This window comes from Alnus glutinosa, chromosome 11, assembly GCF_958979055.1.
Source record: "Alnus glutinosa chromosome 11, dhAlnGlut1.1, whole genome shotgun sequence".
Classification (NCBI taxonomy): domain Eukaryota; kingdom Viridiplantae; phylum Streptophyta; class Magnoliopsida; order Fagales; family Betulaceae; genus Alnus; species Alnus glutinosa.
In genome coordinates, this window is record NC_084896.1 from 464 (window position 1) to 251,180 (window position 250,717).

The following is a 250,717-nucleotide window of genomic DNA, read 5'->3' on the forward strand; positions in this document are numbered from 1 at the left end:
AAACCCTAAACCCTAAACCCTAACCCTAAACCCTAAAACCCTAAAACCCTAAACCCTAAACCCTAAAACCCCTAAACCCTAAAACCCTAAACCCTAAACCCTAAACCCTTAAACCCGAAACCCTAAACCCTTAAACCCTAAACCCTAAACCCTAAACCCTAACCCTAAACCCTAAACCCTATGTAAACTATGGAGTATTTACTTGGGGAACTGAGAATATTATTCATGATATTCTGAAACTCACTTGGGGGCTTTCTTTAGACCGAATGGCTTTACGTTTCATTCATATTGCCTAAATGGTGTAACAAAAGCTTTCTTATATTTATCTTTTTCATGAATTTGGATTTGCCACAATCCGTTTTTCATGTCAAACTTAGAGAAGATAATAGATCCACTTAATCTGTTAATTATATCTCTTTTGTTTGGGATTGGATATCTAGTCCATTCCAAGATTTTGTTTAGAGGCTTATAATTGATAACCAATCTTGGGACTCCTCTTTCTAGTTTAGCATTCTTTTGAACATAGAGGGCTGAGCATGACCAAAGAGATTTGATTTTAAGAACTATGCCTTTGTGCAATAAAGCTTTTATTTCGTTCTGGCAGAATTCCATTGTGTCTTGGCTTATTTGGATTGGTCTAGCCTTAGTGATGATTTTTCTTTTGTTAAAATCTTTAACATAAGGGAGACTTAATGTGTGCTTCTTACTATGCCAGAAGGCAGTAGAGAGATCAAAACAAACTTCACTTTTAATCCTATCTTTAAATAGTTGGATCTTTTGTGGAGGGTCTTTTGGCTTAGTTGGTTTTCAATTCTTTTGACCTTAATTTCTTTTTGTAAAAACTCTATTTGTTGAGTTTTTGCTTTGATTAAGTTAATAGACTAAAAAATTGAATTGCTTTTGTAAGCATTAAACAGATTAATATCTTGTTCTTTTAGAAATTTAAACTTAATATTTTCACCTAAAGGGTAGGTAATCAGACTATCATTATCTGTTGTAAATTGATACAACAAGGTAATGGAAGGAAGATCTAATATGATTTGGTTAGTCATATTCTTAACTAGAACAAATGATATAAAGACTGATTACTGGATAATTCATGGGTAGAGCCAGAACGTGTGAACTGTATAAGTTAACAATAGCATTGATTAAATGAAAGAAGGGGCTTCGATGTATAGCGGGGACCTCACCGTCCCATTATTTACTAAAACTGCAAAATAGATTTGTCTTGGATTTGTAAATAGTGTAACTCTGCATGTGGAGTTACTCTATTCACGAATGGATATTTTTTTATAAAAAATATTTCTTTTGGGCCTCTCTCCTTCTCTTTCTTCCTTTTTTTTTTTTTTTTCATGGTTGTGATTTTAATTAATTAATAGTTATTTTTTACTTCTTCACAAAAAAAAAAAAAAAAAAAAAAAAAAAAAAAAATCGTATTGTATTAGTATTAATCGAACTCGGTCATTATAATATAAACAGTTAAAAAAATGCAATTCTGCAATGTGCAGAATAATTGTAAAGTTTAATGATCGTAAAAATAATTATGGTTAAAAAAATTATTGCGTTAGAAATTGAGGATAACTGCGTAATAGCCCGAGGCAAAAGGGTCATTTAATATCCAGATGAGGATCGGTATGGCCCACTGTTTTGTGCTTGTATTGGATTGTGTAGCTGTATGGTACGCATATTGGTGGTGGTGAATAAGTCCATCGCATCTTATATAGGGTTTTGGATCTCTAAATCCTGGTAACAAGCCATTTTCTTTAAATTCAATCAATCGTATCATCCAGAAGCAGTCAGGTTTGAATTCTCGAGGGTTTTGTTTCTTCTGTTTTTCGTCATCAATTTTTATCAAGGGGGCTTACATCTTCGTTTTCCCATTCTTGTTTCGATTCAGCTTTTCCCGATGGCTTCAAATTCGCTCAAGGATCTTACAGCTGGTGAGCCGCTGCTGCTTTACAACTGCTTTTATATTTCATCTTTTGTTTTTTTCAGATTTTTTGTCTGCGGATATGTAGATACCCCGTAGATATATGTACTTGCCCCTCCACTTTGAGATTTTCTGTATGAGCGAGTTGTATTTAGATCACCATCTTCTCATTTTAGGATAAAGAGCTTTGCGTACGTACAAGATAGTACCGGGAGACAGTGAAGTAGTATCTGCAGTGCTTGTGATTTTGGATAAGTTTTATTGATCTACCTGAATGGCATATGTTAATAGGTGGGATGGGGGGTTTAATTTGTAAGATAATGATCAGAGAGATTTTTGTTATACGAGTTCCCTCTTCGTCATGCATACACTTGAAAGAATTAAATCATTACTTTCAAGCTCATAGCTTTCACGTTCACGTGTATACATTTGGTGTAATTGCAATAGGATTTGCCTATTATTCAATTTTAACTTATGTTTTCTAGATCATCTAATCCCATCCATAGGATTTGTCTAATATTAATGTTTAACTTATGTTTTCCATGCCATCTAATCCTTTTTTAATAAGTCATTCAATATCATTAAAAGCGCAGCAGGGCATAGCCCTGATATACAAGAAGTATACAAGAGAACTCCCTAATTAGGATAGAAAGATGAACAAAAGTTTTGACAAAAGCTGTAAAACTAGAAATAAGCAAGCTATGATGTGCTGATATCTAAGTATATAAGGTGTTAAACATAATCTTTCGTAGCTCTATTACTGAAGTCTCTATATCTTCAAAGATCCTCTCATTCTTCTCTCTCCAAAGGAACCATATCAAATTCAAATGAGCCAACCTCTATAGTAACATAATATTACCACGCCCTACCTCACCTCCCAAACTCATCAACTAATCTCTCACTCTTTTAAGCATAATCCAATCAACACCAAACAAATTAAAGATGGAGCTTCATAACTCTCTTGCTACTTCACAATGAATCAACAAGTGATCAACGGATTTCTCACTCTTCTTACACATGCAACACTATATAAGTAGTTAAATTGGAAAGTATACTCTTGATCAAAGTTAATCTACCCCCCTTCTTTTTCCATCCAGCCAACCGATGTTCCATATTTTTAAATAATGCCATTCCAAATAGAAACAGCATTATAAGAAGCACCCAAAGGCAAACTCAAATACTTCATCGGCAAAGAAGATACTCTACAACCAAGAATACTAGCAAACCCTTCTACATCTCCCCACTTCACCAACAAGAACAATTTATGATTTTGCTCAATTAATTTTCAATCCTGAAACAGCTTCAAAACATAAGAAAATATACCGCAAATGTCGTAGTTGCTTGGAATTTGCATCAGAGAAAATCAAAGTATCATCAGCAAAACAGTAAATGAGACTCTAATAGCTCTTCATTGTTCTTTGACCCCACTAGAAATGCAGACAAAAGTCCCCTCTCCACTTTAGCCAACATCATCCTACTTAATGCCTCCATAACAAAAATCCGAATGGAGAACCATTAATAAGAATGGAAAACCACATCGTAGTAATACAATGTGCTATCCAATCCCTCCATCTCTCCTCAAATCCACCTCTCTCCAACAAATAAAATAAAAACTCTCAATTTACATGATCATACGTCTGCTCCAAATCCAATTTACACAACACTTTAGGTTCCCCAGATCTAATCCGACTATCCAAACATTCATTAGCAATCAAAATTGAATTCAGAATTTGTCTACCGCTGATGACCAATGAATTAGAAATAGCCTTTCCCAACACCAATTTTAGCCTATTCGCCAAAACCTTGGAAATAATTTGATTTTGGGAAAAGAAGCCACACCATCTAATCCTAAAGAATTCTTAGTTCTAGAAATGGTTGTAGTTCATTATGAGAAAAGTTATAATCGTTATAGTGATGTCATTGTGAGTTATTTGAGGGATTATTTTGTGGCTAGTTAGATAAACTTTGTTACTGTAGGTTCATACCTGTTACCACACTTGCATAACACAAACATAATTTCTATTTTTTTCTTTGGGTATCAGGTAATGGTAGGACTTGAATGTTATTAAAATCACTACCACCCTAGTCAGTTTTTTCTTTCCCCTTTTGCATTTCATGAAATGAGTTGCTAGATCTTCATGATTATAAATATATAAGTTTGCAACTACAAGAGTTTGATGTCGTCTGAAATTTTGCTCTTAAAAGTTGTTTTTAGAAGCTAGGAGCGTATTGCACAAAGCAATCTAGGTTTCAATAAGGCTCTGTTTTTGGTGTCCAGAGGTTGCTAGCAGCTGAAAACTATGCTACATAATTTCCAAAAGCTTCTAATTTTAGAATTTGGGTTATTAGGGTGTAGAGTTGGAATTGAAAGAAGGTCAGGGTTATTAAAAATTTTGATGCATGACAATCTGCGGAGGCGAAATATCATGGTGGTTGAGTGGTGCTGTTTGTGCAAGAAGAATGGGGAATCCATTGACCACATCTTACTTCTCTGCAATGTTGTACGAGATATATGGAGCTACTTTCTTATGTTGTTTGGGGTGGAGTGGGTTATGCCACGACGGGTGCTGGATTTGTTGACTAGTTGGGGCAATTCGATGGGATGTGGTCAAGCTAAGACGATTTGCATCGAAATGTGCTTAACACTTTATTTTTATGGGTATTGGCTCATCATAACCCGAGTTGTGTTACTTTTGTAAAGTTTTTAAATTCATGCTCTTATGTTTCCTCACTTTAGGAGAACTCTTGTATACTTCATGTGTACTAGAGTTGTGCCTTTTGCACTTTTTCAATGATATGACATTATTTATCAAAAAAGAAAAAAGAAGGGATTTAGGTGTACGAGATAAGGAATAGAGATCATAAGTGTTTAATAGAAATTACAGCATTGGAAAGGATCAATTTAAAGAAGAAAAAGATGGATGAAGTTGCACTACAGTGCATAGAAGGAGATGAGATGCCTAATATAGGATTAAAATTGCAGTAGAGTCCCTTACAAGCTTCAATTCCCAGTGAAAGTTATTTGAGGTATCACTCTATCAAACTATATAAAAGAGGAAGATTTTTATCTCCCTACTAATGTATAATTGCATAATAGCCAAGGCAAAAGGGTCATTCTAGACTTGGCTTTTTATCCTTACTGATGTACTAAGATTTCAAAATTATTTGAACTCTTACAACTTTTTTGATGAGTAATAATATATTGAAAAGAAAACAGGCAAAGCCCCTCATATTCGAAATGTATACAAGAGAGTTAACCACACTTAAAGCTTCTGAAATCTAGAAGGTTCGAAGAGGAAAACAAACTCTTATAACTTGTATCTCCCTATTCTCAAAACACATAATTCCTTGTCCTTTCCTCTCCTTCCTCAGTCTTCCTGTCTCTCCTCGTATTAAAACATCCAAACAAAGGAAGAGATAACTATTTCCTCTCTGATTCTCTCTGTCCCCTCTTATCCTCTCATCTCCCTCCAAACTCTCATACATAGCGTATAGGTAAAGGGTTTCTTTGGATTTTTCATGGCGAAATTCCTGATAGGAAAGGTCACCTCATGTGGATATATATGTTTGTATTTAAGTGATCTGCTTTAACCGTGTTCTAGTAAAACACCCTATTTCTTGGATGTCCTTGGTATCCACTCATTGATGTTTTTAATTTGACTTTAGATTCTTTAGATATTAATATTATGATAAATGCTTTAAGATGTTCAGTATACTATTCTCACTTATATCTTATGTTCCTTAGATAAAAAAGCAGGTTCAACAGAGAACAAAAATGCCAAATCCGAAACATCCTCTGGGGAGGTCCAGTCAGGACAAAGAAGAGCGGCCTCTCCACCAGGAGCTGGGATTCCTGCTGATCCTTTTGATTTTTCTGAAACATCCTCTGGGGAGGTCCAGTCAGGACAAAGAAGAGCGACCTCTCCACCAGGGGCTGGGATTCCTCCCAATCCTTTTGATTTTTCTGAAACATCCTCTGGGGGGGTCCAGTCAGGACAAAGAAGAGCGACCTCTCCACCAGGGGCTGGGATTCCTCCCAATCCTTTTGATTTCTCAGCCATGACTGGCCTGCTTAATGTACAATGTCTTGTATCTTGCTCTTGATTGTTTAGTTGTCGCATTGATATTATTTTTTTACTCTCTTTCTTAGTTTGAGTTTCATAATGTGATTATATGATTTGGTTGTTTTTCAGTAGAGACAATTCTGTATTTATTGTTAGTTTGGTTATTGTTTGTTTGGCTGGAGAATTTGACAATAATTTTACGTGGGTGAAAAAAAAAAATTGCTGAATTCTTATTTGTGTAATTGATTTCATTAAAAAGATTTTATCTTATTACTCTTTTATTTGTATTTTAGTGCTAAAGGTAAACATCCACTGTTTTTATGGGAGGATTGATACAAGTGAATGGTGACCGGTTGGTTTGGGGTGAGAACCTTTGAGAATAATTGCTCCCTTGACCCAATTGTGCCTAGACCTGACCTGTTGGTTAACATAGTGCAAATACAAAACTTTGAGGCCCTCCATCAAAACTCAATGAGAGATCAACCATGCTTTATGGTATTCGTTGAATGTTTAGTTTAGCATTGAAGAAACATGCACATAGATGAATTTAGTTCCTTATTAAAGAAATTTGTAAATGCTCTCAATATTTAATGGGTCAACTGACCCGAAAAGAACGAATAGCAGTATACATATTGGCATTTATGAGCGGCTGGAGATAGCTGCAGTTGAAATTAAGATGAGATAAAATGTTGGCTAAGATGATATGCAGATTTGGTCATGTAGAAAGGACCAACGTCTGACTTATAGGAAGGGAGGCGAGAAAGAAAGGTGATTTTGCCGCGGCTAATAGGTTCTTTAGGGATTGTTTGACATTGTGATAAAATGTTGTCTTTCATCTTAACAAATAATGAGCCTAAATATGGACATCAGCTCAAACTACTTTATTGAACTCTACATGTGTTTTTCCCCTCTATTCTTTGTGTGCATATAAAAAAAAAAATATATTAAATGGGTCAATCTGGACTTTAGCCACCTCAATATAGGGTTGGGTATTGGCCTGCTTGTGTGGGTTAGATATGTTGATAGGTGGTGGCACTTGGCATGACAGATTGTGGCCTGAAAGTCCAATCAGTCAAGGAAACCGTGTGTTTTCAGATTGTTGAAAAATGGATTGCATGGTAGGGAAAAAGTATCATCTTGAACATTACTTTTGAAGTTGATTTTGATAAGTAACAAGTCTACAATTTGGGAAATTAGAAGAGTTCTTTAAGTTTAAGGTGGTTGCTTTCATGAAATGGCATAACAGCCATATGAATATAACATTTGATACTTCTCCCCAACCCAACAACCTCCCTCTCCCCTCCCCTTGTTTTTCTTTGACTCTGAACTTGGTCTTGATTTTTAAAGTCTAATTAAAGTCTATTCTTTTAGTACTTCAAAAATATCTAATGTGTGAAATGCACACAGGATCCAAGCATTAAGGATCTAGCTGAACAGATAGCAAGAGATCCCTCATTCAACCAGATGGCAGAGCAGCTCCAGAAGACTTTTCAGGGTGCATCAATTGAAGAAGGCATCCCTCAGTTTGATACTCAACAATATTACAACACCATGCAACAGGTTATGCAGAATCCCCAATTTATGACCATGGCTGAGAGGCTTGGTAATGCATTAATGCAGGTAATTATGTTCTTTTGCCTCGTCTAAGGTATTCCCTTTTTTTTTGGTTCTTGTCTATGTATTATAAAAGAATGCCAGGGCGGATATCAAGTCTTATCTCTTCTCAGGATCCATCAATGTCTCACGTGCTTGAAAGCTTTACAAATCCATCAAACAAAGACCAGCTTGAGGAGCGAATGGCACGCATCAAGGAAGATCCATCTCTCAAGCCTATTTTAGAAGAGATAGAGAACGGTGGTCCAGCTGCCATGATGAGGTTGGAAGTATTAAGATGTCTTTTCTGCCTTACAGTATGGTGTAGCAGTTGCAATCAATTAACTCTAAACTTTCATTCCTTAAAGAGGTTTAAATTCTGGTATTGCAGGTACTGGAATGATAAGGAGGTTCTGCAGAAGTTGGGTGAAGCAATGGGTGTTGCAGTTTCAGGAGATGCAACTACTTCTGCTGAAAATTCTGTGCCAGATGAAGCTGAAGATCTGGGTAATGAGGATGAGTCAATTGTTCATCAAACTGCTAGTGTTGGTGATGTAGAGGTATGATAATGCACATTTTTGCTCTAATCCCTTTATGTGCTATTTGGTTGTTCATTATCGTTTGGAAATGCAATTGGAATTGGTCGTTATCAGTAAAAAAAATGTCTGAAAATCTTTCGTATAAAGTATAAGAAAATTTGACTTAGGGGCTTGGGGATTGTTTGCAAGAGCCGTTCATCTCCTTTACAATGTGTCCAAGTGCACTGGTGTCTTCCTTGCCCCGATCTGTCTAGTGGGTGGCATTTACAAAATTATTGCTAAGATTATAGCAAACAAGTGTAATATGCTGTTGAAGAAGATTATTTCTAAGTCGCAGAATGCGTTCGTCCGAGGTAAGCAGATTGGTGTTCTTGGATAACGCATTGCATCTCTTCAGTGTGCTTCTCCGTTTTGGTGAATGGCACTCTGTTTGGCTTCTTCAATAGCTCTTGCGGGTTGAGACAGGGAGATCCTTTATCTCCTCTTTTGTCTGTTATTGTCATGGATGCTTTAAGTAAAATGCTCACTGTTACTATTAACTGGTGTCTTCTATCAGACTTCTCTGTGGGAACTAGGCTCTGATAAGAGAGAGCATCGTTTGGCTAGTTGGAAAATGATGTATTTGTCTAAGGGTGGTAGGGTTATCCTTATCAAGAACACGCTTTCCAATTTACCTAAGTACTTCATGTCCCCCTGCCCTCTCCCTGCCGGTGTTGCAAACTATATTGAGAAGTTTCGACGTGATTTCTTATGAGGTGGTCTAAGCGAAAAGTTCAAATATCACTTGGTAAGCTGGTTTAAAGTTTGTTCGCCAATCTCTTAAGGAAGGGTTGGGGATTTGGAACTTGTTGATGTTCAATCGTGCTCTCTTAGGAAAATGAGTTTGGCACTATGGGCTTGAGCGAATAGTGGCTTGGTGAAGAGTGGTGGTGGACTCTAAATTTTACAGTTCATGGGGTGGGTGGTGTTCTAATGAGCCTCTTTGGGGTGTATGCGGTGGGGTTATGAAAGAATGTTAGGAGGGGTTGGGGGAAGTTTTCAAGCCATACCAGATTTGAGATGGGAGATGGCTTCAAGGTTATATTCTGGCATGATCTATGATGTAAGGATATGGCCCTTAAGGAAGCCTTTCCAGATGTATATGGTATTGTTTGGCAAATTATGCTTCAGTTGCGACTCTCTTGGAGCTTTCAAACTTTACCGTTGCTAGAGCGCTCATGATTGAGAAGTGGATATTTTTGCCTCATTTTTCAGAGTGTTGTATTTAGTTAGAGCGTAGGCAAGAAGATGAAGACAAGCTGTGGTGGGTCCCTTCCAAAAGAGGGTTGTTTTTTATTAAATCTTTCTACAGTGTCTTGGGTTGTAATGATGGCTTTGTTTCCCTTGGAAGACTGTTTGGCAAACTAAGGTTCCTTTGAGGGTTGCATTTTTACTTGGTTGGCAGCCCTAGAGAAGATACTTATCATAGATAATCTTAGGAAGCAACACATCATTGTGGTCGATAGGTTCTAAATGTGTAAAAGAGGAGCTTGTGGACTATCTTTTTCTCTATCGTAAGGTTCCTTATGCCATTTAGTATGTTTTCTTCAGTCGATTTGGGCTGTCTTGGGTTATACCTAGACGGTCGACTTCTATGCTTGTTGATAGATTGTCAGTAACACTTGGAGTGCTGCTATGTGGAAGATGGTGCCTTCGTGTTTTTTTGTGGTCTCTATGGAAGGAAAGGAGCGATGGAAGTTTTGAGGACTGTGAGAAGATATTGGAAGAAATTAAGTCTTTATTTTTCAATAGTCTGTATCTTTGGACAGTTGCATTTGTTTTTCTTTGGCGATTAGTTATTATGATTTCTTTGTTCTGTTTGCTTCTACTAGCTAAGTGTTTTCTCATATATATACTTCTTATGTATCTGGATGCGCCTTACGCTTTTGATGATATTTCAATTACTTATAAAATTAAATGTGGGTGGGGCTTTCCGCATGCATTTTGCCCACTCTTCGGCTGATTCCTTTTTTTTTTTTTTTTTTTTTGTGTGTTGTGGCGGGGGGGGGGGGGGGGGGTGAAGAAAATTCTCAATATCAAACATTATCAGGTGCTTTTCCTTTCTGTTGAATTGCCTGATTAAGATGCAGGGTGTGTTTTTATTTAGTTCATTTAAGCTGATTGCTAGAATTGATGTCTTCATTATTTCAATTTATTTCAATTAGGGTTTGAAAAATGCACTAGCCTCTGGTGCTGATAAAGATGAAGAAGATTCAGAGGGAAGGACAGCATTGCATTTTGCATGCGGATATGGTGAGGTATGACAATCTCCAGAAGTTCTCTTACTATTTCCTTTCTTTTCCCCCATTAGTAAAAACTCTTATTTTTTTTATTTTTATCTTAAATATCTCTAGATGATAGACTTTTTAAAGCCTCGGCATATAGGATGGTTAGGCTGTTTTGATATGAGGAAGTGCTAAAATTTATTATTATTATGACTCTTACTATTAGTACTATTATTACTGTTATTATTATTACTATTCTTCTTGTTATTATCATTTCCTTCATGAAGGATGGGAATTCTGATGGATTTGATTACTTCCTAGATAAGCCCAAAGGTGTCTTTGACTAAATGTTAATATCATCATCACTTGGAACAGACAGTTTGTGGCAAGACTCAGCAGAATGAGTTTGTGTTCATGGGTTATTTTCCATTGTTTGGTCCATCAATTTAAGTTGAAATGTTGCATTGGAAAGTAAAAACTGGGAGACAGATTGCGCAAAAACATCAGGAATCTTGTAACCTAGATTCTGTGGAATCTCGAAATTTGATATTGGTAAAAACACTACCCTAGAATTCCTGAAAAGAGCTATAGTCGTGGGCCAAAGTCAACTGAGTTGAATCGCATTGTAATGGAAGTTATTGGTTGCTGTAAAACAGAGCTCCGATTATTGTCAGGAATTATGAATTTGCTACAATTTTGTCTGTTTCTGGCATTTCTGCAGTTGTTAGTTTTGTTACTAAAATGCCCTTTGGAAAAGGGAACACATGAATTCCTCGTCTTACTGAACAGTGGACTAAGATTATGAGAAATGGCATTCTCAGACTTGCCAAGCAATGGAATGAAATCTCTAACATCCTATTTCATGGAATGAGATTCTGTGGAATGGGATTTTGTTCTACATTACATACATAGTTTGATTCTTTATTTCGTACATGGTGGTATGGGTTGTTCTATATTACCATTTATTTGGATTTTGTACCTAGGTTGGGCTGTTCCTATGCTTCATAAACGAGATGGGAGGGATAATACTGAGTACACCCCAGATGTTGAAGGAATTATAAATGGTAATCAATATGGTGGATGGCAAGAAAACAAAGTATTCATATTGGGAGGCAGGCCTTCCTCAAAGTACCATCTGATTCTTTTGCAATACTTTCATTTGGAGAACTTGCAATCCGATATATATGTTATTGAACCTCCAGCCTCCCTTCTAACCACAATCAAATGTTATACCTTAATTCTCATGTTTAATAAGTGGATGGCACTATTATTTCAGCACTGTTATTGCTTGCTTCTACACCAATCATAATGAGTTTGCGACACATTCGCAAGTGATTCTCTGGTGTACATATTCCCGTTGTTAAAAGGCCAACTTTGAACCTCAGGCTTACTTGAGCTTTTTTTGATGCCATGGTGAAGCTGATTAAGATGGGCATTCCAGAGGAAATCTAGGACTTTATGTAGCTGGTGGCCTAATCAGAGGGAACATAGTTGGGCAGATTTCCCCTTCACTTTGATGTGTGTGCACTAATGATGTGGCTGAACTATAGGCATGATTCTGATGTTATGGCCATTCAAACGAGACAGCATTAGTAGCTTGGACTAAACAGCACCCTTACATTACCAGCCATAGCTGCCTTTGGTAGTTTATAGTTGGGCACAATTGGTGTCTGGAGTTCAGTTAGCTCACCAGATGGTGCCTATGTCAAAGTCAAACCTTACTCATTCCCCAACCTGACCCAACCCTATGGTTTTAGTAGTACTCTTTGAAGCCTCCTCAGTGCATAATTGCTTGCATAATCAGGGCTGTCAGATACTGCTTTATCTAGTGTGGGCTTAGGCGCTTTTTGTAAAATTCTGCACCATTTAGACGGCCCTAATTCAATTGTTCGAAATTAGTAGAAGTAATTGGGATCGTGAAATGGGTTTTTGAATTTTCTCTAAGAATTTGGCAAAGTTTGAGCAGATGCACTTGATTTCATTTCAGGTGAAGTGTGCTCAGGTCCTTCTTGAGGCTGGTGCAACGGTGGATGCTTTGGACAAGAATAAAAATACTGCCCTTCATTATGCAGCTGGTTATGGAAGGAAGGAGTGCGTTGCACTGCTGCTGGAGAATGGTGCAGCTGTGTAAGTCAGCAGCTTGTTAATTAATCTTTACACCTTTTCTAGGGGCTGATTTTTTAAAAAAAAATTAGCCAGTCACTCGATGTGCACCTTTTAATTTTTCAATTTTTTCATCCCTTTCTACAGGACTCTTCAGAACTTGGATGGAAAGACTCCCATTGATGTCGCCAAGCTAAACAACCAACACGAGGTGCTGAAGCTGCTCGAGAAGGATGCCTTCCTGTAACTTATGTAGGCATGGTGGCATACATATTTCTGGCTCTTGCATGTCATAGGCATTTTATTGTGCGTTAGACCAATTTGCTTTGATCAGCATGAGGATGTAGTCACCACAACTTGATGCATTGTCTATCCTATTTTTACTCTGATTGCCACATTGCTTAACATAAACGTACGATCTTCCATGGAGTAGTCCTATATGTGGGATGAGAAATGCTACACACTCCAACTCCTAAATGCACAAGCTGACGTGACATTAAAAATTACCATTAGATTTTTTATGGATCACTATTAGATTTTGAATTTGATGGTAATTTTTAGTGCCATGTAAGGAAATTTGCATTCAAGAGTGGGAATGGGGATGTGTGTAGCATTTTTTATGTGGGATTTAACATGTATCTCCCAACTTTGTTGCTTTTAACTGAGCTTAACCCCCCTACAAACGAAAGAGAAAAGCAAAATAACAGGAAATTGTACTTCCGGTGGAGCGGGGAAAAAGGGAAGATTTAAGTAGTCATTGCCCACAATGGTGCAAGAGCAAGGGGAAGAAAATTGGTAGACTTAAATTTCTTTTATTTACAACTTCTTGACGTGTCGGCATGTGATTCTAAAGTGTTAAAATTTCCTTTTGGTGGTTGACATGGCTTCAATTATGCATTTGTTATGTACCTTTTTTGGATTGGTGTATATTTTGGTATTTTCGTATGAAAAGGAGATTGGAATGATGATGAGGAAATAACCAGAAGATAATGGGCTATTCGAGATGCTCAAGTCTCCAAGCTGATTTGAGAACAGCAACTCTCCTAAGAGAATCAATTTCTGTAATATTCAGATCATGCATTTCTTTACAAACTTGGTTTCCTTTTATAGACTCTAAAAGCATATTCTAGAAGCAATATCCTAACTAGTTCTCCCTAGTTAATTTACCTATTTACCCCTATATTATATATTCCTAGAATACCCTTATATTATATCCCTTACATTCCCCACTTCTTGAAACACCTTGTGGGCGAGGTGCGAGTTTTTTTTTTTTGAAAAAAAAAAATACAAAAATAATAAACCAAACAATTAAGCTATCTAAAGGAATTAAAAGTTCCATAATTGCTGGCCCACACAGCATCCCAAGTACTAGCCCCTGCAATTGCAAAGCCCAACCCCCTCAGCTACCTTGTACTCAAGTGGCCTACAGCTGGCCCACATAGCACCCAAAACAAAAGCCCAAACAATTGTAAAGCCCACTCCATTGGAATAGGCTTGCATTTAGAAAGGACTGCCTCCCGAAGGGCAAATCGTCCAAGATGTCATCGGCTCCAGCTCCTGCCACGTAGATCTCCAAAACCGCCCAAGATCTAAGCTCCAGACGGTTAAGCGTGAACCTTCCAGAAGCGCCAGCAAGGCTCCCCCATGCAGAAAGCTTCTGCATCCATGGCTAACGTCTCCCTCCCCGCCTCTGTGCTGAACAAGTGACAGTCGGTTCGTTCACCCAAGGATCGTGAGAAATGTCTGGATTGCCAAATGGCGGCTTCATACGTGAAAGGTGCCGGAGTCTAGTGCCTCCAGTTATCGGCACCCACGGTGGCCACCACCAAGAAAACTTCCACCGCCATCGGTGTTTGAAGACGACAAAATTCGCAGCCCGTCCATTCGAGTACTGAAACAGAAATGAGCACCGGATCTGAAACGTAGCCTTCGGTTGAGTCTCCAACGGCAGAGGCCGTTGTCGTTGAGCATCCAGGAGCTCGATCGTCGGGGTTGGTTTGAAAACCGTGGCGTTGACGACGCCGTGCTAATTTAGATTGGCAAAGGCTTCCACCGCTTGCTCGATGACGCTCCCGAATGGTGTAGGTAGGGTCTTGCTCTGCGCCTCTGTGTCACAAAAACTCGGACCCGGTGTTGCAGTTTTTATTTGCTCAGTTATTGCGTCGTCTATCTCAATATCATGCACAATCGCAATAAGATTGTTCCATTTACACTCCAATTGGCGTGTGTGTTCCACTGTGAGCGTCATAGTTTCTCGCATTTGGCCCAACAACTCCAACGCCTTTCGAAGTAGTGGTGCTTGCTGGTGCCACAGAGCTGCCATGGTATATTTTGGTGTTTGTTTTTGGGTGTTGGATCGGAAAAAGAAAAAAAAAAATTGGTGGTAAGAAAGGAGAAGGCGGAAGCTATGGATGAGAAAGAATAGCTTTGATACTGTTGATACAGTTTTCAGCATGGTGACGTGTCGGATGATGATTCGCCTTGTTCTTTATGATCTGCAAAATAATAAACACTGTGTCGGGGGGGTGTCGACGATCCCCCTCCGATGCTTAAGTAAGATGATAGTTTGAATATGAGCAGAGTAATTTTTAATATTAGAAGAGATTCTGGTATTTATAGAGATTGAGGAGTAGTTTAGGATTGTTCCCGGTTTGTGCAGGGATCAGCAGTTGAGGAAGACATGGCCTCGGGCGCACGGACACTTCGGGTTCCACGACTGCGTATCTCGGGCGCACGATCCCTTATGGGTGACATGTTTTTTGGAGAGACTTCGGGCGCACGATCTAGTTATGTATAGTGTGTCGTGTCCCTTAAATCCCGGGTAATCCCGAGATATTCGCGGACTCGGGTGTTATGAGGTACCCGGGTCGGCTACCCGGGTCAGGTGGTCGGAGTCGGGTGGTCGGGTCGGGTGAACCGGTTAGGCCCAAATGATTTGGATGGGCTTTGGTAAACTAATATTTTCCCTAACAGATACCAATTGTTATATACATTTCTTGGATTTGTGTATATTTTGAGATTTTTGTATGGAAATAAGATTGGAATGATGGTTTATGGATTGATGATGAGGAAATAAGAACAAGATAATGGGCTATTCGAGATGCCCAAGTCTCCAAGCTGATTTGAGAATAACAATTCTCTTAAGGGAATCAATTTCTGTAATATTCAGATCATATCTTTCTTTTCATATTTGGTTCCCTTTTATAGACTCTAAATAACTAATTAAAGCATCTTCTAGAAGCACATCCTAACTAATTCTTCCTAGCTAATTTACCTATTTACCCCTATATTATATCTTCCTAAAATACCCCCATATTATATCCCTTACATTCTCCACTCCTTTAAGCACCTCGCCCACGAGGTGCGAGTTTTAAAAAAAAATACAAGAGAAAAAATAAACCAAACAATTAAGCTATCTAAGGAAATTGAAAATTCCATTATTGCTGGCCCACACAGCATCCCTTGCACTAGCCCATGCAATAAGCCCAATCTCCCTCAGCTGCCTTGTACTCAAGTGGCCTACAGCTGGCCCACATAGCACCCAACACAGAAGCCTAACCAATTGGAAAGCCCACTCCCTTGTAACAGATGTGCATCTAGAAAGGACTGCCTCCCAAAGGGCAAAACTGTCCAAGACTTCATTTGCTCCAACTCCTGCCACGTGGAGCTCCAAAACCGCCCAAGTCCCACGCGCCAGACGGTTGATCTGGAACCTTCCAGAGGCTCCCGGAAATGACGCACAACGCGCACCTCCAAAAACGGCATCAGCTCCAAACGGGTATTCTAGAACCTTCCAGAAGCTCGCGGAAATGACGCCAAACGGATCTGCTGCCATGGCCGCAGCCCTTGTCCTCCTGCTTGCCGCTGTACGAAGGAAGTGCCGGCCGGAATGGCAAACCGCATCGGCGACCATGGATGCGAAATGGAGACCACCGTATTCCCTGTGTTCATGGAGACGGAGCAGTAGCTTCCACCAGGAAAAATCATCCTGGTGGTGCGATGGTTTCCATCGACTACGCCAGCCGAGTTGTCAGCCACTGCATCGTCGTTGTCGTTCACAGGCTTCCATCGCCAACGTTGCTTGAAGACGACAGTCGAGTTCCAAAACTCCAAGGAGCGTCGGATTTGAAACGTAGCATCGGGGTGGTCACCAATGGCAAAGGTGACGTGGGCAGTGACCTTCTCGGCGTGAACAGACCTAGACGCCTGGCTGTATGGGAGGCAGCTATCGCATCGTGGAGGACGCCAATCGGCTGTGATGGAGTCGGCGCCGGCACCACCGTCACAGACGGCTCATCCACAGGCGCAAGCTGCGTGGCTGGATCAGAACTCCCGGCGTCGAGGACGCCAGTCGCATGGAGATCGAGCAAGATGATCGTCAGTTGCTCGATGATGGGCCCGAATGGTTGAGGTAGCGACTTCTTTGTATCAAAAATAGTCGAATCCGGTTCTGATTTTTTCATTTGCTCGTTGGTTGCTTCACCTTCTTCCTCGAGTTCGTGCACAATCTCATGAAGATTGTCCAAGTTACACCCAATTTGGCGTGTGTTCTCCACCATTACCTGCATAGATTCTTGCAATTGGCCCAACATCTCCAACGCCTGTTGAAGTAATGGTGCTTGCTGTTGCCACAAAATGGCCATGGTATTGATTGTGTTGTGCAATGAAAAATGAGAGGAAAATTTGAATTTCGGAATCAGAAGCTAGGAAAAAAAAAATTTGTGAGGGAAACAGAGAAAGCACAGTCATGGGAGAGGAAGGACTGGCTCTGATACCAATTGTACTTCCCTTAAGAGAATTGATGTTCTCAAATCAGCTTGGAGACTTGGGCATCTCGAATAGCCACTATCTTGTAAGGGATATAATATAGGGGTATTCTAAGAAGATATAATATAGGGGTAAATAGGTAAATTAGCTTGGAAGAATTAGATAGGATATGCTTCTAGAAGATGCTTTAATTAGTTATTTAGAGTCTATAAAAGGGAACCAAATATGAAAAGAAATATATGATCTGAATATTACAGAAATTGATTCCCTTAGGAGAATTGTTGTTCTAAAATCAGCTTGAAAACTTGGGCATCTTGAATAGCCCATTATCTTGTTCTTATTTCCTCATCATCAATCCATAAATCATCATTCCAATCTCCTTTCCATACGAAAATACCAAAATATACACCAATCCAAGAAAGGTACATAACAGATTTAACATATATCTCCCAACTTTGTTGCTTTTAACTGAGCTTAACCTCCCTACAAACGAAAGAGAAAAGCAAAATAACAGGAAATTGTACTTCCGGTGGAGTGGGGAAAAAGGGAAGATTTAAGTAGAGTCATTGCCCACAATGGTACAAGAGCAAAGGGAAGAAAATTGGTAGACTTAAATTTCTTTTATTTACAACTTCTTGACGTGTCAGCATGTGATTATAAAGTGTTAAAATTTCCTTTTAGTGGTTGACATGGCTTCAATTATGCATTTGGATCGAACTGGAGAGGAGCCTGCTGACATGTGTTAGTAAGTTGTAAAAGAGTGGTAGAATGGTTCTAAGAGCATCATGACTCATTGGGAAAATGGTTTCTGCCATCATTTTTGTGTCTCCAAATCAATAGAAGACATTAGAGTTTGAAGAATAATGCTTCTGATTCACTACAAAAAAAAAAATGTTTTTTGCCACTTGCATTTCGCCACGTGTACGGTCACTGTACACATGGCGAATTGTCGACTACGTGCAAGTAGTCACGTGCGCACACGTGGTAGATCCGGGTATCACTAAATGCAAATTTTGCCGCGTGTATTTTAATACACGTGGCCACTTGGACACGTGTATTAAAGTACACGCGGCTAACAGTTGGCCGCGTGTATTTAAATACACGTGGCAAAATGTATTTTTTTTTTAATAAAAAAAATGAAAAATTATATATTTTTTCTAATACGTGTTAAGAATACACGTTGCCAAAATCAAAATTACTGCTTTAAAAAAAGAAAAAGAAAAGAACAGATCTGCATGTTCTTTTCTTCTTGTTTTTTTGTTTTAGTTTTTTTCCTTCCTAATACGTATACGTACGATATACCTATACGAAACACATGCAGAACCAACTTCGGCAACTCGTCGGAGACTTAGCTACTGGCCGGCCGGAGTTTGGAGAGATAGAGAGAGATACTGAGACAGAGAGAGATACTGAGAGTGAGAGAGACAGAGGTATTAGAGAGAGAGAGAGAGAGAGTGATGTACTGGCCGGCCAGTCGGTGTTTGGAGAGATAGAGAGAGAAAGAGAGATATAAAGAGAGAGAGACAGAGAGAGAGAGAGATTCAGAAACAGAGAGTGAGAGAGACAGAGGTATTAGAGAGAGAGAGAGTGATGTACTGGCCCGCCGGTGATGTACTGGCCGGCCGGTCGGTGTTTGGAGAGATAGAGAGAGAAAGAGAGATATAGAGAGAGAGAGAGAGACAGAGATACAGAGAGAGAGAGATACAGAAACAGAGAGTGAGAGAGACAGAGAGAGAGAGAGAGAGTGAGAGGGTACAATTTTCTTACCCGCCGGTGATGTACTGGCCGGCCGGTCGGAGCTTGGAGAGAAAGAGAGATATATATATATAGAGAGAGAGAGAGAGAGATACAGAAACAGAGAGAGAGAGAGAGAGAGAGAGAGAGAGAGAGTTTAGAGAGAGCGATACAGTGAGAGAGAGCGAGAGCGAGAAAGAACCGTGAGGAAGAAGAAGACGCGTACTGCGTGAGAGAGAAAGAGAAAAAACCGTGAGATATATAACAAATTTTTTTTTCCTTATTTGAAACTTGAAATAATTAAGCCAATGTGTAGGTGGGCGTGGGAATTGTCCCGCGCGCCTACTGCACAAATTTTGGCCACGTGGCTAAATCCCTTATTTATATTTTAAATTTTTTTTTTATATATATATTTGATTAAATATATATGTATTTGATAAAAACAGTTGGCCACGTGTATAAAATACACGTGGACAATTGCAAATATAAATATAAAAAAATTATAAAAAATATAAATATTTTAGCTACTCACATTTAATACATGCGACCAATTGGCCACGTGTAATAAATACACGTGGCCAATTAGCTGCGTGTATTAAATAAACGCGGCCAATTAGCTTAATACACGCGGGCAATTGGCCGCGTGTATTAAATACACGCGGCCAATTAGCTTAATACACGCGGCCAATTGCCCGCGTGTATTAATTACACACGGGCAATTGGCTGCGTGTATTTAATACACGCAGTCAATTGTTTTCACGCCCCAAATAGCCACGTGTATATTGAGACATGTGGCGAATTGTGGTTTTTTTTGTAGTGATTATACGAAGATAGCAATTAAGAGAATAAGAGGGGCTTATCTGAGTCAAATCGGCCGGTGGGTGATGATCTTTACAAGTCGCATCTGTCAATGAACTGCGAAGTCTTGGTGTAGTCTAATTGAGTCAATTGACACAAAAGGCAGGGAAAGAAATAATTTAGGGTTCAAAAGGTTGCTGTAAACGGTGGCATTGATCCTTTAATTCAATGGCTTGAGCCAGTTTATTTGTAAAATTGACTAGGAAGAAAAATAAAATGAATTGTTGACATTGGGAGGAAGAAAACAGAATAAAATCAAAACTTGAAGGCTGAGGAATTCTGATAAGATGTGTACGTAAAATCATATTAGCAACATCCTGATTTCTTACTAGCAGAATCACTTGCGCAGGTTTTGACTAAAAGGAGCGAGGAAAGAAAATGAAAAGGTAGTTTATGGACATAATGTTGAAATTTGTTTGATAGAAGAAATTTGACTTGATAGTCAAATTTATCTCTGAAATTTGAATTGTTGAATAGTTTAAGTCAACAAAGTCCAACCCCCTCGTTCACGTATGGAAAATTTGTGGTTAAACCTTCTATTCTGACGGATGCGATGTAAAACCTCTAATTTTTATAGCCTTCAATAAAAATTTGACACGTCAGGTAAAAACACCAAATAAAATGAAGATGAAAACACTGAATTGTGGTATCTCTCTCCTTCACGTCTCCCTTTTCCTTTGGCACTGTCTCTTCCCCCTCCCTTAGAATTTAGGGCAATGTGGTAGGACCTAATTAAATTTTGAATTTTGTTACACCCATTAGAAAATCTTAACGATATTCGGTTGATTTTGGGTTTTATTTTTTATTTTTTTATTTCATTTTTTTTGTGTGAATGGGTATTTGATTTAACTCTAAACTTTCTGGGTCGCATTATTTTAAAGTTGGGACTTGATGTTTCGACTTGATTTTCTTCTAAACATGAATCGCTTTCCCCAGTCAAATACAACCAAAATCTTCGTCGGCAAAACACAGTAAATCCAACAAAAAAAAAAAAATTCCCCTTCATTCGGTCAAAAATCAATTAACAACACCCTATAAATTTTTTCCTCCTTCAACTAACAAAACATAGCACCCAAAAATTCCAAACAAAATTAACCATCGAGAAAGAGAAAGAGGAAGAAAAAGAAAAAGAATGGGCTAGCTCTTATCTGATCCGATGTTTTCATTTATATTGTATTTGGTATTTTTACTTTACTTGTCAAAATTTTATATAAATGTATTTGGTATTTTTACTTTACTTGTCAAAGTTTTATTAGAGACCGTAAAATCTATCAAGATAGAATGGACTGTTATAAAAATGTCATTTCTCTATAAAATTATTGAGTAATGTTTGCTGCACAATAAATGCACACACACTTTAAACAACAAAGCTGACGTAAAAAATTATTGTGCAGCAAATATTACTTTACAATAAAAGTCATTACTCTACAATAAAATGAGAAAAAAAAAAAAATCATGTCAACTTTGTTGTATAAAGTGTGTACATTTGTTATGCAGCAAATATTATTTAAAATTATTAGTTAAATTTGTTTGAGTGGGGTCAGATGCTTTTGACACATCGGTCTGTTTGAAATTCACCCTCCCCTTGTATTGGGAGGAGAATTTGTTTTTTTGAGTGATTGTAAAATATGATTGTTTGAAATTTACCCTCTCTTGTATTGGGGAGATAATTTTTTTTTTGAGTGATTGTAAAATATGATTGATGTGATATAAAGTTGAAATAATTTATTTAGAAATGTGATTGGGAGGAGTATTCAAACTGTGAATGAGCATGCAACAGTAAGTCGATAGTTTCTCACTTCACGGGGTTGCACTTTGTTCATCATATATGTTTTCTCGGTCGGGTCGGAGCCAATGAAGAAATGTCTTGAAGAGTGAGTTTTCTCAGTGACGTAAGTGGCATGTACAGGTACATCTAGGGTCGATTTTATACTTCACCATTATTTTATTTTAAATTATTGGATTATTATTATTATTATTTCTTTAGTATGATCAAGTGAATGGGAAGTAAGGTGGCATATAATATGGAATGCATGGTCAAAACATTGGAAGAGATATCTATATCTCTCCCTCCAGTAGTCAATGTGGGGCAAGGAAGGAGTGAGAGAAAATAAGAGAAATGGGAAGGGGTTGAGAAGATTGCCCACTAGTCAATTAATTCTAACGTAAAGGTCTAAAAAGAGACTGCGTTATCCTCATCCTCACTTCATGTTTATATTTTTTATGACTGGCTTTGGGACTGTGGACTAACATGCTAACATGCAGCTCATTGCACTTAAAGACAGCAAGAAAGGAATATGAACCTGAAAAGTAGCTAGAACATAGTCATCGTAATACGTTACTCTTGAAAATACGTACGTTATTGGTTGTGTATAAAAACTGACTGGCGTCTGGCTATACTATACTGTTGTCCATCCATTTTGCACATCTTTATAGGCTTAGCAATTCGTGAATTGTAAATGGAAAAGGAGAGAAAATCATCGGCCATAATAGTGTCCGATGTAGCCAAGTAGGAGCGTGGGCTATGAACATAATAAGCTCGGTAGGCATTATCATGGCCAACAAGCATTTTATGTCCTCCTCCGGTTTTGCTTTCGCCTTCGGTCAGTTTTTTTTCTTCTTTAATATTTACTCGCTTTTTCTTTTCTTTTTTCCAATACTTCTCTTCACGTGACTCGCTCGGCTTGTTAAGTATATATATATCCCTTTTATTTCCTTGAAATATTAATTATACGTGTCTCTCCGCTTTGGCTCTTCCGTTGTCTCTCTTCTCTCTTTTGTCAGTTTCATCATAGATTTCTACATAATATCAGACCTTTCTATTACATAACTTTCTATTTATAGAGAGAGAAAGAGTTATGATCAAGTAAATAAACCTAGAATAACAAGAAAAGGAAATAAACCCTATAAAAGAAAGGAAATATACATAAATAATATTTCAATATCAACTAAATATAGATTATATTTTTCATATATATATTCTAAAAGCTTTACCGGATTTTAAACCATTACTGGCCGGTCGATAACTAATTACGTCATTTTTAAGGAAATAAGCAGTGAAAATTATATTGAACATTGTCATCCTCATTACGGGCTGCAACAACTTCAAATGAATTGCAATCTGCAATTTATGCTAATGGGTTTCAAATTCAGTGGCCAATATGACTTTGCATCAAGAGCATGCAAAATTAAAAATTTATCACCCTTCTTTTCCTGTAACGTTGATACTTATTTCTGCTTTCCAGCAACAAATTTAACTGGCTTCTCACTTATCTGTGACTGCATTGGTTGGTTTGGTGTCAAATGCTGCTGGTTATTCTGCATCAAAGCACGTCCCAATGTGGGAGCTTCTTTGGTTCTCAATTGTTGCCAATACTTCAATAACGGGAATGAACCTCAGCCTCATACTCAATTCGATCTGTTGGATTTTACCAGGCACATACCATTTAACAAGCCTCCCCTTATTCTTCTGAAAATTAAATATGTACAATTTCCTTAGTTTTGATCTTTATTATTGTTAATCTGGTGCAGATTTCAAAATTAAGTATGATTCCCGTTGTTTGTGGGATGGAATGGATTCTTCATGGCAAACGCTATTCAAAGGAAGTCAAGATGGCTGTCGCAGTGGTTGTTGTTGGTGTGGGCATCTGTACGGTGACTGACGTGAAAGTTAATGCCAAAGGTTTTCTCTACGCCTGTGTAGCCATCTTGTGCACATCCTTGCAACAAATTGTGATCGAGTGATGATGTCAATCAATGAGTGTATAATGAAATGTGCATGTGTGCCTAGTTTAACCATGGCCTATGGCCATTTTCTCTGCGCCTGTGTAGCCATCTTGTGTGCATCCTTGCAACAAATTGTGAGTGATGATGTTAATCATTGACTGTATAATGATATGTGCATGTGTGCCTTGTTTAACCATGGCATGGCCATTTGCTACTTCTTTTTTTAATTGATCCAAAATCATGTGGAGTTCATAACTGTGACTTGTGAAAAATGAATAATGCAGCTTATTACACTCTGTTGATTGCAAGTGCTTAGATTTCATATTTTCTCGATTTTGATTGTGTAGCTAGTTTGTAGAAGTCTGTGCTATCATGTTATTTTACAGCAATACCTTCAATAAGTGATGAGTGCTTTTGTTGTTTAATTATTTTTGAGGAACAGTCGATTGGTTCCTTACAGAAGAAGTACTGCGTTGGCTCTTTTGAATTGCTAAGTAAGACAGCTCCAATTCAAGCTCTTCTCACTTCTTGTTCTTTGTCCAGTCATTGATTATTTCCTTACCGGGAAACTTTTATCAAATTATAAGTTGTCTTCTGGTGCATTTGAAAGTACTTTCTTAAGTCTCTTTAGATCCCTGTGCAGCCTGTTTGATATTCACGTACTTAGTTTATTAAAAACAAGTTCTTAACCTTTGGAACTGGTGATTGGAATTTGTACAGTTTTTCATACTACTCTCTTGCTCTCTTGCTGTATTCTGCAATGTGAGTCGGTATCTCTGCATTGGACGCTTCTCTGCGGTCTCCTTCCAGGTTTTAGACCACATGAAAACAGTACATGTATGTGTCCTGACATTGGGGTGGCTACTCTTTGATTCAGAGTTGACAATGAAGAACATACTTGGTATGGTTATTGCTGTTATTGGCATGCATGGTAGTATATAGTTGGGCAGTGGAGGTTGAGAAGCGAGCGGATTCAAAGATCATTCCCAGGAAAGACAATCTGTCAGAAGAGAATTCACAACTGTTGAAGGTGGGAAAGGAGGAGAGTCCAGCGAAGGATGTAGAGCTTGGCAAATGTGTAGGATAGGTTAACATTTTCATAAAAGCCAACAGTGTAACTTTTCTTTATTTCCTCTTCCTTCTTTGCCACAGCAAGATATATGATAAAGCACAGGTGTGAGCATGATCTGCACACTTGCATGTCCATAGAGAATGTTAGTCATCTAATTCTGTTTTCACCATGTTTATTGTTCTATATTATTTTTGTACCTGTCAGGTAATGAAGTTTAGGTTGGATTATATTTTGAAGTAGTATAACGTTTGAAATCTTCTTTCAGTCTTGAGAGAATGCACATTTCTAGCTGCCAGGAGCTAGCAATTGATGGTAAAGTGGTAGAATGGCCATATATCTATTATTTATGCCCCTAAAGCACTCACGCTGGAGTAGCTATTTCCTTCTTTTAGTTAAAGTAGCTAAGCAAAACTCTAAAAAGCTACTCCATCGGATTATGTATATGAAATGCAAAATAGCTAGATTCAGGTTCCATTTGTAAACAGTATCACGCCACATGCGGTGTGACACTGTACACGGATTCATTCTTTTTTTTTTTTTACTTTCTCATTCTTTACGTACACTTTCTTCTTCCTCTTTTCATTTTTTTTTTGTTCTCTCTCCAACAAGGCTCTTCGTCGAAGCTCCATCACTGAACACAGCCCTTTATCCTCAGACCTTTCTGTTTCTGACTTCTTCTTCCCCTTCTTCTTCTTCAATTAACTCTTTTGCTCTGTTATCTCTCTCTGTTCTGGCAAAACACCGGTGTTAACATGTCCATGGTTTTTTGTTTGGGTGTTGTCTGTATATGGGTAGAAGGAGATGAAGGGAGCTTTTGATTTTTTTTGAGTTGGGTTTTTTTTTGGGTGTTTTGCTGTGTTGAATTGGCTTTGTGATTTTTGTCTAATTTCTATGGTAGAGAGCTTCTGATTTTCGTTGAATAAAAAATATTATGTTAATAAAATAGAGAACAATTTTAGATAAGCTGATCGAGGGAGGTAGAAAAGTGGTTAGTTATACTAGATAAAAGCGAATTTTGATTAGTTATTTTAGATTGAGAATAGAGAAGCAATTGAGAATGGTCAATATGCTTGTGTAGGTTCCGGGTTTGTATTAATATGCTTCATATATGGCGGATCTATACTGTCACATGTCTACTCTAGATAGATCCTATAGAAGTCCAAGCAGAATCCAGAGGATCCCTTCTTCTTTAATCAGATGCTTTACAAGGATGAAGAAAATGCAAAGAAAGATGCAAATAATATATCTACAATGATTAAGCAATAGTAAACGAAATGAAAGGCATGCCATTTGCCACAGATAAAATAATAATAATAATAAAAAAAAAAGGTGAAGATCTGAATGCTTGACTTCAGAAACTGAGATACTAAAATATTGAATATTTCATTTGTGCCAAAATAGCAAGCATGTGGTAAGGAATATGGAATTAATTCACTTGGAACATGAAATGTGCCCAAGTATGTTATAGCATCTACTAAGGTAAAGGTAACAACGGCCGCTAAGGTGGCAAGTGGCTTCTGTTTAGATGTTGCAAGCGACCAGAAACAGGGGAAAAAGTGGAGAGTAAGGCCTCGTCTGTTTTGTAGTAAAATATTTTCTGTCGGAAAAATGTTTTTAGGTGAAAATATTTTCTGTTGGGAAAGGTTTTTTTTCTGAAAAAAATAATGGTATTTTTTAATGTTTGTTTGCAATCCTAAAAATGGTTTGAAAATTATTTTTTAGCGTTTGGCTCGAATGAAAAATTGTCAAATATTTCTATATTTTGATATAATTAGAAGAGTTGCAAGGAAGAGAGAAATGACGAAGATGAGCTGCGGAGAGAAAGAGTGTTACAATAAAAAGTCTTCAGAGGAGGAAGAGTGTTACAATAGAAAGTCTTCGGAGGTGGGATTGAGATCTAGTGCAATAATTGTCTGCTCATATTGCCTGTAATTTGGGCATAAAATTGTAAGAGGGCTCTTGCCCACTTGTCCAAACACGTAAGCCCCATAACAGATCTCTCACAATTTCCTACTCAGAGGTGTACATGAGAGATCAATGAAAAATAATTTATGTAGATAAGAAGCATAATCGAGACACAATACACATATTTTTTTTTAGATTTTATGTACATCTCTTTTTTAAATCAACAATTTAATTTGTAATACCCACATGTACTGCCTTACGTATTAAAAAGGAGATATAGATATAAAAACATCATTTCTCTTTTTTATTTTGGTTGTGAACGTAATTTAAAGAGTTCTGTAAGTGGTACGTTAAAATTTTTGTTTTTTTTTTTTTTTTGGTTTTTTTTTTTTTTGCTAATGGGCTGGCCTTTGCACCTGAATATTCACAAACCAGTCCGAAAATATTTATATAGACATGGGCTAAAAGGGTTAAAATAAGAGAAACGAGTCAGTGCCGGAAAAAGAAAAGAATTTTAGGATAATGCGGAGTTTGGAATGCGCAATATTGCGCTTCCCCAATTTGCAGCATCACCGTTATTATCAGTTGCTTCCACTTCCACTCGTCTCTGCTTCTTTCCGCAACAAATCTTCACAATCTTTCAACACCTCATTAGTAGTACACAAATGCAACGGGATAGGGCTCAGGCCTCCTTGTGCTCTGCCTGAAAGTGGACACTCCGAATCTCTCGTCCACGGCGACGAGGATAAAGATGTGGACGGTAGTAAACAAGAAGAAAAGCAGCAGGTGAGAACACCAACAACAACTGCTGTCACCGAAGAAGCTAATTCAGGAACAATAATTTCCTCATGCTTGGTCGGTCTTCTTACTGGTATCGCTGTCGTGGTCTTCAACAACGCAGTACGTCTCTTCCTCCCATCTCTAGCCCTTTTTCCTTTCTTCTTCTTCTTTTTTTTCTTTTTATTTTTTATTTTTATTTTTAATCTAACATATACTTTGCTTACCTACTGTATCAATTTAATGTTAATCTTATGGATTGATTGATAAAGGTACACGAGATACGTGACTTTTTCTGGGATGGGATACCGTCTCGAGGTGCGTCATGGTTGAGAGAAGAGCCCACTCAAGTAATCTGGATGCAAGTCATTTTGGTCCCTGCTTGTGGGGGCCTCATCGTAAGCTTCTTGAACCTGCTTCGAACTGCTCCTGCTCTGCAAGTGGACCAAGACTCTTCTCCTCCTCCTGCGCCAGCCATTTCGTTTTCCCTATTTGATAATGTTAAGTCTGCATTGCGACCATTCTTAAAGGCACTTGCTGCCTGTGTCACCCTCGGCACTGGTAATTCATTGGGGCCTGAAGGTCCCAGTGTTGAGATAGGCGCTTCCATTGCCAAGGGAGTTGGCACTTTGTTCGACAAAAATCCCCATAGAAAGCTCTCCCTTGTGGCTGCGGGATCAGCCGCCGGAATCTCCTCCGGTTGGTCACTTCTCCTTTTAATTTGTATAATATTCATCCATCATCATGCAAATATTCTTAAATTTGTTTATCTACTTCCATTTCGGCTTTGGTTTGGAAAGTATCACAATGCTATGGCTTGTGCAAATTGCTATGCATGAAGATCTTTTTTATTAGCAAGTAGATAGCAATTGTTTGGTTATGGTTCTCAAGAAAATACCGCATAGTACCATTCTGTGAGAGACCAACTGTCTCGTGTTTTTTTCTTTTCTATTACAGTTTAACATGCTGCGGATATATTGATTGGCCCATGGTATAACAATCAATGTTCGTCTCATTGCATTATCACTTTTCTTAGTTTTATATTTCCTCTATTGAAGTTCATTTTTTGCTTACACAGGGTTCAATGCCGCTGTAGCTGGTTGTTTTTTCGCTATAGAGTCGGTGTTGTGGCCATCACCAGCGGAGTCGTCATTATCACTTACAAATACCACTTCCATGGTTATACTAAGCGCCGTAATAGCTTCTGTAGTTTCAGAAGTTGGTCTTGGTTCTGAACCAGCATTTAAAGTCCCGGAGTATGACTTCCGCTCACCTAGTGGTAAAATATAAAGTCTTATTCTAGAGGCACACACTAAAGTTACTAAACGTACTGCTCTACCATGTTTTTGTTGTAGTAGCGCGCATCTATTCTTTTTCTTTAATGCCATAAAGTTCTTGCATTCCACTTTGTGCCTCTGCCAGCATGACTTTCTGTGTGTCATTACCAGCTACTTCTTTTAGTCTAAATCATATACATTTATGACCTTTTAATGTTTATGCTGTTACTTATCAAAAAAAAAAATGTTTATGCTGTTTCCAATGGATAAGTAAAACCTTACAACTCTGTTCTTCTAGTCAATGCATGCATATCTCTCATGTTAAACTTTTTCTTGGACTATGATGAATAGAAGAATAGGCAGTTTTTTTAGTTAAAATGTCGGCTATATGATCTCCACTCATCTCTGTAAAATATTTTAGAAATAGAATGCCCATAACTATTACTTTTCCTAAATAAAATGTCTAGGCACCTCAATATGCCTAGTCCTAATATGTCAGATATATCTTTCTGTACATAAACTATGTATTTTGTGCATTTTCAATGTCTCTCTCTCTCTGTCTCTCTCTCTCTCTCTCTCTCTCTCTCTCTCTCTCTCTCTCTCTCTCTCTCTCTCTCTCTCTCTCTCTCTCTCTCTCTCTGGGTTTCACTAGAACTTTTTTTTGAATGACTAATTTAATTGATTCTTATCTTCTTAAGCGAAGATTCTTAGATTTTCACACCTAAATCAGGAATAGGGTTTCTTTTCTGCACGTCTAAGGAATTTTGAAAATTCCAAACATCTTAGATAGAGAGGTTGGAATTCATAAAATGAAACCTCAGGAGGAGATTAGTTGGAGACAAAAGTCAAGGGTTCTTTGGCTTAAAGAGGGTGACAAATGCACAAAATATTTTCATCGGGTAGCCAACTCGAAAGGAGGTTCAATTCCATAGAGTCATTCTCTGTAAACGGCTCAATTTCTTCTGATCAACCAGTTATTAGGGATTATGTTGTTCAGTTTTATGAGACCTTATTTGCAGAACCATATACTTGGCGACCTTGGCTAAATGACCTTGTTTTCGACTCTTTGGATGGGGTGGAGGCCTCTTCGTTAGAACTTCCTTTTGAGGAGAGTGAGGTTTTAGAGGTGGTAAAAGGTATGAACAGAGATAAGGCTCCAGGTCCTTATGGTTTCTCCATAGCTTTCTTCCAAGACTGTTGGGATGTGATCAAGACTAATATCATGGGGGCTTTCCAAGACTTTCATGGTCATAGTAAGTTTGTTAAAAGCCTTAATGCCACTTTCATTGCTCTAATCCCGAAGAAGTTCTTGCGAATAGATTAAGAAGGGTTGTGGAGAAGGTTATCTCGAAACCTCATAATGCTTTTATGAAAGGTAGGCAAATATTTGATTTAGTTCTTGTATCAAATGAGTGTTTGGATAGTCGAATCAAATCTAGTGAACCAGGGGTGCTTTGCAAGCTGGATATTGAGAAGGCATATGATCATGTCAATTGGGACTTCTTATTGTATATGTTGAGAAGATGTGGTTTTGGGGAGAAATGGTGTTCGTGGATAGCGCATTGCATTTCTTCGGTGCGCTTCTCCGTTTTGGTGAATGGCACTCCGTCTGGTTTCTTTAGTGGCTCTCGCGGGCTGAGGCAAGGTGATCCTCTGTCTCCTCTTTTGTTTGTTACTGTTATGGAGGCTTTAAGTAATGCTCACTGCTACTGTTGACAAAAGTTTTCTTTCAGGCTTCTCTGTGGGATCTAGGCACTCTGAGGTGGTAAATATTTCACATTGGTTGTTCGCGGGCGGTACTTTAGTATTTTTTAGGGCTAATCTTGACCATCTTCGCTACTTGTGTGTTTTATTCTTGTGCTTTGAAGTTGTCTCAGGTTTAAAGGTTAATTTGTCTAAGTCTGTTTTGGTTCAATGGATTGTGTGGATAATGTGGATGGACTGGCTGACAACTTGGGTTGTGAGGTTTCCTCTTTGCCCTTAAGTACTTTGGTCTTCCATTGGGGGCCTGTTTTAAGGACAAGTGTATTTGGGATGGTGTTGTTGAAAAGATTGAGCGGCGGTTGGCTAGCTAGAAGCGGATGTATCTGTCTAAGGGTGGTAGGGTTACCCTTATAAAGAGTACTCTTTTCAATCTTCCTACATATTTATTTCTTGTCTCTTTTCCCCATTCCTGCTAGTGTGGCAAATCGTATAGCCATCGAGATTTTTTATGGGGAGGATTAGGTGAAAATTTCTAATATCACCTATTTAGTTGGTCCAAGGTTTGCTCCCCTATTTCTGAAGGAGGGTTGGGAATTCGGAATTTGAAGATCTTCAATAGAGCCCTTTTAGGGAAGTGGTTGTGGCATTATGTGCATGAGAGAGAGGCATGGTTAAAAATTGTGGATGCTAAATTTGGTAGTGCGTGGGGTGAGTGGTGCTCTATTGATCCCCCTGGGTCTCATGGGGTGGGTCTATGGAAGTATATAAAGAAGGGGTGGAGTTTGTTTTGTAGACATACCAGATTTGAGTTGGGAGACGGGTCCAAAATTAAATTTTGGGATGATGTGTGGTGTGGAGAGATGACCCTTAAGGAAGCCTTCATGGCTTTATATGGCATTGCCCGTGATAAGGATGTGCTTGTTGCAGCTCACTTGGACTCTACTAGTGGTTCCCTTCAGTGGGATGTTAGCTTTATTCGAGCTTCTCACGACTGCGAGGTGGAAGTCTTGGCTTCCTTCTTCACTTCGTTGTATACCGTTAGAGTGAGAAGGGAAGGGGAAGACAAGCTTTGGTGGGCTCCTTTCCCCTGAAAGAGTATTTGACAGACCAAGGTTCCTTTGAAATTGGCTTTTTTCACTTGGTCGGCGGCTCTAGGGAAGATTCTTTCCATGGATAATCTTAGAAAGAGGCATGTTATCGTAATTGATAGGTGTTATATGTGCAAAAGGAATGTGGAGTCTGTGAACCATCTTCTCCATTGTGAGGTTTTTTGCGCCTTATGGAATGCTATTTTCAGCAACTTCAGATTGTCTTGGGTTATGCCTCTTCAGGTGGTTGATTTATTCGTTTGCTGGTGGACGGGTAGCCGCTCTCGGAGTGTTGTTGTGTGGAAGATGGTTCCTTCTTGCCTTTTGTGGTGCTTGTGGAGGAAACGAAATGATAGAAATTTCGAGAACCAAGAAAGAATGATAGAGGAGCTCAAAACTTTCTTCTTTTATTCTCTTCTTTCTTGGACAGTTGCGTTTTAGCTCTCTTAGTGATTAGTTTTATTGATTTCCTTGTTTTTTTTTTCTTCTCCTTCTTAAAAACTTCTCTTGTATACCCCACCCCCTATGTACTTGATTGCGCTTTGCGCTTTTAATGATAGTACACTTACCAAAATAAAATGAAATGAAACCTCATTCCTTCCTATATATCATTTAGTCCATTGATGAGAAGGTGCTGGGGAAAGGTTGATGCCAATCTGATTCCGAAAATGATGAAGATATGCCTGAGATCTTGGTTTTTAACCACCATTATCAGTGCGACCGTTACCTATATTTTTTTCTGCATAATCATTGCAGCTGTGCTTATTGCCTGGTCACTACCATGCTATTTACGAAGCTGCTATTATCAGTCTTTCCACCACCAAGGCTGCTGACACCGCCAACCCGACTAATGTTGCTCTTCCACCAGAGCCCCCACTTTGCTGCTGCCACTAATTCCTCCATTGTTCTCATAGCTGTCATGTCCACCATAACCACTTGCACCGTTGCTTTTGTATCAACCATACTGCTAACATTATTGCCTCTGTTACTACATCACCATTGCTGCTATCAACAATATCATCACTATCATTATTGACACAGGAACTACTACTGTAGCCATCACCATATTTGCCACCAGAGTCACTTCCTCTCCACCACACCATCATCAATTTAATTTTAGATTCTTCCTGAAGGGAATTTGGCATTATAATATTTTCAGTTTGTGCTTTACTAATTAGAATCATGATTTTCTCTTATTAAATATGGCTTCTTCATTTGTTAATACATTAATTTATCAGCAATGACGGAGCCATGTTGAGACTACTTGGGTGATTATTTAATTTTCTCTTTTTCCGAAAGTAAATTTTCTTTGCTTATGAATTAGGAAGAAACAAATCCACTATTGAATTTATTATACATATATTTAAAGTAGAGTATTCTTGGAAAAGTTTTAGTGTATTTTAATATCTTCAAAAATATTGTCTCTATCAAGTGATCTTAATTAAAGACTATTCAATGTCAAACCATCCATAAGATATACTTTATAAAATAAAATAAAAAATAACTTTGTATTGTATTGTAAATTTTACATTTGAGAAAATTACTGATTTGATCCCTTGGGTCTGCACTTGTACTAAACAAATCCTTGGGGGACCAAAATTATCCTGCAGATCCTAATTAAGTTAACTGTCCAAAATGGTCTCTGTCGTCGATATGGTAGACGAAAACCTGTTAGACCTCTATGTCAACGCCTCTCTCCGCATGACACGTGGCATAATCAATGAATCAACTAGCATTGTTGCCACATCAGACGATGCACATCAGTGCCACGTCAATTAAGAAGGCTACATTATTAATAAAAGACATATCAACATCAAACAAAAAAAAATGTGGCGGCCGCCACCCCTCACATTTGGGAGAGGGCACCCTTACCATATAAGGGTCGGCTGTGCCGCCACCTTTGAGGGGCACTACCCCTTGCAGATGAGGGGCCGCCACCCCTCATAGGTGAGGGTCGGCCACCCCTCCCATATAAGGGTTGGTCATGCCGCCACCTTTGAGGGGCACTACCCCTTGCAGATGAGGGGCTGCCACCCTTCATAGGTGAGGGTCGGCCGCTCCTCCCACATAAGGGGTGGTGGCCCCTGGCTGATCATGAGGGCAGCCCTCCTTCCAAATGTGCATTTGGATCCTCTTTAGTTCAAATGAACTGGAGGAGATCCAGTTAGTGATATTTGAGGGGCAAAGTTGTCCACAAAAATGTGAAAGGACAATTTTGCCCTTAAAAAAACTAATTGGATCCCCTCCGAAACATTTGAATTGGAGAGGATCCTTGTCGTCCAAATGTGAGGTGTGGCAGCCACGACCTTATTTCATTTTTTCTTTTTTTCTTTCTTGTTTTTATTGTTTATCTTTTGTTTTATTTTTTGTTCTTTTTATTTTGATATGGATGTGCCTTTATTAATGGCGTGGCTTTTTTTATTGACGTGGTACTTACATGTATCATTTGACATGGCAACAAGGTTGGTTGATTGATCAAGTATGGAACATGTCATGCGGAGAGAGGTGTTGACGTGGAGGTCTAACGGTTTTCGTCTATCATTGAATGGTAGGGACCATTTTGGCAGTTAGCTTACTTTAGGGATCTGCAGGATAATTTTGATACTCTAGGGAGCTATTTGGTACAAGTGCAAACCCCAAGGATCATATTAGTAATTCCCTTTAAAAATATTATCTCATTTAATTTTAAATAACCATTTTTCTTCCTCAAATAGCACACTTTATATTTTTTTTTCTTCTTTACTGAATTAATATTTATATTTGCCCAAATCCCCCTCCTCAAAACAAAAGAGAAATGGCTAACTCCACCTCTGATCAGAGGAGGTTAAGCTTGGAATTGCAAATACCTAGTGCTATATATTATTAGGAGAAAGTACTTTATTCATTCTTTTTTTTTATAAGAGAAATTTTATTAAAAGCACAAAGTGCAATCAAGCACACAGGGAGTATACAAGAACGACAACTAAGAAGAACTACTTTATTCATTCTAAACGTAGCCTCAATGTTTGTAGAAGTTTTATCAACTTTTTATTTGAAATTTAAGATATTTACTGCAAAAGCTATTCAACTGTCTTTCAGAGCTTCCACTGTATTTATTGTTGGGCATGCTATGCGGCTTCGTTTCGTTGACCTTATCTAGGTGCACATCATACATGTTTGTAATTGTCGACAATCTTCACAAATCCGTTGGCATACCAAGGGCTTTGTTCCCTGTACTGGGTGGCTTAATTGTTGGGTTGATAGCCTTGGCATATCCTGAAATCCTTTACTGGGGCTTTGAGAACGTTGACATTTTGTTGGAATCTCGGCCGTTTGTTAAAGGTTTGTCTGCTGGTCTATTGCTTCAGCTGGTAGGAGTTAAAATAGTAGCAACTTCTTTGTGCCGAGCCTCTGGATTAGTAGGAGGCTACTATGCCCCCTCCCTCTTTATTGGTGCTGCAACAGGCATGGCATATGGGAAATTCATTAGTTTTGCGGTTTCTCAGTCCAATTCTATGATTAATCTCTCCATATTGGAAGTGGCATCGCCACAAGCATATGGCCTGGTACTCCTCTATACCATTTTTATTTTAGCAGGATATAGTTTTACCTTCAATATTTTGAGGTCTGGCTTATATGAATGCATAAACTTGAAGGGTTCTACTGGAGTCGTTTTGTAACTGAGAACAGAAATTGATATTGGAAGAAAGTGACCTTTGCAGTAGAACTATTCAGTATGTCCATGATCATAAATAACACAAACCTGCTTTGGCCAGAAGCTTTTCATCTTCTTGTTTTTGTTTCTATTATATTAGCCACCCCCCCCCCCCCCCACCAAATAAAAAAAAAGAAAAAAAAAAAAAAGCAAGAGATAAGACTGGTTGAGATTCTCGGATGCAATTCAACTCTAAGATTCACGGCCTGTCCATTCTCAACTGTGATTTATAAAAACTTGCCCCATAACACATACTTCCAAAGCTATAATAGAAAATGCTCTTTATTTTCTGTTACTCAAGATGTATTTGGATCTAATCTGTCTATTTGCAAAGCAACATTGTATTTTGCACATACTAAATTACTGACATATGAATCATATTGGCTAAGACGTCTTGAACAAGGAGCTAAGTTAAAGCATGAATGTGGATAGATCTAAGTGTTGAAATAGGTTGTTGGCCCAAAATTGTTAATTGAGTTTTCATGGATTTCATTAAAATATAATTTGTACGTGATATAACGTGTCAAAATGAAAATAGACGTAGCGTTTGGGGCTAAAAGCTTACTCTTTTTCTAATGTTTCCTGTCACTAGAATATTTATTGATGGCCAAAGACCATGATATGGTTGATCAATGGGGAGCTTCCACTTGCAGGTTGGAATGGCTGCTACTCTTGCAGGGGTATGTCAGGTACCTCTCACTGCAGTTCTATTACTTTTTGAATTGACACAGGACTATCGGATAGTCCTACCACTACTAGGAGCTGTAGGGTTATCCTCATGGATTACTTCTGGACAGACGAGGAGAAGAGATGTCACGGAGATTAAAAAACTCGAGCATAATAGTTCTACAACTCAACAACCTGGAATGTCTTCCTGTTCTACAAGTGGCCTATCTTCTTCTTCTTCTTCTACACTCGCTGAAAAGGCATTTTACATTAGCAACCTTTGTGAAGTTGAAAGTTCTCTTTGTGTAAATGATTTTGATATTGAAGCCAAAGATATGGAAAAGAGAATATCAGTTTCAGAAGCCATGAGAACAAGATTTGTGACTGTCTTAATGAGCACTTCACTAAAAGATGCAGTAAGTCTCATGCTTACAGAAAAGCAGTCCTGTGCAATGATTGTTAATGATAATAACATTTTGATTGGTTTACTGACACTTGGAGGCATTGAAGAGTTCAGCAAAATTGTGAAAGCAAGAAGCGAAAGACCCAAGGTAATGGCACTTCTCCTATCATTTTTAAATCTTCTGTTGCGCTGAGTTTGATTATCTGGATACATTATGCAATTGGTAGAGGGAGAAATAGTGAAAATGATGAGTTGAGTCAATTCGAAGAAACTCAAAGCAAACCAGGAAGAGGGAAGAGAAGGGCGGAAAATGAGAATGATTTATTGTGACTTTCAGATTGAAGTCCAACTATGAGTGAGTAAATTATTTTTGCGCCTTGTCACTGGGTGAGCTTGACTACTTGGTTGCTTCTGTTACAGGAGCTTTTAGTATCTGAAATGTGTACTTTGGATGGGGAAATGTGTCAAGTACCATGGACTGCTACACCGGGCATGGATCTCCGTTTTGCTCAAATGATTATGACTAAGCACGGTCTAAGTCAAGTCCCAGTCGTTTTGGAGCATTTTGAAGATCGCATAGGGCACCCAGTTGGCCTCTTAGATGCAGAATGTATCAACGTAACTTGCAGGTTTAGTTACCAATTTTTTACTCTGCCTTCACACTGTAATCGGTAATCCACTTAGAAAAAAACAAAACAATAGAAAACAAGGTGATAATTAAAACAATTGTTCGTTCGAGAAAAAAGAAGAGGAGTAATTATATTTCCTGTTTTTGTAATTTCATTTCTGTTTCGTGTTTCCTGACCTTTTTGGTGTTGGGTGCAGAGCTCTAGCAACCAGAGAATCCCTCGGCTAATATTCCACAGTAGAAAGGCAGTCACTCATTGAGGATAAAGAGTCTGTATCACGTAACATTTGCCAAGATGAACCAGAATACCTAACAACTAGATATTGCTGATCTCTGAGTTGTTGGTTTTCCTGTCCCAGGCTCTCAACCCAGCCCACACAAGACTCTGCAGGCACACGCCTGGTTGCTGCCTTAAGAGGACCTCATTTCACATTGTGAAAGATTCTTGCAAATTAAGTTTATTTCCAAAATCATTAAGAGTTGGAGTCGCACAATATGGGTATATAACAAGGGTCAAGGGAGGACAAGGATCCTCTCCATTTCATTTGAAATGGAGAGGATCCTTGTCCTTTCCGGTTGGCCATGGCCTCCGTTATTCTTGTCCCAGAAAAATCTACTGACAATTTGTAAAAATAAATAGGGAAAACTTCATTTGCCCAAATTTGAGATTCTAATCTTTCAATCACCCCCTGCCGTTTTTTTTTTTTTGGTAACTTGAATGGCTAGCATGTAAAATGTCCATTCTAACCCATTAAGACTTTTAAAAATACAACTATGCCCTAAGTTAAAAAAAAATAAATAAAGAAAGATTAATTAGACCATTAAGATTTAACAGAATATCATAATCTTACCAGAGTAAGTAATTGAAAGTGGCTGAAAGATTAGAAGGAAATTTTTAAGTTTCAGGAGAACATTAAAAAATACTTGGTTGTATAAGGGGTGAGTGAAATTTCCAAAATAAATACACCTATGAAAGTAAAAGGGACTCAAACAGCTTATCGCACCAACCCAACCTCCAAAAAAAAGCACGATACGTGGTGGCAACAAATAAGAATGTATTTGTTGCGCAACCCAAATGCACGACTCTTACACAACTCAAGACACATTGGTGAGACCATGCATGTGAGTCCCACCATGCATGAACCCTACCAATATGTCATGGGTTGTGTAAGAGTTGTGCAATTGAATTGTGCAAAAATCAATTTCCCAACAAATATAACCAATAATACCCGCTCGGTGGATTCTGGCACAAGAGATAATTAATATTTCAATACTAGTCCACGGTTTGGACTATTCCAGGCTGGACCCCCCATAAAATACAATTGATGATATGCCACTGCACAGATACACGACCATGTTCAGAGATCAACAAGCGGAGCTAGAATGATTTTGTAACACGACTTAGGTTACATTTAATTAGTTGGCTTATACACATTTTCCTGTTCAATTTTCACGCTTGGTTCATCAACTTGTAGAGGACCCATATCTAAAGCCTGCAAGTACCAATATTAACCACAAAGATCTGTTAGCGCTGAGGCATTCTTATATAAATGGCTGTACATTACATATGTAAGCACGTCTATGCAAGCAATAACTATGTTATGCAAGTGCTTATGATTTTCACTTCACCTTTCCACATGTTGCCTCTTCCGCTGCTGTATTGAAGCCTCTGGCATGCTCCGCATTTCCTTTTTGGCCCTCCTGGGGGAAAAGTAAGCCACCATTAGAAATTAGTGGCAAAACAACCTAAAAGTTGGATGTTCACTATTGAACGTCATTATCCCACAAATGCAATTTCCCAATATTTTAACATTTATTAAATACAAAATCAGAAAGTATATTCCACATTAATAAGAGGGGATATCAAATGCATGGGGCAGGAACAGTCAAAAACATATTCGGAAAGTAGCTAATGGCATGTGATCGTGAGGTGTCAACGAAGCATGTACACAAGAAAAGCAGCTACCACCTCTTGAAAGTTGAAACAGGAGCATCCAATTTAAAGAGGCTGCTCTGTTATATCAGTGGAGAGTTCAGGAAGAACGGAACAAATATAAGAAACTACATTCATTCCTCTATGCATATCATTTGGAAGGCTTACAGATTCTTCTTCCCTGCATAAATTAGTACCGAGTCCAGCTTTCAATTAGAGTGGTGATTCAAGCTTTGGCTGCATAATATATTAGATGGACAACAGCATGCATAAGTCGACTTGCTCCTAAGCTGATAAAAACACTTTTTTAAACTAGGTGGATCAATCTTCCGGGCCTGGGCACAACCCATAGTCGTAAAATGATAATTTATAAGGATTAACCAATAAGTCGCAAGATCGAAAATAGCTGATACAGAACCAGTTTGCCTGACCAATAAACTGATGCCTACACAGAACCCAGCTCAACTAAACCGTAAACCCAACTCAATTGGCGTCTGGCATAAGGATTCTTCAATGTTAGTCAGCTCTATTTAGGGCCAGTAGGCATTTAGCTTTCTACAACTATGGCTTCCTAATACTTTCTAGCCACGACACTTTTGGCCTCTATTTTTGCCTTTTTGCTCCTCCATATTAATGTAAGCATTCTGTTGCACATGCCAAACAATCTCAAACTATTCTCCTTAATTTTATCCTCAATTGTTGCTGATCGCACCATCTCATGTATAACTTAATTCCTTATCCTATCTTTCCTAGTGCCACACATCCATCTCTAACATACTCATTTAATTGACAAGTTTCTTCTTGCTTGTTTGCCCAACATTCAGAACCAGATCACACAACTGGTCCAGCATTGACAAAATATTCCAGATTCACAAATTCCGCCTCCCAACCCGCTTCCGACCCAAGCGGGTCAGATTCCGACAAGGGCAGATCAGGAGGCAGAAGGGTTTTTTAATTTCTGACCAGGTCAAATTGGAAGGCAGAAGAGGGAAAAAATTTCCGCTTTGCCGACCCAACTACATAATAAAATAATTCATTCAAACGGCGTTGTTTTGTATCACCAAACGACACCATTTGGAGACATGTATAAAGCCATCGCTTTGAAGAAACCCTACGACCAAAAATGCCTTTTCAGTTTTCTCTCCCTAGTCCCTTCGTATTTGGTGCTCCAACCTCCAAGCCTCCAAAAACACCTAGATCTAGATCTAGAAGCTTCCTCCCATCTCACCGTCACTCTGTAATCCTTTCTCAAACTCAGTCGCTCAGCCTCTTAATCTCTTCTCTCTGTGACTGTATTCGTCTTCGAAGACAAGACGAAAACAATGCCTTCATCTTCGTCTTCGAGCAGCCCAAAAATGCCCAAATGAGCCCAACCCCTCTTCTGGCTTCCACCCGCTTCCGCTACCGACTTGGTGGAGGCAAAAAGTAGCAAAAATGTCCTCCGGCAGAAGAATGTCGGTGGTATTTCCAACATTTCCGCCATTGATGGAGGCAAAGACGGAAAACCCATTCCGGCTCTGTCTCTTCCACTGCCCAGGCCTAACAAATATGACAATGGGTTAAAGGCTACCATCGGTAATGAAAGATACAAGACAGAGCACATACCAGATCTTTGGGCTCAAGTTCAACTTCTCTCTTTACTCTGGTTGATAAAGGCTTTCTGTTCAAACAGAAGATTCAGTAAATAAAAAGTTGAGCATACAATATTGCAAGTGAATTGGGGGACGAGACAAAATACCTCTCATCATCAACCTCCATATCGGAACCCCCATCCCATCTCTCATCTACATCATCTTGATCTTCATCTGCCTAAAAATTATTAAACAATTAAAAGAATTCAGTCAATTGTCTCATACATTTTTTTTTTTCCCGAGAAGTAACTGTCCAATACAATTCTCAATATAAAGCAGATAGTTATTTACAATTATTTTTATTTGAACTAGCCAGCAATGTTCATTAAATGTGAAAAAAAAAATCTAAAAAATTAAAAAATTAAAAAAATAATAATAATAAAGTCAGGAAGATGTAATAATAGTCGCTGTTTTGCTTCTTTATTTTTTTTCTCTATGGGTCTTTTAATCCAAAAAAGGCTAATGAATTGTTCTGTGCAATACTTCCACAACATACATCTAATTGAGGGGAAAAACGTAAAGCCATCAACGGATATTCTCAATGCCGCACAGATTGAAGCAAAATAAAAGGAACAACTGAAATAGCTACACCAACACCAGCCTTTTACAAAATTTTAAATTAAAACTCATCTGCAACAATTGATCTGCGATTAAAAGGAGCTTGAAGATAAACAAGAATTTATGAAGTATTATCCAGAACAAATTTGTATTGTCAAACAAATATCAGATACATAGAAAGAAATCTTATCTAAAATAAACACAGGAAAAAAGCACGTCATCATCAAAAAAGCTTCCAACAGAGAGGAGCATAGTGTTATGACAAGTCAGAAGAAAATTATATTCTTTAATATCGTAAACAATGATTATACTTGGATGATTACTAAGTCCTATGAGATATGAAAGATGGAGCAAGGAATGGACACATCGAACAAAATAAACTACTCGATACCTCTGGAAGCTCAGTATCAGGAGGTCTTTCCTGAAATTGGACACTGGGTGCATGCTGAAGCTTTGAGAGATTATCAAGAAGATTAGCGCGTATATCATCTAATAATTGGCGTGAATTCTTATTTTCCATGTTACTTGGGGCAACATGAAGAGTATAATCTGGACCAAAATACTCATAATACTCATGCTGTGGCATCTTGTCATCAACTTCCACTCCAAGTGCAACCCCTGTCTGCCTTACATATAAGAAATTGACATTAAAGTGCTTAGTTAAGAGAGATCCATATACCATTACTAGGAATGAGAAAAAAATACAAGGAAAGACTGCATCAAGAACAATGCAATGTAGACAACACCACACTCCACCCAAAAAAAAAATGAATAAAGGTAATATATTAACTTCATCCACAATTCTGAGTTAAGCATGAAGAGCAATAAGAAACAATGATCTGTTAAACTAATATGGACTCGAAACCACCCACTTTTGCAATGATGTGATTCTAATTTGACCATCTACGTAATTTGACCATCTATATATATCTTGAAAACCAAGGAAATGTTTGACAGATGCCTAAAAAACTCAATCGAACTTTAAATGAAACTTCTATCAAACACAATGACCTAAAGTCATGTTGTGACACCATGAGTTACCATTGCTTTCTGTTTCTATGGCTCCCTGTGCCCATTCAATTCACGACACAAACACATTTGATACCAATGATCAAACCACACGCAAGTTTTCTCATCCCTTGCTAGTTAAGATTCTCCACATGACTCATCAGTCATTATGCTATCCTATTCGTGGAACAGACATTATTACATTTGACCAGCTTATAATATACTAGTCAAGCAGAATCAAAAGATCAAACAATGACAATACCTCGTAGCACCAGCACCGAGCAACATTTCGAATGGTATAACCACCACCACCCAGCAGCAATAGTGGGACATTGAACGATCTCATAAATCTGACACACTCTGCATGACCTTTGATAGAAAGATTGAAGCATCCTAGTCTGTCCCCAGATAAAGAGTCAGCACCACACTGGAGAACCACGGCACCAGGCCTAAAAACTTCCATCACCTTCCCAATTATTGGCTTGAACAAACAATGGTAGCTCTCGTCATCAATCCCATCATCCAGTGGAACATTAAGGGAGTAGTATTTCCCTTTCCCATATCCAATATCACGTACATCCCCCGTACCAGGAAAATAATCTCCAAATTTATGGAATGAAACGGTCATGACCCTGTCAGTGGTGTAAAACGCCTCCTCCACGCCATCCCCATGGTGGATATCAATATCCACATATAAAACACGCTGCATCAAAGATGAGAAAAATGTCAAAATTATAAAAAGAATTAGGTAAGACAACTATATGACAAGGCAAACATATGCAATAACTAAAGAAAAGTTTTTGAAAATTGCCACACTAGTCATTCTGGTTCATGAGCCAAACCAAATTGCACAACAAGGTTCATAACAAGCATGATGGTCATGCAAGATAAAGTCCTTTTGCCTTGAGTTCAAAAACCAAACCAACAGAAGAAGAGGAAAAAAATTGAGTAAAAAGACACAGCTCTAGCCTAAAAGGCACTTTCATTGTCTAAAATTCTATACATGCTAGAAAAGCCTTTAATTAAATCGCAAAAGAACAATATGCAAATTGTTGTACAGTTTAAAATTGCAAATTATCTTTCTTTTGAAAGTTTAATATGATGACTGAAAAAGCCCTCCTTTTCTTTTTGGGGATAAGTGAAAGAACCCTCCAAATTATAAAAACTATCACTGTCAAAGGAAATTCAAACCAAAGATTCAAACTTTTTATCCATTGTTTTATTTTATTTCAATTGATATTAAGAAAAGAATGCCCCCCCCCCCCCCCTATTGCAAGTGTGAGCTTGTGGAGTTTAAGACGCCCTGAGTACGTTTAGTAACTTACCAATAAAAAAAACACATATCAGGGAGAGAGAAAGAAGAAAGATTATATGGTCCTGCTCAGCATATGTCAGGCCTACTCCCACTCTCCTCCATGAAAAAGATGTATTTGTAGAATTCCGAAGAGAAAAGAAAAAGGGATGGAGCTGAACAAAAAGACAGGTATTTTGCATTTTATTAGCAATCTGGATCATATGGTTAGGAGGAAATGCATATTTTCTAAAAGAATCTCAATTCCAACACCCCTGAAGGAAAGAATCAGTTTCCTGACATCCATTTGGACTTCAGCAACCAAGACACTGAAAGTTCCATTGGCCCAAGTACATATAAATGCACCCTATGTGTGTTATTTCCAATCAAAGCTACACGGTCGGTATATTGTTTAACAAAACAATGTGAGATGCTCACATAATAGCTACGGCAGCATCACAATGGGTTATCTTTCAAGACCATTTGAAACTTCATCTATTACTATTTAAAACTCAATGGCTCAAGGGATGGTCGTACAGAAATTTTGGGGTTGTCACTATAGCTTAGGAGGCTTGTAATCTTGGGATCAACTAGGTGATTGTGAAAGACAATTCTGCTATTACCACTTTGTTTGACACGTATTAGGGAGCAGCAGGGATCATAGTCGTCATTGACATAACCATGATGATGACATTAACATTGTCATTACAACAAATAGAGTGATGCAGACAGTTCTCTTAAGATTTTTTAGACTCGGGGTATTACACGTTCTGTTTTCATATATTTCCTCTACAAACAGCTTAAACCCCATAAAGTTAAAATAAAGCAATGGTGAGCAAAAAGTATATCATTGAACAAGATATTTGACCAGGCACTTGCTTAAATCAAAGAAAAAACAGGATTAGGATACAGTAACACTAGACAAACCTCATGCTGTTTAAGAAGCTCCAGAATTGCAAGGACAATATCATTCACATAGCAAAATCCAGAGGCCTCGCACTTCTTAGCATGATGCAGCCCCCCAGCCCAGTTTACAGCAATATCGCAGAGACCATGATTTAACTTGACTGAACCACCAACTGAACCACCAGCATATGTTTGACAGAAGGAGTAAAGACCATCAAAAACGGGGCAATCTTCACCAACATTGAAGCGCTTGAGTTGCCTGAGCTGATCCTGCTGTGTTTCGGGTGTTATACTCCTCAGGAATGCTACATAGTCATCAGCATGGAAGCGGCAAAGGTCCCGATCTCTGGCAGGAAATGGCTTGAGAACCTGCATGTGCTGAAGCAATCCATAGTGGGCAAGAAGAGCATGCGTCATTCGAATTCGATGTGGCTTCATAGGATGACCCTGCCCATAGTAGTAATTGCCAACCTCTGGGTCGTAGAAATAACTCACTTTTCTCTTCACCCCATCAGCCCCAGAAGGTAGGGAATTTCCTCCAGCATCCATATATATGTTAATTCTTTTTCTTATTGTTAGTGGCAACTAATCTCCTAGAAGTCAAACAACCCGAAAGAGGATTTCCTTGTAAAAGTGGCCTAGAAGCACAAAAACAAAAACGAAAGAAAAAAAAAAAAAAAAATTATTTAAAATGAGAGACAGAGACAGAGAGAGGAAGAAGAAGAAGTGAGGAATAATACCCGATTTATAATTCAAACAAAATCATATACAGAAGGGATTAGAAGAATCTTGTATCAGACAAGATTTTGATGTAGGTTTGGTAGAAAGGAAGAAGAAAAAATATTTAACGATGCATACACTAAATAAGCGAGTGAATAAACAGAGGTTACAGAAAGAAAACCCAACAACTCTTGATTCTGCATAACGAAAAATGAACAATGGATTTGTCCCGCTATTCAAAAAGTAAAGGAAGCTGAAAAACATACATACGAGATTTGGAAGGCATATTGAATCAAATAAACAAGGGGTAGGAGTAGCATACCCGAGAGATGGAAATCAGGGAAGTTAAACAATAAATAAACATACGGAGTAACATTCTAATATGTTAAACCTTGAAAAATAAAAATTAAAAATTAAAAAAAAAATCCCCATAAAAGCGAATACTCTTCTGTCTTAATTACCTCAATAGTTTTAGTTCGTCGTCGTTAATGAATGAACCAATCAACCACTGCCAATGCCCCAGAAGAAGAAGAAGAAGAAGAAAGACAACGACCTTCCTTCCTTCCTAAATGTGGCTATTAAAGAAATCAGATGTCATCGTCATCACCGGTATTTCAATATTTATAGAGGAGTATAATTGTACAGAGATTGTAAAACACTCTTGCTCTTTTAATGAAACCTAAGGACTTTGAGCCGGTCATACGTCGTAACCGGTTTACTGCCAACAGCCGGTTCTACTGCATTTCCACTGTTTTTAACGAATGGCCCCTAATTTTCGTCCTTTCTTAAATCATACCTTTAGATCTGGCCATACAGGGTAATTATCTTTTTTCCATAAACTATCTGTTATTGTCAATATGTCATTAGAAATTGATACATCGACTAAAAAAAAGCATAAAATTACTACTTTCATACTGTTACCTCCCCTCTGTTAGAAAATCTTGTTAAATTAAACGGAATATGCGAGATATATTTTAAAAAATTAAAAATAATAATAATTTAAAAATTTAAAAATAATTTTTTTAAAAAAATAAAAGGAGGGGGAGGAGGGTGGCTCGCACCAGTAACCACCCCTTCTTTTTCTTTTTAGTTGTTTAATTTTAAGATATTATATGTAAATTTGAAACTTAAATTAAGGTATTTGAGTCTTCTCAAGAATTTGACTGACAGAATGGGAGTTTTGATATGTAAATAGTAGTTTCATGTTTTTTTTTTTATCAAAGTATCAGTTCATAGTGGCATATTGATAATGGCCGATAATTAATGAAAAAAAAAAAAAACTTTTATAATTTATAAAAATGGTAATTTATTCTCTTTATTCTTCGTCTCCCTGATCATCTCCATTAGAAAAAATAACTAAATAAATAATCATTTTAACCTTATTCTCTATTGATCTCAAGCCTAGAGAAAACGATCGAAGAGCATTGTCATTTTCTATTTTCTTCTAAAGGAATATGTTTGATTGAATTAGATATTTAAAGGCCCAATCCGGGAATTTTGATTGGAGGCCCAATTGAAATGCACCCGTCCTTAAATCCAGTTCCCAAACTTAGATTTTAATGACGTAATATCATGTATAAAATTATTCCAATATCTTGGTACGTATGAGTGTATGAGTACATAGATTAAGCCTGAGTATATAGATTTGGCTTTAAGTACGGTAAAAAAAAATTACACCACCTATATTGCAGTTTTTTAAGAGCCTACATTGAATTTCACCTTCTCTCTCCTTCTCATGGAAGGCTTAAAATTAATTTTGGAGCCTTAAAGAAACTACAGCTTTGATGCTGTAGTTTTTTTTTTTTAGAACCTAAGCCAACTTCTGAGTATATATATATATGTACTCTAAGATTATAATCTTCTTCTTTTTTCACAAGCAATCTTGGATTAGAGGCTGACTGCATCTACTTTAGGTGATGTGGCCTAATATAGTGAGAAGTTGAATCTACAAGTACAATAACTCACAGCCCTTCAATAAATTTAAAAAAAAAAACTCTAAGAATCATAGTAAAAAACTGAAGAAAACTCTCCATGGAGTGTTCTTTATTGGTAAAATTGAGAAAATACATAAATTGGGCAGTGAGAATATCCTTATTGAATTCAATTAGAAATAAAGTCTTAGCCTTGAAAAAAAAAAGTACAAAACTACTCTTATCGCAAGTTCAATAAATTGAACATTAAGTTGGATCGATCGAACAAAAGATCACATTTTAAATTGATCGAACATCAAAACAAATATCAATCCATATTGCTAAAACATAATTTTGAATTCCTATTGGGGGCTTGTTTTGACTTAACAAACATTAGTGATAAGCATCGAATGTTGCACATTCAAAACCCTTAACTTATATATGTTAATTCTTTAGCATTGTTATTTGTTTGATTTTGTGTTGTTTTATTGTTTTCAGGTTTTAAATAAAAATACAATTAATTCAATTAATTTTGGGCTTAAAACACACTTTGAAAATACCTAAAAGATATATTTAAGCTTAACCAATCATAATAGAAGACCTATATGATGTAGTTAAGTTTAATCAAATCAAGTGAATGATTAAATCGAAATTTCTCTATTAAGAGTCAAAATCGGATTGGATTCAAATTTGGATTCTGCATATGTCTCAGCGTTTGGATCATAACTTTTGCGTCAGATATCGGATTACAATAAAATTGGTGGCGTTGGAAAGCTAATAAAAAAATTCAACAAATATGTTAGAAATATCTTTTCCCTAATTCGGACGTTTACTATGTCAAAATCGCCCCACAATAAAAGACCGCAATTCTGGACGAATTTTGAATCATTTTCCTACTTGGATTGAAGTTTCAATATCCTACTTGAACAAGAAGACTTAAGAGACGATTTGTCTGGAATTTTCAGAGCTTCTAGGCCTCTCATAGTCCCTATAAATAGACCCCTAGGCTTCAAGAGAATGGTGCTTGGGCTTGGGCTTGGGCTTGGGCTTGGGCTTATGCTTAATTAGATTTAGACAGAAAATTCTTCTTAGAGGCCTGACAAGTTGAAGAGGAGAAGAATATGGCAGGAGGCCATCCCAGCACCGCGATGAGCAGCTAAAAACCTTTGTAGGGTATTGATGTAGCCCTATCCAAGCACAATGGTTTGATTGTATTTTAATTTAGAGAATTTTAGTTTATGCATGTTGGTTGTATAATTATGAGAATTACTACAATTTGATATTGTTCTTCAATTCATAATCAATATTGGTAGAATTCTTCTCTTGTCTTAAAAAACTTTTTACCTTTATTGAACTCAAATCATTCTTATTTTCTATGATTATGAGAATGATGATTATACAGGGTTTAATTGACATATGATCAAGAGGATTAGATAGGCCATGCCTAGGGAAGACGAATCGTACTACACCCTAGTTTAGTGTAATTTAGGTAAACGATTCGTACCAACCAAAGATGGGTTATACTTTTCCATTGATTGTGTGTATCCTATTAAAGACGTAGCTAATCCATGCCTAGGGAAGACAAGTCGTACCGCATCTTAGTGGTTAGGTGGACGGTCCGTGCCAACCGAAGATGGATCGTACTTATTCTTTAATATGGTAACTTCTTGTTTATTTATAGCATGCATAGAATGAATTTCGCTAATTAAATATGATTAACCATTGATGTGCAGATAGCGGTAAAGTCAATACTCTACTCTTTCTCTCTCTCTTATATTTCAATTCTCTTTTACGTTTATTTTATGCACTTTAGTTGATTACAAATTCAAAAATCTTTTCTTTCGTTATTTTTAATCTTCACAAACTTGATAACAACACCTACGCAGTCCTTGAGGTTCGACACCCTCTCTATAACCCTATTCTACAAGGATTCGTACTATTGCGAGTGGTAATTTTATTATTGATATTTTTTGTACACAAAAAGACCACATCAACTTGGATGCTTGACAAGTTGAAGAGGAAAAGAACATGGCAGGAAGTCATCCCAGCACCATGATGAGTGGCTAAATTCCTAATAGGGTGTTGATGTAGCCATTTCTAAGTAACAATGGTTTAATTGTATTTTAATTTGAAATTTTTTATATGCATGATGTTTATATAACTGTGAGAATTGATCTTAATGTTTATATTCAATCATTATGAATTTCTTATCTTGTCTTTGAAAATCTTTTATATTGATTGAACTCAATACTTCATATTTTCTGTGATTATGTGAATGATTATTATACAACGATTTTAATTGACATATGATCAAGAGGGTTAGATAGACCATGCCTAGGAAAGACGGATTGTACTACACCCTAGTTTAGTGTAATTTAGGTAGACAGTTCGTACCAACCAAAGACGGGTTATACTATTCCATTGATTGTGTGTATCCTATTAAAGACGTAGCTAATCCATACCTAGGGAAGACGGGTCGTACCGCATCTTAGTGGTTAGGCCAGGTGGACGGTCCGTGCCAACCAAAGATGGATTATACTTATTCTGTAGAAGTAATTTATTGACTACTCGAGTGAGACGAGCCCTATATCATGCATAGTATGAATTTTCCTTATTAATTTATGATTGATCATTGTTATGCGGTGAGTGGTGAAATCAATCACCTATTCTTTATCTCATTCGTACTCTCTTTAAATTTATGTCTTTTACTTTTATGCATTTATTTTTAGAAAACAAAAATCAAACATATTTTAAATTAAGTTATATTTAATTTTGAAAAACTTGATAGTAATTCATATGCAGTCCTTAAGGTTCGACACCCTCAATATAACCCTATCCTACAAGGATTCGTTCTATTGCGAGTGGTTATTTATTATTGATATATTTTTGTACACAAAACGACCACATCAATTAAGATTGTATATTTTCATGAAATATAAATTAATAGTCCTTTCAACGTCACCAATTTTGTCTTCATATGATGTTAGAATTACAAAATTTACCATTTTATTATAACTTAGCTGCTCGTAATTAAATTGACTTGCATCACTAGGTCTAGATGATGAACCCGTGCAACGCATTGGACAAACTACAGTACTTCCATTATGAAACAATTTGCATTTATTTTTTAGTACATGTGTAATATTCATTTTGAAGTATATAATGCCATTAACATGTCATTTCATAAAAGAAAAATGAAAAACAAAAAGATCGAGTAAATTGTTAAATATTTTACAATGTAGGTATTTATTGTCTCCCTGCATCTCAATGCATGGCTATTTCTTGATTTGGAGAGTTTTTCTATCATAGTTTGTTTCTTCTCTTCGACGGCTTCAGACCGACGTCCTTTGTAGTGCTCCTCCTCCTTCAACAGTTACTTTTAGGTTGTTGATGCATAAGATATCAAGTATGCTAACTTCTTTGCCTGTTTCAAAAATCGCATCATGTAGCCTATTTTTTGGCTTTTAATTAGCCCGATCGAGATACAAATGACCGGCCATTTTTTAGCCCATTTTAATTTCTTGTTTTAATTTGTTTTTATTTGAAGTACTGTATTTTTGTATTTTTGTTTGGGCATGTTGTTGGAGAATTTACCTCCTCTTAATTTTGGTTTCCTTGTAACATGTAATTCCCATATTACTTAGAATATATATATATAATGTGGATTTAAGGTTCAAACTCAATACCCTGCTCAAATATTTTGTTAAATCACTAATAATCTCAAAAGATTAAGGTAATGAAAAATAATGAATTAACATTTAAGTAATACGTTAACATTTACGTATTCAAATCCAATATAACACATGTGGGTACATAATAAATGTAGTGAATCAATTCTAGTACGAAAGTCAGGGTAGCTAGGTATCTTTGTACTTTTTAGCTGATAATTAAATAGGAAAATACTTATTGCACAACAACCATACACAACAATTACACAACTCTACCCACCACCCCATGTGAGTAGAGTTGTGTATGGTTATTGTGCAAGAATCACCTCTCAATTAAATAAGGTCCTTAATTAGCAGTGACCATGTTTTATTTATTTATTTTATCCTCTCATCGTTTCCCAACGTGACTTTCCTCGCTTCCTGCAAACCTGAGTTATAGAAAGCTCCGATTGTTAGAACTTAGAACCAATTACCATGGCAAGACATGGTAGACTAATGATACATGATGTTCTATTAGAGAAGAGAAAATTATTTCTTGATATCATAAAAATTGTTGAAGATAATAATGTTCATTGTTTGTTTAATGAAAGATTAAAAAGTGAAATATCTCAGTGTGGTCTTGAAAAAAATTAATTTTGTTGATTTTTTTGGGATTAAAAGTTTTATGTCAATTTTTCCTAAACAAAATCACGTCGTTGGTTTTGGCATGTTAGAGAAAATTTTGATTTTTCGTGGTCAAGAAATAATTGATCATTTTTGGAAATTTTTACGAAGAGTTAATTTATAACAATCAATCAAGAGCTTGTGAAATTATTTGTCTCAAGTTTGTGGGAGAAAATTTAGATCTACTATTCAAAATTAAGTTGTGATGGGTTGCAAGTACGTTGTTTGTCTTCTGGCATCAAGTTATTTTAGTGTTGAGCAGTACGAGATGGAATAAATTGATTGCACATCCGAAAGATCGAGGTAAAGGACTTGAACTCAATGGCGAGTTCTTTCCCACCCTAGAAACTAATGCAAGAGAAGACCGACATTAGTGTCGGTTTATTTTATTTATGCATATATATTTTAGTTTTCATTTTTTAATAAGGATTTGGTTTTTCCTTTTCCATTAGAATTAAGTTTTCCTTTTCCATCAGTATTATGTTTCCATTTTCCAATTATGCATGCATGTTTTAGTTGTTAAATTAGGAGTGTATCTTAGTCTATATAAGGGATACACACTCAATATATGAAACAATGCAGTTTTTTAGTATGTATTAATAATTAATATTTCAATCTTTAGAGTTATTCGGAGTTTGTTTCTTTGGGGCGACAATAGTCTTTCTCTCCTTTAATTATAGTCTTTCTTTGGGGCGACTATAGTCTTCAATTATTAATTTTTGTTATTACCATACATAGTCAGAACAATCTTAATTCTGCCTGGGTTAATCAGGTCTTTCATAATTTTTTTTTTTCAAGTCGTTCTACACCCTCCCTCTTTGGCTCTAACAAAAGTGCAATTTCGAGTTTGTAAATTGTGCAAATGTGCTTCCTCGTTCTGCAACATTTTTAGGAGATTTTTACTTTTTACCATCTTCTTATGGCAATGATGGGAAAAATGTCACTTTCTACGTATGTAGCATTGCCATTGTTGAAGTTGGTGATGAAATATGAAATATGGAAATTATAGCGGAAGCAAAAGAGATAAAAAGAGAGAAAAAATATTATGGGTGGTTCGTGTTAGTCACTTACGTTCATCATTCTGTATAGCACTTAATTAGGGCTATATTGTGCTCTCCTCTCTCATTAACTTGATTGTTTACAATACAAAGATCTTTATTTATAAGGTAGTGAGTAAATGCAAGTATGGTAATAGGATTTTATTACAATCTCCATAAGTATTTGATTACAATCAACCTTTAAATAAAGAATATTTCGATATTGACTTAATATGAAATAGGAGAAATTACACTTTACCCCCCTAATGTATCCACCCATTGGCAATTTGACACTCAATGTTCAATTTTTGGTAGATGGCCTCTCTGATGTTGTACACGTGTGCCACTGTGGACCTTCCGTTCACTTCGTCTGTCTAAAGTGACGGAAATGAGGTCACGTGCAAAGCACATGACCTTTTAAAGCCCAACTTTCCAAAATTGCCCTAGATCAAAACGGTGAGTTTTACACTCAACTCCAATCCATTTTCTCTTTTCCATTTTTGCACGTGGTGACCTGTGACCACCACAATGTTCGCGAGCTAGTAGATGGGCTGTTGCCGATAAGAGTCGTTCCTTCCGGAAAGGAAAGCCGTCCACCAATGGTTTAATTCAAGCTGTTTTCTTTCCAGAACCAGTCTGTCGCTTCTTCTAACAACCGGAAATCACTGTTTGGGTTTCAGGCATTTAGTAAAAATTAGGTCAAACAACGTTGAAGAAGAAAGGTAGAAGATAATGAAAAAACGCACCATTTAATTAATGTCTTTTGTTGTTCAAAAGAATGAAAGAAACGCACCGTTTTAACTTACAGTTTTGAAAGACTCTTAAAAAAAACTTGAAGTTATGGCTTTGCCACGTAGTGGTTGGTCGAAAAGGGATCCACCCATAACTGTTCTGCAAAAGGTGCAACTGGGTCTGCAGGTGGCTCCGTCTAGACGTGAACCAGGCGGGCGTCAGTGGTTTTGCATGCTTCTCTTGTTTTCCTGTTCACGTGCTTGTATATATACTGTGGTTTTGAAGCATCTTGCGTACGAGTAGTGAGTACGCTAGAAGCCTTGAAGGGCTTGATCCACCAAGAAAACTCATCATATGTCGAGCACCCGAGAAGGTAGAAAGAGCACCCATTCCACCCGTAACGCTCATGATATGCGGAGCACCTAATCCTAAAACTTGAGGGATGACAGTGGTTCCATGTGAATCCGTTATGTAGGGGAGGAAACTAGGAGGGTATACAGTTGATGACAGGCTGTTGGGGTCAATGCAGAATCCATTGTTATAAAGGAAAGCATGAGGTGGTGCTTGGGGTGGTGTTGTATAAGTCAACTTGTGATGCAGTGGATGTACCATATGCATTTGTTCATTTGAGGGAAGCACGTTGGATGTAACTACCTGAAGGGATTTGGGATGACCATGGGTAAAGCCATGCAAAGAACTAAAACCTGCTAAATACCCAGTGCCAACAATTCTAGAGTCTGGTTGCTTTGCAATGCCCAAAAATGAAACTACTGGATCAACATCTAATCCACGTCCTCTGTTTGACATTCAAAAAACAGAGCATGATGATTCCCGAAGCAGAGTTCAAAACCCAACTGGAATTTGCTCGGAAACGGTCAACCTTTTTATTCAAATTGTTAATGCAAATGTGAAAACAATGATCAACAACCTTTGTGCCAAACTACCAGCTTCCAGATTCACTTATGTTGACATTGCCCATATGTTTTCAGACATCGCAACCAACGCTAGATCTTACAGTACACTCTTTTAATTTGTTCTAACCCAGCCACGATCATATATCTATATAAATATATGAAACTTATTTTATGATTTTTTTTTTTTTTTTTGTCGTAGGATTTACTGTTGTGAATTGAGGGTGTTGTGGGATCGGGCAATACATAGGGCAGATCACCTGTCTTCCGTTCCAGATGCCTTGTCCAAACCGAGACTAGTACATGTTCAGTTTGACGTTCAAAAAACAGAGAAAGGAGAGCTACGAGTTCCGCTCAAACTTTCACACATAGCAACTGAGTTCCAAGTTGAGTCGTACCTGCCATGGACGAGTCTCCAACGGAGCTCGTTGTGGACACGGAGAAGCTCTCGATGGAGTCACCGCCATCGAACAATTCTCAGCCAACACCGGAAGAGTTGGCAGCCAAGGCAATCGCTCCCGTGAAGAAAGAGTTCCTTCATCCTCCACCTCCCAGACCTTCCTCCACCTCTACTGGTCTTCAAAACTACACAGTTTCCCAAACTAAAGTCGTTTCTGGCAAGGAGAAGAAATCCAAACGGCAGCTCAGGTCGATGAGGGAGAGGCCATAGATGTGTTTTGAAACGGTGTGTTTTGAATAGAAGGGGTGGTTTTGGAAAGCTGAGATTTAAAATGTCACATGCTTTGCAGTGACCTCATTTCTGTCACTTTAGACGGACAAAGTGGACAGAATGTCTACAATGGCACACGTGCACAACATTAAGGGGGTTATCTACAAAAAATTAAACATTAAGCGTCAAATTGCCAATGGGTGGATACATCAGGGGGATAAAGTGTAATTTCCCCTATGAAATATTTGGAAACTAATTGTGTTTAAAAAGAGAGATTTTTTTTTTCTTTTTTTCCAAACATTAACCTATATATACAAACCCTAAATTTTTTGTCAAGTTGAAATACTGTTTAGGTTGAGGGAATAGATTTATGGTCAGGATTTAAAGTTAATATATCTAATGATGTACATGATTTCACATTATTTTAAATTTTAAAAGACGTGCCAATATTGATTTCATATATACCGTTAGATACACCAACTTCAAATCCTGACATTTCATTTAAAATAGATAGTATCCATTTCATCAAATGAAATAGAGAGGATCATATTCCGTGAGGTAAGGTGGTGTTGAAGGTGTGATAAATTCAGCACTTATTGTTGGTTATCCTACTTTCAACTAAACCCATGCATGTTGGTCCCTACTCTTTATCTTCGTGTTAATATCCTATTTTGTGCTCATATATGCATATCCTATAGACTAAAAAAGGAAGTACGCAAAATACCGGGCTATACACTCCTTTGCCAGTGCCCGAGACCATTTTGGAAGATCTAAGCATGGATTTTGTGCTCAGACTTCCGAGGACCCAACGAGGTATGGATTCTATTTTTGTAGTCGTTGATTGGTTCTCCAAAATGGCACACTTCATCCCCTACAGGAAAACATTAGACGCTAGCCACGTAGCCCATCTCTTCTTCCGATAAGTGGTTCGGTTGCATGAGGTGCCAAAATCCATCACGTCGGATCGAGATGTCAAATTCCTTAGCCACTTCTGGAGGACTTTGTGGCGGCGGTTCGATACCTCCCTTAACTATAGTAGCATTTGCCACCCACAAACGGATGGACAGACCGAGGTGACCAACCGAACTCTTGGCAATATGCTTAGGAGTGTTTCCCGAGACAAGCCAAATTAGTGGGACATCAACCTTCCTCAAGTAGAGTTCGCTTTCAACAGCATGAGTAATCGGTCCATCGGCAAGTCACCCTTTGAGATTGTCTACACCAAACCTCCGAAGCATGCTCTTGACTTGGTGCCACTTTCGAGGCTTCCGAGGTTGAATGTTGCAGCCGAGCATATGGCTGATCGAGTGCAGCAGATCCATGAAGAGGTACGTCTGAATCTATAGCAGGCAAATGACAAGTACAAAGATGCTGCTGATTCAAAGTGGAGAGCCAAGATTTTCCATGAAGGTGACTTGGTGATGGCGCATTTGCGCAAGAACCGCTTTTCGGCCGAAACCTATGGCAAAATGAAGAGTCGAAAGTATGGGCCGTTTCGGATTAAGAGGAAGATAAACGATAATGCTTATGTGGTGGAACTTCCCGAGGACATGGCCATTTCCAACACTTTCAATGTGGCTGACCTCTTTGCCTACCATCCTGACGAGCCAATTTACGATGATTCCAACTCGAGGACGAGTTTTCTTGAAGAAGGGGAGACTAATGTAGGAACAATCCGAGGAGGCGTCTCGGAAGGATGACAATATCATCTCGGACAATATCTAAGACGGGGTTTCTGGATCGGCACATAGCCGAGATATGTTGGGAGTTGTCTTGGTAAAAAGCCGCGATCCAATCTCGACAAATAACCGAGACCCAGTTCGGTAAATCGAAGCAAAAGACTCTTGCGGAGGATCAGCCGAGCGGATTTCTTGGAAAAGCAGCCGAGCGGATTTCCTAGAGATTTTGTGTGGAAATCATGGAAGAGTTGTTGACTTCCATATTTTAATAATCATCTTATCGTACTTTTTCCTTAAATCATAGGATTATCATGTCCATCCAATCTCCTCTAATTAATGAGGATTTGATGGTATCTTTACTATTATTTTATTCCTTTACAAGCCACTAGGGCTTCACTACAAATATGGAGGCAATATAAGAAGGATCATTATTGATGATCATTGAATTGAAGTTTTTTTTTCCCTTCAACTTGTGAGTTGAATGTTTGTGCTTGAGAACACAGATTCTCTTCACTCTTATCCGCTTGCGCTCCGTCATATTTTTAGGAGAATATCATTCAAAAAATTTCTCATATTACATTACTAAAAAAGGAATAGTGTGAAATGATGCCTAAATATTTTCTTTTCCATTAAAAGAATCGAAATTTAAGCTTTAGCATTTTGTTTGATAAAAAAGAAAAAGAGAAAGAGAAAGAGCAAATAGACCTTTCAAATTCCTTGTACGTTGCAACAGTTCACATGGAAAGTGTGCGTTTGGATATTGAATTTTGAGAATTAGAATTGAATTCTAATTCTATTTACAAATATCGAGGTAACAAATTGTGTTTGAGTGTTGAATTTTGAGATTGAAAAATATTATATTTTGGACGGGCGGGTGGGTGGGTTTTAAAAAAAACTCGAATTGAATAATTATTCATTTCTGTACCCAAACAGTAAAACGTTTCTCACGACAAATAAATAAATAAATGAGGGGATGGGTTCCACCTGTGGACAAGTGAAGCTTCCATGGATGATGTCGTGTACGCTAGATGGACATGATTGATGACGCATGGGTCCCATTTGGGGGTAATACTGAGGAGAAGGAAAAATTCCGGATGAAACCTTCTCCGTAGCACTGCTCCCCATTTGGCGGGCTTTTTCTTATCTTATCCCAAAGATGGTGACAGGAGCCATCCTGGCCGTCAAATTTTACTTACACCAATAAATAATGAAATAGTGGAGTTTAGTAATTGAAAAATGTTATTTGCACTTCACTTCAGGTGGACAATAGGGGTAAAACATTCCTCACATGGGGTGGCCCCAATTACAAAAGAAGTCAAAGAAAAGCTAGTGGGTGTGCGTCTACCTATGCACTAGTTGTTAGGTGCAGATGATTTACATTCCCCTTTTCTTTAATGAGCCATATGAACCCATGCATGTATTTTTTTTTTTTGGACATGCAGAACCCATGCATGTTGGTTATCCTACTTTCAACCTAATTAACCCATGCATGTTGGTTCCTACTCTTTATCTGTGTGTTAATATCCTATTCTGTGCTCATATATGCATATCCTATAGCGCAATAGGTCACAAGTATAGGATGCGCCGGGTGCGTTCATCCTGCAATATATATATATATATATATATATGTATCTCTACCCCTTTGGTTTTAGCCCTACGAAAACACAAGCACCAAGCCTTCAAGGAAGGATTTAAACTCAAAAGCAGCGTCAATTTTGTTAATTAGGCTAGAAAATGGATGAACAGGTAGAATTTAAAGGCAAAGTTTGCGTCACAGGAGCTTCTGGTTTCCTGGCGTCTTGGCTAGTTAAGCGGCTTCTCTTGTCTGGATATTTTGTCATTGGAACCGTTAGAGATCCAGGTTTTTCTGCCTCTCTCTCTCGATCCCCTCAGTCCAAATATATATATATATATAGTAATGGAACTAGCTATCATTCTTGGTTTATTAATTCATGGCAGGAAATGGGAAGAAGTTGGCACATCTGTGGAGGCTGGAAGGAGCAAGAGAGAGACTTCGATTGGTGAAAGCCGATCTAATGGAAGAGGGCAGCTTTGACGAGGCAATCATGGGATGCCATGGTGTCTTCCACACTGCTTCTCCTGTGCAGAAACCTTCATCTGATCCAAAGGCATGTTCTTCTCTGACATTCTAAACGCACGTTTTTTTATGGCCTTAATTAATTATGTTAATATATTGTCTCCCGGACCAGTTCGCCTTAATTTGTCACTGATCGAATAGCTAATGAAGCTGGAAATATTCATAACCTTTTTCTGTTTTTCGCACTCGTTCTCTGCGGCTGCAACAGGCAGAGATCTTGGAACCGGCTATTGAGGGTACATTGAACGTGCTACGTTCATGCAAGAAGAATCCATCCTTAAGGCGAGTAGTTCTCACCTCATCTTCTTCAACTGTGAGGGCAAGAGATGATTTTGACCCTAATGTACCTTTGGACGAAACATCTTGGAGCTCTGTCGAACTCTGTGAGAGACTCCAGGTAACATTATTAATTACTAGAATTCTTTAATTTGGTTGAATTTTCATATGCACCTGCAGATTCGCATGCCTTCTTGGCCTGCTTAATTATATAATGTTATAAAGTAGCGTAATGCAATGCAAATTTGTGTCTCATCACCCGTCAACTCAACCTCTTAACCTGTATCTCATGATCATCTTCTGGCGACTGGCATATATGGCCATTGGTGCATTGTCAAAGATATGGTATGCTTTATCAAAAACGCTCGCTGAGAGGGCAGCATGGGAATTCTGCAACAAAAATGGGATTGATCTAGTGACCATTCTACCCTCATTCCTCGTTGGACCTAGTTTGCCACCAGAATTGTGTTCTACCGCATCTGATGTTCTTGGCTTGCTTAAAGGTGTTTTCTATTCTCCTTTGATCGAATTCATACGTGGCTGTACGTAGTACGTTCGTACTAGTCCCTGAAATCAAATTGAAGTATCGATCGATGCAAAGTAATTACTTATTACTTTGATCAATTGGTACGGTGCTTTGGTTAATGTACTTCATTATCATTAGATCTTTTTTTTTTTTTTTTAATGACTAAACAGGGGAAACAGAGAAATTCCAGTGGCATGGAAGGATGGGGTATATCCACATAGATGATGTTGCACTTTCCCACATCCTTGTTTACGAGCATGAAACTGCTAACGGGCGATACCTCTGTAGCTCAACTGTGGTGGATAATGATGAGTTAGCATCGTTGTTACAAGCACGATATCCTTCCCTACCTATCCCAAAAAGGTAGGCTGATATTTTCACCATATATATATACACACGGACACGGATACATGCATCTGGTGGGTTGTGGTTATTAATTTTGATAGGTTTTTCAGGTTTGAGCAACTAAACAGACCATATTATGAGTTCAACACCTCGAAGTTGAAGAGTTTAGGATTCAAGTTCAAGTCTATCCAAGAGATGTTTGATGATTGCATTGCATCCCTGGTGATGCAAGGTCATCTTCCGTCTGTCTAGCTAGCGATGCTCTGCGGTGACTTCCAACGGCTACTTGATGTCCGTCAACTATAATGTAGTGTGGATTTTACCTGAAATGAAAAGCATATATATATATATATATATATATATATATATATATATATATATATATATATATTGTTTTTTGAACGAAATGAAAAGCATATGTAAGAGTGAATGAACTTCCTTATCCGAAAAAAGAGTACAGCCTCGATCGTATAGTATATTTTGAGATCAGTCACAAGGCCTTAATTTGTCTTGCCCTAACTTAATTTTTATGGGAGATGCCAATTCGTATAAGTTATAACCCACTTAGGCCGTGATACCAATTGATACACTAACTTTATGATTTTTTCTACAAATTCTAAAAAATTATAAGAATTACAGAAAATGGGAGAAACTCTCTCAAGAGTGATTTTTTTTTTTTTTTTTTTTGGAAAAATCATATTTAGCCCTTAAGTTTTTATCTAATTTGAATTTAGTCATTGAATTTCTAATTTCAAGAATATAGTCTTTAGGTTTTGCCAAGATTTTAAATATGTCATTCTATTACTTTCCCATCAAAATGAATGGTTTGTCGTACGTCACCTATGTCTCAATTGACACGCTAGCATTCATGTCAACACTTAATATTAATGTCTATCGTTAAGCGCCAAATCATCCATTAAAAAAAAAAAAAACTTCTTTGTAAGCTTAATCTCCTAGATTTGTAGCATTAGAGAAAAAACCATTAATTTTAATACTGAAATAGACCTTAGCTGGGATGTCAAATGAGACACACATGACAAATTGAGAATTGTTAATTTTGACAGTAAAGTGATAAATAGATCAATTTAAAACTTGAGTAAAACTTAAGGATCTTATTCTTAAAATTAAAATTCAATGACTAAATTTAAATAAGATAAAAACTGGGTTAAATATAATTTTTCCGTTTTTTATTAATAAAACTGAAGAATAACACAATTAGGTGACCAAACTGTCCTTATTTTGCTTAAATAAAAGTTAAAACACTAATCTTGAAAGAAAAATCACAATCTCGTTCGAGTGAACACAGGCAGACTCAATAGACTTTGAGGCCTAAGGCAACAAATTTAGGTGGGGCCTTTTTTATATTTAAATATTTAATTTTTTTTGAACAACTTGCAAAATTCATTTTTGTTAGCTAGGAGACATTTAATTTCAATAGATGACGTATTTTGTGTTTAGCTACATATGATTTTTTTTATATAAAATTTAATTTCCTTCATTCTAAAAATTATTTTAATGGACAACTTAGTCTTAATTTTAAGTTCCTGTAAAATTATGAGTTTAGTAATTATTTTATGGGTACAATTAATGTAACATTCCATTTTTCTTTCTTTTCTTCCTTTAATATTTTGGAATTCAATTCTTTGTATATATTTTTAGTATTAGTTTAGTAATTATTTATATTTTTATCGTAATTGATGCCTTAATTAAATAGTATTGGCTAAATTTTTTTGTCATAATATTATTTTTTATCATAATTGATGTCTTAATTAAAGAACATCGACTAACTTTTTTGTCATAATTGAGGCTTTAATTTTTTTTCTTTTAAAAAAAATTATACTATCATTATTTGGAGCCTTATTTAATTAGAGACCTTTAAGAATTGCCTAATTTGCCTAGATATTCAGCGGCTTTAACTGAACGTCACACAAATATTTGGGGGAAAATTCTGTCCCATGATCAGTCAACTCGAGCCAACGTCGAACGAAGGTCGTGTAAAAATCCATTCTGTCTTTTACCCCCGCAGTTGTCCCCATTAGTGATTTGAATCCCCTCGACTGTTTTGTTCCTTGTTGTGTCCTGTTGTCTTTGTTATTTCTTCTGTTTTGGTTTTGCTTGCTTGAATTATTTGCCCGGATAATGATATCACAACCTTAAGTATAAGGGAGACCGTCCCCTCCTTTCTCGAATTCTTCCCTGAATGTCATGTGGGTATGCGTCACGGGCCCCCCCACCACCAGTAATACATTATGCGGGGTACACGTATCTTGGCAAACCGAAACCCAACAGATGAACACGCGTCCTCGTAAATCGTAATGGTTGAGTGTTCATGTGGTTGCCATTACTTTAACGCGTTGGTTTGCGACATGGACCTTTCCTGCCTTTGATGGATGCTTCGATGGAAACATGACCCTATCAGCAAATTTTTACCGTTGTACTTCTCACCGTTAGAAACAGATTTGACCGATGGGCGAGGAGCAGCACTTCATTCACTCTTTTTTGCTCTGTTTGTTTGGTAGTGTGTTTTGGCTGTGTTTTTAATTTTTGTTTTTTAAAAAAAATGTTCTAAAATGACGTAAATGTAAAAATTATTTTTGTGTTTTTAAAAGTATTTTGTATTTGAATTGTTTATTAAGTCCCTTCAATTCAATTGAATTGATCCGTTCCATCATTTCAATTGTACTAAAAAGCCATGATGGCCGCATACCACCCTCTCTCAATTGGAGGATGGCCAGTCACCTCTTGTCTTTATTGGATTTCAATATGTAAAAAGGTTAAGAATATTAGTATGCAATCATTTATAATTTTCCTAGCAGGATATTAGCACGAGATTATGGTTTCAAAAAGTTTTGGTACAAATGATGAGGCGTGATCTTTAGCTGATTGAACTAGTTCTTAAGGACTGATATATATATATATATATAAAAGAAAGTAAGATGACATAAATGATAAGTAATAAGATGTTTATGCTATACAGTATGATGTTTTATTTAAAAGATTATAATGTTTAATTAAATTTTTAAGTTAAACAGTTAATGTAAAATTTTATGGCATTTTTCGCTACTGCAACTCTAATGCCCAGGCATAGCAGTTGCGCCTCATGTTTTTATACATGCGTGAAAATTTTGTGCTGTTACAAATTTGATTTTTTTTTTTGGGAGGAAAGTTCGTCCCTGAAACTAGTTGGTATATATATATATATATGCGCACGATTCAAAGCATGTAAATGGAGGCTTCACCAGTTCACCTTATGCTTTCTACTTTATTGTAGAAATGATACTACTGTAAGACGTGGAAGTCTACATGACCTTAGCAGTGAAGGAAAACATAAAGAAATGATTCTACTGAAGATTTGGTGAAGATCCAAAGTCGTTTGCCCGAGATTCCCATTGGTGGTGAGGATTTGCCGGTATTGAAGTCGTCTACTGGAAAATTCTCTAGTGCTCAGACATGGAAATTGCTTCGGGTTAAATATCCTGAAGTCAATTGGCACTAGATTGTTTGGTTCTCATGGGCGATTCTTAAGCATGCTTTCTTTTTATGGTTAGTATTCAGAAATGCTCTAGTAACCAAAGAAAGAATGTGCTACTGAGGTTATTCGGGTTCCACCTTGTACATGTTTTGCTTTGCCTGCCAGGAGAGTTGTGAACATATTTTCTTCAACTGTAGTTTTAGCAGACGTGTTTGGCGCCAGGTTATGGGGGGATGCTTGGTTTGGGATCCTCCTATTGATTGGGACCTGCTTCTTCGTTGGTGTACTAATCATCTGAAGGGTAGGAGTTTATTTTCCATTGTTTGTAAGCTCTGTCTTGGAGCTTCGGTGTATCACTTGTGGAAACAGCATAATGCGCTGCTTCATGGGAATCCACTGCATACTGAAGAGTCTTTAGTGCTTCAAGTGAATAGAGATGTGAGATCGAGACTCTTAGCTCGATGTTCCCCAGAGTTGATTCGCAAGAATCCTCAACTTGCTGAGATTTGGAGTCTGCAGCATATAATACAGGGTTGATGATTTTGGATGTTGCTGCTTAAAGGCTGTTGGTGGTTTTTTTTCAACTTTTCTGGGGGTTCTTTGCCTTTTGTAGTTGCATTGATGTCTTGTTTTTTTTTGTTGCTTTTGCTGGCTGTTGTTGATTGGCTGAGGCTGATCCTGTTTGCTGCTAGATTATTTTAGCAGCTTGTTTCCAGGTTTCTGGAGTGTTTGTAGACTTGAGTTTGGGCTTTATAAAGTTTTTATTCACCAAAAAAAAAAAAAAAAAAACATAAAGATATGAAAATTAAAGAATAGCATATATAATAATAAAATAGACACGAAGATTTTATGTAGTTCAATTTATGACCTAACGTTTACAAATTAAAGCCCTAATAATTATATTTTTGCTCATATTCCTCGATGAATTTACAATACAAGGGGTTCATATTTAATTTATAGGAAGATAGCCAAATGGTATGAGAGATCAAATCAAATTATAATTAAATGTGTCAAATATGATTTGATTTGATTACAATCAATTACACACTCAATGCTGAAATCAAATCCCATAAAATCGAATCTTGTAGTATATTCTAATATCTCTTCAAACTCAAAATGAAAGATTTTGGAAGCTTGAGTTTGGTTTTTCTTCTTTTTGATATAGATGGTAGTGGTCGGCAACGGTGACTGGAGGCGGTTAGCGATAGTGATTGGAAATGTGCCTTAAATAACAATAAGCCAAAAGATGGCTGTCGTAGCGGAAGACGAAGGTAACTAATCAAATAACAGCGTCTTTGATTCTGCAAGGAGAAGCGTTATAACACCTCAGAAATAATAATAATGATAATAATTAAAATGTTATAACTATTTTTTTTTTTTTTCTTTTTAGAAGGTGTTATTAATTTATATATATATATATATATATATATATATATATATATATATATATATATATATATATATCTAGCAGATTTAAGGGACGCATGGCAGGTTGGTTACTTCATTTTTTTTTTTTATGGTTGTGCTTAATCTGCTTAACCCGCACGTAATAGACTTCTTCTTCTTCAAGTAACCTTCAACCGGTCTTCTAACTTAAAAGGCTATGCTTATTTTTTTTCTTCACGCCTGCCATTAGCTGAACTGAGAAGCTCATAATCAGAGAAAAATCAATAGGTATTTTCTTGAGTTTCTAGTGCACGTTATTTTTGTTCTCTAGCTCTTTAACATTTTTGGCATATGTATATTATTATTTTTTTTTCTTTTGTTTGTTTTCTTTCTCTTCTCTCAATACCCGTGCGTGTCCCAGACATCACTTTTGTTTTTTTTTTCTTTTTTTCTTTCCTTTCTTCTTCTTCTTTTCCTTCCTCTTTTCTTCTTCCTTCTCTGCTTGTTTCTTCTTCATTTCCTCCTTACACGAATAGAGAGGGAGATGAGAGTGAGTTGAGTGTTGGCCGAGAGAGGGAGGGGAGGAAGAATTGGGGACCCAGCCGGTGGGTTGACCACCGGACTGGGCGGACGACGCCGTCGGACCGGCAGGCCACGGCTCCGCGGCGACGACGTCCCTGGTGGGCTTTTTCCGGCGATTTTGATGGTACCCATACCATAGGAAGCCAAATTTCTCCATGGGTAAGTGAATTCCTAGCTCTTTTGTCTTTTGGGATGATTTTTGGAATGATTTTAGGAGTAAATTTTTGGGGCTAAACAGTTTGAGTTGTGGATTTTTTTTTTTTTAGTTTCAAGAGAAATTTTGGTTTCTTGATGATGTTCAGAGTAGTTGCTGGATGGGTTTGAGCTTGGTTGTATACCGTAGTTGTGGTGTTGATGTTTTGGCAGTGTTCACAGAGGTGAGGACTGAGTGATAATGTTTTGCTATGAGTGGAGTGTGAGTTTATGTGGATGAAGGGCTGATTGTGAGTGTTTAGGATCCTTTGTTTTGTTTTGGTGGTTTTGGCCATGTGGGTGTATTATTTTGAGAGTTAATTTTGGGTTTTACTAGTTTATTAATCTCAAGACTTGGTATTTCAAGAGGATGGTATAAACTCGTGGGTAGTGTAATTATAAACTCTAAATTAGGTAGAAATTTTATGCAAGTCTAAAATTTATTAAATTTTAGGATTTTTAGCTCTTCGTTATAAACAGTTTCCTAAAACTCAGAATATTCTCTAAAAAATTTACCCTTGTGTTTTATTTAGGTAAAAGCAACCCTGACGTTAAGGGCAAATCAAGGTAAGGGGATTTAACACCGAAAAACCCCAACAAGATTTTATTACAAATCTTTTGAGAAAGTGTTAGGGAATTTTACAAAGTATTTACTTATGTGATTTTTTAATGCCAAGCTTTTATTACTCATATGTTATTATTCAATAATTTTGTGCATAAATTTCAGTTATGATTAAGAGCATTCTAAAGTTATGATTTATACATAATTAAAGATATGATTAAGAGCATTTTGAAAGATATGATTTATGCATGATTAAAGATATGATTAAGAGCATTTCAAAGATTTAATTATAGAGTATTCTAAAGCTTATGATATATTCAAGAATACAGTTTGAATGAAAACAGGCTATAAAGTTTAAATTCTGCACATGACTATAGTTATGAAAGCAGCTCTTACAGTTTTAAAGTAAAGTTTACAGTTATTGCAGAGCCTACAAAATTACAGAAAATGTTCATGTGCAGTAATAATTGTTTAACCCTGAGGCACTATTACAGTTAGAATCGGTACCCATAGGGTAGCAAGGCAAGCATACCGAAAGACGGTGTGTGCTACCAGCCGGGGTTGGCCTTCACCTAGGGAAGATCCCCAACTCGGCGACTCTCCTCTGTGACGACAGACTGAGTCCATAGGTCCTTAGGACAAAAGCCAACGTGCTCCACTCACGGGAAATAGTGGTGTAGAGTCTGTAAAAGGGTTAAACCACAGCTACAATTTTATCAAAAAAATAGATGAAACAAATTTACTTGATTATTTATAAAATTTCTCATGCTATTATTGATGTTTCTTGTTCATTTATTTTAAGTTCTGTTAATTATACTTATAAAGTCAGTTTTAGTTGTTCATTTTATTATTTTTGTATAAATCATTATTATACATGACTAAAGATTTTTATAGCATGTTTTTATTTCCCTGGTGTTGATATTTCCTTACTGAGTTGTCGAACTCACCCCTTTTTCTTATAACATTTTTTAGATGAAGGTTTATATAATAGTCATGAGAGGAGGAGTACCAGTGGGACTCCTGGTTGTCAGTGATCCACAGATCTGGCCCTATCAGTGGGCAACCTGGACCTATTGTTCTGTGGACTAGCTGATGATGTAGATAGCTGTAAATAGTAGCAGTTTTAGTACCTGGGGACTCCTTCGTGGACAAGGACTGTAGAGATGATTGATCACAATAGTACAGTTTTATTTTGTGATGGAAACTGTACACATATCAGTCCTTTAACTTAGGTGGTTTTCTAGCAATGTTGATTGCTAGTTTTTGTATTACCACTTTACTTTTGAGTTGTATATAACCTTGAACCCCAGTGTAAAAATGTTGATACTGCTATCATAGTTAGTATAAATAGTAACATTACTCATGTCTTGAAACTCTCCGTCTTTATTTATTTATTTATCTTTTAGTTCGCGTTTTCCCTTATATCCCAAAACGGGGGCGTGACAACATGGTATCAGAGCAAGGTCAACTGTTGTTGACTTGCTATTAGAACCTAGGAAACATGGAGACCCAGGCTTAGGTTAAGATGTGTTACTACTAACGTAATTGAGTAATTATATAGGAATTCTAACTTTGAACCGTTTCAGAATTATGTTGGAAGGAGGCAAAGAATCTTCTCAAGGCTCCGGAAATGAGAATTTCCAAAACATGGCACAAATGTTTCAAGCTATGGCCAGAGAATTCGTTACGGCCATAACTGATCTTAGGAGAGATGCATCTCGTGAAGAAGAACGTGGATGTCCGTTCAAACGCTTCGAGCGCCTTCAAATTCCTTCATTCGATGGAAAACGGGATCCCATGGAATGCGAGAACTGGTTGATCGATGTGGAAGAAATTTTACGACTTGCTGGCTGCACAGAAGAACAAAAGGTGCAGTACACCACATATCGATTGTCGGGTGAAGCCAGAAATTGGTGGGTTGCCAAGAAAGTACTGCTAATCCAAGAGCTGGGCAGCGAATAAGCAATTTCCTGGCAACGATTCCAGAAAGAATTCCTTCAACAATATTTTCCCAAGATTCTCAGGGATGCGAAAACCCGGGAATTCATGGATCTCACTCAAGGAAATTTGACTGTCACTCAATATGCGGCTCGTTTTAATGAATTGGCGCATTTTGCTCCCTACTTGGTAGCTGACGAAGAGATTCAAGTGAGGAAATTTGAACAAGGTCTCAACCCTCGAATCCACGATCGTGTGGTTTGTCTAGAGATTCGTGACTTCGTGGAATTAGTGAACAAGGCTTCTTTGATCGAGGAAAGTGTGAAGAGAAATGCTATGGCAATGGCGGAGTCTCGAAAAAGGACTGCACCCCTACTGAATCAAAATCAAGTCGGATGGAGACGAAGACCGAATGGTAATAATCAAGAAGTCAGACCGAGAGGGAACGGATCGAGTTCCTCAAACCGCTTTCCTTGCCCTAAATGTCAACACCTTCACTATGGACCATGTCGTATAGGGACTCATAAGTGCTTTCGATGTGGACAGCCCGGTCACTTCGCACGAGACTGCCCAAAAGAAGGTCCTGTACCGTTGCAGATAATGGATAACCGCAAACCAGCTACTCAAGCCAAAGTTTATGCACTCACGCAAGGCGAAGCAGAGACTAAGAATGAAGTAGTTACAGGTATTTTACCCCTTTTTACTGGCAAGGCTGTTGTTTTGTTTGATTCTGGTGCTACTCATTCATTTATATCAGTTAAGTACGCTAGGAGGTTTCATGTTAGCATAGAACCAATGGAAGTAGAAGTGTTAGTAGCCACCCCAGTAGGAAAAGTTGTGATATGCAGGAAAATAGTTTTGAATTGTCCGATTTGTATTGAAGGGAGGAATCTCACTACTAATTTAATATTATTTGATATGGAGGGGTTTGACATCATTCTCGGGATGGACTGGTTATCAATCAATCATGCAATCATTGATTATCACAACAAAGAGATAATTTTTCGACTACCAGCCGACACCGAATTCAAATTCGTAGGAACTAAAGTGAACCATACCCCGCAATTGATTTCAGCAACTCAAGCCAAACAATTGATATTAGAAGGATGTCAAGTTTATCTAGCATGCATAAAAGAATCATCACATGAAGAAAAGAAGATAGAAGACATACCAGTGGTGCAAGAATTCCTTGACGTCTTTCCAGAAGATCTTCCAGGACTTCCTCCAGATAGAAGAATTCTGTATTGAACTAACCACAGGGACAGCCCCGATATCCAAAGTACCCTACCGGATGGCACCAGCAGAATTAGCAGAATTGAAGACCCAGTTACAAGAATTATTAGACAAAGGATTTATTCGCCCTAGCGTATCACCGTGGGGAGCACCGGTTCTTTTTGTGAAGAAGAAGGACGGGACGATGCGAATGTGTATTGATTATCGGGAGCTCAACAAGATTACCATCAAGAACAAATATCCGCTACCACGCATTGACGATTTGTTTGACCAGTTACAAGGTGCTGTAATATTTTCAAAAATCGACCTTCGCTCGGGGTATCATCAATTGAAGATAAAAGGAGAAGATGTACTAAAGACAGCTTTCCGCACACGCTACGGTCACTACGAGTTCTTGGTAATGCCATTCGGGTTAGGAAATGCACCAGCAGCCTTCATGGACATGATGAATTGAGTCTTCAAAGAATTTTTGGATCAGTTTGTGGTGGTATTTATTGACGATATTTTAATCTATTCCAAGAGCCTAGAAGAACATGAAGACCACTTGAGGATTGTTCTACAAAAGCTTAGAGAGGAGCGACTCTATGCAAAATTTTCCAAGTGCGAATTTTGGCTCGAAAGAATTTCTTTTCTCGGACACATAATCTCTAGAGAAGGCATTACGGTAGATCCTAAGAAAGTCGAAGCTGTGGTAAACTGGGAGAGACCTACCAACGTCCACAAAATCAGAAGTTTCCTTGGTTTGGCAGGTTATTATCGGCGTTTTGTAGAAGGATTTTCAAAACTATCAAGCCCGCTAACTGCTCTAACAAAGAAGAATGCTCGTTTTGAGTGGACTGAAGATTGCGAACGTAGTTTTCAAGAGCTAAAGCGAAGATTGGCGACTGCTCCAATTCTTACACTTCCTTTAGGATCGGGTGGATTTATTATTTATAGTGACGCTTCTAGAAGGGGACTTGGCTGTGTTCTTATGCAAAACGGTAAGGTAGTAGCTTACGCTTCTCGGCAACTCAAAAACCACGAGTTGAATTACCCCACTCATGACCTGGAACTTGCCGCTGTAGTTTTCGCATTGAAGATTTGGAGGCACTATCTTTATGGAGAAAAATGTGAAATTTACACCTATCACAAGAGTCTCAAGTATTTATTCACGCAAAAAGAGTTAAATTTGACGCAAAGGCGATGGTTAGAATTAATAAAAGATTATGATTGCGTAATCAATTATCACCCTCGGAAAGCCATCGTTGTTGCAGATGCATTGAGCAGGAAGTCCAGAGGAGGAGTCGCATGTCTAAACACCTTACCGCGTGAATTACAAGCTGATCTTCAAAAATTCAATTTAGAAATTATTCAAGGTGAAGTGCTAGCATTATTGGCAAAGTTAGAGATTCGACCTACCCTTCTGGAAAGAATTCGCACAGCGCAAGAACAAGATGACGAGACTACTCGCTTGAAAGAGAAGGTCAACAAGGGGTTGGGATTTTATATTACGTCAGATGGGCTGCTTAGATATCAAAATAGAATTTGCGTTCCGAACGACGCGGAGATAAAGAAACTGATTTTAGAAGAGGCACATTTCTCACCATATTCAGTGCATCCTGGAGGAACGAAGATGTATCGTGACCTTAAAAATTATTTCTAGTGGAATGGAATGAAACGAGACGTTGCTGAATTTGTAGAACGATGCTCGACGTGTCAACAGGTTAAAGCAGAACATTAGAGGCCTGCAGGACTGTTGCAACCTTTAGAGATACCGGTGTGGAAATGGGAGGCAATAGCTATGGACTTTTTGGTGGGATTACCCCGAACTCAGGCTGGGCACGATGCTATATGGGTGATCGTGGATAGATTAACTAAAGCCGCTCATTTTATACCAACAAGAGTAAAATATTCTCTAGAAAAACTGACGGAACTTTATATACAAGAGATAGTCCGATTGCACTGAGTACCCGAATCAATAGTATCAGACAGAGATCCTCGCTTCTACCCAAAAAGATAAAACACAAGCCCGCAAGCTAAAAGAAAGATAAAACTCCATAGAGTATTTGAGAGAAATTCTCTGATTTTATAAGAATTCAATTGAGTCCATTTTACATAATAATCAAGCCTATTTATAGAAGAGAAATACTTGTAGAGAAAGTAATCATAATCCTAATAGTAATAGTAAATTTTATTCTAGTAATAATAGTAAACCTTATTCTAGTAGTAAAAGTAAATCCAATCCTAATAAGGAAAATAAATAAATAAAGCAAATATAATCTTAGTAAGTAAAAAAAAAAAGACTTAATTATAAATAAGGAAATAAAATAAAATAAAATCTTGGCTTGACGATCAAGTCTTTCATTTTGTACTTCAATTGTTTACAAACAGGTAAACTCTTAATCAAATGGTGCTGCTTCAATATTATTTTGGACATCTTTTCTATTTTTTCGTTTTCACCAAAAATATTAATAAATCAGACACCCCACTTGAAAAAAACTCGTCCTTGAGTTTTCTTTGTGATATGTCACATGAGGCTCTTCCGGAGAAAGATGCTTAGAGAAATCTATGTAGATAGTATGCGGCTCGTCCGGAGAAAGATACTTGGAGAAATCTACATAGATAGTGCTAAGATATGACTTTTTCTTTTCGTCTCCTTCCATAATAATTTCTCCAAATATTTTTCATTTGATGTCATCTTCAACTTGATTGTCTTCGTCAAAGGAATCACTATTGTCATTTATTTCTGTGCTGACCGTGATGAGCTGTGCTTGTGGTGGATATTCTTCCACTGGTATAGTAGCTGAAACCAATGGCTGTGGTTGCACATATTGTTTCTTTGACGGCAACTCCACTTTTTCACCGTAACTAACATTATCTTCATAGACCGGTGGTCGGTTTATGGGTGCAAGTCGTTGGTGACGAGTATGCCTCACTCGGATCCCATAGCCAACATGGGTATCATTGCACCTATGATTACGAGCAGGACCCATGTACATGCGCTCCATCATCTCTCATGTCTGTCACATCTCTTTTAGCACCGTTTGCTGGATTTGCAGGTACTCTTGAAATTTGGCTCTCCAAGGAGTTTCCCTGTCACGAACAACATCGTTATAGAAGTTGTTACTGTAATATAAGTTGGCCATCGAATCCAGATAACGCCGGCTCGGATACCCCATGGATTTGGCTCTCAAAAGAGCTTCTCCCCCACAAGCGGCGTTGTTGGAGAAGTTCGTCACCGTTGCGCTGATTGGCCATGATCAGGATAAAGCCTGCTCTGATACCAACTGACGTAGCAGAAGACTAAGGTAACTAATCAAATAGCAGCGTCTTTGATTCTACAAGGAGAAGCGTCTTCATCTTCCACCCAAAAAGATAAAACACAAGCCTGCAAGCTAAAAGAAAGATAAAACTTCACAAAGTATTTGAGAGAAATTCTCTGATTTTATAAGAATTCAATTGAGTTCGTTTTACATAATAAGCAAGCCTATATATGGAAAAGAAATACTTGTAGATAAAGTAATCATAATCCTAATAGTAATAGTAAACCTTATTCTAGTAGTAAAAGTAAATATAATCCTAATAAGGAAAAGAAATAAATAAAGCAAATCTAATCTTAGTAAGTAAAGAAAATAAAGTCTAAATTCTAAATAAGGAAATAAAATAAAATAAAATCCTAGCTTGACGATCAAGTCTTTCCTTTTGTACTTCCATTGTCTGTAAACAGGTAAACTTCTAATCAAATGGTGCTGCTTAAATATTATTTTGGACATCTTTTCTATTTTCGTTTTCACCAAAAATATTAATAAATTCCGTCCTACATGAATGGCCAACTATGAGCTAAAATGAAAGTTGACAAAGGGTTGAAAATGAGGCCAACTATGAACCTTAAATGGATATGAGTCTTCAAATTATACCACAAAGGTCATAAAATTGTACCCACAAAAACTGAAATGAGGCCAACTATAGGCCTTAAATGGAGTATGAGTAAAATCACCGTTTATCTCAAAAGTTTAAGTTAACAAGAATATTTAATCAATAATTTAACACTTGCCCTCACCAATAGGCTAAAACTCTATTTTAATAGTTGATGTTCAATACGTAAAATATTTAATTGAAATGAGAGTTAATGATGAATCAAGGTTCAAACTTCGAAATTAGGATATTTAGCTTTAATACCATATAAAATCATTATTTATCTCAAAAGCTTAATATCATAAAAATAAATAATTTAATCAATATTTTTCTACCGATGCTTTACAACCAAGTATCCCAATGTTCCGGACTTGCGGTCCTTCTTTCCGTATCGATGCTTTTCACACACAAACATATGCTTTACCTCAAAAAGGACAGCCAAATTCAGCGTGATAGCGAAATTTATCTTCAATCTCTGCCACATTCCCATTTTGTAGCCTCATAAATCTTATATAGCGTGTCCTTTGTTTCTCCCATATAGGCATATATGGACTCGTTCTAATTGTGGTTTTTTTTTTTTTTTTTTTTTCAAATGTAGATAAAGTTGGATAAATAAATTGACGGCCTAAAGGCATCTGTACAAAGCAACATCTAAAAAACAAGGGCTGTGATCGTTGAAAAGCATTTCCCTTGTGGTATATAATACAGTTGGGAGGGTATATTTAATGTGATACCCGAACGTTATCTTCCTCCACACGTTTTCCTGTCTCTACAGCACACCCAAATGAAAACTAGGTGAAGAAAGTCAGTGGGATAAATGATAATTCCTTCATATCAGCACCAGCATATCGAGCAATTGGTTGTTCTCCTATGTCATGCTGAGGAAGAGCAGTTGCATCATTGCCATAGAATCAAGTGTATGCTTTCAAGTTAAAATACAGAATCATCTGAAACAGTGAGACCTTGCTCATTTTATGAATTTTCTTCGCCAGTCTTTATGCTAGCTTCAGGGTCTTGCACCGGCCTGCTTGCTTGAAATCATTCATGGGACATTAATTTTTTGACTTTTTCTTTTTCTTTTTTGCAGAGCATAATTTTCGAATTATAGTTATTGTTATATCTATTGCAGAGCAATTGAAGTATGAGTAGGAGAAAATCAAATGTTAAAAGTATAATTGTGCAGACCTCTCATGTCTCTGTTCCCAGATTCATTCTTTATGTTTAAGATAGTACGTGTTTTAGCTGCTGTATTTATTCTTTGATATTTGAGCTGAGGGAAATCTAGTGTCGAAATTAAATAGTTCCAATAGTTAAATCTTCTTTCAGGCCTCTTTGAGCAGATCTACTTGTGAGCAGTACCCTAGCAATATAGACTACATACATATCTACCCCATGATCTATCCAGCTAGAACTACTCCTTGTAGCTGTAACATAACATATGTGGCCATGGGGAGCACTCAGGTCTCGTAGAGACCGTCTTTTGACTCCATAAAAGTGAAGCAGGTTCATTTTATTCTGGTAGGTTGTTCTTTATATAATTCACTGAAGAGACGATTGGAAAATGGAGAAACCGAGAGCAACACCATCTGCAAGGCATCAATTTTCCGGTGTAGATGAGCGGAGATCGGTTGAGGTTTTCGGATTGCCAGTGAGTGATGATGTTAGCACTAGCAGGAAGAGCGAGGGAGGTGAAATACAAGATCAGGGTGGATTAGAAAGCACTACTTTTGATTCTACTGTGAGCAGTACAGAGCCGGGCGTGAGCAAGTGGATGGCATTTGAGAGAGAGGCCGTCAGCAAGCCCGACAATTCCAATTATTCTTCAGCTTCTTCTTTGAGTGATCGAATTATAAAAACTGAAGCTGGCATAGCCGAAAGGAAAGCAGAATGGGGTGTGGTGGTGAAGTCAGACGTGGGAGAGGGTAGTTTGAAAGCAGTAGGGGGTATGAACCTGATGGGGAGGTCATCACGCGATGGAGAGAGAGTCATTGGAGCGGCATCGACCAGGACATCGGATGAATCCAATTGTGGATCTGAAAAAACATCAGGGGCCTTCCCGAGGGTATCACAAGAGTTGAAGGAGGCTTTGGCAACATTGCAGCAAACATTTGTTGTCTCCGATGCCACAAAACCAGACTGCCCCATTATCTACGCCAGCAGCGGCTTCTTTAGTATGACCGGTTATTCTACAAAGGAGGTTATTGGAAGGAACTGGTAAATTACCATTTATACTTTCTTTTTGGGATTTTGGATACTACCGAGATTCGTATATTTATCGGTATAGTAATTATTTACTACCACCTAAATATATAATTTTTCACCATCTTGTTTATGTTGTAAGGTAGTCCCCCACTTTAATTTATTTTTAAAAAATAAAAAAACTCAAAAAGTAGTGGGGAATCATCTTGTCATATAAGCAAGATAGTGAAAAGTTGTATATTTAAGTGGCATTGAATCATTATTTTTATCGGAAATGTTAGAGCTCCTTATTTCAGGGTCTTTCTATGCCGATGGCACCTTATTTTTAATTAAAAAAAAAAACTACAACTTGATTTCTCTCACTTATTTTTATTAAAATAAAAAATTTTCATGTCAGCATAAAAAGACTCAAGAAAAACTCTAGAAAGAGTTCGAGCCGTTCTCATTTTTATCTTTTAACTATCTCACAATATTATTTTAAATGAAAAATACATATAACCTCCTTAAACTATCATCTAATTGTTAATATCCCTAAAACTATCAATTGTGTGAATGATATCTCAAAACTACTAAAAAAATGTTAATGTCTCATCTAATGATAAAAAATACACTTTATAAAATTATTAAAAAAAAATATAAAATAACAAAAGTTATAAAAATAAAATAAAAAATAAAAAATTGATTGATTTTTTTTTTTAATTTTCAGTTATTAAATGGATATTCACATAACAATTTCAACTAATTTTTTATTTTTGTTAACAAAAACTAATTCAATGGTTACGTTGCATTGTGATTTAATTTTGAGTTAAAAATGTCAATTACTAATGTTGGATTAGCACTATGGGACACGCGTGAGATGAGCCTCCCTCTCTAAACCGTTTAGCTACCCTTTTTCTCAATGTTATTTGTTTTTGGGTGCTACACTAATAATATTTTTTAATTAAAATAAAAAGTGGAACCTTTAAAAATTTAATCAAGAATAGATACATACTTTATAAAAAGTCATATTAAATGAAATCTACTTATTTATTAATTATGTGAGACTACGGCAAAAGCTTCAGAAACACTCAGGTCACGACCCAAAGATGAATATACTTAAAAAAAAAAAAAAAAAAAAGAAGAAGAAGAAGAAGAAGAAGAATATAGTCTGACAGTTCTGAAACGCATAACTTGCCTCGACAAAGGGCTGGGGAAGTGAGGAGGAATTTTCATCGTCTTTGTCAAAGAAATCAAACCTCTCGATACACACCAGCATTGTTTATTGCTTTTTGATCTTTACGCTTCAATCCATTCTTTGTCTGAGTTTAGCAGTGGGCGCCAAAATGGAAAGAAAAGAAAATCCTCCGAGAAAAATGATGAAAATTGAGCAGTGACAGTGAAGGGTTTTTTGGGTGCAGCCGATTTCTTCAGGGACCGGAAACAGACCGGAATGAAGTGGCCAAAATACGAGATGCAGTTAAAAATGGGAACAGCTACTGTGGCAGGCTCTTTAACTACAAGAAGGATGGTACCCCTTTCTGGAATCTTCTCACTGTCACCCCTATCAAAGATGACCGTGGCAATACCATCAAATTTATTGGGTAAACGTCTTTTTTCTTTCTTTCCTTCCTTTTATGTTTTTGAATTCGCGAAAATCATTTTTTCCTTTTATCAATTTGATGCTGTATGTTGGTTCTTGAACATATACAGATGCTATGCATGCAATGCAACATGAATGTCCATGTGTAGGCATACATGATTTCAATATTAGAATTACTAAAAGATGAGATGGCTTAGAAGCCGCCTATTAAATTGTCCTCTTTGCCAACTACAACTGTAGTGCCTTTTATTACCGTCAGCTCAGGCCTTGGCGTATTTCTTCCTCTTCTCTGTCTCTTTCTCTTTGCACGAGTAACCCGTTTAAGCAAACTTTGGTATTCTTTATGATTGATACTAGTCTTGTCCATCGAATCAAAACCACCTAAGGTGGACGTTGGAAATGCCTTGCCTACAAAAAGAGAAGGCAACAAGGAGAAATTAATGTATGACCAAGAAATATCAAGCGTACAGATCTCAGCAAACTGAGTTTTAATGGAGATAGAAACTCTGGGCTCAATAACGCCCACAAGGCCACAAGTTGACTTACAGTCTAAAATCTTAAACTTCTCTGTATTAGTTGTTATTGTTGGAAGAATGGTTAAAATATATTGAGGTATGCCAGGGGCGTGAAGTTTCTGTTCTCTTACTTTGTCTTGGTGTGTCTTGGATTAAAACGACTATATCGAACCTCATTCATTTAAAAGTTTGCATTAACTTGAGATGTTTTACATGTGCATAAATCACCTCAAAATGTAATCTTGTGGTGTTTAATTAGCATTCATGTCACATTTTTTTTTTTATTAATATTTTAGGCATGTTACTTCAATTAATATGCTTTCATAAGAATCTCATGATTATTTCAAACAAGGATTACTGCTGGGTACTGAATTCCTATTGCCCAATTTGGGCATAAAGAACCTCATATGTATTTAGAAAGCGGAAACTCCACCACACTACTCAATGAATTTAATGGGTTTAACAAATTTCTTAATTTCACGTATACCATCTTTTGAGTGCTGAGTTTAAAGATGCTCCTAAACTACATTTATCATTATTGACGCTTGATGATTATTATAGCTTTTCTAAACTTGGTAATTTTTTTATCATTGAGTCAGATAACAATATATCTGAATTAACAAAATACATGGTCGTAAAAAGAATTTCTAATTTTTGTTGTCCATTTTAATCATGACAGGAGTTGTTTACCGCAATATTTTCCTTTTCTTTGAATTATGATCTTAATTTTGTCTTATTCTGAAATTTTATGGATGTTGTTCCTGCAGAATGCAAGTGGAGGTCAGCAAATACACTGAAGGTGTTAATGAGAAGGCACTACGGCCAAATGGGTTGCCCAAGTCGTTAATTCGTTATGATGGTAGTAAGCATGTGTACCCACTTTGTTATCAGATGTGATTGTGTCTTCACTTAATCATTATGTTTTCATGCATGTCAGCTCGTCAGAAGGAGAAGGCTTTAGGTTCCATCACAGAGGTTGTCCAGACTATAAAACATCCGCACTCTCACGGTTTGAGTCATGACAATGCCAGCAAGCTTGAAGGACAGGAAAGTTTCAACCTTGATTATATTCTGCCGAAATCTGCTGATATTCAGAATATGAGTACACCTGGCAGACAAACTCGTCAATTGGATTCCAGGGGTGATGTGTCTCATCCAAGTTCTTGTCTGGAAGCAGACAAGAAATCTAGAAAATCAGGACGCATTTCCTTAATGGGGTGAGTTTTATGATTTACCTTTGCTTCATTTTGGTAAGGCTGATGCTAACTGTAAAATGTAAAGGATTTTGACAGTATGTCCATTGGTCTTCATTACTCAAATGTCTTGTTCAAGGATGGCTACGGATGTCCTAGCAGGACATATGACTCCTTTTAGAAGTGTCAAATTTCTTATTTGATGTGTAAATTTCTCCTGCAGGTTCAAAGGGAGGTCTCCCAGCTCTGTAGGGAGGCATGAAGAGAAACCAATTGTTGAACCAGAGGTTTTGATGACTAAAGACATAGAACACACTGACCGTTGGGACCACGCTGATAGAGAAAGGGATATACGCCAAGGAATTGACCTAGCAACCACATTAGAACGCATTGAAAAGAACTTTGTGATCACTGATCCTAGACTTCCTGATAACCCAATTGTAAGATGAAAGCCAATTACTTGTTTTTATTCAGACTACGGAAAAACTTTAGATAAATGCTCCAAAAATCAGAACTTGGGTAGTTTATCATTTGATGCACTGCGGCGCATTCATTGCTTTCTCTCTCTTTTCTTCATGTTTATCTTTTTATCGTGCTTGAATTATTCAGCGCATCTTGCATGTCAAAAGTCCATTTTAAGTATGTAAACAGGGTATTTCATAGATGTAAAAAAGATGCTTCTCTGAAGTTTCTTGCTGCAAGGTGCTGCCCAATTTGTAAAATTGCTGTCATCACACCTTACTGTATGTTTACTTTCGTACTCTGCATGATCATGTAGCACTGCTTAATATTAGAAATTACTAATAATTATTCTTTCATAATTAAGAAATCATTAGTATCAGTAATAACATTCTTATCAACTAGAGTTACATCTGCATTTTTTTATATCTTAGATAATATCATATACAAAATACGATACACACTCCGCATAGTACATAAAGTGTCATGGTTCTAATTTGCAATTGTATGTCACTTAGACATGGTACACATTTTATCTCGAAATTGATCTTAATTGTTCATGTGCAGATATTTGCATCTGATAGCTTTCTTGAATTGACAGAGTATACACGCGAAGAAATTTTGGGAAGGAACTGTAGGTATGAAAGTACTATATTTTATATCTTTATTTAGTTAGTATTTTAAATGTGTTTCCATCTCACTCCCATTTTAGGGGCCTGCAAGTTGGACTCAATTTTCTTGCACATATCATAATATCTTTCCATTTTTTTTTGGGTGACCGTTCCTTCTCATGTGTGTCTCTCTGATTATACAGTGTAACATTGTACTTTAAAAGCTTTTCTTACTCTTTTGTTGCAAATAGTTACAGGCAAATGCTTCATTTACTTCATCCGTTAGATTAATTTAGAGTAAAACTGTCTGCTAATCCATTAATGCTTTATAATTCTTCAAGTGGATTCTTATGTTTATTGGAACATTAAAATTCCAAAACTTTTATTGAACATCTTGGACAGGGGTAATGTGAAATGTTTTACGAGGTATGGGGGAAGATAAGTATGTTAGTATGTCAATGATTTCAAATGTTGTTGAGAGATTAGAAGTAGACTCCTTCGCTGGTAGCTACTTTACTCATTCATCAAAGATTGTTAAGATTGTTTTTAGAATTTAGAAGGCAGATATTTTTTTTGATATTCGCGCCTCTACCATATTCATGCCCCATTTGACGCACTGAAAAGCTTGGGGACTGTAGTTTGAAGGTCTAGTCTATATTCTTTTCAGGTGGGCCATATTACTTGCTGAAACTTGAGTTATATTAAAACTTATGATGATTGTCATTGCTATAATATTTTTTTTAATGATTTTTCTGATGTATGAAATTAGCATGGCATTTTTGTTTCATAAATCATTATTCTTATCGCTCCTATCTTGTTATTTTCCACTTGTTTGGAAAGCCCTCGATCAATAACGCCAGTTTTACTCTAATTTGTCTCATCCATTTTACAGGTTTCTTCAAGGACCCGAAACAGATCAAGCAACTGTCTCAAAGATAAGAGATGCCATTAGAAAACAAAGGGAAATCACTGTTCAGTTGATCAATTATACTAAGAGTGGTAAGTAAATGCTTTTGATATTTAGTTAAATTATTTTTTAGGGAAAATACACTTTATCCCCCAAAGTATCACCACTTTTGCATTTTAGCCTCTAAAGTTTTAAAAGTGACACTTGAACCCTACAAACTTCCAAACTGTGACAATTTAGCCTATCCATTAAGTTTTTTTGTCTGTATAGACGGAAATTAAGTCTCTTGTGTCGCACTTGTCTTTTTAGCCCCTAAACTCCCAAAAATTTAGCCCCTAAATTAAGTCACGTGTGTCGCACATGACTTTTTAGTCCTAAAACCCCAAAAAGAGAAAAATACAAAAACAAAAGCAAAAGAAGGGGGGGTGGGAAGAGGGAAAAATTTGGGGGTCGCCCCCAATTTTATTTTATTTTTTTATTTTTAACACTTTAACCCCCATGGCATTTTGGGGAGTTTAGGGGCTAAAAAGTCACGTGACTTACATTTTGTCCAAATAAACGAATGAGCTAAATTGTCACAGTTTGGTACTTTGTGGGGTTCAAATGTCACTTTTTAAACTTTGGAGGTTAAAATGCAAAAGTGGTGATAGTTTTTTTTTTTTTTTTGGGGGGGGGGGGGGGGGGGGGGCTAAAGTGTATTTTCCCTTTATTTACCATTTCACGTCGCTTGAAAACTAGGAATTGTAGTGCATTTGGTTTGAATTATCGTATAATATATAAAGTCTCTTTAGGGTTTAGGTTTTTTTTTTTTTTTTTCAAGATATCATCTTTTATTTTGTTTTATTTTTTAATAATTTCTATGGGTTGCGCCCCTTTGCGCCTTTTGAATATACTTATCAAAAATAATTTCTATCATGATAAAATTCTTATGATTTCATGACTTTCAGGAAAAAAATTCTGGAATTTGTTTCACTTGCAACCTATGCGTGACCAAAAGGTGACTGAGATTATACTAAATCAAATCTTGGATTCAATATCCATTGAATTAGGATGTTAATTCCCTTTTGAGTTTTTCACTTGAGGCCCATGTAACTTTGGTAGGGTGAGCTTCAATACTTCATTGGTGTCCAACTAGATGGAAGTGATCATGTGGAACCTCTGCGCAACCGGCTCTCAGAGAGAACAGAGCTAAAAAGTGCGAAGTTGGTATGTTTTTTTTTTTTTTTTTGTAAAAAAACATTATTTTATCTTTTGTTGTCTTTTAGGATTGCTGTAAAAGTACCTATGTTTTCATAGAGATGAGTGGACATACCAAGAAAGATAGAATAAGGAATGGAGATATCCATTAAATATTGGTGATGGTACCTATTGAGGAAAAGATGAGGGACAATTATTCAAGGTGGTTTAGCCTATGCAACAAAGACCAATGATTGCACCAGTTCAAGTTAAATGAGTGAAGAGCGTAGAGCAAGCCCAAAATAATGTTAGTAGTAAAGTGGCACACTAACGGAATCTGTCAAGTGTTTTGACGGAATTTGACTGCAAGTACTAAATTATTATTTTGGCCTATCCTGAAGACCTCTGAATTATTTTTTATATCACAGAAAACGATTTATAATTTAAGCCAATCATAAGGACTGATTTTGCATTTATCCTTATCTTTTAGACAACTTATAAGTGAGAGTCCAAGGAATTACCCAGGTTCTAAACAGTAGAAGACATTACTCTTGTTGCAAATTGTTATTGCTTATCATATAAAACAACTATAAACATTTATATGGAGGGTTTGTCTGAGAATTCAAGTGTAGTTGCATTTATAATTACATATTCCATAGTTTTTAATCAACCGTACTATATTTTGTGCCGCTAAAAACTGTGTATCTAGGTTCGGTAGAAAGAAAGACCTCATTAATGACGAAATTAAACATATGAAAGTAAGAATTTGGTGATTGTCACTACTAGCATGGGTATTTAAAATAGCACTGGTGAAACTCAAATGATTATTTCACCAGTGCCAAGTGCATCTTTTATCTCCATTAGTTTAGGTTATATTTTGATATGAATGGTTTCATTTTTCTTTTCCCCTTCTTTTTCAACATTTTTCAATGCTTGTTTCTCTTTTATCAGGTCAAAGCCACTGCAGAAAATGTTGATGAAGCTGTCAGAGAACTTCCTGATGCCAACTTGGTAAGGTACTTTTTTTGCTTCATGTTCAGACTGATAATCAATGACGCATTTGTCATTGCTTTAAAAGATTTGCAACGCGGTTTTACTTATCAGAATAATAGACTATATTTAAGTTATCTGGTCACCAATCCTTACAATTTGATACCTCTAAAGTTCAAACAGGAATTATGTGAATCATTTGACTTCATAAAATTTCCTCAGACTAGGGATATTAAATGTTCTAACTGAAATATTGTAAACAAGCTTGATTTACAATTTTTTTTTTATTAAAAAAAAACCTTATATCTCAGTTTCAACATCTCAATGTTTATGATTTTGAAATCCCCAACAGACACACAAATAAGCAGTGATGTGATTCAGAAACTCTGAATACATGTTATGGCATGAAGAATTTGTCTGCTCTAAATTCTTTCATAAAACTATAGTTTAGAATTTGCACAAGTATTTGTAATTATGGATAAGAATTCATTTTGTATGATCTTTATCTTTTAAACATTTTAGATTTTTGATATTTCTATCTTTTAATTTTTGGTACATCTTATATTTCATTGTTGATGAGATCTGGTTCTATTTCAGCAATTATGTTGGTTAATAGCTGATACAAATTTTATATTCTACAATTTTTCAGAGACCGGAAGATTTGTGGGCAATTCATTCTCGGCCTGTCTTTCCAAAGCCTCACAAGAAAGAGAGTTCTTCTTGGCTAGCAATACAAAAGGTACCACTTAGTAAAAGTTAAAATTGCACTGTATCACATTCTAATACCATTCAAATGTTATTTCTCATCAAACTTATCTTGTATATTGAACTTCAATTTGTTGGGGATAAGGATTTAATGAGTTGAGAAAAGAGCTAATCTAGTTGATTTCATTATTATTGTTACCATTACCAATATGTGCTGTCATATATATAGCTTTTTTACATTTGATGCCGTCAACCGTAAGTGTGCAGGTTCTATCATTGAGAAATTTCATCTGAAACTGCTGAGGCTTTGGACCATATCCAAATCTACCCTCAGAGGACCCTGCTTGGCAGCACCAACACTGGATAAAGGCCTATAGAACTATTAATAAGGGTCTATACAAAATTTTGGAGCTTCATTAACTACTCATTTATACCCAGTAAAGCATAATTTGAACACATATCATTCAGGCCATTACAACACAATATATTCGTTTGAAGCATCTACTTCAACAATGCATTTGACATATAATGTACTTTCCTAGTCCTAGTTGTAATGAGTTTGAGCTCCTTTTTGTAGTAATTCCTTTGCCTTTCATACTTTGATGATATAAGGAGTGTCATTTCTCCTTTGTGGTTAACCTTTTCATGTAATAGACTCAGGTCCTGATAACTTCTACAATATTTTTAAGAGAAATTTTGCCCTTGAAGCACAAAAGAGTAGCACATATTTTTAAGTCATGCTTCAAGTCTACATTAGATTTGAGCTCTTGGTGCTATCGATGTCCTCTATATGGAGTTATGTTTCTTAGGAAGTCCTAAATTGATTGTCTATGGAGTTGAATATGGATCTATATATTAGTTGGGCATTCCACTTAATAGCTTAATATTTTAGGCTAAGTGGTCAAATATTTTTTTTGATAGGTAATCAGAGAAATTTTATAAAAAGTGTAAAGGCTCCCCTAAGCATACAAAAAGAAAGTGGTCAAATATTTTGGTATCATACTTGAAGATCATCTGTCAAATCTTGTCTCACCTCTATTCCTACCATTTAATTTCAAACGTCTATGTGTTGGTCCCACTTATAATGAGAGACATTTCTATTTTAATTACGCATACAATTTTGAGCCTACTCATGAGAGAGGTTGTTAAAAAGCCCTCATTGATTAGGGGTGTGGTTTGGTATGAATTTATATACTAGTCCAATTAATAGTTTAAACTTTTGGGAACAAGTGATAATTTATCATCATTATATTACATAAATGCAATTCGATATAGACTTCTATGCTAGTTTGACCTCTCCATCTAATAGCTTAAACTTTTGGGATAAGTACTTATTTAATGACATTTTAATAAATGTAAATGATGGTTTTTGACAAGTATCACATGTATCATGGATTGTACTTTTTAGTGGTAGGCTCTGCAGGTCTTGAAGATTTATAATTACAAATTGCTACTCCTTGAAATCCATATACGTTGTTTGTTAAATAGTTATGTATGTTTAGGTATCTTACAGCTGTCTTCTTTACTAATATTTCATTATTTCTTCCCTTCTATCCCTTTGTGTTTCTTAGATCACTGCATGCGGTGAAAAACTTGGGCTACATCATTTTAAGCCCATAAGACCATTGGGTTGTGGAGATACTGGCAGGTACAGTGCCTTTTGCAGATGAGATTGAAATAGATCGTCTCAATTCAGAAAACTTGTTGCAAAATAATTATTTTTGATAAGTATAGCAATATAATTATATACAAGTTCCAAATTATTGCCTGTCTAATTGTGTGTCTGTGTCCATTTTGATATTTTATTTATAACTATTTATGACATATGCTATTCTGCTTTTTAGTGCGCATACCATGTTTTGCTAGGAACAATGGAAGGGGGGACATGCTCCCTTAACCCCTTCCATAAGGGTAATTTAGGTCTCTGAAAACAGATCTTATAATTGTCTTACCTTAGAGAATGTTGTATTCATTTTATGGCCAGTGCCGTCTTCCTTTCTTCCCTCCTTATGGTTACTTCAGATCTCCTTAATAATCCTATACTTTGATTCACAAATCCAGATCAGCTAATTGTTCTTGGATAGCACATTCTTCGTTCATGTTCCCTGTATACGTTTGTCTAATCTACTTTTGAAGACACTTTATATGCCAAAGAATTCCTGCAAGGTTTTTCTGTTGCCATCTACCACTCTTGGTCTCATGATCTCATCCACCAAGACAGATTAATGAGCACAGCATTTAGTAGGAATCCTTTACCCGTTAAACATGCAAAACTAAAAAACCATAGAATATAGAGCTTTTAGATGTAAATATCATATTCTGCTTGCATTAAGGTAAGCAGTAGGACTGGAATGGTACAGGAATAAGTGCAAGACAGGGTCTAATTCGTTTTCATCGGTGTTCAGATTGTAAACAAAATATAGAACTAGGGTGAAAGGCCTTAAGCACTTGATGCTTAGGGTTTAGTATTGATATGATATTTATAAGGATTTACAAGGGTATAGTATGCCGTGTATGATAAACTGTCATAGATTACATAAGGTAAGGATCAATCTATTCTAGGAAAGTAAATATGGCAATATAGCCGTTGAGTTACAAGAGGAAAGTGCGAGAGAATTATGAGAGACTAATGCTAGCTGTAGGTTTGATATGGAGAGGATATCTGATTGTGTGTTTGTTGGGGAAGATTGCCTTGATTCACGGCTGATTGGTCTAGGGTTTGTGTGTTGTTTATGAGTGAGGTTGAGTTGGTAGAGGCGGCTGCTGAGTGGGATCCGGGTATGTGATGTGAGTTGATTATCATATCCTTAACACCCCCCCGCAAATTGATGGGAGGGACGACCGGAAGTTTGTCATGCAAGAAGCAGAAGCGGTCGACGGTGAGACCTTTGGTGAAGATGTCGACAAGTTGGTCAATGGTGGAGAGGTAGCGGAGCTGAATATCTTTGTTGAGAACTTTTTCCCGGATGAATTGGACGCCAACTTTAATGTGCTTGGTTCGGGCATGAGAGACCGAATTGGAGGAAATGGCAAGAGCGCCTGATTTATCACACCAAATTGTTGGAGGAGATGGCAAGGGAAGCTGTAATTCTTTGAAAAGCATGCGGAGCCACATGGCGCGATACTTGGCTTCGATGCTTGATCTGGAGACGGCAGTTTGTTTCTTAGCGGACCAGGAGATGAGGTTGGAACCAAAAAAGATACCATACCCAATGGTGGAGTGGCGATTGTCAGGGTTGCCGGCCCAATCGGATTCACAGAAGCCGTGGAGGGTGAATGAGCCTTTGGTATAATGAAGACCCGAGTCGATGGTGCCTTTGAGGTAACGAAGGACCCGTTTAGCTGCTGTCTAGTGGATTGAGGTGGGAGCTTGCATGTGCTGGCAGAGCTGATTCACGGAATAGGCAATGTCCGAGCGTGTGAGAGTGGCATATTGGAGGGCCCCAACTATTTGACGATAGTCGGAAGGGTTGGGGAGTAGGTCACCATCATACTTCGACATCTTGGAACCAAAGATGCAGGGGGTGCGGTAGGGCTTGGAGTCGGTCATGCCAGCACGGTGGAGAAGATCCTGAATGTATTTAGATTGCCTGAGATGAATGCCCCAGGTGGTTTGGATGCCAAGGAAGTAGGAGAGGGAGCCAAGGTCCTTCATGGCAAAATCAATTTGGAGTTTGCCAATAACCGATTGCATGGAGGCTTCATTGTTGCCTGTGACAATAATGTCATTGACATAGACTAAGAGAAAGATGTGAGATCCGTTAGTGTGAAAAGTAAAAAGAGAAGAATCAACTTGAGAACTAGAAAATCCAATTTCTAATAAAGAGGTAGAAAGCCGGGTGAACCAAGCCCGGGGAGCTTGTTTGAGACCATAAAGAGCTTTGTGCAATTTGCACACATAGGTGGGGAACTGAGAGTCTAAAAATCCTTGAGGCTGTTCCATATAAACATCTTCATCAAGGTAACCGCGAAGGAACACATTGGAGACATCCAGCGGTTTGATGTTCCAATCAAACTGGACGGCTAAAGCAATGAGTAACCGAATGGACAGGGGGTTTAATGACAGGGCTAAAAGTATCATGGTAATCAATTCCAGAAAGTTGATCAAAGCCTTTGGCGACGAGACGAGCTTTGTAACGGTCAATACTACCATTCGGCTTTTGTTTAAGCTTCTAGACCCATTTGTTGCAGACAACATTGTGTTGGGAAGGTCGGGGACAAAGGGACCAAGTGTGTTGGAGAGCAAGGCTTGGAATTCAGCAGTCATGGCAGCAACCCATTCGGGTTGAGATGCAGCCTAACTGTATGTGGAAGGAGAACAGAGGTATAGGAGACTAGAGGATGTTTGATAGCATGAAAGGTGGTGAAGTTAGGATAAGTTTTGGGTTTGGAGGACCCAGTTTGGGATCGGGTGATAGGACGGTTGCTAGGGGCCACGAGGTGGGTAGGGAGGGAAGGAGCAAAAGTAGGGGAGGGGATGAGAGCAGGAGGTGGGGATGGAGGCAGTGAGATAGAGGTAGAGGAAGGGGTAGGGCAGGAGGTGGAGATGCAGGGGGAGGCAGTGGGGTGGAAGTGGATGTGGTAGGGATGGTAGATGGAGATGCAGGAGAAGGCAGTGGGGTGGAAGTGAGTGGAGAAGATGAGGGAGTTGAAGAGGAGGAGGCAGGGAACGATTGGTGGGGAGAAGGTAGGGGGAAAGAGCTGCAGGTTGAAAGAAGACGAGAGTACTTGGGGTTGTAGTGATTTTAAAGGAGCCTTGGGAGAGAGATGGTGTTTTGGCTGGAAATTTGGTTTCATCGAAAACAACATTGCGGGAAAGGTATATTTTATGAGATTGGGGATCAAGGCACTGGTAGCCACGTTGATTGGCACCATAGCCAAGAAATATGCAAGGTTTGCTTCGAAAGGATAGCTTCTGCGCAGCATAGGGACGAAGAAGGGGGTAACAGAGGCAACCAAAGGCGCGTAGGAGTGTGTAGTCGGGTTCTTTCTAGAAGAGTTTGAAGAAAGGTGAGGTGTTTTGTGTGACTGGTGAGGGCAAACAGTTGATAAGAAAAATAGAGGTAACGAAGGAGTCGACCCAATATTTAAGGGGTAATTCGGATTGAGCCAGCAGGGTTAAGCCGGTTTCAACTATGTGTCTTTGTTTCCTCTCAGCAATACCATTTTGCTGAGAGGTGTGCAGGCATGTAAGACGGTGAAAAATGCCATTTTGGCTCAAAAATTGTTTGAAGGTGGTGGAGGTGTATTCTCTACCATTATCAGTTTGAAAATATTTAATAGATGGGTGTCCCAATCGCTGATGCCAAACCATGTCAGTGGTTTTGACACCAAGGAGAGCAGTGAACCTGGGTGTTTTGTTCAAGGAATGGGGGTGCAACCGGATGGGGTACAACCCATTCCACTAGGTCCGTGGAGCAGAACCTTCTCTGTCAAATTGTCCTTCACAGTGAAATCAATATCAGTTAGAGCAAACCAGCATTTGTTGTCTTTACAAAATTTATTAATAGAAAGCAAGTTGGTGGAAGCAGCAGAGCAATGTAAAATATTTGAGAGTAGTAGTTTAAAAGATGCAGAATTAGGGGATTGGACAATGGAAGAACCGGTGTTGTGAATAAGCAAGCATGTGCCATTATCGACACCAACAGTTTCTGAACCATCAAATGGTTGAGGGTCGGTGAGGAGGGATGAGTCGGCTGTGACATGTGTGTTAGCACCGGAGTCAGCAGGCCAGTCTTGATTTGCAAATTCTTCTTTAGTCTGAGCAGTCATGGCAACAAGTTGCATTGGTGGGTGACGGCTTTGGTAGGCGTAGTCCATACGATGATAACAGTCTAGGGCACGGTGACTAGTTTTGCCACAGATTTGGCAAGGAGAGTATTGGCGTGGAGGCTGGGCAGCATTGTTGGTGTGGTAAGGTCCAGAGGAAGCATTCAATGAGGGTGGGGTTGGATGTCTTGGGGAGTAAGAAGTTCAAGGAGATGGATGGCAGAATTGACCAGGGGGACGTGGGAAGGGTTTGGGTTTCCAGAAGTTATTGGGGTTGGGACGGAAGTTGGTAGGACTATGGAAATTGTTGGGCCGATGAGGTGGTCTAAAACGGTTGGCATGAAGGGCAAAGGATCCTGCTTCAGGATTAAGGGTCTGCTGCTGGTTTTGAAGGAGAATTTCATGGCTTAATAATTCGGATTGGAAGTCATGAGAGGTGGTTTCACAGTCACGCAAAGTAAAAGTAGTAACAAAGGAGTTGTAGGTAGGATTGATGCCATTAATAACAAATGAGATGAGGTCATCATCTTCAACCGGTTTTCCCACGGCTGAGAGTTCATCAGCCCAAGATTTGGCTTGGCTAAGGTATACAATGCAGGTTTTGTTCCCTTGTTGCAAGCTTTGTAACTGACGCTTGAGACGGGAAATTTTGGACTTGGATTGTGTTGCAAACTGTGTTGCCAAGTTGCTCAGGCGAGCTGCGATGTTTTTAAACTATACATCGAAGGCACCAATGAAGGAGCTAGTGAGTAGATAATAAGATTTAGCAATTGCTGATCTCTTCGCAGCCATAAAACATAGGCTGGATTCGGAACTTCACCATTGCCAGCTGCATTGGCAATGAGTTTAGGGGGACATGGGTTTGATCCTTCTAGTAAGCCTTGGAGTTCATAACCACATAAGATAGGTTGAAATTGAGCAACCCATCCGAGATAGTGAGGTCCCTCCAATTTGATGCTTCCAAGTTGGGTGATATTGGGCATGAGATCGGAAGTAGTAGAAATGGCGGCGGTAGGAGTGACAGTGGCCATGGATGAGTATTGGTTGTTGTAGGCTCTGATACCATGTAAACAAAATATAGAACTAGGGTGAAAGGCCTTAAGCACTTGATGCTTAGGGTTTAGTATTGATATGATATTTATAAGGATTTACAAGGGTATAGTATGCCGTGTATGATACATTGTCATTGATTACATAAGGTAAGGATCAATCTAATCTAGGAAAGTAAAGATGGCAATATAGCCGTTGAGTTACAAGAGGAAAGTGCGAGAGAATAATGAGAGACTAATGCTAGCTGTAGGTTTGATATGGAGAGGATATCTGATTGTGTGTTTGTTGGGGAAGATTGCCTTGATTCACGGCTGATTGCCTTGATTCACGGCTGATTGGTCTAGGGTTTGTGTGCTGTCTGTGGAGGCGGCTGCTAGGGTTTGTGTGCTGTTTATGAGTGAGGTTGAGTTGGTAGAGGTGGCTGCTGAGTGGTATCCGGGTATGTGATGTGAGTTGACTATCATATCCTTAACACAGATAAGTAATTCCTTAAGATAGTTTAGACATGCACAAAGAAGTCAAATGGCATGAAGTAGCGCAATCTTTGAGACCTAAAAATAGTATAAGTTGGTGTGTCCAAGATGATTTAATTAAATAGAAAAAGGAAAATGAAAAGGCATTTGGATCCCATAAATTTTGGAAGGTTCTCAAAATCTATGTTTTAACAGAAGAATTGCTCTTTTTGATATGAAGAAGAGGATTAATTTTATGGACTCCAGATAGGGGAAGATATGGTCTTGGTAATATATTTTCACTAACAAAAATAGGTTTAACTCTAAACTAAAATTATGTAATATGTAATGCCTCATCCCTAGGCATCATGCTCAAAACTTGAAGGAGAATGTCATGCAACAGTAACCCTTGGTAGGTCTCTCCTTCAGTATTCATCAATCCAGTGGCTTCTCATATCCCTTCTCTCTTTCTTTCTTTTTTTCTTTTTTTTTTTTTTTTTGTGCTGGTCTGTTTTATCTTGAAGGAAAATTGATTTATTACTCCCTTGTTTCGCACTTGGTGGTTCACCCATGTTTTTGAAACTGGTGTGTAATATTGCTATATATCTCCAGGTGACACAAAGGTCTTGTTTGACATCCAAAGCATTAATGTAAAAATTGGATTCTTTGGTCCGCTTTTTGATTAAATTACTTTGGTATTTGTTGCAGTGTTCATTTGGTGGAACTGAAAGGTACTAGTGAACTGTACGCTATGAAGGCAATGGAAAAGTCAGCAATGCTGAACCGTAACAAGGTCTGAATGTATAAGAGGACCATATCATATTTAGTTTCCTTCTAAAGCAATGTAATCCGGTTGCCGTTTAACTGTCTGATTGATATATGCTACCTGAAATTAACACAAGCTTTTGTGCTTTTGCTATATTAAATCACCAATTATACCAAAAGTATAAGATAATGGGAAAGGTTGGATTGAATCATTTAATTTAATTGTCTTACACATCCTCTAACGTGTGGGCCTAAACTCCCCCCCTTAATAAATAGAACCCAACACATGAAATACTTAATAGAAATGGATAAACTATGGAGCAAGGGGTTGAACTTGGAATCACTATACTAATACCATGTTAAATCATCAATTACCCAAAAAGTGTAAGCTGATGAAAAATAATGAATTAATAATTTAATTAATATTCAACATGCTATAACTGTTATTTCTTAAATGTGTTGAATGCAAGCATTTGCACTATATAAAGAATATTTATTTGGCAATTCTTTTGCGTTTTTGTGTCACCTAAACCCTCAATGACTTTTATGGAGTCTGCAAGAAAGTATTTGGTTTCAGTTTCTTTTACAAAATCGATACATTTCATGATTTAGTGCCTTGGAATCCATGGCCTTATCTTATTTTTGAAAGTTTTGTGAATGTCATAAGCTCTTGATAAATCAAAGACACATGTGCACTCCTAAAATCATATCAATTATATATGTCTATGAAAAGTACACATTTGTTTGGAAATCAGTTAATGCTTAGTGAAATTATTTTACCTCAAACTAGTCACTTTGCTAACTCTGACAATTCAATTGCGATGAAGCTTGTTTGAAAATTTCTCTATTTTGTCAAATGTGATTTAAGTCATAAATCAGTAGGATTACCATTCCATTATTTTGCTCTGGGGTGAAGGACTTCAGCCTTTATGGTCCATAGCCTTGAATGAAGCCTTGATGGTGAACTTATTGTCTGCTAGGAATCCAGCCTATTCCCTGTTGCAGTGTTCTTAAAATTGGTCAGTTAATGGTGAAAGTCTGTGTCATTTATAATAGATTCTTTTCATAGATTGAATATTTATTGCAGTTCCGGATTGTATGGAAATTCACATTAAAATCTGCATCCCATGTTCAAAATTGGATACCGTAATCCACCAAGTTATTTTCATTACATGTGTTAATTTCAAACTTATGTGTATTATTCATCTAGTAGCAGACCTTGCCCCAGCAAACTTATTTATCATTAACATAATAATTCCCTATTCTAATCAGATTTCATGTTTTCTTCTGAAGATTAGTCTATCAATTTCTAGTCCATTCTATAAATCAAAATTAGGAAGTATATTATCAGAAAAAATCCTTTTGCATACCATCATTGATGTTAACGTAGGAATTTTGCTACATGGTTCACTCACACGTGCTTAGATATGCACTCTCTTTTTAGTTTTTGGAGAAGAGTTAGTTCATATCACTTATTTGCCCTAAGGGTCTTACATTATTGTGGGTGTTGTCCAGGTTCACCGAGCATGCATTGAGAGGGAAATCATTGCACTACTTGATCATCCTTTTCTTCCAACACTTTACACTTCATTTCAGGTCTACTCATTTTTGTTTGTAATTATAATTTTCTCTTACTGAACTATGAATATCTGTATGCTCAATTACATTTATGTCTATACACATGCATGTAAGTATAGTCCATGAATGAATACTTTTATCTCATGATTTTGAAGAGAATTGAAATTATAATTGCAGCCTGAGCTGAAATTGAATACCAGAAAGATTCTAGACTATATAGTTTTTCAAGCTCACAAGCACTCCAACACTGACGCAACTGATCTAATCATGCAAGCATCCTAATTTACACATTAGTCAAGTTGTATCTTTTAAACCTTTGCTATGTACTCACACTAGTATTCGTTTTCTGTACTGAAAGAGGTTGTATTTGTAATATGCTGGACTGCCTGATATATATCCAAGAAGTATTGCTTTTCTTGCCAGATTTTTTTAAAAAATATATATTTTCAGAATTTGGATTTTTTGATGGAGTATTGAATACTTATTGGGAGTATCCAAGAGTATCAGTGCCTTTATAGAAGTATCTGAGTTACATTGCAGACAAACAATATAAAAAAATAAACATTGATGTGGCAATATGATCTAACATACTTCATCGATGCCAGTATGGAAATTTTCCTTGTTGGTTGGTAGTACTGATTAATAATGCATTTGAGTTTACTGATGTCTCTTTGTCTCCTCAGACCTATACACACGTTTGTTTGATAACAGACTTTTTCGCTGGTGGAGAATTGTTTGGCGTGCTTGACAAGCAGCCTATGAAAATTTTTAAAGAGGAATCTGCAAGGTACTCTAATGTTTGTACACATTTAAGTGCCAAAGCAACTCGTAGCCTTACTGTTCTTTTAGAAATTTACAGTATAGAATAACAGATTTTAGCTAGTTGAAATTCTTGATCGTACTGAATTTTCGCTACTATCGAAGTTGAGATAAATTATAGCATTAGGTTGGTGCAACTAGAAATGTAATGATTTCAGATATTCCTTGCAAACTGTCTCCACACTGGGTTGTTTGTTGTTCCACTGGTCATGTGAAGCACATATACATATTGACTCTTTGTTCTTAGGAGTTGTGGATTTCTCTTCATTTTTCAATTGAAACACTCAAAACATCTGATTCTGATCCAGATATCTGTACACTTCTTATATACTGGACCTTTAATTATTTCAGTGCTAATTTATATTGATATCTAGGTTCTATGCGGCAGAGGTCATCATTGCCTTGGAGTACCTCCACTGTTTAGGTATTTTGATCACATGAGAATCTCTAGTGCCCTAGCTCTGATTTTACTATATCAATTTAGTTTTTCTTTCCTTTTCTTTCGTTTACTTGTATAATGAATTGAAGGAAACCGGTGGGAACTTATATATGCGAATGCTTCCTGAGTCCTAAACTACCATTAATGGGAGGGACAAACATCACCAAAACTACCATTATTTTCTTCTCTATAATCGGGATTCCTCTCTTTGGGTCAGATACACACACACACACACACCACATGTGTGTTTGTATCTATGCATATATGTATTATGTATTTGCATATGTTCGTATGTAGAATTGAATGTGATTTCTAAGGTGGGAAATACAAGTCTCGGTAGGTAGTTGTAGCAGAGAAGTACCTATTTTAACTATTTTTTATTCATGTTTAGCTTGGTGGGTAGTTTTAGCAGAGATAGGATGTTAAGATGGATAAGCTAAAAGCAGAATTTGTGTTCCCAAATCCTTGATAGTTAGGATGAGGCACAACGTGATTGACAAATTTTTTGTTGTGTACATGCATATTTGCCGTGTGCTGCCTGTGTTTGTGTAAATATTATTGAGTTTATCATACTACAATTTGTCTGTGGTTTCTTCCCCAAAGCAGTGATTTAGACAAATTGAAACAGCCTCAAGGGTTTTGCTAGACTTGTTGCTACAATGCGCATCAATTTCCCTTACTTCACAAATCAATTGATCTCAAATTTGATCAATGCAATATACTCCCTTCCTACTTGTTGGTCCTTTATTCCCCAAAATTTTGAATGTCCAAAAACATTATTCACTTTAAAAAGTCAATGTACAAACTTTTAATAACTTTCCTAAGTCACTCTTTAAATTTATATGAGAAGTCAATATCCTCTTTTCATATGCTTTATTTGAGTTTAAATTAAGGAGGGTAGTTTTGGAAAACATATATCCTTTTATTTGAAAGATAACACATTAAATGATGTCCATTAAAATGTTGGATTTTCTAAGCAGGACCAACAATATGGGATGAAGGGAGTATAGCGTTTTAAAAGATATCAACTTGTGAATTCCTCGTACAAGAGGTTTCGTTATCAAATTTTTCAATGACATATAGGCCTGTAACTAAAGTACGAGTTACTTGACAGTTACATTGTTTTCTTATAATATTTAATTCAAAGGATAATACAAATGTTAAACTATAACTTGTTTTGGGGTACATATTTAAGAATCTCTGCTGTTAAGCATTGGTCCATCAAAACCTTGTTAGATACTTTGAGTTTCTGCTCATGTTACAGCTGTACTAGAGTAGCCTAATTATCTAGCATGTCAGTTAATACTTGTAAGCATAACAAGCTTGACTGAATGGATATCAATCCACATCAATTAGGAAGAAGAGATTTCGTATTCCACTTATTATTTTCTTCCCGTACCTTTGTACAGGAATAATTTATCGTGACCTGAAGCCTGAAAATATCTTGGTCCAGAAGGATGGGCATATCGTGCTAACTGACTTTGATCTGTCATTTATGACATCGTGTAAACCCCATGTATGTTACATTTTCTGTCAGAAGATTTACTGCTTCACTTTTTCTTTTCTTTTTTTTGGATAAGTGATTTACTGCTTCACTTTTTATAGACTCGTACATGAGGTTTTTGTGTTTCCTAGTATAGGGTTACTGGTCTTCATCGAGTCAATGAAGCCACCATAAATTGACAACAAAAAATAACAATACATTTAAATTTAAAAAAGAAAAGCTAGTCAAAGAGTTGATTGTTCGCAGGAGAGCAATCAACTGCTCTTTCATGTTGAAGGATCATGCATGGAAAATCTAAATTGTTTCTTCGGCATGTTGTGTGATTGAAGCCAGAAATTTTCATGTCACTCATATTCTTCTCAATTGTATATATCTCTTTTCATGAAATGGTCGAAGTCTGTGGTTCATTTCCACCTTTGTGGATTAAGTGTTTTTGCTTCTCTTTCTTGGTTCCATCAACTCATCCTTTTTGTTCTGTCACTATATTAATATTAATCCACCATTCTTTTTTTACTAAAATACGGTGAAAATTTTCTTTGGATCTCTTCTTATCGATTCTGAATATTTTTTGTTCCATCAAATGTTGGGAATCTGAACGACATTATCTTCTTAGTGTTGCATTTATGCTTGATAATTACTGGATACTTCAGAATTACTGACTGCTCTTACATGCTACTATGTACTGCAGATTATAAAGCATCCATTACCTAGTAATAGGAGGAGATCTAGGAGTCAACCACCACCAACATTTGTTGCAGAACCAGTTGCACAGTCGAACTCATTTGTTGGAACCGAAGAATATATTGCTCCTGTACGGTGAATCTTCAATTGTGCTAAATGTCCATGTACTTCATGCAACTTCTAGTACTTCATTTCATATCAGATAAAAACATGGTTTTAGATTCTGTCAGATTCTAGAATTCTTGGGAAATTCTTCAAACAAACTTTTATGGAATGTTTTAAATGTATTAAATGGGTAATATTGAGGCACCAATGAAATGATTATTGATAAATAAACTTTTATGTCCTGCACGTCCTTGATCTGCTTCATGTCCTTTTGCATGCAACAAATTTCTAAGGAATATGCTTCCCTGTACATCGCTGGTCTGCATCTGCAAATTAAACATGCTAAAGGTCTATAGAAAGTTAAGGAGAAAGGAAATTATCAGATCCGTTTTTTCTGGAGGGTTCTAAAATAATTGAAAAGAAGTAAACTAAGTGTCAGTAGGCTATATTTACAGAAATATTTATGAAGTATAAAACTTTCTTTGTCCCTCATTCATTGAATATTTTGAAGCATACCTTTTTTTGTTAAATAGTGAAAGCTTGCTCCAAAAGTTCACTTCCTACTGCCATTGCTGGATTCAATCCAAAATGGAACTCAGCTTTGATGTCCGATATAGATTTATTTTTAGCTTGGGCTTTTCATAATTGGCAGGAAATATGCTTTTGTTTCAGAACATGCTAGCTGCATACAATTGCATATCCATACCATTTTGTAGGTGTTTACTGCTGACATAATCCTGTTCATATTTAGCAGCAAATAATTGCATAACTACAAATAAGATCTGCTAATAGTAATTAGTATTTTATACACTAATTTCTTTTCAAAGTTCTCATAAATACTTGATTTCAGGAAATTATTACAGGTGCAGGACATAGTAGCGCGATTGATTGGTGGGCTCTTGGTAAGCACATGCTCAATCACGATATATGACCATTAGGTGTTTTGGCAGTTATTATTATCATTTACATAATTTTTTATTTTCTTACTTTATTAAATGATATTCAAATATCTTTTTCACTTGGTTTAAAGATTCATCTATAATGCCTCTGAAGCTGTAAGTTTGTAGATAATTCATGACATAAAAATAACATGCTTTTGTCAACTATCTTTCCTATGTTCATCCCATTAGATTCTTTTTCCTCTTGGTTGTAATACTTATGGTGAAAATTGTCTTTTGAATTTGTTCGCATTATTGCAAAAGACGTGCAAATGATAAATGTTATAGCACTGCAATGAGCACATGCATTGGAGGCATAAGGCTCTAGTACTTCGATCTTTTTTAAAAAAATATATAAATAAAATTTAGTAAAAAATTAGAAAGAAAATACCAATTAACAAAATGGTTTCATGGACAATCTTGAGCGTATTTAATTTTTTTAAAAAGAAAAAAAAAAGAAAAAGAAAAAAAATTATCAGCTTTTCGTCATTATCTAATTATATCAACATCATCATGAATAACAAAGTATTTAACAATCCAGGGAAAGCGCTAGCCACATTTGCTATCACTCTAAAATGATTAATCAATTTGAAGCTTCCTTATAATCACTTATAAAGCCATGTTTCACATAGTAAGTAAGCAATGTGAGACTTAATACCCAATACCCATGAGTGTCTTTATAAACCAACTACTCTATATGGGCTACTCTTCTTTCCAATATGGGAACAAGGTGTTACAATTTCCCCCCTTAAACCTCTGACATCCTCGTCAAGGCTTCCAATAGGACATTAGGGCCACGTCATGCAGTGTTCCAGTACCACGTGGCATTACTAGGTGACTCTGATAACATTTTAACAATTCAGGGAAAGCGCTAGCCATATCTGCGCTATCACTTCAAAATGATTACTCAATTTGGAGTTTTCTTAAAATTACTTATAAAACCCAATTTCACCTAGTAAGCAATGTAAGACTTAGCACTCGTAAGTGTCTTTATAAACCACTTTCTTTATGTAGACTATTCATCTTCCCAATATGGGACACTAACCATATCTGTGCTATCACCTCAAAATGATTACTCAATTTGGAGCTTCCTTAAAATCTTTTATAAAGTTCAATTTCACCTAGTAAGTAAGCAATATGAGACTTAGCACCCATAAGTGTCTTTATAAACCATTTATTCTATGTAAGCTACTCATCTTCCCAATATGGGACCAAGGTGTGACAATGAGACTTATGCCTCATGATTTGTGGCCTAAAAGGCACATTTTTTTAAAAAAAAAAATTGCATTGGCTAATGAGGTGTATGCATTATGGGATTCCTATTAATTTTTAAAGCATCAAGGCATTTTAGGACGGCCACACTCTGGAGCTAGCCTTGTTTATTCTGACAACAAATGTGTTTTCTGTTTAATTTGCTCCACCAAGAATAATAATTTTGTATACCTTCTTTGTCATTAATGCCTAATGATTCATGTTTAAATTCAGGTGTCTTGTTGTATGAAATGCTCTACGGTCGTACACCTTTCAGGGGAAAGAATAGGCAGAAGACTTTCGCCAATATCTTGCACAAAGATCTGACCTTTCCAAGCAGCATTTCTGTAAGTTATTAAATCTATAATGAGCTTGCATTATGTGTAGGAAAATCCTTGTTTTACCATCCAGCTGGAGTTTTTTTTTTTTTTTTTTTTCTATATTAATTTTGATGATGTTGACCAATTGAGTGGGGTAATTCTGGTCAACTTGACATTAAGATGAATTGTGGTCAACTTGACCTTGATTTCATCTTAACATGAAGAATGTAGTAAGAGGTTGTTAGGGTTTGATGTACATGTGTATTCTGGTCATTTTAATATTTCTCAAACCTATATAATAAAACATGTGTGAGGTAGGCTACGTGAGAACTAACGTGCCTCTTCTTTCTCTCCAAAGTTTTCATGCAAACTCTACACGACACCTTTGAACAGCAAAATTTGCAGATAACCTGGTTTCAGTCTTAAATCCTATTGTGAAAGAAGCGGGAACACTTTTTGAAAGTTGAGAATTTTAATATAAAAACTAACTCAAGGTTGTAAGCTAACATTTGAGTCTAAAAAGTTCGTTTTGGTAAGTAAGCAATTCATTCCGCAAGCAAAAACTGACAAGAACAGGCAGTACCCCAGAAATCACAACAAAAAGTGAGTCTTACACACTATACAAACTCAAAGGGCAAAACAAAAACAAAATCTGTGCTTAAATGACTGAAATTATTATCAGGGAAGTGCCAACAGCAGTACTGCTAATTGCTCTTCACTTTGCTGATGCCACTAGTCTTGCACCTCAAACTCCAGCTGGTCTCCTTAACTTTGGCTGCTAAAGAAACATTGGTTAGAAGTTCGAGCAAGTTGCACACTGTAAATACAGTTAATTGAAAACCCGCAATTTGTTTGAATCAATCTTCATCAGAAAAGCATAATTTAAGGCTCTGTTTACTTTAAATGCATCCCAGAATCAACTGGCAATTAGCTTCTTGAATGATTGGATTTTTCATATTAGGGATGCATTATTCAATCTTTTTTCTTGGAGCTTCCCTGCTGATTATGTAGCAGCTGACCTTTCTTCCTTAATGCTCCAGGTAAGTCTTGCAGCCAGACAATTGATTAATGCATTGTTGCAAAGAGACCCTGCTAGCCGTTTAGGATCAAATACTGGTGCCAATGAAATCAAAGAACACCCTTTTTTCCATGGAATTAATTGGCCTCTGATCCGCTGCATGGTAATAGTGCTGCAATTTTTTAATTAATAACTGGTTCTTGGAAATTTGATACTGATTTTGAAAGCCTGCTGAGGAATTAAAATAATAATAATAATAATAATAATAATAATAATAATAATAATCTTTCAGAGGACTCTTACATGCTATTGTTTATGTTACAATTACTTGTCTTGATCACCAGTTTGCTTGTATGCAGAGCCCACCACCGCTAGATGCGCCTCTTCAATTCACTGGAAAAGATCCAAAGTCCAAGGAATTGCAGTGGGACGATGATGGAGTGCTTGTTCATTCTATGGACATGGAGATTTTCTGAAGGTTCACATTGATTATTATATAAAATTAGATCGGCATTATGCCTTTCTTTTTGCTGTTACTGAAAACATAAACCAGAATATTGAAGTGTCTTTATCCGCTTGAGATAATTATTATCTTTTTCAGTCTTGTGCGTGTCCCATTGTGGACAAAACGTACAGCTGCTTAAAATTAGTTTCATGCACTTGATTGTTTACAGCATCTTTTAGGCTTCACACTCATATTTTCTGCATCAACTGTGCAGGCTTCTTTATAATGTTAGCTAAACCAAAATCATGAGATGTCGGTCCTGCCTTTCTCTCTGACGAGGAGGGAGTTACCTCAACTCAGAAACTAGAAATTTCAGATTATAAAGGGAAGAGAAACAGCCATTGGGATGGATTTCAGAGTGTTTTTTTTCGGTTGGCCAAGGAAGAAGGAGGTGTATGAGATATCCACGACGAAATTAGCACTTGGGACAGCCTCTATACCATTGTATTGGTAAATATTTCGTGGAGATCCAATTTTATCAGTTAATAAATGTTCAAAATAAAAGCACAATTCATCAGTATCCAAGCACGTCGAAAATTACCCATTCCGTTCAAAGTCTACATTCACTAATTTGTAGATGATTACTTGAAATAGTTAGAAGGAAAAAGACAAACTTTCTTCTTCTTCTCTCTATTTTTTTTTTTTTTTTAAAAAAATTAATACATAAGATGTTTGGGATACTATACTTTTTAGTTTGGGAAAAATATAAAAAAAGCTCCCTAACTAACAGCTGATTTTAAAATAGCCTCTTAAATTTTCAAGTGTGTTAAACTGACTTATCAAACTGTCAAAGTGTGCTAAAAAGGCTACTTTGGTAATTATATTCCTATAATTCACTTGTCACATTTCGCAACTTCTATTAGTGTGACGTCAACTTTGTCACCACATCATTTTAAAATATTATTTTATTATTATCATTATTATTATACTAAAATTCACCCTCAAGGCCAATTTGGGGGTGGTTCGACCACCCCCCCTTTGGCCTGGGGGTGGTTTAGCCGCCCCCATGGCCAAAATGGGGGTGGCCGGCCACCCCTTTTGTTTTGTTTTTTGAACTTTTTATTATTTTTCTTTATTTTTTAACTTTTTTTAATTTTTTAATAAAAAATATGACAAGCGGTAAGGTATGATAAGCATATTAAAAAAAAAATGGTATTTTTTTAGCATACTTTAATAGTTTGATTAGTCATGTTGATATACTTGAAAATTCAAGAAGCTATTCTAAAATGAGTTGTCAATTTCAAAGGCTTTTTTATATTTTTTCCTTTTAGTTTTTACCATAACTTTCTATAACTGTTCACATTTAAAAAAAAAAATGAAGGTTATGTGATAGTCCACATTTTAGTTATTGACTTGATAAATGTCACATGAACTGTCACATCATTTTGTAAAAAAATTTGTAGTGAGCTTAACAGTACTTTTTGGTCAATTTATAACAAAAACAAATGCCCCCTCCCAAAACAAATGATGTGACATCCCATAAACCGTTAGATACAACAATTTCACTATCATTATCCCTCACAACTCCAATTGACTGGAATTGGATGCACTCATCCATTTGATGAAATTACAAAATGGGAGGATCAAAATCAAAGTACACCATTCATTGATAACTCCTCCAGCCGTGTTCATCTACTAGAATTTGGTATACAATCCCACCGTCTAGATTCTCGCCAATCAATCTAGTATCAACAATGGGGATTGAGCTGGTTATGTCAGAGTAATTCTACATGTCATATAAATGTACATCAAGTGTCCATCAAATAATAATTAAGTGATTTTTAAAATCATCATTTGATCAAATTCACCATTTAATCAATCACATACTCAATGATGATTTTAAAAGCCACCTCATTATTTGATGGATACTTGATAAACATTTATATAACACGTAGATTTCCTTGTTATGTCACATATGGAAGATAACATAAAGATCAGACGAATATGGAAATGCATCGGTGAGGCTCATTGCCTTGCACATAGCTGCTAATGATACCCTTGGAAAAGTGGAATAGTATTACTTGCAAAACGCCTAGCAGAAAATGGCCTCCGGTATCTGGCAGATAAATCAACCATATACATGTAATTTGCGGAAAATCAGAAGAGCAATAATTGTACAATCCTCAAAAACACATGCATAGCAAACGGTGCATTCCAGTCGTTAAAATGACAAGACAGAAAATAACAATAATACAGATAGCATTTTAATGTCAACCAATATATCACACAATTATATATGCCTGTCCTCTACTTAGTAGCCTGAGCGATTATATTACTTATTGAGCTGCGCTGCTCTTTTGCGGCCTCCACCAATGAATCCTAATAGACAACAATTTAATGCACTCGGTAAAGTGGGAAAGTAGCCAAACAAAGGCATTGTTGAGACTAAGAAAAGTTATACCTGTGCAGATATCAACCGTGCAACTGTCTTCTTGCTAGACTCCTGAAGTTCGCCAGCAATCAATAGTTCATCCAATATATAGTAGGCCTTCATGATAAAGAGTAGCAAACAGCTAAGCAAATGAGCTTACTTTCACACCCATATAGAGTAAAAATCCAATAAAATGATATGATATTATTACAGAGGCACGTTTGTAACGGCCCATTAAAGCTTGAGTTATTTATAAAATGGCGGATAGGTGGACATAGAAACTATCCTCAAATGCCAAGGGAATAGAAAAGTTGGCCATAAAGCATGCATAGTGGACACACCTTGTGGAAGTTGAAGATCAAGTCCAGCTCACAGACCTGCAAAGCATGAGTAAATTACTAGGATGTCCGTCCTTTATCACAACCAAATGAAAAAGAAGAAAAGTACTGATATGAATGAGTCACTAACACTGCCAAAATATCGGTCCAGAATCTCCACAAAGTGATGAATTATTTCAAGGACTTCCAATGCATTGTCTTCTTCATCAATGCACATGCAGAAATATAGACTAGCATACCTGAACAAACACAATATTGGAACCAGCTCAGAGCTCATGTTAAAGACGGCCAAAAATATTCCTCAGGAAAGAGATTCTCACTATGACAGTGAACAGTGTCATATTCTTGTATTACCTTTTATAAACAACTTTGTATCCTCTCCATTCAACAAAATTACAGAGTTTGGGCCCTCGCGTAAGGATCACTCCACTTAGCTCACGTATAACCTTCTCAAAATGCATGATCATGAATTGATGGATATCAATATTGGAAAAAGTGCACTTAAGTTTCAGAAATAACACCATTAACAATACTTAAGTCACAAGTGAGCTAGAAGAAAGAGAGATTAAGAATATAGCACCCAAATATCAGCAATTACATAAAGGTACGGTAATTGGAAAAAAGTAAAATTAACAATCAACCAAAGAGTTCAGATCAAAAAAATTAAAAAAGAAAAAAAAATGCAGGATGTACCTTAGTTCTTTCCTTCTGTGTATAAGGTGAATACCATTTTGTCAATCTCACTTTTCCTTGTCGACTAATGAGAAGCACAAAGTGAATCTACAACAAGTATGGGGACATAAACCATTAAAGAAGTAGCAAACCTAAAAACCTTAGGGTTAGGTTCATTGAACAGTTAAGCCACATGACTTGATGAAACGGAAACTGTAAATGCCATCCAAGAAGGCAATACAAATTTCAATGCAATTAGTTAATGTTGGAGAACATTGAAAATTTACATGATATAAGATGGTTGAGGCATGCTCAGGTAGCCTACATCCAAATGAGGGGCAAGCGAGAAATGCACACAGACAGATGGAGGAATAAAACAGCAACATTTCCTTTGATTGGCAAAGCAAGTTATTAGTAAAGCACAGCACAATTGTAGTAAGAGTTTCCAAGAGGCGTAAATCATTGACTCCCTCGATTACCTAGGCAACCTAAATCACCATTTCTAATGGATTCCTCTTAGATGTAAACTAAGAAACCTCAACAAAGGCATGATCTTACTGACATTGGGTGGACTAGAAGTCAACCTAAAAACCTTCCAGCTTTCAAATATTAGCAAACACTGTAAGCCAAAAACCTTAGAAAATGACATCACTGCCCTAAATCTTGTTCAACAGAGAAGAAAGGCCATGGTATCACTAAAAAGCAGCAGAGTGAATGAATGAATCCCAGAAAACTACTGCATGGTGGTAATGAGTAGTTTTTATTTGTTTATTTTATTTTATGAATTTTTTTTTTGATAAGTAATAAACCAATCTTATTAAAAGCATAAGGCGCCCCTAAGTACTCTGATAGTATACAAGAGGAGAAACCTAACTAGAAAGAGAGAAGCAAAAAAGAAAATCATCAATTTTATGAATGAAAAATTTAGACCATTTCTCGATTTATGCGTGTCATCCTTGCACAGGCGCTATGCTAATCTTCAATGTATCATTTCAGTTTTATCGGATGTCCCATAAAACAATGAGTAGGTAAATTTTGGTCATGATAGATCAATTGGAGTGAATTGACATGATTCTGGAGCATAACATAGCCGCTAAAATAATGAACACACAATACTCATAAATTAGGCCATTATCACCTAGTGGACTTGTCGTTCAGATCCATTAGCAAATGGAAAACATTTGGGGTGATTTCAAAATTTTAACCCTATTGACAAACAGAGATCTACAACAGCAAGGCAACAAAAGAAGAATTTTCACGAATTGAAAAGAATAGCAGCAGAATGAATGTAATGAGTAGTTTTTGTTTTTATTTGTTTATTTTATGAATTAAAAATTTAGACCATTTCTCGATTTATGCGTGTCATCCTTGCGCAGGCGCTATGCTAATCTTCAATGTATCCTTCCAATTTTACCGGATGTCCGCAGGTAAATTTTGGTCATGTAGATCAATTGGAGGAGTGAATTGACATGATTCTGGAGCTTAACATAGCCACTAAAACAAAGAAAACTCCAATACTCCTAAATTAGGTCAATTATCACCTGGTGGACTTGTCGTTCAGATCCATTAGCAAATGGAAAAGATTTGGGATGATATCAAAATTTTAACCCCATTGACAAACACAGATCTACAACAGCGAGGCAACAAAAGAAGAACTGAAAAGAATAGCAGCAGTGAATGAAAAAGCAAACAAGATGGATAGAAATATAAAAGAGCCATGGCCACCGAGCACAGGCGCACGAGATTTCACAGATATATCAGGCATTCGTTACTCATATATATCAAACGGCAAAAAGAAGCTTCGGATCTAATATCCATATCATTCGAATTAAGCAAATTCTCGATCAATTAATTTTATTTTTTAAAAAAATATATATAATAATAATAATAATATTACCATTTCGCTGTGTGTTCGGCGATGATATCCAATGCTCCGCTGCCCGAAAACTCAAAAGCGCTGTACTACCCACCAATAAATACCAATACAGAGAGCTTTCTTCTTCTTCTTCTTCAACCAATTCTGGAACAGCCTCGCGACGACAATGCCGTTCGAGCCAACTGCCAGACCTTAATCACGGGCTCAGCTTACAAGCACCAGTATTGGGCCTAAAATCACTTATGGCCCAATATATTTTCCATTTTAATATATTGATTGCGTTGTGAAATTCTGTCCCTCTTTTTATTAGGATCGGATTTAGAGTAATTCTGAATATTCTTTTGTTTCTTTAAAGATGACGTGGCTTTTAAATTATTATTAAATTAATATTTAATTGTGGTCTATCACAAATTTAATAGAAAAATGATAAAAATACATCACTTTTACAACAAGTGTACAACAGCCCTCTCACATGGGGTGAGCCCCACACACTGTAGGGCCCACCCCATGTGAGAGGGTTGTTGTACACTTGTTGTAAACGTGTTGTATGGGAATCAATTCTCAATTTAATAATAATTTTAAAAGTTACATCATTTTTGAAATGACATGTAGCATTACCCTTCCATATATTGTGATAGGTGAGCTCTGCAGCCTCCTCTATGTATGACTGCCCGAATTTCATGTAATTCGAACAGTTAATTATAGAGCATCCCGATCCACATTAGAAAAACCCTTGGAAAGGAAAAAATAATAATCATATATATATATAACTAAGAGGTGACCAAGAATTGTAACATGTAATGTAAACCCATCATTTTTAAACACTGAACCGGTCTTTTAAGTAAAAAAATTGGTGAATTTTAAAAGTTGAACCAGTTTTGTCATGATGTTAGTAAATTAATTGTGCTTAAATTAAAACATCATGGGTGTGAATCTTCAAGAGACCAAAATAAAAACTTTTTCGCATTATAGAATTAAGTGTCATTATAGCATTAAGTGGTGAGAATTTTTTTTTAAAATCTAAAATTAAAAACTTTTCATTATCATATATATAAGCCGAGTTCTAACATAGAGGTGGCCTAGAATTGTGATACATGACGTGAACCCATCATTTTTAAATACTGAATCGGTCTTTTAAGTAAAAAACCGATGAATTTTAAAGGTTGAACTGATTTTGTCATGATTTTAATAAATTTATTGTGCTTAAATGAAAATATCATGGGTGTGAATCTTCATTAGACCAAAATAAAGATTTTTTCGCATTATAGCATTAAGGGGTGAGAATTTTTTTTTAAAATCTAAAATTAAAAACTTTTCTTTATCATATATATATAAGCCGAATTCCAACTTAGAGTTAGCCTAAAATTGTGACACGTGGCGTAAACACATCATTTCCCGCTGAATATGATAGAATGACTTGCCTTGGAATAGGCGTTGACTTAGTTGAATAGAGAATGATTGGATCCCTTCCGATCGGTCTAGCACAGATTGATTGGTAGCATATTTTCAAAATAGGATCCCCCTCCCATAGACTAATCGGAAGACAACCGGTCCAGCTATGAGGGAAACTAATGGACCGGGGATTTCGAGGACCTTTATTACTAAAACTCTTATTAAGCTGACTCGAGCTAATTTACCAGCTTAGTACCATCCTCAATACATAAGAGCGTATATATAATACCATCTTGCTCCGTGTAAGTTGTGAGTGGACCAGTGTGAAGCAATTTTCGACCCCGATCTCTCGAGCTCAGCTGATCTCTTCTTGATTCAGTTTTTATTTTAGATTGCAGTTGTTAACTTCAACTGTAACACTCACGCTCAATCGATTAAAATATAATAGGTATCACATCGACGATATAAAAAATTCTTGCTAATTTTTTATTTTATGCTTTGGTAATCAAAATCATAGTTTTTTTCTTGCTATTTTTTTTTTTTAACATGTCCACATAAGAGGAGGGAGGAAGATTTGATTTAGTGATCTCCGTTTCATGAGACATGGTGTGACGTCCCACATCGCCTGGAAATGAGGATGTGCTTATATGTATAAATACACCCTTTATGACACAACGCGTTTTAAAGCCGTGATGGTCATGAACCTATCAAAACTTCACAGTTAAGCATGCTTTTGCGAGAGCAATCCCAGGATGGGTGACCTCCTGGGAAGTCTGGTTCGGGGGAGCCAAAAGTGGACAATATTGTGTCATTGGGGGTAGATCGTTACAAATGGTATCATCTGCGCTATCACCCTAAAATGACTAGTCAATTTGAAGCTTCCCTAGAATCCATTATAAAGCCCAGTTTCACCTAGTAACTAGGCAATGTGGGACTTAGCACTCATCTATCTTTTATAAACACTCACTCTATGTGAGTTATTTATCTATTTCCAATATGGGACTGGGGTGTTACACGTGGTCCCCAGCCGATTGAGCTACTCCTTGGAGATTTCTTCTTGGTATTTTTCTTTATACTAATTTTCATTCTAAACTACACATATGGGAACAAAATTTTTAACATGTTTTAATTTAGAGAAATATTTATTGCACACACGTTGTATACAAAATCCTACGTGGTACACACTAAAAAAAATAAAAAATAAAATAAAAAAATAAAAAACGTAATACGTATCACACTAACAATATCAGATATTCTTACTATTAATGTTACTATTAATGCTTTGATAATCAGAATCTAAGTTTTTCTCTTACTACTTTTTTCTCTTTACACTTCTTTCCATTTTAAACTACACATTTGGAATATTTTAAATGTTTTAATTTATATAAATTAAAACTAAAATTATGGTTCTTTTAATTTTAAATGTCTTGCTTGCTGTGGAGCTCCTTCTTCCTATATTGGTTGGATTAGTGAGTGTATCACTACTCCTAGTTTTTCTATAGCTCTTAATGGCTCTTTGGTGGGCTACTTCCAAGGGAAAAAAGGGTTGCAGCAAGGAGATCCAAATTCTCCTTATTTGTTTGTTTTGGCTATGGAGGGTTTTTCTCTTTTACTTGAGGATATGGCTCGAAGTAATCCTCTGTTCTGCTTCTATCCTAAGTGCAGCCCCATTCAGCTCACACATTTATGCTTTGCCGATGATCTTTTGATTTTCTCAGCTGCTTCTCTTGAGTCTATGAGTGCTATTAAAGGGGTTCTTGATGAATTTGAGAACTTATCCAGGTTACGGCTAATCCTTTTAAGAGTTTGTTTGTTTGTTTGTTTGTTTTTTTTTTTTTTTTTTGTGCTGGGATTTCTACTCATGCCAAGAGGGAGTTGTTGGATTTTCTAGGCAATCAGGAAGGTGTTCTCCCGGTTCTATACTTGGGTGTTACCCTTATTTCTAAAAGGTTAACAGCAGGTGATTGTGATGCTTTGGTGTCCAAAATTACTGCTAGGATTGATTCCTGGTTAGCCAGAAACTTATCCTTTGCTGGGAGGTTACAATTGTTGTCTTCTGTTCTTCTTAGTCTGCAGGTGTATTGGACTAAGGTGTTTATCCTTCCTAAGAAAATTATTCATATGCTGGAGCAAAAATTCAATAGGTTCTTGTGGATGGGTAAGGATTCCAAAGCTCATGCCAAAGTTGCTTGGCATCATATTTGTGTCCCTAAGAGGGAGGGCGGTCTGGGGCTCAAAATGCTAGAAGTGTGGAATCACTATCTGGTCCTTATTTGCAAAGGCTGGATCTTTATGGGTTGCTTGGGTGGAGTCTACTTGGTTAAAAGGGAGAAGTTTTTGGCAGATCCCTATACCACAAGCTTGCTCTTGGAGTTGGAAGAGATTGTTAAAACTCCGTGATATTGCAAAATCGTTTATTCGGTTTAAGGTTGGCAATGATAGTAGGATTTTCTTGTGGTTTGATCAATGGCATCCCTTTGGTTATTTGCTTGATAACTTTGGCCACCGTGTGGTATATGATGCTGGTTTTCCTGTTGGGGCTAAGCTGTCCACCATTATTAGAAATGGTTCTTGGTTTTGGCCTTATGCTTGTTCAGACACTATAGTTGCAATTCAAAGTAAACTTGCTGATGTGCCTAGGGATGTAAAAAAACCAGTCCGTTCGACAACTCGCTCGATACCCGCCCGGTTAAACTCGACCCGAACTCGAGCTCGGCACTGTACAAACCCGCTCGTTACTGTAGAAACCCGCTCGATTAATAAGTGATACATACCCGACTCGCTCGACAAAACTCGATAGGGGCTCGCGAGCCTAACTCGTTTAAAGCTCGACCCAACCCTCTCGCCCGACTCGTTTAAGGGCTCGTGAGCCTAGCTAGCTCGTTTAAAGCTCGACTCAACCCGCTCGCCCGACTCGTTAGCTTTTATATATATATATATATATTGGTTTATATAGATATAAGAATGTATATTAATAATTAAGTAGTATATATTATATTGATATTGGTTATTCAATATTTCATATTTGTATTTATATTACTCAATTTAATCTTTATATCATTATCATATGAATATAACCATATAATTTAAGTATTATTATTATATATTTATGAAATCATTAAATCACATGATCTGATATTTAAAATCATATAAATTATGTGATCATGTGATAGTACTTAGCTCATATGATATAATTTAAGTATTATCATTAAATACTTATGAGTTGTGATGAAGCTCGACTCAACTTGTTAACTCATTCATACATCTTTGTATATATATACAAATATATTATAATATAGTTAGAATATTTTAATTAAAATGAGTGATATACATTTAAATATGTATATTAGTAATTGAGTAATATATGCTATATAAATAACTTTAGGATAACATATTAACTAGTTAGTTAATAAACTAATATATTATTTAGTTAATTAATATATACTAAGTAAATAAGTGAATTAGTAATATAGTTAGAATACTCAATATTTTGTGTTAATATATCTATATATATGTGTGTGTATTATATATTAGCATCGAGTACTGACATACTAACTAGTAATGAGTTAGTTAATATGTTCGTAGTTAACTATAGGTTATTTTAATAAAAAAAAGAAAAAAAAAAGAGGTTACTTAATATTTGTATATGTGTTATATATATGAATGTGTCTAAACAAAAATTCGTGAACAACGAACAATCAGAGCTATTACTCACTATATATGTATTTGTGTGTATATATGTTAGTATTAATGTCCTAACTAGCTAATTAGTTAATAAACAAACATATTAAATAGTTAGTTAATATATACTAACTTAATATTACTAAGTTACTAATTAAGTTAATTAATATAAGTTATATGTTATAACTATATAAGTAGTTAGAAAGTTAGTTAATAGGTAATATGTTACTATGTTTGTGCATATTAAATTATCAATAGTTATAAATGTATTAAATTATTAATTAACCGTATATGATTCATAAAGTATAGGTAAGAAATTAGAGTATTATTAAGTAACTAACTAGCTATTAAGAAACTAATTACCTAGATAATTTCATATCATATCATATGATTCATAAAGTATAGTCAAGGAATTAGAGTTTTATTAAGTAACTAACTAACTATCAAGTAACTAAGTAACTAACTAACTAAGCATAGTTAAGGAATTAGAATTTAGGGTTTAGGGTACATAATATTTTGTATATATATCATATATTATTAAGTTATTAACCCATAGTAACTAGTTACTTAATAAAGTAACATTTTAACTAGTTAGTCAATACATAATTATATACTAACTTATATTTACATTATGTATTAATTACTATATTTTTATATTTACACAAATAACAAATTATAGTTACATTATGTCTGTGTGTGTCTATAAATAAATTACATTAGTATAGTTACATTAGTATATTAAATTACATAATCATATTGTGTATAGAATATAGATAATAGATATACATATATGAGGAATGCTAAAATATCTCCTGGTGTTCTTCTGAAATGACATAGATGTAATTTTGTTGATTAAAAAATTGCATTTATGCCATCTAAAAGGACTATATATAATTTTTTAATTACATTTATGCCATTCCAAGAGAATACTATGAGATGCATTACATATATGTATTACATATATATACGTAATACATTGACATTGGACATTGCATATAGATGTATTTTAATTTGATATCTTTGGACTTTCATTAATATTATATTTTTTAAATTTAAACTTTTTATGATAGAATATGGCAATTTGGTTGTTAAAAAAAAAAAAATTATGGCAATTTAGCAAATCCTAAGTCCTAACTGTTGAATTAGTATGGACAAATCCTAACCATCAGAATTCATATTAGAGGGTACCACGTGTCCCTCGTGCAGGTTATAGAAACAAGAGACTTAACCTTAGCCACACGATCTCGTTATTTACATCATAATCGTCCAACCCTTATCAATTATCATCTGCATTAATATATTGAAAAAATAAAATTACCCCCCTACCCTTTTACAACCTCATGCTACAGCGGCCTATACGGGACCTTTCGGTCATTTCCGCATTTTGCCCTAAAACTTTTCTCTACATTTCTAGATTTCTTTGAGACTTATCTTCTGCGCCGTCTGCCTTCCCTTCAGCCTTCTTCTTGTATTTTCACTCACGCCCTGCCCCTGCCTTCTTCTTCTTCAATCTTCACGCCCAGGACGTCGTGCCTTCTTCTTCTTCTTTAATCTTCACGCCGTCGTCGCCTGCCTTCTTCTTCTTCACACCATCTGACGCGTCATCACCGTCCAATCCACTGCACACCCACGACTCCACCAGCACACATGTCTTCTTCTTCGGCCTTACACGTTTTTAGGTATACACCCCTTTCAGTTCTTCTCCTTCAGACGAACCGGCCTTGGTCTTTGATCTTTCTCACACTTACTGACTTCGTCTTTGTTTCTCTACAGATCTGGTGATTTCTGAAGCAAACGGAGCAAAAGAAGGAGGCGGTTAGGTTAGATCTGGTTAATTTTTTTTAGATCTGGTTAATTTTTTTGGATTTGATTTTTTTTTTCGTGGATCTGTTAGTTGATTTTTAGATCTGTTCTTTACCTCTTTAAATCTTTTGTTTTGGGGGAACTAAGCATGTTGTGAACTCTCTGTTTTTTGATCTATTTATTTTGATGTCCATTGGTTGTGGTTTTACTCTGATGTTTAGTTTCGGTGCATACCGAGTACATGGAGGTGTTGAAATGGAAAACCTTGAATGTCACACGCACATTGATCGGCGACCCACGAAGAGGGCGCATATGGGCTGGGACGTTCTTCCTCAGATCCCAAAGGTATAATCTTTACACTCCCACCCTATAGATCTCTCAGATCCATTTTGTTTCCTTGATGGACGTATCATTTTTTTTTTGTAGATCTGGTTTTATTTCTCTGTATTGGCTGTGTTTTGTTACAAATTTTCCTTTTCTTTGGCCAGATCTGTTATTCGATATATTAGATTCTTTGGTTTTTCTTATTCTAGATTTTAAGATCATAGTTTATCTATAAATTTGGTTTATTCAAATGAAAATTGATTACCTCCACCTGAAGCTCATAGTTTGTCTATAATTCACTTTACCATCATTGAAAACTTTTGTTCATTGTCTGTTTGATTTAAGCCATTAAATGGGCTGAATTTTGTTTTGATTATGTTTTGTGCTACTAATTTTTTTTAAGAGTATAGTATGCACAGTTTAGAGAGTAAACGAACTCTGTTTTTCAAATCCTAATTCTCTAGATTTAACCTACTATGTAGATTCTGCAGCAGTTCCATGTGGTTTTGGGCTTGCAATTGTTTGTGTGCTCTTTGTGTTCTTGATGGGGATTCGCATGGGCCATGGGGAACAAGTATAGGTTGAGGTAATCAACTAGTTATGCGTAGTTTTATCAGATCCAAATCCATAGGTTGAGGTTATCTAAATATTCATAGTTTGTTTTAGATATTTCTGTGGTCCTGCATTGCTATATGACCTATGCTTTTTTAGACACAGCAAGTCTCCTTTTGGAATTTTGCTTGTTTTATGTATTTGTTCATGCCTATTTGCTCAAATGCCAAGTTTATGTTAACAATTCCTCTAATAGCGTGCTTATTAAGTGTTTCAATTTTTGTTGCAAGAGAAAACTGTTGATTTGGTCCCTGCTACTTCAATTTTTGTGGTCTCTTGGTTTATGCTTCTGTAAATCATTTTGATCTTATGTTTTTCAGGTAATATTCTATTGTCATGAACTTGATTTCGTAGCACTTTGTGGTCTGGTATTCCTTTACGTAAAAGGATCAGAGGTTATATTTTTCTTACCGACGGTTCCTTCAATCCAATTTTCTTTGGTTCTTCATCAGTGCAACATGAATATTCCTCAAGCTATCCTGGGTATGGATGTCATTTGACAAGAGAAGTCTAGAATGGGTAAAACTGCTGTTTTTGTTCTTTTAACATTGCAACAAATTAAACCTGTTGCTGGACAAGTTTCTGCAATTGTGCTGTGTCATACAAGGGAGTTAGCTTACCAGGTATAATTCAATATCTTCCATTATCACAAGGCCACTAATTTTAAATGCATTTACTTTACATTGTTAAGCTTATTGGATTGTGTAGTCCCTCATATAATTTTTTTTATCATTCTCTTCTGCAGATTTGCCATGAGTTCGAGAGGCTCATAGTTTTATGCATAGTTTTATCAGATCCAAATCTGATGATATCAATTTTATCAGATCCAAATCAGTAATTGTAAAAAATCTGGAACAAGTTGAGGTAATCAATTAGTTATGCATTGTTTTATCATATCCAAATCTATAGGTTGAGCTAATCTATAGTTTTATCAGATCCCTCATGGTTTATAATTTTTTTTTTGTTGATGCAGATTTTATTTGGCCTTTTGTACATTATAAATCTGGGAATCATCTTATTCATCTACACGAAGACTGATGTGGTATGATAGATGCTTTAGTTTTTTGAAGATAAAGTGCTAATTTGTCTTTAACAGACTTGTATATCACTTTCAACCCAAAAAATAGACATTTTGTCACTAATGTATTTATGGTAGTGATTTTGATATAAAACTATCATACATATTAGTTGATATATGGAGTGTAATTGAAGGATTCAGTAGTTAGATTGTATTCATTGTCAAACTGCTGCATGCATTTTCAGGGTGGTGAGTTACCCCCATCATGTTAACCCATTTGTAAGTAAATTATAAGTGGAGGTTTCAATAAACATGTCTTGGTGTTAGGCTGTTAGCTATTTGTTTTGTTGGTCCTGTTTATGTTGCTGGGAAATAGATCTTAGAGAAGAATTTGAATTTCTAATTTATTGCTTTGGGACAATTCTTGTCTTTCTCTATTTGCTAAATATTGGTGCTCTTGTGAAGCAGAGGAATGGTGGGGAGGAAGTCATTCAGGAGGAATGGGGAGGAAGTCATTCAGCTGGGCCGGTCTAGGAAAAGGAAGAAATCTAATAGAAAGAATAATTGGGCTAAACGTAGATCATAGTCCAACTGAGCAGCAGCCAAGTTAAGGTCTTTCTCTCCCTCAATCTATAGTTCTAAAAGATTCGTAAATTCTACATGCTAAATAATAAACGGTGGAAAAATTATCTAACAAACTTTTTTTTAGTGAATGCAGGGTGGCAAGGGGGAAGTGCAACCCTTTAGGCTTTAGAGTTGAGATTACATTGTTTTAAATTGTAATTTGTGTTGTATTTTAGTTATTTATGTAAATTTTATTTTTTAGTTTAGTTACAATTATGCTTATTTCATTTTTTTGTATTTTTTTTTTCTTGTAATTCAAGATTTATTTTTTGAAAGTTTCTTGTAATATTGTGAATTTTGTGTGCCTGAAATAAGTTATTTAGTATTTTTAGAATAAAGTTTGTATTTAATAATTTCTTTATTCACAACAAACTAAACGAGCCATAAACGAGCTGAGTTGCTCAAATAAGGCTCGAATAGATTTTAATCGAGCTCGGGCTCGGGCTCGTATCAAGCTCACTTAAAATTTTATTTACATCTCGAGCTCGAGCCGGTCCGAGCCTATCGAGTCCCGGCTCGGCTCGATATGGTTTACTTAGCGAGCTCGAGCTCGAGTCATGGTATTTATCAAACGAGCCGAGCTCGGACAAGGTTTCTAAAGCTCGGCTCGAGCTCGAGCTCGGCTCGATTATAGGTCTTCTTAAACGAGCCAGTCCCGAAAATGTCAAACTCGACTCGGCTCGGCTCGATTACATCCCTAGATGTGCCTATTAGGAATACAGATCTGCCGATTTGGAAGTCCAGTAATGGTATTTATTCCTGTTTTGCTACTTGGGAGTTATTGAGAGAGAAATACCCTACTGTGGTATGGTGGAAGATTGTTTGGTTCTCCATGTCTATACGTAGACACTCCTTCATTCTTTGGTTGGTTTTCCAGGATGCTCTTGTAACTAAACAACGGATGTGTAGTTGGGGCTTTACAGGGCCTTCAAATTGTCTCTTTTGCCATGGATGTATTGAGAGCAGAGACCATCTTTTCTTTCTTTGTGGGTTTAGTCGAAGAATTTGGTTTGCTCTTATGAATGCTTGTGGCTATTATGATCCTCCTTCAGACTGGGATTCAGTTGTGGTTTGGAGTGCTGCTAGGCTGAAGGCCAAAAGTTTAAAATCTTGTCTTGCAAAACTTTGCCTTGGAGCTTGCATCTATCATTTATGGAAACAACGAATGCCCTGCTTTATAGCATTACTCCCAAGACTGAAGAAGCCATTTTTTTGGCCAAATTAGATGGGAAGTACGTTCCAAAATCTTGGCAAAATTTTCGGTAAAACCAGTGGATAGAGATTTACCTCTTGCTTTGCAGTGGAATCTCTTCCCCAATGAATATTCTCTTTATATTGTTTTGTTGATTTAATTCGAATATTCAATATTATTAGCTATTAGTAATCATAATCTGAATAAGAATTTTTATGGCATTACTTATAGTATTACCACGGCGTGCTATTAAAAAAAAGATGTTATTGTTATATAGAATGATGCCCATTCAAGTTGATTTCATCCAATTCAACGATTGACCAAAAGAGAATTTTAATAAATAATAAATTACATTAACTTAGATCAATCAAATACTGATATTTCGATGCAATGATTCTATCTAACGAATTTGTACATGTAGATTGATTGTACCCATGTGGTCGAATAATAAAAGAAAAAATAAAGATTTACAAAAAACAAAAGTTAAATTTCTAAAAAAAAAATGGATTGGTTACGGGAGGAGGAGCCGAACTAGATGTATGTAATCTAATTGCTATAAGACAACTCTTGTGAATGTCTCGAAGAATCATTCTAGAATCCGATTGAATGTAAGATATGAATAGTTGATTTACCGGGATACCTTTTTATTTGCTCAAGTAATAAGAGGTTCTTTATTAGTAATGCAATCAATTTTTAGAAAATATATTCTATTACCTTCATTAATAATAGCTAAAAATATTGTTCGTATATTATTATTTCAATTTCCCGAATTGTCCGAGGATTTAAAGGATTTGAATAAAGAAATCCATGTTAAATGCACCTATAATGGCGTTCAATTATCAGAAAAAGAATTTCCAAAAAACTGGTTAACAGACGGTATTCAGATAAAGATACTATTTCCTTTTCGTCTGATGACAACAGTAAGACGAAGTCTTTTCCTTGTAAGGGCATAGACCTCGCTGAGAGCGATAGTTCGTGATGAACCGGCCAAACCCTAATATTGTATAGTATGTTTTGTTCCTTTTGGAGTTCATGACCTTGTAAAGAATTAGTAATAGAAAGGTTTAATAAAATAGGAGTTTTAAATTTATATGTTGTAAATGCACGCTTCCATTTATATGATTTTAGTACTCAAACTCACGTTTCCCTTATATCCCAAAACGGGGGCGTGACAGTTGCTGTCCGGTCGCTTGGCCTTGTAATGGTTGTTGTTTAGCTGGTTTTGTATTCTATAGTTAGTGTGTTTCCTGGTTTAGGAAACGTGAGTCCAGGTAGCTGGAGTGACTTTCTGTATTGTTGAGTTTGTTCTATAAAGGTCTTAATTCATAAAAAAAAAAAAAAAAAAAAATTAGTAAACTTTTATGTGATTTATATATTCATGCAATGTTTTTTATGTGCAATAGAGATTTTTTTTAAGTTTCAAAATTAAATTATAATTAATAATCCCGCGCATTGCGCAGGTTATGAGCTATTAATAATAATAACTTAATACTCCACCAATTTTATAGGCAGATTAACATTAATTTTTTTTTTTTTTAAAAAAAAAAAAAACAAATTTTGTGACTTTCAAACATGCAAAGAGATTGTGTGATAATCGTCAATTATATTACACTCTCCTTCAATTTAAGTCGTATTGAAACAAAGAGACTTGCTATTATTCAAAAGAATAAAACGCGTTGTGAGAACGGAGACAATGGAAAGATGGATTTTATAAGTAATTAATAAATAAATAAGGAACTTTTTTTTTTTTTTTTTTACCAAATTCATGCTTAAGTTTTCACATTCTCACTTGTTTTCATGCAACAAGTCTCGTATATGTTACACCACATCTTAGCTGGCCAAAGAGAAATATATGAGAAATGCTGTATACTAAATTTTATTTAATATTTATTTAATAATGTTGACGTGAGACTCTTGATTCGGAGTGAATAGAATGCCTCACCGCTGTTGACTTCTGACGGCCAGTAGGCCATATACGAAATAAAACTAATGTTTGGATGTCAGTTCAATAAGGTAGGCAGTAGAGATTTTTTTTAGGCGGCTAACCAAACCAATTCAACCGAACTTTTTTTAAATATTAATATTTGAAATGGATCGACGTCGTTTTAAACCTTAGCATACTTGTTTAGCCCAAAAACTAACCATTTAGGCCCAAAAAGCTACTGATTAATCGATTAACCGACGGACATATAACTAACTTAACCTAAATAGTCAGAAATTGTGATCGTCATATAAAGTCGATTGATTAACTAGTTGTGGCAGTTCAGTGGGAGAAAATATCACTACAGTTATCGATTTAATTGATACCCAGCCCTACTCGCAACTAATTATTAGATAATTTTTTATTTAACAATGATTAATCTAAGGGTTAATTGAGAACATTATTAGATGAATGTTTGATAGAATTATAGTATCTAGCATTATTAGAGGATATCCATAGCAGCAAGTCACCATAGCAAGTCACTGCAACAACCACTCCACTGCAGCAACCATTCCTCTCCATGCTGCCCAGATCAGATCAGAAGACCACGCCATACTCAACCCATAACTCCATGTTTTCAACCTTTAGTTTATCTCTTTGTACTCTGGTCTTTATCCTTTTGTTCAGTCTATATATTAGACTATTTTGTAATCAGAACATTAAGTGTAATCAGTAACAATGTAGTCCTTTGTTTACCTTCGTGTTCTCTCCCTCTTCCATTACAAACATCCATCTCCATCTTTTTATTTTTCTAAACAAAGGACTACATTGTTACTGATTACACTTAATGTTCTGATTACAAAATAGTCTAATATATAGATTGAACAAAAGGATAAAGACCAGAGTACAAAGAGATAAACTAAAGGTTGAAAACATGGAGTTATGGGTTGAGTATGGTGTGGTCTTCTGATCTGATCTGGGCAGCAGTGGTGAGGAGTGGTTGCTGCAGTGACTTGCTGCTGTGGATATCCTCTAATAAGCATTACTCAAAATATATCCATTGCATTTCGATTCGTTAAGCATAGAGAAAATAGAACAGTTACACCCATTAAAAATATTTCCTTCCACCAATTTCCATTCCTTGCTATGCTGCCTTCAGTCGAACAAGAAATTTAAAACTTGTAATTTGACCTTATAACAAATAATTTTTTGTAGTTTCAAATGAGCTTATAAAACCTTGTGGTATGATCGCTGTAACAAAATGATCTATACAAATTCAAACTATTTTTCCAACAAAGCCTTTATAAAATTACAATTTTACGCTCAAATTAAAAAATTATAAAGAAATAAAGAGAAAGAAATTTGTTCCAGAGTGGCTTAACCACTCAATAGGCCCTTGGAGTAGTCATGCCCTTAGGATGGTTCACCCCTCCCCAATAGTCAACTCTAAGGATAGTTTGAGCACCCTACGTAGTTAGTTTACGGGGATGGTCGACTACCCCTAATCAATTTTCTTCACTTTTTTTCTTTTCTTTTTTTTTTTTTTTATTTATATATATAGGATTCAATTCAGGATTTTGCTTAGGAGATATCGGGAAGGAATTTGAATGTAATAATATCTATTTATACATATACAAAAGAAAAGGTTTTCTATTGATTCAAATGTTGTACCTGCGGGATAAGGATAGAGAAAGAGAAAAAAACCCGAAGATTTCACATAGTACTTGTGATTTAAAAATCAATCTGATTTATTTCATACATTTTGCTCAACGAGAAAATGGGCCAGATTCTATAGGATCAGACCTATGGGACTTAAGGAATGATGGAAGGGAATAAGAAAAGAAATAAAAAAAAGAAAAGAGAGGGAACTCCTGGAAATTCTTGCTCCCATTGGACCATTTGTATATATATATATTATTGAGGGTAAAATGGTTAAACTTTTGTTACGAAGACATAAGAAATGAATTTATAAACTCATTTTTAAACCACAGATTTATTTATTACAAAATCAAACCACATTGACCAATTTAACAATTTTCTCTTTCTTTTCTTTTCTATTTTTTTTTCCCTTTTTTCTTTTTTCTTTTTGTCTTTTTTATTTTTTATTTTTTATTTTTTATGCTCCGTTTGTTTCGACTTAAAATGATTTCCGTCGTAAAATATTTTCGAATTTGGCTCGCACGAAAAAATTACGAAATGTAAAAATCAGAGTTTGGCAAATGCCGCAGGAATCAGGCAACGTCTGATCGCCGTTGCCAGATTTCAGCCGGCAAGTTTGGTCGGATTCCAACCGGACTCTTCCGAATCCAGCCAGATTCCGGTCGTTTTGGCCACATCTAGCCAGATCAATGGTCGGATCCTGCAAGATCCTGACCATTTTGGCCAGATTCGGCCGGCTTTTGACCATGGTCGAAATCCGGCAATATTCCGACCAGTTTTTGCCAGAATTTGGTTTGCCGACATCCGGTGACGGTGGCTGGATCTCACCAGATTGCGGCACCGACAGGTTTACGGCGATTGGATGTTGCCGGACTCCGCCCCGCCTAAATTCCGACGACCAACAATTGTTGAATTCTGACAATTAGATATCAAACATACGTGTAAAGACAAAGAGTTTACTTTTGGAAAACAATTTACGATTTTAAAAAACGTAAATCATTTTTCAAAAATTAAAGAAATTTTTACGATTAAACTAAAAATAGTTGACCATTATTTTCGCCCATACCAAACACCGTAAAATGTCGAAATTATTTTCCAAAAATTATTTTACGCCGAAACAAACGGAGCATTAACTTGTACTCTTTTTCTTGCCCCCCTTCCCTTTCCCTACTTTTCATTTTTAAGGAAAACTAATAGATCACCATCCTGAATTTGATGCTTTTGTAGGTGCACGTATCATAATCACAATTGTAAGGAAATTATATTTTGATGATTTTGTAGATACAAGTATTAACCAAATCTTTGAGTAACCACTAATGTTTTAAACAATTAAACCTATAAAAATGGCAAATGAACAAAGAATATCACTGACTTGTTTCTCAGAGTATGCAACAATACAAAATTCCTGTCAAATAGGAATGGCTCGAGTTAGCAGAAGGTATACACAAGATGATTTCTATACACACACCAATTCTATGCTTTTTTACAGTTGAAATGCGAGTCGAGGCTACTTCCCACATTCCCAGGAAGAAAAAAACTTCCGGAATATTTGAACATGCGTGGCTTCAGTTTGCTGATAATATGAATACTATATGCAAAGCCATTGAATCTGTAACAGGAAACTTAATATGTGATCTTGCGAACCTTGGAGAGGATCTCAGTATTCTCGGCTTATGATCACAGGGAAGATAACCAGACGCTCTCACAAGGTTAGGGAAAAATGTACTCGACAAACATCCTATACAGATTGTGATTGTGGAGTACTCATCTTCTCATGAACATCAACAACAAGAGTCCGCAGCTCGGGGAAAACTGATATGAGTAATAGTTCTAATATACCATATCCAAGTTGCTTCACACAGATAGAAGACTGCAATATATAACAAACCATATTCAACTTCTTGGAAACAAACAAAGATAACAAAATTATGGAAATAAATCAGCACCGAGAAGGGATAAATAAGGCTTAACCTGAGTGAAATAATAAATGTCTCTCGCACAACGCCTGTACTGATTATGCCCAATCAAGCTGACTAAGGCCGTTGGAGCTCCATCTGAAAAAACAGTGGAGGTTAATGTCATCCTATTACTCAGGTCATGTTAGTCTGTTCAAGTTCAAGCTTCCTAAGAGTAGTTTTCCTGTTTCCTAATATTTGAAACTCTCAGGATTATAGTCCTCCAACATGATATCATATCCTGTAATGTTAGATCTTGGGATCCCCATGAAAGTCTTTACCTTTTAACCAGTGCAGTACCCAAATTTTGCTCGGACGCCGCGAGGGTGCTAGGGCAAGGGAGGGCTTTTAGTATGGGCTAAGACTGACAAACATAATTGGTCCACCTCCTAGAGATCACGTAGATCAAGCATATAGCACAAGAAAAAGACACAAGATTCCTGACTCTGAGCCCTCTTGATGATACATTGCCATGCGATGGCTGGTGAATTAAATTTTCTAGTAGAAGACGTCCAAATGACCCGACGGGAAAAAGTATCTATAAAATAAGCAATAATTTTTTTTTTCTAAGTAAAATAAGCAATTAAATATAATGCTACAAAGAAACGTTAACTTCTCATAAAGTATAAGCCGCAAGTTTTTTTTGTTCGCAAAGCAATACAAAGGAAAAGGGGGCTTTGAAATTCTACAACTCAGGTTTTGAAACTCTATTCATACTAAGAGACCCCTAGTAAAATAGTCTGAAAATTGCACAATCAAATATTTCCCCTAGTAAACTCTATTCATTTAGATTACTTGGTCTCATCAACCAAGAATAGTCTGAAAGGACATCTCTAGTAGAAAACAGTCAGATTGCTATTGAGAAACCCAGAATATAAAAAATGCACACAGAAAAACTATATCAAAACAAAGGTAAAACGTACCCAAAAAAGAGAAATAATCATTGCCCAACAAACTACGGAAACCATCTCCAAAGAAATTGACCACAAGTCTCAAGAGAAAATGTAAAATTTCACAACCGAATGACCCCAAAAGAATAAAAATTAAAATCTTAAAAGAGAGCATTACTCACCAAATAGCATTTTCTTGACATCACTTGCTCTGCGAGCAGCCTCAAGCTGTTGTTCAAAAGACACCAATGTGGAGATCTTATCGCCACCAAATTGACTTGTAGTTTGAAAAGGTTTTTGATTAGGTTCAGTATCATCGTCATTACTCTGAGTGTTCCTTAGTCTAAGGAAGAATGTGCCATCAGGCCAAAGAACCTGAACGAAATACATATTATCAATAGATTTGAATATGGCTCTTTCATATTTCTAAAGTGTGTCCATCCAATTGCGAGAAAGCATTTTACCATAACAAATAATTTTGGGAAGGCACACATAAATTTAAGATCACCATACAACTTAGAACATGCAATGTCAAGCAGGACTACATGTAATTGTTAGAATATTAATTTAAATGATTAAATTTACCTCTTCTTATTAGCTTAAACTTTTAGGATAAATGATAATTTAACAGTAACCATTTATTCCCATGTTTGAACAAACTTGAGGGCAATCTAATTTCAGCTCTAAAAGAGAAAAGGAGGCACATGGCAAACAATATAGATACCATAAGAATAGTTTTTTTTTTTTTCAAGTGTAAGAATAGTTATTTAACCAGGATTCGGCGGTACTCATGTAAAGCATGACATGCATCATTTACAGATGCAGATCCAAAACAGTGAGTTGTAAAAATCATTCCAGAAAATTGATGATAGTTATGATTGGTTGAATCCTTACATCTTGAACCCAGCGAATCCCTTGAGCAATAACATCATCTCTCCGGAGCCAATGAATCTGCCTCAAGAGCCAGTCATCAATTGCATCTTCCATTATTAACTGTAATATTTGTTTTGATATCCAAAAGGCCTGTCTTCTGCATCAACAGAAATAAGTATTAGGGACCAATCAGTTACAGTAATCAAACAAGTTATAGCATCATTACATGTTATCATGTTTAATACAATTACATCAGTCCAAAAGACCCGAAATTGCATGAAGGCCTAAATGATAGAAATAAGAAAACTTATAAGCTATAGATGATTCTTCATATGCATAAAATGGAACAACAAAATGGTATGCAGGGAGCAAGATGAAAGATTTTTTCAGGAACAAATATCAAATCTTGAAAAAACAAGAAAGAACCAAACGAGCCATCAATCTCTAAAATAATCAAAGTATGAAAGAAAAGAGTCATTTGAAAATACTTATCAGGGTGAAAAAAAAAAGTTGAAAATTAATGGAGAATCGCCTAATGTCAATAGGGCTACATCTAAATCAATGTCCGGGCATATGGGGCACACTTTTTTTTTTAGATAAGTAAATACGGGGGCACACATGTAAATAGACATAGAGGAAACGAAAACTCACTCCCAAAATTGAAAAACAGAAGGGCACGTCAAGTAGCAAGAAAAGATCAGGGCAAAAACTCATAATTGAAAACCATGCCAAGCTTGAAACACAGCCTTCACACCAACTGAATCATGCCCAAGAGAGAAGATGCTCAAGATATAAATCAAATGCTAAAGGTGATCACAACAATACAGAAAGAGATCTAAATGAAAAATGTAGGAACCAAAATGAAAAAACAAACTTCACACACACACACAAAAAAAAAAAAAAAGGCATAGCATTCAGGCATAGAATAACTAATGAATAATTCAGGCAAGACAGAACATTGAAATAAAAGAAAGAGAGAACACTTTATGCCATCCGCTACACACAATCCCAGAAACATCAACTTACTATAGAGCTTAAGCAAACCTTACGTTAAACAAATTCACTATCTCAGAAAGAGAAATGTCACATAAAAGATTTTTTTTTTTAATAAAAAAAGGGCAAACTGGAAGACAAGGCATTGATACATTGATACAACACATAAACATGACTCCATAGCAATGACTGCTTTTCAAAATTTCTGAATTAAGACACAATATAGCTCACCTCAGCCAGCCTCTTCTGTTGAGCTGAAATATCTTATCAACTAGATTCAACAGAGGAACACTTACATTAGGCGGAGTCCACTGCAAGAAAATCCAACCATAAACAACTATAGAATTTCAACATAAACCAAAGACGCACAACAATGGGAAAATTAGCTAGCTACATCAACTAAGATAGCCATTATGGGATACACAAGGTCTCTTGACAGCCAAAGGTTACCCATAAAATGCAAAAGAAAATGAACTCGGCTAAACTCGTGATACCTCAGGTGGCATTCCAACAGGGTCCTCCAAATGATCTGAGAATAATGGGAGATTTGCAGCTGGAAATCCACCCTGGTGTATCCCAGATTTTACCACTTCATGCCTCTTCTCGGAACCTAAGTTCCTAGGGTCTTCGCCATGTTTGACTACCCGTGGTGGAAAACTCTTAGAGTTCAATTCATTGTCTGAATGCCACCCATTAGCGTTTCCGCTATTGACTTCCTCATGGCCATGATTTTCATCCTTGTCACCTTCTTCATAATCAGAAAAGCTATTCGCAGTTCCCATAATATTATTACTTGATAGATGTTTATTGATCTCATCTACATTCCAGGACAAGTTCCGGGTGGATGTTGAAGAAGAAGCTTCATAAGTGGGTAATGGACCAACAACTTTACGCATTAAGCCATCTGAAACCCCTTTGAACTGGCGCACAATATCATCCACCGCATCATCCACATTGACTGTTTAAATTTTTCAAAGTTACCAATAAAAGTAAAATGTAGGAGGAAATGGTAAGCAAAGGAAAAATGATCAGTGTCCAAATAGATCAGCTCAATCAATATAGCTCATAAGTTCATAACACAAACAATTAGCATAATCAACAATCACAGAAATGATCCATGTAAGGTTTTTGAAAAAAAAATAAAAATTGAAATCTATGAACCGAGACAAGGCTCATGGCTTTGATGGCTTTCCCTTGGCTTTTTTCCAAGACTGCTGGGATGTGATCAAATCGGATATCATGGGCGTCTTCACAGATTTTCATGCTCATAACAAATTTGTGAAAAGCCTCAACGCCTCTTTCATTGCTTTAATCCCCAAATCCCCTAGGGCAACCGATCTCGCAAACTTTCGGCCTATCAGCCTGGTGAGTGGTATTTATAAGATCATTGCTAAAGTTCTCTCTAATAGAATGAGCCGTGTTTTGGAGAAGATTATTTCAGAGCCATAGAATGCTTTTGTCAAAGGTAGACATATTTTGGACTCGGTCCTCATAGCCAGTGAATGCTTGGATAGCCGTATCAAGTCTGGTATCCCAGAGGTTCTTTGCAAACTAGATATTACGAAGGCTTTCGACCACGTCAACTGGAAGTTCTTATTGTACATGCTAAAAAGATGCGGCTTCGGGGATAAATGGGTCTCTTGAATTTCCCATTGCATCTCATCGGCGTGCCACTCGGTTTTGGTTAATGGTTCGTCAGCTGGCTTCTTCAATAGTTCTAGAGGGCTGAGACAGGATGATCCTCTTTCGCCCCTCCTGTTCATTGTTGTCATGGAGGCTTTGAGCAAAATGCTCTCTGGTGCTGTTGATAGTGGTCGACTCTCATGCTTTTCGGTGGGTTCTAGGCCTCCTGTGATCAACATCTCTCATTTGTTGTTTGCAGATGACATATTGGTCTTTTGTGATGCTAATCCTGACCATCTTCGTTTCCTGCGTGTACTACTAGTTTGCTTTGAAGCTATCTTTGGTTTAAAGGTCAATTTGGCTAAATCTCTCTTGGTTCCTGTTGGCAATGTGGACAATGTTGCCGAGTTGGCTTCTATCTTGGGTTGCGGGACTTCCTCTCTGCCCTTGAAGTATCTTGGCATGCCCCTTGGGACACGCCACAAGGCTACATCCATTTGGGATGATATTGCGGTTAAGATGGAGCGCCGTTTGGCCAGTTGGCAAAAGTTGTATTTGTCCTAGGGTGCTAGGGTTACCCTCTTCAAGAGTACACTCTCCAACCTCCCTACGTATTTCATGTCTATTTTTCCCATTCCTACTCGTGGCTAACCGTATAGAGAAGCTTCAAAGAGACTTTCTTTGGGGTGGGATAGGCGAAGAATTCAAGTATCACTTGGTCAGATGGGACAAGGTTTGCTCTCCGATCTCTGAGGGAGGTTTGGGTTTCAGAAACTTGAAGACTTTCAATCGTGCTCTTCTAGGCAAATGGCTATGGCGTTATGGGTCTGAGCGAGATGCATGGTGGAGAGTCGTGGTGGATTCTAAATATGGCAGCCTAAGGGGTGGTTGGTGCTCTCTCAAGCCGACAAGAGCCTTTGGGGTAGGGGTAGGGGTATGGAAAAACATCAGGAAAGGCTGGGATTCGTTCTCTCATTACACTAGATTCGTCGTGGGGGATGGCTCCAAGATCAGTTTTTGGCATGATTTGTGATGTGGTGACATAGCCCTCAAAGTAGCCTTTCCAACTTTATTTGACATTGCTCGCCTTAAGGACGCCGTTGTTGCGGATAATCTAGAGCGGTTGGGTGACTCATTCCAGTGAAATGTGAGCTTCATCAGGGAGGCTCACGATTGGGAGGTGGATGTCTTTGCCTCTTTCTTCCAATTGCTACATTCAGTTAAAGTAAACAGAGACAATAAAGACAGTTTGTGGTGGGTCCCCTTCAAAAAAGAAGTTTTCAAAGTCAAGTCCTTTTACTCCTTAACTAGCGCTGGTGGCAGACGCTTTCCCTGGAAAAGTGTTTGGCGTACTCAAGCTCCTCCTAGGGCTGCTTTCTTTGTGTGGATTGTGGCTCTTGGTAAGATCCTCACCTAAGACAACCTTAGGAAATGGCATGTTATTGTGATCAACCGTTACTGCATGTGTAAGAAGACCGAGGAAACTGTGGATCATCTCCTTCTCCACTGCGACGTGGCTTCTGTTGTGTGGAATTCTCTCTTTAGCCGTTTCGGTGTGTCTTGGGTTATGCCTAGACGGGTTATTCACTTGCTTGCATGTTGGTGGTCATCTGGCAGATCAAGGAGTGCTATTGTTTGGAAAATGGCACATATTTGTATCTTCTAGTGCCTTTGGTGGGAAAGAAACAATAGAAGTTTTGAAGACTTGGAAAGAACCTTGGAAGAGACTCTTTCTTTGTTCTATCATTCTTTGTATTGTTGGACTTCGGCTTATGTCCATCCTTTGTTTATTTCTTTTTCTGACTTTCTCTCTCACTTTTCTATTTCTAGTTAGGTGTTTTCCTTGTATACTTCCAGTGTACCAAGAGGCGCCTTACGCTCTTCTAATAAATTTGATCTCTTACGTATAAAAAAAAGAATTTGAAGATGGAGTATCATGGTCCTTCCTTTCTTTCCATTAAATATGTACCGAGAAAATGAAAAAGGAAAAGCCCATGTTCACACAAGAGCTCGCCCTCAAGCAAATGGCCAGAAACAGAAAGAATAGGACACTTTTGAACAAATAATCTGCTTCACTCTCTGATGAGATGTTTGATACACAATCCAGGAAAAAACTATGTAATTCATCTGCAAACATATGCAGAGGCAGCAAATATTCTCCTTCCAGAAAAAGCAAAGTCTGAAAGGAAATAAAATTTTTTGAGTGAACAAACAAACTAATCACCACATTAAAACTCAAAAAAATGAAGACAAATAACCATAAGGAATGGCCACTTTTACAACTAGATGGAAAACTGTCCATCTTTTTAAAATGACGTTGGAAAATGAAAAATAGGGAGAAAGGGGTAGTGTAGCATGTCGTACATTAAATCATTATTATCTTGGCTGCCAGTTCATTTTTAAGATTTAATTTTTTAGGAGAAATGCTAGGTTTCTCAAAATTTCCCCAAAAAGTTTGGTTCCAAAATGATGTGTCACCATCACATGTAATCTATTGTTTTAGTAAATAGAGGCATAAGGTGATGGGATGGTGACACATCATTTTGAAACCAAATTTTTGGGGGAAAATTTGGAAAACCTAGCATTTCCCTTTTGTATACAAACTGTACCCTTGGGTTCATGCTATTTCCTCCACTTTTAGTAATGACAAGCTGTCTATTTATCCCACCCAAAAAAAAAAGGACGGGAAAGACAGATTGGTGCTCATATTGCCAAACTGTCAGCTCAGAGTCTTTAATTAGATGATTCACAAAACTCTGTCCGGAGTTCCTAATTACATGATTGGCAAGACAACCACTGCCAGTATATATATTTTTATTGACAATGATTACTTATATTGTACCATAAGGTGAAGTTGATAGAACTAAAATCCAATTTCCCAAAACCGACAAGGGTATCCATCAGTAGTCGACCGACTTGTATAAAAACCCAATCAAGTTGTATGACAAACCAACAAGCAATTTCAAAGATTTAACAGATATTGAACATAAGTATACTAACTTGCACATCACCACATACAAAAATAGTTACAACCTAAACATAGAAATAGCTAGGGTAATCCAAAAGCCAAGAAGAAAAACCACATACCTGCCAAGGTTCTCATAACTGAGGAAGATTTTCCAAAAGAGTAATTCTTCAACAAAAGAAAAGTTGTTTAACAGGTTCAGAAATCTATTGGCTAACCCCAGAGAATAAATAAGATAAGATAAGATAAGATTAAACAACAATAGGATGCTCATCTAAATTTGGTGCAATGAATTTCAAGGCGATGCCCACCTTCGAGGAAGCACTCAAAAAATCCCACACTTCATGTTGTTCGGCAACATTAGCTATTGACAAGAGATCCTGGGAAAGACAATAAAATTAGAGCAACAGGATCATGTACAAAAGAGAATTCTTATAAAAACAATACAGCAGGGGCTACATAATACTTGTAGATATTTATCAAGCTGAATGCAGCGCTGATGAACAAAAGCGTCCTCTGTGCTTGATGAGAATATCCTTTTAGGAGGCAAATGTAACGTATAATTAGGAATGTCTTTAAGATGTCGATGCAATCGCTCAAAATTCCTGTATCTGCAGGCCATAAAAATATTAAGTTAAAAGAAAGATTAAAACCAAAAGAAAATCCAGATCCAGATCCAGATGGAGTGATGACGATCTTGAAACTCTATGAACTTTCTTTGCAACTAAAAGTAAGCAGTTTGAATACGCTGAACATAAGAACATAATGTAGGAACTATGTTATAATTATGACACAGATGAGAAAGAAACCTTCTTTTCACAAACCAAGTCCTATTTTCTGCATCTGTCACTGCAATTGAATAAACTGCAAAGGATTTTGACCCAATTTTCTCAAAATATGCTCCCATAACCTGTAGAGACATAAGTAGGCAATGCAATGATCAACTTAAACTGGGAGCAAGCATTTGTATAGCAAAGTCCAGAAAGTGTTCTAATTTATATCCTCCATTTCATAATGATTCTACTAGCAGCTCATATTACAAATTTGTACTATCCCGTGATAATTACAGCAAAAGAATGCTCACCCGGCACCTGAGCTTAGGAGCTTGCTGTGCCTCGCTTTGAAGCACCACATCTGAAGCACTCCTACCACTATGCTCTCCACTACGCCTGCCAAAATTGGGGCTATAGAACTCTAAAATAATGGGCTTTCCACGCTCTTCTGTAAATTTCTTTTCTGTACCAGGTTGGGCTATCAAAGCAGAAGTGCTATTGGATCTCTTAAGCTGACTTTTATTTCCATCAGTTGCAAGACTAGTAGTATGCTCCAATTCGTCAACGAGACGCCCTCCCCCAAAACTCAATTCCTTGTTATGATCCTGAGGGAACTGTTTCCCAGTTTTGTTTAAAACACTTAATAGATTATCAATACTTTGTGCATGCGTTAGCTGCTTTACAGCTATCCCATCTGTTCCTATGGATATTTCAGGCTTGTTGGTTAACATTTCCTTCCCCAGATCTTTACTAGATACAACACTTACTATTCCAGAACCCTTTACTATATGATCTTGAAAACCTGCTTTAATATTCTTGTGCTCTTTCTTTTTATAATTTCTTCCTTTTGTCCACAGGTTCTCAAGATTTTCAGGAGTAAGAACTTCAGTTCTTCTCTGGGTCGCTGCCTCCAGGTGTCGTGCCCAATCAGCAGACCGGTATTTCATAGACTCTTCTGTGCTATAATCCAAGGATGTTTCTCTCTGATGGTCAGTTTTAGCCACTGTAATATCAGTCCCTTGCTTAGAAGAAGAATATTTCCTCGAGTTAGGATCATCATTGCATACACCCCCTCCAGTGAGAGGATGATCATTGGGATGAGCCGCCACATTAGTCGACTGATAACTGCCTACCCCTTTAAGGCTGTCATCTTTAGCAGCAAGCAAAATGTATTCGACCAACTCATTGATGGATCTGATACCAGAGAATGATTGATCAAAGTGGATCAGATGCTCCATTGAAGGAGAAAGTAATAGAATATTTTACATATCAGCACACACATACACATATGAAAGGATCATTTATATACTAAGGAAAGTAAGTATTCTACACAAGCAGTGGCAAGTCTAAAATCGTCCCTATATTTTTAAAAGTATGTAAATAACATTACACTGAAATCAGTTTACAGAACCAAAAGGTTTTAAGACAAACAATACTTAGAAGCGACAAATTGCTACTGCATTTTTTTCCAATTTTTTTGGGATGAATACTGTAAAATACTGAAGGAATCATTCAAGAAACATACCCAGGGCTTGCAAAATTCATAACTGGTTGAATAACCAAGCAAGTTACAAGTTCTCGAGCAATAGATCGAATCAAGGGAGATTGAGCTTCTTGTCGTTTGAGTACCACAGCTAACACCCCACTTATTAGCCGTTGAAGAATCTGTGACAAATATATAAAAAAAGCATCAAGTGGATTCAAAAGATAAAATTGAAAAGAAAAACATATTTACATAAGAACACTCCACTCACACCTTGTACTCACTCTCAGGAGATATCAATGCAGGATGCAGCTCCTTAGAAGCCATAAGATGGTGTTTCAGTCTATCATCTCTCTCCTCAGAAGACAGTGTTGCCATAACTTCAACACCTATAGCAGCTTGGTTTCTTCTGAAGAGGTCCAAGTTATCCCCTATTAAATCAACTATATCCCTGAAACATTAGGCGGTCTTTTAATTCTGACATTCAAGTATCCAGCTATATTGTCCGCTGAAAAGCTTCCTATTGACTAAGATTCTTTTCTTGTACCAGAAGAGGAAAGCAAAATATATATATATATATATATTAAAAATAATACCTTGTTAGCAAGTCAACAAGGTTTAACTCTTTAACCCTTCCTGAGATTTCACCAAGGGCATCCATTATTATTGCACGGATCTGCTCAGGGAACTCTCTGTCTGGCGTAATTTCTGAATACCACAAATTCACTACAAAATCCTTCAATATTTTATCAATAAAATCGCTCATTGCAGCCTCAACAATAGGAGAATCAACTTTTCTTTTCCATTTTGGTGGAGGCGGCATAGTAGAAACGCGTGAATCATTCAATGACAACTGTTTCTTCTCCAAATGAGATAAATATGTTCGTGGACGAACTGATCGAACCTTCCAACGGAACTCTGCCTCATTAAAAAGAATGCGTAGTGCAGAAACAAACAGAATTGATATGGGTATATTCATCCACATTGATTTACTTGTATCTGCAATGAAAAAGAAAGAGTTGATAGCAGACATACACTACATCAAAGGTGGAAGAAATGCAAGTTATATGTCCAGTTTAATATCTACATTGTCAAGATGATAGAGCCAGAAAAATATCACTAGTAACATCAGAAAAGCAACTCTCATTGGTGGTGCTGCAGCTGTTCCAGTGCGACCAAGTTGAAACCTCAAAATGCATCCAAATCAAGGACCCCAGAGACTCACGGCAGCCTACCACTTGTCAGTGAAAGCTGTGACCATTCTCATGACAAGCACAGTGATCGAGCTACAGTGATCACAAACCTCCATTTAAGAAAATAAACAAGTCCCATATGTATCACTAGTTAGGACCCAAGAAACGAAAAAGTCCTACTGAGCCTAAATAAGCATTTGGCTTAGCTGAATTTAGTTTTTCACATTTCAAAAAAAAAAAAAAAAAAAAACACAGCAGCTAATTTATCGTTTCCTTTCCATTTCCACCAATATATCAGTAACCCAACAGAGGGTTATCTACTAGTTCTTGATTCAAATCATAAAGTGGTAAAATAAATTTAAAATCAAATAAAAAGCACACATAGCCAGATCGATTCGGAGTTATTATACAAAGCTTTGCAGTATTTGATACCCGCAGAGCAAACTCAATCACAAAAATCATTATAGAACCACCAAAAAAGAGACTACAGTGTCTAATTCGGGATTGTATACCCCAGAAGCTACACAAATAATTCTAAGCCCAAAATTCAAATACTTACGCGTTAAGAAGTAGGAAACAGCGAAGATACACAGCGCCCACCAAACAGTTCGAAGCTTAGCCTCTTCAATTAGATCCTGTATGGTCTCCATCGCCTTCATTCTCTCGAAACCCTAGCCAAAATGCTACTCTGAATCACTAGCGCAAACGAATTCCGTCCCCAAATCAAAGAATTGAATTTGCGCCAACCGTGCAATCCCAATCGTCAGCATCAAAATCAATCAGGGACGCCCGCGAGGGTTTTGGTCGATCCTAGACACTTTCGGCAAATAAATTCCCGAGCAACAAAGAAAGTATACCTGAAATTTGTCGTCCTTCAGCTGTTTCACTTTCTTTCTCATCAGTCGGACTACGTCGGAGGAGAGAGAGAGAGAGAGAGAGAGAGAGAGAGAATGCGTTTTTGCCACCTCAGCGTCCAAAGAAAAGGAGGTAATTTGCTTCTCGAACTCTTAAAAAATAAAAATTAAAATTGCTTCGATTTCGTTAAAACAAAAAAAAAAAAAAAAAAAAAAAAGTGATTTTAAATTAAATTACAGAAAATAAATCGTTTAAAAATTACATTTTTAAAAAATTATAATTTGAACACGTAGAAAAGTGTTTATTCAAATCGCAGACAATGTGGTGTTTTTTTAAAAATACAATATTTTAAAAGGCTAAGTTGTAATTTTAAATGTCAAACCACGTTTTTAAAAATTATTTTTTTTAAATCGCACATTTTAAAATCGTTATTTTTAAATCGTAGTTTTTGAAATTGCAGACCCAAACAGATCTTACTTGTCAAAAAGAAGAAACAAGAAAATTGTTCTACTGACTTATAAAAAATAAAAAAAAAAATAAAAAAAAAAAGGAAAAGAAAATTGTTCTACTGCATTAACCACTGCGTTCTTAGTACTCACAAGAAATAATAGGTCACATATTTGCATCAATGATTCATTAGAAAGATGGCAAAGGCGACTTTTGAATTTGTTATTTTTCCTCTAAAAAAAAAAACAAAAGAGTCGACTTTTGAATTTTCTAGCTTGATGACAAATGAGTCGTGTATCAAAGTGAACTTTTTTTCATTTTTTGCTGGAGATTGTTTTTCCCGTGTTATTAGGCACAAAGTTTTTATTACAAATTTTTATTCAACAATTAAATTTAATTATAACTAACGTGTCGATTTATGTGAATTATCGTACTGATTTATAAAAAGATTATAATAAAAATTATATTATTCTAAATATTTCTTTTATTTTTTAAGCAGTTATCATTGTGTGGATAATTTGGAGGTTAGAATCAATTAAACATCAAGAAAAAAAAAATCAATAAACAAACGTCTTGAATAACATGGATTTAAGTCTTAATCTATAAGGATACGAATATGGAAAGGATAACACTTGGATCTTAATCTTATTTTATGTTGCTGTTTATCTTTTTGATTAAGCAACCTCGACCAAATAATTTACCTGCGGTTGGCAGATTATAGCTGATTGGTTGGAACAATGGAAGGAGGAGAGGTCAGCACGTGGCCAAGGTGGCCACGTTAATATATTGATGCAGTGGTTAATTCAGCCAAGTCAGGTGTACGAATGAGTCTAAACTGGCGGGTCGGGAAAAGGCACGTGATTTGTTTTGTTTTCTTTAGTAATTGTAGAAAAAGGCACGTGATTATTTGCAGCGGACTGGCCGGGCTCATTCCCTTGGAGGCTTGTACGGTCCATTACAGGTTTTGTGGATTACCCATGCACCATAAAAAATAAGATATATAGCCCATTTAGTGAAAAAGACCGAAACAAAAAGACACAGAAGATACAATTGCAACAAAGAAAGCCCACAAGTAGCCACTCTCAGATATATAGCCCATTTAGTGAAAAAGGCCGAAACAAAAAGTAGCCACTCTGGTGCCCCTTTTGCAGTGACGGAGTCGAGAACTTTTTATGGACAAGGGTTAAAAAAAATTATTATTACGAGTAGGCTAAATTTTTATTTTTTGTTTTATAATTTTTTTAAATAATTTTTATTTTCTCTTTTAAAATTAAGAGGAGGCCATCGCCTATCCGCCCCATAAATCCGTCCCTGTCCTTTTGCTTTTTTCTTTTGAAAAAAAAAAAGGGGAAATGTAGCTCTCCTGTAATTATAATATTATATTATATTAATCTAGCTTTCTTTTTTCTTTTATTTTTTTGGGTCTGAAAAGATAAAGCATTAGAAAACGATGGGCGCTCCAAATATAAAAAACTGCAATAAACTCTAGTAAGGTTCCCGAGAACACTTATCCTTTTCCAGCCCACAGACTCCGACACTGTGCCGCATTTTTCTGCTCCAAAACCAGCGTTCATGATTAACCCGTCGTTTTCACGACTGTCATTTACTAGAAGAACGACACACCAACGTTCATGATGCGCCCGTCGTCCTTGAGAGTCACAAATACTGTAGAAGTATCGTTACACGAATGAATAATAAAATAAAATTAAGATGCGGATAATTATTTGTTTAAATTTAAGAGAATTTGAATAAATAATTATAAAAAATTATTTATAAAATTTAAATAATTAAATAAAAATTAAGTTGTCAAACTATCTATATAAAAAATTACTTATAAGATTTACATTATTATATATAAAAAAATTACTTATAAAATTTACATTATTAAATAAAAATTGAGCTATGTAATCACCTACTTCTACGAAGCTCGAATTCTTTTAGATCGGGACAAATAATTTTCTGATCCACTAAAATATCTAATACTTATCCACTTTGCCAGTCGTGCCCTGATCTTTTGGTACATAACTGTATCTTCCTCGTAAAGCTGTCAATTCTAGTATTTGTGGGTGTGATCCGTGAGATACTGCAATCGGTGTGTGCTTGGATATGATGATAAAGTCCGCCCTTCTCCGTTCTTGCTCTTCTCCTCTGTTCCTCGAAGCCAAAGATCTTCACCGCAACCGATCATCCACGCCAAGATTTGCTTCCACCATAAGTTGCTCTTCGAGAGGCCACCCTTATATTCCGAAACTCGAGCCCTTTAGCCGATCCAAGTCCCAACGGTTCGTCAAAGAGCCCTCCTTGATCGAAAAGTCAAAGAACGAGCTCTCAGGTATTCTCCAATATCTCAAAGTTCTTGATGCTTTTTGTATGCGTAAGCCGATATTTGTTGTAAATAGTACTTTTTTCTTGGATTTCGTGATGAACTCGTGCAATATTTTGTGAATTTGGTGGGTTTTTTTTTTTCTTTCTTTCTTTCTTTCTTTTTCTTTTCCTGGGTTATTTTATATTAGTGATTCTGGTGATGATTTGCATGCCTGTGCTTGTTGTTTCAGATTATTGTTCTACGGTGGAAGGAGATGAATCGTATAGCTGTTGGAGAGCATACTTTGAACTCAAAGATCTTGAAGTAAGTTTGTTTTTCAGCTATCTGATTCTTCTAAGAATCTTAAGATCAAAAAAACCGCATGTCTGATAAAACAGAGGATAACTATGAATCTTTGTGCTATATATAATATTATAACTGTCTGTGAGTGGAATTGTTGCTTAAAAAGAAAGTGAAGAACTAAATACTTGACCCTTAACACTATAGTCTATATGTACTTAAACCTGTGCCATCGACGTATTCACACACTTCCACTGCAACAAAATAGAATAAGAGTTCCAAAATCAATGCGAAGCTGATCATTTTTCTCGATCATAATTTTCATCAGAGGGAGTCACCGAAAGAAGACGTGGAGAGGCTGATTCTTCAAGCAGGGGGCGTAAAAACTTTAATCGGATGCCTACACGGCATTGCAGGAATGCGCAAAGACAAGAACAATGGGTCCAATTTAGCCGAGCCGTTAAATGTGGAGAAAGGAGGAGAGAGACCCTGTCCAATCCCAGATGGATTGCCGAAATCACTGGAAGAGCTCGAGGAAGAAGAGCGAGGTAGAATGCCTGATTCTCCGTTCACCCGGCTGCTTAGAACCAAGGGTAGCTTCCCTGCATGGTATTCCCCCGTCCCTGACCATGAAACTGACTGATTAATTTCTGTGTTTTGGGGGGGGATCGAGGGGTTTCAGCGAGTTTATGCCCCACTTTCCAGATGGTTAATTAGCTGTAGATATAGTGGTTGTAGATATGAGATTTTCAAAGTGCGTTGTGACTTGTGAGGGTTTTAGATTTGTGACCATGGGAGTAGTTTCTTGTAAAATTATTGTAAGAAGTGTTAATCAGGTTTTTCCTTTGCCATGGTTTGCCACAAATTTGAGCTTAATGGCACGTGAACCTTATTTCCTAGTATAGCTTGATTTCTTTGCTTTACTAGTGTTGTTCCATGTATGGGTTTTTTTTTTTTTTTTTTTTTTTCATTTGGGCTAGAATCCCCAACGAAGAAAGAGTTTTGCTTTGGTCATCTGGCAATGTGGCTCTACGAATAATCTCTTCAACAGGAAACGTCAATGGTAAACCTGCAACCCAGAAGAAAAACTATTGGAATGGCCCAATGAGGTTGGGGCTGCAAATCAGCCCTTGCAAAACTGTGATCAGCAAAAGGTTTATGGAAATACAATATACGTTTGACAACATGATATCTCTCATTCAATAATTAACTCGAGGCCATCACTAGCCCTGAAAGCCAACTTTGATATGATCATATCTAACCCCTCATTGTTAACATGTTCGATTCAAAAACATTTCCTATACGTACAAAAGTGCTCCAGGAACTCGATTTCCAGTTTTAAGTATGGTTTGCTAAATGCAATATTATGGCATTTGGAAGTTGCATCACAAAAGTTTCTCACATTTTTATGCAAACAGGGATCACTTATCATCTGTGAACCTTGAATACGAGATTTTCTTTATCTTACACACAGCTTAGTTTTTGCCATCTCAGCGATTTGAAAATGTGAAAATTTTTACATAAAGAGGTGCATTTTAAAAAATTTATAATTTTAAAGGTCAAATCGCGATTTTACTAAATATTTAATTGTGTTTTTTAAAAATCACGTTTTTAAATTGCTATTTCTTAAATTGCACGTTTAGAAAACTACAAACTCAAACCGACCTAAATAAAGAATTATGTCTCAAACCTTAGGACCGTAATCTCGCAGGTACGATGGAAGAAGCAAATGAATAGAGGTTGTTTCTGTCTATAAAAAAGAAAAAGTTAGACCAAACTTTTTGTGCTTGAAATTACGTTTAGGTTTGAGGATTATGCCGGTGGAAAATTGAAAATGTAAAAGCATACTTGTTGGTTATATACCTTCAAAATAAAAACACTCTTAGACCTTGTACCTCAAAAATTGATATCCTAATTTTGAAATGCCAATTTGGCAAGCAGTTGGTTAAAGTAAGACTTGGTCAATTGGCAGTTTAGAGCTATGTTTTTCTTGTTTCATAAAGGCATGCACGCCATAATCCAAGCAACACCTTTCTATATTTGTGATTCAGAAATTAGAGGTACCTCCAAATTTTGTGGGTGTCTGAAAGAGCAGCCACACATTCCGGTGCTAAAACTAGAGGCCAGTTTCCACAGCCTCTCAATTGCTGTCGATCGACAGCCCTCCTCACCCACCATATAACACCATCCCTTCTTCAAGTCCCCCTTGCCTTCCTATAAGCAGCCTTGGGCCTACCAAGGTGGTCGGTAATGGCTAACCCTGTAACAAAGCAGGCCTTGGGCTGCTTTCTCTTCTTCTCCTTTATCTTCTCTTCTTTGTCAACCTTCTCTTTTGCTTTGTCAGATGCTGAAGCATCCCTCATTGCGCGCCGCCAGCTCTTGACGCTCCGGGGCAAAGAAGATCTTCCCCACGACTTCGATTTTGAGATCGGCCTTAGCGTGACTTTCGCCAATGAAAGGCTCCGAAGAGCTTATATTGCGCTCCACGCATTGAAACATGCTATCTATTCTGACCCTTTGAACACCACAGGCAATTGGGCAGGTGCTAATGTGTGTGCTTATAATGGGATCTTTTGCGCTCCAGCCCTTGACGATCCCAAATTGAGCGTTGTCGCTGGCGTTGATCTTAACCATGCTGACATTGCTGGATACCTTCCGGCTGAGTTGGGGCTTTTGACCGATGTTGCACTCTTCCACATCAACTCTAACAGGTTCTGTGGAATCATCCCAAAGACCTTGTCAAAGCTCGAACTTATGTACGAGTTTGATGCCAGCAACAACCGCTTCGTTGGTTCCTTCCCAACAGTCGTCCTCACATGGCAGAGCCTGAAATACCTCGATCTGAGGTACAATGATTTTGAAGGGGAATTGCCTCCGAAACTCTTTGAGAAGGAGCTCGATGCGGTGTTCTTGAACAACAACCGGTTCACGTCCACCATCCCCGACACAATAGGCAAATCCACAGCTTCTGTTGTGACCTTCGCAAACAACAAGTTCTCCGGTTGCATCCCCCGCACCATTGGCAACATGACCAACACCTTGAATGAGATCCTTTTCATTGGCAACAACCTTAGCGGTTGCTTCCCACCAGAACTTGGATTGCTTGGCAGCGTGACAGTGTTTGATGCCAGCTCTAACGGGTTCGTTGGGTTCTTGCCCAAGAGCCTTTCAGGGCTACTGAAGGTTGAGGAATTGGACATTTCACACAACAAGCTAACTGGATTTGTGCCTGAGAATGTTTGCAAGTTGCCTAACTTGTTGAACTTCACCTTCGCTTATAACTACTTCAATGGAGAGGCTCAAGCATGTGTGCCATCTCCAAGGGCGCACACGGTGTTCAATGACACAAGCAATTGTCTACCCGGCAGGCCGAATCAAAAGTCAACCAGGACATGCTCCCCTGTGGTGACTCGACCTGTGGATTGCAGCAAGAACTGTGGTAGCTCCTCTTCAAATTCTCCACCCAAGACACCGCCTTCAACTCCGAAGCCGCAGCCCCCGCAGCCCCAACCATCTCCTTCTCCAGCCGTGCCTACTCCATCACCGTCTCTGTCTACCCCTCCAAACCCAAAGCCAGAGCCCCCGGTGTCAGTGTCTCCATCACCGGTGGCAACCCCTCCAGTGGTTGAAACCCCAATTGAAGCCCCGACGCCCACTTCCACCCCTTCAAGTCCTCCTAAACCATCTCCAGCTCCGCAGCCCCCGCAGCCCCAACCACCTCCTTCTCCGGCCGTGCCCACTCCATCGCCGTCTCAGTCTACCCCACCAAACCCAAAGCCGGAGCCCCCGGTGTCAGTGTCTCCATCACCGGTGGCAACCCCTCCGATGGTTGAAACCCCAATTGAAGCCCCGACGCCCACTTCCACCCCTTCAAGTCCTCCTAAACCATCTCCAGCTCCGCAACCGATTGAGGTTCCTGAGCCATCTCCAGCACCAGCACCCACACCGGACGACCCAAGTGCAAGATCACCTGTTGGAATGGTTCACTCACCTCCACCGCCACATCACACTCTTCCACCACCACCACCAACAGTTAAGCCACCTGCACCATCTCCTAAGCCAGTGCAATCACCTCCGCCACCAGTTCAATCTCCCCCACCGCCTGTGTACTCACCACCACCACCACCACCACCCGTTCACTCTCCTCCACCGCCAATCCATTCGCCGTTGCCGCCACCTGTTTACTCACCACCACCACCCCTACCCCCAGTATACTCCCCACCACCTCCAGTCCACTCCCCACCGCCACCGGTCCACTCCCCACCGACTCCTGTTCACTCTCCACCGCCACCGGTCCACTCCCCACCACCTCCTGTTCACTCTCCACTGCCACCAGTCCACTCCCCACCGCCACCACCACCACCTTTCCACTCCCCACCACCTCCCGCTCACTCACCACCACCACCACCTGTCCACTCTCCACCACCACCAATTTACTCTCCCCCACCACCTCCCGCTCACTCACCACCACCACCACCTGTCCAATCTCCACCACGACCTATCCACTCTCCACCGCCACCAATTTACTCTCCCCCACCACCTCCCGCTCACTCACCGCCACCACCACCTGTCCAATCTCCACCACGACCAATCCACTCTCCACCGCCACCAATTTACTCTCCCCCACCACCTGTCCACTCCCCACCACCTCCTGTTCACTCTCCACCGCCACCACCTGTCCAATCCCCACCACAACCAATCCACTCTCCACCGCCACCAGTCTACTCTCCTCCGCCACTTATCCACTCCCCACCACCTCCTGTTCACTCTCCACCACCACCACCTGTCCGATCCCCACCACGACCAGTCCACTCTCCACCGCCACCACCACCACCAAATGCTTATCCTCCTCCTCCTGACATTGCCCTCCCTCCAACCTTTGGGTTCCATTACTCGTCGCCTCCTCCACCAATGTTCCCAGGCTACTGAGTAGCTTAATACCATTAACACCTTTGCCTTGTTTTGCATTCCATTTATAGTTTCAGAACGCCACGTACACTCACTTTGTAAGCTGAGCTTCTCAATCAATGAATGGTAATTTGAGCTTCCATTTGTTTTTCTTTCCACCCTCATCTCTTTCTTGTTTTCTTTACTTTGATGTAAATGTGTGTATTTAGATGATTCTATTTAAATTGCCATTATCCTTTATTTAGCCTACAAAAGTAAGATTGCGGCTCATCAATATGATTATATATATACTAATATTACCAAATTGTAAAGTTATCATTGTTTTATGAGTAACGATTAGAAAAATATTGTAGTAATGAAAAAAAAAAATGTTGGAATATATACATAGGGGTGTGAGGGGTTAAATCAACGTCAGATAATAATATTAAGTATTGAGTATTGATATAATATAATTAGATCTAATAACATTAATACTCCGTTTGTTTAGGCGTAAAATGATTTCGGTATTTTTCAATGTTTGGTAGAGGCGAAAATAATGGTCAACTAAAAAATTATTTCCGTTTGACCAAAAATGCTTAATAAATTTAGGAAAATGATTTGTAAATCGTTTTCCGTAGATGGTAGACGCAGTCGACTTTCTTTTAAACAACGCAATCGACCTTTACATTCAACCAGTTGACTATCATCGAATTCCGACAAGCCAGATCTCGACACCGGTCGGTGCCGGAATCTGACGACATCCTGCAACCGTCGCCGGATTCCGGTAGTATTGTGCCAGATTCCAGCCACTCTGGCCGAATCCAACTGGAGTGGCCGGATCTCCGGCTATCTAGCCGGGATACAGGCCGAATCCCTAGCCATTTGGCCTAGATCTTGGACAGATCCGGTCATTCTGGCTGGATCTCAGGCCAATCCGGCCGGATCTCCAGCCATCTAGCCGGGATATTGGCCGGATCTCCAGCTAGTTCGGCCGGGATCAGGCCGTTTTGTGCCAGATTCCGGCAAAGATCGTCGGAATCCGGCACAAATGGCCAGATTTCGGCCATTTTCACCAGAATTTGAACGTGTCAAATATAATATATATATATATATATATATATATATATATATATATATATATATATATATATATATATATATAATTTTTATTAATATTTTTTATTTTGTGAATAAAATTTAATTTTTTAAATTAATATGATTAAATTAAAATATAAAAAATATTTGTAATTTTTCATACGCGCCAAACACCATAAAATGATTTCGACGAAAATTATTTTTCTGAAAAATTACTTCCCTAAAAATATTTTACAACATAAACCATTTTACACCGAAACAAGCAGAGTATAAGTGTGTGTGTGTATATATATATATATATATATATAACTTAAAGTGACATCCCATATATCATATCAAAGCTTTTAGTGAGTATCATCATGTATTTATCTTCTCGTATGTTAATCGGGTTTAGTTTACAATTGATTGGTACTTGCTGATGAAATGGATGAACAATACAAGAATGTGAAAATAGAAGGAAAATTGTATTGATAATGAACTCCAATTAGGGCCGAAGACAAACCACTAGTTAATCTAATTAAGGTTGGAAACAAACCACAAGACAAAATTCTATATCAATTTTCAATAATCCTCATTAACAATCAAATGGCTTTTAAATAGAAATACAAGTAGATAAAGCCTAGAGTGATAACACCTAAAGTTCTAATATTCAAATTTAAATAAATACTAATCCTAATATTAACTAGTCTAATCCTAATGAGTCGGAATCCCATTTCAACTCCACCTCTTACCCTAATCTGACCCTATTAACAACTAAGGCAAAATGTTTTCCACATTCAAAAAAGTGTGACCAAACTATTTTTGTAATAACAAAAAATGAGCATGGTGCATAGTACTGCTCAATAATCATTAACACCTGCTTGGAAAATTTATACCATAACCTTTAAAGGTGACATTTTTATAAAGTTACCTCTAACTTATTATTTATGATATTTAGTTGATTTAAACTACCACTTCATTGCAATCTGCACCCTCCATTAGATTATAATGCTAAAATAGACAGAAAGTTGGCATGTACATGGCTACATGCAAATTTTTTACTTGAAATACTGAAATTGTCTTTTTGAAACCTTTACTTTTTTTCTTTTTTTTTGTTTAATTTTTTTGACAGAATGATAATTTGTGTATTTTAAAACAAAATTTTATACACATGCGTCAGGTGCGCAACTTTCTGTCTATTTTAACGCCAAAATCTAATGGAATGTGCAATTACAACAAAATAGTAGTTTGAATAAGCCAATTGTCAAATATTGAAGTTCGGAGTTAATCTTTGAAAATGAGGTGTCAATTTGAGAGTGTTAAGTGTAATTTTTCCCAAATTTTCAAGAGCAATGTTATTCAGTATATTCATATACGACTATCAACCTTTAGATTATTACTTGTCAAAAAAGAAAACAATGGTTAATTTTGATTGTCACATCATTTCAATTATATAAATGTTATATATCAATCTACTAAATAGCATTACTTAATTTTTAATACATCCCACCACTAATCAACTTCTACTAACCTCTGTCAATTCTGATGACCAAACATCACATTTCAATGAGTTAATCTCATATATTAACAACTTTTGAAAAGAGATTTCAATGTAATTTTGGTGATATGCTGCATAATTTCTCTAATTTCATAAGATATTCCTTGAAAATTAATATTAAATTCTTGATATAATTGTTACGATGTCATTGTGGAGTTAAGTTTGAATTTGGGGGATGAGTTTATGGTTTGCTGAGAGGAGCGAGTGTGGAATGGTTTTATTTTGATGATGGTTCTTATTTTGGATACTGTGTTATTAAATATGCAGAAAAAGTAATATATTATTCTCAAACTATTACCTTATTATCAGTGTCTCTCACAAACTATTGATTATGTAAATGTCCATCGTAAACTACCAAAAAATGTCAACGTAATCTCAAATTCCAAAGGCACCAAAAAGACAGAAATTACAAATATATATATATATATATATATATATATATATATATATATATATATATATATATATTCTTATAAATTACTACTCCCCTTCTTGTGCTGACTTCGTTGGGATACCGATTTCTTCTACTTTGTGCGTCGGGCCAGGCTTGTACCTCCCAACAAGCAAGGGATTGAGCGCGCTAGCATGAAAGCTGTACGGAAAAGAGAAATAGTATTAAAAAAATTAATAAAAAATACCCTTGGTTTTCTTTATTCAGTTTTATTTTCTTTTTTTTATAAAAAAAAAAAAAAAAAAAAAATTATTTTTTTCATTTTTTTTTCTTTATATATATGGAGACATTTAAACAATTGGTAATTTGAGAGGAGACATCGAGAATAAGAAGATAATTTGAGGGGGTATGAAATTAAAATAAAATACCTTTTTTTTTAAAAAAAAAAACAAATGTACCTCTAAAAAAAATTATTCATTTGCTTATGGCATTCTCAAGGTCCAAGGAGCAGCGAGTTGAGACTTGTTTGTTAGGTTGAACTCTGTCGCTTGGGCGATTGAAATGTCGTCCCAACCTAATACTCCACTAAGAGCATTTCCAAACATTACCATAAACTACTTCCCTTTCTTAAGTATAGAAAAAAAATTTAAATGTGTTCAAAAAGAAAAAGATTTTAAAAAATAACAAAAATACGTACACCTACAACAAATGCCTTAAAAGTTTTATAAACAATTGGGTAACTACAATACTATTTAATGCATTGAATTTGAGAGCACCGCAGCTACCCAATTAATTATTATAATTCCAAGTAGACGCATTAAGTGCAAGAACAAATGGACCCATTAAATTTTTTTAAAAAACATATTAAAATTAACTTCACATATATCGTTAAATGTTCTAACTTTAAATATAGACCATTAAATGAACACTATTAATTTTAAATGAAATAGAGAGGGTCATATTCATATTTCACTTGGCTTAAGTGACAATACACATCATCTCTATCTCTATGTCTTTAACAAGGATAAATGTGCATTGTCACATTAGTCTTATGGGATGAAAGTATAATATATATATATATATATATATATAACATTACTCTTAAGTGCAATATATTTTATTTGGACCATTGGTATTATGAAAGTTAAAAAAAAAAAAAAAAAATTCCTTTTCCCTCCAAAGTACTAAGGTCTCGTTTGGTTTGCGGATTAGACCCATGGAAAGGAATAGCTATTCCTACGGAATAGCTATTCTTTTGTTTGGTTTCATATTATTTAAGGGAATAGTTATTCCCACGGAATAGCTATTCCCTTACGAAGAGGAATAGGTATTCCACTCAAAAATGAGTGGAATGCCTATTCCTTTCCTATGAGAATAAATTAAATTCGTCTTTTGCCCAAAAACTCCAACCTTCTCAACACCCAAGTTTCTTATCCCTCTCTCTCTCTCTGTTTCTCAACTCATGGTGTGTTTTGATACGAAATTTTGACAATAAAATATAATTCTGATTCTACTTTTTTCAGAAATAAATCATATTTTATTCAACTTTTTAAAAAACAAATTATATTTTATTCAACTTTTTATAAACAAATTATATTTTATTCAATTTTTTTCTAAAAGGTCAAATTTCAAAATTCGCAAACAAAATAAGAATTTAATTCTGATTTCAAAAATTCGTCACTCAAGTGCACCATCAATATCTTTCTCCATCTCTGCAATTATATTCTCATCCCCCTCTCTCTGTTTCTCAACCCAACTTAATTTGTTGTGGGGTAGTCTTTCTTCTTCTTCTTTTTTTTTTTTTTTTTTTTTTTTTTCCTCCTCCTATGATTTAGCCTACAGAATGCACTTAGACGTAGCAAAACGAGTACCTCTTAATATCGGGGGGACTCCAATTGCCTTGTGGAGGTTTGAGAAAAACTTTGTAAGCAAAGAACGAATGTTTGTTACTGAAAAACAAATAAAAAATAATAAAATAAAAAGGGCTTTGTAGATGATTTATTTTTTTATGATAATTATTATTTTTTTTTCTCTTATAAATCATTTTACTTTGTAAGCAAAGAATGAATGTTTGTTGCTGGAAAACAAATAAAAAAGAATAAAATAAAAAGGGCTTTGCAGATGATCTATTTTTTTATTTTTTTTATGATGGTGATATGATGATTGTGTGTGTGTGTGTGTGTGTGTTTTTTTTTTTTTTTTTCCTTATAAATCATTTTGTAGCGTAAATGTATATGAAAAAAAAAAAAAAAAGAAGCCATGAACTCTATGAAATTAACAAAAAAAAAAAAAAAACAAAACAAAACAAAACAAAAACAAAAAAGGTCATAGTATGATTGTTTATGTTTCTTAAATAAAGAAAAAAAAAATGTCCTCAATAATATAAATTATATTTGTATAATAAGGGTATTTTAGAAAATTTGATTATAATATGATTCCATTCACCAATGTATTGTACTATACCAAACAAAAGAATACATATGCAATGTTCTATTCCACTGTTACAACCAAACAAAAGAATAGAAATAGTTATTGCATTCCACCTTCATCTATTCCCATGAATAGTTATTCATTTTCCTAATAGAATAGACATTCCGCAAATCAAACGAGGCCTAATAAGAGTTTTTTAACGTCCCTTTCAACTTTAAAAATTTGTAATGTATTTACTCATTTATTAGTCCCTTTCAATTACTTACTTTCTACCGTTAAGGTTTTTCATTATCTTAAACGGTTAACGTGTAAAATGTCAATTATAATTGTATAAAATTTATACAAATACAAATATACTCATAACTTTTTTTTATTCATTTTTTAAAAAAGTAAAAACGAAAAAAAATGAAAAATGATTCAAACCGTGGGTCATTATCATTATTATTATATTGTTTTTCAATTTTTTTTGATTTCTTTTTGATTTTATTTTTAAATTTGTTGAAGGGGTATTCGGTTATTTTATTTATTTTTCATTAAGATTTAAGATTTACCAAACTCGACACGGCAACACAAATTCCCACCAAAAAGCTATGTTAATTTAGGGCAAATAAAGTTTTCTCTAAAAGAAGTGACTTAGAACATTCCTAGTGAGCCATCTATTTCAATTTTTTCACTAAAATTTGATGAAAAACTCAAAAATGTTCACTTCAACAAACTCTTTATAATTTATTTATTTTAGTTATTGTCAGAATTTCACTCCAAATTTGACTCATAAAATTCATAAGCTATTGTATATTTAATTATTTCTCTATTCTTTCACTTCACTTTTCACTTTTTTTCTATTCTCATTTGTTAGGAGTGGTTGCTTAAAACCAATAAAAAATTAATATCTAGTTGAAATAGAGAAATATTTGGAGAGTTTGATGTAAGAAATTTATTAAAAGTGGTTAAAATAACAAAAATAAATTTTTTAACTAACATTTAATAAAAATTTGAAAAGCTCACTAGAAATACTCTTAAATAGTTATTGAAGTGGTAGAACCACTTTCAAAAACTTGCTTCAAAGTAGCCAAATAATTTATTGGGAAGTTTTGAAGCGGTGGAACCCCTTTCTTAGTCATGAGATGGTTTGGCTACCTAATCACTTAACTTTATATTTATTGTGATTCTACCGCTTAATAGCTTTTGTGTTTCTTTAAAAAGTAATATAATTTTTAAAATTATCATTTAATCTGTAATAAATCATTATTAAATTTTAATTAAATGATAATTTTAAAAGTCACATTATATAAACATTATATAGAAAAGAAAATAGAAAAGAAAAGACGTAAAAGAAACTTGTAGAACTGATCAATAAACTACAATCAGGACTGTCCATTTAAAATGAATGATCAAGATAAAATGTGAACAGAAAATTGTTCACAGCGATTGAAACGACATCGTCCCTCTGACTTGATTTTTAAGTTAGATTGAATCCAATCCAATGGCACGACTTTGCCAAAAGAAGAAACGGAGGAGGGCGATCGCGAGGTCTCTTCCCATTTCCGACTTGAACAGCCCCCAACTGAAAGCCCCCAGGAAAAAAAGAAGAGACCAAAAAGTTCTGAGTGTTTAAACAAAGCATCCATTTTCAGAAATTGCGAAATGGAGGAAGAAAACAAACATTCGCCCAAGGATGAGAAAGAGACAGAGCAAGAGCCACTAAAAGCAAACGCTGAAGAAAAAGCAAAATCAGAAGCAGCGCCAGCATCGAAGAGCGGCTGGGGCGGTTGGGGCTTCTCTCCTCTCTCCGTTCTCTCAGATCTCCAAAAAGCAGCCGAAGAAATCTCTCGCAGTGTACGCCTTCTCCTTCTCACATTTCCTCTTTTCTTTTTATTTTTTATTTTTCAAATGATAGATTAGCTTCTGTTTTCATTTGTTTCTATTTTGGCATATTAGGGTTAATTGGGAAATGGTTCAATTATCAGATCCAGTTTTGGGTGGGTTGGACATTGCTTCGTTTTCATCAATCTGATTAGTTTACTCTCATTGTTCTGCTCGAGTTTGGGTTCTGTAGTTGTGGTGGATAATGCCATGACAGATTTCCATTACTTCAATTGAACGTTTTGGACTTTTGTCTTATTAGTAAAGCACGAGAAATGATGGTTTGTTTATGTAACTTTTGATGTTCGATTGACGTAGTGGATTTCCAATCGGATTCAACCATTCCCAGTTTGTGGATTTGTAGTTTCACTTCTTAAGGAGGAGATTGAGGTTTCCTTGTGACCGAAATTTGAAATGATTTCCTGAAGTATTATGGCCAATGAGCTTTAGTAGTGAGGTCTTGGGTTCAAAACCTATTGGGTGCTTAACTTGCCAATAAGAAAAAGATCTCATATAGTGCCCGAACGTTTTGAGAGTAATGAGGCCATCTTGAATATTAAACAAAATTAGGAACATTATAAGGTGATGAGAAGTCCATAGATGGTTTGGGTTTCTTACTCTTAATATCATTCTAGAATCAACATCTTAATGTTCTTGGTAATTTCTCAACTAACACCCAGAATCTGGATTGTTGTTGTATGCTAAATGATTTTAAAACCTTGTATATGTTGCTATCCATGCACATGCGAGCTTGGAATGGTGGAGTGTTAATACTCAAAGCATGTCCAGATTGATGTGGGCTTGAGCTTCTATGCTAAAGCTTACAACGGGCTTACTTGAGAGATTTGAGATTAATTCACTGTTGGAGAGCAGGGATTTTTTTTTTTTAAATAAAATTTATTTACTACAAGAAAGTTTGACACAGTTGAGCTCCACTTAATGATTTGGCTTCAGAAGGAAAGATTGAAAAACTTCTGCCTTAACTTTAAGTCTCTTTGGATCGAGAGGGTTTCATGGAAACTCGCTGGACGCAGTAGCCTTGTTTACTTTTCTTAGATAGCTGCCAAACATTGGTCAAAAAAATAACGTGTTCAAGCTATGAACTCGTTTGTATTATTTTCTTATTTTTCCATGTCAACATCCTGCAGTGTGCTGTTCAGTTTCCTTTGTAGATTTTTAGATAAGGGGAAAGGGTTGTGAAAGTATCACTTTCTCAAACATTGCACTTACTGGTGCTGTATTCTGTATGTTTAACATGCAGTACTTTGTTGTTCAGTGTCCTTTGGTAAATTATTTGCAGTTTTGCTGAGCAGTGCCTTGTGGATGCAGGCTGCTGCAGTTGCTCAGACGGCAGCAAAGAGCGTGACGGACGTGCAAACCAATGAGGAGGACTCAGAATCTTCTAAGAATGAGGGAGAGGTAGAAGACTCTGCAAATGAAAGTGAAAGTGGAGATGAAAAGGACAAGTTACGGAAGTCTGCTCTGGATAAATTGGAGAAAGCTAGTGAGGAGTCATTATTTGGCCAGGCAAGTCATAAATAAGAGTTGAAAATTCTTGTTTGTACTGTGAACTCTGACACTTTATTTGCTTTCCACCGATTGTTTTACTGAATAATCTTACTGAATGATGAAGAGCTTCTCTTGGACATGCTTCACTGAAGATGTAATCTGCAGCACTTCTATGTTGTTTTTCTATTTCTTTTGTATCTTCAGTTTCATTTTCCATTGCACTGAACGTTCTTTGAAGTTATAGTTGGTGGTAATGCAGCTTTTGCATTTTCGCCTCTAGCTTTATTCATATGTGAAGAATCAGTATCTATTGACATTGCTAATTTGCTATCTACTTTGAATTACTTTTGAAAATATCCCAAAGGTACTGTTGTGGTATATTTTTTTAAAAAAATGCTCATCTTCTAGTTTTAGTCTAGTTTAGTTGCACTGTTTCAGCATGTTCTTGAACTGATACATGTATCATTCTGATACTTTTTATTTCGTTCCATTAAGCATAGATTATTTCATATTTTTTTTTTAAAAAAATATATTTGCAGGGGTTGAAGGCTCTTGATAATTCTGTGGAGAATTTGGCTTCTGGAGCATGGAATGCATTAGGAAGTGCGTGGAGAGGGGGTACAGATTTGGTTCACAAGTATGTTCTATTGAAATTGAATTTGTAGATAATAAAACCATTGATAAATTATCGATTTTGTATAAAAAGCAACAAAAGCTCATTTTGTAAGCACTTATCTGGTTATGTTCTGGATTCTATTTAGTACTTGACAGAAGCTTGTTAGCCAGAAAGCTGCTCCAATTCCGCCATAACCTAACTAATGATTAATATTTCGGAACTGAAAAAATTACCTTGTGGGGACCACCCAGGTTGGAAGATATTTATTTTTGAATTAATCAGCAATTTATTTTGGTCTTGCATATATAAGCAACATGGACAATTCAGTGCCTTTTATGTTCATTTTTCACTTCAATATTTCCAAAATAAATTTTGTGAAAGATGGTAAAATTTTTGGGAGGAAAAAATCTAAACTTGTATAATTTGTAGAAGATTATAGGCGAATATGAGTGTATCACTTGGGACTTGGGAGGCCTTATTCTTAATAAAATAACACTCTTGGTGGTTGGGGGGAGCAAGTAACATATTATGCAGGGCCCAAATAGAAAATCAGTAACCTATAAAAGGAGTTTCAAATCTTTGGGGGGCCATGGCCCCTGCAAGGACATATATACTTCCCTCCCTATTCTGTATAGTGGGCTTATGCTTTTAACTTTATGAGAATATAGCTAGCATCATGAATATTTTTTTGATGACTTTTGAGTGTTTTAGCCATTAACTAAATTTATGCACTGGTTGAATGAATTCTATGGTTCATGCTGTTTGAATACGTTGTCTGGATAATAGCCACTATCTTAAGAAGGTAACTGTTGATGGTACCATAGAAAGATAGAATTCTATATTGGGGCATTTGATGATTAGGTTAGATGTATCTGAAAAACGAAAGATAGGAAATTGTGGGAACCATAAATCAACAGTCAACTTGTGTTAAATAGAAAGCTGATGGTATTTCTTTTTTAAGAATAAGGCCTTATACCAATAACTTGTGTTAAAGTTACCTTGTTTTGCATTTTCTTTCACTTTTACTAATATCTAAGTTGAGCTATATATTGGAAAGCTTCACAGTCCTCCTATTTTGCCCATCACAACCCCATGTTTCAGTTGTTAATTGCATGAGTTCAATGTTTTATGTTCTTCAGGATCGAGCATTCTGCTGTGAACCTCGCAGATTCTATTCAGCAAGGTGGTTTACCAGCAGCTGGTTCAGTTGCGCCATCCATATTAGAGGTTTGCATGTGTGATGACCCTTATTGCTTTGCTTATCAATGTTTCCAGCTTGCTTATTCCCTATCTTCATGCTACAGACTGGAAAGGCTTTTACGGCTAAAGGAATGCAAGTGCTTGAACTTGTGGGAAAGGAGACCATGGATCTATTGATTACAGAGACTGGTATTGAAGTTGAGAAGAATTCAAAAGAAGCTGAACAACAAACTGAGGACGATCAATTGTATGAGGAAGTAACATTTGATCGATGCTTCTATATATATGGAGGTCCAGAACAGTTGGAGGTCACCTTCTTATCTTTGAAGTTGAATTTGGATAGTTAAAATAATAGTTTCATTGGAATTGTTAAACTCATGCTGGCAGGAGCTGGAGGCGTTGTCCAACCACTATGCCCTGTTATTTAACCGAAGAAAAGGAAAATTATCATTGGAACAGAAATCTGCATTTGATGGAAAGCTAAAAGAGGTCCAGCAAATTTTCAGTTTGAGCACTGAAATGGATGGAACTGGTGTAGAGACGGACAAAGGAAAAAAAATAGAGACTCTGGCTGAGGGAAGTGGTGATGAGATGAAGAATTTACACAACACAAGTGTTAGCAAGGCTGCTGATATGGCTGCAGGGTAAATTTGTTTAGAAATTTTGATACACTCAAATATCAAAATATCATAGCTGTAGTATTTGCTTCTCTGCACTGTTGTGTTAGTTAGTTGTCTTGCTTCAGCTTGCACTTATATTCAGTTTTTCATTTTGTTCTCATTATCTAATTTTTAAATCTCTGTAGCTGATATTATTGCATGTTGTAGTTAATGTTGCTTTATACAATCCTCTAGGTTTCTTGTTTATTCTTTATCGTCCTCTTTTTTCAAGTTTTACATTTTGTATAAACACAAAGCTGGGATAAAATTATACCAGGTTTAGATCTAGCTGATTCTAAACCACCAAATAATTTTTTGTGGGATGCGTTTGTTGTTAAGCCCATTTTAGGAATATGTGATCATTATATTCCTACTACACTCATCAAATATTAAGGTATTTGAAGTTGTAGCTGTTCCGTTCATATAATACTCAGAATTGAACTTTTTATTTAAAAAGAAATTTGAGCCTATTGATTGAATCTGGACCAACATCACATTGATTTGATATTTCGTGTGGATGCCACACATAGGTGGAACCTGTAGTCAAATGGTGGGGTTGGGGAAAGGTGAATGCTACAGAAGTCATATAGGAAGCAAGAATGGCTAGTTCTACACTGGTAGTTATCCAATCCTGTGTTATACAAGTGAACTGTAGTGCATGAGGTTTCTGTCCGGTAATATTGGTGATAACAGCTGGGTTGATGTCAATGTCACCTTGATCTCCTGACCTTGTACACTCTGCTGCAATTGTTACATTCCTAATATTTTTCAGGTTCACAAGTGCCTTAGCTGGATTAGCTGTTAATGATATGATCCAAAGGACTGCTGGCAGACTAGAGTCTCTTCACTCCGAGGGGGTTCATGTATGGAGTTATTATGGATGTTATTAGAAACATCTGTACCAGATTTTTCATTGTCTACCTCACTTCTTTAAGTTTTATTGTGGGTAATTAAAAATTGAAATAAATTATTTTGCAGAGACTCTCAGAAATGTGCTGTTTTGCGGTGTCTCAACTGTTGATGCTTGGTAAATCCATCATTTCTAATGCTAACAAGGTTCAGGATGAAGATGCTGATGAGAATATAGACTGGCCTGAGGATTCTATTGAAAAAGCCAAGATAATCAGAGCGAAGGCACAGTCAATGACAGGATATGTGGAAGCTGTTTCCAACAGCTTTATTACAGGTTTGATGACTGATGTCTAGCACTACATCTCTGTAGTTGTAACTTTTTTATTGACATTGTTTTCATATTGAGTGAAGCATTTTTTATTTCTTTCAATTTTTGGTTGAAATAGAAAAAAATCACCTTGTTCATTAAAGTCATAAGTTCTTGTTTCGTACTAATGGAAGTAATAGAGTTTACTCATTCAAAACTTCTTTGCTCAATATAACGAGAAGTGATTTAAAAAAGCCTAACAAATTCTATGTATAAGTACAATATCTTCCAAGCTCGCTCTTATAAAAAAAAAAGAAGAAGAAAAGAATCAGTTTTTGCTAAACAAAAAGTCCTGTGATTAAAAAGACTTCACTACTCCGAATACCAAATAATGCAAGGCCATGAAATTTTGGTTCTGGATTGTCATATATAATAAATTTTGGATATCAAATATTAGAATACTATTAACTTGTGATTCTGGTTAATTATGCGATCAACACTTTTGAGCATAGAAAATAGTTTTTGGGCGACTCTTTTTCATTGTTTTCGTCAGGCCTCTAATATTGCGGAATTCCCAATACAATAGCACACATTGAGCAAGATGGTTATATTTAGTAGAGTCCAGCGAGTCTTTCATGCTTTTGATATTATTTGACATTTGAATTTGAATGCATTGTTCAGGCATATCTGATGTAGCTGAAGCTTATTTAGCAGCCATAAAGGGCGCCAGTGCCGAAGCACATGAAGTTCTTCCACAAACTTCAGTCCAGGAAAAAGCAAGTGCCTTATCCGAACATCTGCATGCAGATCAGACAACAGCTCTGTGCAAAATCCAGGATGGGCTCCAATACTTGTCTTATGTACTCCTTTCAACCTCTATGCCTTCTGCTTGAAAACGTGCCTTTATTTGTTTCATTAGTTCTATTGTAAATAGTTGCAGTTTAGAGTGGGTTTCACCCCCTGATCTCATTTAAAATGTTTATGCTACAACATCTATATTGAAGTTATTCAAGAATAGAAGATATAATTTCTCTGTTACTCCGCTAGTCTTCAGCTTCTTTGCGACTCCAATTGTTGAGCATTTTCTTTTCAATGAGGTGGGCTTTGCCCTGATCTCTTATGCTTGTTACTTTTTAGTAGGAGTGGACATGTGAATTCAGTTATTTGTAATATTTGGGTCTACAAAATGCAGATATCACTTTTAGATATCCGTATGTATATTATACACTATTTGCAAAGAAGAAATGAGCCTATTTTAAACGCTTTTAAAAATAATTTTGACCCATTTTTAGTTTTTGTCTTGAAAATATAATATAACAAAAAAAATATGTAGAAGTGTAGAACCCAAAAAAAATAAAAATGGGATGATGGATATGGCATCAAAATATTTATAGTAATCAATGCTTACGAGAAACACCATTATGCTTTTTTATGCATGATTTAATGAATATAACAATCAAGCTAGCAAACATAAGAAAATATAAATTACAAAGCCAACATAAAAAAAAAAAATAATAATAATAATATTGCAAATTCATAACATAAAAAACATAAATTGTCTAAATATAACACATTCATAAGTGGATGTTGATGGCATTGTGTTGTGTTGAATATATTAATTATAATATATATAAAATATATATTATATATAAAGGGTATGCGAATGAGGTTAATAATTATATTCGTATACTCTAAAACCGCTATCCGTGGATAGTGGATAACGGATGCTAGCGGTTAATATTTGTCCTCATGTATACCCCTACTTTTTAGATGCTCTTGCAATTGACTTGTAGGCTTTTGAACCCAATTTTCAATCTAACCTGCTTGCAGTTGTGGCTTATCATATTTTATTGGACTTGCAAACCTGATATGAATCTAACACGAAATTAACGGAATAGAGTTAAAGGGTATGATTCATTTAATTAAACTTGACCTATAGTGTTAGCGAATAAGTAATTTGCCTTAATGTTACATGAGTTCTGAACCAATAAAAGTATTGCCATATTAAGATGTAAGAGGCTAGAAGTAAAAGGCTGCCATTACATAAATCCCACTAATTAACAAATGGCACAAGCCACAAGAAAAGAAAAATAATAATAATAATGAAGTATTAAAATGATATATTTTTTAAGAAATTCCTTAATAAGTTATACAATGTAAATTAGTGATTAAAAAAAGTATTTAAAATTCAAATGACTAACAGAAAAATAAAAATAATTTTTGATACCTATTGATTTTCTTTTGGTCATCTTACCACCGATTGATGGAAAAAATTCCCCCCCCCCCTATTGTATTTGATGTAATTCCAGTCACATTTTTGTCGATGCCAATCGATATGAACACAGTTTAATGTTATTATTTTCATAAATATAGAAATATGAGAGAGAAGACAAACAAAAAGTTGTTTTAAAAATAGAATTGTGATTTGTAAAAATGGAAAGATCTAGTTTATTAAAGGGAATTTCTGAAAAATGTTTTTGTCTAATAGTGACAAGTGGGAGTTAAACATATACTATGGATTATTAATACAGTGATGAGTGGAAGTCGAACGCTTATACGTATAGTTGAATTTTGTATGTATGGAATGAACAACCCTTTTTTTTCTTCTTTTTCTTTCTTGCAGGTTACGAATAAATACCTTTCTTAGTTCAACTCAAAACCAGCCAGATAATACTTGTTTCAAAAAATGATATAAATATATTTTTTACGCATCTCATTTTCAAATCTATAATTGGATTTATAAAACTCACATTAAAACTTATTTGTATGGAGATGTGTAGGAATGTATGTGTATATTTCTTATTTCTTAAACTACATATCGACCAAATACTAAAAAAACCCTAGTAAAAGATTTTCATTTGTTTGTCTTAAATCAAAGTGGGAGAATGTTTCATAAATTTTATAATTTGAGAATCTAAAATTTCTTTAGAGCTAAATCATTATCCGAATGGCAGGGGAAGATGGGGCAGAATCCATGCACTTAAATAGTAGTGCATATGAAGATTGTTGCAATCAGATATGATGGCAAAAAGTACTATCCAACGCAATTAAGACACTAGATAGCCTGTTAATTGATGAGTACGTTACCGGAAAGCAAATCAGATTTTGCTAAAGATGGAAAATCACCGTCAGCGAAGACCAGTACGGAACCAAAATGAATTGTGTCTGAATCTGGAAAATGAGTGTCACCGCCAATCCCATAATCATCAAAATCTGATTATTTATACAAGTAAGCCAGAGATCGAGAGACAGAGAGTCAGAGAGATCAGAAGATAAAGTATACACCGCCACCATGGCCGATGATCAGGCTAAGAAACTACACATAGCCATGTTCCCATGGCTAGCCTTTGGTCACATGATCCCATTTTTAGAGCTCGGAAAGCGGATAGCCCAAAAGGGTCATCGTATTTCATTCATATCAACCCCTAGAAACATTGAACGCCTCCCAAAGATTCCACCAGAGTTAGCACCATGGATAACTTTCGTGAAGCTGCCCTTACCCCGCCTACACAACTTGCCAGAAAACGCAGAAGCCACCATGGACGTACCCTCCCACATAATCCCATACCTTAAGAAAGCCCACGATGGTCTCCAACAACCTCTCTCTCATTTTTTACAAACTTCAGCTCCTGATTGGATTATTCACGACTTTGCCCCTTACTGGTTACCACCAATCGCTACCAAGCTAGGCATCTCTCGGGTCTTTTTCAGTATTTTCAACGCATTCACTTGGTGTGTCCTTAAACCACCATCTCCATCGGACGCGCAGGAGCCGGAGAACTTCACTGTCCCACCCAAATGGGTCCCCTTTCAAACTAGCATAGCGTTTCGGTTCTTTGAGGCGAAAAAAATATTTGAAAGCTTTGAAGACAATAATGCTTCCGGTGTTTCAGACTCGTTTCGTCACGAGAGCGTAATCTCAGGAGCCGAGGCCTTGGCGTTTAAAACGTGCATGGAGGTTGAAGGCGAGTGGTTGAAACTCCTTGGTGAGCTTCATCATGATAATATACCTCATATAATTCCAGTGGGCTTAATGCCACCCTCGGCGCCGCCAGAAAGCGGCCGGGGAGACAACAACAAAGATAGCAGTACTTGGGATACGATTGTCGAGTGGTTGGACAAGCAGGAGAATGGATCAGTGGTTTATATAGCACTCGGAAGTGAGATTCAACCAAGTCAGCAAGACTTAGCGGAGTTGGCTCTTGGACTGGAGCAATCGGGGTTGCCCTTCTTTTGGGCTCTAAGAAAGCCAAGTGGCTCGGTTGAGCTACCAGAAGGATTTGAGGAGCGAACCAGAGGTCGTGGGATTGTTTGGACGGGTTGGGCGCCTCAGTTAAGGATATTATCTCACCACTCGGTTGGGGGTTTCTTGACTCATTGTGGTTGGAGTTCGGTGACAGAGGCATTTATGTTTGGACGTGCACTTGTTCTGTTGCCCTTCTTGACGGACCAAGGATTGATAGCTCGGTTTTTGGAAGAGAAGCAGGCAGGAGTTGAGGTGCCCAGAAATGACTTAGACGGCTCCTTTACCAGTGCCTCGCTCGCCCAAACACTCAGGTTGGTGATCAAGGATGAGGAGGGGAAGATTTATCGGGACAAAGCTAAGGCAATGACCGCCATATTTGGAGACAAGGACCTCCACTCCAAATACATAGACAAATTTGTTGAGTTTCTTGAGAACCACATCAAGGGAAAAGATTAAGCAAAATCTCCTCTCCATGACAAATTAAAGTTATGTAATTAGGTAGTAATTTAAGTTATGTAATAAGGCACTGTCCAAAAAGAAAAGTTATCTATCAAGGCAGTCATTTAAGGCGTGAACTCTCATTTTTTTTTTATTGACGTGACAGTACTTATCAGTAATTGGATTAACCTTTATAAAAAATGAAAAAAATAAAAAAATAAAAAATCCAAGGGCTAAAATTGCATTATCTTTTCAAGGGTAAATTTCATTGACAGAAATCATCATAATTAAATAAGAGCTGTTTACATATAACTCAGACGGATCAATTAAGCTGATCCTTTAATTTCCACTTCACTTGAAACGGAGAGGTTGCTATTCCAACGTACCCGAACACACAGAGGATTCAGAAAGCTTGTCATATTATAAGGCCGGTGACAGAATCACGAATATTGGAGAATAGACCGTAGAGGGAGTACTGCCTAAGATTTTCCACCTCATACCATGAATTAAGTGCATAAAGATTCTTATCTGTACCAGAGAATGCCAATTGTACGCTTAAACTGCAATCCTTTGACCCACCATTGCTCTTGCATGTAGAGGTTGGTACTGCACAGTTCTGATTGTTGAGGCAAATAGAGTCCTGGGAGCAAGCATTACACCCAAAGTTCTTCCAGTAGAGATTTTGAAGAGTACCCTTCTGGAATTCGAGGACCTGCATGAAAAATTTAAAAGACAACCATTCAATGCTACTCCAAGAGAGAGGAAAATGCATGGTCGATCTTTGAATGTATTTTGTAATGGATGGTTTCTCCCGTTAGGATGGGAATTCAGGAGGAAAACAGACTGGGAAATGCATAGCCTAGTTGTAGGCTTGAAGGGTTTCTTCTTTTCTGAAGGAATCGATGCACCTCCTCAGCCCGATAGGCGATAACCTTCATGAAAGTTATCACCGTCCATAGAGATTATATATATGGTGCAGCTGGGATGACTACCATTGATATTGAGTTTACCAGAGTGAAACTAGTTATGACGTTAGTTGTGTCAGCAACCAATATTGGGAGAGATCTTGCCGCATACTTCTGTCCAGCAAATGCTACCATATACCCACCATACTGATACTGGTAAATTCATGAAATCACATTATCAAATTGTTAGTTTGATTTTTTATTTGAGGGGTGTAACTATATTTTCACAATTATATTATATATTTCTAATTAACGAAAAAAAATGCCCTCTCGAATTCAAGTAAGCTAGGCAAATGAAGTACATACCGGATTGAAGGTGGTGCTATTAATGGTGAGGAAAGAGGTCTCGTCGACCTTGGGCCTAAACAGAGCAAGTTGAGCGTTTTTAGTTGAGAGGGAGAGACGCTGATCGCAGGGAGAAAGTTGAGTCTGATTGAAAAAGAAGGATTCCTTTGTTGAAAATGCAAGACCAAAGGTAAAACCATCCAATTTTTGAACCTGTGCATCAGAACAGGGGCTGAAAACATTGTTTTTATCAGCTCCATCTGCAACAAACACCATCACCATCATCACTGCAACCACCATCTGCGGTGCCATGGCGATGCGTATCCCACCTTCACCTATCTTCATGGCGATGAGACCAAATGCACCGACTTTTCAGGTGATGAAAACAAGGCAAAATGGAGAAACTAGCCAGCTAAGAAATCCAAACAAGAGAAAGACACGAACCCAGAATCAGAAGATTTGCACCAACATGCATCAGCTGATTGATATATTAAATGATCCCAATAGGTCAACATAATTGATATAAAATATAAATAAAACATATAATCCCCAATGCGATATAAACAAAAGCATTATTAGAATGAATTCAAAGCAAGCTACAAAATACACAGAAGAATCCAAATTACAGAATTGCAATTCAAGTATATATAAACCGAAAATTAAAAAAATATGTATATACATGCAAGACAAGAGAATTGAATCAACCTTAATTCCTTCAACGCTCAAAAAGTTTTCTGGTGACCGGCCAGATTCTATGGCTTCTGTGTACGTGAATTTGACCGATATATTAGCTAGCTCAGGGATTAAACGCAAACGAGCAAGAAATTTTCGAAAATCCCAGACGAAAAATTGATGTTTTCCGATCTCTGTACGTAGTAATATTGAAGGTTAATATAAAATATTCGGCTGGTCTTGTTTTTGTGTCCCTAGGAACTATTCAAGGGAACTATACTATCCCAACTCCCAAGACGCGCGAAACGGTTGCATCGGCAGGCCATTTGGATCTTGCCCCCCCCCCCCCCCCCCCACCCCCCCCGAACGTTATGGAAGTCGGTGTTTCGTAAAGGACACGATTTTAATTTTTAAATTTTATTATAATCATGTCCTCTATTAGGGCAAATAGAAATCGAAAATGTGACTACTCATAAAAAAAAATAAAAATTAAAAAAATTAAAAAATTGTCCTATGGTGAGTGGATTGTTGAATTGTTCAGTCATAAAAATGCTCAAATGCAAAGTTGAAACCGAGATTCATTACAATTAAGCTACCCGAATATTATTGAAATTTGGGTAGCCCAAGAAAAGGAGTTGTGGGATTCACCTGCCTTGGGTAGGTGGGCCTGCAGCCTCGGCTGCCCATGGCAGGTGGGCTTGTAGCCTCCTCTCTCTCTCTCTCTCTCTCTCCATATATATATATATATATAAGCTGTCCCAAATTTTAAGAAATCATGCTTTATATATAATTATAAGAAAATAAGATTGTAACTTGAATGATGATTTTGAATTAATAGAATATTGTATAGCTAGGCATTTTCGCTGAATCGATATACAAAACAACACCACCTACTACATTTTCACAAGTAGTATAATTACAGCCTTTGTTTAATGTTTGGCTACGGGAAGAAATACTTGGATTTAGACCAATATGCTATTGGGCACGAAGAGATTTGATCACAAATACGAAATATCTCACCAATAAGAAAAAGAAAAAGAAAAAAAATTATTGTTGTGAATGGGTAGACTATGACATAATATTGCGAGCGAATTTTTTTTTCCAAGGGGAGGCCTATTAGTGTTGATGACAAGTCAAATGATGCCAACAAATAAACATGAGGAAATAAGAAAAACCTCAAGCAAAAAACGGTTTTCTTTTAGCAAATCCTACTCAAAACTGTACCGATTATTCATCTTCTTCTTCTTTTTTTTTCTTTTTTTTTTTTTTTCTTGGTGGCTAACATGCAAAGTATCAAATGGTGGATTTATCTTATCCATTGCTCATCTCTTCTTTCACTGCAGTTTCTGCAGAAGAGTTTAGAGGCATCTGATGACTATATGTTTGATTACGAATCCATGTATTGAATGGGATGATGTTGTGAACTGGTCTTACAAGTTGAAAGGGCGAAGTTTGCTAGTTTTGCTTTGTAAACTCTGTTTGGCTGCTGTTGTGTACTATCTTTGGAGACTGAGGAATGACTTTTATCATGGTAACACCTCCCAGACAGAAGAAACTCTTGTAGCTAATTTTTTTTTTTTTTTTTGAACAAAGGAAGACCCTTTCATTGCTCCAATAAAAACCTAAAGGCATACAACGAATAGAGATATAAGAATCCCTACACATTAAATCAGGATAAACTTGATTTAAAGCAGTTACTTAAATAATAAAAACAGACATTACAAGACCAGTGTTTGAGCCTCTCTTTACAATAAAGCGCATACAACAAATAAAATAGGGCCGATCTAACTCCAAAGCCATCTAAACAGTCCTAGTAACATTTGAGTCATTATAAAGTTAGACTGTGAAACAAAGAAAAAAATCACAAACAAAACCGAAAAAACAGGAACATTAAATCAGAGCCGTCGCTACCGGGAACGCTACCATCTCCAGAGGCAGCGCATGCACTGAAGGCCCTGAAAGCCAATCGACTACCAACAACCACCCGGTAAACACTCCTCTCGGCCTGGAAAGTAGAGCATGGCTCGCACGCGCAACCTAGGGAGAGAAACCTCCTTGGCGTGTGCTGGCCACGCGCCATGCACTAACGCCCGACACGGCCGAGGAAAGAGGCAACCGGACTGGAGGGAGACGGTGGATATTGCTGAGGGGCGCGTGTCTTGAAGAAGCCGACAAAATCTCCTAGACCTGGCATCAAAGGTTCGGTCAAATAAGGAAAAACACAACCAAAAAAGCCGAAGACTCGTCGAAACAGCATTCACACCACCGACACTTGAAAAACCTTATAAAAAAAAAAAACACAAAATCTCCAGAGCCCAAACAATGGATCGGAGAAGGTCAGCCACCATTGGAACCCAGGCAGGGGAGAAAAACAAATCTCCACTAGATCTAACCAGGGAGACAAAACAAAAGTTCCCCTAGCCCAAAGGCTAGGAGGGAGACAAAACAAAACAAACTGGGAGGAGGGGAGCCTCCCTCCCCTGGAAGAACAGGCTCACAAAGGGTTTTCTCTCAAAGGGTTTCTCTCTGTGGAAACGACAGCCTTTCTCAGAGAAAATTGTTAAAGTTGGTATTGTGGCTAATATTAAGTGGGATGTAAGGAATAGAATCATGTACAAGAGGAAATTCAAGCAGACTCCTACTTTTATTAGAGTCGTTCAGATTTGGAAGCTGTAGTTGTGGGTTTTGTCTTGTATTGTTTTCCTGGTTTGGTTTTCTACGTTGTTTTGTCTTAGTTGAGTTGTTTTTAGGTGTTGTGCTGTATCCCTGTTGATGGGATTACTGGAGTGATTTGTACTTGAATGGTTTATAAAAGGTTAAATTCATCAACTATATATATATATATATATATATATATATATATGGGGTAAAGTTCAACAGAACCTGTACTTACGGATTGTGGCAGCCAAGGGTGTAGGATTTTTTTTTTGAACGGGAACATTCCTTCATTGCATAACACTGAATGCAAATACATCGGCCCGGAGGCAAAAGCACTGTCCCAAATCTACAACAGAAGCCCAAAGGCACAAAGTAGTGAGTAGAGATGAAGAATCCCTAAACACTAAGCCAAGAGCAAACCTAACTTGAAGCAGCTACTAAAGCAACAAACTAAAATTACAAGAACAAACAATTGACCATCTTTTAACAGTAAAGAATAACTCATCTAAAATGAAATGGCCTGGTCTAGCAAACAAAGCCACCTAAATGCCCAAGTAAATTTTAGCCTGTTACAAAAGTAAGCTGTGAAAGATAGCAAGAATATACAGAACAAAACAGAAACAAAACGCTAAGCCGGCAAAAGGAGGATCCACCCTGACCAGCGTGTGTAAGACAACGCGCTGCACCTGGGCCTCCCCTGCTACAACCAGTCAACAGATCTTCCTGAAAACACCAACCAAACGATTGGAAAAATAGAGCGTGGCCCACACGCACAAACTACACCCTCGGCGCGTGCAAACCACGCTCCGAGTGTGGAGGTTCAACACCGCCGGAGAGTGAGGCTACGAGATCAAAGATTGACGGCGAACAACATAGGAAGGATAGTATCGCAAGAACTCCAGCAAAACCAAGTAGATCTAACTCAAAAGAATGCTGGAGAACACGAATAGAGAACACTCCCTTGGACGACTTAAAACATGATGTAACTGTCAAAACAAAGAAGAAAACAACAACCAAAGAACAAATAAAACAAAACTCCATAGCCCCAACAGCTAGGAGAACAACAACCACCACCGGAAACTAGCTGGGGGAACAAAACTCCCACTGGGACAAGCCAAGAGACACAAAAACCACTCTAGCTCACAAAGAAATTAGATGGATAAGCACCACCGGGAGGAGGGAGGCGTGAGGCCTCCCCCCCCCCCCCCCCCGGCCATAGAAAACTACTCTCGGAAACTCTCTCTCTCTCTCTAAAAGCAGCTGAACCGGAAAGACCTCAAGGGTGAAGGATTTGTCGGTACAACAATGAAGATGTACGGGAAAAAAAGGAAACTAGAGAGAATGACAGATGATGAATGGGAAGAGCTCGAGATGAAGGCGGTGAGTACCATTCAGCTTTGTCTGTCGGACGAGGTTAATTATATACCACATTAAATACTCGCCTGCAGGAGTCTGGACAAGGTTGGAGAGACGATTTATGCCAATGTCATTTAGGAACAAGTTTTATCTCAAGCATAAATTGTAAGAGCTGAAGATGGCGGAAGATACTGATCTAACTCAAAACATCAATATGTTTATTCAGATTATCAGTGGTGTGTTGAGAAATATTGATGTAAAGTTCGATGATAAAGAAAAACCACTAATGCTTCTAAACTCCCTTCTCGCCTCCTACGAACATCTGGTAACAATCCTGCTTTTGGGGAGGGAAACTTTGCCGGAGCTATATAATTCTTTAAGGCCGTGCAAGGCTAGTAGCTGATGCTTCATTCGGGATCGTGAATGTGATCTTCAATTCCTTAGTTGCAACTCTAGGCTTGTCCTATTTCTGTTTGGCCATGAAGGTCTTGTAGATGATGCTTCATTCAAAACTTCCTGATTCAGCTGGGTCCCAACTCTTATTATGGGCTTTAGATCTTTTGATTTACTGGAGATGTAGATAGTTACATAAATCAACAGGACTCCCTAGTTACCCAGTTGTCGTTTATGACCAACAATTTACTGGCTCTTTATACAAAATGAAACATGCTGAAGTTGAAACGACATGATCAATTCAGAGTAGAGATACTCTTAGGTTTCTGAGCCTTCTAAAAGGCCTTACATAGATTATGGAAAAATAAGTCCAATCCCTGAATACAGATATCTGATCATGTTAAAAAAGTGCTCGTTCAAGAGAGAACACAGTTCTAGTTCAACTTCCACCGAAAACACTGAGAATCATGGAGCTACCGAGATAAAGCCTGGACGCAATACCTGATTGATTAGACTCTATTACAGGTTAACTCAATTTTCGGTGCCCGGAAGACATGGACTAGGATTTCCTTTTTCGCCAAAAGCTCAAATATGCAGATATCACCAATCTTGAGCTTGTTATCATGTACAAAGACTCTCCATCCTTGAGAAAGCTTATGATTATTCCCATGGGTCGCATATTTCACTTCCCAAGATTGATCTTCTGAGTTTCGCAGGACAACCTTTGTCGTGCATTGAGGAAAGTGTTCCCTAGCAAAGAGAGCTGGGACTAGCTGCATAAAATAAGACCCCTTTTGTAAATTAGCTTATACAATCAAATATCGACGGTGGAGAGAAAGATCTAGTGGTTCAAACCCAAAATTGCAAACTCTGACTAAAAGAAATTTTTACGCACAAAAATAAAATAAAATCAGTTTTTATTTTCTATTATTCATTATATTCTAGGCATCAACAAAGTTATGAAGACCGCCAAATAATAATGGGTTGTAGTTATGATTGATACTTCCTGGATAAGTTGAATCAAGAATATATGCTACTTAATGGCTTACAACAATAATGCTAAGTAATAAGCAGATGTTGGCAGGCTAAGATAAATGCATCTCTCGAAGTTCTACATGACTAGCACATCCTAATGAAACAAGCTGAGATTGTTTTCTGATCATTTAAAAACTTCCAATAAGTTCTGAAACCAACAGAACTGTCATTTCCAATGGGTGATTGTAACTTACCAAAGGGAAAAAGACGAAGAAGAGAGAACTGCAATTTGGTTGCATCAAGTCAGTCCATGATTGCAATCCATAAGGCAAGCAAGTTTATCCATTTAAAAATGAGAGATGAAGCTTCAACTTATTAGTGTTAGTCACTGGACAGTAAACAATACCAACAGCTAATTAAGTAAGGAAAAGGGGTTAAAAAGAAAAGAATACTTACAAGTACGGGTCCCATCCCCACATTGCATTTTGACATGCAGGTCTTGAAGTAAGGAAAATCAGAGGTAAAAGACTCGGCCATTTTCCAAACCTTAGATCTTTCTGTTTCAATTGTAAAATAAGTGAATTAGAGCTATGGGGAGGTCATTGAGGATTTTTCACAAACTGTTTGTATGTGGAGTCTACTACCGGGAGTGGAGAAGTTAAAAATTTCAATTCATTCCCACCTCACAACCCAATTAACCACAATCGTATTTCCAAAACAACAAGAACCCATCAATGTTTGTGTCAAAGCAGTACTTGGGAATGCGTACCTGGACTGTCTTTGCAAGGCTTTTTAGACTGATGGAGAAGATGTGAACGAAGAGAGGTTTTTCTTGGTCGACCACTAGAGGAGGCAGTTTCATGATTTGTCCTGATAACAGAACCATAAACTCTCTCACATCCATCCTTTCCAAAAATGATCACATCGAAGCACAATTTTTCCCCATTATACTTGAAAAGCAAGAACTCATTGTCCCCCAATGAATGATCTTCAAAGTACTGCTTCCAACCATCTTGCAGATATATGCCTTCTGCAGTCTTGCACAATTTAACACGCCACTCGTCACCAGAGGAATCCCTAAGAATTGCTTGATCAGGCAATTCTTTCGGTAAATGCTTCACAAACTTTGGTGGGATTTGCTGCAAGTTATGAAAGAAACAGAGGAGACCAAATTTTAGCTTCGGTATAAAACATCGCAGCATGGGCAACATGGGTGTGAATGGCAAGAAAGCAAGTGCACCATGTATTCCATTACATTTTTTATGTTTTTTTTTTTTTTTTAAAAATAAAATAAAATAAAATAAAATCGAACAGATCTTATTTTTCCTGGGCTTTTTTTATTTCTTTAACAGAAATTGACTGCACATTTTAATTTGCATAATAAGCCTCACTTTCGAGTCAGATGATAAGAACAATTACAGATTGCAATAAGATTAGATAACTAGATGTCAAAGTACCATAGCTAGATTGCTCAATCAGAAGACTGTGAATGCCTTTAACCGTAAAACAAACAGAACAAGTTTCCCAAAGAAAGAAACAATAAACATAAAGGATTCATAGATCCAAGAGCAAAGGAATATAGAATCACCAGGTGCTCAGTGTTGTGGCCTTTAAAGATGAGCTTGAAGAAGTAGGGTCTGTTGCCATGAAACTCACCCATGATCTTCTAGGGTTTCAGCTTTGAAAACCTTAGCTTAATCTTCTCGGTTATTGTTGTTGTTGAGACTGCAGCCTGTTAGAAATTAGAATATAGGATTTTTCAGATGAGGTGTGATTTATTTTCCTTGTTGGAATATTGCTTCTCCTAATTTATATTTTTATTATAATTCCTCGACTCTTCCCCTGTTCAACATGGCGCCTATCTAATTATATCTTATTTATCAGTTATTTTGTTCACCTTAAAGGCTAAAGGGAGCTACCTTTTCCTTCTCCAAACTCACCAGCCCTTGGCTAATCACAGGAGATTTAGCCTAATAAATACAATTTCCCTCCCCCCAAACAACAAAAAGAAAAGTTTGAAATAAAGAGAAATACCTTAATCAGCTAGTAAATGTTACGTGGCAATAATACCAATTGGTAGAAAAAATGGATGATTATAGCATATTGTTAACCAGTAGAGGTAAAATATGGCCATGATTTAACAATTTGAGAGGGAGATCGAGCTTCCATCTGTTGTAAATGCTTGATTATGGCAGCAAGGCGCGCGGGTGGTAAGAAGAAATAGATAATTGGCAAATCGTAAACCGTCAAATGTAAAGAATGATTATGATTTAATAATTTTAAATTAATCTCAAATATTTAAAAAATTTGAGGGTCCGAACCGAAGTCCCCCGCTGAAGCTTCCACAAGGTGTAATTATTTATGAGACTTGTGTAATCACTTACTTGACTAACTGACACCCTGATCCGACACGTATACAAAATATTCGTCCTATTATTGCTGGTTTTGAATAAAAAATCAAAAAAATAAAAAAATAAAAAAATCTTGTCCTAGAAGAATGGAATAAAGCCACAAAGGATCTCTCCCACGACTGTCTTCTCCTAGTGTTGGACTCGGTGTCCTAGATCTGATTTTAGTACTGAGTTAGCTTCACTCGTCCCGACCAAAAGAGTTGACTCGTAGGTGCAACTCAACTAAAAAACTTCTCCACCCAACTTGCCAAATGAGGACGGTTAGAAAAGTGAAAAAAAAAAAAAATATATATATATATATATATATATATATATAATTCACAATTAAAGTTATTGAGCCCAAGTAAAAGAAATTAATAAACAATTAAAATTATAAAAATAGATTTTTTTTTTCTTTAAAAAACACACAATATATTAATTTTTTTTTTTTTTTTAATCAAAATATTTTTTATAGTTACCATTTTATTCAAAATTCTGATATGCATAATTAATATTTAATATGAGGATAAAGTAGAAGAGTTTAATGTTGTGTTAACTGTTTATCTGGAGGCGACTGGGTGAGTGAATGGCAAAGAGACTCAACTCGTTCAACTTTTTAGGTCAAGTTGGGGGTTTTTTAAAGGTTTTAAAGACGGAGTTTGACTGGGAGGCAACTAGGCAAGGCAGTGAAGGAGAGAGAGGGGGGGACTAATTAGATCTGAAAGAAAGCCTTTAGAGATACACTGGAAGGACAGGAAGCCCCAGGTTCCTATCAGAATATCAACGCTCTCTTCTGTCTGGCTCAATTTTCCGGCTCCCCAAACAAGAAAAAAAGATAAAAAGAAAAAAAAGACGAACACCAGTATAATACCATTATGCCACAGCCACGCCCTTATTTTCACCAGCTGATTCTCTCTTCCACAATCCATGCCAAACAACTGGTACTCAATTCCCTCTCTATCACTCTCTCTAGAATTTTGGGTTGATTTTATTTTTATTAGTCAGTTTTTTCAAGGAGAGAGGATGGGTTTCTGTTTGGTTCCCGAGAAAATTCGAACGAGAAAAAATGGAACGGGAGTTATATGGTTTTCTGGGTTTCGGTTTCACAGTTTCTTTCTTCTTTGTTTTCGGTTCCCTTTGTGTTTTTCTTTTGAACGTGGACTTTCGTGTTTTTAAACGACCTGTTATATAATTTTATTTTATTTTTAATTATTATTTTTTTTTTGAGGGGGGTGTGGGGGGGACTGATGTTTTGATAAGGCACTAGACCCCCCCAAAAAAGCTTTTTTCCGTGCAAAAAAAAAAAATTGCACATTTTTTTTTTTTTTTTTTTGTTTTCCAGAAAACCCTTTTCTCTTTTGGGGGATTGAAACCCGAAACTCCTTTTCGTTGGTGGGATTAGAGCAAAGAGATCGTGAGAAGTTAATTGGATTTCTCTAGATTCTGCATTCATATGGCTCGTTTTATGAAAATTTGTTGAAACCCACGAATTTTTTTGGCTGTAGAGAAATAATAGGTAAAGTAGGGAGAAAAAAATTAAAAAAGAAAAAGAAAAAGAGAAAGAAAAAGAATTTTTTTTGCTTATCTGATATTTATTGTTGAGGAATGAGTATAATCAAACGTAGCTCATCAAGATTGTTGTGCCAGACTTAAGAGGGTTGATAATGCTTATATCTTTGAGAACTTAAATGCTGAACAGATAAGATTTTTAGTTTATTTTTGCTCCATATGTCTCTTGAGTAGAATTTACCTTGGAAACGTGTTTCCTTGGGATATTCATATTAGGAGTAAAAGGTGAAAAGGGTGCCTGAAACTAATTGGATAGTAGATTTTGCTTTGTAAGAGACTAAGAGGACATCCATCAAGATGAAAGGAGTCTTGAAAATGTACTTTTCAATGTAAAATTTTTAGGAAATATTTTCTGTGGAAACAAAGTGGGTGCAGTGATTAAGTAGTTGAATGTTTATTTTCCTTTTCATTTTTAACCAGTTTTAGCAACCAAACGGTGTGCAATACTCCATTTATTACAATTCACTAAGAATATAACTTTTTGAAATTTTTATAAAAACCACTTCTAACCCAATCCTCATTAAGTTTAGAAGTTTTTGTCTTTAATTTATGACATGACACTCATCAAGCAGCGAGATGTTAATGCATCTTTCAAGATTTACTTTCAGGATTGGAGGTTAATTGATCTTGAAAAAATGCCATCTGAAAGCTACTAGCAAAACAAAGTATGTTGTAGATTTGTGGAGTGATGTCAATAATTTATTTCACTGTAATTGTTGTTGCACTAGGTATATGCAGAACTTGTCGACTTGAATCTCAATTTCCATGTTATCATTATATTTTGGTGTTATGATTTCAGTAGTCATGGGTAATTTTGAGTTATGCTTGAAACTTTTCTGTTCTCAAACCATGTGAGGTTCGTCACCTAGGCATTGGTGACGTTTAAGATGACATGAGTTCAGAAAATTGCCTCAGATATTCTACAAAACTCAATTTTTATGAATGCTTATTATTGAATTAGTTTGCCATCATTTTCATATTCCTTGAGTTATTGTCATGTTTGGTTCTTGGGAAAGTAGATACTCTCGATATCTCTCATTGTTGTTGTGCCTGTGACACAATATTATACTTTGGATAATATTGCTGGACTTCTTCAGGATGATTCTGTTTTTTCTTTAAAATGCTATCATTTTAAGGTTGGAGAATGAACTTTAGAGTTCTATTCATGTCCAAATTTTTAGTGATATGTATACTCGATTCAACTCAACTAAGCCTTAGTCTTAACTAATTGGTATTGGGTACATGGATCCTTTTATGCCACTTGTTCCTATGTAGGGCCATGTTCCTAATTACCTTTGTAACAATCTTGTCTTTACCTCATCTACAAGTGTAAATGATGCATTTCATTGCAACAAACAAAGCCTAACTTGATTTGGTAAACGCAGAGGATACCAGAAATTTTTTTCAAGAAATTCAGGGAAGAGCTTTCTGCTGTTGTTAAACTCAGTGTTCCTGACGGTCACGTTTGGCAAGTAGGATTGAAGAAGGTTGAAAATGGTGTTTGGTTTCAAGATGGTTGGCAGGAATTTGTTGAGTGTTACTCTATCCGCGTTGGGTACTTTCTAGTGTTCAGATATGAAGGAAATTCGGGTTTCTTTGTTCATATATTTAATTTGACGAATTCCGAGATAAACTATCACTCCAATTCTCTGAGTAACGCTCAAGGGCTCAATTATGGCAATCAGTATAATGTGTTTGAAGAAATGGAGGATGATGACTATGCAGAAATCTTGGGTCCCTCACCTTCATTCCTCACTACTAGGCCTTTGAAAAACAAGCTTTTTGGTGAACGTGGAGATCAATTGACGCCTAGTAAAAGTTACACTCCTCCCTCACTGCAGAATTTGTTCAATGGGTCTCAACTTAAGAACTCATTTAATTGGGTTGGTGAAGGTAACCTGCATCTTTTCAAGGGTGTTAATAAATCACCAGGAGAAATTCAACCCTCTAGAGATATAGGTATTCAGTTTAATGCAGTTGAGCTTAAAAAGTCTTTGGATGAAGTGAAATTGCGAAATCCAGGTCAAGAAATTCAAACAATCAAAAAAACCGTGAGAAAAAAGCGGAAACCTGATCCTAGTAAGCTATGTAAAATCATAATCTCTTTTCCTCCTGTGGTGTTTAAAGGGTTTAATATTCTCATCGGTAATTCTATAATAATGCAGATGATCAGGAGTCATCCGCTCAACATGAAGAGGAAGTAGAAATGCGGTTTAGATTTTATGAAAGCGCTTCGGCAAGAAAAAGAACAGTGACAGCGGAGGAACGAGAAAGGGCTATTAATGCAGCCAAAGCATTTGAGCCGACTAATCCTTTCTGCAGGGTTGTCCTGCGACCATCATATTTGTATAGGGGTTGTATAATGGTGAGCTGTTGAAATTGATGTGCTAAACATAAATTCATGGTATTATATTAATGGGGTGCTCAATGTATAATGTACTCTTTTTGCATGTGCAGTATCTGCCATCCTGTTTTGCTGAAAAGCATCTAAGTGGGGTTTCAGGATTCATCAAACTTCAGACTCCTGATGGGAGACAGTGGCCTGCCCGATGCCTTTACAGAGGAGGTAGAGCCAAATTAAGCCAGGGATGGTATGAATTTTCGTTGGAGAATTATTTGGGGGAAGGAGACGTTTGTGTCTTTGAACTGATGAAGATGAGGGATATTGTGCTAAAAGTTACCGTATTTCGTGTCGCCGAAGACACAGGACTGGTGGTGAACCAACCATTACAGCAAGTCAGCCCAATAAAACTACTTAGAAATTAGTTTCTGGTAATTTTGAGATTTCTAAACTGTATCAAGTTACTTTTGTCTTCTGGGTGGCTTGTTACTGATCTTATTTATTCATGTGGAGTTTAGATGCCATTCAGTGTCCATAAACTTTCCAAGATGACTTAGTGGAAATTTTAGTTTTTTAGGAATTTGAACACAAATATTATGCCTTGACTAGGGTTGTAAATAGATTGTGCAATCTAGTTTTTATCAAACTGGACCGGAATTGTACATCCTAGTCATTCCCTCCCCCTCCCCATTCCCCTCTTGAGATTTGGCGTTTTCATCTTGAAGTTCTATTTTATTCTCCAATTACATACTAATTGCTGACTTTGTTGTGTGTGTACGTTTAGTTGTAATTATCTCAATCTGGATGCGTGTTTGTGGGATGGTCGTGTGATTTGAATTCATTTGCAGGAATTCATTGTTTGCCATTGTTGTGATGTCTAGCACTAAAAGTTTTCACTGTTTTGACTTTTTGTGTGAAGGAACTCTTCATGCTCATAATCTTAAAGTGTGCATCACACTTTTTTGAGATAAAATATTTGTTATGCTCTCATCTTTCTAAATTTATAATTCTCATTTTGAAGAAATGGGAGATGGTAGCCGTCACATCATTAGGTGTCTCATTTTCATGCTTAGCTCTGTACATACGTAAAATGATTTATGTGTAGAAGGTACATCACAGAATTAATGTTTGTTTCAGTCTGATGCAGGTGTAAAATGTCTGTACATTTTAGCATGTCAAATTTTTAGGAAGGTTTCTAGTATAAATACAGCTTGTGAAAAACATGGAATTCAGAAACTCCATTTGTAATGTTGGCTTGTCAGAAGCTGTTCTTTCCCCAAAATGGCTTAGTCATCACCCTTTAGACCTCATGATGACCCCTAGGAATCCATGGATCTTGTCGTGACATAAATTTATTGCTCTTATGAAGCGCTCATTTCTAGTTAACCTGCTCTCAAAATTGTTATAGTAACCATATTCTTGAGCAGGTTTCATGATCCTGCAAAACGTGTATGAATTGATCAATTGTTGGATCGGGATTAGTTGTGGAGTTCTTTTTTTCTTTTTCTTTTTCTTTTTTTTTTTTTTTTTATATTTTTTAGTTCTTTCTTTTTAAATATTCATCCTCCATGAATCATAGATATGAATGAAAGTGTGGTTGATGATCTTGGCTGGCTTTACCAGTCTTTCCTTTTTCTTCTCAATTCTCACGCTTTTACTTTTATATTGGCCTTTAGTGGTGATCTTCTTTTGCTTTCGATCTCTATGGCAATCTTTTTTTTCGCCCTTTTCCGCTTAAGCGGCCATCCTTTTCCGTTCGTCTGTTCGTCTCTGGTTCTTTTTCTTTTTCTTTTTCTTCCCCAAACTTTTCCTCCTCTTCCGGTCCCAGCAATAATTCGCACAAGAACTTGGTTACATTGAAAAGTGGCCTATAATAAATTTAGGGGCTTAAACTTTTGCAAGAAACAATCAAGTGGCTTACAACAAGAAGTCATTCTTAGGATTCTCCAATAATTGAAATTTAGCAACTACTAGTCTAATACTATATATTAATAGTGAATAAATGGCATGAAGCCTAATCTATGACATCATGGAAACAAGTTCTTCAACAAGAAGAAGAATATTAACAAATTATGGCGGCCAGTTATCTTACTGGGTCGGGTCATTTATTTGACCCATTCCCAGCTCCTTTACGATTAGCACTATTTCTTTTGTTTTTTTATTTTCTTGTAATCTTCCATTTGAAAATAATAATAATAAAAAAAAAAAAAATATAAATAGTTGCTCTTTTTATATGGAAGGCAAAGTATCATCAGCAAAGACATTAATTACTGCCATTGTTATAATGAAAATTAGATTTAACGAAGTACCAAATTTAGGGGTAGTAAAAATGAAAAATCACGTTAGCTTGGAGTTGGAAATTGCCACTGTTACTGTTAAAATGTTTGTTTAATTATCTTTCCCGAAGGAATGACCAAAAAAGGAAGAAAGAAAAGGGCAAATCGCCGTTGCCGGGGATCGAACCCGGGTCACCCGCGTGACAGGCGGGAATACTTACCACTATACTACAACGACCTGTTTGATCTTCTCATTAATTATTTTTTCCTTAAATAAAAAAGAAAAAATGGCAATTTATACTCCCGATAACAGAAAACACTGTTTCCTAGCTATTTAAATTTTGGGAAAGTCCATACCCCTCAAAGTTCTCAAACTACCATCCTTACAAAAAAGAAGGTGAGTTCAAAAAAGAGTGGTTTAGATAAGAGGCCCTATCTTTGATTTGATTCTTTTTATAAAGCCAACCCAATTTCTTCTTACTTTTTCGTGGCCACCATAAATTTAGTTTAAAAAAGTGCACAATATTTTGATTTTCTCTAGTCTGCGTCGCTTGTCCACCAACCATCCTCTCCCCCCATCTTATCCATTTTCTCCCATCCCTCCCCATATCTTTTGCTGCCCTCACTCTCTCCTTGTACTTCCCTTGATATTCTTTTCTGATTTTATTTAGTGTTTGTGTAATTGTCTTAGATCCTTTCTCTTTTCAGATAATAATGGCTACCCTGTCTCCGGCCACCATTACTGCAACGGCCACTACCACCATTGCCAACTCTAGGAGGAGGAGGAACAATGTGCATTACATAACAGGGCTGAACTCTTTTGGTGGGCTCAAGGCTCACAACAGCGTGGCCTCACTTGGTCTTCCTGTATGCACCCAGCAGTCCTTTGCAAAGGTGGTGAGCTCCCTGAAGCTTCCATCACAAGGCAATGGCGGCAGAGGTGGAGGAGCTCTATCTTCTACCTGTAATGCTGCTGCTGAGATATTCAGGATTGCAGTAATCATGAATGGGCTCACTCTTGTTGGAGTTGCAGTGGGGTTCGTTCTTCTACGAATCGAAGCGTTTGTTGAAGAGGCCGAGTGAGAATTTTAGGAGCCTTCGCTTGTTTTATGCTTTTGTTCATCAAGATTGTATCTTTCTTCATGAATTCTTCAATTTATGTATTGGATATTTAAAACAAATCACCAAATTGAGCTTCCTTCCTTTTAAAACTTCTTTGAAAGGAAGACACGAACATGTCAAGTGGAGAGGCTTAAGACACAAACAGCTTGTGATTTTATAATTAGGCCATGGCACCATGACTGAAAACTCGAGCAGCAAACCAGAATTCTCTCTGGAGGGCCTTTGTAATATCATATTTCAAACTAATAGATGAATTGTAAAAGCACTTGTGCCCTCTAAATGTTTGCACAACCCCACTTCAAATTAAGTGGGAGCTGAATGTGAATGACGTACGGTTGCAGGGCTCCAATTCAAGACTTTTTTTTTTTTTTATCCCAATAGGTTAATTCACCACTTATTTCAAAAAGTTAACCCGATAAACAATAATAAATTTAATAATCATTTAATTAATATGTTTACACTTCATTTCACCTGTGGGATGACAAGTATTTTTAATTAAAAATTAGGTGAATTCTCGAACTCAAGACACCGATTATAATTCTATGTTAAATCATCGTTCATTGCAAAAGCATCTACGAATCCCGTACTTTGAGAAAATATGACATATACATCCACCTGTGATTTCGAATATGAGTACTTTGTCCTTCATAGCTTTATCCTACAGTGCTATTATACAGTTATTGTTGATTGTTGATTGTATAATAATTGTCACTTTCAGAAACACATGTTGGCATATTGAACTCATCCTATACCAGAGGTGGTGGGTAAAATGTTATTTACCCCTGATTTAATCTATATGTTATTGATGCATAGAGCATGATTCATGTGCTCTTTCAGTCATTGAAAGGACATGATTGCCAGGTTTAACATACTACAATTCTTATGGATGAGCTTGCTTGAAGCCATTAGTCGATATAGGGAGATCCACACCTCTGCTGTGAAGTTGCTCATACTCAGTTGACTGCTCCACTGGGGTGCATTTTCCAACTAATTTCAAGCAAATACATCCACTGAAAATCAAAAGTCCAGAAAGTATCCAACTGAATTGCAAATTAGCCAGTGCTTTTGCTCTCAACTCAGCCTCTTTAGACTCACAAGTGACCGCTCCGATCATGCCAGCACGACCCAAATCTGAAACGCAACCTGTCGGGACAAACTGAGGAGCCCATAACATGAACCCCATAAGCATAAACCAGCACCCTTGTAATGCGACTGAAATGGAAAGAACAAGAGCCGACGGAAAACTGGTAGGGAAACAAGTCACTGCCAGAGCCGCCACGAAAGAGACAAACACTATGAGCTGCAATAGCCAATGGTAGTGGCCTTCAAGTCCAACATGGTCAGCCGAGTGGAAATGAAGTAGAAAAAGCTCTTGACCAAATACGGAGGCTGCAAGGATTCCAACAACCCCAGAGAGGTTCTCTGATGAATGAGTGAACTCTGCAGAAAGGGTAAAACCAGCAAAAATAGCAAGATGGAGGAACATGGTTGCATGCTCAAAGTTGTCAAGCTTGAAAGCAAAACGAAGGAAAGGGTAGTCTAGAAGTTGCATGAAAATTGCAAAAACAGAGAAAGAGAGGATGAAAATGAGCTCCAAGTGCTTAAGCTTGGAAAGAGGGCCATGAAATGGGTACCAAAACCTTACTCTAAAGTTAGCTGGGCTTTTGAGAAAAAAGGTTCTGATGGTGTTGATGGTGTGCCATAGACCGAGTAGGGTGAGCGCCAAACCAGGTATAATGTGGCCTACGAAGGTGCCCATGGAAGTTTCTACTTGTAGTTGTAGAGATTAATGGAGCTTAAATTTGCCTCTTCTGCAATAAACCCCAAACCAGAGCTTTAATACAACATGAAGGCATCGGATATGTTGCAACAGACAAATAATTCTGATAGATGACGCAAGTTCATTGTGGTAATCTATTCATACTTTTGGTGCATGCATGGTGCATGTTGCATGGATTTCCACAAACAAGATAGCGTAAAGCGACACGGTGACACCCAATATGTGCACTAATTTAAAGTTTTCAAATTTCTACTAATGGAGAAGGAGACGTGCTGGTTGTTTTAACCATATATTTCCCCCTTCCCCCACAAAAAGAAAAAAAGAAAGAAAAGAAAGATAGCATTAAAGCGATGTCCAATAGGTGTTGAGTGTTAACTAATACTCCAAACATTTTCCTTGTGATAATATCATACTAATACTTAACCAAAAAAAGATAATAGGCTACATTATAGGAAGAGCCGCCTTATTGAGATAAGAGTAAATCATAATCTAGGAAAGAGATGAGACATGAAAGAGAGACATATAGATCAAATTAAGGTGATTCGCCTATGGCCTACATCCACACGCCAAAGCTTTTTTTGTTGTCTACATATTTTCTTGATTTATTTGATTGTAGACAAGACTCTCTTTATAGATAAATAGTCTAAATGTTACAAGTCTTTTCTAGTTCGACATTAACGACAATAAATTTAATTTACCAATTTGTAACTTTTGTCTCTTAAGTGCTTGTAGCTCTTGTCTCTTGAGTGCTTGTAAACTCTTGTGACCTTAACTCTTGAGTTCTTGTAACTCTTGTCTCAGTAAGCCTCATCCTTCCCAAGTCTCTCTTTAATTCCCATAGGATGAAAAGACCAAGTAATATGGGATATATATGATTTAAAAAACTGAAAACCCAAGGGATATCGATTGAACTAATTAAATCAAATTAACAGAGATATAGGTGTATTCGATCTACTCTTTTTAATTTTTCCAGGGTGGTCTTCCACTAAACCATATAAGCCAAACATCACTTTAAGGTACAAATCAAAGGCCTAACTCTTCAAGATTTGGAGGCGACGTGAATGCCCATGTGCACGTAGTGGAAATTGCGAGCCAAATAAGATCTTCGGTTCCCACTCGGTAAAAGAAACCAATTAACTCCCAGGTGGATCTTATTCAACTAAATTATTACTAAATGATAAGGTACAATTGTAAGATTGCAAGTATATTCCAAGCTCATGAGCAGAAGATCCTAGCTTGTAAAACTCCACTAGCTAGGAAATGTTGGAAGCTGAGATATATTATGGCACTTCCAAATGGCTATGTCCGTTTGTGTTTTTCTGCATGAGGTGTACAACTACTAACAGTTACGGTCTCTCGTTTACCGCAATTTTGATTAGCAATTCATCTTGAGGATGGCACACTCTTACAAGTTATAACAGTGAAGCATGACAAACCTTCTGAGAAATCATTTTGCTCTATAACATTATGAAAGTAAAGATGAGCAGTAGCTTACTGCTGATTTACAAACAAACAATAGATTTGAAAGTAAACAGATCATTTAATCTTAAAATGGTGCATGTCAAAAGCCCATGTTGCTGCTACTTCGTGAGCCCCTTCAATTGTTCCAAATCTACCGTCACCAGGTCTACTCAAAATTTGGTTTCTGAGCTGGGTGTGTCAACAAGCTGCAGGTATTCAAAACAAGAAGCAACGAAAAGAATCTTCCCATCAAGAACTTTGCTTCAAGAGAACCCCTTTCTCCGTGAAAGTTCAGAACACGGTGGACTAATAAGTTGTTTATGAATCACCAATTCCCACAAACTTATCAACTTCGCTGATCCCCTCGATTAAAGAGAGATAGGTGCTGTCATCAGGTGTTATACCTTTATTTACCATTTCTCTGAGGAGCTCTTCAGCTTGATCACCTTCTTGGTTTTTGCATAAGCCTTGTATAAGAGCATTGTAAGTGAGAAGAGTGGGATTGAAACCTATACTCAACATCTCATCCCGGACTCTAAATGCATCCTTCATATCACCTTTTCTACTATAACCACTTATAAGAGTATTATAACTAATGTTATCAGGCTTAATCCCCATTCTCTTCATCTCATTGAGAAGTTCGCGAGCTTCTTCAACTTTCCCCTCCCTACAGCGCCCTTGCATTAAGGTATTGTAAGTCACTTCATCAGGAGGAACCTTCATCCTGTCCATCTCCTTCAAAAGTGATAGTGCACGTTCCATGTTACCATTAGCACAGTGACCATCAATCAAGGCATTGAACATTATAAGATCTGGCAACATGCCTTTATGCTGTATCCTCTCAAACAAATCATCTGCCTCCTTCATTCTATTCCGTTTACTCAATACATGAATAAGTGACGTATAGGTTACCCGTGTAGGCTGAATTCCTTTAGTCAACATCTCATCATGGAAGTTAAAGGCTTTCTTCGCATCCCCACTTCTGCAATAACCATTAATCAAGATGTTATATGTAATATCATCAGGAACCATTCCCTTCTTTCCCATTTCCTTTATCATATCATCAGCCTCACCCATCCTAGCTTCCAAAAACAAGGCATGAATCAACATATTGTAAGTTGACACAGTTGGCATTATGCCCTTCCTAATCATCTCATCCTTATAACTAAAAGCCATCTGTAAATTCCCTTTATTGCAATACCCATCAATCAAAGCATTATATGTCACAGCGCTTGGAACCAACCCATTTTCCACCATTTTACCAACCAGCCCAGATGCCTCCTCAAGTCTCTTCCCCTTACACATCCCACTAATAAGTGAAGCATACGTATATGAATCTGGTTCCACACCTTTAGCTTTCATGGCATTAAGAATCACCCAAGCCGCTTCAATCTTCCCTCTTGAACAATACCCATGAATTAAGGTATTATACGTAACAACATTAGGCTTAGCCCCTAAACCATCCATGAACCCAATAAACTCCTTTGCCTTTTTCAACTTCCCTTCCTTACACAACACATTAATCATTATATTAAATGTATACACACTTGATTGGATCTTCAGCCTAAACATCTCCGCATACAAAACCCAGGCTGCCTGCATTCTATTCAACTTCAACAATAAATTCAACATATCATTACAAGTCTCAGTCTTGGGTACGACACTCTTTTCCTTCATCATATCGAAACACTCAAACGCCTCATCAGCCCTCTTCAATTCACAACAAGCCTTTATTAACAAATCAAAAACAGTACTACTTTTGATACTCAAATTATCGCGCGCAAGAGCTAACTCATCGAAAAAAACTCTAATTGTAGCAATGCCACTGGAAATGGATTGCTTTATGAGTTCTAAAGTGGGTTTTGGGGATGGGAGACGGGCGACAATGGCGATGGCAAGGCAACGGATTTTGATATCGAGACGATGGAACTCGATGTGGGTTATGAATTGAAGAACGGGTTGAGGGGTTTTCTGGAGGTTGTAAAGTGTGGTGGAGATTAAAGAGGGAGTGAGCTGGGGCGCAAGGTGTTTGATAGAATGCCACTCAGAAGAATGGATCAAGCTTTGAAGGGAGCGCTGAGTGATCGGCAGAGGGATTGTAGGGGTGTCTTGAGGGAGGGTCTGGGTTTGTGGGGAGATGCTTGGGTGAGGGGTTGAAGAGAAAAGAAGAGGGGAGGGAGATGGGTGTGTGGGGAAGAGGGTGGTTTTGAGCTCGTGGCGCATGAAGGCTTGGTATTTGATGATTTTGTGGGGCTTCATCTTGGACCTTCCTTCAAAGAGTAGCCAAATATTAGTTCAAAATGGGTATTGAGGTCACCTTATGACAACGCCGAGTGGCGCTTGAAGGCCCGTGGCGGTGGGTTTCTGCTGCCGCTGCTGCTTCAACTAGTGCCGCCAGAAGAGCACTTGCGAGCGACAACTGACAGCGCAAAGTGGAAGGGGGATTTCGAGTCGCTTTTTTAATCTTCGATAATTGTTTTAAACCGCTATGTGCAGCTCCGTGATAATTTTTATTTTTAAGGGTAAAACGCGCCGGCACCTCCATGACTTGCAGTTGTACATAATTTCCTTCAAGTCCGGCTCGGCTTCATAAATTTATCATGTGCCCATCCATAAGAACAACATAATTTTTTAATTAGCACATAAAGAGTATATATATATATTTTTTTAATATAATTATTAAAAAATCACTTTTTTCTCGCATGCTAAATGAACGCATCACATATGGCAATTATAGTACTTATTAAATTTGTTACTTTTATACACTAGTCATTAAAATTTGTAACATAAATTTATTAGGTACCATTTAAACTGTGATTAGAAACCTAAAGTGTCAAATAAAATTGCTAGACTATACCTTATTGAGTAAGTGAATTGCCTACTTTAAGTGGGTAAATTATAAAAATGTTCATGAACTCATGACTAATGGTATTATAAAAGTGGGAAAGATTGTGATACCACGTGGAGTGGAGGCATTGTAGGGCATGGGGTTTAAGGAGGACATCAAGGATTTGAGAGAGGGAGAGCAACTTATTAACACTAAAAATATATATATAAGTACCTAATAACACTATACGATGCTTAGGTATTGAATGATAACGTGGTAAATATTAAGTTTCACAATGATTTCTTACTAGGTGAAACTAGACATTATAGGCAATTTTAAGAATCTTTCATTGTAATTTGGTTAATTCATTTGGAGTAATAACGCATATATGATTACTGTTTTTCTTTTTCTTGGGTCACATTAGAATGTGTATGTTTCATTTAATTTTAAAGATAATGAGATTTTTCGAGTTGGGTTTTTACTCTTTGTTGGTTGCACCAAGTCTCTAGCTATAAAGGAATTATTTTAAGCCACACATCTTGAAAGAAAATAACAATGCTTTATAATGGTTCTAAAATTTCAAAATATCTACTTAAAGCGGTATTTTTAGTCTTTCATCATGTAGGATTTCATGAGCCATGAAGCGCCAACTAAGGTCATCCTATTTACTTAAGAAAAGAATAACACTATTTCAGGGAGCATGTTTATAATAGCTTTAAAACCTTCATTTATTTATTTATTTTTCAATTAGTTTATTCATAATTAAATGAAAACTAAAAAGGCCATTTCAATCACTTTGCTACGATTACACTTTGGTAGAAGCCACTTGAAAAATCGCACTTTAAAAAGTGCAATTTTACTTTTTATGTTACATCAAAATACTTATTCAAATAAAAAACAAAAAACACCTCCCGAATCACATTAACAAATATACATAAATTTTCCTTTATGGTAGTAGTTCTTACTCTGGTTACTTAGCTTCACATATAATTCAGGCAGAGCCTATGGAAGGGGAAAACGGAAAACCTTAAGCAATCCCCAAGCCAAGTTGAGCACAAAATCACTTTATGTAGCATTATTTTCTTATTCAGGGTGTTAGATGCAATCATTAGGTTCATTTTCAACAGAATATTGAACAAATCATCATCTCCTCTTTGGATTTGGAGCATGAAAGTCACAAGGAGCCCAAAGGTCCCAAACTACATGCATAAACATTAGCTTTCAACCGTTCAAGGGTCTCACGTATCAACTGACAGACAAAATGCAACTTGTACATATTTCTCATGTAAATGAAGCAAAAGTCATAATATTTAATAACAAAACTGTCGATCATAATCAGGAAAACATATCATAAATATTGAGAACTTTTCCCTAAAGACTATATCAACGATTTTCTTAAACGGACTGAAATTTCTGAGTCTAAATTACTTTGAAGGTAGAAAACAAAAATCTGCTCACTCATCACTTGCACCCCGTATGACTAGTCAAGCGCCTAACAAAACTTGGTTGGGAAACAAATTTGTTTACCACTTCTCCTCCCATAGCTCAGGCAAATCTGCAAGACAAAAGCATTCAAGTAATTTACATGCTTACTTGAAGCTGGACATGAACTCATGAAAGATAAGTCAATGAGCGTAGTATAGAATAAAGATGCACTGGTACCAACAAAAGTCACATTCTTGAAAAACTATAATATGATACTGCTGGAAGACGTTGATAAATTGTACATTTGTGTATAAATTTTGTTAATTTTTTATTTGGAAGATAAGCCACAAGCACCAAAAGTTTCTTCCTTTTTTTAAAAAAAAAAAAATATATCTAGAGTTAATAAATTTAGTTAATTTTTACTCTTATTGAAAGCGTAAGGCGCCCCTAAGTACACTGGAAGTATACAAAATGAAACACCTAACTAGGAATAGAAAAATGAACAAAGAAATTAGCAAAGCTAATCGATAGTGGGGACAAAAAAATCACTGTTCAAAGATACAGCGTATGAAAAAACAAAGCTAAAATATCCTCCATAGAACTCTCCAAATTCTCAAAACACCTAAGATTTCTTTCCTTCCAAACACGTCAAAACATGCAGATTGGCACCATCTTCCAAATCGCAGCACTCCTTGGCCTACTAGACTTCCACCAACAAGTAAACAAGTCAATAACTCTTCTAGGCATAGCCCAAGACATACCAAAACGAGTAAAAATGTTATTCCAGAGAGCGGAAGCCACATCACAGTGAAGAAGAAGGTGGTCCACAAATTCTCCATCTCTCTTGCACAAGCAATATCTATCCACAATGATGATATGCCTCTTCCTGAGATTGTCCACAGTACGGATCTTGCCTAGGGCTGTCGACCACGCAAAAAAAGCCGCCCTGGAAAGAGCCTGAGTCTGCCACACACTTTTCCAAGGGAAGCGTCTGCCTTCAGAGCAAGCCAAAGAGCTGAAGAAGGACTTAACCTTGAACAATCCTTTCTTGGAAGAGACCCACCAAATCCTATCTGCACGATCTCTACTCAACATGGCTGAGTGCAACACCTAGAAGAAGGAAGCAAAGACACCCACTTCCCAATCATGCACTTCTCTAACAAAGCTCACGTTCCACTGAGTAGAACCTCCCAAAACCTCCATATTATCCGCAACTGAGACATCCTTCACCCGAGCAATACCAAATAGATTAGGAAAAACTTTCTTCAGAACTGTATCCCCGCACCACAGATCATGCCAAAATTTTGTCCTAACCCCATCCCCCACCTGAAATCTAGCAAAACCAGAGAAAGTCTCTCACCCTTTCCTGATGTTCTTCCACAACCCCACTCCGAAGGCACCTACAGGCTCAAGGGAGCACCACCTGCCCCACAAACTACCAAACTTGGAGTCCACCGCAACTCTCGCACAAGCATTTCTCTTAATTCCAAACTGCCATAACCATTTACCTAGCAAAGCGCGGTTGAACATCAACAAGTTCCTAATACCCAGCCTCCCTTTTGAAATTGGGGTACAAACCTTCGACCAACTCACAAAGTGATATTTGAACTCTTCACTATTCCCACCCCAAAGAAAATCTCGTTGTAGCTTCTCAATGCGAGCAGCAACACTCCCCGGGATAGGGAAAAGAGACAAATAATATGTAAGGTAAATTGGCGAGGGTACTCTTAATGAGGGTAACTCTACCACCCTTGGAGATGTAGAACTTTTCCAATTGGCCAGTCGATGCTCTATTTTCTCGATTACCCAATCCCAAATATGAGTGGACTTATAGAAAGCCCCCAAAGAAAGACCAAGATACTTCACCGGCAAAGAAGCAACCCCACACCCTAGAATGCCGGCTAACCTTCCCACTTGATCTACATTCCCCACTGGAATTAAATTTGACGTTGCCAAATTAACCTTCAAGCCCGAAGCAGCTTCAAACAGAAGGAAGAGGCTCCGCAAATAACGCAACTGAGAAGAATGAGCACTACAAAAAATCAGAATATCATCGGCAAATAGAAGATGCAAAAAGGTAGCATTACCAACTTTGAAACCTTTCAGGAATAATAGATAGGAAAGAAAGCACATATTTCGAGTATAAAGTAATTTACTCGAAATATCATCCATATTTAACCGCCATAGATATCCTCAATATATACTCTTTGAAAACACCTTGAAATAAAATTAATCAATTAAAATAAAACACTTATATCCCCTTTTCCACTATTTGATTCCCAAGCAATTTCCTTTTTTTATAAGTAAAGGAAATTCATTAAAAATGATGGAGCACAACCCAAGCACATAAAAAATATATAAAAGAAAACACCCAACAAATCAAGAACGAGAAAAGAAAATAAAAATCTGCATAGCTAGAGACATTGAGAAGTGACCAGCTGAGATCCACTAAAATAGGGTTTAAGAAAACAAGTTCATAGATCCGAGCTCATTCTCTCACGATCCTCAAAACTTCGAGCCTTCATTTTTCTCCAAATGCACCACATTAAAAAGGAAGGAATTGCATTCCAAACAATATTCACATCATTATGGCCGACCCTTTGTTTCCAACACGCTAAAAGATCCACCACCCGTCAAGGTATAACCTACTCTACCCCAAACAACTGAAATACCATAATCCACATCTCTCTTGCAACATCACAATGAAGAAGAAAGAAGATGATCCGGAGTTCCCCCACTCTTTTTCAACATACAACACCAATCTATCACTATGATGTGACGCTTGTGAAAATTATCCAAAAGTGGGAATCTTTTTTTTTTTTTGATAAGTAATCCAAAAGTGGGAATCTTTCCAAGGGAAGCTGACTAAGTGAAGAAAGCCAACCTCAAAGGACCTTGGGTCCTCCAAATGCTCTTCCAAGGGTAAGGGGAGTCTACATTAGAAAAAACCTTGTAAAAGGATTAGACCTCAAAAGACCTTCTTTTTGAGGGTGTCCAACATAGTATATCATTGCCTTCTCAACCCAACCTAATGGAATAAAAAAACATTGAAGAATAGGAGACAAAGTCCACCTCCCAATTATGCTCCAACATGATGAAGTTAATGTCTCAACGAATTGTATTATTGCTAACACTCCTAAGGTCAGCCATCATAGCAATCCTATTCCTTGCAAGGCAAAATAATTCATGAAAAGATTCCTTCAAAGGACGATTTCCACACCATATGTCATGCTAGAACCTGGCACGATAGCCATCACCCACCTCTACTCTAGTAAAATTGTAGAAAACATCCCAGCATCTCCTAATATGTTTCCAAAGACACACCCCATAAGCTCCAGTGACCCCCCTTGTACGCCATCCACCCGCCAAACTCCCATACATCTTATCCACAATCTAACCCCAAAAGACCTTTCTCTCTCAGCAGCAAACCCCCATAACCACTTACCCAAAACGGCCTGATTGAAAGTAGTCAAGATCTTGACCCCTAACCCTCCAAACTGAATAGGAGCACAAACCTTCTTCCAATTAACAAGATGGAATTTAGGCTTATTATCCAAAGTGCTCAACAAAAAATCCCTAATCAATTTTTCTAACAGATTAGCAACGCCAACCGGGATAGGAAAGAGAGAAAGGAAATTGGTAAGAAGGTTGGAAAGAGTGCTCTTAATCAACATTACTTAACCTCCCTTAGACAAGTAAAGTCTTTTCAACCAGCTAATTTTCTCTCCATTTTCTCAATGATAGAATCCCAGATATTTAAAATAGCATTTAGAACACCTCTTTGTCAAACAAAAAAAATATATATTTTGACCCAATTATGTCCCAACCGTGTCCCAACCATATCGCCAAACTATCTGACTTAAAAAATTTTATTTTTTCATTCATAGACAGGTATTTGGCCGTCGGAGCCATATCCATGTTTGATTCATGTCAGGCAAAAAGACTTCAGCCCTTCTGAAGTGTCCATGCTTCCTAGTCTTCAAACACTTAAAGCAAGCATTACACTGTCATGAAGCTCAAGCCAATAAGAGAAAATCCTCTTTGTTTTAGCATTAATTCGGACATGTTCTGCAAATACTTAGAAAAACACTCAATTGAATATTGAGCGCTGAGCCGACGGAGTTCACAAATTTTGCAATTTTGCTTGATTTTAATGGTCAAAACTAAAATTACAAGACCAGCAATACATTATATTTCTGAATTATCTAAGAATGCCAGAACTTCCATATCCTCAAAGGCTCTTCGCTAATATATATATATATATATATATATATATATATATAACAAAATCAAATAGGAAATTCATAATAATAATAACCTGATATTTTCTTAAGCAACTGCTAGGGGCTGTTGCTTGGGCGGGTCGATATTGTTCTTGTTTCTCTGATCTGAGTCTCCGAGAAAGTCTTCGAGGTTGTAGACGACGGTGATGTAGAGGGAGCAGCTAGGGCAGCGAGCGATCTCTTCTCCGAGGCGGAGGTCGTCCTTGGTGATCTGGAAGAGGTCCCCGCACGGGCACGGGTAGGTGTACGCCTGCAGCTCCTCGTTCCACTCCATGTCCTCGATCTCCACGTCGTCGTACGACATCGTCTCGCTTCTTCTCCTTCGTCTACCTCTCACCCGCTTTGTGTTGGACCGAGTCTGAGGCCAGTTAGGGTTTTCTATTAAAGGGAAAGAGATCAATGTTGGTTTACGCTGCAATATAACGTGCGTTGCAGGGCTGAGATCTAAGTCGGCGCCGATGATAATCAACGTTTTTAAAATTACTATTGAATTTTATATAATAATTATTATATTTTAAATTAAAAATAATTTTAAAAATCACGTAATATTTGAAAATGACTTTAGTCTTCCATGTGGGACGTAGGAATGTGAATTGGATTAGAATAATAGTTAAATACCTTTTTGTTAAAACCCTTTTTTTTTTTTTTTTTTTTTAACAAAGACCTACGAAACAACACAAACACAAATACAAAGTTATAAGGTTTGAATTTAGACTAAACAGGTTCGAGTTTATGACACGTTTATAAACAAGTCAACCCACAGGTTGACCCATCAACCCGTTTTTGACCTGTTAACCCATTTACGACACGTTTATGACCCGTCAACCCGTTTATGACTCTTATAAATATGTTGTGTTCGGGTTTCGTGTCTCAACCTATTTAGCTGATCGTGTCGGATTCGGGTTGGCGAGTCAGTCGGGTTGACTCGAACCAAACACGATAACCCATTTTGCCAACCCTAAATTATATATAGTACCTTCATCAAACTTCAATTAAAAAAGTGACGAAACTCTTAAAAAAAAAAACGAACACATGGCCTTATGACTCATTATTATTATTTTTTAGGGTTAAATACTTTTAAGGTCCCTGAGTTTTGACAACTTTATTTTTTAATTCCTGAGTTTCAATTCGCATCACAGATAATACATCAATTTTGAGAAATGACTAAATTAGTACCCCGGTTAACTTCTCCGTCCAAAAATTAACGGTCCGCCACGTGTCAACCTCAGAAGTTGACACGTGACACTATATAAAAAAATAAAAAATCTTTAAAAATTAATTAAAAAATTTTTTAAAAAAAATTGAAAAAACTAAAAAAAAAAGGGGGTGGCTTTGGCCACCATGGGGGTGGCCGGCCACCCCCATTTTTGCCAGGGAGGTGGCCGGCCTGTCTGGGGTGGCCGAACCACCTGGCCACCCCCTGGGACAGAAAAAAAAAAAAAAAAAAAAAAAAAAAAAAAAAAAAAATTGGGTTTAGGGTTTTGCCCTTGGGGGTGGCCGAACCACCCCCAAGGGCAAAACCCTAAACCCAATTTTTTTTTTTTTTTTTTTGGTCCAGGGGGCCGGCCACCCCCATGGTGGCCAAGGGGGTGGCTCAGCCACCCCTTTTTTTTTTTTTTAGTTTTTTCAATTTTTTAATTAATTTTTAAAGATTTTTTTATTTTTTTATATAGTGCCACGTGTCAACTTCTGAGGTTGACATGTGGCGGACCGTTAATTTTTGGACGGAGAAGTTAACCGGGGTACTAATTTGGTCATTTTCCAAAATTGATGTATCATCTATGATGCGAATTGAAACTTAGGGACTAAAAAATAAAGTTGTCAAAACTCAGGGACCTTAAAGGTATTTAACCCTATTTTTTAAAATAAACATAAAAACAAAAGAGGTGTGGCTCAGCAAACCGAGGGTGGCTAGGCCACCCCTAAGGCCTCATGGGGTGGTTTCGGCCACCCCCATTTTGGTATTTAGGGGTAGTTTGGCCATCCCTATACCAGCTACGGGGTATCTTGAGCCACTCATCTTTTTTGCAACATGTTTTTTTTTTTTTTTTTTTTTTTTTTAAAAAAAAAAAATGTTTTTAATATTTTTAATTTTCTAGTTTTTAAATTTTTATTTTTAATGAGGCATAGAAACACGCTTATGTTTTTTAAGGGCATTGACATGGACTTCCGTCACTTTATAAACGGAGGTACCATCTCTGTTTTTAGTCATACGTGAAGTGTCATCTATGATGCAAATTGAAACCTAGATAGAAAAAATAAATTTGGTAAATCATAAGGAGTCAAAGGTATTTAAACCTTATAATAAAGCTAAATAAATAGGAATAAATATACTTTGGCGCGTGAAGTAACATGCATTTTTTATTAAGCATCATGAGTTGACATGCTTGATATTTAAATACATTAAACTATTATTTTGTTGCAATTAATCTCCTCATTAGTGTTGACAGTATGTTTGGATGAAAAAAATCTATATTTGACCAAAATCTTCTAAAACCACACTTCTTTTAACACTTGAAAAAATCAAACTCACCCTTTATAATTATTAATCAATAAAAAAAAACGCTAAAAACTAATATTAAAAAAATGGTTTTGGTATTTTTTATTTTTTTAAAAAAAGAGAAAAAAAAAGAAAAGAAAAGAAATGAAGAAGATGGTTTTTGTTGTCGCATGGACCTGTAGGAACAGAAATTTTTCCCATATCCTATTAGTATAGAAATATGTTGCGGCGAACAATGTCGCTTCCACAGTTGAAACTCCGTCTTAACAGGACCAGTCGTTGCTTTTTTCCAGACTCACCCCCCCGCGCCTGTATTTCCTTGGATGAGTTTCTTTGTATAGAAGCAAGAACAAGAAAACCAAAGGAACAGAAACCATAAGTCTCCTGTCACCCAATGCTAACGCAAGAGAAGAAGAAGAAAGTAGTAGTAGTAATAAGGAGAGCAAGAGATGCGAGGGCAGGGCGGTAAACACATAAGGTATAGACATCGTGAGCATGATGCAGGGGCTCCATAACCAGCAGCAGCAACTAGCGGCGCTCCTCTCCGTCGCGCTCCCCAAGGACGATTCCACTTCCTCTGCCGCCACCACCACCACCACCACCACCGCCTCGGATGGCGGAGGAGAATCGGCTCGGCTCGCCGCCATCAACTCGCTCCACCGCGCGATCCTCTACACGCCCAACTCGCTCCTCGTCGCCCACTCCGCCACTTTCCTCGCCCAGGGATTCTCTCAGCTCCTCTCTGACAAGTGAAGCCCCCCCCCCCCCCTCTCTCTCTCTCTCTCTCTCTCTCCCACTCTCTTGAATTTGAGCTTGAATTTACAGTATATAACTAAATCATAGGGCTCAGTTTTGGTGTGATTTTACGTGTGAAGTACTTCTAGTAGAGGCTAGTCATGCGGATCCGCTTCAATTTTTTAGTTTTCTGTTTGGTTGCTTAGAAAACGTAGGAAAAGAGCTGCAACAAAACAATGCCCACTCTACTTGCCTAATACAACTGTGCTCCTTGTCATTTAATTTCAGAGATTCTCATTGTCGGGAAGCATTACGTTAAATTTCGCGTTTGTATTTTATTTTCCTTTATTTTTGCCCTCAATTTTCTAAGTGATGCAACAAGGCATCTGTGTTGAGAAAAGGAACTTGGAATTCTGAAGTAATTTGACAGTTAATTATTTTACATGAATTCTGTGGCGTTGTGTAACCTTTTTCTTTTTTTTGGCCAAATTGTGACTCAGATCATATTCAGTGCGACAGTCAGCAGCAATAGCATACGGAGCTCTTTGCGCCGTGGTGTGTTCAATTCCTATTACTTCTAATGGAAGACAGAATCATGTTATACTTGGAAGCATGGTTGAACGGTTCATTGGTTGGGCGTTGCCATTGCTTAGCAATATTAGCGCCGGTGATGGGACCACAGAATTGGCGCTGGAAGGCCTACGGGAGTTTCTTAATGTTGGAGATGTTAGTGGAATTGAGAGATATGCTTTGCCGATTCTCAAAGCATGCCAAGTACTTCTTGAGGATGAGAGAACCTCCTTGAGTTTATTACACCGGCTTCTGGGTGTATTAACTTTGATTTCTGTGAAGTTCAGTAGATGCTTTCAACCTCATTTTCTAGACATTGTCGATCTGCTTCTTGGGTGGGCATTGGTACCGGACCTCTCGGAATCAGATAGACGGGTTATTATGGATAGTTTCTTGGAATTTCAGAAACACTGGGTGGGTAATTTACAGTTCGCTTTGGGGCTTTTGTCAAAGTTCTTGGGGGACATGGATGTAATGCTTCAGGATGGGGGTTCTGGAACTCCGCAACAATTTCGAAGGTTGCTTGCGTTGCTTTCTTGTTTCTCAACAGTTTTGCAATCCACTGCGTCTGGATTGCTGGAAATGAATCTACTTCAACAAATAAGTGAACCACTAAGCAGAATGCTTCCAGGGTTATTGGGATGTTTATCTATGTTTGGAAGCAAATTTGGATGGTCAGAGTGGATTGGGGATTCATGGAAGTGCTTGACTCTCTTGGCAGAAATATTATGTGAACTATTTTCCACCTTTTATCCTCTTGCATTCGATATCTTATTTCAAAGCCTGGAAATGAATCATGCTAACCAACCTGTGGGAGCAGGGAAGATTACCTCCTTTCAAATTCACGGGGTTCTAAAAACTAATCTTCAGTTATTATCTCTGCAAAAGTTTGGCCTCCTTCCATCATCTGTGCAAAAGATACTGCAATTTGATGGTCAGGTATCTCAGCTGCGGTTGCATCCAAATCATCTGGTTACTGGAAGTTCTGCTGCCACTTATATTTTCTTGCTTCAACATGGGAATAATGAAGTTGTTCAACAAGCAGTGACCTCATTGATTGAAGAGCTGGAGTTTTTAAAGGGCATGCTGGGAAAAACATTGGGTCATGGAGATGGGTTCACTAGTAGTTTAGATGCTAAATCCTATTCAAAGCATGAGTTGTTTGCATTGATTAAATTTGATTTGAAAGTTCTGTTGACTTGTGTTTCCTTAGGTGGGCGTAGCAGTTTGATTGGCCAACCAGACATTGCCTCCTTGTATCTTAAGAGGTCAGAGCAGTTGGTGTCTTTTATCATTGAGAAACTGAATCCTTTTGACTTACCTGTTCAGGCATTTGTGGAGTTACAAGTCAATGTTATCAAGACGTTGGAAAGGCTAACTACAGTTGAATTTTTAAGCAAGTGCTCCTTAAGGAGTAACGGGAAACCTTCCTTGGACGTTGCCGCTGAAAAAGTCCCTGATGATGAAAATTTCAGGGATGGGCTTTCAGCTGTTATCATTGACCATCCGGGGAAGTACAGTTTGCTCATTGTCAAAGCTCTTCATGTTTCTTCTCCTCTCGCAGTTAAAGAAGTAGCCCTAGATTGGGTCCAAAGATTATGCGAGAGTATTATTGCTATTTCTGAGAACTCAAACCCAAGCACTTATTTCTATGAAGCGTTTGGATATGTTGGTATTGTTGGGAATATTGTTTTCTCTGTTTTAGACACTGCATCTGACAGGGAACCAAAAGTGAGGTTACATGTTGCAGTAGTTTTAGAGCTGCTTCTGCAAGCAAGACTTGTGGATCCCATGTACTTTTATCCTATTGCTGAAGTGGTTCTAGAAAAACTTGGTGATCCAGATATTGATGTAAAATACACATTTGTGAGGCTTCTTGCCCATGTCCTTCCTACTACAATGTATGCATGTGGTCTATATGACTACAGAGTATCTACCACATCTAATGCTGGTATTCTTAGGCTAGTCAATAGTTCTAACTTGCACTGGAAGCAAGTGTTTGCCCTGAAGCAGCTGCGTCAGCAACTTCACTCACAACAACTTGTTTCCATTTTGAGTTACATTTCTCAAAGATGGAAGGTGCCTCTTTCTTCTTGGATCCAACGGCTCATTCATAGCTGTCGGAGGTCAAAGGACCTTCTTTTTGGTCACACTGAGGAAGCAGGAAACTTTGTTGCTGCTGATATATGGTTAGACATAAAAGTGGATGAAGATATTCTTGAAAGAAGTTGCTCCGTCAATAATCTGGCTGGTGCCTGGTGGGCTGTACATGAAGCGGCTAGGTTTTGTATTGCTATGCGCCTTCGGACTAACCTTGGTGGGCCCACCCAGACTTTTGCAGCATTAGAGCGAATGCTTTTAGACATTGCACACCTGCTACAGCTTGATAGTGAGCAAACTGATGGGAACTTAAGTATGATAGGGTCTTCTGGAGCTCACTTGTTGCCAATGAGGTTGTTATTGGATTTTGTTGAGGCCTTAAAGAAAAATGTATATAATGCATATGAGGGGTCTGCTGTTTTACCATCAGCTACTCGCCAGAGTTCCTTGTTCTTTCGCGCGAACAAAAAAGTCTGTGAGGAGTGGTTTTCTCGTATATGTGAACCGATGATGAATGCTGGATTGGCACTTCAATGCCATGATGCTATAATTCAATATTGTTCTCTGCGTTTACAGGAACTCAAGAATCTTGTGGCTTCAGCTTTGAAGGAGAAATCTAGGGCCCAGTTGGCTGAGAACCTCCATAATATCAGGGCCAGATTTTCCGGAGACATCTTGCGGGTTTTACGGCATATGGCACTGGCTTTGTGTAAGAGTCATGAACCGGATGCTTTAATTGGCCTACAAAAATGGATTTCAATGTCATTTTCTTCCTTGTTTACGGAGGAAAACCAGTCTCTCAGTCATAGTGGGGAAATGGGACCTTTTCTGTGGATCACCGGACTTGTATATCAGGCCGAAGGCCAGTATGAAAAGGCTGCTGCTCACTTTATTCACTTGCTTCAGACCGAGGAGTCACTGAGTACAATGGGTTCTGATGGTGTACAGTTTGCTATTGCCCGTATCATTGAGTGCTATACTGCTGTATCTGATTGGAGGTCTCTAGAATCCTGGCTACTAGAGTTGCAAACTCTTCGTGCTAAGCATGCTGGGAAAGTTTATTCCGGTGCTCTAACTACAGCGGGCAACGAAATCAATGCATTTCATGCCTTGGCACGTTTTGATGAGGGTGATTTTCAGGCAGCATGGGCATGCCTTGATTTGACACCCAAAAGTAGCAGTGAACTCACACTTGATCCCAAACTGGCCTTGCAAAGAAGTGAGCAGATGCTTTTACAGGCAATGCTTTTCCAAAATGAGGGAAAGGTAGACAAGGTTCCGCGTGAATTACAGAAGGCCAAGTCAATGCTAGAGGAAACATTATCTGTTTTGCCTCTCGATGGGTTAGCAGAGGCAGCAGCGCATGCTACCCAATTGCACTGTATCTTTTCATTTGAAGAAGGTTACAAGCTCAGAGGCAGCCAAGACAAATCCAAACAACTTCAGTCAATATTGAGTTCATACCTTCAAACGTTGCGGTATCCAATCAATAGAGTTAATCAAGATTGTAACCCATGGTTAAAAGTTCTCCGTGTTTATCAAACCATTTTCCCATCTTCTTTGGTTTCTCTTAAAATCTGTTTGAATTTGTTAAGTTTGGCACGTAAACAAGGAAACCTAACGTTGGCTAACCGTCTAAACAGCTATCTCAGAGATCATGTATCCAGTTGCCCTGAGGAGAGGCAACGTGATTTTCTTAGCTTGAATTTGCAGTATGAGGGCGTCCAGCTAATGCATGCTGAAAAGAAGTTTGAAGATGCTCTTACTAATCTTTGGTCATTTGTGCGGCCTTGCATGGTTTCTTCAGAATCTATAGTTTCTAATGCTGACGATAATATTCTGAAGGCCAAGGCTTGCTTGAAGCTCTCAGATTGGCTAAGGCAGGATTATTCAGATTTGAGTCTGGATATCATTGTTCTCAAGATGCGAGCAGATTTCAACAAGGATGATAGCTCTATTCTTGGCCAAGGTGGACCCTCGTTTAGCAGTGAGAATCTAAGCTCTAGATCTAGTGTGGGTTCCATTATTGAAGAAATTGTGGGCACAGCTACGAAATTGTCCACTCATCTTTGCCCCACTATGGGCAAGTCATGGATTTCGTACGCCTCTTGGTGTTTTAATCAAGCCAGAGACTCTCTCTTCAACCCACATGAATCAGTTCTTCACTCATGCTCATTTTCTCCTTTTCTTGTTACAGAAATTCTACCTGAGAGATTCAAGTTAAATGAAGTTGAGATTGTAAGAGTGAAATCTTTGATTTTGCAGCTTTTTCAAAACAAGGGTGATCCAAGAGGTTTCATAGATGAATGGAGAGGACAAAACTTTCCACTTGAAACTTCAGAACTTAATTTGAGCAATGACAACCCTGCAAGGGCTTTGGTGAAGCAAGTAGTAAATACTATTGAAGCTGCAGCTGGGGCACCTGGTGCAGAAAACTCTAGTGGTGAATGCCTTTCTTCTACAATAGCTTCTCAGTTGAAGATGTTCTTCCTACGTGCAAATGTTGGCCTGGACGGAGCTGACATATTGTCTGTAGTAGATGATTTACTTGATGTTTGGTGGTCTTTGAGGAGGAGAAGAGTGTCCCTCTTTGGGCATGCGAGTCATGGTTTTGTACAGTATCTATCATATTCATCTGCCAAGGTTTGCCATGGTCAGTTGACTGGCTTTGATTGCAAGTCTTTAAAACAAAAAACTGCCAGCTATACCTTGAAGGCTACGTTGTATGTGCTACATATTCTTCTCAATTATGGAGTGGAGTTAAAAGATACTCTTGAACCTGCTCTTTTGGCAGTTCCTTTGTTGCCATGGCAGGTGAGAATGCTACTTCTGAGGTGTATTTTCCCCTTTTTCAGTTTTTTTTTTTTTTTTGGCAAAGATTATTCTGTGACATTCTGATCATAATCTTATTCTGTAGGAAGTAACACCCCAACTGTTTGCTCGGTTAAGTTCTCATCCTGAGCAAGTGGTTCGGAAGCAGTTGGAGGGCTTATTGATGTTGCTGGCCAAGCAATCTCCTTGGTCCGTAGTGTACCCAACACTAGTTGATTTAAATGCTTATGAGGAGAAGCCTTCAGAGGAACTTCAGCACATACTGGGTTGTTTGGTAATGGAATTTGCTTTTCTTTCTTTGCTTGAAACTTATGTGCATTTTGCGCTTTATAATATGTCTGATATAAATTTTAATCCATCATTTTGAAATTGGCCTTAAAAGTATTAGAATGTCCTCCTATTAATGATTCTAGACTAAATCCAAACCTCTTTCATTCATGTGGCTGACATTAGTTGTGTGCCTTTTTTATACTTTGGAAGTTATAACATGGGATGTTTGCTGCTACTCAGAGTCTGTAATTCCAGCCTGTCCATATACTTGTGTTATAACTTTAAAATCACTTTTATAATTGAGAATGTCTTAGTTGTTTGTGTTGGCTTTGGAGCTCACTATCTCATTTTAGAGTTTTGGCGGGGATAAAATCATGACTTCTCAAGTGTTTGCTGCTTCACTCTGTTCATTTTAGAGCTCACCAAATAATATTATTTTTCAGCATTTGTTTATGTTCTGAATTCTAAGACATTGTTATACTTTCCACTTTGTTTCATATTGGAAGACAGTCATTCTTCATGTATGTTCTCCTTGTTTTATAGTTCTTGGATTCCTATTAAGAAAGATGACGATCATTAGATGAACAATGTAACTAAATATAATGTTGAAAGTGGTACGATGTAGATGAGGTTCCCATGTTTCTCAGATGCTTGTAAGTTCTTTTTTTTGATAAGTAAGATAAATATCATTAAAAAGCGCAAAGCGTAATCAAGTACACAAGAAGTATATAAGAAAGGCATCTAAGAAGAAGAAGAAAACAAAGCAAGAAAATCATTAAAACTAATCACTAAAGGTGCGAGGAACGCAATCGTCCAAGAGAACAAAGAATGAAAGAAAAAGGAAATGAGTTCCTCAATGGTTCTTTCTTTGTCCTCGAAGTGTCTATCATTGCGTTCCCTCCACAAGTACCACAAAAGGCAACAATGAACCATTTTCCACATGACTGCACTTCGAGAGCGACCACCCGTCCACCAGCAAGCGAATAAATCTACCACCCGAAGAGGCATAACCCAAGACAGACTGAAGCGACTAAAGATTGCATTCCATAGAGTGCGTACAACCTCGCAATGGAGAAGAAGGTGATCCACAGACTCCCCATTCATTTTGCACATGCAACATCTATCAATCACAATGACACGTTTCTTTCTGAGATTGTCCAAGGTGAGGATCTTCCCTTGCGCTGCAGTCCAAGCGAAGAAAGCCACTTTCAAAGGAGCCTTGGTCTACCAAATACTTTTCCAGGGAAAATGAATAGCCTCTATACAAGCAAGAGCCTTATAGAAAGATCTAACATCAAATTTCCCTTTGTGAGAAGGAGACCACCAGAGCTGGTCTTCCCCTCCACAATCGACTCTGGAAGAGTACAACAAAGAGAAAAATGAAGCCAAAACAGCCACCTCCCAGTCGTGGGCTGCTCGAAAGAAGCTAACATTCCGCTGATAGGACCCGTTCACCACAACCAAGTGGTCTGCAATAAGTGCATCCTTGTCAAGAGTTATGTCATACAAAACTGGGAAAGCTTCCTTGAGGGGCATCTCACCACACCACACATCGTCTCAAAAATAGATCCTAGACCTTTTTCCCAAAATAAGTCTAGTATGGCTACTAAGCAAACTCCACCCCTTCTTAATGTTCTTCCAAAGCCCCACTCCGTGAGATCCAGAGGGGGTCTACAGAACACCAACCAGCCCAAGTAGAACCGTACTTTGCATCCACAACAGATTTCCACCAAGCCTCTCTCTCATGGGCATAACGCCACAGCCACTTCCCTAAAAGAGCCTTATTGAAAATCCTCAAATTCCGGATGCCCAAACCACCATCTGAGATAGGAGAACAAACCTAGAAATCTCGATGTAGCTTCTCTATTCGACTAGCAACACTAGAGGGAATAGGGAAAAGAAAAAGAAAGTACGTAGGAAGATTGGAGAGAGTGCTTTTTATAATGGTAACTCTGCCACCCTTCGACAAATACAACCGCTTCCAGCTAGCTAGCCGCCTCTCAATCTTACCAACTACCTCATCCCAGCTGGACTTAGCCTTAAAAGGGGCCCCCAACGGAAGACCAAGGTACTTTAGAGGAAGAGATGAGACTCCACAACCCAAGATGCCAGCCAAATCGTCCAAATTATCCACATAACCCACAGGAACCAAAACTGACTTAGCTTCAAAAGACAATAATAACATACGAAGGTAATGAAGATGATCAGGATTAGCCCCACAAAAAACTAAAGTGTCGTCTGCGAACAACAGATGAGAAATGTTAATCACTCCATTGCTGCTAGAGCCCACAGAGAAGCCTGAGAGGAAGCCCCTTTGAACAGTAACAGAGAACAACTTACTAAGGGCCTCCATCACGATGACAAATAGGAGAGGCGACAGATGGTCACCTTGTCTAAGACCGTGAGAGCTGCTGAAAAAACCAGAAGGGGTGCCATTCACCAAAACAGAGAAACGAACCGAATGAAATATATTTTCAAGGTTTGGCATACCAAATGAAATATAATTTTCTGTTTAGTATCTGTCAGTGCCTCACTCAACCTTACCAAAATATATTGTAGCTAAGCATCTCCCTTTAATTTGATCTTGCATTATGTTCTTTACCGAAGAACTTTTGTACATATGGTACTTGTTTATCCTGACCTATTTTCATCTGATTCATTGCATCCTGGTTAAACTGGATCATGAAATGATTAAAGCATAATCTTGTTACATGCAGAGAGAGCTCTATCCAAGGTTGATTCAAGATGTTCAGCTGATGATGAATGAGCTTGGGAACATGACTGTTCTTTGGGAGGAATTATGGCTCAGCACACTTCAGGATCTTCACACAGGTACCTTTGGTGCTCTTATATGAGGCTTTTGTTTGTTCATGATGCCATTTAATTCGAACACATCCTCCATTATCTCTTTGTGCAATGTCTCTACACGGTTAATTTTATTGTGTATATACTGATATACACCATGTAACTTGAATATGAACATAAGGTTCTATGTCCAAAATGCAAAACCTGGCCCAAAATGAACTACACCAGCCAAATGTATTGGTGTATGTTGTTTTCAACATGACCTTATTTTTTTAATTAGGGTTGTCGTTTTGGGATATTTTATCTGGAAAAATATTGTAAAAGTCCTTGAGGTTTAACCTTTTATCAAATCACTCCCTAGGGTTTAAAATTGATCAAATTACTTCTTAAAGTATTGTCAAATCCTAAAATAGCTCAACGTGTGTAGAAGTGCCATCTCAGCTTTACACATGGCAAAAAAAAAAAAAAAAACTCAAAAAATAGAAAATAAAAAATGGGGAAAAAAAGGAAGGGGAGGGAGGTGGGTGAGTGGCAACCCCCTCTAAACTAGCATAGGGGTGGGTGGGTGGCCACCTACTGACCCACAGAAGGTGTGTGTTTGGTTGGTGAGAGTGTACATGCGGATGGAGTTATTTGCAATATCCGCACCTGCATCCACAAAATATGGATATTACTTTTAGATATCCGCATCTACATCTGCATCCGCGTAGTTATTGCGGTTATCATCCGCTATCCGCAAATAGATAATGGACCTATTTTAAATGCTTTTAAAAATAATTTTGACTGGTTTTTAGTTTTTTGGGTTTGTTTTGAAAATATAATGCAATACCGAAAACATGTAGAACTGAGAAAAAAATGGGATGATAGATACTGTAAAAGTCCATGGGCCTTACTCACTCTCAAAAGACGCCTTGAAAGAGGAGGGGTGTCCATGGCTTATAAAGTCTACAAGACAAGGATCTCTTAACAATGTGGGACACTTTAACACGCCCCCTCACGTGTGTCATCTTTGGCCAAACACGTGTTCAACAACGGGAGGGAAATGCTCATCATTGTCAAAGGAACCTGCTCTGATACCATGTAAAAGTCCATGGGCCTTACTCACTCTCAAAAGACGCCTTGAAAGAGGAGGGGTGTCCATAGCTTATAAAGTCTACAAGACAAGGATCTCTTAACAATGTGGGACACTTTAACAGATACGACCTCAAATATTCACAATAATCAATGCTCACAAAAAACACCCATATGTTTTTTCTCCATAATTCAATGAACATAAAAATCAAGCTAGCAAACATAAAAAATAAAATAAAAAAACATAAATTACAAATCCAACATAAAAAAATAAAAAAAATTACAAATTCATAATATAAAAAACATAAATTGTCTAAATATAACACATTCATAAGTAAATGTTGATGGCGTTGTGTTGAATATATTAACTATAATATATATAAAAAATATATATTATATATAAAGGGTATGCGGATGCGGTTATTAACCGCATTCACATACCCTAAAATCGCTATCCGCATATGTGGACAGTAATTTTTACTAACCGCATCCTCATGTGCGAATAACGGATTGATGCAGATAACGAATGCAGGCGGTTAATATCCGCCCGCATATACACCCCTAGTGGTTGGGGCGACCCATCCAAACAGAGGAGGGTGGGGCCATGGGGTTGCCCCACCCATGCATGCTGCTAGTGGGCATGGTTGGGTGGGTTGACCCACCCCACGTTCTCAGTGGCCACCTACCCACCCCTCTGCTAGTTGGAGGGGGGGGTAGGGGGTGACAGTCTGCCCACCCACCTCCCTCCCCCTCCTTTTTGTTTCTTAAAGTTCTCTATTTCCTAGTTTTATTTTTGATGTGTCAAGTTAAGGTGACATTTCTGGAGATGTGGAGCTATTTTATTGGGTTTGACGTAGTCTTACACCTACATGTCATGATTTCCGTTAAAAACCCTAATGGTAGGTGACATAGGGAGTGATTTGATATGGGAGTATAACTTAAGGAGTGATTTGATAAATTTTAAACCCTAGGGAGTGATTAATAAAAGGTTAAACCCTAGAGACCTTGCGGTATTTTCCCCTATTTTATCTCATCAATTTACTTAGGGTCATTGTTCTGGGATATTTTAACTCATCAATTGTTAAATAGCATATTCTTCAACATTAGGTTATTTTTTAGTTAGGAAATGTTCATTTTTTATATATATCTCATCAATTTACTTAGGGTGGGGTTGTTCTGGTATATTTCAAGTCATCAATTGTTACATAGCATCTTCTTATGATCAGTAGTTGCTGCAAAATTATGATTTCTTAATGCAAACGTTACTGGAACACATGATTGTGGGTTTTCCATCATCAATTTACTTAGGGTTGTTCTGTCTGACTAAATTTTCTTCAGATGTAATGAGGCGCATTAATTTGTTGAAAGAAGAAGCCGTCCGGATTGCGGAGAATGTCACTCTTAGCCAGAGTGAGAAGAACAAGATAAATGCTGCAAAATACTCAGCCATGATGGCTCCCATTGTTGTGGCCTTAGAACGGCGTCTAGCAACAACTTCTCGGAAACCTGAAACACCTCATGAAGTATGGTTCCATGAGGAGTATAGAGAACAATTGAAATCAGCTATCTTAACTTTTAAGACTCCTCCAGCAGCTGCTGCGGCACTTGGAGATGTGTGGCGACCATTTGATAATATTGCGGCATCCTTAGCATCTTATCAGAGGAAGTCGACAGTTTCTTTAAAGGAAGTTGCACCTCAACTGGCCCTTTTATCATCTTCTGATGTGCCAATGCCTGGTCTTGAGAAGCATGTAACAGTATCTGAATCTGACACAGGTCTCACAACCAATCTCCAAGGAATTGTCACAATTGCTTCTTTCTCGGAGCAAGTGGCCATCTTATCAACCAAGACTAAACCTAAAAAACTTGTTATCCTGGGCTCAGATGGTCAGAAGTACACATATCTTTTGAAAGGGAGAGAAGATCTGCGCCTTGATGCAAGAATCATGCAGCTCTTGCAAGCTACTAAGGGGTTTCTGCATTCATCTCCTGCAACTCGTAGTCATTCTCTTGGCATTCGATATTATTCTGTGACTCCAATCAGTGGTCGAGCTGGTCTGATCCAGTGGGTGGACAATGTCATAAGTATATACAGCGTGTTTAAGTCTTGGCAAAACCGTGTCCAGCTGGCACAGCTCTCAGCTTTGGGTGCTGGAAACACAAAAGATTCGGTTCCTCCACCTGTTCCCCGACCAAGTGATATGTTCTATGGTAAAATTATACCAGCACTCAAAGAGAAAGGCATTAGGAGAGTAATTTCACGAAGAGACTGGCCTCATGAAGTCAAGCGTAAAGTTCTTCTGGATCTCATGAAGGACGTTCCTAGACATCTTCTTCACCAAGAACTATGGTGTGCTAGTGAAGGATTCAAAGCCTTCAGCTCAAAATTGAAAAGGTACCTTTCAAGGACCTCAGGAAAACACTTTGCTTTTACTAAAAAGCTTTAGTTCATTAAATCTACATACTTGACCTAACTGAACTAAAAACTTTTAGCCCAATCACCCGGGGTTCATAAATCGAATAACTTTTTGCCATGAAGTTTTATTTAATTCAATAACCTCGACTTATCAAAAAAAAAAAAAAAATTTAATTCAATAACCTCTAAAAAACCATGGTCATCGTATCATTCTTCTTTGCCTTGAGTCATATGTTCTCTTAGCTCTTCCTCTTTTGCCTTTGGCATTGTGAAAATGAATCAATCACTCCTCCGTACCAGTGCATATACTTGTCCTCATTGCATGTTGCCCAATCATCTATCTTAACATTCTTAATTTGGCTGCACTTTTTCTTGAATTTGTTTCTTCATTTCCTACACTGATTACCACAAAACATGCACATTCTTCTGTATTAATCCTTACAAGGCATATCTTCATGTTTAACATTGGCTGTTCAGCTTCCACAATCCCCTTGGGCCTGGGGCTGGCCGTGTGAAAGATTATGATGTTTTTAGTGTTCCTAGGATTAAAATTTTTTGTAGTTTACTGTTTCATACTCTGACGACGAATAAGTCTTATATGTTTGTCAAGAACTGGAAATATGTTGGAAAGACCATGCTCATGATTACTTGGAATCAAACTTCTTTCAAATCAATTATAATCATAACTTGTGGATACTTGAAAAGGAGACCTCTTCAAAGCAATGATAAGCCTAAAGTTTGCGCAGTAGAGCCCAAACATGAGACTTGAATAATATGTTTAAGTAGATAAACACAATGTCAGATATTGGAAAATGAATCTAGCATTATGTTTAAGTAGATAAAGAAGAAATCTGAGTATATTCATGCATGTGGCATATGTAAAATGATACATTTATGCATTGTTACAAGAATGTAAGTTATTTGTAATTATCAATGATCTTTCATAAAATAAAATCCTACAATTTACTACTTGGACTTCATCCCCTGATCCTGAAAGCCCATTATTGTTCAAATGTACAATCCTGATTCTCATGATATATCATCAAAGTAATTTATAATGGTTTGTCTTAGCTGTACAGCATTGCAATAGGAGATACGAGAATCCATTTGATGAAAATCTTGGCTTGAAAATAAGACCTAAGTGATATCAGGAGAGGTGAAGAATGTGAGGGAGGGAAAAAGAAAAAATAAAACCTGGGAGTGCTCTTGGGAGTCACACAGTTGGTTCTTGTCATGCAGGACTTTTGTGATCCCTTTAGAAAATAATTAGAGATAAAAGAAGAAAAGCTTATGGCAGATCTGTTGTTGTATGAAATAGTTAACCTCTATGATGCGATCAAAGCGTGGTGAGACTAAGGCATTAAGTTTTTAAAACGTAAAAGGTAAACTTTATCTTGGGTGTTGAATCTAGCAAACCTTAGAGTCCTTAACAGAACTTAAAAGCCGAAGAAGACATTACTGATAATGAATAGTCAAGAGTCCAATAAAATGATATTATAACATTTATTTACTAGAAAATATTATCCTCAAAACCCAGCTAACTACCAAGCATACACTTAAGGGTGGCAACTACTGACTACCTGTATTTTGGGTAGTCAACTGTCATTACAATTTAAACCGTGCCTACTGTGTCTCTCTTTCTCTCAATAAATAAGACAAATAATTCAAAAGTGAACTTGATTTTGATGTTCTTAATGTCTTGGACCTTGCCCTAGAGACATACCATGCGCCGCTGGCTACTGAGCTAGTGTTTTCTTCTGTCAAGTACCTGGTTTCAATAGGCACTAATTGGTGGAAGAGAACCAGTATGACAAAATCTGAGAGTTGGGCTAAAGAAACTTTGGGCTGTTAATGACTTATACTGTGATTTTCTTTTTTTAGTTTCTCCTTTTATTGTACAAGAATCTTATTGTTACATTGTTGAGCAATTGGAAAACATTTCTTTTTTACTAAATTATGTACACGATAAATTGTGAAACACTTCAACTATCAGTTGGTTTTGACTTGTAGGTATTCAGGAAGTGTTGCAGCCATGAGCATGGTGGGCCACATTCTGGGTTTGGGTGACAGGCATTTGGATAATATTCTTATAGATTTCTCTAAAGGAGATATTGTACATATTGATTATAATGTTTGTTTCGATAAAGGCCAAAGACTAAAAGTTCCAGAGATTGTTCCCTTCCGTCTTACCCAGACAATTGAAGCAGCTTTAGGGCTGACTGGAATAGAAGGCACCTTTAGATCAAACTGTGAAGCGGTTGTCAGTGTTTTGAGAAAGAATAAGGACATACTCTTGATGTTACTAGAAGTGTTTGTTTGGAATCCACTGGTAGAATGGACACGTGGAGATTTTCATGATGATGCAGCAATTGGTGGTGAAGAAAGAAAGGGCATGGAGTTGGCTGTTAGCTTGAGTTTATTTGCATCACGAGTGCAGGAAATTCGTGTTCCCTTGCAGGTACTTGTTCATTTTAAAACTGGAGCTTGTGTTTTCCTCTGTTTGAAGAAAATGCAGAATATGTTGATCTTGAATACCGTGTAAACATAGTAATTCACTTTATTCCTTCTTTCTTCAATCCTGGTGGCTGGAGCCCAACTGTCACTTGCATTGTCATATCTTTGTGATGGATTGTACTGAATTACTCATATTTCTTGCATTGTCTTTTTTGTTTATCTGGCACAGTAGCCAGGCTGGTGTTTATCACTTTGCATGCAACAACATATTTAGTGTTCTAACCATTATATTTTTATCTGGAACTTAAAAATTTATTTTAATCGTGATCAGGAACATCATGATCTTTTATTGGCTACTCTACCAGCCATTGAATCTTCTCTTGAGGTATGAGGGAGTACTGCCTACAATTTTTTTGTCTACTTACAAGCTTTGAACCTTTTTTATTATCTTTTTATTTTGAACTTTATTTTGACTTTAAGAATATGTGTACCAGAGATTTGCTGATGTTATAAATCAATATGAGCTTGCCTCTGCTCTTTTTTATCGAGCTGATCAAGAAAGGTCTAACCTTGTTCTGCATGAGACATCAGCGAAGTCAATTGTTTCTGAAGCAACTTGTAATTCAGAGAAAACTCGTGCATCATTCGAAATTCAGGCTCGAGAATTTGCTCAAGCAAAGGCTGTTGTTACCGAGAAAGCTCAAGAGGCAACAACTTGGATGGATCAGCATGGAAGGATCCTTGATTCTTTACGAAGCAATTTGATTCCGGAAATAAATGCTTGCATAAATCTGAGTGGTATGGAAGATGCTTTTTCTCTTACATCTGCTGTTATTGTGGCAGGGGTTCCATTAACTATTGTTCCGGAGCCCACACAAGTACAATGCCATGATATAGATAGGGAAGTTTCTCAGCTCATATCTGAGTTAGATGATGGAATGTCTTCTGCCATAACTGCACTCCAAGCATACTCTTTGGCTTTGCAAAGAATCCTACCCCTAAATTACCTTTCAACCAGTGCAGTGCATGGCTGGGCACAAGTTCTACAACTTTCTGTAAATGCACTTTCCACTGAGATCCTCTCACTTGTCCGAAGACAGGCTTCAGACCTTATGGTGAATGTACGTGGGGATAATCTTGATTCTGTCAAACACAAGCATGGTGATCTATGTCTTAAAGTTGAAAAGTATGCAGTACAGATAGAGAAAGTTGAAGAAGAGTGTGCTGGGCTAGTCAACTCTATTGGGTCAGAGACTGAATTAAAAGCCAAGGATCGTGTTCTCTCTGCTTTTATGAGATATATGCAGTCTGCTGGTCTTGTAAGGAAAGAAGATGCTATTTCTTCCATCCAATCAGGGCAATCTAAATATGCGGGGACAAGGGATGCAAGATTGCAAGGGGAGCTGGAAGAGAAGAAGGATAAGGTGTTCTCTGTTTTGAATATAGCTGTTAGTTTTCTGTATAATGATGTTAAGAGTAGGATACACGACATGTTTAGTGATTCCACTAAAGGAGGAAGTGCAAACAATAGATTGCAGTATGATTTTGGAACTATTTTCTGTGGGTTCGAATCGCAAGTTGAGAAATGTGTTCTCTTGGCAGGGTTTCTTTGCGAACTACAACAATTGATTGGTAGAGAGATACCTAGCATTGATACAGATAAAGATCATTCAAAATATCCTTCTGAACGGAATTGGGCTTCCATTTTTAAAACCAGTTTACTTTCTTGTAAGAGTTTACTCGGGCAAATGACCGAAGTTGTGCTACCAGATGTTATAAGATCTTCTGTTTCATTCAATTCAGAAGTTATGGATGCATTCGGAATAATCTCCCACATTAGAGGTTCTATTGACATGGCACTGGAGCAGCTTCTTGAGGTTGAAATGGAGAGGGCGTCTTTGGTTGAACTGGAACAGAACTACTTCATTAAGGTTGGCATCATTACCGAGCAGCAGTTGGCTCTTGAAGAAGCAGCTGTGAAAGGCAGGGATCATCTCTCTTGGGAGGAGGCAGAGGAGCTTGCCTCCCAGGAAGAAGCTTGTAGGGCACAGCTGGACCAACTCCATCAAACTTGGAACCAGAGGGATGTCCGTACTTCTTCACTCATAAAAAGAGAAGCTGACATAAAAAATGCCTTGGTTTCTTCAGAACGCCATTTCCAGTCTCTAATTTCTGCTGACGAGGAGAGGGAGCAGCATAATGTTAGAAGCAAGATGCTATTATCCACACTAGTTAAGCCCTTTTCTGAATTGGAATCTATGGATAAATCATTGTCTTTATTTGGTGTTTCTATTACTTCTCACTCAAATTACATTTCTGATTTAGTGGATTTGATGAGATCTGGAAACCCAATATCTGAATATATCTGGAAGTTTGGGGGCTTGTTGGATACCCATTCACTTTTTATTTGGAAAATAGTCATTGTGGATTCTTTTCTTGATTCATGCATACATGACGTAGCTTCATCTGTAGATCAAAATTTAGGATTCGACCAGCTCCTCAATATTGTAAAGAAAAAGCTAGAGGTCCAACTTCAAGAGCATATTGGTCAGTACCTGAAGGAAAGAGTTTCCCCTGCTTTTATGGTTTTGTTAGATAGAGAAAATGAGCATCTGAAGCAACTAACAGAGGCAATAAAGGATGTTGCTCTTGATCAAGTGAAAAAAGACATCGGGGCTGTGAAAAAGGTTCAAGTTATACTCGAGGAATACTGCAATGCTCATGAAACAGCTAGAGCAGCAAGGTCAGCAGCTTCCCTTATGAGAAGGCAGATGAATGAGCTCAGAGAGTCTCTTCGGAAGACTAGCCTAGAGATTGTTCAGATGGAATGGATGCATGATACCTTGACACCTACCCATAGTACCAGGGACACATTCCAGAAATTCCTTGCTAGCGATGATAACTCATATCCAATTATTTTAAGCCTACGCAGAGCTAAATTGCTGGAGAATATACAATCTGCTGTGTCAAAGATAGCTAGATCAATGGAGTGCCTGCAGGCTTGTGACCGAACTTGTATTACAGCAGAAGGGCAGCTCGAGAGAGCAATGGGGTGGGCTTGTGGTGGCCCAAATGCTAGTGCAACTGGAAATGCTTCGACCAAGAGTTCAGGAATTCCTCCTGAATTCCATGACCATTTGATGAGGCGACGGAAATTGCTGTGGGAAACTAAAGAAAAGGCATCAGATATTATGAAAATTTGCATGTCAATATTAGATTTTGAAGCATCTAGAGATGGTATTTTCCGGTTTCCAGGAGAGATTCATCCTTATAGGACTGGTGGTGATGGCAGGACTTGGCAGCAAGCTTATGTGAATGCGCTAACAAGATTGGATGTTACCTATCATTCTTTTACACGTTAGTTTGCAATATTCCTCAGCAGTAAACTTATATTCTCTTCATTTGCACTTCCATATGAGTGGTGAATGTATTTTTCTTGTTCCTCATCTTAGGTACTGAACAAGAATGGAAACTTGCACAGAGCGCCATGGAAGCTGCTTCCAATGGCTTATATTCTGCAACTAATGAACTCTGCATTGCCTCTCTCAAAGCAAAGTCAGCTTCAGGTTACATGCCTTTGATTGACATTCATCACTACTTCCTTACAAATAAACCTGCTTATGCTCCTTTCATGATTAGGCATAGACAAGTTCATTGTTTTTGTTTGCTTTATAAAATATCACTCTGACACAGAAACTCATGCATGTCGCTTCTATATTTGTTGGTAGATTATGGGTAACATTCTATTTTTTCATTTACAGCTGATTTACAAAGCACTGTTCTTGCTATGAGGGATTGTGCATATGAAGCTAGTATTGCATTATCTGCATTCTGTCGTGTTTCAAGGAGCCATACTGCTTTGACTTCTGAATGTGGTTCCATGCTTGAAGAGGTGTGGCCTTTATGATAACTGTTGCTAATTAAATTTCTTGTTAATGATACTCTGTATTTTTACCATATCTGTATATAGCATGATGTGGTAAATGATTTCAACTTCTACATAGCTTTTTTTTAAATTGCATGATCGAGGATATGGTACTTTTGATATATTAGCGTGTGACTGGATGCATTAGCATATTAGATTGAGCGTCACAGCCATGACATAGCTGTCGTGGTGGCAGCTTGGGTGCACACTGCACCCTTGCTGGGCACCTAGCCAAGGCATGGGGGATAGATCACAATTGGAAGTTTTGTTTTGCATGGATGCTATTTGTTATACCACTCTAATTATCGTTAGGAATTAAAAGGTGATTGATAAATTTGTCTTAGTAGTCCATAATGCTGAACAGCTAAAGGCACTCGGCCATTCCTCATACTGTCCCTTTTATCTGTTCTTTTCTGTTTCTTTCCTTTTCTTTTGCTAAATTTGATTTATCTGGGCCACTTATGAATTGTATTCAAGGGAGGATTCTTGACATTTTTCTTTTCTTGGTTTTTATATGTCGCTATTGTTTTTGTATTCTTGTAGGTCCTGGCGATAACAGAAGACCTACATGATGTTTACAATCTGGGAAAGGAAGCTGCTGCAGTGCACTTCTCTCTTATGGAAGATCTTTCAAAGGTCTACTTTGTTTTCCAATTTGCTGTTATTATCTACTATTTTTTTAAAAGTTTTTCATTTGTTTGTACTGACACTGATTGCTTGCTTATGTAAGCAAACAGGTGCTTACATGTGGGGACTCACTTTCCAGATATCACCATATTGAATCATTTTTATTTATTTATTAAGTTTTGCTTATCTAGGTCTGCTCTGAAGTCACAACAACATATTCAGATTTTCTTATTTCTTGTGCAGGCAAATGCAATCCTTCTTCCACTTGAAGCAATGTTGTCTAAAGACGTAGCTGCGATGACTGATGCTATGGCTAGGGAAAGGGAGACCAGTACAGAGATATCTCCCATTCATGGGCAAGCCATATACCAGTCTTATTGTTTAAGAATTAGAGAGGCTTGTCAGACCTTTAAGCCCATGGTACCATCACTTACGTTGTCGGTGAAGGGACTCTATTCCATGTTAACCAGGCTTGCACGAACTGCTAGTCTACATGCCGGCAATCTTCATAAAGTATTTATAAAGTTTTGAAATTAATCGTGTTGGTTATATATTAATGTTACTATATTTTGAAAATACTTACAAAAAAAAAAAACTTATAAAAAAGTATATTTTTTAAAATAGTAAGATTACTGAAAGTGGATACATTCTTTCTGTCCCTCTCTCTGCCAGGCGCTTGAAGGACTAGGAGAAAGCCAGGAAGTAAAATCGCAGGGAATTGATGCGTCAAGGGAAGATCTTGCTGGTGATGCTACTGAATTTACTGACAAGGAGGGAGGAAACTTCTCCATATCTGACAGCGGAAGCACCGAAAAATTTCTTGGTGTTACTGGACTTTCTTTGCAAGATAAAGGATGGATATCTCCACCAGATAGCATCTGCAGTAGCATCTCTGAATATGGCTTTAGCCCAGCTGAAGAAAATGTTCCAGATTGCTTAAATGACCTGTCAGAAGAGATTGGACAGCTTTCGCATGGGTCCACAGGTTATCAAAACTCTGCTCCATTTTCTCAAACTAATTTCCAAGAACTCTCACGTTTTGTGCATTCAGAATCCAAGTATGTGGACGTTAATGTCATTGATACAGGTTCTGTCAAGTCGACAATGAATGAGCCAATTGAATTTCTGGAAGTTGTGACAGCACCAAGCAATGAATCTGTAACTGCCCCTGCTGACAGTTTGCACTCTGCGAATAAGAACTCAGATGAGAAGTTTGGGGGTAATGATGAGATATTTTCATTGAACAAAGCTAAGATTGAAGATGAAGATCGTGACGCTCCTCTGCCTAATACACATGGTGAGGGTCGAGTAAGCAGGGGTAAGTATCAAGCATACATATCATTTGTTTTCATGCATTATTATTGTTATTATTTTTATTGGGTGGGGGGCGCTATCTTTCCTGAATCAAATCTATTTAGTTTGGAAAACTAAACAAGGTCTGGTATTTTGATGAGAATTCAGTCACTTAGGGAATTAAATTAGTTCTTAAAACTTTTTCAGTACAAATTTCATTATTTTTGCCCTTTTCTCCCCTTAATTGCTTACGGAAGTTGGGTGTTAATTCCCTTGAGAACAAATGAGGGAAAAGAAGACCTGGTTGTCACTTTCTGTTTTTTTTGTCACTGCTAGGTAAAAATACTTATGCAATGTCAGTTTTGAGGCGAATTGAGATGAAACTAGACGGCCAAGACATTGGTGACAACAGGTTTCTGCTTTCTTTGGAACTCTTTAGTAGGTTTTGAGTTGAATTATTATTAACAGCGAACCTTTGTTGGACTTCCAGAAATATTAGTGTTGCAGAGCAAGTGGATTATCTACTTAAGCAAGCCACGAGCATAGATAATCTTTGCAACATGTACGAAGGTTGGACACCATGGATTTGAAGTCAAGTCTGTGCGCTTTAGATTCAAGCTACAGTCTCAAATTACTTTTTGCAAGATACTGTTTCAGGCATGTCAGGGGTACTTCATTCACTTGTTATTCTAAAAGACATACTTGGGTCTGTAACATTTGCCTGTCTACAAGGAAGCCATTGCACCTATTGCCTTAGCAAGCCCCATAATTGGCTTCACAATCTCTGCTTGCCTTTGACCTATTGCCGGAGCAAGCCCCATGTTTGGCTTCATAATGGCATAACCCCCTGATTTTTCTCAGAGAATGAGCCATGAGCATCTCAGGTAGGTCAGTGATATTTAATTCACCTGTTATGCTAAAAGACATACTTGGTTCTACGAGAAACCATATAAATTCACAACCCCCTGATTTTTCCTTGCAGAACGAGGAGCATCTTCAGTGAGATAATTTGGCATAAATTACAAAGATGGCTCTATCCAATGTTTGGCCCATGCTTCCCCTCAAGGGGTCAGCAGTTCTTCAGACAGAAGATATACTGCGAGCCCCTCCAAGACAGATATTATGTTAGCATGAAGTACCTTACCAGATTGGCTCATATCACGTGTAACACAGACTCGAGTGTTAAATCAGCCACTGCTTTGCAAGGGATTGCTCCGCCAGCTTGCATTAAAAGCCTTTATGTTGATCCGATAAGTTTGCATGCTTGCTGCCCACAGTGAACACCATTGAGGTGTTTGAAACCTATTTTGTTGATAGCCGAAGGAGAGAATACTGTGATGTGCTTTCAAGACGATTACTAGTTCTACAATGGTAATTGCATCCGCACAAGTTTTTGGTAAATATCCATTATTTGCGAAGGCAGATCGATGTCGGTCTTGTAATTATTCAATAATAGGCCAAGTAATTCCAAAGAGAAAGCCTTCTCAGACGCTGTTTTTTCTTTTACTTCACATTGTCTGAAATTAAAGGCTGAAATCGAGGTGTGTCCCTCAAAGTTATACATTACTTCAAGGAAGCATGTGGTCGTCATCTGGTCAATCTTATAATTTTGAACTTTGGCAGCTTTACTGTGTTTCTTGGATGGTGGCTTCACCGTGGTCTTTTAGCCTATTTGAAGGGGAATGAGGAAAATTATGCGGAACATCTTTAGGAAGAGTTCAGGAGTCAATTGTCAGGGGTGTTTTTTGTTTGAAAAAATGTCATGACGTGATATAAAGGGAAAATTTGTTTTTGTGTTTGGATTATTTGTGTTAGGAAATATGTCCTATGTTTTCAAGACCTATGAGATGCAAAAAAAATAAGAAGATAGAAAAGTTCAATCAATCACACAAGACATGAAGATTTAAGTGGTTCTTTCAATGTGAAGTATATTCACGGTAGGAGATAGTATGAGAAAATTCACTATCAAAACGATTACGGGGAGGAAATCACTCAAAGTCCAAAAGGCTCGATACATCCAAAAATTTTCTATGCTAAGTGGGATAAGACTCTTTCTTCTCATTTCTCTAATTTATATTTACGTCGTAATGCTACTCTTTTATAAGTAAAAAATAAATAAATAAAAACTATTTCTCAATGAAATAAAGTGATACTTCTTTATGAATCAAAGCTCCAACAAGAAACGTGGCTAAGAAGAGAACCAACGAACTAACAAAAGTGGAGTTGAATCATCTCCACTAATCAAACAAGAGGGGGCTAACACAAGATTTATTGAAAGCAAGTCATCATTATAACAACCTCCCACTTGACTTGAACATAATTAAGTCTTGTTTATTAGAAATTTGATTATCTTACTTGTTTGCCGGAGTTTTCCTATAAGTAACACACACACATGATTTCTTCGGGGGATGGGAAACAAATGTCCCGGAATGGGCCCGTACGCCAGAAGACTCACAAGAAAACGACTGTAGTGTAGAGCCCAAAGCTGAGGTTTTGGGAGTAGGGTTCCATAGAAGACGAAATTCATTTCAGGGTTTTATACCCAAGCCTAAACCCCAACGCCAGCCCCGACCACATCCGCCTCTCTCGTAGACTCCTCTGACAATGGCGTCCTTGCTTAAAGTGAACCTCCAGCTGGGGTTCTTCTCTGGAGGTAGTCATCGGAACCAAAGATCAAGATCAAGATCGTCTGTCATCTCAATGTCGTCCTCCGTGTCAACCACACAAAATCTCTACAAAACGACGTTGTCCCAGAACCTCAGCATTCCCATCATGGTAAACCGACGATAACACCCTCTATAGTAATTACTAATGCTTGAGGGGAAATGAGTTTCACAAACTTCATTTCTACCTTTTCAGTTCAACTTGAGACCCATTCAGCTGCTCTAAACCCTGATTGACATAATAATTGGTTTTGCCTAAAAGTATATTCCAGCTTGTATCAGATTTATTTTGCCACTTTTCGTTGATGTTGAGACGACTGAGGAGTGTTTGATAATGACATATAATTTAACAACACTGCGAATTACTTTTTGTATGCTTATTATTGAGTCGGGGAAGAGACCCGAAATTGATCAATTTTGTAAATCTTCTGTGATGAGAGTAGTTGTACATTTTAAGACTATTTGTAGCATCTCATGGCTGAGATGGTGCACCTCATGCATTTCTTGTTACTACATTTGTTTCAGGTAAATGGTTGTACAGGCAAAATGGGGATGGCTGTTATCAAAGCAGCAGACTCTGCAGGAGTTAATGTTGTTCCTGTATCATTTGGTTCGGCAGAGGAGTCTGGACAAACTTTGCAAGTGCATGGGAAGGATATTGTGGTACATGGTCCAGCTGACAGAGAAAATGTCCTTGCATCTGTCTTCAATGAACATCCAAATTTGATTGTGGTGGACTACACTGTGCCTTCTGCGGTAAATGGTAAGAATTACGGAACATACTATTTGGAAACAAAGAAAAAACAGAAAACAAAACCATAACCTGGACTCCATAGAAATTTCTTTTGTGGCAAAATGGCGCTTTGATTTAAGATCTTACAACAGAGTAAAGTCACCATTTTATCTTGAATCCAATATTACTTCTATATAATCAAGTATGGGAAATTAAATTAGTTTGTGGCTGTCCTAAACCCATCTCCTTAACCTTATAAGGCTGTCTGTTGTTTTATGTGGTTTTACTTATTGTAAATTGTAACTATGTTGTATCAGTACTCCGAGAAAGTTGACTCAAAATAACTGTGTTTAATCCATGTTTGTGCGAATCAGTGCCTTACTACTTTTTGTTATAGTAGTATAATATAATCCGTGTGATTCTGTGCCTTACTACTTAATCCACGCTTGTGGTGCAAATCTGTGCCTACAATAATCCAACTTTACTACGGTAATGGATCAATATATAATAATTAATATGGAAGTTATGAATTAATTATTATACTACTTTTTTTGGTTAAAGTAATTTGATCCAATTCTATATCATTTACTATATTGGTGCAGAGGCTCTAATTCTTCTATTCATCTTTTGAGTTTATCTCTTTAAGCTTATTTAAATCTTATGTTGTGGATGTGTAGATAATGCAGAGCTATATTGTAAAGTTGGAGTGCCCTTTGTGATGGGAACCACTGGTGGAGACAGGGACTTGTTGTATAAGACAGTAGAAGACTTTAAAGTTTATGCAGTAATTTCCCCACAAATGGGTAAACAGGTGATCAGAATTCATTGCTCTTGGCTTTTTGTTTTTGTAAATCAGTATGCTTAATCGTGTATAGTTTAACACTATAACTTTTCCTTTCGTGCTTGTATAATTTGTTGTTTGGTCAGGTTGTTGCGTTTCTTGCAGCCATGGAAATTATGGCAGAGCAATTTCCTGGGGCCTTCTCTGGGTACTCCCTACAGGTCTCTCTCTCTCTCTCTCTCAATTTTCATTGGGAGGGTAGGGGCTCAAGTAGTTCTAATCCCTTCATTGGGTTTTCTTATCTGTAAATTGCTATTTCAAGATGGTCATTCATAAGAATACTCAAATCAACCAAGCCTTGGTAATAAATTTAAAATTACAATGGTGCTACACTTGTCTCTTATTTGATGAATCTTTAGTCTATGCTTAATCACTGCACCTATTACGTGAACTAACTAATCTTGCAATTCAGCTCTCATTACTCATCATCCATTCTTTAAAACAATTGAATCTTATGTTAGAGTGTGAGTTACTTCATTGTATTATTAGCACTGTCTGAGGCATTCATTTCAAATTTTAGGTGATGGAATCCCATCAAGCAAGCAAAATGGACACATCTGGAACTGCCAAATCTGTTATTTCTTGCTTCCAGAAATTGGGGGTGTCTTTTGATGTGGACCAAGTAAGTTAAAGGAACTTGTATAATATTCTTTTGATATGTATCAGATTCTTTTTTTCTTTTGTATACTCCATGTGTACTACAGTTGCGCCCTTTTGTGCTTTTAATGAATTTACGTTACTTATCAAAAAAATGTATCAGATTCTTTTTCCTTCTCCAAAATAATTCTTGTGAGATTTGCTGGATTTTGTGTAACGACTCAGGAAAAGTGCTAGCCTCAATTGTGCTATTACCCCAAAAATGATTAGTCAATTTAGAGCTTCCCTAGAATTACTTATAAAGTTCAATTTCACTTAGTAAGTAAGCAATGTAATACTTAGCACCCATGAGTGTCTCTTTATAAACCATCCACTCTGTGGGCTTCTCATCTTTCTAATATGGGACTGGAGTGTTACAATTTGCTAATCATTTGTCATAATTTTCTTGTTCAGCATCAATTGTACAGAAGTGGACCAAGCTGGAATTTGGAGCTTGCATTTGCAAATACATTTTTAAATTGGCCTATTTTGTGTTGGTTTATGGAAGCTTTGCTCATAGGTGTTCATTTTACCTGAAAAAAGATTAGTTTTAAATATAGAGGAATTTGTTAGAATTGAGTTAGACTACCTTGAATCCAGGTGGTCCCCTTGCCCCTTTCATAGTTTCCAACATTCATTCCATAGTAGCAGTTAAAGGCTCTATGGGAAATAGAGGATTAGAATCCTTGGCCTTCTAGCCTAGTCTTCATTATTTTATCATCTCAGCACTTTTATCTGATGACAGCTATAAGTATTAATTGGCCATTTAACTATAAGAACTAAATGATTTCAAAAGGACCTCTATCCAAGTGTTATTCCTTTGTCCCTTTCTCCCTCTTGTGTGCGTGTACTGGAGGCTATATAAATAGGAGCACCAGAATTTTGGATAAAAATGCTTTTTAGCTATTTCCTAAATCAATAGAAGAGTCTGACAGGCACATATCTAAATTATTTTTCATCAGCTTATTGTCTTAAGCATCTTTAGAAGCATTCTGAATTTAAAGTTTAATTTTTCCAATTTGGTAGGAATATTTTTTCAATGGGAGAGTATCATTTCTAATTTCTTTTGTCTGGGTCACATTTGCTTTGCGGTGAAAACGAGTGTTTGTCTCAAATGTTTTTGAGGAGTTTTGGCATCTTCATTAATCTTTTTGTTTTTTTAACATTTTTCTCAGATACAAATGATACGGGATCCCAGGCCACAACTTGAGATGGTGGGAGTTCCAGAGGAGTATTTGTCAGGTCATGCATTTCATATGTATCATCTGACATCACCTGATCAAACGTAATAATCAACATCCTCAGTCATATCTCTCTCTCTCTCATGGACTTTTTTATTGTGTGTCAGCTAATATGCTTTGAATGATGTTATGTATCTTTTTCCTTGCAGAGTTTCCTTTGAGTTTCAGCATAACGTTTGTGGTAGATCAATATATGCAGAGGGTACCATTGATGCAGTATTATTCCTTGCTAAGAAGGTACTAATGCTTCCATTCCTCTTGCTTTGGTGATTGTTTCTGTTATAATGTTTTACATTAATGATTAATAACGATGTAGACTCCGATGTAATCCAACTGTAATAGCAGTTATAACTACTATATTTTTACCTCTTTGACCTTTTTCTGCAATATCTCATTGGTCAAAGATAATACTATGATATCTTTTTAAGAAAGAATTAGTTGTCTCAAAACTATATCAAAAACACCTTCAGTGATAAGAGTATTTGTTGCTTATCAAAAAAGATAAGAAGAATATTTGTTGAATTTTGAGCAATAACTTTTGCGTTTCTCCCATGTTTTTGTTGACTGGAGTTGGGTTTAAGGTATTACGGTGTTGTGTTTAACCATGCTCTGTTTCTTTACTATTTAATTGTGCAAATATTGTGAAATTGTAGGTCCAGTCAAAGGCCGACAAGCGGATATACAATATGATCGATGTCTTGCGGGAGGGTAACATGCGATGAAGTAGGGTTTGAATACAGATTTGTATGAGTATTTAACTTAGCTTAAGTTTATTAGGTACTTGTTTTAGTAACTTTTTTTTGATAAGTAGGTACTTGTTTTAGTAACTTGGGGATAACAATTTTGCATTCATAGTTTTGGGCATCATCGTTTTCTACTACTATTTTTCTTGTTTATTTTTCGGAGAACCATGCGGTTGATGGTTGCAATGATAACTAGGAGTGGAGGCAAATACTAAAGAAAAATGATTGGTGGGGACGGAAAACCGTCCCCCATGTATCAGCCCTCAATACTATAATGTTGTCCAGAAATTACCTCTATTGACTACAATGGTAGTGTGCAACGAGCCAAGCTTGAGCACTAGAGACCTTGGCTCAGACCTTTGGTTGGGCAATGCCTACAAACAGGCTGACTAATTTTCTTGAATATAACACAAGTCTTGGTTTATGAAAGCTTGACGAGGGAACTAGCATGTGCCGATCTCATTTGAGTCATTCCTGCAAGGAAGCTGAGGCAGTCTGAGCTAAAGCATTGCTGAGCTTGAATGAGCTGACCCATTGGAGCTCCAACGGTTATCATGCTTGGGCTTGTATGATCAAATCCCCGGCTTTTCTTCTTTCCTTTCTCTTTGCTTAAGGAACAAAGGCATATCTTGCATTTTGCATAATATTAAGGATGACAATTCATGTTTGTATGTTGGGTCAGGATTGTGTTGAAATATAAGTATAAAATTATATAGGTCAATTCTATTCGATCTATTTAATTAAATGGATAAGACATTTTTACTCAAACATTAATTTTGCGTTGAATTTGTGGGTTATGTCAAAAATTGTCAATCATAAATGTCGTGTGTCGGGTTTGAGTTGTGTTGAGACATAAGTATAAGACTCTAATTTGACCAAATTAAGTTAACATGCTATATCCCTTGACTCTAACTTGTTAATTTTGTGTTGGATTCGTGTTTAGTTTGCAGGTAATGTTAAAAATTGACGATTCTCATGAAATGTCGCATGTAGACCATTTTTCTGATGGAGAGTTTCTTGTAAGTGATTGTTGCAAACAAAATAAAAATATAAATAGTAGCAAGTTCGATAGAGTGAGTAGTACTAAGAGCACTCCCAATGGTTTATGTATTTTTAATCTAAAATAATTAATCAAAATTTATTTTATCTAGTTTAACTAATGAGTTTTAAAATGTACAATACATCCGATTATCTATTTTTAACTCTATAGTATTTTTTCTACGTGGGTCCCACTTGATAACTCCACTACTTTACACACTTTCCCTTAGATCTCCACTATAAATGAAGAAAAAAAAAAAACGGAGATAAAGAATGAAAAAAAAAAAAAAAAAAAAAAAAAAAAAAAAAAAAAGAAAGAAAGTAAAGAGTATAACTCTACTGGTAGAGTTGCATTATTTATGGAATTAAGAAAAAAATATTATAGAGGAAAAAATTATTATAGAGGTGCAATATATAAGCTGATCTAAAATTGTGGAGTTCTAAATAAGTGATATGAGTAATGAGACCGTGGTTGGGAACTCATGGCGGATTGTTGTGTTTGTTCTTCCCTTGCTCTCATTTTACAGGGTCCACCGGAGTTTCCATGCTATTATGCGGTTCCTTAGTTTAACTACAGATATCTCCTCTTTTTGAGCGTTAAAATGGGAACGAAGGATCTCTCCATTTCATTTGTGTTAAAAAGTATTTTCAAAATTAACATGTGTGTGTATATATATATATATATATATATTTTGTGTCTTGAGAATATTTTAAAATGAAGGTGTTAAAAAGCATTAAATAAAGACAGTTCCACATGAGAAAAGAGAAACTGTAGTTGACATTTATAAGGCTCAACACACTTTATGCATTTAAAGTAATGCTTGGGTGTATATTCTTTTGTGTATACTTTAGTACGGTGCGAAGCATTGGACACGCACGTGTGGCAGTGGGCTGTAGGGCGCTTTGATGGCGCACTTGACACTTAGCACAAAGCATCGGAGCTCAGAACGATCTAATCATGACCTTTCAATTTTGGATGGTCATGATCAATTGATCTAGTGATTTAATCTAAAATAAACTGTAAGGTCAAATCACATTTGATCTAATGGTTGAGATTAATTAATAATGATTAAATAGTTATTATTAAATAATCATAGATAGTTATTTGATCTGATGGTCAGATTTAAGTGTCTATTAAAATAACAGTTTATGACTGTTACTTAAGCAGTTATGGACGGTAGGATTAGCAGTTATTTCAATATTATATATAAGTAACTGCTGTCCAATTATTAGAAAAAATACAGAAATAACTACTGTACAGTGATTAATAAAAGAAATAACAAAATTCATTTTATCTTTAATGTTTTTTTGATACCTTATGTATTTTAAATTTAAAAAGTCTCTGTCTGTCTCTTAATATAATAGAAAAATCTAAAAGTATTCGGATTTAATTTTTGTTTGTACAAAACGCAATTAAATAAACAGAGGATTCTGAGCTCCATTGTATCCTGGAGAAATATTTGTTGTAACCTTTTGCATATATTTCTGGTGGGAGCAAATAATTTATTAAAGAAAGCGACGTTGTAATGCGTCTTAGGAGCATTTCGTTTTTCTGCTTTTGTTTATCTTTTCTAACAATTTGAAATCATTTTATGGTTAAAATTTTATTTTATTGCATTTAACAATGTAGATGATGGTACATCATTTTAAAAAAAAATAATTATGCTACGTCACTTTTATCCTCTCATAATGGGCCCAGAAAGAACTTTTTATTTTTTATTTTTTTGGTAAGAAATTACTTTTGTTATTTGCTCGTCCTACATAGTATAGGATTATGAGTTATTTTATGGTCAATTTTATTTTGTTGTATTTAATAGTATATATAATGTCATATGATGACTTCATTTAAAAGTTTTGAATAACATAACATCATGTATACAGTTAAAACTTAAAAACAATAAAATAAAACCTTATGCATAGTAATAATAATAATTAAAATAATTAAAAAAAAAGAAAAAAAAAAAAGAAGAAGAATAAGAAGAGAGTTATTTCTTTCTTCCGAAGAAATAGGTTATTATTATTATTATTATAATTGTGTGCTAAACCTGTATCAGATATGCATAGAAGTTGGAGTTTCAACACATACTATTGGCCAAAAAAAAAAAAGTAAGATACAACTAGCTTGCTCTGGACTGCCTCTGGTTTTGGGACTTCCTGTGGGTACAAAAAAGATGACTGAAACTGGCTCTCTGTTTCAAAGCGCACAGATAGAAGAGCAAGAACGCGTGCGCCGCTTGTGTTACATCACCCTTCTAATTCACTTCTCAACCTTCTTTTATATAAACCCTACTTCCCTTCACGGCTCAGAATATCGACGATCCAAAAGTTCCAAAATATCTCCAAAGCACACTTGTAGCGTCATTTTCTTCTTCAATTTGTTTGTTTTTGCCACCAATTAAGGAAGATTTTTAGTCATGTCTGCGGTGGTTAATATTTGGACTAATGAGGTGACCAAGCTGGGAGAAAAGGGTCAAACTCTCCATTCGAATGGCTCGAGCCCTACCAATCATGCTGAATCCAGCCACAAGGTTGAACCCAAGGAAGAGGCCGCAACTGGGTTGCTTCAAGCTTTTAGCCGGTTCAAGCGAGTCAACTCGCCTGTGGTGCTCTATTCTGAGGCTTCCATTTCTATGCTTCTTGAGTGCTTAAGTGCTTGAAAAATAATGCCCACTTTGTCAATTTTTTTTTTTTTTTTTTTGTTGGGCCTTTGACATTTCACCTGTGAAATGGTATGTGTACGTGGGCCAAAAAGATGTTTGTAAATGTCGCTCTTGATATCTAAATAAAAATAAGTTGAATAAATGAACTTTTCTTCATCTTTGAAAAAATATCATGGATGAGGATGAACCTATCCTTAGTTTGGGCTTAATAGAAAAAATAATAATAAAAATAATAAATAAAAAAATCCTACTCTCATTCATGGTGTGCAGCCTCCGCATGGTTAGCCACAACAAATTGTCAACAATCAAGCCTAAAGTTATGGATTGGATAGGTTGAATGGGAAGCTGTTGTACTACCACCGTTGGATATGGTAGGGGTAGTACAAATTCTTGTTCTCTTTAAAAAACGTGGGCATAAGACTATATATAAATCAATTTGATTTGACCCATTTAATTAAATGGGTATGACCTATAAACTCTAACCCTTTAATTTTGTGTTGCGTTTATATCGTATTACAAGTCCTATCAAAAACTGCCGGTCCTAAAAATGGGGCAGGTTTTTATGTGAGATTTCCAAGAAAGAGCAGAATATTGCTGGAATCAATGTAGTGTCGTTGTGGTCACATTCATAGGAGTGGAATTCACGTGAGTGTTCAAGAAAGATAAAAGTAAGAGGGACATATTTGGGAGGAAGAAGACAATCCCTATTCCCTACCACAGAGGGAGAGGCTGACCATGGGACCCTAAAATAGCAGCCTTTGTTGAAGCTTAAAATGTTTGATAGGTTAAGGCCCATTTTTTGTGATTAACCACATTTTCAACAAGGATTCCAATTTTTATTTTTATTTTTTTAAAAAAAAAATAATAATAATTGTTTTTTCTGTGCAACTAGTAGAGAATCTATATATACATTCATAGTATATACGCGCGAGCTTCTACAACAAAATGCAGAGTCAATATTTACTGCTTTATGAGAGTGATTGTCAATATAATTTGCTTTTGTCTACATTCTGATTTGAATGTCCGATTTTTTTTTTAATAACTAATAGATCTATTTCAAACACCAATTTTATGGGTTGTATTATGTGTGCCACGCTATAAATTTTGCCCCTTAAATTTGGGCAAGTATATATCATATATCCACTCCACCGACCTAGGTCGAGTATGCAGGCATGGAGTCGACGATTGGGGTCAGATTGGTTAAACTCAAACCATGCATGGACCTTGATCTGGTCATGAAAGCCAAAGTACCAACACAACAGTTGCATTAAGCAAGTCCTAGAGAATCTGCCCCCTAGTCTTGGCCTAACCCCCAACGAATGCAGGATCTGTCGCAACATCAGGTCATGGCCAAGAGTGGAAATAGCATTTTAGGTTTGAGTGACAAAACTAAATTTTATTTTTATTTTTATTTTTTTTTTAAAAAAGGGTGGTGGGGGGGGGGGGGGGGGGGGTGTAAAATATGATTTTAAAAGAATTATATGGGTATTTTTGTTTTAATAAAATTGGGTGTATTTCTACCCTTGGTCATGGCCATAACCTGCCATACAGTAAGCTGTAATTTGGCGTCACATCAAGCCAATGACGTAATTTGGTATCATACGTGATCAAGGTTATGCCTCATCAGTGAACGACACCTAACCAAGATCATAACATGTCATAAGGACAAGATATGTAATCATTTTAGGTATAATAATACAATCATTTTCACTATTAAGATTTTAACTTTTATTCTCCAAGCAATTCATCTTCCACCCTTTTTAACTTAATTAAGCATCCAAGATCTTTCCACCGTACCACCATCGACAAATCTCTGATTGCTCCTACTCCCCTCTTGCAGCTAGGTGTCCGAATCTCACCGTGCCATCAACCAAATCAACCGGCTAGATAATACTTAATTTTGAGACCCTAAATGTAAGGTAATTAACTTAATCTATATAAAAAAAAAAAAAAAAAAAAAAAAAAAAAAAAAAAGAAAAAAAAAAAAGAACGTAAGGTAATTAACTTCGTTGTAACAAGTTTTTTACTTATTGCCATGAAATTTTGGTTTGAAGAATGCTGTCGTAATTAATTAAGGGAGAAAGGATAAATAACTAACAGAAACTACAGGCACACACCATCATGTAGTATTGGAGTGGGTGTGCCCATAGAATCTAAATTAATATTTTAAATATAAAATACTTAATTAAGAAAATAACTAAAAATTATAAAAGATTTTTTTATATCCGTATGCCGACGCGCGCGTGAAACTACTCCGAGAATGCACAGCCAGACGTTCCATGAAGGAATATACTAGAACTATATCCTGTGTGCCACCGCCACCCCTTCCCAGGTGCGCCCACACGGCCACGTACACCCCGATTTTGTTCACACAAAAACCATTGCCTCCAAAACAGCCACCCCAATTTTTCTTCTCTATGTATATATAACCCACCAGCTTTGTGCCTTTTCCTCTCAAAAGCTCATTCAACAAGAGAAGAAGAAGAAAGCAAAAGGAAACAACAACGTTTGTTCTAGCTCTACGTGATTGAGTCGGAGAATGTCTGCACGGGTAGAGACGTGGATGGGGGAGCTTGCAAAGCTCGGAGAGAAGGTTAAGGCCCGGAAGCTATTACTCTTTTCGAAAGCCAAAAAAGGAGGGGAAGTTGAAGAAGCAAAGGAAGCTGCTGGCAAGGAGGGCAGAGTGGTTCAGAGAGACAATAATAGTACTATGTTGTCGGAAGCCACCGTGTGTCTGCTTATGGACCGGTTTGCGCCCTGCTGAGCCAGCGATGCCAAGGAGAGCATGCAAAGGAAGATAGGGAATTATGTTCCAACGTGCTTTCTTTGATGATTTTTAAGTGAACATGTTTTGGTGTATTAATGTAGTCATTAGTTGTTTTAGACAATATTGCTTGTAAAAGTTGATACTTCTATGCCCATGTAAAATGAATTGCTTTTTTTTTTTTTGTAAGAAAATGATCAGCAATTTTCTGTCTAAATTACGGTAGAAAATGTAAAAGAGGCCTAGAAGCTAGAAGGTTCACCGGGCTGTCCAAGCCTTGTTCGTACAGGTGGATCTACAGAGACTTTCTATATTTACTGCGGAGGACCCCAAAAAATTGCTAGAGAAATTGACAAAAACTGCTAAAATTGATAGTTAAATTCAGACCAGAGTTCCAGGGAATTCGGGTGGGGGAATGAATGAATGAGAGAGGAGTGTAGGGCCCTGCACTCTGGGCTGACAACTTCCCAAGCTATAGAAGCTGGTGGGGAGATTTGCCTGACCCACAACTCCAATAATGGTGGAATGGTATTCAGATTTGAGCTTGCTGTTTATACTAGTCTATAGACCCACCGGAAGGGATAGATAGAATTTGCCGAAGCAAGCAGAATGGAGAAATTGCCACGATACTGGCCGGAAATGCCTATCTCTCTTGTTTGGCTTCCATTAATGCATATTATCGCTTTGCCATGTTTATGATTTGGGTGCAAACATGAATATTTCGTTTACAAGGTTCCAATCAAGGCAGTCGATCTATGTGAATAATGTGATTTACTTTTCACTTTAATGTTACATCTTTTCAAACAAAAAACAAAAAGCACGACCCAAAACACATAAACAAACATAAATGCCCACCCCTTTTGTACTTGAATATGCATCTAGTGCTTGATCTTTTTTAAACTTACCTAGTAGGAAAACCTAAGCCCAAATTATGGGTTTAAGAGGAAACGGACACATGCTTCTTCTAGCTTCTTTTTTTTTTTTTTTTTTTTTTTTTTTTTTTTTTTTTTTTTTTTTTTTTTTAGGTACGTTAAGAAGAAATTAACTTGTTTTCATTGGCTTTTCCTCCATTTTCCCTCTTGGTGTTTTATGCGTGGGTGGAAGATTTTGAAATGATACGCAAGCAGAAACGTTACCACAGGAAAGCAACATCATCAAAAGCAAGAAAAGGTGTCTAACATCCCCACACCTAGATATTTTGTCACCTTTGCTAAAATATCACAGGGTCATGACAGAAATAATAACATATTCTTTTACTTGATAAATCTGAAAGGGCTACAACTTTTTGGAAATATCCCTTTTGATACATGTCAAAAATATCTAAAACCAAAACACAGGACTCATTATGGGATTCTCCTATACATGCACGTTTCAATTCGATCGAGTGTGCGTGTGTATATACAAAAAAAAAAAAGAAAAAAAAAATCATGTGGTGGTGCTTGCCTCGGTAGAGGACATACACATGTCGGTAATGGAGTAAGGTTTCTCTTCTTCCCACAGCACAATCTCCCTTGCATATCTGAGAGCATCATCGACCGTATCCTTTTCCAACCCAGTTACTCGGGAAACAAACAACTTGTTATCTGTGAGAGAACGGAACAGTATCTTGAACTTCATTGCTATATAGTGGAAAGCACGTTGAGCCAAAGAAGGGTTCGTGCTGTTGTGAACATTCTGGCTGGTAACGGGTTTGAAGTCATGAAACCATTCACATCGTGTGAGAGGCACCTGTTCGATCTTTTCCTCAAGCAGGTCAAACTTGTTGAGAATCAGCAGGAAGTTCTTGTTCTCAAAGGTCGGATGAGTGACTATGCTTTCAAACAGCTGCTTGCTGGCCATCATCTTGTTGGTCAAGACTCCATTAAAGTCTTCAGAACATTCATCATAGTCAGTCAAGGCAACACAAAATACCAGAATATCAGCGTCTTCAAACATGTCCAACCACTTGCAGTTTACTCCTAGGCTTCTTGGATGCACTCTGAGGAGTTGGTACCTGAAAATGGTAAGCAAAAATATGGTGAGGTAATTTATTTATTTATTTATTTTTTTTAAAAAAAAAAAAAGAATTCATGCAAATACATGTGAATCAATTAAGCACCGGCCACCTATCCCATTCTCTACGCAACTCATAAACATACATGGTTTAGTGTGAAAATAATTGATATTTGATTTCCAAGAATTTCAAACAAGTTTCTGTTACTAAGAAATTAAAAATAATTTTATGAAAAAAAACAAAAAAGAAACACTGACACTGAATATTTTTCAACATGAGCTGCCACCATGAGAAATGGCCTGAAGCTCAAGTATCTGAGATGAAAACTAGTGCTTTTCTTTTCAAGAACAATGAGAAATGGTCAGACAAGTATAGTTTAAATTGGATATCATGATATGAAAGGCCAAATTGCAGTTTCCTTGAGTTTAAGCTTTGATCTATGGATCAAGTGGCATCCGTACAAGTAAAAACTTAAACTGCGTTGCCCAAAACTTGTTTAGCAGAAAATAGTTGACAACAGTGATGAAGAGATTTTACCATGTTCAAACTTGATAATGATGAAGGCATTTATGGCCATAAATGAAACCATTAATGAATATATAGGAGAACTGACCTTATTGAAGGATCGTGCTGATAGGCAGAGTCGACTAATTCATCAAGTGATGACTTGGGAAATAAAAATTCCATGCAAGCAACGGTATCAGATGAGGTAATCCCCTCAGCATACAAGATGTCCATGTCAGAAGGTTCATAATCTGTCCTAGAAATCTCTACAGCCTGCATTTGGAACATAAATATTAGAAAATAACAATAGCAAAGACCCAAATTCATCCACAAAATCTAAAGGGCAGAGTCACTACTTAAATGACTAGAACCTGTTGATTGTACAGTGATGCAATCAAATAATAAAAAGAACAAAGAAAAGGAGATATGAGCTACTTCGAGAGTGCCTTGATCAGAAAAAGAATTAGGTCTAGCCATCATAACATAATGCAGGAAAATAAACTAATGGAAAATACATTCCTTATTAGCTAAAACACTTAGGGAAATAATATATGGAGATTATACTCCTTATTCACTACTGTCTTGGGGATTCGGTACTGCCACGTGTGCTGCCACCTAAGCCCTAAAATTTTGAACGTATCATCTCTCTCCCTTAACATCTTCCTTGTCCCAAGGAAGAATTATGGTTTTGCAAAAATCAGTCCATGCCTAGTGACATCCAGTAGAAGTTCATTTGATATTTTCCACGATTTTTCATCTGAACTGGCATAGACAAAGACAGCGACATCACAAGCAGCCAAAAATTCCTTATTAGACAAATGTTTTTAACTCCATCTTCTGGTATCTCCCGCAATATAAGAGTCTTCTTACTTCCCCCAAGCTTATCAACAACGTTTGCTGCATAACGCTCGCCATTTGTTGAATTAATTTTTGAGAAAGGCCTTCCTAATAATGAATTCAAAAGAGAATACTTTCCAGCGCTTTTAGGACCAAAAACAAAGCATTGAAGAACATTTATCTCTGATCTTCTCCTTGTGATATGAAGCGCAGAAGCAGGATCTCCACCGTATCCAATGTATACCAAATTAGCCAAACTAAGCCGTGGATCCAACGCTGTCATAGGAGCCCACTCCTCTGTAGTAGCGTTTGGAGAAACCCAACTGTTTTCCGTGGATGCGTCTGGGAGGCTTGGCTCCAAGAATAGAACTGTTGCACCACACTTGAGAATTCCAAGATTCATCCGAACATTATCCAAGCTCTGTGGGTCCGCTGTCCAAGTCCAAAATAATCCGCAAGAGTGGCTAGCAGTATGAGCTCCGATCCAGAGATAAAATCCCAATTCCTTTGACCAACTTCTTCTTCTTCTTTTTCGTTTTTCTTTCTCTTCCTGAACCAAGAAAAAACAAAAGCTCTCTTCTTTACCTCTCTCACACCACAATGAACACGAGTGACTCCTAGAGGCATGGAGGCGCAGTGTGAGTTGATGACAGCGCATTTGGAAGGGCCGAGATGGGCTCATTTGCGGCCGGTCAACGATGGTTTGGTGGGACGCCGGTGTGGATGGATTTTTGTTGCTTCGACCGCTCTTTTCTTCCTCTTTTTTATGACGGTGGCAGCCGGTGAGGTAGGTGTTATGGGTGGGGCTTGGCTTGCCGAAGAGGTGCGTGGTGGAGAAAAGCTTTCAATTCTTTTCCTGATCTCCTCCATCCGTTTGCTCGCTTCTTCTTTGTCCGCGAGGAATTCTGACCGCATCTTGTCTAGCCTCGCTCATTCCTCTTCATTCCAGAAAGACATGGTGATGATGTGGATCAGAGATTGTTGTAGAAAACAATCAACCTTCGCTCTGATGCCACTTGATGCAATCAAATAATAAAAAGAACAAAAGAAAAATGGATATGAACTACTTCGAGAGAGCCTTGATTTCCAATGGCTACTTCAAGGGAGCCGTGACCTCTAAGATATCAACAAAGGTTCTAGGTTTGATAATAATTCAGTATGCTATTTTATTGATTAGGGTTACACTTATATAGAAGACGGCTAGGTCATAAGACATAACCATTAGGTCTAGCCGTTATAACATAATGCAGGAAAATAAACTAATGGAAAATACATTCCTTATTAGCTAAAACACTTAGGGAAATAATATATGGAGATTACACTCCTTATTCACTACTGTCTTGGGGATTCGGTACTGCCACGTGTGCTGCCACCTAAGCCCTAAAATTCTGAATGTATAATACAGATCTTAGCTTCAGCAATGAACTCAAGTTTCTTGCACTAATTGGATTCACGTAATCTTCTAACTCGTAAGTATGACTGAATCAATCTAGTCAAATCCAGTGCCTAGCTTGTTCAAGTATTTACTATAATAACAGAACTACTACTTCCAATTTCAGCTCTAATCCACTCTAATTTTCATTCCAATCCAACAAGAAAATCTGAACCCCACTCCCCCTCCTCTCCCTCTCCCCTCTAGAAAGAGTAAAAACAAATCCTATGAAGTATAATCCAAATTAAACACACTATACATTAACGACCATTGAAGTGATCAAGAATGGTTGGCAAGAAGTAGTTCACTGAGCGATTATGGGAGCTGAAGGAAAGGAGGATATCCTTTCAAAAGGGATAAGAGTTCCTACTATTATTCTACTATTCACTGTGGATCAAGCTATAATAGCAAAATATGGGGAATACAACCAACGATCATCAACAATCCATCGTAGGGGATATACATGATTGAAAAAGAAAACAGAAAAAAAAGAAAAAAGAAAAAGGAGCCTATTCAAGTATTTATGTCTTTTGAAACTAGAGACAGGGATGACAGAGCATGTCTCACCCGATCTAGGAAATAAGTAGCTGCTCTAGGTAGCATTTCTAATTCATTCCTCCGGCCATATGCCGCTTGAATGGCTGCATCATTCCACAACTCTTCAACAGATGGTGCATATTCACGAGTAGCAGCTGGAAATATGGTCTCCAAATTACCCAACACCATAACTTGGAGGAGCCAATCTGAGAAACGTTTCACTCTAGGACCAATGGAATAGATTGTTGTATCATCAATCTGGATTGTATCACCTGCTGCTAACAGAAAAAAAAAAAAATTAGATACGGAAATTACTGACATCAAAATCTTCATGCTAAATGACATTGTAACTCATTTGAAGCATAAAATGGTTCACATTTGAATTTTAAGCAGTAAAAAGAGCCAAACGTTCATGTAATTTTAGCAGTAAAAAGAGCTCTAAATCCAGAATACTACCCAATTTCACATTTGAATTTTATTTCCTTTAAACGGTTTAGAAAGTATTATATTTCCCTGGAAAGTAGAAATGCTGCTTATGCACAAACTTCCCCATTGCTATATCCTAGTCTACGTCAAAATTGTCCAACTACTCCATGATGGCGGCCATTACATAGAAATTCAATTAAATAGCTACCTCAAGATGTCCTTGAGCCCATCCTTGACATATACTTCATGTACTTTCTCAAGGTCAAACAAAGAATAAAGAAAAGAGAACCTTTTTTTTTTTAAAGTCAGAACAGTTTTAAGTGATCAACCACTTGGCCTCTACAGTACATGATGGTCAAGATGTGGTTCTGTCCAACTGGAGACTTGAAGAATCCAATCCAACTCATTTAGCTGTGGTGAAGAATTCACAATGGCCATTTGGTTAAACGAAGACATCATAGAGAAACAGGAGGAGGAAACTTGTTTAACAGGTTTTCCTTTCCCATCAGAAGTTCATTTGTTTAAACTTCAAACTGAAATATGAAAAACAAAGCCTCTTACTCACAAAAAAATAAAAAACACTTTATGCCTCTTCTACATATCCTTAACATAATTCTTACAGATAAAAATTGACAAAATAGCATACTATGCGTAGGGAAAAGAAAATTAGGTAGACCAACTCTCAACGTACCTGAAGGCCCGGAGTTATCGATACCACGTCTTTTCCTCTTCTCAAGCAGACTTTGTTCTTCAAATTGGTCACGCCCCTCAAGAAGTATACCGAGATACAAGTACAAATTTCTTTGGATCATAAACTTAATAGCTTGTCTCTCATCTTCAGAGAAGGGAACATCATACAGAAGCTTGGCCTAATATAAGCAAGTAAACAGGGTTTTAGTGTCACCAAATATTAAGGACCCTTCAACAAAGGAAAAGAGTTTTCAGGTTTTAATTGTATTAAAGCCACATTTTATTAGCAAGTGTTTTAACACCGCTTAGTGAAAAGGTTCAAGTTAGCATTACGTTTTCTGCTCTAGTTAATCCAGTATGATAGAAAAGTATACATGAAAAGAATATGTATAGATCATAATTCTAGAAGGAAAAAAGGGAGAAAAAAGAGTTACTTGAAATAAGCTTTAATTCTATTACATGTTAACATATAATCCTGTAGTAAAGAGAATTGAATTAATGTCCCGATAGACTAATCTAACTTTTGCCATCACAAATGCACGAGGACATCAACATATTTATAGTGCAGGTTGAGCATTAATGGTGAAGAACTAAGCTAGGGGTGTCACCAAAGTTTAATTTATCACAAACATAAATTATAGCTTAAGTTTGAAGTGAAGTTAGTTCCCTCCATTAATATTTTACCTGTTTATATATGGTACTCGTGCCAGATTTGTCATAACCAACTAAAAGAAGTTTAAGAAGTGATTTTTTCTGCTCAAGGTTGTCTGCGATAACTCCATTCACTTCTCCCCCAGAATGATTTTTAGAATCAGGAGGAACTGGCAGAGATAAGACCGCACAAACCAGCCTTGTTATTGTCTGTAAAGAGGATATTTCCACATTTATTTTAAGTCTAAGAAGATGAAATAGGTAAAACAAGCATGGCAATACACATCAGCAATTACACATACCTTGTCCCATATTCTACTTCTACCCTCTATATGATTCTGCCCCTCTTCCTGGTATTCCCCGTCAGCACTTACCCAAAAGTGAGGCTGTCCTTCACATGTCACCCCAGCCACCTGCAAACATTTAACGCTTTAATCCTATATGTTTTAAATGCTAACAACAATTCAAAAGAACCAGAGTGCATCGAGCGGACCAACCTTCAGCATCAAGAGCTCATCTTTCGTAATTTCCCTACTGTTTATCAATACATTTGTGTTTCCGTTGCTTGCTTCTCGCTTGATGATGCCCCTAACATCCAGCTGGGGGCTAATAATCTGGGAAGGCTTTTGTCCTTCCTGTTCAATCAAGGGACAACAGTTATTCCATTGTGGTGCAAAAGAATTGAGTTTAACAGTTAAGAGAACAGGAAGAAAAAAAAAGAAAAAAAATGAACTACTACATGATAGATCCTGATGCTCACCTTTCCCCACAAACCAGATAGTCTGTCATACCAATAGCATCCTGGTCGTAGATTTTTTGGTGGGTGTTTGCAGTTCTGCAATTGAACAAGCTCTTCTTGACTAAGAGGCTCACCATTCACAAAAACAAGCTCTGGTGGTACCTGATTCACTTCACACAAAATCTCAGCTTCCATTATCAGTTTAACTTCCAAATCACTGAGCAGCCGCTTGAGCATCCTAGAACACATCCCCAGCATCCCTCGCCTCTTCTCATTGATATTAAAACCAATGCAAGTAACACACTTTCTTCCTTCTGGCATCGACCCCATTGCTCTCAGCACGCAATTATAACAATACTTAGCCCCACAAACAATGCAAACCTCCTTCTCGGTGAACCGGTTTCCCTTAAGGCATCGATAGCACACCCCTTTCTTCACATTTCTCGCAACCTTTGGGCTCACGCTAACAACACTTCCTCCTTCCTCAGAACGAATTGACTCTTCATGGGGGTCACGAAATGTCACAATTGACGGCCTTTTGACATGGCGAGGAGCTTTATCGTTCCCATCATCCTCTCCGCAAGAGGAAGCCTCAGATGAATGCGCTCGCGAGCTTAAACCAGACTCTGCTGGTGGGTTTATATAACCTTCAAAACCTTCACCCTCCTCCTCCTTGTCATCGCTAGAAAATCCCAACGTACCGGAACTTTCATTTCCATCTGATAACTTGGCTTTCGACTCAGAACCATAACCATTCTCACAAGCTAATGCACTGGAGTTACCGAACGTTGACGATTTCCGGTTTGAAGGTCTGGACTTTACGATTGGTTGGACCACCGGGAGTGAGAGATTATTCAACAGAGAGGCCGAGGAAATTGGAGCGGCGACTGGGACTTGGCTAATGTCAACTGGGATTACTTTGGGGATATCGTAGGAGACAGGGGGGCCATGGTACTCCAAGGCTATTGAGTAATCGGTGTCGACGTTTCCGTCATCATCATTGTCAGGAATTGCAGGCACAGCAGGCCGCAACTTTCTCAGCAGCCCAGCCATTGTTGTTGATCCAATTTCAGACACAAAACGGAACGACCAGCTTCAATTTCACAAACCCATGAAGCATATCCGATTATTTGAACGACCCAGAAAGCACAACCTGAAACTTTACAAAGTTACGAAGCCGAAGCTATGTTCTCCTTTGGGCCAGAATCGAATAGGCGAAACGGAGGGAAACAGTGTATGAACTGGAACCTTCAGTTCGGTGGTAGTGACAAGGTAGACGACGGAGACGGGAGAGATGACTGAGTAAAGAAAGTTCACGCAGAGAGAGTTTGACTTTTTCCATAGAAATTTGTCTCAACGCGTCCAGAGAAAATACCAGGAATCTAGTGGAGAGACTCTGAAGGAGGAAATTTTGGCAAGCAAAGCAAAAATCCGAAGACCCAGTCAGCGCCATTGGGGCTCATATTCTCTACAGCACGATGTAGGAAAATGTCTGGAGCAATCCATGCCTCTTCGAATTGTACATCGACGAGGTCTTTTTTCGGTCCGAATTAGAAAAATGTAGGATTTTTTTGATAAAATTTCTACTGAGTAGATTTTTTAATCTTAATTATAATTTTTAAATTAAATGATTTTAGTTATCAACCGCTATCATTTTAACAACTCGACATTTATTCACTCTAACAGCTATTATATTTATCAAATATTTTTTTAAAAATGATAATTAATGTTGATATAATAAAAATCCATCTATATATACTTGGTAGAATATCTAGACAATCTTTGACATACAAAGGAATAATTTCGCCTAAAAAAAACTGGCAAAGACAAGAACTATGGTTGTATCCATTAAGGAAATTGTGAGGGGATTAGATGGAGTTCATTTATTCAAACAGGAGCTTTTATAATTGCAAGAATCTTCTTCTTCTACAGTTTGGATACAAGTAGGAGATTTCGAGATTGGAAGTCACTATAATTAAATTACTCAAACTTTTTTGAAATTCAAGGGGTCCAAAAGAGAGAGTATAGGGTACATCTATCTTAGATAAGTAGGCTTATCAATTTTTATTCAAAACATATAAATATTAATGTAAAATAATATAAAAACCACCGGTGACGAGATTTCGTCATTGACCGACAGGATTCCAACTACTTTTACTAAATTCTGACTACTATAGTCAGAATTCGAAATAAAGGCCGAAATCCAGACAGTTTTGTTGGAATCTAGGTTGGCCGGATTTTGGTGAAAGTAGCCGGAATACTGCCAGAACCACTGGAATTCAGCCAGTAGGCCGAAACTGGCAGTTTTGGCCAGATCCCGATCAGTCGGCAGGGATCTGACCGGGATTTTCTAGCCAGATCTGTTCAGCCAACCGGCCGGAATCTGGCCATTCTGGCCAAATGGCCAGAATACGACCAGTTTGGTTGCCGGAATCTAGATTGCCGAATTCCGGCGAAGGTGGTCGGATTCCAACGACATTGACCGAATGTTGTTAGATTCCGATACCAGCAAGATTTCAATGGTGGTCGACTGCTTGATCGTGAAGGTCGATTGCGTTGTTTAAAAGAGATCAAATACATCTGACGTCTTCTGAAAATGATTTACGCTTTTAAAAAGCGTAAATCATATTCTGAAATTCATTAAGCATTTTTTTGTCAAACATAATTCATTTTCCGGTTCACTATTATTTTTTCTCCTACCAAACACCAAAAAAATGTCGAAATTATTTTACATCGGAACAAACGGAGCATTAGAATCCTAAACTTCTAGAAGCAAATGACATATTTTTTCTCCAAGTTGAAATTTTATTAAAAAAGCACATGTCTCTTCAAACTTTGTCATTACTGTTTAAAAAACATGTATTTTTCACATGCAGAATGAACCTCAATGACTATTGGTACAATTATTTCATATAGACCGAATTAAAAATAAAAATAAAAGTTCCTCCTTTTCCATCCATTTTTTTTAAAAAAAAATAATAATAATAATAATCTTTGTCCAGAAGGCAAATGAGTTTCGCTACCTATTTTCTATAAACCGCCAAAATTTCAGTAAAATTCATGCAATTTAGTGGTATGATCTCACCGGGGATCCATGTATACGCATGCAGAAGAAACGAGCTATCTTCCGTACGGTCAGGGCTTCAGTGGTTGACTCTGTATTTCTTTTTATTATTTAATATTATTATTTATTATTGTGTTGGCTGGCCGAAATTGTAGTCGTTTAACACATGTGCAATGTGTTGGGGCACTTCAGTTTAATAGTCCAGAAAGTGAAATGGAAACGCGTGGGAACCTTCGCCATCGTCCGCTTGGGGTGCAGCACCTGGCTAGTGGCTACATAAGAAACGTGTGGGCTTGACCTCCTGAAAATCAACTCGATCTACAACCCTTTCGATTTCTAGTTCAAGCCCATTATGGGCACTCAGCCTATCTCAACAGACAAAACGACGGCCCACTAGATGTTCATATTTCATAACCACCTCAAACGCCAATCGTACTGGCTTTTTATTTTTGTTTGATAATCTATTAATCTTACACTTTCATTTATTTATTGCACTCACCTCAAATTAATTGATATAATCTAATTTAAGTGAAAAGTAGCATTATTTTTATTTTTTGTATTTCTTCTTCTTTTTATTTTTTTAAAAGTAATATTATTTTCCGCTTCAATTTATTACATTTATATTACACTAACTAACGTAACGTATATTAAATGGTTTACACTTTCTTTTTCTTTTTTTTTTTTAAAAAAAATGATGAATGATATAAGAAGCAATGCCATTGCTGCCCTTCTTGGCTCCCTTTCTCTTGACTTTCCCGTCAAGGATCTCGGCTCTTTAAACTTCTTTTTAGGTGTTGAAATCCAATGTTCCTCTGCTGGTCTTTACCTCTTTCAACAACGTTACATATATAGCTAACCTTTTTCACTTGGACAAACATGCAATCTGACAAACCAATATCATCTCCTATTTATGCTTTCTCTTTCTCTTAGTTATTTAATGGTATTCTTATGGTCTTCTTATCAAACCCAGCCCCTCATTTCAACTCTTAATGCTGATTGAGACAATTGCCCTAATGATCGAAAATCTACCTCAGACTATTGTGTTTTCCTTGGTTGCAACCTTCTCTCTTGGACCCAACGATGTCTCGTTTTAGTACGGAGCAAGGCCTTAGCCAATGCTACAGTAGAATTGATTTGAATTCAATCTCTCCTCAAAGAACTTGGGGTATTTCTCTCGATTGCTCTTATTCTTCACTATGATAATATTGGTGCCACTTACTTAACTTTCAACCCCGTTTTTCATGGCTGCACAAAGCACATTAAAATTAATTGATTATAATTTTGTGCAGGATCGGATTGCTCAAAAATCACACACAGTCAAGTTTCTCTCCAACAAAGATCAACTAGCTGACATACTCACTAAACCTTTAGTTTCCAGGAGATGATACATTAGGGACGGTTTACCATCCCCATCACCCTTTTATTAATTTTTTAATCGAAAAAAGTTAAAATATGTCCTTTGATGTGATCATTAAAGGACATCTTTTGATTTTTGTTTTTTAATTAAAAAATCAAAAAGGGGGTGGCAGAGACGGTTTGTTGTCCCCACAAATCATTTCCTTTGGTTTCCATTCGTCGTCTTAGGGCCAATCTTAATGTTTGCTCTAAACCGTTAGGATTGTGAGGGAGTATTAATTACGTCAACCAATTCAGTTTCACCTACTGAACAAGTTAAAGGTGCAGACAATTCAGACTCAGATACTGAACAAGCTAAAGCTACAGACACCAAACCATGCTCTCCCTAAACTTCTTATCTTCTATCCAAGACACGTTTCCTTCTTGCATTTTTTATTCTAGTTTGTACTTGTTAGTTTTTCTTTTCTTCACGCCTCACTTCTGTGTTTCCTTTCATCTTGTACCTGTTAACGTTAATATTTATTCTTGTAGATTGTAATGCTCCTATTATAAATGGAACAGAGGACCGAGTCCTACTTGTGATTGCAAAACATATTTTTCTGTCTCAGTATATAAGAAACCTACAGTCCCTGCGGATGGGAATAGGCCGGCGGCCTGCCATTAAAAGAGGCAACCAGCTTCTCCAATGTAAGGCCTACATTGTTTAGAAATGCTCTCTTTTTCTCTCTCTCTTTTCGGCCACGATCTACGAGAGAGCAGCTGCCGGCCAGCTTCTTCAGCATCAGCAGCATACTTTCCTTCTCTAGCTGTCTCTCCGTACTCTACAGGGCTTGGAAGTGGCCCAACTTTAATCCCATCTCCCCCTAGCGGCCGGCCAAGAAAAGTAAATTAAGGTTGATTTCGTTGAAACTAAGCCCAACTTTCCTCATGCTTTTTGTTTGACATTTTTGAAAGCGTATTAGAGCATAGCTTCTAGAGCCCAAGGCAACCGGCCGGCCCGTTACTACGCGGAAAGTCTGTCTCTCTCACAACAAGTAGACTGAAATTTCGTGGAAAGTTGATTTGGGGTCACACTCGATCGGTACTCCCATTATTGATATTATTGCACATTTGAACTTCTTGGGTGGGTGTAATTAAATTAAAACATATTAACAGACATATATACCAACGTGTCCTTAATGATTTGACTAAATTTTTTTGTCTAAAATGGCTAATGAAAGGCTACTTTTTCTATTATAAATATTTAATTTTCAAAAACATCATAAAAATCTGATTCTTTTAAAAAAAAATTATCTATTCAATCAAAATAATCATTTTATTAATTCTATATTCATTTTAATAATAGGGTGTGAGGGAAAAAAATGAATGTAGATGAACTAAATAGGTTTTGGAACAAAATAGCAGTCACATATATATTTACCCAATCAACAATTATTTTCCAGATCGACTCCAAACCTTGTTCCGATCGAGCTCAAACAAGCACATTTACTTCATCTTCCTCTCCTCTCCCTAACACTTTCCTTGTTTTCTGTATTTTTTTTGTGAAAGCTGTTGCTTATTAGATAGTTATATAGAAGCAACAGCCAACAATATATTAATATACATTTTCCCTTCATACGGAGTTTATCAGTAAGCAAATTTAAATTATCCTAGTGCAATATATTGTTCTCCTACTTAAATCACTACGGGCAGCTTTATTTAATATTTTCTTTGATCTTGTTAGAGAAATAATAAAAGTACTTAAACTTTTACAAATAAAGTTTTACAAACAGATGTGAAATGTAATGTGACATTAAAAAATTAAAAAACTTAAAGAAACTGTTATTTTAATGTATAGAAATTTTTTAAAAAACCGTGTATTAATTTTAATATTAAAAACTTTATATTCTGTTCTTCTTAGCATGCAGGTTTTTTGGGCTAAGGTCTTCATTCTGCCCAAGAGAGTTATCCATTTGATTGAACAGAAACTCAAAAGGTTCTTATGGAGTGGCAGATACTCTAAGGCTCATGCTAAGGTGGCTTGGAGTAAGGTGTGTCTTCCCAAGAGAGAAGGGGGTCTTGGGATTAAAAGCATTGCAGTTTGGAATCAGGCATCAATGCTTAATCATATATGGAATTTATTCTCAAAAGCTGGCTCTTTATGGGTAGCATGGACTAAAGCTAACTGGCTGAATGGTAGGAATTTTTGGACGATTCCTATTCCAACTTCATGTTCTTGGAGTTGGAAGAAGATCCTCAAGCTCCGAGACATAGCCAAGAGTTTCATCCAATTTAAGGTTGGGAATGGTTCTAAGGTGTTCTTGTGGCTGGGTCATTGGCACCCTGCAGGCTACCTTCTAGATAATTTCGATTATAGAATTGTTCATGATTCTGGCTTTTCCCTGCATTCCAAGCTAGATGTTATTATTAAGAATGGTGATTGGTTCTGGCCTCATGCCCGATCAGACGGTCTTGTAGAGGTACAAAGTAAGCTACATACAGTTGATATAGGTGATTCTGATGAGCTCGTGTGGAATTCTCGAAGTGGCATTTACAAGTGTTCGGATACCTGGGACAAGCTGAGAGAGGTGCATCCGATAGTCAGGTGGTGGAAGATTGTTTGGTCTCCCACTTCTATCCTCCGTCATTCCTTCATTCTTTGGCTAGTTTTCCGGGATGCTTTGGTCATAAAACAACGTATGAGTGGTTGTGGCTATACATGACAGATTTTGTGTCTTTTCTGTTACGGAGTCCAAGAGAGCCGTGATCACCTTTTCTTTAGGTGCAGTTTCAGTCGTCAGATTTGGACTGAAATCATGGCTAACTGTTCCTTTCTCAATGTGCCTTTGGATTGGGAAAATATAGAAGTCTGGTGTTTGAAGGAGCTGCAAGGAAAAAGCTTAAAAGCCAGCTTGGGCCGGTTGTGCCTTGGAGCTTCTGTGTATCATTTATGGAAGTAGAGAAATGATCTCTTGCACAATAATACTCCACGCACTAAGGAAGTACTCCTAGCTCGTATTAGGTGGGAAGCTCGGGCTAGGATCGTAGCTAAAGGGTATTTCAAGCACCTCCAGAATTCTATGAATCTTGTTTCTAAATGGAATCTGCAAAATCTTATCTAGTTGGTCTGTTTGGAATGGAGGGTTGCTGTGTTTGATGTTGGTTTGCTGGGGGTTTTTCTATGATTCTGGGTTTTTCTATTCCTTGTCCTCCTCTCCTAGAGTGTTCAAGTGATGAAAGGAAATAATTTCTCTACCTGTTTCAGAAAACTATTTCAAGGATTAGATGGGAAGTAAAGACTAGATTGTTTGCTAAGTTTCCTCTGAAGTGCTCTCGTAGAAGTTATTGACTTCTGTTCTTTGTGGTTGCTGCGGGTTTATTTTGCTTTTCTGCTCCGTTGTTTTCTGGTTTGCTTGTAGCAGTAAGTTGTTATAAGGTTAAGGCTCTATGTGGAGCAGTAGTTTGTTGTTGTTGTGCTATTTTTGTTAATTTCCTAGCTAGGAGGTTTTGTCCCTATGCAGGAGTTGTTTCCGGTCTTCACTGAATTGTTTAGATTGTTGAGGTTAAGCTTTATAAAGTCTTTTATTAAAAAAAAAAAAGAAAATTATTATTAAAAACTTTTTGTTTTTTCTCTTATTCCTCTATTATTTATTTGAAATAATATTTAAATAATATAAAAAAATATAAGGAAAACTATTATAAAGTTCTTTTAAATAAGATTAAAAGAAAAAAATAATTTAATTACTTAATTAAATTAAATAAAAGTTAAAAAAAAAAAAAAAAAAAAAAAAACCTTCCGCTAATCATCTCAGTTGTACGTGTCAAGGTAATATATAAGACATGCAGTATTTAAAGCTGGTAGCACCAAGAATTCCCTGATGGTCCTGATCGACCCCTATGAGGCTATGCCACATGCTACGAAGAAATATATGTTAGATTGATAGGGCAACGTACATATTCTCATTTATGATCATAGCATGTGTAGATAAACAACTCATCACTCATGTATTAATTAAAACAAGCATTAATTCCTCTGTCGTGCTCAATGTATATACATATTTTTTTCTCCTACCAACAACCACTACGTACGAAATTATTACCAGATTGAAATGAAAACCAAACAATTAAATTAAGATAGAGAGAGAGAGAGAGAGAGAAAATATTTTCGAATGAAGTAGGGAAACGATAAAGTCTGGTTCCATCGATCTCGATCTCTATCTCTATGATCAGTTTACTTAATTGAGAGCATTAACAGACCTTCTTATTACTAATTATATATATATATGCTTGCTTCTCAAGTTTGATACAGCTAAAGCGAAAAAAAATAATTGCAGAAACTTAAAAACATTTGCATCCACGAACTCAATCTTCTTTCGGAACCCCTAAACGATCGAAAGCGCCAGAGAAAACTCCATTAATTGTTGGTTATGTAGAACTTCTACATAACGACACCATTTATATATATGACAGACAATTTAGTTGCTAGCAGCTTTTATCACTTGTTTGACCAATTCTCTGATCGAACCCAAAATTGTGAAATTAATGAGAGACGACCCATCTAGCAAGGCAAATCTTCTTGTCACAAACCGAATCCCTCTTCGACAGGTTTCTTCTTCAACTCGTGATTTCTTCTGATGCAACTGCGCATGCTGAAGAAGACGTTGCATTTATAACCACCATATATAATCGCTGTGCTCCCTAGACCTCATCTGTCACCGTCCGCCTCTTATTCTGGGGACCACCTTCTGTGATTCGTGTGATCGTCACAGTCCATTCAAGGAGCACCAGCTTTCACTTTCTAATTTTTATGTACATATCTCTGTCCCTCTCCCTGTCCCTTTTCTTTTTCTTTTCTTTTTTCTTTTTTTTATTATTTTAACTTTGATGGCTATGGTGCCTCTTGTTTTGGCTCCCTCTCCCTGCAGGCTTCCCATTACTCCCGTACACCTGCTCCGCAATCCTCATCTGCCTCAGATCCGGAGCGTGCTGGGACACGCGCCAGACCTTCACGGACCTGTCCAAGCTCCCGCTGTACACTATCCACCGTTGATCAGCTGCATCACCAGAGTCCCGATCTTCCTCAACGGCCAGGCATTTGACCGGCCCGGTGTGGCCCGTCAGGACCGAGAGGCACACGTGGGCCCCGCCCTCCTCCTCCCTCCTCCACACGCATATATTCTTATCTGCCGACCCACTGAACAACAGGTTCCCTCCTGTCGCCAAGCACAGCACCGCCAGCTTGTGGCCCCGCAGGACCCCACCGTGGGACAAGTGCTTTTCACGTTCCCAATAGTTCACCAGCCCATCCGACGACCCACAGTACACCACGTTGCCCGATTGGTTCACGGCCAAAGCGGTCACCGCGTTCTCCTGCTTCAACAATACCTGAACTAAGAAATGCTTGGTTCCTTTGCCTTGTAGCTCTCTCCGCCAAACTTTGACCGTTCCGTCCGCCGACCCTGTGAAGACCAAGGAATCGAACCCCGCAACGACAGCGTTTACGGCGTCGTCGTGGGCTGTGATGGACTCCAAGCACTTGGAGTTCGCGATGCGCCAGACCTTCATGGTCTTGTCCCACGAGCCAGAGTATAACAAGCCCAGCTCTTCGTTCAAGCTCATGCACGAAACGGCGTCGAAATGTTTGATACGAACCACGTTGCGGTGGCGTCGGGCTTCCACGTAGTTTTTGGGGTTGATGGAGCTCTTCAGGAAATCTTTGAACGTGGGCAAGCTTCCGTTACGTTTGAAATTGCTAGCGTTTGAACGGGAAACCTTCCAGACCCGGATTTTTCCGTCTTGGTGGCCTGTGAAAGTCCTCTCGCCGCATATAATTATGGTTTTGACCAATCCACTGTTGGATTTAAACCCTGAGAACTCCTTTAGATTCTTCCAAACGCGTATGTTCTTACTATCCGAACCTGTATATAACAAATCCCCGGAAACCGCTAAAGAATATATATGACCCTCCTCGCGTACCAGCGAGCCGATGAGGCCGTTTCGATGAGTACCCTCGTCGAATGGGCTATACGGCGAGGGTGTTATCCATGGAGATTGCGTGTACGGAGAGGTTTGGTTCCACGGTGACATGGCGTACGGAGAGGTTGCAGTACTACCAGTATCGAAGTTTCCGGGGCTCGCCGCACCCGAACCGCCGCTATGGCGGTGTGAGTAGTCGAAAGCAATGCTATGTCGATGGTTGTTCGAGTAGCTTTCGTCGTCGTGGTTGTTCGTGGAAGGCAGACCCGGATCGGAATGCAATAGAACTCCGAATTTAGGTCGCCTGAGACTACCGCTCTGCTCCATTACCGCAGTACCTCCCCTATCGTTTGTCATTATAGCCAGCAATTGGAAAAGGAAGCGAGGGATAGAAGAAGAAACTTGGAGAGAAAGTAGAAGAAAAAATTGAGGGTGTTTGGAGAATCGTAGATTATGACGGAAAGTTTTGAAGGAAAATTATGAGAAACTTATCAAAGGCTGTGAGAATGGTCGGGTGTTATATATAAATAGGAGGGGTCGAACAGTGGTGGGTGTGGGTTGTTGACACGTGGTGGAAGGAGACGTGATCGAAACGAACCGGAAAACCTGGAGTGCCGGTAATTAAGGGAAAAGCCTTAAAATGGCCATATTATTGTATGGAGCTGAAAGGGTTCTCGCTTTCTTGGTTCTCTTTTTGCGGCGTTTCAGCTCCACACGCTAAACGCTTTTCTGGGAAACCGGTTTTTCCGTTTAGGAGTTCTAAGAAGACAGGGTTTTTTTATTTTTTTTTGAAATATCTAAGAAGACAGGGTTAGAACGTGAAGAAGCGTTTTCAGACTGGGCGTTTGACCTTTCCCTAGCTTCTACTAGAAGAAAGAGATATTGACTCTGAGTTGGTCAATAATGACGATCGATGACGTGTGTTTTGACTGCCAGGACGACGTAGTTTCATGGTGTTGTATATTAATTAAGCATGAGTTGCATTGCTTGTTCTCATTGAATTTGGTTTGCGTCCGTGGACAATATTCATGGCGGTTTGATTTGGTTTTGTTACTCCTTCCTTTTTATTGATTTTTCAGAATACAATCGTAATTTTCCTACCTTTTTAGTAGTATAGAGACGTAGGGGGATTTTGACATTATTTGATTGTATGTTCGATCATTTTTCTTAATTTAATTTCCTCATCAAATAGACAAAAGATGGGAAACAAGAAACACCAATATAAGAAGAAGAAAAAAAAACACCCAAAAGCAAAAATCAAACCCAATGGGTACGTACGTACAATAATCACAAGAGACAATCAGAAATGAAGTTCAAAAGTTGGCGAGCTGGTTTTGTTATCCTTTATAAAACATCAAGTTTTTCCATTTGTTTTATGATAAATCTTATATATGTGGTTAGCATGTTGGCGTGGATATTTATCAGTACTAACTAAACTTATCAATCTTGATCATGAGCACGTTATAGATCCCGACTATTTCAACATATATACACTATCTACTTTGTAATTAATGATTGTTACTTATTTATTACTAAACTAAAATGCCAATGATAGATCATTGACCGTACCTAGTGAGAAAATGAGCTTTTTCCAAATATTTTTATGTTTATAATTTTATTTTGGATCCTTAAATGGGAGGTATATATAGATAGAAGTAGATTATATATTACACAGAAAGTTTCACAATCCCCATAGTAATTATTCTTTATACATATATATCACTCTCTTTCTTGATTTATGGAAAATTTCGAAATTGATCAAGTGAGACTTTTTCTATTTTCTTGTCTGAGAAAATAACGATCGAAGAGATATTTAATTTGTATTGGAAAAGCTTTTGATATTATTGATACGTACTTGTGTTAAAGATGCTTGTGTTAAAGCTTTTGATATTATTTTAGTTATCTTCGTGAAATTTACTGGGAAGGTTTACCAATTTAAAGAGTTAAAAGTAACAAAATAAAATTTTAATTATAAAATAAATTATATCAATTTCCCTCTTATTCTCATTTGCTTGGTGCTTATGAGATATATATATATATATATATAAGTAAGACAGCAATCGTCCCAATCAGCCACAGTTCCATTAATTAGGTCAACAAAATGGTTGTCATGCATGCCTTTGCTTGCCTCTTCAGTACTGTCATAAAGCTTTCACTCAAACGTTTATTTCAGGTCAACCGCATGCGTAGTTATCATGCCTTGATAATTATTTGCCTCCTCACGCAGTAGTTCATGTATATCCGAAAGAGTTGAATTTAAGCTTTTTGTGGACTATATATCATCAGGTCATGATAATTATGAAAAAAAATTTGGTACATATCTTAAGTGGCACCATAATTCTCATGCAGGCCGGATGCATGTATATATATATTTGTATCAATGCAATGTCCATATATTACAGGCATGACTTTTTCTTTTTAATTTCTTCCCTATTGCACCATTTTTCTGTCTGGTTAGGTTTACCCACATCATCAATTTGTCCAAAAATACTATAATAATAATATTAACAAAAAAATTCTTATGAAATAGTGCCAAATAATAATAATGATAATCTGCTTTTTTGTGTTTCTCCTCGTCCTAATTACCTTGTACTAAGTAAAGACGTTTCAAGATATGTGACATGAGTGAATTTTAATTTGTGAAATTTGGACAACTTATTAAAAAAAAAAAAAAAAAAAAAAAGAAGCTATAATTATCCTTCTCTCTTAATGAAACTGTCTAAATTATAAAAAAAATCCAAACCCATGTGTCCTCAACGTTTCTCAGTGAATCTAGCTCACATGCTGACAAAACATAGCATTATTTGTTCGTGAGTCACTTTTTAGTCGGTGAACCATATGCTTCATATCTTTTGAATTAACCATATGCTTCATTCTGCCCCCAAAGTCTTCAACGCTCCGTGGCGCGCCAAAGCCGAGATTGCTTCACATTATTAATCGCACAAATGTCAACGGAATTGGCCGCCACCTACAATGACAGTTTGGTGAGACTTAGACGCTGTGACCGCGACCTCAGCCAATTAACGTACGAGACCAACTGCCACGTAACAGTTTTACTCCTGCCAAATTGCTCTAATTTTATCTCTTTTTCGCCACGTTATCCAATTTAGATTAGTGACCACCAGTTATTAGCTAACACGATTGCAAACCATAAGGTCACGAAGCATTAAGATGACGGATATATATGAGCCAAATTAATGTGGGTCGAGCTCTTCATCATGACTGACACTTGGCCGGCCTTCTGTGTTGGTCCCTCTCTTTATCCAGCCGGGTGTCCACCAGTTGGAATTTTGGGGTTACTAAACTTAGAATTAATGTTGGTTTTCAATTTGTAACTTTTGGGCGGTTATATGCTTTAAATGGTATATAGGGTTTTACAAATTGATGGAGATTATCAGATTATATAGGCCTCACATTATTGCATGTATTGTTAGATTCGTTGGCCTCTACAAAGATTTTTGTTTGTTAAAACATGCAGTAGATTGCACGTGGAAGTGACGATCAGAAGTACCTGCAAAAAAAAAAGTTTAACAAAAGAATTTATCGGAACAGGTGATGAGAGATTGTCCGGCCAAAAGAACGAGATCGAAGAGAGTCATCTTTTTATTTGTTGTCTGTTGCCTTTTATAGTAGATATGTTGTAACTGTCAGCCACGTGGTACGCCTTCATCGGAGGCTTTCTTATTGTTACGTTCCATAGGTTCCGTGACTCCGATAAAGTGATCACTTCACACTGAGATGACAATGACCACAACTGTACTCGGGTTGATTGGTCAATAAACCAAGTTTCAGGTCATAAGGTCCAACATTGATGTACAGTTTTAGTCTATGTAAAAACTGATAATCGTACAAGAGAGCTAGCTAAGACGAATATATACAACAATACAATGTATGTTGACCAATATAATCTAACAGAGAAGATGATGCTCGATTGCTGAGTAGTATAATTAAGCCAAAAAATAAAATAAAAAATGAAGTGTAATATTTAATTCCGAATAGTTGGGTATAAAGTATACTTGATATATAATTGCTTCAATCGAATCTCAGTGAAATGGCATATCCAATTTAAAAAGATCGAGAGACATCGATTAATTAATGTAGACTCTTGCGAAAATAATCAAAATTTCCCCATAAAATATTGCAATGCAGATCATCGATCATCTTGTTGGATAATATTATTGAGTTAATTAATTTGTGGTGAATTTAGTGGACAGATCGATGATGAGGTGATACAAGCATTACATACTCAACGCGTCACCAATATCTTAGATTTAATTATTATTTATTTAATGAATACAAAGTTTCAATTCGATCTCTCGGTGGGAAACAAGGAAATTATATAGAGAATTATTCAATGTATATAACTGCTGGTAGGTAAGAAAGTATTAATTTTACAAACTTCTTCGTCCTAGCTGCTATTTTTCTTTAATATTAATATTTGAACAACTTCTTTATAGAAAAGTTGACTCAATTGGTGCAACCCAATCATATTGAGAATTTGAGATTGAGAAATAACAGCTGCTGCTGTTCTATATATATATCGTAAACTTTATGCTAATTAGTTCCTTTTTTTCAATTATATATTAATTAATTAATTATATTTTATTCAACCAACAAATAATTAACAAACGTTGGGCACAGATCGAGAAATGGTAAGTTAAAAGAGCTACGTACGTGGCCACTAATTGATAATGTTATTTATTTAAATAAAAGTATAAATAATATTTAATGTAAGACGTGTTTTTCCTTTTTGCTGCGTTTTGAAAGCTACTAGCTAGCTTGCCTAGCTAGGTGTACGTATTACGTGATTGATCATTTGATCTCATCCATCCATTAATTATCATAAGCTAGAAGCTATCTTCAAATACACTTGGCTCCATTTCGATGCATCTTTCTACCTTTTAGAAGTAGGAGTTGCAATTTAAAGGTGCATGTACGTACCAAACTTCCTTTTGGCTTTTGACCAAAGACAAAGAAGAAAAAATAATAATTACAACTATGGAATTCAAACTAAAGTTAGAAAATTAAACGAATTACCAGAATTTGGGGAACCAATTAATTGATGACATTTGATTGAGTTATTACAAATAGCTTTAAAAAGTAGCTACTTAGATCGAGCTCGTTCGTTAAGATAAGCAAAAAAACAAAAATAATTATTGGATACATTTTTCATTAGTAAATTGGTATATATATATTCCTTAAAAACATGTAAAAGCCGTATTGCCTTATTAAATCCATAGTTTTGGTTAGAGGGTTGTCCCGTGATCATGAAACACAATCCCATGACACAATTCAGGAGTTTATCTATACATTAAATTAATTAGATATTATGCAATATATAAATAATGTAAATTATGTAGCAGAATTTGGGCAAGTGTAACCACGATATTCTTCCTCATATTAATATATAGAAAAGCAGCGTAGGAAGAGTCTTAATTAATTTATTAATGAAACTTTGTAATTTGTATATATATATATATATAGCTTTAGGACTAATTGGTTGCTAATGATCAGTAATCATCAAACACGTACGTCCCGGCCCCTTATTGTTGAACAAAACTCTCACCCTATATGTTTTATAACACAATCTAATGTTGATGAAGATCAATATGATTACATAAGCAAGAAAAACTGTGAATATATATGTGATTATCAATTATCACTAGTAGTCACGTTTCCCTGCCACCAAACAGAATTTTACGCCAAATATATATATATATATATATATATATATATATATATATATATATATATATATATATATATATATATATATATATATATATTAAATCGCAATCGAATCTCTTTGTTTATTGCAATTGAATATATATATATATATGCCACTTTAGAACTTGTCTGGTGACCGTCAAACACGTTTATGTGGCCACGAAACGAAAATCTTTTGCAAATCTTGAGAGACTTGTGTTGTATGTTAACACGTATCAATTGCAATTGGAGAAGAGGGTAATACGGTTGACCGGTTGAGGCAAGCCTAGCTCGATACGTACAGCTGTTGCTATATTTATGAATGATGGCCGGCCGGGATGTAAAACCTAGATCTACTCTTGACTAATTAATTAAGTGATAATTATCAATAAAGTAAATATTATTAGAATATTAATTAAATTCTTATTTTACTTTCTTATCTGTTTAAAATTTTTTGAAGAGAAGTGATGATTTAATATAAAGTGATTCTAGAAATTACATTTTTATACTATAATTCTGATACGATAGTTCCAACCGACTTTTGAATTAGTTCTTATTGAAAAATACAAATAAATGATTAGTTAAGACTGACACGTCATCATTATGAGATAAAAATATGGCATATAACAGTACTCTTTAACATAATATCATAATTCATAGAAGAGGTTATAAGTTTGAACTCTAGTTTACCCTAATTTTAATTTTAATTAAATATTCTATTTATTAGACTTTGCTTATTAAACAAAAAGATTAAAGTATTAATTAAATAATTAGATTAATTATTTATTATTTTGAAGTAATTCGAAATGGAAAGGAATAAAAAAAAATAGAAGGAAAGAAAAAATGGCTTAAAGCTACATTTATGAAGATTAATAATATCCCAAATCCTCAATTTAAGCAAAATCTGTAAAAATCACTTTGGGTTAAATTTATTTTAGCCCCTCAAACTACTAGCTTTTCTCCGGATGGCCCTCCAAATTATTAATGCTTAGATTTTAGCCCCTCAAACTACCACTTTCTGATTTCTTGGCCCTATCCATCTATTTATGCAGTCAATTCTAATAGAAATTGGTTAAAAATTCGAAAATACCCCTTCATTAACCGTGAGAATTTCAAAGTGTAGGAGGGGTATTTTCGGATTTCTGTTTAGAATTGACGGCATAAATGGACGGATGAGGCTAAAAAATCAGAAAGTGATAGTTTGGGGGGTCAAAATCTAAGCATTGGTAGTTTGGAGAACCATCCGAAAAAAAAATAGTAATTTGGAGAGCTAAAACATATTTATCCCAATCACTTTGGTTGCGCTGTAAAGACATATGCATGCATCTTTGAAGGCTAATAAGGTGGCCAATAATGTGATTAGAAGTGATCGACATCTTGAGAGGATATGAGAAGGTCTAATGATTGAAAAATAATGGTGATAATGGTCTCTTTAGTCTTTGCCACAAAAATATCTTCATCCTTGTTCGGCAAACTCTAAAAAAGAAAGCATTCGAAATGGAAAGGAAATTAACCATTTGTGCCATTTGAAATTTTGAAAGGGCCTCCGACAGGTTTCTGACACTTGTTAAGCAAAAGCCAAAAGGTGCGTGGGTCCGTACGGTGGTGAGATATTTCCGGTGAGCCATTAGCGATCCAATGAACATGGACCAAGATCGATCAGAGTCAGGCTTAGGTCAGCAATCTAGAATTTTCGCACCTGGCTTACTACAACTGAACCATGCATATATGGTCCTCTCCTAAGATTAATTCCATTTCTTTTTAATTTTTTTCATCTGTGTCTGTAGACTATATCATTAGAGATTTGCAGAAGCAACAGAGTTTCTAAAATTGATGCCATTCCTAAAGATTTACATATCAAATGGGACACATTTTTATATGATTAAACGAGAGGTTAATTTTGTTAGAGTCAATTAGATAGAGAAGAATATTATGATCGAATGATCTTATCAAATTTTACTAGTCAAAATAATTAAAAATTAATTTTTTCTATTTTAACTATTTACTTTTTTAAAAAAGCATTCAAAGCAACCTCATTATTTTAGCTATCCACTATCACTATTCTATTTAAATAATATTTTTCAAAATAAAAATTATGTGTGATGCATGAAAAAAAAAAGAAAAAAAAAAAGAGAAAGTTTTAATAGTTTTTTATAGATGTAGTGAGTACTGTTCACTCACCAAATTGGTGAGACTACTGGAGAGCCATTTTGGAAGTACACTTTCACCAAATTGACTCACTAAAATAACTTAATTTTTAGTTATTTTACTGAGGCTATTATGAATGCTTTAAGAGGTCTAAATTCAAGAAAGTAAAATGACTGGGACATTACAGTTTATATAAATTTATGTGTTTATATTTCATAAAAATAAGTACAGTATAAATTGCGTTGTGACAAATCATCATTACAAAAAATAAGCTCATTAGCGGCGACGCTAATGAGCACTTTGTCGCCGCTAATGTTTTCTCAATAGCGTCGACAAATGTCACTACTAAATGTATTTTATGCCGACGTTAAAAAACTTTAGAATTGAAACCACTTGCCGCCGCTAATGATATGAAAAAAAAAAATTATATAAATAAAAAAACAAATCCGTAAATAGAAACAAAACCAAAACCAAATAATCAAATTTCATATTTCTCCATTAATCAACTAAATTCACATTAAAATACCTCGATTTGAGAGCTCGAATGCAATTACAGCAGCAATTTGAAAGAATAAGCACATGCTCAAAGGTTGCATTTTGACAGTAGCTGAGTCTAAAACAATTAAACAAACAGAACTTTGTTGTATGTATTCATTTTGGTGGATTAGCATAGCT

At 37.0% G+C, this 250,717-nt stretch overlaps 23 protein-coding genes, 1 long non-coding RNA gene, 2 other non-coding genes and 2 pseudogenes across 42 annotated transcripts; 15 read left to right on the plus strand and 13 right to left on the minus strand.

Moving 5' to 3' along the window:
- Window positions 1-1,646: 1,646 nt before the first annotated feature.
- Window positions 1,647-12,904, plus strand: LOC133881553 (ankyrin repeat domain-containing protein 2B). 2 transcript variants are annotated; one of them, XM_062320498.1, is made up of 9 exons: window positions 1,647-1,800; window positions 1,898-1,940; window positions 5,676-6,007; window positions 7,402-7,614; window positions 7,722-7,870; window positions 7,979-8,147; window positions 10,331-10,423; window positions 12,378-12,517; window positions 12,641-12,904. In XM_062320498.1, the coding sequence occupies exons 2-9, from the start codon at window positions 1,907-1,909 to the stop codon at window positions 12,738-12,740; spliced, it is 1,230 nt and encodes a 409-aa protein (XP_062176482.1). In that variant the 5' UTR covers window positions 1,647-1,800; window positions 1,898-1,906; the 3' UTR covers window positions 12,741-12,904. The 2 variants fall into 2 exon arrangements, with proteins under 2 accessions (XP_062176482.1, XP_062176483.1); XM_062320499.1 differs by having other exon boundaries at window positions 1,695-1,795.
- Window positions 12,905-22,311: 9,407 nt separating this feature from the next.
- Window positions 22,312-24,854, plus strand: LOC133882262 (UDP-rhamnose/UDP-galactose transporter 3-like; annotated as a pseudogene).
- Window positions 24,855-27,026: 2,172 nt separating this feature from the next.
- Window positions 27,027-37,477, plus strand: LOC133882259 (chloride channel protein CLC-e). 2 transcript variants are annotated; one of them, XM_062321389.1, is made up of 8 exons: window positions 27,027-27,455; window positions 27,605-28,031; window positions 28,411-28,611; window positions 34,480-34,946; window positions 35,749-36,312; window positions 36,585-36,793; window positions 36,990-37,061; window positions 37,152-37,477. In XM_062321389.1, the coding sequence occupies exons 1-7, from the start codon at window positions 27,078-27,080 to the stop codon at window positions 37,018-37,020; spliced, it is 2,277 nt and encodes a 758-aa protein (XP_062177373.1). In that variant the 5' UTR covers window positions 27,027-27,077; the 3' UTR covers window positions 37,021-37,061; window positions 37,152-37,477. The 2 variants fall into 2 exon arrangements, with proteins under 2 accessions (XP_062177373.1, XP_062177372.1); XM_062321388.1 differs by having other exon boundaries at window positions 27,028-27,455; window positions 36,990-37,477.
- Window positions 37,478-38,033: 556 nt separating this feature from the next.
- On the minus strand, window positions 38,034-45,474 carry LOC133882260 (histone deacetylase 19-like). The gene is made up of 8 exons (XM_062321390.1): window positions 45,301-45,474; window positions 44,141-44,757; window positions 42,185-42,625; window positions 41,306-41,536; window positions 40,464-40,534; window positions 40,331-40,385; window positions 38,422-38,493; window positions 38,034-38,285 (listed from the first exon to the last, which is right to left on the minus strand). Exons 2-8 carry the CDS (start codon window positions 44,666-44,668, stop codon window positions 38,205-38,207), a joined length of 1,479 nt encoding a protein of 492 aa, XP_062177374.1. The 5' UTR covers window positions 44,669-44,757; window positions 45,301-45,474; the 3' UTR covers window positions 38,034-38,204.
- A 12,253-nt stretch (window positions 45,475-57,727) lies between these two features.
- Window positions 57,728-59,689, plus strand: LOC133882766 (tetraketide alpha-pyrone reductase 1). The gene is made up of 6 exons (XM_062321981.1): window positions 57,728-57,970; window positions 58,069-58,238; window positions 58,416-58,604; window positions 58,824-58,986; window positions 59,180-59,372; window positions 59,465-59,689. The coding sequence occupies exons 1-6, from the start codon at window positions 57,844-57,846 to the stop codon at window positions 59,604-59,606; spliced, it is 984 nt and encodes a 327-aa protein (XP_062177965.1). The 5' UTR covers window positions 57,728-57,843; the 3' UTR covers window positions 59,607-59,689.
- A 13,648-nt stretch (window positions 59,690-73,337) lies between these two features.
- On the plus strand, window positions 73,338-100,661 carry LOC133882047 (phototropin-2). Of its 7 annotated transcripts, XM_062321140.1 has the most exons (25): window positions 73,339-73,568; window positions 73,701-73,842; window positions 73,940-74,827; window positions 76,210-76,392; window positions 77,674-77,765; window positions 77,844-78,123; window positions 78,323-78,539; window positions 79,126-79,196; window positions 80,062-80,168; window positions 81,024-81,073; window positions 81,178-81,282; window positions 82,204-82,263; window positions 82,892-82,981; window positions 84,519-84,595; window positions 90,927-91,011; window positions 92,499-92,579; window positions 93,245-93,348; window positions 93,755-93,804; window positions 95,229-95,335; window positions 96,012-96,134; window positions 96,960-97,011; window positions 98,533-98,645; window positions 99,659-99,799; window positions 99,996-100,114; window positions 100,356-100,661. In XM_062321140.1, exons 3-24 carry the CDS (start codon window positions 74,175-74,177, stop codon window positions 100,110-100,112), a joined length of 2,958 nt encoding a protein of 985 aa, XP_062177124.1. In that variant the 5' UTR covers window positions 73,339-73,568; window positions 73,701-73,842; window positions 73,940-74,174; the 3' UTR covers window positions 100,113-100,114; window positions 100,356-100,661. The 7 variants fall into 7 exon arrangements, with proteins under 7 accessions (XP_062177129.1, XP_062177124.1, XP_062177126.1 ...); XM_062321142.1 differs by lacking the exon at window positions 73,701-73,842; XM_062321144.1 differs by lacking the exon at window positions 73,701-73,842 and having other exon boundaries at window positions 74,117-74,827.
- A 1,592-nt stretch (window positions 100,662-102,253) lies between these two features.
- Window positions 102,254-105,582, minus strand: LOC133882048 (AP-1 complex subunit sigma-1). The gene is made up of 7 exons (XM_062321146.1): window positions 105,420-105,582; window positions 103,544-103,630; window positions 103,205-103,296; window positions 102,981-103,089; window positions 102,854-102,889; window positions 102,543-102,629; window positions 102,254-102,460 (listed from the first exon to the last, which is right to left on the minus strand). Exons 1-7 carry the CDS (start codon window positions 105,420-105,422, stop codon window positions 102,389-102,391), a joined length of 486 nt encoding a protein of 161 aa, XP_062177130.1. The 5' UTR covers window positions 105,423-105,582; the 3' UTR covers window positions 102,254-102,388.
- On the minus strand, window positions 104,441-104,541 carry LOC133882967 (U6 spliceosomal RNA). Its single transcript, XR_009902781.1, has one exon. It is a non-coding gene; the product is annotated as a U6 spliceosomal RNA (small nuclear RNA).
- Window positions 104,853-104,962, minus strand: LOC133882966 (U6 spliceosomal RNA; annotated as a pseudogene).
- Window positions 105,583-111,877: 6,295 nt separating the features above from the next.
- LOC133882911 (uncharacterized) lies at window positions 111,878-115,190 on the plus strand. Of its 4 annotated transcripts, none has more exons than XR_009902752.1 (8): window positions 111,878-112,150; window positions 112,245-112,291; window positions 112,496-112,619; window positions 113,531-113,833; window positions 113,956-114,074; window positions 114,184-114,252; window positions 114,694-114,840; window positions 114,947-115,190. It is a non-coding gene; the product is annotated as an uncharacterized LOC133882911 (long non-coding RNA). The 4 variants fall into 4 exon arrangements; XR_009902751.1 differs by having other exon boundaries at window positions 111,882-112,150; window positions 114,697-114,840; window positions 114,938-115,190; XR_009902749.1 differs by having other exon boundaries at window positions 111,882-112,150; window positions 114,697-114,840.
- Window positions 115,191-120,925: 5,735 nt separating this feature from the next.
- On the minus strand, window positions 120,926-133,331 carry LOC133881495 (uncharacterized). The gene is made up of 15 exons (XM_062320433.1): window positions 132,932-133,331; window positions 131,776-132,178; window positions 131,453-131,630; window positions 131,222-131,361; window positions 130,008-130,890; window positions 129,733-129,833; window positions 129,390-129,534; window positions 129,235-129,303; window positions 129,046-129,091; window positions 124,830-125,293; window positions 124,567-124,646; window positions 123,364-123,499; window positions 122,652-122,844; window positions 121,596-121,678; window positions 120,926-121,494 (listed from the first exon to the last, which is right to left on the minus strand). Exons 1-15 carry the CDS (start codon window positions 133,029-133,031, stop codon window positions 121,363-121,365), a joined length of 3,153 nt encoding a protein of 1,050 aa, XP_062176417.1. The 5' UTR covers window positions 133,032-133,331; the 3' UTR covers window positions 120,926-121,362.
- A 2,303-nt stretch (window positions 133,332-135,634) lies between these two features.
- Window positions 135,635-137,202, plus strand: LOC133882635 (CCG-binding protein 1). The gene is made up of 3 exons (XM_062321841.1): window positions 135,635-136,006; window positions 136,230-136,303; window positions 136,608-137,202. The coding sequence occupies exons 1-3, from the start codon at window positions 135,781-135,783 to the stop codon at window positions 136,920-136,922; spliced, it is 615 nt and encodes a 204-aa protein (XP_062177825.1). The 5' UTR covers window positions 135,635-135,780; the 3' UTR covers window positions 136,923-137,202.
- A 1,327-nt stretch (window positions 137,203-138,529) lies between these two features.
- Window positions 138,530-141,291, plus strand: LOC133881951 (pollen-specific leucine-rich repeat extensin-like protein 3). The gene has a single exon (XM_062321027.1). It carries the CDS (start codon window positions 138,530-138,532, stop codon window positions 141,206-141,208), a length of 2,679 nt encoding a protein of 892 aa, XP_062177011.1. The 3' UTR covers window positions 141,209-141,291.
- A 6,816-nt stretch (window positions 141,292-148,107) lies between these two features.
- Window positions 148,108-154,663, plus strand: LOC133882647 (uncharacterized). Its single transcript, XM_062321853.1, has 9 exons — window positions 148,108-148,455; window positions 149,812-150,009; window positions 150,531-150,628; window positions 151,747-151,834; window positions 151,912-152,115; window positions 152,195-152,451; window positions 153,239-153,329; window positions 153,445-153,652; window positions 154,307-154,663. Exons 1-9 carry the CDS (start codon window positions 148,264-148,266, stop codon window positions 154,516-154,518), a joined length of 1,548 nt encoding a protein of 515 aa, XP_062177837.1. The 5' UTR covers window positions 148,108-148,263; the 3' UTR covers window positions 154,519-154,663.
- A 2,254-nt stretch (window positions 154,664-156,917) lies between these two features.
- Window positions 156,918-164,241, plus strand: LOC133881952 (putative UDP-rhamnose:rhamnosyltransferase 1). Its single transcript, XM_062321028.1, has 2 exons — window positions 156,918-158,310; window positions 164,210-164,241. The coding sequence occupies exons 1-2, from the start codon at window positions 156,918-156,920 to the stop codon at window positions 164,239-164,241; spliced, it is 1,425 nt and encodes a 474-aa protein (XP_062177012.1).
- LOC133880948 (uncharacterized) lies at window positions 158,525-160,549 on the minus strand. The gene is made up of 4 exons (XM_062319918.1): window positions 160,265-160,549; window positions 159,581-159,971; window positions 159,320-159,427; window positions 158,525-159,021 (listed from the first exon to the last, which is right to left on the minus strand). Exons 2-4 carry the CDS (start codon window positions 159,902-159,904, stop codon window positions 158,725-158,727), a joined length of 729 nt encoding a protein of 242 aa, XP_062175902.1. The 5' UTR covers window positions 159,905-159,971; window positions 160,265-160,549; the 3' UTR covers window positions 158,525-158,724.
- A 690-nt stretch (window positions 164,242-164,931) lies between the features above and the next one.
- On the minus strand, window positions 164,932-167,818 carry LOC133880946 (B3 domain-containing protein Os01g0723500-like). Of its 2 annotated transcripts, XM_062319917.1 has the most exons (6): window positions 167,648-167,818; window positions 167,202-167,345; window positions 166,383-166,752; window positions 166,070-166,170; window positions 165,868-165,895; window positions 165,243-165,411 (listed from the first exon to the last, which is right to left on the minus strand). In XM_062319917.1, exons 2-6 carry the CDS (start codon window positions 167,271-167,273, stop codon window positions 165,389-165,391), a joined length of 594 nt encoding a protein of 197 aa, XP_062175901.1. In that variant the 5' UTR covers window positions 167,274-167,345; window positions 167,648-167,818; the 3' UTR covers window positions 165,243-165,388. The 2 variants fall into 2 exon arrangements, with proteins under 2 accessions (XP_062175900.1, XP_062175901.1); XM_062319916.1 differs by lacking the exon at window positions 165,868-165,895 and having other exon boundaries at window positions 164,932-165,411; window positions 167,648-167,810.
- Window positions 167,819-168,614: 796 nt separating this feature from the next.
- On the plus strand, window positions 168,615-172,674 carry LOC133880943 (B3 domain-containing transcription factor VRN1-like). Of its 2 annotated transcripts, none has more exons than XM_062319913.1 (4): window positions 168,615-168,944; window positions 170,958-171,660; window positions 171,738-171,937; window positions 172,030-172,674. In XM_062319913.1, the coding sequence occupies exons 1-4, from the start codon at window positions 168,879-168,881 to the stop codon at window positions 172,336-172,338; spliced, it is 1,278 nt and encodes a 425-aa protein (XP_062175897.1). In that variant the 5' UTR covers window positions 168,615-168,878; the 3' UTR covers window positions 172,339-172,674. The 2 variants fall into 2 exon arrangements, with proteins under 2 accessions (XP_062175897.1, XP_062175898.1); XM_062319914.1 differs by having other exon boundaries at window positions 168,627-168,944; window positions 170,958-171,651.
- A 1,681-nt stretch (window positions 172,675-174,355) lies between these two features.
- TRNAD-GUC (transfer RNA aspartic acid (anticodon GUC)) lies at window positions 174,356-174,427 on the minus strand. The gene has a single exon. It is a non-coding gene; the product is annotated as a tRNA-Asp (tRNA).
- Window positions 174,428-174,674: 247 nt separating this feature from the next.
- LOC133880949 (uncharacterized) lies at window positions 174,675-175,370 on the plus strand. Its single transcript, XM_062319919.1, has one exon. The coding sequence runs from the start codon at window positions 174,904-174,906 to the stop codon at window positions 175,270-175,272; it is 369 nt and encodes a 122-aa protein (XP_062175903.1). The 5' UTR covers window positions 174,675-174,903; the 3' UTR covers window positions 175,273-175,370.
- Window positions 175,371-175,843: 473 nt separating this feature from the next.
- Window positions 175,844-177,135, minus strand: LOC133880945 (uncharacterized). Its single transcript, XM_062319915.1, has one exon. It carries the CDS (start codon window positions 177,068-177,070, stop codon window positions 176,192-176,194), a length of 879 nt encoding a protein of 292 aa, XP_062175899.1. The 5' UTR covers window positions 177,071-177,135; the 3' UTR covers window positions 175,844-176,191.
- Window positions 177,136-178,528: 1,393 nt separating this feature from the next.
- LOC133880942 (pentatricopeptide repeat-containing protein At2g15630, mitochondrial) lies at window positions 178,529-181,022 on the minus strand. Its single transcript, XM_062319912.1, has one exon. It carries the CDS (start codon window positions 180,809-180,811, stop codon window positions 178,871-178,873), a length of 1,941 nt encoding a protein of 646 aa, XP_062175896.1. The 5' UTR covers window positions 180,812-181,022; the 3' UTR covers window positions 178,529-178,870.
- Window positions 181,023-182,569: 1,547 nt separating this feature from the next.
- LOC133880950 (diphthamide biosynthesis protein 3-like) lies at window positions 182,570-187,542 on the minus strand. 2 transcript variants are annotated; one of them, XM_062319920.1, is made up of 2 exons: window positions 187,123-187,541; window positions 182,570-182,934 (listed from the first exon to the last, which is right to left on the minus strand). In XM_062319920.1, the coding sequence occupies exon 1, from the start codon at window positions 187,389-187,391 to the stop codon at window positions 187,134-187,136; it is 258 nt and encodes an 85-aa protein (XP_062175904.1). In that variant the 5' UTR covers window positions 187,392-187,541; the 3' UTR covers window positions 182,570-182,934; window positions 187,123-187,133. The 2 variants fall into 2 exon arrangements, with proteins under 2 accessions (XP_062175904.1, XP_062175906.1); XM_062319922.1 differs by lacking the exon at window positions 182,570-182,934 and adding an exon at window positions 183,268-184,820 and having other exon boundaries at window positions 187,123-187,542.
- Window positions 187,543-189,925: 2,383 nt separating this feature from the next.
- Window positions 189,926-212,483, plus strand: LOC133881720 (uncharacterized). Of its 3 annotated transcripts, XM_062320732.1 has the most exons (17): window positions 189,926-190,336; window positions 190,823-195,806; window positions 195,910-196,098; window positions 198,812-198,926; window positions 201,309-202,365; window positions 204,397-204,844; window positions 205,172-205,225; window positions 205,335-208,197; window positions 208,293-208,406; window positions 208,602-208,732; window positions 209,309-209,401; window positions 209,636-209,905; window positions 210,065-210,377; window positions 210,480-210,710; window positions 211,022-211,097; window positions 211,176-211,569; window positions 211,668-212,483. In XM_062320732.1, the coding sequence occupies exons 1-16, from the start codon at window positions 190,083-190,085 to the stop codon at window positions 211,273-211,275; spliced, it is 11,292 nt and encodes a 3,763-aa protein (XP_062176716.1). In that variant the 5' UTR covers window positions 189,926-190,082; the 3' UTR covers window positions 211,276-211,569; window positions 211,668-212,483. The 3 variants fall into 3 exon arrangements, with proteins under 3 accessions (XP_062176716.1, XP_062176715.1, XP_062176714.1); XM_062320731.1 differs by having other exon boundaries at window positions 210,065-210,710; window positions 211,176-211,573; XM_062320730.1 differs by having other exon boundaries at window positions 210,065-210,710.
- A 593-nt stretch (window positions 212,484-213,076) lies between these two features.
- Window positions 213,077-217,679, plus strand: LOC133881790 (4-hydroxy-tetrahydrodipicolinate reductase 1, chloroplastic-like). Its single transcript, XM_062320824.1, has 8 exons — window positions 213,077-213,460; window positions 213,874-214,111; window positions 214,759-214,892; window positions 215,009-215,083; window positions 215,443-215,544; window positions 216,734-216,843; window positions 216,949-217,036; window positions 217,453-217,679. The coding sequence occupies exons 1-8, from the start codon at window positions 213,290-213,292 to the stop codon at window positions 217,519-217,521; spliced, it is 987 nt and encodes a 328-aa protein (XP_062176808.1). The 5' UTR covers window positions 213,077-213,289; the 3' UTR covers window positions 217,522-217,679.
- Window positions 217,680-225,233: 7,554 nt separating this feature from the next.
- LOC133881916 (extra-large guanine nucleotide-binding protein 1-like) lies at window positions 225,234-233,196 on the minus strand. The gene is made up of 8 exons (XM_062320987.1): window positions 231,835-233,196; window positions 231,572-231,709; window positions 231,377-231,487; window positions 231,108-231,284; window positions 230,425-230,602; window positions 229,338-229,582; window positions 226,611-226,774; window positions 225,234-225,997 (listed from the first exon to the last, which is right to left on the minus strand). The coding sequence occupies exons 1-8, from the start codon at window positions 232,864-232,866 to the stop codon at window positions 225,430-225,432; spliced, it is 2,613 nt and encodes an 870-aa protein (XP_062176971.1). The 5' UTR covers window positions 232,867-233,196; the 3' UTR covers window positions 225,234-225,429.
- Window positions 233,197-238,134: 4,938 nt separating this feature from the next.
- LOC133881953 (uncharacterized mitochondrial protein AtMg00310-like) lies at window positions 238,135-238,935 on the plus strand. The gene has a single exon (XM_062321029.1). It carries the CDS (start codon window positions 238,135-238,137, stop codon window positions 238,933-238,935), a length of 801 nt encoding a protein of 266 aa, XP_062177013.1.
- A 1,695-nt stretch (window positions 238,936-240,630) lies between these two features.
- Window positions 240,631-242,760, minus strand: LOC133882699 (protein JINGUBANG-like). Its single transcript, XM_062321909.1, has one exon. The coding sequence runs from the start codon at window positions 242,543-242,545 to the stop codon at window positions 241,088-241,090; it is 1,458 nt and encodes a 485-aa protein (XP_062177893.1). The 5' UTR covers window positions 242,546-242,760; the 3' UTR covers window positions 240,631-241,087.
- Between the last annotated feature and the right edge of the window lie 7,957 nt (window positions 242,761-250,717).

What these genes read in the sequence shown, in the direction of transcription:
- LOC133881553 (XM_062320498.1), top strand. Translation starts at nt 1,907, where the DNA reads ATGGCTTCAAATTCGCTCAAGGATCTTACAGCTG. An exon ending in CCATGACTGGCCTGCTTAAT is followed by an intron (nt 6,008 to 7,401) that starts GTACAATGTCTT and finishes AAATGCACACAG; the next exon opens with GATCCAAGCATTAAGGATCT. An exon ending in CTGGAGAATGGTGCAGCTGT is followed by an intron (nt 12,518 to 12,640) that starts GTAAGTCAGCAG and finishes CCCTTTCTACAG; the next exon opens with GACTCTTCAGAACTTGGATG.
- LOC133882259 (XM_062321389.1), top strand. Translation starts at nt 27,078, where the DNA reads ATGCGGAGTTTGGAATGCGCAATATTGCGCTTCCCCAATTTGCAGCAT. An exon ending in AGCCGCCGGAATCTCCTCCG is followed by an intron (nt 28,032 to 28,410) that starts GTTGGTCACTTC and finishes TTGCTTACACAG; the next exon opens with GGTTCAATGCCGCTGTAGCT. An exon ending in CAAGAAGCGAAAGACCCAAG is followed by an intron (nt 36,313 to 36,584) that starts GTAATGGCACTT and finishes CTTCTGTTACAG; the next exon opens with GAGCTTTTAGTATCTGAAAT.
- LOC133882260 (XM_062321390.1), bottom strand. Translation starts at nt 44,668, where the DNA reads ATGGATGCTGGAGGAAATTCCCTACCTTCTGGGGCTGATGGGGTGAAG. An exon ending in CTCGGTGCTGGTGCTACGAG is followed by an intron (nt 41,537 to 42,184) that starts GTATTGTCATTG and finishes TATGTAAGGCAG; the next exon opens with ACAGGGGTTGCACTTGGAGT. An exon ending in AAGAGGCAACATGTGGAAAG is followed by an intron (nt 38,286 to 38,421) that starts GTGAAGTGAAAA and finishes TGGTACTTGCAG; the next exon opens with GCTTTAGATATGGGTCCTCT.
- LOC133882766 (XM_062321981.1), top strand. Translation starts at nt 57,844, where the DNA reads ATGGATGAACAGGTAGAATTTAAAGGCAAAGTTTGCGTCACAGGAGCT. An exon ending in AACCTTCATCTGATCCAAAG is followed by an intron (nt 58,239 to 58,415) that starts GCATGTTCTTCT and finishes CGGCTGCAACAG; the next exon opens with GCAGAGATCTTGGAACCGGC. An exon ending in AACTCTGTGAGAGACTCCAG is followed by an intron (nt 58,605 to 58,823) that starts GTAACATTATTA and finishes GCATTGTCAAAG; the next exon opens with ATATGGTATGCTTTATCAAA.
- LOC133882047 (XM_062321140.1), top strand. Translation starts at nt 74,175, where the DNA reads ATGGAGAAACCGAGAGCAACACCATCTGCAAGGCATCAATTTTCCGGT. An exon ending in AACCTATGCGTGACCAAAAG is followed by an intron (nt 81,074 to 81,177) that starts GTGACTGAGATT and finishes TAACTTTGGTAG; the next exon opens with GGTGAGCTTCAATACTTCAT. An exon ending in AGCTAAAAAGTGCGAAGTTG is followed by an intron (nt 81,283 to 82,203) that starts GTATGTTTTTTT and finishes CTCTTTTATCAG; the next exon opens with GTCAAAGCCACTGCAGAAAA.
- LOC133882048 (XM_062321146.1), bottom strand. An exon ending in TACAAAGTTGTTTATAAAAG is followed by an intron (nt 103,090 to 103,204) that starts GTAATACAAGAA and finishes GTGTTTGTTCAG; the next exon opens with GTATGCTAGTCTATATTTCT. An exon ending in CACGGTTGATATCTGCACAG is followed by an intron (nt 102,461 to 102,542) that starts GTATAACTTTTC and finishes GTTGTCTATTAG; the next exon opens with GATTCATTGGTGGAGGCCGC.
- LOC133881495 (XM_062320433.1), bottom strand. Translation starts at nt 133,031, where the DNA reads ATGAAGGCGATGGAGACCATACAGGATCTAATTGAAGAGGCTAAGCTT. An exon ending in AGTTATGAGAACCTTGGCAG is followed by an intron (nt 125,294 to 129,045) that starts GTATGTGGTTTT and finishes AAATTTAAACAG; the next exon opens with TCAATGTGGATGATGCGGTG. An exon ending in TGTCAAGAAAATGCTATTTG is followed by an intron (nt 121,679 to 122,651) that starts GTGAGTAATGCT and finishes CTGTTTTTTCAG; the next exon opens with ATGGAGCTCCAACGGCCTTA.
- LOC133882635 (XM_062321841.1), top strand. Translation starts at nt 135,781, where the DNA reads ATGATGATAAAGTCCGCCCTTCTCCGTTCTTGCTCTTCTCCTCTGTTC. An exon ending in GTCAAAGAACGAGCTCTCAG is followed by an intron (nt 136,007 to 136,229) that starts GTATTCTCCAAT and finishes TTGTTGTTTCAG; the next exon opens with ATTATTGTTCTACGGTGGAA. An exon ending in TTGAACTCAAAGATCTTGAA is followed by an intron (nt 136,304 to 136,607) that starts GTAAGTTTGTTT and finishes AATTTTCATCAG; the next exon opens with AGGGAGTCACCGAAAGAAGA.
- LOC133881951 (XM_062321027.1), top strand. Translation starts at nt 138,530, where the DNA reads ATGGCTAACCCTGTAACAAAGCAGGCCTTGGGCTGCTTTCTCTTCTTC.
- LOC133882647 (XM_062321853.1), top strand. Translation starts at nt 148,264, where the DNA reads ATGGAGGAAGAAAACAAACATTCGCCCAAGGATGAGAAAGAGACAGAG. An exon ending in GAGGTCCAGAACAGTTGGAG is followed by an intron (nt 152,116 to 152,194) that starts GTCACCTTCTTA and finishes TCATGCTGGCAG; the next exon opens with GAGCTGGAGGCGTTGTCCAA. An exon ending in GCTGCTGATATGGCTGCAGG is followed by an intron (nt 152,452 to 153,238) that starts GTAAATTTGTTT and finishes AATATTTTTCAG; the next exon opens with GTTCACAAGTGCCTTAGCTG.
- LOC133881952 (XM_062321028.1), top strand. Translation starts at nt 156,918, where the DNA reads ATGGCCGATGATCAGGCTAAGAAACTACACATAGCCATGTTCCCATGG. An exon ending in TGAGTTTCTTGAGAACCACA is followed by an intron (nt 158,311 to 164,209) that starts TCAAGGGAAAAG and finishes AAGATGTACGGG; the next exon opens with AAAAAAAGGAAACTAGAGAG.
- LOC133880948 (XM_062319918.1), bottom strand. Translation starts at nt 159,904, where the DNA reads ATGAAGATAGGTGAAGGTGGGATACGCATCGCCATGGCACCGCAGATG. An exon ending in ATAGCACCACCTTCAATCCG is followed by an intron (nt 159,428 to 159,580) that starts GTATGTACTTCA and finishes TGAATTTACCAG; the next exon opens with TATCAGTATGGTGGGTATAT. An exon ending in TCATAACTAGTTTCACTCTG is followed by an intron (nt 159,022 to 159,319) that starts GTAAACTCAATA and finishes TTTTTCATGCAG; the next exon opens with GTCCTCGAATTCCAGAAGGG.
- LOC133880946 (XM_062319916.1), bottom strand. Translation starts at nt 167,273, where the DNA reads ATGGGTGAGTTTCATGGCAACAGACCCTACTTCTTCAAGCTCATCTTT. An exon ending in GCCTTGCAAAGACAGTCCAG is followed by an intron (nt 166,171 to 166,382) that starts GTACGCATTCCC and finishes CAATTGAAACAG; the next exon opens with AAAGATCTAAGGTTTGGAAA. An exon ending in TGGGGATGGGACCCGTACTT is followed by an intron (nt 165,412 to 166,069) that starts GTAAGTATTCTT and finishes TATTTTATGCAG; the next exon opens with CTAGTCCCAGCTCTCTTTGC.
- LOC133880943 (XM_062319913.1), top strand. Translation starts at nt 168,879, where the DNA reads ATGCCACAGCCACGCCCTTATTTTCACCAGCTGATTCTCTCTTCCACA. An exon ending in CAATCCATGCCAAACAACTG is followed by an intron (nt 168,945 to 170,957) that starts GTACTCAATTCC and finishes TGGTAAACGCAG; the next exon opens with AGGATACCAGAAATTTTTTT. An exon ending in TGTATAGGGGTTGTATAATG is followed by an intron (nt 171,938 to 172,029) that starts GTGAGCTGTTGA and finishes TTGCATGTGCAG; the next exon opens with TATCTGCCATCCTGTTTTGC.
- LOC133880949 (XM_062319919.1), top strand. Translation starts at nt 174,904, where the DNA reads ATGGCTACCCTGTCTCCGGCCACCATTACTGCAACGGCCACTACCACC.
- LOC133880945 (XM_062319915.1), bottom strand. Translation starts at nt 177,070, where the DNA reads ATGGGCACCTTCGTAGGCCACATTATACCTGGTTTGGCGCTCACCCTA.
- LOC133880942 (XM_062319912.1), bottom strand. Translation starts at nt 180,811, where the DNA reads ATGAAGCCCCACAAAATCATCAAATACCAAGCCTTCATGCGCCACGAG.
- LOC133880950 (XM_062319920.1), bottom strand. Translation starts at nt 187,391, where the DNA reads ATGTCGTACGACGACGTGGAGATCGAGGACATGGAGTGGAACGAGGAG.
- LOC133881720 (XM_062320731.1), top strand. Translation starts at nt 190,083, where the DNA reads ATGATGCAGGGGCTCCATAACCAGCAGCAGCAACTAGCGGCGCTCCTC. An exon ending in TCTCAGCTCCTCTCTGACAA is followed by an intron (nt 190,337 to 190,822) that starts GTGAAGCCCCCC and finishes ATTGTGACTCAG; the next exon opens with ATCATATTCAGTGCGACAGT. An exon ending in ATGCCGGCAATCTTCATAAA is followed by an intron (nt 209,906 to 210,064) that starts GTATTTATAAAG and finishes TCTCTCTGCCAG; the next exon opens with GCGCTTGAAGGACTAGGAGA.
- LOC133881790 (XM_062320824.1), top strand. Translation starts at nt 213,290, where the DNA reads ATGGCGTCCTTGCTTAAAGTGAACCTCCAGCTGGGGTTCTTCTCTGGA. An exon ending in ACCTCAGCATTCCCATCATG is followed by an intron (nt 213,461 to 213,873) that starts GTAAACCGACGA and finishes CATTTGTTTCAG; the next exon opens with GTAAATGGTTGTACAGGCAA. An exon ending in TGTCTTTTGATGTGGACCAA is followed by an intron (nt 215,545 to 216,733) that starts GTAAGTTAAAGG and finishes CATTTTTCTCAG; the next exon opens with ATACAAATGATACGGGATCC.
- LOC133881916 (XM_062320987.1), bottom strand. Translation starts at nt 232,866, where the DNA reads ATGGCTGGGCTGCTGAGAAAGTTGCGGCCTGCTGTGCCTGCAATTCCT. An exon ending in CTACTTATTTCCTAGATCGG is followed by an intron (nt 226,775 to 229,337) that starts GTGAGACATGCT and finishes TTCCAAATGCAG; the next exon opens with GCTGTAGAGATTTCTAGGAC. An exon ending in CAGCACGATCCTTCAATAAG is followed by an intron (nt 225,998 to 226,610) that starts GTCAGTTCTCCT and finishes TACCATTTTCAG; the next exon opens with GTACCAACTCCTCAGAGTGC.
- LOC133881953 (XM_062321029.1), top strand. Translation starts at nt 238,135, where the DNA reads ATGCAGGTTTTTTGGGCTAAGGTCTTCATTCTGCCCAAGAGAGTTATC.
- LOC133882699 (XM_062321909.1), bottom strand. Translation starts at nt 242,545, where the DNA reads ATGACAAACGATAGGGGAGGTACTGCGGTAATGGAGCAGAGCGGTAGT.